This window comes from Pyrus communis, chromosome 10 (assembly GCF_041283825.1).
Source record: "Pyrus communis isolate YQ-2024b chromosome 10, ASM4128382v1, whole genome shotgun sequence".
Lineage (NCBI taxonomy): Eukaryota > Viridiplantae > Streptophyta > Magnoliopsida > Rosales > Rosaceae > Pyrus > Pyrus communis.
Genome location: NC_142574.1, coordinates 28,609,908 through 28,812,500, shown reverse-complemented (window position 1 = coordinate 28,812,500; position 202,593 = coordinate 28,609,908). Strand labels below are relative to the sequence as shown.

The following is a 202,593-nucleotide window of genomic DNA, read 5'->3' as shown; positions in this document are numbered from 1 at the left end:
GGAGGACCAGAGGGCTAAAACGAACCCTCTGACCCTCATTCGCTTGGAGATATCATAATCAATTGTCCTAGTTTTACACTTTTTTTTCCTTTTCCATCTCACAACACCACACCATAAAGCACATCGGGCACACAAAAAAGTTGATATCTCACTTGTCCTCCTGCACAATTCTCCTCATCAAACAACAACAAAGGAGAGCGGTCATCTGCTCTAGAGAGAGAGCCCTAGAGACAGAGAAATCGTCTTCTTCGAGTTAGGGCAACTGCCATGGAAGGAGGAAGAGGAGAAGGGGAAGGCAACGCAGAAGTTAATACTAATAATGGGTCACAAGAGAAAGCAGATCAAGAAAAGCAGACAGTCGCCTTCTATAAGCTCTTCTCGTTTGCAGACCGTTTGGACGTTGCGTTGATGATCGTTGGAACGATATCTGCGGTAGGGAATGGACTGTCGAAGCCGCTCATGACTCTTGTGTTTGGTAATCTTATCAACACATTTGGTTCCACCGATCCTGGTCACATCGTTCCCATGATATCTAAGGTATGTATACATTTTTTTTTTAATGCATCGATATTTTTACACTAAGGGATGGGAGTTCTACTAAACCACATAATGGGCAACTTAATTTAGTATCGAATTTGCTATCCACGAGATTCGAACTAAAACCTCTAACTTTCAAGTAAAGAAATATCACCGGATCGTAGTACTGAATGACAGGTACATATATACATTTATATACAACATGCATTCGTATTCTTGATTACAAGAACATTAAGATTCCTGGTGGTTTTTTTTCTTCTTTTCTTGTTTAATTGGAACAGAAATGGAGGTTTATTTCTCTTTTTTTTGGGTAAAGGTTAAATATCATTTTATCTTTTTTTTGGTAAAAGATTATATTTATTTCTCAAGACACTGAAAATCATTAGAACTCAAAGAGTGTACGGCTTTCTTTGCGTTTCTTGAAAATTTAAAAGGGCCCTATTCTTCTAGTTCTATCTATCTTTTTTTTTTTTCTTTTTTTTACCATAAAAAGAAAAATATATATTTCTTTCAATCACATTAAGCCAAAAATCATGGCGACCAAAACATGTGAATACGGCATCAAATAAAACCACTTTTTTCTTGGTTACTTCTCATGCATGTACTTCTTTCCAAGTCATTTTTTCTCAATTTTTTTGTTTTGTTGCAGGTGTCTCTAAAGTTTGTGTACTTGGCCATTGGCACTGGAGCTGCAGCACTTTTACGTAAGTCTCAATAATTCTAAATTTGTTAGTTGGGTTTAATCTTTGTTTAATTACACCAGTAGGTTGATTAAATTGTTTGTGTGAATTTGCAGAGGTGGCATGTTGGATGGTGACAGGAGAAAGGCAGGCTGCTAGAATTAGAGGCAAGTACATGAAGGCAATCCTAAGGCAGGACATTGGCTTCTTTGACACTGAAACTAGCACTGGAGAGATCATTGGCAGGATGTCTGGGGACACCATTCTTATTCAAGAAGCCATGGGGGAAAAGGTAATTAACTTACTAATTAAGCTGCTTTGTTTTTTGGCTTAACTGCTATTAATATACTTAACCGTTTTTAGTCACCTAATTAATTTTTAACTTTTAATTGAAGACAGTTGGGTCAAAGGTCCTTAAATTTGTTCTCCAACAGTCTGACAAAATGCCTAAATTGCGCCTGAGATTGTGCTGCAAGCTTCAACTTCCATGCGCAAGTTGCTGCAGCTTTTGTTTTTTTCTTTGTCTGATTTACACTGTTGGAATGTAAATTGGTTCTGATTGTTTGATTCGAGTTACAATGGTCTACTTAAGCCATTAGAACAAGCGTAAGGTCTAGATTCAACCCATCTATGTATCAGTTATATGTCTTAGATTTAGTCAAGTGTCATGTCCTTATAGATTGTAGTGTGTGTGGCTTAGATTTGATCTAGTGGCAATGATGTAAGACAATGTTTTACACTGAGCTCTCCAATGATTGAGCAGCAACCTTTACACAAAAATACATAACCTTAAACATAAGCCACAACCTTATAGTGTGTGATTGCTTAGGTTGATGCTCAATCAGCTCGTTCATTCCTTCTTCCTCAACATTTTCAAATCAAGAAATCAAACAGAACAACCCTAAAATACTAAAATCCAACATATACGTCACAACGTCTCAAGGCAATGTAATCTAACTGAAAAATGTTAGCAGCATAATTTACTAAAGAATGAAGTTTTGAGGGCCTTATTATTATTTTTTTAATAATCTTTGGTTATTTATAATTTAATTAGTTTGGTCCCTGTCGACACCCTATAATGTTAGGGAAAAACACTTAAAACTCCAAACTTTTGAGGAAAACCCGTCATTTGTAGTGCAATGGCGTGGTAATAGTTGAGTCTGCAGGTTTATTTCTCGGTTCAAATTAGTGCTTTAAGTATTTCTAACAATGAAAGGGAGTTTAATTTGAAGGGTTTGTTGTGAAGAAGTCTTCTTACTTGTGGTTTCACTTGGTCTTCACTTTGACATGCATATATGTATGTATTTATAGAATGGTTTGTTAATTTGTGGCAGGTGGGGAAATTTATACAACTTTGTTCTACTTTTCTTGGTGGGTTTGTGATTGCTTTTGTCAAAGGGTGGCGGCTCACTGTTGTATTGCTGGCCACCATTCCTGCCATTGTCGTTGCTGGGGCGGTCATGGCTACTATCATGTCGAGAATGTCGTCCCGCGGACAGTCTGCTTATGCAGAAGCTGGCAATATAGTAGAACAAACAGTTGGTTCCATTAGAACAGTAAGGCCTTGATGCTAAACCTCTTTAATTGAACTCTTCAGAGTTCATAACTAATTACATTATATATCTTAATTAATTAATGTGTGAAAAATAAAAATGTGTTTCAGGTTGCATCTTTCACTGGGGAGAAGCAAGCAATTGAACAGTACAACCAGAAGCTAAAAGTTGCTTACAATACTATGGTTCATCAAGGATTAGTCACAGGGCTTGGACTCGGAATATTTATGCTTGTCATCTTCTGCTCATACGCGCTTGCAGTATGGTATGGATCCAAAATGATCATCAAACATGGATATAATGGAGGCCAAGTTATCAATGTTATATTTGCACTCATGACTGGTGGAATGTAAGTATATATACCGGTTCCTGATTCGGTAATGTCATGATATATTATATTGTGCATTGTATAGAACCATGTTCAGTGTGCATGCTTAAATATCTTTCGTAAATGTTTTCGTGAATTTAGATGATGACATTTTTCACTTCCTGATACATTTTGATTGTGACTTGTTCGATTAGGTCACTAGGTCAGGCATCACCGTCTTTGACTGCATTCACATCAGGGAAAGCTGCTGCATATAAAATGTTTGAGACCATCAGCCGAAATCCAACTATCGATCCCTACGATACAAGTGGAATTGTATTACAAGATGTTAAAGGTGATGTCGAACTCAAAGACGTGTATTTCAGGTACCCTGCCAGACCAGACGTGCAGATCTTTGCTGAGTTCTCATTATATGTTCCAAGTGGCACATCCACTGCCTTGGTTGGGCAGAGTGGAAGCGGGAAGTCGACAGTGATCGGGCTAGTTGAAAGGTTTTATGATCCAGAAGCCGGTGAAGTACTTATAGATGGCGTGGACTTGAAGAAGTTGCAGCTTAAAGCGATAAGGGAGAAGATCGGGCTGGTTAGTCAGGAACCGAATCTCTTTACAACAACTATAAGGGAGAACATAAAATATGGGAAGCATGATGCAACTGATGAGGAGATTAGAAGAGCAACTGAGCTCGCAAATGCAGCAAAATTCATTGATAAGCTACCCCAGGTAAACCGACTTTTTTATGCAGTTTTTCATAATCTTATAAAGTTCTGCTTTGACCTTTTTTTTCGGAGTTTGGTATCTGTAATATGAAATCCTGCTTTACTTTACAGGGGATCGACACAATGGTAGGTGAGCATGGGACATCTCTATCTGGTGGACAAAAGCAAAGAATTGCAATTGCAAGAGCCATTCTGAAGAACTCGAGAATTCTTCTTCTTGATGAAGCAACAAGCGCTCTGGATGCTGAGTCTGAAAAGATTGTTCAAGATGCACTGGTGAACTTGATGTCAAATTGCACAACCATAGTTGTTGCGCATCGATTAACAGCTATTAGGAATGCTGACTGCATTGCAGTGGTGCACAGAGGAAAAATTGTGGAAAAAGGTAATTACAATATGCGTGCCTGCACTATCATTCTCAATTTTCGACAAACTTGATCCTTACCCTAACGTTTCCGTTGGATTGAGTATAGGGACTCATGAGGAATTGACCAAAGATCCGGAAGGGGCTTATAGCCAACTAATCCGCCTGCAAGAAGGATCGAAGGTGGACAACAGAGCACAAACCTCTGATCCGAATAGAGTGGAGACCAGCTTAGATATAGATAGGACCATGCTCAGCTCTGGGAGCCGAAGATTATCAATGAGAAGGTCTATAAGCAAAGGCTCATTAGGTAGCCGGCACTCATTCACTGTTGGCTTTGGCATTCCTGGTCCAATTGATGTCCAAGAGAATGAAGTAGGACAAGAGGACGATCATGACAGACCTAAGGTTGATCCCGAAAAGCGCAAAACAGTTTCAATCCGAAGGCTGGCCGCCCTTAACAAACCCGAGGTTCCAGTTTTGCTTCTAGGAGCCATTGCTGCAGCAGGGCATGGAGTACTTTTCCCTATCTTTGGCTTACTACTTTCGAAAGCCATTGGAATGTTCTACGAACCGCCCAATGAACTAAGGCACGATTCTAGAAAATGGGCGTTAGTTTATGTAGGTTTAGGTTGTGCTGGTCTGTTGGTGGTTCCTGTGCAGAATTTCTTCTTTGGAGTTGCAGGTGGGAAATTGGTGGAGCGAATCCGTGCCTTGTCATTCCAGAAGGTTGTGCACCAGCAAGTCAGTTGGTTTGATGACCCTGCAAATTCAAGGTATGTTAAAAGCAATAGTAATTTTGGCGAGCTATGAACTCTCAATATTTCAACATAAATCTTATGTTCTTTCAGCGGTGCCATTGGTGCAATGTTATCTACGGATGCTTCAACCATTAAGAGTCTTGTTGGTGACGCCTTCGCGTTGATTGTGCAGAACATAGCAACAATCATGGCTGGGCTGGTTATAGGTTTCACAGCTAACTGGAAACTGACGCTTATAGTTTTAGCTGCTTCGCCCTTGATGCTTCTGCAAGGAACACTTCAGGCAAAATTTCTTAAGGGGTTTAGTGCAGATGCCAAGGTGAGAGTCTTGCCCCAAGAGTTTTTATTTTCTCAAATAAAAAATTTGTTGAATGTAATTGTAACATTTCGAATATCTGCAGCTTATGTATGAAGAAGCCAGTCAAGTGGCAAACGATGCGATTGGTAGCATCCGAACGGTTGCATCATTTTGTTCTGAGAAGAAGGTGATGGAGGCGTACGAGAAGAAGTGTGAGGGTCCATTGAAACAAGGAGTACGGTTAGGAGTAGTAAGTGGTTCGGGTTTTGGCTTTTCATTCTTCATAATGTTCTGCATAAACGCGTTGGTTTTCTATATTGGAGCTATTTTTGTGAAACATGGTCAAGCTACATTTGAACAAGTATTCAAGGTGAGATTTTTGTTGTTCTTGTTCCTTAAGTTACTCCTTAACTTCTTCGACAAAGTGCTTCTACTTTAACGAATCATTTTTTTCGTAGGTTTTCTTCGCTATAACAATCAGTGCAATGGGGGTCTCACAAACTACTAGCATGGCTCCTGACTCCAACAAAGCCAAGGACTCAGCAGCTTCGATATTTCGAATTCTCGACAGCAAGCCTAAGATTGACTCGAGCAGTGATGAAGGCATAGCGTTATCACTTTTAATTGGAGAAATTGAGCTTGATCATGTCAACTTTAATTATCCTACGCGCCCGGATGTGCAGATATTCAGAGACATTTGTTTGAAGATGCCCTCCGGAAAGGTAATTACCACCACCAGTTTGTTTTGAGTCTCTCTGTTTTGTTTATTTGCATTTAAGTTATGGGAACTGGTTTCTGCAACACTGCTGTTTTGGCATTTGAATTTAATAAATTAAAGGAGAATCAAGGGGAAAAAGTAAACAGGGTGTGTGGAAATCTTTTCCCTTGTGTTATATATATGCATACTTAGCTTAAAATTCCATCTGCAGACTGTTGCTTTGGTTGGAGAGAGTGGCAGCGGGAAGTCAACGGTAATAGGCCTCATAGAGAGATTTTACGATCCTGATTCAGGTCGCGTACTACTAGACGGAGTAGAAATCCAAAAGTTCGAGCTAAACTGGCTGAGGCAGCAGATAGGGTTGGTTGGCCAAGAACCAGTTCTCTTCAACGAATCCATTCGTGCCAACATTGCATACGGCAAGCCAGGAGATGTTACCGAGGAAGAGATTATAGCAGCGACCACAACAGCTAACGTGCACAATGTCATATCTTCATTGCCTCAAGGCTACAACACCTCAGTAGGTGAACGAGGGGTTCAGCTATCAGGAGGTCAGAAGCAAAGAATCGCCATTGCAAGGGCTATACTCAAGGACCCGAAAATCCTTCTACTTGATGAAGCTACAAGTGCACTGGATGCAGAGTCCGAACGCAAAGTGCAAGGCGCATTGGACAGGGTAATGGTGAACAGAACAACAGTTGTGGTTGCGCACCGCCTTAGCACGATAAAAGGAGCAGACATAATTGCGGTGGTGAAGCATGGCGTGATTGCGGAGAAGGGAAACCATGATTTTCTAATGAAGATTACTGACGGGGCTTATGCTTCTTTGGTGGCACTTCATTCCAGCTCAAACACATAAAAAGATAAAGAACTTAGACAACCATGTTTGGTATTGCATCCGTAAGCAACACATTGCAGTGGATGGATGTGCGATTGCAGAAACTGTAAGCTAAAGATGTTTAAGTTTGTGTTTTGACATGAGTTTAGTAATTAATCGCGTAGTCATTGGTAAAATTAGAGCATTTTTCACACTTGATTTTTTTTAATATTTCTTCATTTTTTAGTGACGATAAGCACCAACTTAACTGTCGAGAAAGACTTGCATTAGTAGAATTTGCATCTCAATTCTCAAATATGGGCCTGTCTTCAATGGATAATACCTATTATTGAAAATAAATAAATAAAACATTTCATTTGAAAAATAAATAAGTTATATTAGTTCCCTAAACTCAAATTTGGTTTGGTAACTTGATCAAACATTATCTCCATATAACTCATCTCTGGACCATTAATTTTAAATTTAGTTGATTCCAAATTATTTTAGGACTTTATCATCACAGTCTCATAGATAACGTCGCAACGAATTCATAGCATTTTTGGAATATTTTTCTGACATATATAAAAAAAATTTAAGAATTTTCGAAACAGATGGCCAGCTGCCAGAAGTGTTGCTATGGTTGGGAAATCTTGGATTGTTTCTCAGCGTCTATGGAGGCTTGCTTTGCCCTGGTCATCATTTTTGTTCTCATCTTTGCCATTCTTGGCATAGCTTATGGTTTGCTTGCGGCCGCGCCATGGTCCATGGCTATCCTGTTGTGCTAAGAAAGCACCAAAATCTTTTGGAACCAACTCAAGCTAGCCCACAGGAAATTTATCAAATGAAAATGCAAGAACAAAATATTAAAGACACAAAGATTTTAACGAGGTTCCTCCACAGTCAGTGTAACTGGAGTACGTCCTCGGAGCAGTAGGAGCTCACCCAATAATCCACTATCAACCAAATGGGAGTTTACAAAGTGTTGGTGATCTCACAACCCAAAAGCCCAATACACCCAATAACTCTCACATACCAAAGAAACAAATAGAGAAAGAAATATAATGAATAATTTCTTCTCTATACATATAGCTCAAAGCTATTACAACAACAACTACTTTGGTGGATGATTACTAACCGAAGAGATGAGCTCTTTTCAAATGGGGGATGTGGCACCCCTTGTTCTCTGCCCTCTTTCTCTCTGCAAAACTCTCTGCAAATCTCCCTTCTCTCTTGTTCCCACACAACCGAATGGAAAAGCAACCAAACCCTTTATTATGAAAAAACCAAAACTCACGGGTGTTGTTTCAAAACCTTTTTCAAAAGCAACCAAACATTTCCCTTATTTTCCTCCCTAAAACAAGGAAGGTGTTCCTCACTTTTGGTTTGTTTAATCTAAAGTTTTCTTGGACTTGTCCACTTGGCCACTTGGCCAATTATTCAACAATCTCCACCTTGGCCAAGTTCCGAAAACGCCATGATAAGCCAACCAACACAATCAACACAAAAAACACTCCCAATCACTAGCAAGAGAACAACTCATGCCGAGCCAAATGCTCCAAAACTCCTACTGCTCAACGCCTTCTTTATATAGGCAAAATGTGAGCCAAGTTCAAGCAATGAACAAACTTGGCTACACCAACAACCTTAGTCAACATATCAGCGGGGTTGTCTTTAGTTGGAATCTTTTGGAGAATGATTTCTCCTTCACCAACAACTTCACGAACAAAGTGATAACGCACATCTATGTGCTTGGTCCTCGCATGATGAACCTGATACTTAGCCAAATAAATGGCACTCTGACTATCACAATGCACCTCCACCTGCTTCTGATCAACCCCCAAATCTCTAATCAGCCCATGTATCCAAATGGCCTCCTTTATAGCTTCAGCAACTGCCATATATTCAGCCTCTGTAGTAGACAAAGCAACAGACGACTGCAAAATGGACCTCCAACAAACTGGCCCTTTAGCCATAGTAAACACATAGCCTGTAGTAGACTTCCTTCCATCCAGATCACCTGCATAATCTGAATCAACATAACCAACTGCAAAATGACCAATACCAGAGTCATCTCTCTCAAAGCATAAACCAACGTCTCGAGTACCATGGAGATATCTCAATATCCATTTAGCTGCTTGCCAATGCTCTTTACCTGGATTATGCATATATCGACTCACCATGCCAACTGCATGAGCAATATCCGGTCTAGAGCATACCATTGCATACATCAAACTACCAACCAAATTTGCATATGGTATATCTTTCATTTGCAGCTTCTCTTTATCAGTTTTAGGACACTGTAGAGAACTTAATTTAAAATGAGGAGCCAAAGGGGTACTAACCGGTTTGGTTGAATCATGAACTCCAAACTTCCGAATCAACTTCTCAAGGTATTGTCTTTGATTCAAGCATACCAAACCTTTCTCTCTGTCTCTAGTGATCTCCATGCCAAGGATCTTCTTTGCTTCACCAAGATCCTTCATCTTGAACTCATTCTTCATTTGCTTCTTCAATTTCTCAATCTCTTCAACATTCTTTGAGGCAATCAACATATCATCAACATATATCAATAAATAAATGAAAGACCCATCTTGCAACTTCTTGAAGTACACACAATGATCATATTGACTTCTAGAATAATTTTGGCCTCTCATAAATTTATCAAACCTCAAATACCATTGTCTTGGAGATTGCTTCAAGCCATAAAGTGATTTCTTCAACTTGCAAAACAAATTTTCTTTCCCTTTCACTTTATACCCATCCGGTTGACACATATAAATCTCTTCATTCAAATCACCATGTAGGAAAGCCGTCTTCACATCAAGTTGCACAAGTTCAAGATCATATTGTGCAACAAGAGCTAACATAATGCGAATTGAGGAGTGCTTCACAACTGGAGAAAAGATTTCATTGTAGTCAATGCCCTCCTTTTGTGCATACCCTTTAGCAACTAATCTTGCTTTGAATCTGACATTGCTTTTCTCAGCAACATCTTCCTTCTTGGCATACACCCATTTGCAACCAATAGCTTTCTTACCCTTAGGCAATTTAGCTAACTCCCAAGTCTTGTTTTTCATGAGAGAATTCATCTCGTCGCCCATGGCATTGCACCACTTCTCCTTTTCTTCACTCTCAATGGCTTCCTCAAAATTGGATGGAATCTCATCAGTGATAATAGGAAGAGCAAAAGCAACATAGTCACTATACCGAGCTGGCTTGGTAATTTGTCTTTTTCCTCTGTTCTTGGCAATAGACTCTTGAGGTGAAACTTGCTCTTCAACTTGAATAGAATCTTGAAGTTCAACTTCTTCAACATCCTCATGGTCTCCCACTTCTTCACTTGTAGTGGCTTCGACATCAGCGGAAATAGGATTTGAAGTACTAGAGGCAACTTTCTCAAGCTCCACCTGTTGGACATCTTTCACATTCTTTTCAGAGTCTCTGAACATATTTTCTTCATCAAATGTCACATCTCTGCTGATTACAAGTTTCTTCATCTCCGGGCACCATAACCTGTAACCTTTGACACCACTACTAAAACCAAGAAAGATAGCCTTTTTGGCTCTAGGATCAAGTTTATTTTCAGTTACATGAAAATAAGCAGGTGAACCAAAAATACGAATATAATCATAATCATTAGAAGGTTTTCCAGTCCATACCTCCATTGGCGTCTTACCCTGAACAGCAGCTGAGGGTAATCGGTTGATGATGTGACATGCATAAGTAACTGCCTCTGCCCAAAACGACTTGCTCAAACTCGACTGAGACAACATGCATCTAACCTTCTCAAGCAAGGTTCGATTCAATCTTTCTGCAACTCCATTTTGTTGTGGAGTTCCCTTGACACTGAAATGTCTTACAATCCCTTCTTCTTTGCAAACTTTAAAGAAATGGTCGGATGTGTATTCACCACCATTATCCGATCTCAAAATCTTAATCTTTCTCCCAGTCTGGTTCTCAACCATTTTCTTCCAACCCAAGAAAATGCTCAACACCTCACTCTTGTGCTTCATAGTGTAGACCCAAGACCTTCTTGAATAATCATCAACAAAGGTCACGAACCAATGTCTACCACTCAAAGAGGGAGTCTTTGTAGGACCCCAAACATCCGAATGCACATAATCAAGAATGCCCTTCGTCTGATGTACAGCAGTACCAAACTTCACTCTAGTTTGTTTTCCCAAGACACAATGCTCGCAGAAATCAAGCTTACAAGTCGTGGCACCTTTTAGAAGACCTTGTTTCACAAGCCCTTGTAGAGCTTTCTCATCGGCATGGCCTAATCTCATATGCCACAATCTAGTAGTATCAGAATCGGATGTGCCCATATTTTCTGAGACTACAGATGCTTCACCTGTCACAGTGCTTCCTTGCAATAAATACAAATGGCCACATCGAGGAGCTTTCATCACAACAAGTGCACCATAAGTCACCTTCAATGTCTGCCCATCTGAATGAAACCTGAAGCCCTTGGCTTCCAAAGTTCCCAAAGAAATAAGATTTTTCTTCAAATTCGGTACATACCGAACACCTGTCAACTCTTTAACCATGCCATCATGCAACTTCAAACGAACTGTACCAATCCCTTTTGTTGTGCAAGGATTGTCATCTCCCATGAACACAACACCGCCATCAAACTCTTTCAAGCTTGAAAACCAATCCTTGTGAGGAGTCATATGATGAGTACAACCCGTATCCAACACCCACTTAGTAGCACAATCAAATGATGAGGAAGTGGTTAAAGCAAAATCAGAAAAATCTGTTTCAACCTCAGCAACATTAGCTTCAGAACTTTCTTTGCCTTTGGTCTTCAATCTAGGACAATCTTTCTTCCAATGGCCCTTATTACGACAAAAGGCACATTCATCCCTTTCCAAAGGTTTTCTACCTTTAGAGTTTCCTCTAGGTCGAGACTGTGATTTTTTCCTGCTAGAAGAGGATCTCCTCTCCGATGATCTACCTCTAACAAATAAAGCTTCAGAGGTACTATCATGATTTTTATCTCTATGCCTCATTTCATAATTCATCAAGGCATTTGACACATCTTCAAATTTCACAGTTTCTTTACCATGCATAATAGTGGTAACAAAATGCTCATAAGAGTCCGGCAAGGAATTCAACAATATTAAGGCCTTATCTTCATCCTTAATATCCTCATCTAAATTTAACAAGTCGGCAATCAACTTATTAAAAGCATCAAGGTGTCTAATCATTTTTGTACCTTCTTTGTATTGGAAGCGGTAGAGCTTTTTCTTCAAGTGTAGCCGGTTCTCTGCACTCTTCGTCATATACTTGTCTTCCAATTTTTGCCACAACACACTTGCCAAAGTCTTCCGCATCACAAAATACTTCTGAGTTTTTGCAAGGCACAACCGAATTGAAGAGCAAGCCCACAAATTTAATTTCTCCCATTCCAGTTTCGACATAGCTTCAGGCTTCTCTCCCAAGGCGGCAAGAAGATCTTGTTGAGCCAACACATCTTTAACCTCACATTGCCACATCCCGAAGTTGTTTGTGCCATCAAACTTTTCCACTTCGAACTTTGCATTTTGCACCGTAGTTCTTGCAAACCCGGAGCTGCTTCCAAAAGGATTCTCATCTTGCCCGTCTGACATTTTTGGCAATTAGACAGTACCCAAGAGCAACCAGTGCTCTGATACCAATTGTTGTGCTAAGAAAGCACCAAAATCTTTTGGAACCAACTCAAGCTAGCCCACAGGAAATTTATCAAATGAAAATGCAAGAACAAAATATTAAAGACACAAAGATTTTAACGAGGTTCCTCCACAGTCAGTGTAACTGGAGTACGTCCTCGGAGCAGTAGGAGCTCACCCAATAATCCACTATCAACCAAATGGGAGTTTACAAAGTGTTGGTGATCTCACAACCCAAAAGCCCAATACACCCAATAACTCTCACATACCAAAGAAACAAATAGAGAAAGAAATATAATGAATAATTTCTTCTCTATACATATAGCTCAAAGCTATTACAACAACAACTACTTTGGTGGATGATTACTAACCGAAGAGAGGAGCTCTTTTCAAATGGGGGATGTGGCACCCCTTGTTCTCTGCCCTCTTTCTCTCTGCAAAACTCTCTGCAAATCTCCCTTCTCTCTTGTTCCCACACAACCAAATGGAAAAGCAACCAAACCCTTTATTATGAAAAAACCAAAACTCACGGGTGTTGTTTCAAAACCTTTTTCAAAAGCAACCAAACATTTCCCTTATTTTCCTCCCTAAAACAAGGAAGGTGTTCCTCACTTTTGGTTTGTTTAATCTAAAGTTTTCTTGGACTTGTCCACTTGGCCACTTGGCCAATTATTCAACATATCCAAAAATCGCTCATCCTTTGGCCTCAAATTTTGATGCGTGTTCTCTCTCGAGCGAAACTCCCTCCATGCACGTCGGGTATGTGAAAGAAAATAACGCTTACAGAGAATCCAAGTCCGGAGAGGAATGTTGTCTCAACTGACAGGACGAACGACGTAGTCAGTAGTCGGCATATTAGTAGCGATGTCACCACTAACAAGACGGATGTGGAAGCGGAGACGGATGATCAAGCGGCTCATCCAGCTAGACTGAAGGAGGCTGCTGGATTAAATGAAGAATGAATGAAGCTATAAATTTTCCTGAGTTTGAAAAAGGAACACTAGATAATTTGAGTTGGTAGATTGCCTTGTGAGTTGTTAATCTGAGCTGTTTTGTAGGGTTGTAAATCGTTTTGAAACAACTCGAACTTGCCTTCAAGTTTGGGTTGTATTTGGCTCCTCGAAACTCTGCTTGTGAAAGAAACGAAGCTTCAAGCTTGAACATTGGTATGCTCGGTTACCTCATGTGGCTCCCAACAGAGAGAAGCATGAGTTCGTGAAGGCTTGTGTGAAGAAATTGTAAGAGTATGAGTATGATTCTTACAAGTCTTGGGATAATTGATATTATAAAGAAGTCTAAATCATGTTGAAAAGAGTTAATCCAATCATATTGGTATATTGAGGACTCTTGTCTTTGCTCTTTTATAGAACTCATACTGATATAAGGAATGCAATCTTGTATTCCTTGTGGGATTGTTATAGGGCGATCCAGGTCTTGTAGTATAAAACCACAAGCCCCTACTTTCACAAAGCACGCTCTTATTGTTCCAATTACCTATAACTTGGAGAGCATTGAGTTTTGAAGAGAGGAGAAGGTTGTGTGTAGGTTTTCATGGCTTCTTCATCCATGAACATGTCTGTAGGTATGCGTTGGTATAATTGCTGCAGTTCTTACACTTATATTACATACATAATTTAAGGATTGTGATTTAGTTGATTAATCCTTGTGTTCTTGGCTAGTGTATTAATCTTTTAAGTCTAGTTTATTCTTACATGTGGTATCAGAGTCATTGGATTTTAAAACTAAATTCGATCATAAATTGGTTCCTAAAAAATTGCAAAAACGAACTGGTTTGAAGAACAAGTCTGTTTAATTGGTTTTTAAAGACGAGTGGTACGACATCGTTTAAGAAATAACCTTTAGTTCAATTTTTTACTGTGATCAGTCTGGAAAGGGAGAAACTCGTGTTTTGTCAATATGGGGTTGAGAAAACTTTTTCATGCTTGCTTATTTGATGATAAGTATAGTAATATAGCAGTATACATCTCTCTTAAACATCATAATTTTGATTTTTGAAATTATTGTTTCCGCTGTGTTGATTATGATGTCTGCAGATTGAGATGATTTTGGTTTATTAATCCTCCTTGTATTATTAGTGTAATGAATAAACTTGTATTCTGATCAACTAACTATGTTGTTAAAAACCATTGAACGAAGATCGTGTTATCTTTCTGATTCTTCATATTGGTTTTGACTCATTCATTGTTTTATTGTTTCCTGTTTTAATTGAAATTGAAATCTACATCTGCATTGAGAGTTGTCTCTTCACTGATGAGTTGTTTAATCTATATATACTTTTCATTCATGATGAAAAATCTATATATATGACTAAGTTGGTTCATATCAGTGTGTATTAAGTGAAAGTATATTGAAATCAAGAACTTTTGGTTCTCCTTTTGAGATTTCAATTGTCTGCAGTTTCACTTAATCTTGCAAGTTTGCTTATTCTCATTGGAGAAGTAATTACAAGAAGTGGAGGCGAGACATTGGTTTATTGCTAACTCTCAATGATATGGGGTCTACGGGAATTTGAAGTGATGGCAATCTGCATGGATGGGTCTCAGGCATTGATGGATAATTTGTTTCGTTGATTTGGAGCCGAGGAATTGCAATCGGGTTGACGAATATGAATCCAATGATGGTAACTTAGTTCACTGTATCATGCATGATTAATTGTTTTCTTATATGCATGATTATAGTGTGATGTGTTTGAACATGATGAATTAGGGCTTTTGCTATTTCGAGTATGCCTGTTTAATTATTTGTATATATACTATGAGGGCATGATTAAACTCGAAATCCCTATGGATGCCAACTTGTGATTTATATGGGATGTCTAAAATCATCTTTTGCTGCATAAATAAATTAGTGTAACATTTAGTCTATGTATACTCTTTATTTTTCATTAAAGAGTTTATGGTTCTGATTAAATTAGTCTTGGTGGAGGATAAAACTTGTTCATATACAGCACCTATCGTTCTTTTTTGTCTGTTTGGTTTTGGGACATATATGATGAATATCAATTTGGAATGGAATCAATCTGACTGCACGAGTACTCCATGAATTGATATTGTCTGGGCCAGTATGCTAAATGACCAAGCGATTCTAATATTAAACTAATGGATTTGGATGCCATTGTTTGTATTCATGATACATATAGTTACAATGCATTGGTCTGTTTTGAATTATTATTTTAAAAATAAAAAAATAAAAAAAAAGAAGGCAAAATTAGATTATACAAGTATCCATAATGATGACTCTAAAATTATGAGTGTAATTCATATCCCCAGTTTTGGTTAGACTACATATAATATGTTTTGGGGGCTTTCGGTATATATGAATGATGGAGTTTGGAATCTTTGGGTTCGCTAAATGTCAATCTTTGCAGTGTATAACCGAAAACATGTGAAGGTTCTAATATTTATTCCTTGTATGGAATGATATAAATTGTTTTGGTGAAGTCTTGTTGGCAAGAATGCATTCTATTTCGCTGTGATAGTGGAACTCATCGATTGGCAAGATTTGGTCTGGAATTTTCGTTTCTCGTTTACTTCCGCTACTCTTAATGAAAATTTGCTGATTAATTGGTATGTATCCTTTAATTCATATTTGATGCGATCTCAAAGTTCATAAGATATTAATTTTGAAATTTTGACAAATTATGGGTTTTCTATTGATTGGAATTGTTTGAGATTTTGAAGCGTCAATTAGTATTTTTGCAATTGATTTTTGGACTAGATTGTTTTGCAATTGATTTTTGGACTAGATTGAATTATGATACAGGTCGATCTTGTTAAAGAATTATTATATGTAAATCATATTGTTAAAAAGTTGAGATCTTGATTATCTCGCTTTAATCGAGATAACTTGTGCTTCTATGTCCAAACAGTATCAAATTTTAGTTGATCTTGCTCGATGGATATTGAACTAGTTAGGATCAAATTGAATGCAAAAATATTGTGCTTGCAATTCAGATTTTGATCGTTGTTGAAACTAGTGAGTTTGGGTTTATGTGAGATAAGTTTTTCCAAATGGATTGTGACTATCTTTTGATACATAGACTGTTTGTATAATGGTTTAGGTGTATATGACTAAACTGAGATTATGCAATTGGTGAGGAATCGGGAACCAATTGGTTCATATCTCCGGTTTCTTTATTGGTTGTGCAGTCTGCTTATGCTTAAGTGGGAGAATCGTATGTTTGAATGTAAGTATAAGGCTAAAAGTATTTAGGCCGGCCATTATAATTCATTTGGATGCTTAAAAACCAGTTTATGGTTTTATTGAAGCAATTGGTTGAATTATTTGCGTTACTTAATTTGTTTAAGTAATGAGAAGGGTCCTATTATGTCGGTTAGCATTCAAAAGGAAATGAATTTGGTTTCCATATGAATTATGATTAGTCATTCATTGTATTGGAATGACTTTTAGTTAATATAGTTGCTATTAACTTGTACTTAACTTGTTTGTGTTAAGTATAGCCTAGATGAGTGGGAGCAAATTGGTTTGGTTTTGCTATATTGGTTCACATAATTACACAGTGAAAATTAAGTATGTTGTGACTTTTGAGTTAATTCTGCGATGTAACAGAAAAGATTCTTAAGTTCAATACTTTATGTAACATCCCACATCGCCCAGGGAAGTGATCCTTAAGTGTATATTCTCATCCCTACCTAGCACAAGGCCTTTTAGGAGCTCACTGGCTTTGGGTTCCGTAGGAACTCCGAAGTTAAGCGAGAAGAGGGCTAGAGCAATCCCATGATGGGTGACCCACTGGGAAGTTGCTCATGAGTTCCCAAAAACAAAACCGTGAGGGAATGGTAAGCCCAAAGCGGACAATATCGTGCTACGGTGGTGGAACAGGCCCGGGAAGTGGTCCCCCCGGGCCGGGATGTGACAAATTGGTATCAGAGCCTAACCTTGGTCGCATGTGTGCCGACGAGGACGTGGGGCCCCTAAGGGGGTGGATTGTAACATCCCACATCGCCCAGGGGAGTGATCCTTATATGTATATTCTCATCCCTACCTAGCACGAGGCCTTTTGGGAGCTCACTGGCTTCGGGTTCTGTAGGAACTCCGAAGTTAAGCGAGAAGGGGGCTAGAGCAATCTCATGATGGGTGACCCACTGGGAAGTTGCTTGTGAGTTCCCAAAAACAAAACCGTGAGGGAATGGTAAGCCCAAAGCGGACAATATCGTGCTATGGTGGTGGAGTGGGCCCGGGAAGTGATCCGCCCCGGGCCGGGATTTGACAAATTGGTATCAGAGCCTAACCTTGGCTATGGTGTGCCGATGAGGACGTCGGGCCCCTAAGGGGGGTGGATTGTAACATCCCACATCGTCCAGGGAAGTGATCCTTAAGTGTATATTCTCATCCCTACCTAGCACGAGGCCTTTTGGGACCTCACTGGCTTCGGGTTCCGTAGAAACTCCGAAGTTAAGCGAGAAGAGGGCTAGAGCAATCCCATGATGGGTGACCCACTGGGAAGTTGCTCATGAGTTCCCAAAAACAAAACCGTGAGAGAATGGTAAGCCCAAAGCGGACAATATCGTGCTACGGTGGTGGAACTGGCCCGGGAAGTGGTCCCCCCTGGGCCGGGATGTGACACTTTAAAATGCATAGGTGTGTTTATTCATACAATTATGAATAATTTTAAGTTGACAACTTACTGTCAAGAATGTTTGGTATTTTTTTATATTAATTTTGGGCTATATGAGTGGTAGTAGACGTCTTGGTTCACTCTTGAGCTTAGATACATTGCTATGAACATGAACTTAACATTGTGATTTGTAAGTTAAATCTGTATTTTGTATTGTAGATGTAATTATAAATTCATTGTTTTGGCTTATGTAAGCTAGTTGTGTCTATGTACTATTGTGTTGATGAATGACTTATGTGATCACCTTTATAATAATTTGAGATGATTATCTGTTGTGATGAATCATACTCAAGTGGGAGAATGTAAGAGTATGAGTATGATTCTTACAAGTCTTGGAATAATTGATATTATAAAGAAGTCTAAATCATGTTGACAATAGTTAATCCAATCATATTGGTATATTGAGGATTCTTGTGTTTGCTCGTTTATAGGACTCATACTGATATAAGGAATGCAGTCTTGTATTCCTTGTAGGATTGTTATGGGGTGATCCAGGTCTTGTAGTATAAAACCACAAGCCCCTGCTCTCACAAAGCATGCTCTTATTGTTCCAATTACCTATAACTTGGAGAGCATTGAGTTTTACAAAGAGGAGAAGGTTGTGTGCAGGTTTTCATGGCTTCTTCATCCATGAACATGTATGTAGGTATGCGCTGGTATAATTGCTGCAGTTCTTACACTTATATTACATACATAATTTAAGGGTTGTGATTTAGTTGATTAATCATTGTGTTCTTGGCTAGTGTATTAATCTTTTAAGTCTAGTTTATTCTTACAGAAATTATATTGGAACCAAACATCACTACAAACAATCAGGAACACGAAATTATATTAGATAGGCAGCCAGGTAGCCTTAAATAACTTACACCAAACCAACACTTAACCTTAAACACTCTTCAGTGGCATCCATTTAACGTGCCACAAAGCGTGATTAAGTACTAAACTCATGTCCAAACACAAACTTAAACATCTTTAGCTTACAGTTTCTGCAGTCACACATCCATCCACTGCAATGTGTGCCTTAGGTATGTAATACCAAATATATACTCGGATTCTGGTTGTCTAAGTTCTTTATCTACTTATGTATTTGAGCTGGAATTAAGTGCCACCAAAGAAGCATAAGCCCCGTCAGTGATCTTCATTAGGAAATCATGGCTTCCCTTCTCTGCAATCACGCCATTCTTCACCACCGCGATTATATCTGCTCCTTTTATCGTGCTAAGGCGGTGCGCAACTACAACTGTTGTTCTATTCACCATAACCCTGTCCAATGCGTCTTGCACTTTGCGTTCGGACTCTGCATCCAGTGCACTTGTAGCTTCATCAAGTAGAAGGATTTTCGGGTCCTTGAGTATAGCCCTCGCAATGGCAATTCTTTGCTTCTGACCTCCTGATAGTTGAACCCCTCGTTCACCTACTGAGGTGTCGTAGCCTTGAGGCAATGAAGATATGACATTGTGCACGTTAGCTGCTGTGGTCGCTGCTATGATTTCTTCCTCGGTAACATCTCCTGGCTTGCCATATGCAATGTTGGCACGAATGGATTCGTTGAAGAGAACTGGTTCTTGACCAACCAACCCTATCTGCTGCCTCAGCCAGTTTAGCTTGAACTTTTGGATTTCTACTCCGTCTAATAGTACGCGACCTGAATCAGGATCGTAGAATCTCTCTATGAGGCCTATTACCGTTGATTTCCCGCTGCCACTCTCTCCAACCAAAGCAACAGTCTGCGGATAGAATTTTAAGCTAAGTTTGCATATATATGACTGAAGGGAAGAGATTTCGGCACACCCTATTTACTTTTTTCCCTTGATTCTCCTTTGATTTATTAAATTCAAATGCCAAAACAGCGGTGTTGCAGAAACCAGTTCCCATAACTCAAATGCAAATAAACAAAATAGACAGACTCACTAGTGGTGGTAATTACCTTTCCAGATGGCATCTTCAAACAAATATCTCTGAATATCTGCACATCCGGGCGCATAGGATACTTAAAGCTGACATGCTCAAGCTCAATGTCTCCAATTAAATGTGATAACGTTACGCCTTCATTACTACTCGAGTCAATCTTAGGTTTGCTGTCGAGAATTTGAAATATCGAAGCCGATGAGTCCTTGGCTTTGTTAGAGTCAGGGGCCATGCTAGTAGATTGTGAGACACCTATTGCAGAGAGTGTTACAGCGAAGAAAACCTGCAAATAAACAAAAAAAAAAAAAAACAACGAATGATTAGAGTTAGAGCAGGAGCACTTGTCGAAGAAGTTAAGGAACTGTAAGAGCAAAAATATCACCTTGAATACTTGTTCAAATGTAGCTTGACCATGTTTCACAAGAATAGCTCCAATATAGAATATCAACGCATTTGTGCAGAACATTAAGAAGAATGAAAAGCCAAAACCCGAACCACTTACTACTCCTAACCGTACTCCTTGCCTCAACGGACCCTCACATTTCTTCTCGTATGCCTCCATCACCTTCTTCTCAGAACAAAAAGATGCAACCGTTCGGATGCTACCAATCGCATCGTTTGCCACTTGACTGGCTTCTTCATACATAAGCTGCAGATATTCAAAACGTTACAAGTACATTCAACAAATTTTTTATTTGACAAAATAAAAAACTCTTGGGGCAAGACTCTCACCTTGGCATCTGCACTAAACCCTTTAAGAAATTTTGCCTGAAGTGTTCCTTGCAGAAGCATCAACGGCGAAACGGCTAAAACTACCAGCGTCAGTTTCCAGTTAGCTGTGAAACCTATAATCAGCCCTGCGATGATTGTTGCTATATTCTGCACAATCAACGCTAAGGCGTCACCAACAAGACTCTTAATGGTTGAAGCATCCGTAGATAACCTTGCACCAATCGCACCGCTGAAAGAACAAAAGATTTCAGTTGAAATATTGAGAGTTCATAGCTCGCGAAAATTACTTTTTCATTTAACATACCTTGAATTTGCAGGGTCATCAAACCAACTGACTTGCTGGTGCACAACCTTCTGGAATGACAAGGCACGAATTCGCTCCACTAATTTCCCACCTGCAACTCCAAAGAAGAAATTCTGCACAGGAATCACCAACAAAGCAGCGCAACCTAAACCGACATAAACTAACGCCCATTTTCTGGAATCATGCCTTAGCTCATTGGGCGGTTCGTAGAACATTCTAATGGCTTTCGAGAGTAGTAACGCAAAGATAGGGAAAATTACTCCATGCGCTGCTGCAGCAATGGCTCCTATAAGCAAAACTGGAGCCTCAGGTTTGTTAAGTGCAGCCAGCCTTCGGATAGAAACTGTTTTGCGCTTTTCAGGATCAGCTTTAGGTCTGTCGTGATCATCCTCGTGTCCTACTTCACTCTCTTGGATATCAACTGGACCGGGAATGCCAAAGCCAATGGTAAATGAGTGCCGATTACCTGATGAGCCTCTGCTTATAGACCTCCTCATTGACAATCTCCGGCTCCCAGAGCTGAGCAAAGTCCTATCTGTATCTAGGCTGGTGTCCATTCTATTCGGATCAGAGGTTTGTGCTTCGTTGTCAACTTTTGATCCTTCTTGCAGGCGGATTAATTGGCTGTAAGCCCCTTCTGGATCTTTGGTCAACTCATTATGAGTCCCTATAACCAATCCAATGGAAAAGTTAGCTTAAGGATCAAGTTTGTTGAAATTTGAGAATGATAGATTGGCACGCGTATTGTACTCACCTTTTTCAACAATTTTGCCTCTGTGCACCACTGCTATGCAATCAGCATTCCTAATAGTTGTCAAGCGATGCGCAACAACTATGGTTGTGCGATTTGACATCAAGTTCACCAGTGCATCTTGAACAATCTTTTCGGACTCAGCATCCAGCGCGCTTGTTGCTTCATCGAGAAGAAGAATTCTCGGGTTCTTTAGAATGGCTCTTGCAATTGCAATTCTCTGCTTTTGTCCACCAGATAGAGATGTCCCGTGCTCACCTACCATTGTGTCGATCCCCTGGAAAGGAAAGCAGGATTTTATATTACAGATACCAATCTCCAAAAAAAAGGTCAAATAGAACTTTATAAGATCATGAAAAACTGCATAAAAAAGTCGGTTTACCTGGGGTAGCTTATCAATGAATTTTGCTGCATTTGCGAGCTCAGTTGCTCTTCTAATCTCCTCATCAGTTGCATCATCCTTCCCATATTTTATGTTCTCCCTTATAGTTGTTGTAAAGAGGTTCGGTTCCTGACTAACCAGCCCGATCTTCTCCCTTATCGCTTTAAGCTGCAACTTCTTCAAGTCCACACCATCTATAAGTACTTCACCGATTTCTGGATCATAAAACCTTTCTACTAGCCCGATCACTGTCGACTTCCCACTTCCACTCTGCCCAACCAAAGCAGTGGTTGTGCCACTTGGAACATATAATGAGAACCCAACAAAGATCTTCACGTCTGGTCTGGCAGGGTACCTGAAATACACGTCTTTGAGTTCGACATCACCTTTAACATCTTGCAATACAATTCCACTTGCATCGTAGGGATCGATAGTTGGATTTCGGCTGATGGTCTCAAACATTTTATATGCAGCAGCTTTCCCTGATGCGAATGCATTCAACGATGGTGATGCCTGACCGAGTGACCTAATCGAACAAACCACAATGAAAATGTTTCAGAAAGTGAAAAATGTCATCATCTACATTCATGAAAACATTTACGAAAGATAGTTAAGCATGCACATTGAACATGGTTCTATAATATATCATGCCATTACCAAATCAGGAAAACCAGTCTATATACTTACATTCCGCCAGTCATGAGTGCAAATATAACATTAATAACTTGGCCTCCATTGTATCCATGTTTGATGATCATTTTGGATCCATACCATACCGCAAGCGCGTACGTGCAGAAGATGACGAGCATAAATATTCCGAGCCCAAGCCCTGTGACTAGCCCTTGTTGAACCATAGTATTGTAAGCAACTTTTAGCTTCCGGTTGTACTTTTCAATTGCTTGCTTCTCCCCAGTGAAAGATGCAACCTGAAACACATTTTTTAATTTTCAAACGCTAATTAAGTAAGATATAAAATGTAATTATTTATGAACTCTGAAGATTTGAATTAAAGAGGTTAAGCATCAAGGCCTTACTGTTCTAATGGAACCAACTGTTTGTTCTACTATATTGCCAGCTTCTGCATAAGCAGTCTGTCCGCGGGATGACATTCTCGCCATGATAGTAGCCATTGTTGCCCCAGCAATGACAATGGCAGGAATGGTAGCCAGCAATACAATGGCTAGGCGCCACCCTTTGACAAAAGCAATCATAAAACCACCAAGAAAGGTAGAACAAAGTTGTATAAATTTCCCCACCTGCCACAAATTAACCAACCCCTCACTATAAATGCATATATGTCAAGTTGAAGACCAAATGATACCACAAGTAAGAAGACTTCTTCACAAACAAACCCTTCAAAACTCCCTTTCATTGTCAGATATACTTACAGCACCGATCTGAACAGAAAAATTAACCCGCGGACTCAAGTATTATTATGCCATTGTACAACAGATGACGGGTTTTCCTTGCTATTTGAAGGGTTTTTTACTAACATTATAAGATGTTGAGGGGGACCAAACTAATTTAGTAAATTATAATTAACAAAAGGTTATAAAAAATGAACCCTTCAAAACTTAATTCTATACTGCTAACATTTTTCAGTTAGACAACATTGCCTTTTGTGACGTATAGTCAGACAAAGAACTTGCACAAGGAAGCAGCAGCTCGCGGCACAATCTCATGCGCCATTTAGGCAGTTTGTCGTGTTAGTGTTTGTATGTGTTTGTGGATTGTTTTGATGAGATTTGAAAATGAAATCCTCAAGAAATTGATTAGCTCAGCGACCTGAAATTACAGAGAACAATGGAGGAAGAAAAGTGGAGCACGTTGCTCCTTGGATTCGATCTGAATTCTGTTACACATCACTGTCTGCAACTAAGAGTGCTGGAAATTTATATTATAATGTTTATTGGATATTATTATTCAATTTCAAAATATTAAGTAAAAAAAGCAATCTTGTTTATTCTGAAGTGTTGTGTCTGATGCAAAGAATTGCATCATATTATTTGTATTGTGTAGTTTGATGAGTGGTGTAGGTTACATAGATGCAAAGTTGCATCTTTTCACCAAACAACACAATGGGTTCTAACTTCTATATAAACCCATGAAACCATTATCTTTAAAGGTAGAGAAAATTAGAGTTAATTTTTAATTTTGAGAAATAGGGTTTCCCCACTTTGTTTCTCTCGATCATTGTTAGTCAAATTCCGAGTCGTGTCTTGAGAATATGAAGTATATTGGGTTCGCCAAAGTCCGAAAATTGAAGTATTTTGACTTCGGATTATAGATTGTTGAATCCTGAGAGACAGACGCCTACCTACCTACAAGCACAAGAGTAGAGGTGAAATTCTATCTTTAGGACATTGCATTATGGAAGCCTCAATCTCCAACTTTGTCAGTATTTCTTACTTTCTCTCTAGTTGTTTATATTAATCTTGATTGTTATGAATTTCTTTATGATTATTATCATTAAAATTCTTTTATTATTCTCATATTTTCTAAAATTGCTCCAACACTAAGGGAATATAGCCATTGCATTTCCCTCACACTTGCAGCGTGAGTGCAATCATGTGCACAACACACACTCACTTAAACACTCTTGCACGAGCCCGTAACCGTGGGCTCTGATACCATGTTGAAAATTTTTAGATCGACGGGCTCAGGATGCCCCACTCTAACGACATTGATACTGTCCCCAACTTTACCACCTGCCCAATCCGTCAAGTGTGGTGTTTTACCACAAAAGGCATAAGTATTAGCTACAGTGGGACAATCCTATTTAAAGTCATTACTTTTCTTTACCCCCCAACGTTGCAATTCCCTCAATCGAACTCATGTTGCAACTAAGGGAAGATAGGCGTTGCAATTCCCTGACATTTGCAGCATGAGTTCGATCACGTGCACACACATAATCACTTAAACACTCACAACTACTATGACAGCTGACACACACTCTTAAAATGTTATAATCCTAATCATCTATTACATAACAAGAACAACATGAATTAAAACCCAGAAATGAAGAACTTCAAAGGATGAAATCTGCAACAAGACTTAGTTGGAGGGCAAATTTAAGGACCTTTGCCCAACTGTCTTGAATTAAAAGTTAAATATTAATCAGGTGCCTTTAATCGGTTAAGAGTTGTCTTAGATCAATGAATGAGAAGGAAGAGAGTAAATAGGGCACAGGAAATGAAGTCATCCAGTTAAGTAGCTAGATTAATTAGCAGTTAACCAAAAAACTAATTAGTAAGTTAATTACCTTTTCCCCCATGGCTTCTTGAATTAGAATGGTGTCCCCAGACATCCTGCCAATGATCTCTCCAGTGCTAGTTTCAGTGTCAAAGAAGCCAATGTCCTGCCTTAGGATTGCCTTCATGTACTTGCCTCTAATTCTAGCAGCCTGCCTTTCTCCTGTCACCATCCAACATGCCACCTCTGCAAATTCACACAAACAATTTAATCAACCTACTGGTGTAATTAATCAAAGAATTAAACCCGATTAAAAAAATTAATGGAGGAAGAAAAATAGAAAAAAAAATTAGAATTATTGAGACTTACGTAGAAGTGCTGCAGCTCCAGTGCCAATGGCCAAGTACACAAATTTTAGAGACACCTGCAAAAAAAAAATTAAAAAAAAATCGAGAAAATATCACTTTGAAAGAAGGACATGCATGAGAAGTAACCTAGAAAAAGTGGTTTTGTTTGATACCGTATTCACATTTTTTGGTCGCCGTGATTTTTGGCTTACTGTGACTGAAAGAAATATAGATTTTCCTTTTTATGGAAAAAGATAAAACAATAGGGCTCTTTTCAACTTTCAAGAAACGCAAAGAAAGCTGTACACTTTTTGAATTCTAAAGATTTTCAGTGTTTCGAGAAATAAATATAATCTTTACCAAAAAAAGAGAAATAAATATATTATCTTTACCAAAAAAAAAAAAGAGAAATAAACCTGCATGTGTCTATTCCAATCAAAGAATCCAGAAAACTCAGAAACCCAAAATCTCGTTGTATTCAGAAGAAGGAGGAAAAAAAACCCAGAAAACCAAGCATCTTGATGTTCTTGTAACCAAGAATACGAATGCATGTATGTATAAACATGTATATATATACCTTAGAGATCATGGGAACGATGTGACCAGGATCGGTGGAACCAAAGGTGTTGATAAGATTACCAAACACAAGAGTCATGAGCGGCTGCGACAGACCATTCCCCACCGCAGATATCGTTCCAACGATCATCAACGCAATGTCCAAACGGTCTGCAAACGCGAAGAGTTTATAGAAGGCGACTTTCTGCTTTTCTTGATCTGCTTTAGCTTGTGACCCGTTATTATTATTAACTTCTGCTTCCCCATCTCCTCCTCCGCTTCCTCCTTCCATGGCAGTTGCCCTAATTCGAAGAAGACGATCTCTCTCTCTCTCTCTCTCTCTCTCTCTCTCTCTAGAAGATGATCGGTCTCCCCTGTTGTTGTTTGATGAGGAGAATTGTGTAGGAGGACAAAGTAAGATATCAACTTTTTGTGTGCCCTATGTGCTTTATGGTGTGGTGGGGTGAGATGGAAAAGGAAAAAGATTGTGTACAACTAGGACAACTAACTAGCTAAGCTAGAGATTTTTCAGTGTTTCTCTAATACATATTATTCAAATATCATTCTACTTAAATAATAACAGGTAATGTAATCAGTAATGTTTTGATCAAACTGAAAAATTTGTCATTAGTCAAAGGATGGTTTGGTGTTTAGATGCAACATATACATCAGAGTCCTACTAATCAGCTACTACGTTGATTTTTATCGCTTCCTCACTCTACGGCTCCTTTTTCTCCTTTCCTCTCTTTTGTTTTTGTCGAAATTTCTATTTTCCTCTCTCTATTTAGTTTAATTGAAATCCAATTTAACAAGAATTACTATTGTTAACCAAAAAATAAAGTTTTTATTTGTTGACAAACAATATTATAAGTGGATTAAATTATCAAAAATTAAGAGCATGAAAAATCGATAAAAATTAAACTTGCACCAACGTGCATCTTCAATTTTACAAATTTTTGTTTAAATAAAACAACTCTAAAAGCACATTTACGAGAAAAACCGAATATGACTATGGGATTCGTTTGAATGACCTTTAAACTGTTGAGATTTGTGAGAAAGAAAGGAAGAGGGGACAGACCGACGGACCGCATGCAAAAGCAACAGAAAATGATCTGGCCTTCATATGTTCTGCGTCATTAATTATGTGAATTCTTCCCATCAAGAAATTTTAAGTGTGCTAGAAACACGAATCTATACATCAATTATAAAAATATAATTAGCTGAAAACTTGAAAAGAGAGATAACAAATTATATTATTACATTTCGTATACTAATCGTGTTTTCGACAGATTAAAAATTTTCTCTTTGACAACATAGTGTCTATCAAAGGAAGACTTTGACCATTTGGATTAGTAGTAACAAAATTTAAAAAATAACATAATCGCGTCAATTGTGTCAAATAGTTCGCAAGTTTTTTGTTATCTATTCTATTCTATTAAGAGAAGAGACCTTGTCCAATTTTTACCCAATTTTTTCCTATTTTACCTTCATTTTTTATACACAATGTTGACATGATGAGGGCAAAATAGTAATTTTGAATTTTTCTCCTTTTTTTCCTATTTTCCCTCATTTTTTATACACAATTTTTACATAAGGAGGGCAAAATATTAATTTTGTACCAAAATATTTACATAAGATAAAAAATGTAACATCTCACATCGACCAACAAATAGGGAGTGATGTGTCTTATATGTACATGCCCACCTCCATATAGCACGAGGCCTTTTGGGAGCTCACTAGCTTCAAAGTTCATCAGAACTTCGAAGTTAAGCGAGTTCAGGTGAGAGCAATCCCAGGATGGGCTGACCCACTAGGAACTTCTCATGTGAGTTCCTAGAAACAAAACCGTGAGGGCGTGGTCGGGGCCCAAAGCAGACAATATCGTGCTACGGCAGAGTTAAGCCCAGGATGTGGTGGAGCCCGGGTCGAGATGTGACAAAAAATATGCACTTATTAAGAGAAATTGTCCCACCATCATTTTTTTTCATACACGTAAGTGAAATCATGATGTTTTTTGGATAGTTAGAATGAACTGAAGCGGTTGCACTTGAGGAGAACGTGGGAGGAGGTGAGCGGTTGAAGAGGCTTTAATTTTGTACCTTTTGACAAAATGACAATCATATCCCTATTTTTCCTATTTTACCCTCTTTTTTTTTTTTTTTTGAGAAAATAACAATCATATACCTATTTTTCTTATGACAAAACAGTAATTATATAATATTAAGAAAAAAATATACACTTATTAAGAGAAATTGTTCACACACACAAAATGTATGCTCTTTACTAGTATATGTTGAGAAGAGAGAATCGATATAAGACTCAAAAGCAAATTTTTGTTTTTAAATAGGCATAATCATTTCAACACTAGAAAAACAATTACATCGTTTGATAATAAAGAAATCAGTATGAGAGTTTCTTCTTCAATCGAAACATTGAAGCAGCAACTTGAGGTACAAAATTCTGCCAATTAGCAAGTTAGTGTCAATTGATATCTATATAGTTTTACAAAAGTAACTAATAATTTGTTTATTCTTTTGATATGCTACATATTGAATAGGAACTAAGGAAAGTATATCACATGCGTAATTTTTTATTTATTTAAATGGTACCAAACTAGGTGAATGATGAATCTCATTACTTCTGTTACCATATCTTATCCGAACTAAGGAGCATTTGAACATATGTTTTATTATTTAAATATGCTCATTATACACTTAATCATCTTTTACGTGTTTTTTCTCACTCAATTGTAGTTAACTTTCATATTAAATGTTACTTTTACAATTTTGAAAAAAGTTAATCAAGATCAGGTGACAGAATACGTGATAGATAATTAGGTGTATGATTATCATACAACATAATTTATGATGATGAGCAAAAATGCTCCATTCGAACTATGTAGCTAATCCAAGTATACTGTAACGTCATCTTCTACGCAGACCATTTGCTTACAGAAGTCTAGAAAATTATTTTGGTAGATTTGCCATTATTGCTTCTTAAATTCACAATCACAAGCACCAGGATGCACTCTTTTCTAGAAGAGCTTCACAGTTCAAATTTTCACACTTTGTAGTGAACAAAAAATGCCAACAGCATCCTCTCTGGATCATTTCGGTGAGTATTTTAGGGATTCATAAATTATGTATGTTCATCGTACATCGTGCAGTTAATTTTTATTAGATATTGTTTGTATTTAATTTTAAATAAAAATATTTAAAATGATTTCTGATCGTACGATGTACGATGAACAGATATAATTCATGGATCCCGATCCGGCGAGCATCCGGATTCCAAAAAATGCACGCTTGAATGATAGTTTAGAATTTCTTTTCTCCTTTTAGTCTTCTGTTACCGTTTATTTTCTGTAGTACTGAGCAGTACGGATTAGTATTATTAAGGGCGGAGTTAGAAATTTTTCACCGAGTAAGCTAGTTTAAAGTTTAAATCTTTATGAACAAAGAACTTGATAATGTATTTTTCACAGTATCAATTAGCTTATGAAAAGCTTCACAAGGTGATCCAAGAATTTTTTGTTATTAGACATGTGTTAAAAGTCAAACAAATCCCAATTTGAAATATATATATATATGTACAAGAAGCCATGAGAAAAATGATGTAAAAAAAAAAGAAATTGTTTGTAAGTTGTATTATATTGTTTTATGTAATTAAAAATAAGAAAATTAGGATTAATGCCTAAATATATAATGGACTACCTTCGGAAATCAAAAAAGTTACATGTAAAAGTTTGTTTTTCATCAAAAGCTACTTGGACTACAGCCCATGATAGCCTTTAAGCTGACTCCGTCCATGAGTGTTACTTGATAGTTTGGTTTTATATTCATTAAATTAGCAAAATAAGTGAAAAAAAAAAAAAAATTTCAATTCAATCAAGACTTTTTATTTTTAATACTACTCAGAGGAGAGAGGTTGGGGGGAGGATTTGATTATGGGGGTGGGGTGGATTGATCTCATCCTTTCTCGACGCTTGGCTGTTTCATTCAAAAAAAAAAAAAATTTAATATAGAAAATTTAGAGTGTACATTTATTATAAATAAAATATTAATAACTATTTTATTATTTATTTATTTTGTACTTTCTTTTGAGAAGTTTTTAGCTCAAGACACGAATTATAACATCATCTATATATATAAAGGGAGAGCCCCAGTTTGGTGAAGCTTTCCAAAATGCCAAGAATGCCCTCATTTCATACATAAAGCACACGGATATCTGCTCACAAAAATAGGGTCAAATTCGTAAATATAAAATAAATAAAAGAGGAAAAAAAAAAGTAAAAAAATTGAACGTGTTATAGAGAGGAAATAAACCGCCAGCAAAAAGTGGGTACAAAATTTCAACAACGTGGCCTCATAAACTCGACTAAAAGCTTTCAAGAAAAGAACACAAAAATAATATTAAAAAAAATAAAAGAAAACCACTCCAGATGGAACCGAAACTCTCCACACTTCCACTTAGAACAGCAGTTGCAGCAGTTGCCAATACTGGAGAAGGAACCGCCAATTACCGCACGTTCTAAAGATCTCAAATCATCACTTAACCCCCACAATATATGCAAAAAGTAAACAAACTCACTTTCGTTTTCTGCACAGACTCATCTCCTCCGAGTGGTTTTACGAAGTTTCTTCTGAATTTATCAGATTTCTCCCGTCGGTTAGAATCATCTTACATTGGTACGACTTACTCTTTCACCAAAGTGAATTTCAATTTGAATGGATTATATTTAGTTGCCAAGAATCATCTCACACTGGTACGAATTATATACTGGTTTTTGGTTTAATATGTTTTGAATCTTATCCTGCAGCCTGTAGTTTTACCAGATCATTTGTTTGTGCATATCCCAACAACCCAACCACAACCCATCTTTTCTTTTCGTTTTCTATGTAGATTTTGGCTCTCTAAGTATTTTCTTAGTTTCCAATGGCTTGAAGCTCTTCAAGGTTCATCAAGTGTGTGACTCTGGGAGATGGGGTTGTGGGGAAGGCCTGTATGCTTATTTGCTACACCAGCAACAAGTTTCCCATTGTTTGTTCTTCTTTTCTGCCAAAAACAATTTGACTAATTTGTGTGACTTTTGGGTTTTTTGGATTACTTGATGTGGTTATGTATCTGGGTTGGCTTATTTCTTCACACGCTCCATTGAGTTTTTTTTCTTTTTAGTTTCTTGGCTATGTGATTCTGGTTCTGGAATTGGGTCTCTTTATATTTTGTAAATCTATAAACTAATATTTACCAATTTGGCTGTGTGCTTCTAATTTTGGTATAGGCCTATTTATTTTCTTGGCTTTGTGCTTCTGATTCAGGTACCACTTAAACTAATATTCTCAAAGTTAAGTTTTTAGTTTGTTCGTTATATTCTCGAAGGCTCCTAATTATTTGTTTTCATTCTTAGGATATTTACAAGAATACCCACAAAAAATGAAGAAGGAACCTATTGATAAGATCTCAAACAGACGTGTCTCTATTTTTACACCTGGTTGGGAGATATCTGTCGGAGTAAAAACTACTGATCTAAGCCAACTGATTCTCAAAAAGTGGAAAAAGAAGAAGCATGAGCAGTATGTATCCTAAATTATATACAAATTTGTTACAAGAAATCTAACATTATATATACCTTCAATGTATAGGTGGCGCATGAAAAAGGCTGTGGAAGAATTAAAACCTTCAACAACTCCTCAGATCATACGTATTTGGAATAAAGTCCAACAAATAAGGTACAACACCATTTCTTACCTATTTATTTTTAATGGCATTCTCTATATCATTCTACAAATTAATTATCTCAAATTATAAAATAAAATAAAACAATTTATGGGTGCAGAAAAAAGATTAACAGTGGCCAAACAACTTTTCTAAATACGGTAAGTCTTCTCTTATTTTCATACAAAAGTATACTATAAATTCAAATTGCATTCAATTTTCAAATATAAATAAAATTGCATTTTTTGTCAGTTTTACAAGCATCACACCCGTCTCAAAGTACAAAGGTTGAAGTACAAGATTAAGGTAATATTTCTTATTATTTAATTTTTTAAATATGGTTACAATTTGTTACCTCAAACTTGACAAACATATTTATCTTTCAGTATTCTACAAGTAACTGGAGTAAAAGTATTGCCATGAGAAAATTGTCAAACTTAAAGGTATTTAGGTTAAGTTGCTTACAATCTTTATAGTTGGGATTGTGCATTATAGTTAGACTTCTTATTTTATCATCATTGCTTGCAGATTAACCATGAAAATCTAAAACATCAAGTGCAAGCAAATGGGTGGCAAGCATGGCTTTGAGTTCATCCCTAGCTAGCCTATAACTTTGATTGAAAACTTATGAATCTGAAACATTTTGATTTAAGGACATTAAATGTTGTCAATATGTATTTAGAAATCAAATTACATGTCATATTTTCATTTTTTTTTTTTTATAAATAGTATATGTTTTCCCATTTTATCTTCGTTGTTGTTTTAAAGAAAAAATAGTAAAAAATGTATGACATATTGCTCACATATGTGCAAATTGGATGGAATATATGCTCCTAAATTATTCAACAAATGTAGCAATATGACAATATGGCATGCGATAACACCATTATCACTTTGGAATGATGGGATGATTGTACGGTAACACCATTATCTCACCAACCTTTCTTCAACTCAAGCAATTGGAACTACGTAGCCTGGCCCATGCTTTAATGTTGAACATCTCAGTCCCAACCCAAAATGGCACACCCATAATTATGTACTCACTCCTCTAACTGTATCAACTATCCCATTCATAAATTTCATTTTTGGGTACAATGGGCAGGTGCAAAAAGACTAAGTTAAATGATTGAACATAATAAAAAATTGAAAATAATAAGAAATTGTTGTGATGGACACAAACCACTTTATAAAATAATCACTTAAGAAATATACGAATATCTAAAACAACACATCTTTGGGGCGCGTAGCGCCCGTGATGCAAAAATGTCTCTCGCACGCACGTTAGTGCGTGCAGAGAGGCTAGTATATTATTGAGTAAAGTACAAAAAACTACCTTAACTATTGGGGTCACGACAGTTTCATACCTCATATTTTAAAATTGACAATGTCATACCGCATCTTACGAATTTGTGATAATGTCATACCTCCGTCAATTTTTCTGTTAGTTTTTCTGTTAAATGCTAACGTGGCAAGAGACGGGGACCACTTTTTATTAAAAAACTAATAAAATATTATTAAAAACTAAAAAAAATATTTAATATTTTTTAAATATTAAAATAATAAATAAAAGTAAAATTTAAAAAAAAAAGGTAAAATACAAAAAACTACCTCAACTATTGGGGTCACGACAGTTTCTTACCTCATCTTTTAAAATTGACAATGTCATACCGCATCTTACGAATTTGTGACAATGTCATACCTCCGTCAATTTTTTTGTTAGTTTTTCTGTTAAGTGCTAACGTGACTTGATTCAGGACCTACTTTCTATTAAAAACTAAAAAATAATTATTTAATATTTTTTTAATTATTAAAATAATAATAAAAAGCAAAAAAAATATAAAAAAAAACCCTCATTTCGTCCCTCCCCTCCCCCCTCCTCCCTCCTTTCTCCTCTCCCCATCTTCATCTTCTTCCCCTACCTGCAAATCCCAACACAAAAAAAAAAAAAAAAAAAAAAAAAAAAAAAAAAATCCAATTTGTCTTCCCCCCACACCCACACTCTTCTCCCTCCTGCAACCCAAAAAAAAAAAAAAAACCCAAATCCCGTAGGTGGGAAGATGGGTGAGCAAAAAAGGTGAAGGATGGGTGCGAAAGAGGATGTGGAAAATAGATGAAAGTGGTGGATTTGGGGTTTGATGGGTTTTCAATTTTTTTTTTTTCCTTCTTTTTTTCCTCGTCTTCTTCTTCTTCTTCCGTAGGGGAGTTGATGGTTTAAAAAAAAAAAAAAATTTTCCTTCCTCCTTTTTTTCCTCTTCTTCTTCTTCTTCCTCCTTCTCCTTCTCCTTCTCCTTCTTCTTCTTCCCCAGGGGGTGTTGATGAGTTTTCAAATTTTTTTTTATTTTTTCTTCTTCTTCTTCTTCTTCCTCCTCCTTTTCTTCCTCTTCTTCTTCTTCCTCCTTCTCCTTCTCCCTTCTTCTTCTTCTTCCGCGCCGACAGGGGGGATTTTTTTTTTTTTTTTTCCTTCCCCCTTTTTTTCCTCTTCTTCTTCTTCTTCCTCCTCCTCCTCCTCCTTCTCCTTCTTGTTCTTCCGCAGGGGGAGGTTGTTGGGTTTTCAAAATTTTTTTTTTTTTTTTTTTTGGGTTTGCAGGTGGGGGGAAGAAAATGAATATGGGGAGAAGAGAGAGGAGGGGGGAGGGGGAGGGGAGGGACGAACTGATGGTTTTTTTTTTTTTTTCCCTCTGCTTTTTATTATTATTTTAATATTAAAAATATATTAAATAATTATTTTTTAGTTTTTAATAGAAAGTATGTCCCGAATCAAACCACGTGAGCACTTAACAGAAAAATTGACGGAGGTATGACATTGTCACAAATTCGTAAGATGCGGTATAACATTGTCAATTTTAAAAGATGAGGTATGAAACTGTCGTGACCCCAATAGTTGAGATAGTTTTTTCTACTTTACCCCTTTTTTTTTTTAATTTTACTTTTATTTATTATTTTAATATTTAAAAAATATTAAATATTTTTTTTAGTTTTTAATAATATTTTATTAATTTTTAATAGAAAGTGGTCCCCGTCTCTTTCCACGTCAGTATTTAACAGAAAAACTAACAGAAAAATTGACGGAGGTATGACATTGTCACAAATTCGTAAGATGCGGTATGACATTGTCAATTTTAAAAGATGAGGTATGAAAATGTCGTGACCCCAATAGTTGAGATAGTTTTTTGTATTTTACCCTATATTATTATATAAATGAAAGAAAATTTTATTTTCCAAGTGTCATATTGCTTGTATAATGAGATAACACGTAATGTACGATGTCGTATTCTGTGAACACCAAAAAATTTCTCCTCATTCGGATCCATGGCGGGCCCACGAGTAAAGTGTTTCCCCTTAGGCCTTGCATGCAAGTTGGATTCTTCAGACAATTGCAGGCTTTGGTGACCATGCACACGGTTTCATCTCTTCGTTGCCTAAAGGCTATATGACACCTCTGTCAGGGAACGAGGGGTGCAGTTACCGGGAGGGCAGAAGCAACGAGTAACCATTGTCGTTGCTCATCGTCTTACCACCATAAAAAACACCGACGTAATTGCAGTGGTGAAGAACAGCGTGGCGGCCGCGAAGGGAAGCCACGAGTTCTTATGAAGATCGGCGATGGTGCTTGTGCATCTTTTGTGGCACTTCACACAAGTTCAATGTGAGAAGGAAGATAAAGGCTATAATTTGTCACCTTTTTGGCAGTATCAGTTGAAATTTGTTAAACTGATGACCATTTTTTTTATAAACAACGCGAATCATCAAATTACATATTTATGTAGCATTCACGAAAATGCATTGTCTGGAAATTTTGTAAGAAACAATATGCACACGCATGTCCCGACTACATCATGGGACAACGCCAAACGAGCGCACGAGAAAACCGAACATCATGACCAGACAATCTTTTGTTATTTTGCACATGATGAGAGCCGTAAAGAGGAAACTAACTACCAGATGTTGGGGAGGGCTCAGTAATCTTCACCCCCGAGATCGCTGGATGGAATCCGCTGGCGTTTCTCCACGTAGGCTGTCGGAAACCATCCTCCTTTTCCTTTGCACTCTCCTTCTGACCATCCTGATGGACTCACCTGGATAAAAAGTTTTCCAGATCAGCAAACAAGAGAATATTAGGCACGTTAATTCAAAAAAAGGAAAAAAAATTGGGCAAGTTTCATCCAGAGCATCCCAACAAATCATGGCCTAGTTTTCGTTTATGGTTGATGAACATTTTAAAGGCCGGTCTCGAGGATATTACCTTTCGCACAACAACATAGTCACCGACTGACAGGCTTAGTTCCTTCTCTGATGCAGCACTGAAAGAATGTGTTGCCTGAAAGCGTAAAAACATTAGAAGTTCAGATTCTTAGACGTACTTGAAATATGATATGTCATAGAGCCAGTTCAAGAATGGGTGAAACAGGCACGAAACTGGATATTGAAGGCCCACGGTCCTAAGGAATAGAAAAACGAAGAACACTTATTTCATCTTTTAGTATCTTAACTTATCTGTTAATTCCTCTCTCCCTTCTTTCTATACAACCTACATTGTTAACTTTCTCTGCAACTATATGACCCCTGCATTGTGCAGCCAGCAGCCTATCTTATATTCTCGTGTTAATCTTTGTATAAAGGGTAAATACAATTTCTTTTAATACTTTAAGTTTGATTGAGCAATCAGAAATACAGCATCCAGGATATGAAAAGTAACATACTTCGGCCAAGAAGTACATTGTTTTCTCTGAGCCGTTCTCTTGTGGAATCACAGGAGGAGCAGACTCTTTCCGTTGTTTCTCTGAGACCAACTGCCACAAAAACCAGGCCATGACATGAGTTCATATAATTAAATCGGAAATGCTTTCCTTTTAAAGACAATCGTAAGTGGAACTGACCTCTGCTTCAACCTCACCGAGTACGGCAGCCACTCTCAGATGATAATTCTTTTCTCCTTCAACCTTAAAAGTGCTAAGGTTAATACGTGTATAACTGAAGAATGACTATAATCTTCAACATAAAAACTAACATTCGGAAAATCATGTGCATTCTTACCAGTGCAACAAGCCTCTGGAAAGTTAGTCTTTGCTGCTGTGCTTCCACAGCAGCCAATGCAGCTGAAGCTTCTATACCCAGAACCGCCATGTTTGCTTTCAATTCTTTCATCTTTGCTTCCGCCGCCTGCAGCTTTGCAACATTATCAGGATTTGGAAGTTCTCTTACTCGTGCTTGTCTTCTGGACACTTCTACCGCCTGTTGTTTTCTTAAGGTCACTAATATGTTGGCAAAAGGCAAATATTATCAAGCATGATAAGATAGGAATGTATTTTACCTGTGTCTCTGCTTCCTGTCTCATTCGACTATAACGTTGAGCAAGATGACGAGCATCTTCCAAAGGAGCACCAGCTATCATTGCTCTTAACGGATCTAAAATCTATAAAAAACAGTGAAGGATAAGCTACATGTTCCATCTTAAATCATGAATATTATTACAATCTTCAAAAACGAAGTGGACTTATACAAATGTAATGGTATTAAAAGTCCATCTAAAGTTGCAAGCCACTCAAAAGGTTCAAAGTTAAGTATATTATACTTCAATCAACACCATTCTAAAATATAATTCTAATCCACAAACACGTACACTGTAAATATTCATGATAGAATTCACGTCCTGCAGCATAGCACAAAATGGCTACAATACTTCAATGATGACTAAAACGCAACCATGGTTGAGAAATAATCGTCAGAAATACAGAATACTTCTGTCATCCAAAAAGTTATATAAAATAATGTATGTGCGAGCGTGTCTGTGTACGGATGAATCCTGCATCCAACAATGTAACTAATTTCTCTAAGAATCGTTGACGAATTACAACAAATGGTAGAAACTACCCAATGATGAAGTCATAAGCACAACATAAATAAAATTATAATCGGAAGTCAACCTGTGAAGATAACAGCTTATTCAAATCTTCTTGTTCCTTTTCTACATGCTTACGAGCATCACCATATATAGATGCACCCTTAGCTAAAATCTTGTCACTGGTGTTTTCTGCACCATATCTGCTACAATCCTCGGACAACTTGGTTCCTGGCTACCACAAAGAGAGAACTAGTAATAAGTGCAACTACAAAGGCTAAGGTTATTCCCTCCAATATACTAAGTGAAGTTCTGAAACTAATTTCATAGGCTAAGGCTATTCCCTCCGATACACATTGCCTCATAGATAATCCAATGTGACTGAAAACGAATAACAAATTTCTACCTGCTTCAATATGCTTATACCCTATGGCTGTGAACGCTTCTGCTGCTTTAACAACTTCCTTCTGAAAATCCTGAGGATAAATAATGCGAAATCAGTTTCTGGCACCAACTTCAAAGATATTACACATCTTAGAAAATCACGATAGGGGTGCTTTGCTTTTTTTCTTTTTAACGAAGACGGAAAGAATAGATCGTTTCAAGTTAATGTATAATTTGAAAATGGCTCTTGGTCACATATATACCTTTCCTGAGCGAGTGGACCTGTACAGTTTCTCTAGCTGCTGATGTCTCTGCATCTCAACCTCATCTATTACCATTACATCTGAGCTTTCATAACCAGTCCCACCGAACTGCTTTATCACAGCCTGAAAATTCAAAAACAAAACTATAACATTAATTTGATGGACAGAAACAATAGCAACTAATTGATGGGTGAATATTTCTAACAAGCGAAAAAAAAAGTAGGTAAATAGCAAGAACGGAGTCGCGGAAGAACCATAATGGTGTGCTAAATGAACTTAGATAATTTAAGTTAGCAATCCGAGGGTGGTATTTTCTACACTTATCTCTACTATCATCAAACGCGCTATATATTGCATAAAGTGTACTACCAAAACTCATCCGCCACTACTGAATTTGTCAACAAAAGTATATAGATAATAACCAAAATTGGGTCCATTTAAGAAACAATGAATTCGATCTTCACCAAGAAATTCGATATGAATAAAGCTTAAATTCATACTGCATTTTCTCCATTGATCTAATACAGATTGCAGAAAAGTAACAAAATTTCAAATTTTGAGATTCAGGTCTTCCGGATTCAAATCGAAATGAACAGAATTTGCTTAATTCAATTAACTAGCACCATTCTTCTCTCAAGAAGATCAACAACAGTAAAATTTTCGATCGAATAACGAACCGGGCACCACTGAAATCGCTTCAAATTTACATCCCCCTTCATAATTTAGTAAACCAATACAAACACAAAGCACGAATCCACCGCCACATTTTCTCAGTAACCAAACAGTCAATTAGCAAGCTTAAAACTTTACTTCAAAAATAACAAGAACAAGAAAATTATACTCAAAACAAATAAATGGGTTGTTCGTAAATCACCTGCTGCTGCTTGGCGACCTGCTCTCGGAGCTTACTAGCTTGCTTTCTTATAGCATCCATTCTTTTTCTTCTTCTTCTACTCCTTCGGGCTCTGTTTCCTTGAAGAGCAGAGAATTGAGATCGAGCTCAAAACGACGATGGATTGTTGTTGAAGTGAGTGGGATTTTGGATTTGAAGGTTGATGGATCTCAAACTCTGAAATCGAACTAGTCTTTTGAATATACTGGGTTGGGTTGGGAACCATACAGCGCTGGAAAGAGCTGCTCTGTTTTCTGGGAAATGTTTGTGTGTGGTGCTGAAGTGTATTCTTTACTTAGGCTCATGACCGTAGGATGGAGTTGATTGAATGATCTTGATCATGGGCCTAAATAGTGCACCTAATTCTTTGAGATATGACCCATGAAACTTTTTCTTTGTTTTGTTGGAAAATTTTGATATTTCTTTAAATTACAACCGATGTGAGATTTTTTTATTTTTATATTCTTACAATATCAAATAAGTAATAACTCAATGATTACCGAGGATGGTTTCTTTTGGAAAAATATTAGGAAGATTATCTTTCTATATCATATTTTGTAGACCACGTGATATGACGATTGCTGATTGGTTTATTATTTTAGTAATTTAAAAAGAAAATCCAATCATCGACCTCTACATCATATGCGGTTTACAAAATACGATTTAAGTAAATGGTCTCTCTAGCATCAACCATTTGCTTCTATCTCCTTTATTTGTGAGTGGGGGATTGGAGTTTGCAACATTTCTTAACAAAGTGATATAAAATATATTGCAATAATATCTAGTTATTTCGTTCATATATACATGCTGAGATTAGAACATACGTGGTGTTATTAAGTCACGTGTATAATACGACGGTATGATGTGACAGATATTTTTAAAACCTAATAAATCAATATTAGCTACATAGATTACAACAAACTAAATTAATCACTTTACATGATGATATGATACTTACGCTAATAATTTCCTGCATATGTTCAACGAACTTATAATATGAAACTTCACAACCTATTGTTTAATAAAAAAGAGCAAAATATTCTAAACTCTACTTTTTCAAATTCGAATTGAGTGTAAACTCCCTCTCAAATTAAAAATAAAAAATAAAAATTTTGTCTATTTATTCACTTGTTTCATTTTGTGAATTTTGTAATTAAATATAGTACTTTTAAAGAAATATCACAATTTGATAAATATCGTACTATTTCACAAAAATAAAAATAAAATATCGCGTGTACCATTTTCTAAAAAATATGATGTTTTTTAATTGCTTACTATTTGTCACAATATAATATGCGGTGGTAGAATCCAAATTTTTTTATTTTATTGTTCTCAAACACTAGGAACTACCAATTCAAATTGTGCACCCTAATTGTTTAGTATTAAATAATTTTCAAATTTATTCATCTAATCCAACTTGACAAATTGATTTATTTCTTAATTTGTACACATTCAAGTAGCTCTTCAATTATGTGCACAATATCGAAATTTCCCAAATCACATCATATTGAAGCCCAACTTTTCCTCCAACCATTAAATAATTATTGCAGTCACAGATTCACAGAGAATCACATGCACCCCAGATTCATATTATTATGTCCACAAAAAATAATCCAAAACCCATGAAAAATAAATCATAATCTCATAATACATTGTTTTTATTTACTTTATCAAGCGATGATAATGTTTATCATTTTATTAATAATATATTTTTACTAATATCAGTTAAAGGTGACGAGCAGATGCATTCTCGAAAAACAAATACAAAAAAACATCCAAGAATTGCATACCACAGACATGCACCCCATTATTTTAAGCCACGTCCCCAAAAAATTGACAAACTCTCTAATCCCTAGGGCCCAACCCTAATATTTTTTTCCCACTCCTCAAAAACGTTCCAAAATTCAAACATTCACAAATCCACATCAAGATCCCACCATTCACAAAATGACACTTAGCAATAAAATTAGCCCCTTATGCTCTAGAATCTATAGGAACTTATTTACACCCAAAACATAACTGTAACCGCGTCTCAAATTAATTCTGTTTCACTATAGGTTTTAACTTTTGTTTATAAAAACACGTTATTCGTTTAAAATACTGATACAATGACATCTAAGTAAGTTTTTCTCAACTGACTCGGACATAAATTGGCAACTTTTTGTACCCAAATAAATAAATTAGCCCAACCAGACCACACAGAATCTTCACACACGCATCTAGAGACAGGGAAATCCCAAAAGAATCCTCATCTCTCTCACCATTACCAGTCCTTATTTCTTACCATTTCAAGTTTTAATTTTTATTGTATTTTTGGAGAAATTTTTAGCTATCACGGGAACGATATATGCAAGTGGTGAAATTTTTTAATTTTTAAGTTATTAATCTTTGAACATATATAATCTACAATTTCTATAGAAATACGTAATTTACCATCTCGTGTATGACGGTCAGATTAAAAAATCTCTTGGATTTTTAAAACACAGGCGGTTATTCTCCACAAAACAGTCCCTGAGAGTCCCACATAATCACCTTTAAGAGAGAGAGAGAGAGAGAGAGAGGAGAATAGTGTCCGGGGTTTTGATTTCGATCGAATAATACGAAGATCTGTCTCTCCGAGCGAGAGGAGAGAGAGATAGAGAGACCCCATTGCTGCTGTACAATCCCCAAAAGGAGACAGAGAGAGAGTGTGCAATCATGCCATCAGGTGCCAAGAAGCGAAAAGCTGCCAAGAAAAAGAAGGAGCAGCAAACCCACAACGGCACATCCAATCCTCCTCCTCTTCCTTCTCAAGGTGCTTTCTTTGTTTATTTGATTATTCAATTCGTCAATCCCTCACTTTCCCATCTCTCACTCGATTGTTTCCGAACCTTTGTCAGTAATTTTTCTTGTTATTTTATCGATTTGGGTAATTGGGTATTTACCAGTTACCCTTTTTTGCTTTGGGTTGGTTGGGATTTTTGTGATATGAATCAAGTTACCCAATTTTGAAGCTTTGATTTTGTTTCATTTCCCCCATTTGGGTTGGTGGGTATTTGCGGATGTGTTGAGTTTAGCTTAATTCTGGTGAACAAATTGTGGTTGCATGTTAGTTAGTGAATCTCTGAGTTCGTACTTTATCCCCCTCTCTAATGACAGTTTTGAAATTTGAATGTTTGACACTTTTTGGCTTCGAATTGGCTTAATGGGTGTTTATTGAAGTCTTAGCTTTGCATGGTTTTGACTGAAACTCTTGTGATTGAATTGAACTATGTTAGGAAATAATGATGTGAACTCCCAAGATAAGGGAGTGCCTGGGGATGCCGAGGCAGTTCAGAGGGTTGAAATTGAGAGGGAACTGAGGAACAATTCAACAAGCAAAAATGTGATTATTGAGGATGCTAAGTCTGCAAAGGGATCATCTAACGGGGACGATAGAAGCTCTAGCAGTAGTAGTTCAGATGAAGAATCTCGAGCTGTTGATAGAAGGCGAAAGGAGGATATCCATACTTCAGTTTCGGAGGAAAAACCTCATAATGATTTGGTTAAGTCAGTCGATTCTACATCAGCTGGGAAGACTACTGAAGATTCACCAGCTGAGAAGACTACAAGTTCAGCTACTACAGAGAGTGCCCCTTCTGTTGATTCTGTTACGCATGAGGTTTCTGTGCACCTCTCAAAAAGGACGCCAGTTGAAAGTGCACCGATCTCCAATGAGGTAGTAAAAGCAGGGTTGGATAATGGTGCAGAGAAAACATTGCCTACTGTGGATCCTGTATCAAAGAAAATTGAGGATAAAGCATCGCCATTACTGGACAATACTGCTAAGGCATCTTCAAGTGTGGTGGAATCTGCGTCTCAAGAAAATGAGAGCAAAGTATTGCCATCATTAGGTACTTCTCTGGCCCAAGTTAGTAATGATGCTGAACCCATCAAAGATCCTGAGGTTCCAGAATATTCTGAAAAGCAGGTATTGCGCCGCATTTTTTTCTTCATTGAAAGTTTGATGTTAGATCTTTTTTTGTTTTGATAATCACATTCAATTTCTTTGCTGGAATTTATGCAGCCTCTGTTAGCTCCGGCTCCACCCGTGGCGCAAAAAACATCTTGGCTTAGCTGCTGTGGAATTCTGGAGGCTATAACAGGCTCCAATAGATAAGTTCAGGTTGGGATTTTTCTATCAAGTTCTAATAACATGTCTTGCCTTTTCTCTCTCTATATAGTTTTTGTCAATGCTATAGAGCAGACTGGGTCAGTGTGACATTGAGATGTGTTTAGGATGTAACAGGGATGCCATAATTGTTTGAGTGGTCATTGTTTATTATGTTTCAGAAATTTAAAGTGTGGATCTTTATTGACCGTGGTCTCTAGGTGTCTGATTTATGCTTTTATAGAATATGGATTGCACTGCTAGTGAAAAATGGTAGCCAAGGACTGGAATTGTCAAGATTGGTTTGTCATGAAAGGCCTCGTTTACGATTTTCTCACATGAAGGGTTTAACGTTTATCATGTTGCCTATGGAATGTAAATAGTGGATGGAGAATTATGTTTAAATGTGTTGCATAATGTGTTATCTTACAGATTTTAGTAGGAAATTTAGTTACTAATCGAGTAGGATTGTCTCACTATACAAGTTTGAGTAGTAAAGCAGCGAGTAACAATCCATTATTTAAAAGATAAGAAGAGAGAAGAAATTGTTGAGGCTTCTTCCCAAGAGGGACTTTAAGCAGTACTTTCAGACTTTAAGCTGTCCTCACGGAGAAGAAATTAGATAAAAGCAGGAATTACAAATGTTCGACTCATATCTTGATGTCGACAGTCCCTTATGCTAGAGATAGAAGACCTCTTTTGAGCTAAGGTTCTGCGGAAGTTTTTTTAGTTGATCTCCCTTGAATTGCAAGTGTACATCAATTGTAAAAGTAGATAGAGATTGTACTAGAGATTAAAAGAACAGGGTCTCATATTTTGTTCGTTTAGCTAGCTGCTAGCTCAACCACCTAAAGGAGAATCTATTAGGCATTTCTGTTTCAGCTCGTCTAATAAGCGCGCTATCTGAATGTGATCTTTTTCAAGTGTTAGGTATTTTCTGATTTGATCTGAACCTGCTTAAATTTTCTCGTAGTCTGAGAACGGTGCTAAGCTTTATATTATTGCTCAACTCTATGCCAGCATTGAGATATATGCATCGCTTTCCTGCATAACAATTTTATATAGACTTGAGTGATGTTACTGTTCGAGTTTGTAATACCTTTCATACTGAATGTTGTTTGATTTTTTCAAGGTTTCTCGTGATGCAGAAACAACGGATGAAGCTGTTTTGTAACCAAAAAAAGAGCATGAAGGGTTTCAGCGGACTCGTGAAACTTGTGGAAGTGAAAAATGTTCCGAGAATTTTATGATATTTCGATATTAGAACTTATACTTTTTTTCCCGAAAGAATAATGGGCAAGAACCGGATTAGATAAAACCAAATTAAGATCTGTGGTGGTGATAGTGTCAGGAATGGTAGGCAGCTGTATATCTCTGCTTTTGCAACCTTTCTTTCTTGTTACTTTTGCAGAATAGTTCTCTGTGTTGTTTTTACTTCCTTTTTTGCAACATTTTCAATATCATTCTTCACTTGATTGTTGTAGCCAAGTTAAGAGTCCCGCTCTCCGCAATTTATTTTAGATTAGAATATTGTTCGAACAGTGGAAGCGTTTGATTACTCACGATTTTTAGTCGATTTTATGAATTCGTATTTAAATCATCGTTCAATCTATTATTTTTATTTTCGTCTCACCGTGAAGTTTTGAAAATTAATTTAAGACTTTCCGTTTATATTTTTGAGAATGGAATCCCATTTTGACATTGATTTGGGGCCGCAATACTATATTTTTCACTTGCTTTTTAGTTTTTGGTTTAGATATTTTACTAAATATATATATTTATTGCTTAATAAATCGTAAAATCACTTTTAAATGCCTTATAATGTTTTTCTTAATGCTCATAGAAAATATTTTAAGACAAAAAAATTTGCATTTTTTCACAAAAAAACATGGTTTAACACCCACGGGATTTAGTGGGTTTTGCAAATTCGTACATAAATCACTGTTCAATCTATTTATTTTCACATTTTCCTCACCGTGAAGTTTTACCAACAATACCCAAAGTCAAAGAAAATTTGTTGGAAGTGAGCCTCATCGTGAAGTTTTAACAACAATGCTCGAAGTCAAAGAAAATATGTCAGATGTGAGCAGTCATTCTGGCACCTATACAAAAATAACAAGAATTTGAATCATTTTTATACATTTTTATTTTATTTCTTTTACCACTACAACAAACTATCATATTCATGTTCTTCAAAATATAATTTTCCGTGCAAAATTTATTATGATTCATATTTAAATACTTGTAATTAATGATTTCAAACCTAAATTTAAAGATATTTGAATTTTTTTTTGTGTTAATTTTTCTTTTATCTAAATCTAAAGTATAGATTTCGTGAAAATAAACACTTATAATGTTTTTCTTTTATCTTTTTTTGTGTTAATTTTTCTTTTATCTTTTTCTGTTAATTTGTATCTAACATCTCTATACTGTTCACTTATTTTTTTACTTTTCGACTTAAATATTCTACTAAATATACGCTTGTTGCTCAATAAATCGTAAATCCGCTTCCAAATACATTATAAAGAATTCCTTAATGCTCATGGAAAATATTTCAAGAAAATAAAAAAATTGTTTTTTTTACAAAAAACGTGGATTAAATCACTGTTCAGTCGATTTTGCAAATTCGTACATAAATCACTGTTCAATCTATTTATTTTTACATTCGCGTTACTGTGAAGTTTTGAGAATTAAGGTGAGACTTTACGTTGAGATTCTTGAGTGTCGAACCCCATTTGACATGTTTTGGGTCTCACTACTATGTTTTTCAATTAATTTTTCAGTTTTCGGCTCAAATATTCTAATAGATATACATTTGTTGCTCAATAAACTGTAATACTACTTCCAAATTCCTTAAAAAGTTTAACTTAATGCTCAAGAAAAATATTTTGCAAAGATAAAAAGTTTGCATTTTTGTTAAAAAAACATGGGTTAGGCGGACTTAGCTTACACAGAATGAGGCGAGCAATGGCACGCAAAAAGGCAAACTTCGCTCACAGAAAACGGGGTAGGTTTCTAGCACGCAAAACGAGGCGAGCTCGCGCACAAAAAGCGAGGCAAGCTCCTTGCATGCCAAAACGACACGGGCTTCGTGTACGCAAAAAATGACTAGCTTCTAGCATGCAAAATGATGCAGACACCTCACATGCAAAACGAGATAACCCAGGCACACAAGACAAGGCGGGCTCTACGCACGTAGAACGAGGCAAACTCTTAGGTGCTTAGAAAACGAGCCAGGCTTCACACACGAAAAAATATATTTTGGAGAACATGAATATGATAGTTTGTTGTAGTGGTAAGAGAACTAAAAGAAAAATGTATAAAAATGATTCAAATTCTTGGGTGTGGCTGAAAGTTACGCGTGACTTGGCTGCCACAAAAGCACGTATAACTTTCTGCCACACCCACAAATCTGAAATATTTTTGTACATTTTTGTTATTTTATTTCTTTTACCACTACAACAAACTATCATATTCATGCTCTTCAAAATATACATTTTAACATCTCTATAGTGTTCCCTTATTTTTTTACTTTTCAACTTAAATATTTTACTAAATATATACTTGTTGCTCAATAAATAGTAAATTTGATTCCAAATACATTATAAAGATTTCCTTAATGCTCATGGAAAATATTTCAAGAAAATAAAAAATTTGCATTTTTTACAAAAAACGTGGAATAACACTCACAGTTTTCAGTCGGTTTTGCAAATTCGTACATAAATCACTGTTCAATCTATTTATTTTCACCTTCGCCTCACTGTGAAGTTTTGAGAATTAAGGTGAGACTTTACATTGAGATTCTTGAGCGTCGAACCCCATTTTACAATGTTTTGGGTCTTACCACTATGTTTTTCAATTTTTTTGGTTTTCGGCTTAAATATTCTACTAAATATACATTTGTTGCTCAATAAACTATAAAACTGGTTCCAAATTCCCGAAATAGTTTAACTTACGGCTCATGAAAAATATTTTGTGAAGATTAAAAGTTCGCATTTTGTCCAAATGGGTTAGGCGGGTTTGATGCACGTAAAACGAAGGGGATTTAACTTACGCAGAACAAGGCTAGCAATGGCACGCAAAACAACGCAGGCTCCACTCACAGAAAATTGGGGAGCTTCTAGCATGCAAAATGAGTGGACTTAGCTCACGAATAACGAGGCGAGCAATGGCACACAAAACAAGGAAGGCTTCCCTCACAGAAAACAAACAGGCTTTTAGCACGCAAATCGAGGTGAGCTCACGCATGAAAAACGAGGAGGTATACGTTGCACAAATTGAGGTTAGCCCTATGCACGAAAAATGAGGCTGGCTCTGAGCACTCCAAAACGACGAGGGCTTTGTGTACGCAAAAAAGGGCGGGCTTCTAGTACGTAAAACGATGCGGACACCTTATATGCAGAACGAGGTGAACCCAGGCACACAAGACTAGACGGACTATGCTCAAGTAAAACGAGGTGAACTCCGAGTGCTTAGAAAACGAGCCGGGTTCTATGCACAGAAAAATATATTTTGGAGAACATGAATATGATAGTTTGTTGCAGTGGTAAAAGAAATAAAAGAAAAATAATCAAAAATGTATAAAAATGATTCAAACTCTACAAGGTGGCAGAAAGTCACACGTGATATTCTTGATGGTGGAACCCGTTTTTGACAAATGTTTTGGGTTTCATGACACACCCTGACCCAGAATGTCCACTTGGACTCCGAATCGAGTTGTGCTAGTTGACACTTGGAGGGTGGCGAAGCCATAAAGTGTAGTGTAGTGGAAAAAAAAAAAAGAAAAAAAAAAGATGTGAATAAATTTGAACCTAAAAGTGCCTAGTCAAAAGAGTACACGGGTGAGCGGGATTGAACCCATTTCACACGTGATGTCAGAGCATAAGACAGTATAGTAAATAGGATGAGGGTTATACCACTGAAGATAACCATCTCCTGATATTTACCAGAATCCTCGTTTACACGTAAGCATAGTTACTAAACCTGGAGGGGCGAAAAACAAAGTTGAGTGGGGTCAGAAAATAAGGTTTTGTAAAAATATTTTCAAAAACATTATAACCCCTCGCTGTAAAATTAAGTATAAGTTTCAAAATATATGCGTACTACGTATAGTAAGAAAATATTTACCGTAGCCTGCAAAGTCTCAAGAAATCAATAAGGCATAGCTATCGCAAATAAGCACAAGGTGACCAATATCACATAACCTCGTAATATGTAAACATAATATAATAAATGCTCATCGACACATGCTGACACACGAGTCAGAGTTGCCTAATGCAACATGTACGATAGGACTGGGTGTAATAAATGCGCTCTAGTAATACAATCACATGAAGGCCGACGTCGAAGCGCAGTCACATACAAGTCGGAATTGCCTAATGTAATCTGTATGACAGGACTGGCACCTAACTTGGATCCAAGGCAAGTGAACGGTGTGGATGTGAACATACACGTGAAAAACTGGCCCTGGCCCTGGGCAAAGTACTAACACCGAGGTGCAGCAATGATGAGTAGATGACATAAATAAAATCGTGCCACAAAGATTCGATAACTCTAATCAACGTAGTAATAATCACAACTATAAATATAATATCATGATATCTCGTGCATACCTGTGAACCTATAGGGCATAGAATAATTCCCTAGGTTCAGTCATTTCACTACTTCATGTAATTTTAGTCTAAGTAAGGCATATGTAGTAAATTCTTTTCAAAGTATGATTGGAAACTAGCAAGTATGCATATACTTATAAAAAGAAATGACCCACTTACAGTTACGTAGTCGAAATGAAGCCTCCGAGGCTTGCCGTACGTTCTCGGGATACGTTTCCCCTATATGTGAAATTACTAAGATCCAAGGGCACAATTGTGTTCGTGGTGGTGAAACAAGTTCAATGGTGTGGTTTTCAAGCCACGTTTGAGTGTTGTGAGGATCGTTTGAGGGAGTTGCGGAGAGAAAAAAAGTTTGGGAAGAGAGAGAAGAGAGAGAGAACTTCGGTGAGTTCTAATTGGGTGACAGGTTTATGGGTGATAACTGATTGGGTGGATGAAAAAGGAAGGAAAGAGCTTGATTGGTGGAGAGGATTTTGGGGAAAGTTGATTGGTGGTTTGTGTGAAGAAAGGGGACTAGATCCACCAATTAAGGAAGGGATGGGTGGATTTTGTACAATTTTTAATGTACAAAATATGCTTCCCTATAGTGTTTCAAACATCGATAATTTGTACGCCCGTGTACAAAAATACCTGTAGTTAACGTACTTTAACAGAGTGTAACTTTTTCGTTATAGATCAGATTCGAGTCTAACATGCGCTCATGCGTTTGTAGTGACGAGTAGTAATTTGGTACAAAACTAAGAAAATGAAACTGAAAGCCAAAAACCACGTCCACGTCAGATTCCACTTTTGCCAAAAAGGGTAAAATCATCAACTCAGACCAACGGAAAAGAAATTACAGTGAAAAGTAGGGACGGGCCGTCACATCTCACTACTATGTTTTTCAATTATTTTTTTTGTTTTTGGCTTAAATATTCTAATAAATATATATTTGTTGCTCAATAAACTGTAAAATTGGTTTTGAATGTCTCATAAAGCTTTTCTTAATGCTCACGGAAAATATTTGAAAAATATAGAAAAATAACCAAAATTTAAACCTCTTAGAGCAACTCCAGCGTTGGAGCCCTCCCCCTGGCAATGCACTATTCAATCTACCTAATGAACAATAACTGCCCTTAATGAACAGTAAATAGTCCTGGCAATAGAATTTGCATCTCCATCGTTACACTTCAATAGCCCTGGCAATAGGCAATAAAATATTAGTAATTTTTTTATTTATAAAATAATACAAAATAATTTTAATTGTAATATCGGATAAGATTTTTAATCGTACTCGTTGCGCCACGTGTCATTATCCGAAGTATTATTAAATAATACAAAATAATTTTATTTGTAATTTCGGATAAGATTTTTAATCGTTGTCGTTACGCCACTTGTCATAAAATCCGAAAAGACAATTATTGGGGATGGATTTCCGATAAATTTTTTGAAAGCGGATATAATTTTTTGAATTTTTTTGAATTTTTTACAATTTATTTTAAATTTTTATTCAATTAATTAATCTCTGCCGTTGGATATAAAAAAATTTGAATTCCAACACTCCAGATTGTGCCACGTGTCACAACGGTAACTTTTCTTAATTTTAAAACTGTTTTTTCTTTTTTTTTATTTATTTATAAAGAATATTAATATCCACCGTTGATCTCAGATCGAATGGTGGATATTAAATCTGATTCCATTTTTTTTTTACCGTTGAGATCGAACGGTCCACATTAAGTGACCGTTGAGATCTAACGGACCGTGGGAAGCCACGTGGCTTCCCAACGGTAACTGACAGCCTTTTTTTTTTCTAATTTTTGTGTCAGCGACACGCCCCCACACGCGGGTGGGGTGCACGCGCCTGACACCAAAAAAATTAAATATTGCGCTGACGCCAACCTGACGTCACGTCCACCTTGGGCTCTCGGGCTGGCAATCCCCCATGGGCCCAGAGCTCGGGCCTCCACCTTCGGTCGGGCTGGCCCACGCTGGAGCTGATCCCCTGGCCCTCGGGCCCTTGTTTTCTCCCTTGTCCCCCGAGCCAAACCCAACGCTGGGCTTGCTCTTATAGAATTATAGTAATCCTTTTAATTTATGATAATTATAACCAAAGATTAATACGTAAATACTAATATACCCTTAAATAACTAAAAACTATTCAGACATCTCCTGCAACCAGCAACCACACACCTCCTCGACACCTTTCACCGACACAACCCCTCTTCCAATTTGTAAGCAGGCGCAACCTTGTGTTCGTAAAAGTCGCCACATCGATCACACCTCCACTACAACTCCATAGATCTTCGACTCGAATCCATAATATCCGAGCAATAATCCAAATTTGTTCAAATAAGATTTCTCGTATTCTACAATTTTCATATCCAAATCCAATAAATAATCAAAAAGTTTGAAAACAAATTGGATGAAAACCAGAAGATGAAAAGAGGGTTACGTACTGGAATTGTATCATCGTCATTTTAATTTTGGAGATTTATCCAACGCTTGACGAATGCAGGTTTTAGCAAAAATTGTTTGTTGTTCATTATTTTTTTGTGAAATTGTTCTTGGATTTGTATTGCTGTTCAATAATGGAGTTGGAGATGAAGTATATTTCTGCAGTTCTATTTTAAATTCCCTTTCTTATCTCTCAATTTTCATTTTAAGGGTATGTTAGTACTTTTATATTAAAATTTAGTTATAATTATCATAAACTTAAAATGCTGATTATAATTCTATATAAAGTTCTAATTTTGGTTAATTTTTTTGAAATTTTCGCAAAATCTTCCATGAAAATAAAAATTTTACATTTTTTTACCAAAAAGGTGGTTTGACAACACTTAAATGCATTGATAGCCGGTATACATATTTTATTGGTCAGTGTAAAATCTTTTGTATACCCATGAGGATGAATAGTTAATAACACTAGATAACGGTGTTGAATGTCACACTAAAACCATTCCAGCGTTAAGAACATAATTCATAAAATGAGTATTGAAAAACATTTAGGTATTCAATCCAATCCAATCCAATCCAGTTATATCACACTGTTGACAGACACCATAACCATGGCCAGATTTATTCAAACTAAGAAAAAAAAGGTACGAAAAATAAATAAATTAACACGGAAGAATTCAGACGCAGCACACAAACACAAAAGTCGCGCAACTCTCTTTAAGTTCATCTCCTCGATACAACGGTATGAATGACTGCTAAATACAGAAGCTGCGTCACCGAAAGGATGATCAAGAAGGCCTCCATTGTTCTCTGCAAGAAAGTGGAGTATGTTTCAATATAAGAAGATTTCTGGAGGAAATTGAATGAGTATTTTAGGGCTGGTTCGATAACTATTTCGTCACAACATAATTTTCATCTTACCAATCGGGAATTTCTGATCCGAAGCTCGATCTCCTTGCAACCGAAGCTGCACGAATTAGGTTAATTAACAGTTGGTTAATATAGAGCAAAAATAGTTCAAACAATTGTGTGCAACTATGCATCTGTTATTATGGATGGTAATGACTTGTAAGTACCTCATGGCAAGTAGGGTGAGGGTCCAGGCAATGGTGGCAGCTGTGGCTGCAGACGGCAAGCTCTCATAGGTCCAAGCTCGAAGATGGTTGATACCGGAAATAGCTGAAGCTACCCCAACAACTCCAGCGAGCAGAGCGAATGTCACAAAGAACCCGGTAGCAGCATTCCCCATGGGGAAATATATTGGCGAAAAATGTGCCGGGAGATCAAAACCAGGACCTACAAGAGTCTCACTCAGCATTAGCATACAGAGAAGAATTCATACTACGTAAAGTGTAAACAAGAAAGAGAGAGAGTTCAAGTGGTTAAGAGCGTTTACCAATAACAAAACCGTGGTCAATTGCTCGGTTCATTGCCCAACCTCCAATGCCCAAAACGATGACATACATACAGAAATTGAGAGCCAAAAGCAGTCCGGCAACGGGTTTTAACTGCTGGTTGGCCATTGTGTAAGATCAAATGCTGTTGGATGCAGAAAGGGTTGTACTTGTTATTGCATGTGTAAAAGCACAAAGAGATGATCTTATCATATATAAGGAAGGAAGAAGGTTTTGGTTCTTTTCTTGCTAAGGCTGTTGGTTCCAAAAGGGCTAAATGTGTGGGGTTGTAAAGGAGGTAGATGCTTGATGATCAAGGCAAACCGAGCAAGAAATGTCCAGATTCTTACTTGGCTCACATTTTTATGTATTTTTTTAAGGGTACATTCTTCTTCGTCTAGGCTTTGTGCCATTAATTGTTCCTAAGAGAACAAAAAAGTGATATTCTTATCCAGACGGACACATAATACTATTGTCATTTATTTTAACATAAGCGCTTTAAATTATAAGGTGATTCAAATTCGAATGTAAAGGGGTAAGTACATTATCCTGGACAAAGGACCTGACCCATAACAACAATAAGATAAGAGTGTAACCTTCCTCACAATGGTTAAGGTCTCATTTTGAAAAGTGCATTTAAAATGACTGAAAGCGTTTTTGGAAAAAAAAATGTTCGTGGGTCACAAAAGCACTTGAAGTGCATTGAAGTGCTTTATGCAAAAAGCACATAACTGATACTTCTTGCAAGAAACACTTCAAGTATTTTTTTAGGATTCATTTGTATTTTTACTAAGGAATTGTTGTAAAAACGTTTTCACCAAACGCGCTTTCAGTTATTTTAAAAATACTTCTAAACGAACTCTAAGTTAGTTAAACTTCAAGAATCAAATTAGAGAAAAAATATCTCACTTATTTATCAGGTGCAATCACCTATTTATCTTTAAGTGTTCTTTAACTATAAAACTTATAAAAAGTCATTTCCGCATTATTTTTCTCCTTTTGCAATTCTCATTTAATTTATTCAATTAAGAAGCAGATGAGCGTGGATGGGGAGAGATTTTTCAGTGTGACCGGCACACGATGTGGTACATCACGTGTTACCATACAAATAGTGAAATATGTGTATTAAAAAGTTAATAACTTAAAAACTAAAGTTTCTTACCATTTATATAAAAACATGTGATGTACCATTTGCTTTTCCGTCGTAATAAAAAAATTTCTCGTGCATGGGAATAAAAAAGCGTGTGTGAAAGTCCAACGTCAAGGGCAATAAACTCTCCACACGTACAAGACGTTGCGTTTGGGCCTTTTAGTGAACCGGAAACCACCCGCCCAGACCCTCTCCCACTTTAACGTTGGTTTTCTATACACCGTTACCGATTAACGGTCCTGCTAAGAGTTCCCGCCATTTTCCAAAGCCTCAGAACCGTACAGTTTTCACTTCCACTCTCCATTTCACGCTCCGATTTCCACCAAAATCTTACGAAACTCTCTGAATGCTTGGTGAGTTTGATGAATTACACCAAATTGACCACCCCATCTCCCAAATCACTGCTCTCCGATCACCTAAAGAACCAAAATCTAGACCAAGCTCGCCCTTTTTCCCAGTGTTGATTTGTACACCATGATGATCAAGGAGTATGTGCAAATACGCAGGCTCGATGATGCCCTCAATCTGTTCTACGAAATACCTGAGAAAGATACGGTCTCTTGGAATTCGATGATCAAAGGGTGTTTGGATTGTTGGGGATTTGAGCAAGGCTAAGGAGCTTTTTGATGGAATGCCTGGAAAGAGCGTTGTTTCTTGGACGACGATTATGAATGGGTTCTTGCAGTTTGGTGAAGTTGAGATGGCAGAGCGGTTGTTTCGTGAGATGCCTGTGAGGGATGTGGTGATTTGGAACTCGATGATTCATGGATACTTTAGTAATGGAAGAGTGGAAGAAGAAGACGCTAAGAAGTTGTTTAGAGTGATTCCTTGTAAGAATGTGATTTCGTGGACTTTGATGATTGGCGGGCTTGACAGAATTGGGAGGACGGATGAAGCTTTGCTTTTTGAGAGATGATAGGTTCTGATGTACAACCTACTTTAACAACATTTGTGTGTGTGGTGACAGCTTCTGCAAATTTGTTGCGTTTGGATTTAGGTGTTCAGATTCATGGTCAGATTGTCAAGTTAGGGTACTGCTTCAACGAGTTTGTAGCTGCTTCACTTATAACACTCTATGCAAACTGCAAGCACATGGAGAATTCGTACAGGGTTTTCAACGAGAGCTTGCAAAAAAATGTTGTAGTATGGACGGCTCTTTTAACAGGATGTGGTTTGAACTGTCAACACGAAGATGTGTTGAAGGTTTTCAGGGACATGATGAAATCGGGTGTCCTTCCCAATCAGTCTTCTTTCACTAGTGCTTTAAATTCGTGCTGCGGATTAGAAGATCTTGATCAGGGCAAGGAGACTCAAACGGCAGCTGTTAACGTAGGTTTTGAAACGGATGTTTTTGTGGGCAATGCACTTATCGTCTTCTATACCAAATGCAGAAGCATGAAAGGTGGAGTTTCTGTATTTAAGAGAATTGGCGACAAGAATATTGTGTCAGGGAACTCAACCAAAGTTGGAAGTGCACAACACGGTTGTGGAATGTGGGCTTTGACACTCTTTAACAGGATGATACGCACAGGTGTAGAGCCAGATGAAATAACATTCACAGGGCTGCTTTCTGCATGCAGCCATTCTTGGATGTTGCAGAAAGCAAGACACTTTTTCAAATTTTTCTCTGTTGAGGTGAAACTTGAGCACTATGAATGTATGGTGGATGTGGAGAGTTGGAAGAAGCAGAGGAGCTGATTAAGAACATGCCTGTGCAAGCAAACAAGAAGGCATGGCTAACTTTACTTAGCGCTTGCACGATGCATTGCAATTTTGATGTGGCTGAAAGAGCTGCAAGACGCATTGAAGATTTTGACCCGCATTGCAGTGCTGTTTATGTTTTACTGTCTAATTTATATGCTTCTGCAAATAGATGGAGTGATGTCTCGAGAATTCGAGAGAAGATGAGACATTCTAGAACTGGAAAACAACCTGGTTGCAGTTGGGTTACTTAGTGAGCAAATTTATCAGAAACTGGATCGGTTAGAAGGAAGATCGAAGGAAGTTGGTTACATTTTCGACCACAACAAAGCCTTATGAAGTTGGATACATTTTCGACCACAACTAAGGGAGGACAGCTGTATGAATTTTAAAACGCTATTGCACATATTTGTTGTAATTCGACTGTCATTCTGTAAATAGAGGCTGAAATATTAAGGTTTCAACTGAAAGTGAAAGCAGCCATGCTTAAGAAATTAGGCACGACTTCTCCTTCAAATAGAGTGCATCCAGCATGTTGTGTGGCCGTTGCATGTCACTAAAGTTCAAGGAAAAATTTTATAGGACGGTAATAAGGCTGGCGATGTTGTATGACACGGAATGTTGGACAGTGAAGTATCAACATGTACATAAAATGGGTGTAGCAGAGATGAGGATGCTTCATTGGATGTAGCGGAATGTTGGACAGTGAAGTGTCAACATGTACATAAAATGGGTGTAGCGGAGATGAGGATGCTTCATTGGATGTGTGGGCACACGAGAAAAGATAAGATTAGGATGAGGATATCCGAGGTAAAGTAGCAGTGGCCGAAATTGAACGAAAGATGAGAGACAATCGGCTACAGTGGTTTGGACATGTGCAACAAAGGCCTACTGACGTTCCAGTTAGAAGATGTGACTACGGGACAGAGGTCCAGGGCCGAAGGGGTTGAGGAAGACCTAGGAAGACTTTGGAATAGACTCTAAGAAAAGACTTAGAGTACCTAGATCTAACGGAAGACATGACACAAAACTGAGCACAATTGCGTTCTAGGATTCATATAACCGACCCTACTTAGTGGGAAAAGACTTTGTTGTTGTTGTTGTTGTTCTCCTTCACCTCTTCTCCCAGCCATTGACATGAATTTTCAGTCAACAACTTAGCTTCACCCTCCAACCTCGTTCAACCCTCTCAGTTTTTGTCAAATTCAATTGCAGTTGAACCCTAAGACGTACCGAATTATTGCCACAAATGTTTTAGGTTTCTTAATTTGGTTTGAAGGAATGACTTTAATATTTCCACGTGAGACTCACATGTGATTATTTGACGAAAGACTAAGAAAAATTTGGATTTTGACCGCAAATTGCTAATGAGACTCAATCAATACGGGAGTTTAATTAACGACTTTTGCCTTGTTAATTTTCACAATAAATATATTTTTTTTAAAAAATTATTTGTGTGAACTTTTTGAGACAGGTTTGGCCGGGTCTTTCCTTGTTGTTTTGTTCCAAACATGATAATAGCCTAAACAAACAATTTTACCTTATAAATCTCTACTTTTGGGAAATATTGTTACAAGATCGCATAAATAATTTAGAAAAATTGGAGGAGCCAAAAAAAAAAAGGAGAATTAAATGTTAAAATTGATATTTGCTTTCAGAACCAAACGGGATCGTTCTGAGAGTGGTTATATAATTGAAATTTCAGTTCTCGCAGCGGAGATTGTCAATGGCGAGCCGCGCTACCATCGACCGCGCCGATCATCATGCGACGGAGAACCACCACACCGAGGCAGCTCCTGAAATCGAAACCAAAGACCTCAATTTGGTCCTCGAAAACGATAACGCGAAAGCCACAGACTTCGACAAGGCGGAAGAACTCGAAGCTGATGTTGAAGAGAAGGTGTTCGACATAATGCCTGAGAGAGGAGATGACAATACAAGCGAGATGGGGGTTTCTAAACTGCTTGCGGAAATTGAAATGCTGGATTCGATGATAGAGAGGAGCACGGTTGGGTTGCTTGATTTGCAAGTAATGAAAGAGGAAATGGAAGCGCAGGAGAGAGAGATGGAGTGGAAGATGAGCGAGTCACTGGCATTGAAGACGGCAATGGAGGAGCTGAAGAGAAAGAAGAGTGAGGAGCTGGTGGGAAAGAAGGCGGCGGCAAGTGGATGGTGGAAGACAAAGTGGGCTCTGCCAGTGGTGGCGTTGGCGGCGTGTGCTGGGATCGTAGCTGCTGTGGTTTTGGCTGGAAATGTGAAGGCTGACAGTAGAAAGAAGAACAAACCAAACAAGATCAAGACATTGTAAGTTGATCAAGGTAGTGTTTAGCCTTTTTTTGAACAACATTGTTAATAAGATTTTTCGGCTTCTTTGAAGATGAGTTTGGAGACATAGGGCTGGTTTGGTATTACTGTGCTTTGGAAAAAAAAAAATGCTTCTGTTATGCTGTGAGAATAAACTCATTTTTGCTGCTTCACGTTTTCAGCTATTTTTCACCCAAAACTGTGAAAATAAGTTGTTTTTAAGTGTTTACCAAACAGCTTTTTGAGTTCAGCTTTTTTTTATACCCACTTTTTATAAAAGTACTTCAGTACTAAACCAGTAATTCCCGCCTATGGATCAATTGACATTTTTCACAAATGTCACAAATTTTACGCGAAGAGGTCTCGTTTTGTGGCTTCAATATCATTTGATAAATCATCATGTAGTAAATTAACAAAGCTTAAAGAACAGAGAACAAAGTGTAGACTTGCAAATTTAAGCGCTTGGAGCACTGTATCGGGCTTCAACTAAGTGTGCCCTCCAAGCACAATTAATAAACCTTTTGCCAAAGTCTCGTAATGGACTTTCACATGAGTGCGAAATTCACCGTTTATGACGAATCTCACCTTTTTGTGAGAGTTCAGACTCACAACAAACTGTCACAAAGAGCGCTTGTAAGAATGTGTTTGTGACAAGTCGTGCTCTTTGTGAGAGTTCAAGTTAGTACTGAAAATAAGACCCCGATCACAAATTCATATGGTTCTTGTAAGAGATGAAAATATGATTGGAAAGAAGAAAATGGTTCTTAAATCCAAAAAAAAAAAAAAAAAAAGTTAAATTTCTTTTCTTTTTTTTTTTAAGAAACACCAACAATATGATCCTGTTTTGTTGAGAAAATAAGTGTGAGTTAGGCTCATGAAAAAAAGACAAGCCTAATAGTCCAAACCCCAAACAGACTATAAAATTTGCTCAACTAATTGATGAATGAGAGGAGAGGTGAGAGAGCAAAATAAATGATGGCAAACTTCAGAAAGTTCGATGCTTTGACCAGGATTAGATGATGGTCATAAACAATATTATGATCATGCTAATAAGAATTAGGAAATGAGGCGGGGGAGGAAACCAAAGAATGACAGGATGAATTATTTTTAGGTTATATCTAAATTAATTATCAATAAAGTGTTGATTGCACGTCTCGTTTTTTGCTTTCAACATACCAAGCATTACCCACCAATATCTCTCTGAATCGAACATACACTCTCTCAGGCTCACTCTCTCTCAAACACCTTTTTCTTAGCAAACCCCTCAAACACCTTTTTCTTAGCAAACCCGAAATTTTTATTTCCACACCCGCCGCCATGTATTTCTCGAAAAAACCTCAAGCAATCAAATTTTATATATTTCACTACCACGCCCACCGCCATGTACAAAGCCTCAAGCAATCGACTTCTATAAGGAGGAAGGTAGCAGGGACCTGATGATGGAGGTGGTGGTCATGAACGAAGACCTCTACCAGTCTTAGTCTCAATCTCAATCCTAAACTCATCCCCACCAAGTGCCGCCGTCACTACACTCATAGCAAATGCTTATGGGTGACAGTAAAAATGAGGCCATAAAGTGAGGGCACCGATGAAGTGAGCCTAGACTTGGGTGTAGCACGAGACCCGAAGACTGATAGCCCTCCGCCCACAAGGTGGACGGCTTGTTGAACACCTCCAAGTCAAACAAGCCCTTGTAGGAGCAGATTTTGGCAAAGATAAGAGAGAAAGGGTTTGATGGGGGAAAGATGGGAGATAAACAGTTCAATGGGAGCAGATATTTTTAATGTCAACACTTGAAATTAGATGTTTGCTAGGCTTAGAAAATGCAGCATAAACCAAATGTAATGTAGGTGCCCAAACGGGAACTAAAGAATTGTTGTTTTTGTAGTCATTAGCTAATATTTATAGTTTTAAAAGTTATTTTTCCGTCTCCTCTATGTTGCCATTATCTAGCAATGACACATGCATAACTAAGAAATTTTACACAACGGCAGAAAAAAATCAAATATACATTAGTTGTTGTGACGAATGTACACTTCAGTAATACAAAATCTACAACCATTATCGGAAGAAATACAATAAAGAAACCAGTAGATCAAGATAACCCCTCTGTATATATATCTATATATAGACACACACACGCATATATATACATATATATATATATAAGCTCATTTAGAAGTACTTTTAAAATAACTAAAAATATATATATACACACACACACATACATACATGTATATATATAAAAGCTCATTTAGAAGTATTTTTAAAATAACTGAGAGAATTTTGATGAAAACATTTTTGGTACCAATTCTTAATAAAAATACAAATGAATCCTAAAAACTACTTGAAAGTGTTTGAAACCCAAAACATTTTATTTAAAAATACTTTCAGCCATTTTACAAGTAAAACTTGGGTGCAGGACAAAAACTCGCATCCAAATTAAGGATCATCATCAGCGCCATTGCATTCAAAATTTAGCAACATTGTCCATGTCAATTTAGCATCGACCATCGCAAGTTTATTTGTACTTTGTACAGCAACGAGTGACTTCAACTTCGATGCCCGATGAAATACGAAGATGCTGAATTTCAAATGACACTCCACCCTAACATTCTACCAGAAAAAATCCGATGGTCGGCGTGTTCAAAGTATGGATTACAACTCGTTATAATTTCGAATAAAAAGATGCTCACTACAAAATGTAGATACAAAGCCTCTCATTCATCTTCCTGGCTGCGCAACCTGGCCAACTTGTTCGTAACAACAACATCAAGCTGGGCGGCTCTTTCAACTATTTCTTTCCTCTTCCTTGTGGACACATTGTGTGCAATCTCGGCGCAGTAGGTCCTGATTCAGATGAGGTGAAAAGAAAAAACAATGCAAATTAGAAATGTTATGTGAAAACAAAATCAGAAACTAAAGAATCACAAAACAAAGGTCTTCAGTATACCTATTATGCATCATCAGCAGTTCGAGCTCCTTGACGTTGTGCACAACAAACTTCTTGAAATGATTGGGAAGATAATGACGGGTCTTCTTGTCTGACCCATAACCAATGTTGGGCATGAGAACACATCCCTTGAACTTCCTTCTAACACGAGAATCAATACCCTTTGGTCTTCTCCAGCTGGGCTGTCAAATAAAAAGTTGATGAACATGATGCTTAGTCAGAGTAATTTACACCACGGCAAGAAAAATAACAGACTAATAAACAATGTAGCACAAAGTAAATGTTTGCAGGGTTAAAGTAACAGAAAGCTGTTGAGAATCAAAGCTAACTGTGTCGCAAAGACCTGTAAACTTCTATGTACGCCCTGTTAAACGAAATGTCCAGCCACAGATAATAAATCTGGACATCAGATACCATGGGCAAACAACTCCAAAAAGATACAACAGCAATACGTATTCACACAGTCGACCACATATTAGACACAACAGGCGCAAGAAATCACAAATGAGAATGAACTAATCGTTCAAACTGCAATCTCAGTCGAAAGATGGTGATTTTAACTTACTAATCACAGAATATCATTAACGTTAAACATTCGCATCACAGATTGCAGACTAACTTCCAAAAAGATACAACTGAAAAGTTATTAATCCTAAGCAAACAAAATAAATTACTGAAATGGTAGACGAAAATGGGAATGCAACGTAGATCAGATGGTAGTGCATGTAAGTATTCATCATTCAAATTGCAGAATAGATGGGTACAAATCATCACTTCTTGCTGCATATCCCAAAAAACTGAAACCCTTTTGTTAAACAAACAAGTAAATTCAAAATAAAAAGATAAAACAGAGTGAAATTGACCGAAACAAATTCCAAATATTACCCACAAAAAACCAATCAAATGGTAAAAACCCAGATTTTTATAGCTTAAAATGATCAGACAGTCGATCACTGATTCACCCCATTGCACCTTAAGACGCAAGTTAGACAGGCCCTAATAGCTATCCTCATATCCATCAAAAACCAAGTTCAAATAACGAAATGGTAAACATAATACCGCTTCGACACCGCGAAAAACCATTGTTCCATATGTTTGGATTGAAATTTTAGAAAACCAATTAAATGGATATATAAATCTATACAAAAAAATAAATGAATTACCCAACTAAATACATGACAGAATGGAATCAGATATAAGTATGTCTATCACCATCTTGTATCCATTGTAAAATGCAAGTAAGACTGGGGCGACAACAGTATCATCATTTTCTCCACATAAATCGACACTAACACAAAACAAATATTCAAAAAAAATCAGAAAAAAAAACGGGGACGAAGGATTATATTGGTGTTATACCTTGACGGAGGCCTTGCGGTCGCTCTGGGGCCTCTTGAAATGCTTGACCCGCTTCTTCACGATCGATTTCTTCAGCAACGGCACCGCCATTTTCACTTAACTCCTGCAAATCCAAACAACAGATTAAAATTGTATTAGTTAAACCCTAATGGGATTCAAATGAGATATATACGGGACAGATCTGTAAACCTAAACGAGAGCGGCGGAGAGAGAGGAGAGAGAGAGAGAGAGAGAGAGGAGAGAGGCTTACAGTGTGTAGGGTTTTGCTGAGCTGCTGAGCTGCCGAGCTGCGGATTGAAAAACTGGGGACGTTGGTTTTATAAGCGAAGAGTGGAAGCTATTAGGGTTTCTAGGGTTTTGTGACTTGGGAGGTGGACTGAAATTTGGTGCTAATGGGTTAACATAACCCTGGTTAAACGATCTGGGTTTGAAAACTGGGCCTAAGCCTACTACTCTGTCAAAATGATGAAAGAGTTTTTGGGAAAATTGATTTGAGTTTCAAAAATACATTAAGTGCTGCATAAGGGTTCGTTGGGATGTGCTTTTAAAATGGCTGAGATCGCTTTTAGAGAAAATATTTTTGGGTTTCAAAAACACTTTAAGTACTTTTCTAGGATTTACTTGCATTTTTATTAAGGATTGGTTTCAAAAATATTTTCACCAAAAACACTTTTAGTCATTTTAAAAGCACATCCAAACAAGCTCTAAATGAGAATTTTATAACTTGTAAGTAAATATATATTTATTCACATAAACATGACCGTAGGGGCTAGCCAAATTAACTAGAGCACTGTGCTCTCTCCTCTGCATCAAAACATAATCTTCTATTCTATTGCGAGAAGAGCCATTGTAAACTTTTTTTCCAATTTTTTCCTTACTTTTCAATACACAATATTGACATGAGGAGGGTAAAATAGTAATTTTGTACCTTTTGACAAAATAACAATCATATCCCTATTTTATCCCTTTTTTTTTTAAATGACAATCATATCCTTATTTTTCCTATTTTACCTCATTTTTTATACACAATATTTACATAAGGAGGACAAAAAACAGTAATTATGTAATATTAAGATAAAATATGCACTTAGTAAGAGAAATTGTCCCACCATTATTTTTTCATACTCTTTTTAAAATTTTTAAAACTAATCACACTCCTTAATAAATAAATAAATAAGACAAAAAATAAAATAAAATTTTTCACACACACAAAGTGTGTGCTCATCGGCTAGTATATATTTATCCGAACATAACATGACATATACGATGAGTCTGTGAGAGGACGGGGGAAGAGTCGGAAGTGGATTGGAAGAGCAGAGAATTGAAGAAAGCTCTCTGCATTTTTTGGCACTCTCATAGAGCTCGCGATAAGCTACAAAGCTCTGAGTTTTGACACGAAGATAACGGGCTTGATTTTTACTTGTATTTTTCTGTTTGTGTTAATAACGCCCTTATATTTTCTTAATAATTGATTTTCCAATGAAAATTAATTAATTGTTTAATATTTTTTGAAAAATAAAGTGAACGGCCTTGCAAGGCCACAGTTCCACGCTCAATTGGTATGACCCAATGGGCCGTCATCTGTTTGATATTAAGCTTTTGGGCTTCATCTCTTATGAGAGTGTGTCTGTACATTTCATTAGATTTATGTCTCACAAGCAGAAATTTTTTAATGTGTTAGAAATACGACTTGATACCATAAGTATCATAACATAAGTAGTTGGATATTTAAAAATTAAAAAAAAAAAAAAATTTCACTCTTGTGTATAGAACCTTGTTTCTGGCATACCGAAAAATTTATGCTTGTAAAGGGAGTTGCATATTTTTTTATCTCTTTTGTGTCTATACATAGAGAATATCAACAATTAATTATTGTAGCTTCCCTTAAGATAATTTAAGACCGTCTCCAACCAAATGGTCTAGAGGGTTAGAGGACCGAAAATAGCCCGAAAACCGTCTCCAACCGAGGGCTAGGCCAAAGGGCTCGTGGGCACCACAGGACAAAAAAGGGCCAACCAGCTAGCCCACTTTTCTTTTTCTTTTTTTGTTCTTTTCCATTTGCCCAGCCCTTTTTTTTTTGTTCTTTTTTATTTACCTAGCCCACTTTAGGGTTTGTCCCAACCCACTTCTTTTTTTCTTTTTTCTTTTTTTCTAATTTTTTTCTTACACCATTTCTCATATATTTCTCATCATTTCATACTATCTTACCTCATTTTATTTCAATTCTTCACATTTCATGCTATAGCCTATTGGCCCTCAGTTGGAGACGGTTTTTTGTGACATGGCTAAAACGAGCCCTATAACCCTTTGGTCCTCGGTTGGAGATGGTAAGAAATATGATCATGCATTGTTCATTAAAATATTAATTTCTTGGAGAGCCAAAGGGCCCTCCTTCGGTTGGAGATAGTCTAATATCTTACCGCCGTTTGATACTATTTCGTTTTCAATTTTATCCTTTTTTTTCCACTTTTTTTTTCAAAGTTTATAATTCAAAACTGGAAACTGAAAATTCACATTATTATCAAACAGCCCCTTAGCATATAAGCAGATGATTTTCACACCCAATTTAACTTTCACATGTATGTCTTTTTTGTATCATTAAATTTAATAACTTAAATGAAATTAACGAACAATATCAAATAAAAGTGTGTGAAAGACTAAAGACGGAACCGAATTGATATGGAGAATGGAGCATTTTCCTTTTAAGTGCCCCGGGCTATGGATGCCTCCGAGTACATAGAAGCAAAATATCTCCCTCCTCCAAGCAAGAAGTACGTGTGAACTCGCGGTAGTGACGGGGGAGATGGACTAGGCGACAAAAGCTCCCCTCACCCCACACACGCCTATGTGCGCCCCAACCCAACTTTCTACGTCGATGTCGAGAAGGTGTCGACAAGAAGTTGAGAACAGTCGGTCATCACTTGAAACTTGAATGGGACCCATTCTCCCAACACCGGAGATTCTTCAGAACGTCAGGAAGTACGGTCAGTTACACTAAATAATAATATAATTAGTTGAAAATTTCAAAATAAAAAATTTCAACAATTGTATTATGTCACTTATCTCGTCGTTTTTTTTTTCTTCACACAAAAACTTTTTGCCCCCCAATACTTGGTACTTTGAAACTTGCATACATGAAGTAATTTTTGACATGAATCGAATCAAACACTCCCCCTATTTTCATGGGGAACCGGATCCTCTTCAAACTCAAAGGAATTAAGCTCAATGATCAAATGATTCGGATCATTGAAATTTGATCAAACAGTTACAAACAGGGGGCCTCTTTAAAAGTTATAATAATTGTAGCTGTTTGATCAAATTTTAATGGCCCGGATCATTTGATCTTTGGTCTCAGTTCCTTTGGGTCCAGAGGGGATCCAGTTACTTTTCATGGCACCACTTGAGAGAGACAAAGAAAATAAGGGATGACTATTGGTTTTAGGTAGTGCTATTTACACTTTTTTTTTTTTTTTTTACCTCCCACACTTTTTTATTAATTTTGGTCTTTTGATTTTCTTCATTTTATTCGACGCTTCGCACCACTGGTAGACTACTTAAGATTCAATTCAAAAGGCCCTACTTAGTTTTGCAAGCCCTTATCATTGTCATTCAACTAAGTGGGATCAAGGTTTCCAGGTTAAGCTCTAGCTGGATGACCATTCATATAAAATTTTGATTCAATTCCCTCAAAATCTCTTAGGGAGAGGTGAGATTTGTGGATGCTTAAAATACACTACAAAATCTCTCCAATTTCCTCTAATTGCTCAACTTTGTCAAATTCTTTAAAATCAAATTCTAATTGAATACACTTGAAATGTTATAAACTTCTTTAAAATCTTAATTGAATACATCCGGATTTCTAAGGATTTTAATAAATTATCTTAAAATCTTGATTGAATACACATTGAATTTCAGATAATCATTTAAATTTCTGATTGAATATCCTTAGATTCATTAAAAGAATTAAAATCCCTCAAAATCCCAATTGAACACACCCCCCTAAAAAAGATTAGGAAAATGTCCAAACAAAAAAGGAAGGATTAGGAGAATGAATGGGGCTCCATCAAACCCTAATTAATTTATGCTTGGATTGCAAGTAAGTGCACGATCGCTTTCTTTGTGTTCATCTTGGAACTAAAGAGTGTCTTTAGGCTTTGAGTCAAGAGACATCATGGGAAAATTTAAAGTTAACTTTTTCTAAATACGTATCCTTTCAAGGAAAGTTTCCTTTTAAAACCATCAAACGTGTGTACTCAAAACTCATGCTGCCATGATTTGCTCAACTTCTTGTTTTGGCAAAACAAATTGTATGCTTTTTAAGAAATTAAGTTGCATCAACCCTAGAAGGAAACATGTTATTTTCTTTTTAGTCAGCAAAATTAAAAATAAAATCAAACTGTTGTAATTAGTATTTCACATTGTGTGATTGTGTAAATTTTAAGTGGAGATAAATTAGAAATCCTTCGGAATCTATAAGATCTTTCCTATTTGACTTTGTATTATTTCGAGAGCAAGTTGTTTACCTCACCTTATTGCTATAAATAAAGGTACAAGACATTCAAATCGTAGAATTCCTCAAGCCTTTCTTCATCTCTCGGTCGCACCCTCTCTCTTTCTCTCTCTAGATTTTAGGTCACGAGACAAACAATGCTTTTTTTTTTTTTTTTTAATTTTAAATAAGAAAACCGAAAATTAAAACGAAAATGCCTGTTGAGAAAATAAAAAAGAAAAACAGTCTCAACAGCAAGGTAACCGATATTACACAATAAGAGACAACAAGTAACAACGAGCATCAAGAACTTTGTCCAACCATCGTAAAAACATCAGCAACAAATTTCGCCTCGCAATAATAAACTCCATTCTCTTTTAGGTCATGTATAAATCAGATTTTTTGTTCATGAATCATGGTCAGAAACTAATTTGGACAAATCATCATTTTGTAATTAGACCAAGTTTGAAGAGTTTAGATTAGGGTGACACTATTCATACACCCATTTTTATCATTCACACACATTTCTCAATTTCCGGCAGTCAAGTCGAATGAATTGAAGAATATCAATGGACAAAAAAAATTAAAAAAGATGTGTGAGAGGTAAAAAGAGTACGGGAATATCACTACCCTTAGATTATGGGAAAGTTAGGTATGAGAAGGAATATGTTGTGCAAGCAAAGGTCCATTAATCAACTAGTGATTGGATAACAAGTGGAATATTCCTACATTACTTCAAAGTTGAAAACTCTTGCATTTTTCTTTGAGCGAGCGACCCATTTCCCACTCTTTCTCTCAACAATCAAGAAAAGAAAAGAAAATGTGGAACACACGTTTTTATTTCTTATACATCTTTCTCAATTTTCAGCTGTCAAATCGAATAAATTAAAAAAGATTAATAGTAAAAAATTAATAGAGTGTGTGAGAAGTAAAAATAGATGTGTGAATAACACTACCCAAAAATAAAAACCACCAACTTATTTATACATTCATGTTAAATTAATTTGGGTACAGTCAAATTGGTTAAAACCACATGTTTTCTCTCGACACTCAAATATTGTTAATAAAATGAAAAAAAAGATTGGGCTGAGAACTCAACTTGATGACTTGAACTTAGATGCAAGAGGCAACAACACTATCGAGGGAGATAGAATGATCTCACGTGTAAGGATAAAAGTTTTTTTTAATACAAGGACTATATATATAATAAAAGGGGAGGGATGAGCTAAACCACACACATGTGCTAATCATAATATTTAGGTATCGAATTCGTCATTCACGAGTTATTTACGAGATTCAAACTTAAGACCACTTACTTACGGTTACATATCAATACCATTATACTAAGTGACAATAATTTTTTTTTTTTTAGTCGAACGATAGATGTTAGATTAGCTACCGACGGATGAATATATGTTAGAGTTATACTAAGTGATCTACAAGCCCTTTTTCACTATTAAATTTGTGATTAAAGATCCAAGGATATCATGATGACATGGCTGATTGTTATCCACTTTTCATCTTTTCCTTTATCCATAATTAAAAAATTTACCTTCCTCATTGCTCAACAAAATTAAAGATTCCCAAAACTTTATTATGACAATCATGCCATAATACGGTGGATAAGCATCAAACCAAATAGTAATTTTCCCTCTTTTGTTTTTTTCTGCTTTTTATTTTGTTTTAATTTTTAATTTAAAACAAAATTAAATTAATCAATAAAAAAGGATTAATGTCGTTGGATTACCAAAAATTCAATTTAAATACCTCTTGAAAGTTGAAACCACCCACCCCCTTTCCTCACAACCCAAAATCCAGACCCAAACCCATTCTCCCTATCTCAATCATTCTCTGCAACTTTTTCAATTTTTTTTTTACACTTCTTTCATCCAATCATCATCACTCTCCCTCTCTCTCTTTCTACAATTTCCAGTTGGTTTTTAGAGAGAGAAAGTGGCAGCAGCAGTGGGGAAGGAAGAAAGACTGCTCCTTTCTCTCTGATCGTCTCTGCACTTCGAAGCTCTAGGGTTTGGCCTTGCCTCTGTAGCTGTTGTGGTAGTTTTTAATCCAAATTTTGATTGTAATTTTGTTTCTTTTTAGCTGGTTAGTTTGATCAAATGGGTTTCTTGGACTTGCATAACTTGTGTATAATATTGCTTCAATCATTTCTTGGGTTCCTTTTTAAATTTTGAGTAATTGGGGTTTGCTGGAAACTGTATAAAATTTGACCAAATTGCATAAATGGTTGAGTTTCTTTTGGTATTTTTATGCCTACTTGGCTAAATAGTCCATACCCAAAAAGGAGCAGAGAACTCCACACGAAGAACTTGGGAGCTTAGACTGATATGCATTTCTGAGATTTTATTTTATTTTTGAATCTTTTTAAACCTTTAATGTAGTCTATAAAAGTCTGGGTCTTTGATGCCATATAAATTGCTGTTTATATCTATGGGTATAAGCCGGGTGCGTTTATCTCTGGCCGTAAATTGTCCTACTTGTTGGGAAATGGACATCCACCCTCTGAACAATATGGTGTTAAATCCTTTCCTAAGTCGTAATTCGATGTATTTCTATGTCGAGATGTTTTTGATTTCTTGAACCTGGCAATCATAGTGCTTAGATGGAAGTTGTTTTTTTTCTGTTGCCAATTCTATACACTTGGTGTTAAGGGGGTAAACTACAGTTCAGCTTAAATGGAAAGGTCTCCTGGATTTTTTAGGAATAGGATTTAAACTATAGTTGATTCTTGCACCTTTGTGTGGCCTTAAGAAATTTACTATTTTGCTTAAAATGGGAGAAAGATTTGATATTTATACATACAATATATCATATTTTTCTTACTCTTACTTTTGTTAACTATAAGCAGGATCCGGATGCAATGAATCAGTCTTTGAACTTTTCATCTTCTGGTAATTTTTCTAAATCATATATTGTATTAGGTGTGGACTATATGCAGTTCGTGTCCTGATTGACATGTCTGTTAACTTGTCTTGTAGGCCCAACCGAGGTTCCAATGGTGGGTATTCCTAAAGAAGTGGGTAGAGGAGGATGGGGCATTTTATCTGGATCTGGTGCCCACAACGCCTCCAGTGATGCTACCCTCTTTTCAAGTTCATTACCTGTTCTTCCACATCCAAAGTGTACGTGTGAGCTATTGTGTCATGATTTTCAGAATTCACATTTAGTAGGGAATGCCTCATGTATTTTTGCATTTCGTGCAGTGAACGTGAATGGTACTGACCAAGGCTGTCAATCTATTGATGATCTTTCGTCTGGCTTAAATAAACTCCACCAAAATTCGGAGGGTAACGATCCGCTTGAAGATATTGAAACTCATGCGCTTGGAAACTTGCTTCCTGGCGATGAGGAGGTGCTGTTAGCTGGCATAGCAGATGATCTTGACCTCAGTGGGTTGCCTGGTTCACTGGAAGACTTGGAAGATTATGATCTCTTTGGTAGTGGAGGCGGCATGGAATTGGAAACTGATGCACAGGAGAGCCTGAGAATTGGCATGTCAAAAGTAAGTTTAGCTGACGGTGCTACTGGGAACGGGATGGCTCAATTTGCCCTTCCAAATGGCGTGGGAGCTGTTGCTGGAGAACATCCATATGGAGAGCATCCTTCCAGAACATTGTTTGTGCGAAATATCAATAGTAATGTTGAGGATTCAGAACTGAGGACGCTTTTTGAGGTAATTTAATTAAGGCAAAGCTCCTTGTTTTCGTACCAGTAATACCCATATCCTTTGTTCGGATTTCGAATCCCCTCTCCAGAAATTGTAATGGATTATATTACTCTCTCAACTGAGCATAAGATGCACATCCTGATTTTAAACTGCAAATGAGAGCAACACATTAATTTGTTTTTGAATGATCTTAAGTAGACGTTTTCTGGCACGTCTTCCCGTGTATAAAAGGATAGTAGTACCCATCACTCATCTTTTCTTTTTCTTTTTTTCATTTAATTTCTAATGATTTGGTTCCATTTCAGTTATTCTGCTTAATGACTAGCCACCAGTTTTTATTTTTCATATTGGATGTATAAGTTCTTTACCTTTTGTGCTGCTTGTGCGTAGACAGGTTTCGCCTCTTACTCATAGGGCATTGTGCATGTGAATCTCAGAACACAGTTGTTTAAATAATAAATGTGATGCAACATCTGGCACTGTTCATTTTGGACAACCCTGCTTTTAATGTGTGTTTTCATTAATCTCTTTTGTAGCAATACGGGGATATTAGAACGCTGTACACTGCATGTAAACATAGGGGATTTGTGATGATATCATATTATGATATTCGTGCTGCTCGAACTGCTATGCGCACATTACAAAACAAGCCTCTGCGGCGGAGGAAGCTTGATATTCACTTCTCAATTCCAAAGGTCAAAACAACTTTCTAATACTGAGTTAGTTGTTCTTTGACGCTCATTTTAAATATGTAAAAATATATATAAATTACAATATTTGCATTCTTTCTCATGCAACATCAGGATAATCCATCAGAGAAGGATATTAATCAAGGAACTTTGGTAGTTTTCAATTTGGATCCATCAGTTTCAAATGAAGACCTCCGTCATATATTTGGGGCTTATGGCGAGGTGAAAGAGGTGATGATTGTATCTTGCTTCACCCCCTCTACTTCTTGCTTTGTGTTTATTTACTTTTGAAAGTATGAAACGGTTAACATTTCTTTCTGGTGTTCATTGTATAAAGCAGATAAGGGAAACACCACACAAGAGGCATCATAAATTTATTGAGTTTTATGATGTTAGAGCTGCAGAAGCAGCCCTTAAGTCGTTAAATAGGAGTGACATAGCCGGTAAACGCATAAAGCTTGAACCCAGTCGACCTGGTGGAGCTCGTCGAAAGTAAGTAGACAATATAAATGTTTTGATTTCTTGCTTTGTGATTATTAATGGTGATGTTGTTTCTTTTCGGTTTCTTGGATTTTGGTTTGTTTAATTGTGTTTGAAGTTTGATCCAACTGTTGGTGTCTTTAATTGATTGTATCCTCTACCTTTTAGCTTGATGCTTCAACTGAATCAAGACCCTGAACAAGATGAATCTCAGAGTTATCGACATCCAGTGGGTTCCCCGATAACAATCTCTCCACCGGGTAACTTCTCGTTTGAGATTAATTTTATCACCGGTGAACATATAATGGCTTCAACAAATAAATATTTTCTGGTATTGCATTTTTCGTACAAAATGAGGTCAATTCAACATTCTTGACAGGTAACTGGGTACAGTTTAACAACCCAATGGAACATAGTCCTGTGCAAAGTATTAGTAAATCTCCTGGTTTCGGGACTACGAGTCCAACAAACAGCAACCATTTGCCTGGATTAGCGTCAATTCTGCATCCCCAGATATCAAACAATGTGAAGGTTGCACCCATTGGCAATAACCATGGAAGGGGGAGTCATGTTGATCATATATTTTCCAGTACAAACTCAGACCACGGATCTGCATTTCAACAATCACACTCATTTCCAGAGAACTCAACCCATTTCCAAGGAGCCATGCCCTCGTTCAATCCTTCAACCTCAAGTGGATCTCATGTGGAAACTTTATCAGGCCCTCAATTTCTTTGGGGGAGTCCAACTCCTTATTCAGAAAACACCAACTCTTCAGCTTGGCATCGACAATCAGTGGGACATCAACTTACATCCAATGGGAAGGGCCATGCCTTTCCATTCTCAGGTCATAATGGCCCTTTGCTCAGCTCTTCCCATCATCACCTTCATCATCATCATGTTGGATCTGCCCCATCTGGTGTTCCTTTAGACAGGCGCTTTAATTACTTCCCAGAGTCACCTGAAACATCTTTTTTGGGTCCTGCTGCCTATGGAGGCATGAGTTTGGGACCCAGTCGTGGAAATTTTATGTTTAACGTGGGTGCTCGTCCTTCTAGAAATGGTGGCATATCCTTACCAGGAAACATGTCTGAAGGTAGCTTTAAAATGGTGGGCTCACCGAAGCTTAGCCCTGTGTTTTTAGGTAATGGCCCGTACGCAGGACTGCCACCTACAAGCATAGATGGTTTGATTGAGCGTGGGAGGAGCAGACGAATGGATAATAATGGGACCCAGATTGATAGCAAGAAACAGTTTCAGCTTGATTTGGATAAGATTCTCTCCGGGGAAGATAATCGAACAACTTTAATGATAAAAAATATTCCAAACAAGTATGACTGACTTTTATAATAATTTCTTATATTTATCATATTTGACAGCCGTTATCATGTTTTTCATATTCTTCTTGTCTATTAGGTACACCTCGAAAATGTTACTTGCTGCAATAGATGAAAATCACGGGGGTACTTTTGATTTTCTCTATCTGCCAATTGATTTTAAGGTACTTTTACTTAAAGAGTATGTTGCGACACTTTTTCTTCGATAATATTTATATTCCCCTACAATTCTCCCTTGAGTGATATTACTCTTATGTGCAGAACAAATGCAATGTGGGCTATGCATTTATCAATATGCTGTCTCCTTCACACATCATCCCATTTTATGAGGTGCTTTTTTCTTTTTCTTTTTGGTCTTTCGCTGTTTTGGATTTTATGTTAAATTCTTTGTGTTATTTATACATCATTGTATTCATTGAACGGTGAGATGTGTACTGTCAATTTGAGCCTTCTCTTTTAGAAACTGAAATGGTACCGGCATGGTATAGAAAGGAGCAGGATATGTTGTTAATATACGTTTCTTTCTAATACGACAGGCATTTAATGGAAAGAAGTGGGAGAAGTTCAATAGTGAGAAAGTTGCCTCCTTGGCTTATGCTCGAATCCAAGGGAAGGCGGCTCTTGTGGCCCACTTTCAAAATTCAAGCCTAATGAATGAAGACAAACGCTGTCGCCCGATACTCTTTCACTCAGAAGGTTCTGAGGCTGGTGATCAGGTAGTACAGTACACACTTCATGAAACTTGTAATGACTAATGTGCTTGCATTTCTTCAGTTATTTGCTTTATGAAACTAGAGTTGTTTTGACGTTCCATACATTTGAAAACATATTTGATCTGATCTTGTGCATTTCTTCTGTGTAGATCATCCACGAACATCTTCCTTCCAACAATTTGAACATCCAGGTCAGTCGGGAAAAAGAGTCAGACTCTGATTCGTCAGGAAGCCCAGACCATGGCTTTGACGAGAAGCCAGACAAGAGTTAACAGTGTATTAAAGAAGATGTCACGGCCGAATTTGGTGGTGGCTGTGGTTTCCAACTATCATATACATTATCTAGTATATAAAAGTAGGAGTCGTTGAAGGATGCGATGCAGAGCTTCTTTTGTTTAGTAGTATCTTCTAGAGAGTTTGACGTGAAACACCCAGCAGCGTTTTGTTTCATCTGCAGTTAGCGGCCGGATAAGAGAGAGATAAATGCTTGTCGGCGAATCCAATTCTCCCAGCTGCCGTATGCGTTTGTCGTCAATTGTGCAGGTTCTGATATTTTGAGCTCAATTTTTGTTGTGTGACTTTTGGGGTGTGGACTAGTAGTCTGCAAATATGATGTTCATATAGGGGTATGAGTAAATGTGTTTTGAGGGAGGGAGGGATGGTTATTTGACGTGGGGTACAAAATTGTATAGTGGTGGAAAAACATGCTTCTTTTTGGCGGTATCAATTTGTTGGGAGTTGTTGAGATGTGTATTTTGAATCTTGAAACGGGAAGCGAAGTGATTTTTACGCACCCTTTTGTTTCCTATGCACATCGATGCTTATTTTTTACTTTTGGATTGAACAAATCACGCGGACAAAAATAATCAAGGGTGTGTAGAAGGTGAATTTGAGTGCATGCAAATCGTTTTCCAATATGGAACAAGATCAACTTCTGCAAATGTGCGTTATACTAGTTGATCAGGGCATGGCACTCGGCCCCTTACACCTAAGTTTGAATCCCGTCTTCGAAACTCCAATTAATTTTCCTCTTGAAATAGAACAAGTGCACTCAAATATCACTTGAAGATTTGTACACATAATACATGATATTATTCATTTTGTTTTCAACATGGTTGGTAAAATACAATGATTAGTAGACGGAGACTCAATAAACACATACTCTGATGAAATTCAAGTCGTTGTGCTCATATCAGCTTCAGACACAGGCAGCCTCTGCCTCTCTTTCTTCATCCTAAGTTTGATGTCAACGACAAAGTAACATTTATTGTGCTCTCTAACATACTGCACCTTACCATTCATTCTATTCAGAAGTTTCCGGGACAGATTTAGCCCGAACCCTTCTGGTGTCGTCCATCTGTTTCCACCCTCGAACATATCCTGGATGAGCACCGCCGGAAGGCCTTGGCCAGGGTGTGTCATTCTACATCCACAAAGAGATGAAAAATAGGGTTTAGAGCTTAACGCTTCGGTTATAACCTTTAATCGAGGACAAGTAGAACTGATGCCAAATTTAGTAGTTGTGCACGGTAGAACTTAGAATCTAGCTAGGTTTGAGGTACCTGATCTGGAGACGGATATCATTGTTGTCGTCCTGTATTAACTTTAGACCAGGTGAAATTTTTATTTCGACCCATCCATTTGGGGAAGGTGCATGATTCACTACATTGAGCCAGAAATCTGACAAAACCAACTGAAGCCGGATTTGATCGCCTTGCAAAGATAGTGATTTGATCTCTTCTGGAATCTCATGAAAGAGCTGCAAGTTCTTTTCCCTCAGCGAGAGCATTGATTGGCAAATGATGACATCCAAAACATTTCCCAACATAAATTCTTCCATGTTCAGCTTCGCGCTACTGCATTAACCCGAATAAGATCCAAAGCGTCGTCACACAAATTCATCAGTTACTATAGAAACAAAACGCTACAAATAAGGTTACAACATTTAACTTACGCATATCATGAACCAACTAAGAATACTCACCCTTCGGCTCTGCTTCTCACATCCATATCCTCGATGATCACCATGATTTGTCTTTCACATGCATCGCTAGTGTCAAGAAACTGCTTCTGATTTTCTGAAATAGTTGTACTTTCAAGGAGTCTGTGGGTAAACCGAATGCCATTTAAAGGATTTTTCATCTCTTGCCGCATGTATGTTAATTGCTTAAGTTTCGAAAAGTATTCTATATCCTCTTGTCTGTGTCCTTCCAAGGCCGGCTGCATGTCACGCAAAAAAATTTGCAAGAAACAAAAACAACCGATTATATTCCCACCTCCATCAGTCCTCTTGCTAGCAGTTAAGAGCACCTCAACAAAATTACCCTTTCTATCAAAAAATCCGAACGGAAACTTCTCAATCTCTTTACCACCGATTCCTTGGTACAACATAATCATAAACTTTGTCAGCGTATCTTGACCCTTCAGTTGACAGAAACCTCCAAAGATTTCCCCAATAAGCGTTTTACCAATAACGTCTTCTCGAGTCCAACCAGTCAGATTTTCCATGGCTGCATTCCATTCTGAGCAACATGCTTTCTCATCAGATGCAAATATCCGTGGAATCAAGGGGTTAAGACTCTGTATGATGGCCTTGTAATCCCCTTGCAAGCGGATGAATTTATCCATAACAACCTTTTCACAAGTAATATCCTGACCCACGAAGCATACACCGACAACATCCTTTGCAGGACTCCTACTCGTGCAAGTGTTGGCCACAATATAGACAACCGACTTATGTTGTGGAAGCCCAAAATTTCTCAATTTTAACTCAATGTTCTTGTCCTCCTCACCTGGATAGTATAGAAGTTAACAACGAGCATACCATTTGGGAAAATTATAAAGACGCGTGCGAGAGAACACGAAGCATGAAAATTTCAACACTAAATTCCATTTGAGTTACTTTAAAGTCCTCAACGATGGTACTTCATAACTGCAATAAAAGATTTACCTTGTAACGCTCTACGTAAAAGATTTTCAACCGCTTCACGCGAGTCCTCATAAACAATTTCGTCAACAAGGGACTTGCCCATAGCTTCGCTATCTTGTAGTCCTGTCAACTCAGCTATTTTTGCATTCCATCCATTGATGAGACCATCCGAATCAACCCCAAAAATCGGAACTGAAGCTGTCTCGATCAATTTAACCATTTCACATGCCGCGGAACTGAGTTCATCTATCTCCTGCAACTGCATCTCAGCATCACTTTGTTGTACTGCCTTCGAACCAGTTTCCTCGATATCCTGAAACGAGTCTCTCATTATGAGCTGCAAAGAGTGGATGGCATTAATCTCAGAGACCTCCCAAGGCAAACTTCTACTTTTTACTATTTCAATAAAAGCTTTAAATGATGATCTCGGGTGCATCTTTCCACCGTCATCCTTATCCTCTGGATGATGCTTAGCTCCTCCCCATTTGACTTCCGCTGCCGTGTGCGACCTGAACCAAAACAAGAAATCTTTTGAACTGACTCTTGCGGTAGCCATACCACAAACTGCATTACCCAGTAAAGGTGCACCAGGGTAACCAGTTTCCGCCAAACTATCAGTACTCAGACCTGTGGAATCCCCATGATTTTTTAGCAGCCACTCTGCTATATCTTTAACCTGTGATTCGGTTGGAGTTAACCCCATCAACCAACATGTCCCGCCATAGTACAATGCAGCTCCGTCACACTTCACGAGATCCATTATACTCGGAGATTGGGTCACAATACCAGATGGGGAGTCCCGGAGAAGCATGTCACAAAGCAAGGTTTGTGTTCTGAGAATCTTTTTCTCAGCCAACTGCGAAGCCAATTGAAGCTCCATGTAGATTTGCAGCCCAAATGCCTGCATAAGAAACTGACAAGCATAGCGAAGAGGGAAAGGGACATAGCGGGGGGAAGTGTGGTGGCACACCACCAACCCCCAAAGCTTTGTTGAATCATTACCATCATTACCATTGATGATAACCGCCATCACCAGTGAGGCAATCGAGCCCATATTCGCCATGTACTGTCTGTGGCAGCCATGTGGAGACCGGAGGGTTGAATTGACCAAGCACAAAGGCTGCTTTAGTTCTTCACTTTGAATGACTTTAACCGGATTCACATTGCAATCGCAGATCATACGCACGTGATTCTGCTTGAACAAGAAACGGGCAGCTTGGGGGATATCCGTGGCAGGATAATGCAAACCCAAATAAGACTCCAAATCCGACCTTCTGATTTCAGACACAACCTCACCGTGATCATCGTCATGGAACTTATAAACCATAACTCTGTCATATCCAGTAAGCTTCTGAACATCCTCCACAACAGTATCGCACAACACGCCAATATCCCCTCCAGGGAGAGACTGAAGCCTAGAAATTGCGCGAACCGCGAGTTTCTGAGACTGCACAGCTCCTGCAAGTGACAATGCAGGATCACCAGACCTAGCAGGCTCCAAATCAATCACAATCCCCACATCAATTCTATGCAAAATAGCATAAAATGGCTTCTGGGTGCTCTTAGAATACACCCAAACCGGGTTTAACAGCGAAATCTCCCTCGAAGCAGCAGCTTTCGCCAAAGAAGCCGCGGAAGAAGGAGTAAACAGAGTTCTACAGTCAATCCCAATCAAACCCTTTAACTCATTTGACCCGAAAACACTTCCCGATTTATCCAGACCCAGCAATTCAAAGCAATTCTCACTAAAACCGATAATTCGAAAAGTGGGTTCTTTAATTGCAAGCATACAGCCAAAGGATTGGACGAGAGAACCCCTTTGGATTCTCGAAAGGTAGGCAACGATTTGCTCCTCGGGAACAGAATCCGGAGGAAAAAGCACTGACCTTGTGTAGTGGAAGGACGTACCGGAGACAGCAGATTGCTCGTACTCGGCCAAGAGGTTGGCGTCCTCTCTGTAGTGAGCGATTGACCTGTCGGGTTTGGCGGCCGCGGGGGTGGGTTTCATGTTGCTCGTGGCGGAGGAGGAGGAGAATGCGGCGGCGCGTGTTCTGTTGCTGCTTTTGCCAAGCTCCATTTGGAGCGCTTTTCGGAAGAAGGAGAAGGAGGAGAAGTGCTTTTAAAGGGAAGTGATTTTTATGGAGGTTGGAAAAGCAGGAGCAAGGTTAAAAGTGGCATGGCCAGTTCTGTACTTGGTGCTTCTGTAGTGTTCTTCTGCTTGGAACTTACACATATCTACTTTCTCTGTCATCGTTTTCGCGGTTTGGAATTATCCCCTCGATTAAGCGTATCTGGTTAATGGTTCCGAATCACATGTTTTCCGGCTCTACAGTCCACTTCTTCTCTCTCTCTCTCTCTCTCTCTCTCTCTCTTCCTGCATTTTCCGCCATGCAAATTGTACGACGCGTCACCACATATGTGAATATAAATAAATAAAATTTTAAAAAGAAGAGAGAGAAATGAACCATAAAACGGAAAATTCTGTTTTCTTTCAAGTAACGGTAAACTTTGGGATTCCGTAGTTTATTCATCTACTTACTTGTAATGTATTTTATATAAAATTTATAACTTGTTTAATCTCTTAATTTTTATTTGGAAAAAATTATTCGTAAGGAAAAAAGTTTAGTCATTCAAATATTTCAAATAAATCAAAATGAGTAGGTACCAATAGCATATTCATTGAAGAATTGTGGGTACTAAAGTAACATATTCATTGATAATTGTTGATTTATTTGATACAACTTAAATGATTAAACGATATTCGATTCGAATAATAATTAAGAAATTAAGCATTTTTGACTTGTAAACTTTTTAAAGTGAAGATACGTATTTTAAATGTCGTGGTCAGATTGTTCTACTTCTACCAAAAAGTTTTCTCAAATGGCACAAGACATCATAGAAATAGAAAGAAAAATATTGGGAAAGTGACATAAAGTGACGAATCAAATTTCTAGGAATAGTATTCACCACAAATAATATATTTTTGTGTATGGACATGCATGCATGCATGGACAACCGCTACCTCCTATGAGGGAGAATGACAAGTCATCTATTTCTGTTACCGTTAAATAGTTTGTTAAAACTAAATGTAATTAATTTTATTAATTGTTGTGATTAGTTAGTGTAGTTAAGAGATTAGCTAAGGTAGTTAAGAGTATCTATGTAAATAGCCAAAGCCTATATATATCTTCACAGTGTAATTGATTATTCAGTTAGAGTGATGTTATTCTCATCCCAATGTCTTATTTTCCCATTAACCTTTTAATGAAATTTTTAACTACAAATTTGTCCATTTACAAAAAGACTGATAAGGACATTAATTATCTTGTTTTGCTTGAATTTTTTTTTTTTTGTTTAAAAAGGTTGGGCATGGGAGACGATTTGTCTACCTTAAACCCTAACTCATATTTTCATCTCCTTTCATTCAGAGAAAGTTAAAAAATAGCAATGGACTTAGAAGATGACTTTTTCATTGAACAGGTGAAAGATGACACTTCTACAGAAGAGGTAAAAGATTATGTTTCTATTGAAAAGGTAGAAGAATAATTCGTGTGTAGGTCATTTGAATTTGTCCATCGTATTTTTAAATTTGTTGTTGTCGAATTCTTTTAAATTTGGATACCTTTGTCGTTTCCATTTGAATTTGCAGACCTTCGTGGTTTTCATTTACATATTATTTGTTATATTTTTCAAGAGACAATTTTATAATTTCATATGTATGTATATATTAAAGGTTATTTTGGGAATAATAGTGGGTGAGAAAATAGCATTTTAATTTTTTAACTTTTTAAGGTGGGTGAGATTATAACGTGGGTGGAAAAATAAGATACTGAAGTGGGTCTAGTAGCTCTCTTCAGTTAATACAATAGAAAACTTACCGAGGAAGTCATCTGTTTCAATACCTCCAACAAGTCACTTCAAACTAGTACTTTCACTTATGTTGCAAATTAAGTCTTATTTTTTAAGGTTAAGATAGTCAGATCAATAACGTAATTCTTGTAATTAAATTATTATTTAAATATTAATTACCGCGTTTATTTTTAATTAATGATACATTACATGACTAACGAATTTAGTTTTAAAACTTAAATTACCTAGTATTACTCTTTATAAAAATTACTAGTCTCAAACTAAATACGGTTTACTTTATGAACCGATAAGTGGTGTAGGAAATAATAATCAAACCTTCGTGCGTTAAATCCAATCAAATGGAAAATGACGTGATTTGAAAAGCAAAATCAACATGTGGCCAACATATGCTTCACAACCACAGAAATCTAACTCCAAGAACATGCGATACAAGCTAGTTGGCAAGAAAGATCTTTATTGAAGGGTGCTATCGTCAGTTGTATATATGTAGAAATAATATTAAATATTGAAATATTTGACGATGAAAGGGTATGTAGTATTTGAAGCTAACATAAAACTTATCACAAAATTAAGAACGGTGAAGTTTCAGAATTCGTACAGTTGAGAGCCCATTTAGTGAGATAAAACTTGATTGTTGTTGTTTGTTGCATTTGACAATTAGGTGACACTGCTTAAAAAATGTGATTTGCAAATAAATACTTATAAATAAGTAGTTCTTAGTGTATATATAATGGAAAATGATTCTCGCCGGATCCTTTTCTTGGGGATCTTGAAGATTCCGTGATTGTGACCGTTCATTTCGTTAAGTACTATTTATATTTAATTGTAAATTTTAAATTTTGAAATAATTTCTAATCGCACAATGTACGATAAACAATTACCATCACGAAATCTCCACATCTCTAGGAAAAGGATCCGACAAAAATCCCATTCCATATCTAATAATATTTCTCTTTTTAAGTTCATATCTCTTAGTTATCGCGCTCGGAAAAAATAAGTGGTCTTGTGATTTGGATAATGATTGTTGAAGTTTGTGTATGGAATAGTGGAAGCCATTGTAATTTGTAGCTATTATTCTCATGTCATATGACTGCGCTCACGTATCATATATATCATGACAATACTCACGTATCATATAATATTTATTTTTTTATCAATGTGATTTTCAACCCACAAAAATGCATAAATAAGAGTTACCCTAGGAAAAAAGCCGAACAATTTAGCACTCCTCTTTACCCTATTACACTTTAAATTGAATATTATACGATATCTAGTCACACATAAAATGTTAAAATCGTTATAAAGAAAAAGAATTTTATCAAGCGAAGTATTATTTTTCCCTTGATTTTGACTTCTTTTTTTTGGGGGTAACATTAGGGGTCGATTGACCAAAATTAATTCAATAAGTTATTACAAACTGCGTCCTAAAACTTTCTTCATCTCATCAAATAAATGAGTTCTAATATATCTAAATAAATTCCTAAAATAATAATATCTAAAATTTATATTATAATCCAATTGACAAGATAGTCAACTTTTCGTTTTTTTTTTTAACAAACGATATTGTTTACATTAATAGGGAGTAGGTGAGTTTAGCCAAACAATACAATATCAATAATGTGGTTCAAGTTCACTTTTGACGAAAATCAAACCTACAATCTCTCACTTATAAGTAAAGAAAAATACTACTAGATTGTAGTACTAAATAACAACTTTCGCCTTTTTTTTACCACAAGAGCCAAAAAGAGGGTGAACATAAGGGTCTTTATTCTTGCCGGATCCTCAAATCACATTCGTTTATCGTATATCGTGTGATCAGAAATCATTGTAGATTCTTTTATTTAAAATTAAATATAAACAATACCTAAAGAAAACTAACATCATAATATACGATGATCGGATGTGATTAAAGAATCTTCGGAATTCTCCGGCTGGGATCGTCTCTCTTTGCGAAGCACCCAACACAGCTCTCTCCGTTTCCGTGAAAATGCACGTGTCAACGCGTCATAGTGAGCTGGCTCCACAGATTACGTGGCACGCTCTTATTGGCCACAATTATTTAGCGAAGATCCCATCAGAGCCGTCCGTGTGATCCCAGTGAAACTGACATATTACCTCTGTCTGACCGGTAAGAGAGAGAAGAACAGAGTGTTACAGAGGAAGAGAGAGAGAGAGAGAGAGAGAGAGAGAGGGTCAGCCTTCTCCAGGTATTTCTTTTTATCTATTTTCCTCTTCAATTTTTCACCTTTTCATTTCTACTATTCAGTATAATTATCATTAAAATTATTATTATTAATTTAGTTTAATTTAGCTAACTACAGTTCCTGTTGCTCGAATTCAATTGCTTTTTTTTCAAGTGTTTGAATTTGGTAATTCAACTGGGTGCAACTGCCATTGGAGCTTCGTGTTTAGGGTTTTAAGTTCGTTTGTGGGTTTTGATTGTTCTTCCTTGGAGGAAATGCTTATACGATTTGAGAAGACTTGTTTGGTCAATGGGGTTTTAGAATTTAGAACTTTTGGTAATGAGTCAATTGGTTTGGTTGACTTCAAATCTTGAGGTTTTACTTGGAAATTTCGGAGCTTTCGAATTAGGGGTTTTCTATTTTGTGCCTTTTTGGGGTAATGAGTATGTTCTTTTTAGGTTTCTTAATCATTTTTTGATGTTTGTATGCGTGTGTGTTTGTGCTTTAATTTTCAGTTTTGAATTTCATACTTTTTTTTTCCCACGAAATATGGTTTCTGAAGAAGAAATTCTGCATTTTAAATATAGTTTGGATTCGGCGATTGAGTTTGATTAGATTCCGAAGAGATGGTATTGTAAATTTTGAGGTCAAATTCCATTTTGGATGGATTCTTCTGTTCTTGATTCCCATATGTCATGTTTGGATATCCTAATCATTTCATAGAACTTATAATCATAACTATGTAATCACAATAATTTTGACTTTGTATGCTTATTGGAACAGTGGGGGTTGCTAAGGCTGTGGCAGTGTCGTGGCGGCTGGAGCGTGGCATGAAAGCTTTCTGGTTAGTAAGGGAATTTGAATAGCCTTGTTCAGGAGCCTTGTTTGTTGGGTTATTTTACTTGTTTAGGATACCTCATTGTGTTGACTTAATTAGGTTTCTTTTCTTGAAGTTGAGATGAAAAGTATCTTCGTGAATTTATATTTGAAAAGAAGGGAAGTTTTTTCTTTTTTCCGGATGAGAAAGGGGGGTTTAAACACGTGGATGTTTAAATGCGGGATGTAGCGAATGCACATCTTGCAGCTGTTTGATCATGTTGACTGGATGGTATCCATCAAAGTGATCCCTGACGTTAAGGGGTGTCTTACATTGTTGTCGTCACACAGGAGAAACAAACTAGATATGGTTGTATTTGAAAACTGCAGCATCGTCTTTTCAAAGTTCAATTTTGGATGTGGATTTATTGAATATTGTGCTTTGAATGGATGGCTCAGCATATAATGTAAGAGAATCAGCAGTTAATTACCATATTCTTTTACATGGTTACTGATTTTTGTGGGAAAGATAACTTTGGTAATTAATCAACTCATATCCCAATTTCCTAGGTGAAATGTTGCTTTTCCTACTTGCTGATTATCATTTGTAGCTCATCGGTGTGCAAGTTTTATTTGCGTGCTGATGAGCCTTAATTTTTTTTTTTTCCTTCCCAAACAGATACATGAGCGACAGTTTGGTACAGTTTTTTTAAGACTTCAGAAGACTTGGAGTTTAGATTGCTAATCATCACTACTATGAATCTTTGATTAGGTACCCCAGACAGAGATACGTTGATCCCACTACAAACTGTATGTTGCTTAATTCTGTACTGCATGGTTCCCATTGTTACGGAGATTGGCATCATTTACTATATTCTTATCTTTATTTATTTTTCCTGACAGAGTCGAGATTGTGGTGCACATCACAAGTACAGTTCAAATGCCATCTTTCAAAATGAAGGCTCAATCAAGCACGGGATGTTTACGAGAAAAAAATTGTCTTCGTGTATGTCAAAGGTCAAGTGTGATTTCCAAGAAAGCATGTCTTCATGCTAGGAAATCCGAACATACAGAAGATTTTGACACTTGTAAAAATTGTCAGGAGGGTAAGAAACTGAACAGAAAGATGTTGACGTTTGATCTATCATGTAGTATTAGAGTAAATACTCCATCATGTATCTTTTTATTTACGTGATCAAGCTATCTCACATTGACTATTCAGATTTCAATATTCCATGCAATTTTTGGTGGGTAATATTGTAAAATGTGATACTAGGTTGGTTGCACTGCTAAGCAAAGTCTGAAGAAAAAAATTTGGGAATCATTATCATCCAAAGTTTGTGTTAATTCTCGATGCATTTGAGCTCTCTGGCTTTCTATTTTTGTAATTCGAGACTTTTAAAGATTGTGTAAAATGCTTATATTCAAACACTTCTTATGATTCTCACTGAGCATACAATGCAAGTTTCAACGATGGACATTGATACAATCCATGCACAATTATATGTAGCTTAAGTTTTTGCTTAATTATTAATATTAGAGCTTCTTATTATTCTCATAGTTTCTTCAAGCACACAAGTTTCTACTATAGAAATTGGAAGTGATGAAGCAATTGAACATCAGAAATTTCTGGGTGAACAAACTGGTCAAATTCAGCAGCAGTCATGTGATTCTCCCACCAAAAGAATGGTAAGTATTTCGAAGTTATAGTGTTGTGGGTACCATTTTTTCAGTTTGTCATTGTGGGATGTCTTTCAGTGTATTGCCTTTAATTTCATGATGTTCCAGTTACCTGCAAATGAAAATTCATTATTCCTCATCTTTGTCTTCTTGCTCAAGGTTTTCTAGAATTGCACCGTATGGGCCTTAGAATTTCTTATAAGCTTGTATACCAATGACTATTTATTAATTTCAGGACTCCTTTCACGCCTGCCCATCAAACTTAGAGACAATTTTCTCTCCTGCTTTGGAGTCCAGTGAAGTCAATGGCGAACAAAATAGTGAACCAAATGCTAACATTGATGCAGGTATGCCTCAGACTCAGTTGATTGAATACGTAGAGAATGTACTAAGTATTTTTCGTTTTTCCATTGAAACCCCAGCCAAAGTTGGAAAGACAACCCCTTCTCTGTTATTTTTTTACAATTAAAAAAGGAACAAATAGGATAGGTATATGTTAGCCGTGAACCGCGTGGAAATCTATCCTCGAACTTTATTCAGTATATATAGGTTATTTCAGCAAAATTCAACCACTTTCGGGTGGTCAATGTGCTTTAAATAAATAATCTAATCTTCCTTGTCATTTAATGTAATGTTATGTGTTCTCTGACAACAGATAATATCTAGTATGCTAATCTTTTCCTGCCTTTTCAGGGTTAGGAACTGGTGACAGTGATGATAACGGAAGTTCATGTGATAATCGAACTTGCGATATATCAGATTTCTACATTTCTGATATGATCATTTCAAGCTTACCCTTCGATGAGAATGCATTTCATGATGATATTAGTGAAATGAATTGCTTTCCAGACTACAAATATGCTGAAACAAATATGTTTTTTGATGTTTCTGAGCAATACATGGTATTGCCTTTCCTAGAAGACGCAATCAGAAGCAGTAATTTTTATACTAATGATGACAAATCATGTGAAGAAGCCATGGTAGATACAAATTGTGCTGGAATGTATTTGGGAATTGGTCAGATAAGCCCCTGCAACCAGGAAACGGTTGTCAACTCTTCCGACTCAGATCAGGCAGAGTCCTTTGATCCACAGTTGTTTATAAAAAACTTACCAGAATTATCAGATGTGGTATCAAACTATCAACCCAACATTTTGCCTGAGGAAGCTTCAAAAAGAAAGTCTGTAACACTTGTACTTGATTTGGATGGTAAGCAATGCTATACGTATGTGTTTTCATTTGGTTATGTGCCATCTTGTCATCATTTAATGTTACCCCTGACATATTATTAAGATCATTTAATGTTACATCTGGCATATTTTTAAGACCAGTTGGTCCATTTTTATCAGTAATTTTGGAAATTTTACTTGTTAATGTTATCTTAAATGACATTATTCTTTAAATTTCTTAGTGATTATATATTGAATCATTAGTTCCCTCAACAAGTTCATTAAATCCTTTGATCTACACTACTGGTAGAGAAACTCATCCTGAGCTCTACATGAAAAAAATATATTAACAAAAGGCCTACAAGCCAACATCGAAACCAGTAATGTTGAAAATCATGAAAATGAGATAGCAGCATTACTACTGAAATTCTGCAAAATTTTGTGTTACCTATTTCCGGTCTGCAACATATAGGGTTCTATCAACTGTTTAGTTTGAAGTTTTGGCAGCTCCCATTCATTTTCGCTTTACACATAGGTGTGCAAGAAAACCATATCGCTTGATAACATATATAATGTTAATATTATATATATTTCTAGTTCTGTGTGCGTGTGCTCTTAATGATGACCCAGTTTAGTTAATTTTTTGTCTCAAATGTGTTGACAAGTTGTAAATGCCATTTATAGTGCTTATATCGCATCTGTGGTTGGATTGGTATAATATTGGCTATATGTGCTGACAGAGACCACGTATACAATCTGGCATTCGTCTAGCAAGCAAATCTCTTATTCTTTCAGTTTATACCTTGCACGTGAACATGCCCACATATGTATATGTGACTGTGTGCTTGCCCCTTCATGGCCGCATTAATGCATTCATATGTATGTATGTAAGTAAGTGTGTGTATTCAAAATTCAGGCTTAGAATACAGTACACCAAGCCTCTAAGAATGTTAGTTTTCCTTTTTCGTTTCTCTGTTTGGTTAACTTTTGTCTGATCTCTTGGGAAAATATTTAATCAGTCAGAAATACTATTTCCAAATACGGTGTAAATGATAGGATACAATTACATACCACCATACCAATTATGCCCTTGACATGGTTATATCAACTAGGGTTCTGCAGATCCAGTCTTCTACTTAGATATTTTTCAGTTTAATCTCACTGATTTTTTTAGAGATTCATTTGAGAAATATGTTGTTGATAGGTTGCTGAAAAGTAATGTTGCTATTATACGTGCAGAAACACTGGTTCATTCTACATTGGACCATCGAGATGACGCAGACTTCACATTTACCGTCTTTTTCAACATGAAAGAGCACACGGTATATGTGAAACGGAGGCCTTACCTCCAAACTTTCTTGGAGAGAGTTGCAGAAATGTTTGAAGTCGTTATTTTTACTGCCAGCCAAAGCATATATGCAGCGCAACTTCTTGATATATTGGATCCATATGCAAAGTTTATATCTCGCCGAGTTTATCGTGAATCGTGCATTTTCTCAGATGGCAGTTACACTAAAGATTTGACAGTTTTGGGTGTTGATCTTGCAAAAGTTGCCATAATTGATAATACTCCACAGGTATATCCCTTGGGTTTTCATGTTAATTGCTTGGACTTTACTTATTTCTTATTTCTTGCATTTCCACTCTATGGGTTGTTCTCTATTATTAATTTTTTTTGGCCTAGATAAAAACTTATGACGAAACAGTGTTCTTTATGTTTTTGAAACTGGTCTTATTACCGATGAAAAAAGACCCTAGTCGTACCAAAATATATAAGTAGGCAAAAAAGAGGAGAGAAAAAGTTGGAAGAATGAACATTGGTTTTTTTTTTTTTTTTTTTTTTTGGGAGTACAACGATATATTTTACACTAAGAGGAGGGGGGAGTTCGGCTAAGCCACACAATGGACAACCTAATTTGCTATTGAATTCGCCATCCACGAGATTCGAACCTAAGACCTCTCACTTACAAGTGAAGAGGAATACCACCAAACCGTAGTACTGAATGACAACATTGTTACTACTGGATAAACTGATTGTTTTACCTTTATTCTCTTTTGACAATTTCAGGTTTTCCACTTGCAAGTTAACAATGGAATTCCAATAAAGAGTTGGTTTGATGATCCTTCTGATAGTGCTTTGATTTCATTACTTCCCTTCTTAGAGACCCTGGTTAATGCTGATGATGTTCGTCCTGTAATTGCCAAGAGATTCGGTAACATGGAATAAGAGTCACCTACCTTCTCATTTGCTTGAATATAGAAGCTCCTTGCCCCTCTCATATTTTTTAGCAAATATTGACCTCTAATTTAGATGCTCCTCGTTTTTTTTTCTTTTAAGCTTATGAGATAAATAGCTATATAGTAAACTCTTACTTTACCTTTTGTTAGTGTGCTCTTGGTTCTTGTTCCGTTATTTTATGCGTTTCAGCTGACAACACTGTGGAATGGGTTGTCTGATTTTTTTGTTCAAAGGTAATTGTAGGGAAAGTCCTATTGTACAGTTTTGAGTTGTTTTGCTTATCAGGGTGTACACATGGGAAATTATCTATACAATCTTGGTCTTTAATTGGGATGCTCCACTTTATTTTCACTTGATCTCGTGAGATTTAGTTATGCAATTAAATCTTCTTTTCCTTGTTGGCTGTCAGCTCTTCGATCTTGTTTCCTTGTTTTCTTCCTTTCAGCTGACAACACTGCGTAAGGAATGCCTATTTGTCCTTATGCTTTCTGCATTGCGCATGAAACACTAATAAACTGTGAAATATAATTCTTGAAAACGTGATTTCTTACTCACTTTTGTCTCGTACACCCACAGCTCTCGATACATTGTCTTAAATAACATCCACAATGCAAGTATGGTAGCACTTGAAAGCTGGAACTTTGGACCTTATCTGGTCATTTGCCACTCTTAATATTTTGTTACTTCCATTTAATTTTTTAATTAAGTGGCTTATAAAAGACAATCTCTTAGCTTAACTATCTTATTGCCATCCTCATTAATCTCTACTATCAAGGATATTCAAACGCTGAATTCTAATGTCATTTTTTAGTAATTTGAATTTTGAAAATTCAAATGATAGTCAAGGAAGTAATAATTACTGTAAAAACTCAGGTTGAGCCTGTGATACTGCATATCTAGTAAATAAATTCTTACAGTTCATAAACAATTATACTGGGAACGAAAATGGAAATGCCATAATAATTAACGACACTGAATACTTTCTGAACTTAAAAAGTAAGTCATACTTCTAATGAAATGATATCTCTCGTATGACACTAAATGAAATTGAGAACTTTTCTGTAGTTCTGTGAAGGTTTGGCCCTTCTGGATGAGAAACAAGAAACTGGGAGGAACACAAAGAGGAGGACAAACTACTTGTGCATCCTATGTCTACATGGCATCATATTCCCAGAAGACTTGTTTGTACGCTTTGCCGGACTGAATTTTTCTGGTTTAACATGTTCTAGAGATTAGTTTTAGTTTTATTTTCTTTTCCCGGAGATCCATTTCTTGATTTAATTCAAAATAGCTTGAAAGGAAATGTGAGGGCAAGTAATTTGACTATGCATCAAATCAGATTAGGCATTGTCAGTTTTGTTTTCTGATTAGGAATTCAAAACCTGTGAATAATAACATCAGACTGTATGTTTAAGTGAATTATATACAATGATTCAAGATTGCTCTCGGAATTCTGATACACCTCTTTTCTGATTAACTATATGTAGGACATGGTAGCATAGGAAGTTCAGGTTGAGAATAGGCATGTCTCTACCCCAGGAGGGTATGGGGGATGAAATCTACCATGTAAACGGATTTGTGTCATACTCGTTATTAGATGCTTAACTGACTGACATCTAAAGTGGAAAGTCGTCGTGAGGATGCTTGTGTAAATTCATGATGACCTGCATTAAGAATATAGGTGGTGGTTTTCTTCATGCATACAAAGATAATGCATGTACTGATGGATCAAGATATGTATGAATATCAGCAGGATCGGCCTCCTGCCTAGGTTTGCTGCTATGCTGTTGAAAGAAGGGTTCCAATATCAGAGATCAGTTGGGTTTTTAAATAGCTTGACTAACAGTGCTGTTCTTGATCTTCTGCCTATTTAGTCTCTTGCACTTTTACAAATTTGCATGCGTTGCCTGCAGGTCAGGTGGAGAACAGTAACGCATTTTCTGGTAATGTAAGTCAGTTGTCGAGTTGTGTTGCTACTTGTTTCTTGAGATTCTGTATCGAGTTGTATTATAAAAGCATAGAATTTTCGTTCAAGTGACGTTTGAGGCGGGTGGTTGTGTAATTCATGTTTCGATAATCATTTTCTTTTCTGTTCATTTGCTTGTTTCATACTTGCCAATGGCTATGATTATCTTGTATAAATCAAAGCATAGCTGGTGGTTGCCCTTCTTTTAAAGAATAACGAAAAGTTAAAAGAAAAAACTCTAGTTTTAATAAAAAATTACAAATAAAGGTGTAGTGAATTGTATTGAAAATGTAGAAATATGATTTTTCGTTAAAAGTGAACGGTACCAGAAGTGTTTTGTTAAAACTCCCTTTTATCCTTGAACCGGGGCTCTGTGGATTTCGGCAGTCACTGCCTATGTCCAAATATTGGTTTTTGCCCGTGAGCAGTAATAGCAACACTGCTCGGCTCCTTCGTTACAATCATAGTCTTCTAACATATGTGCAAAAATAACTCCGTAAAACCCAAAAAGGGTAGAATTTAATAAACCTGTCTTTCGTTATTTGTTTGAAATTTAAAATGACTCTTTACATGAAAGGTGTTGAGTAAGTGATGATGCCATTCTCGCTAATCAAATTTATCATGCTTTCACGCGCATGAAAGATTGACGGTAATAATCACACGAAGCTATAGATTGCACGTTCACTATGCAATGCAACAAATTACTAACAGACATCGAAATTCGACAAATTCATGGTTGAAGGCTATTTGCAACGCAAAACCATGGCTCAATACACAAGGGCCAGCCTCTGTTGGCTGAGAAGAGCTCGTCACTGATGCGGGAGGCAGACCTTGAAGAAAACAATTTGAAGACCACTATAATGCATTGGAATAATAAGGTTGTATATTTTGATGACATAGGAACTTGTTAAGTCATTTTTAGAGAGTTTCTTAAGAAGTTGTAGTATATTTGTGTTCCTTTAAATATTGATGTATCAAAAGCCTTTGGGTCTAGACTTGAATGAATTAAAATATTATTTGCTTTGTGCATTTGAAGTGAGTTGTTTCTCCTTCTAAACTCAAGCATTTGGCTTGGTCGTGTGAGTGAATCCACAATTAGCGACGTGAGCAAGCTCCATTGCCCCTGGTTGAGCGAATCCCAGGTTATCTATTCCACTCTCCTCGATACCCTTGAGTCTGTCCTGCATCAGTCACTGTCATATAAAACCCTTTAGAACATAAACTAACCCACCATAATTCCATGACCATACCAAGAAGGCGTCGCATTAGTGCTATAGTTAACGTTGCAACAGGATTACATTCAAACATTTGAGTTCCAGATGGGGACTTGGTTTTGTGAACCGGGTTCCGTGCTTGTGTTGCCCATGATGGTATCTCCCTTCACTTGTGCGGACATTCTTCATGAGTTTGGGGAGATACGGAAGATGCAACCGTTCCATAATTATTTGGTGGCATGACGGCTTGGTCCTACATAACCCAAAAACGAAAGGAAAAAAGAAATTAATGCTTGTTAGAAGTGCGGAGACATCGATAATTTAAATTTAAAGATGTCAGCGGATATTTTGGAGAGTGCATTGTGCACCGCCGTTTTTCACATCATCAAGTTGTAGCTTCAAAGCAAACTAATTCCTCAGGCTTTTAGCTTAACAAAATCAGAAGCATATGATGTTTTCCAACATGCTGATAACGTCTTCACAGTTATTTCTGTTTCTCATAACTAATAATAGGATGCAACTGTTTGCAAAGATGGACGTTCAGTGGCGACGAGGAGAGATTAAAAATGATGACCTGATAACTATGTGACGGTTTCAAATCGTCATGTCTCTTAACTTTTGTCTTCCCCCTTGACACTGGCATTACTATAAAATTGGGGAAGAGGAGAGAAAAATAGGAGAAGCCTATGCATCTGTGATAATTTCAAATTGTCATACCTCTTAACTCTTTATCCTTTTTCCCCTTATGGGTTACTTTAATCCGAAATTGTTATTTCACTTGCAAGTTACACGAGTTAGTACATTTGATGCATAGGATATTTTTATACTTGTTTAATTTTTATCATGCACCTAACTAACACCTAGTTTCCTTGACTAGTGGTTTTTATTTGGAGTGATTTCGGTTTAATTTTAACATGTATCTAGACAATTGCAAAATATCATACCTGATGGTAGTTGTCCCGTTGAATCATGGACGGGATATTTTGCTGCTGCTCCTGCATAAGGGACTGTTGTTGTAATGGCTGCTGATGTTTCTGCAAGTACATCAGATGTTGTTCCTGAAGTTGCTGTTGTTGATGAGGTTGCTGAATTTGCGGCTGTTGAATCTGGAACTGTGGACTAAATTGCTGTTGCGTCTGTAGTTGTTGCAATTGTTGCTGTTGATAAGATTGTTGCTGTTGCATCTGAGCATAATATTGTTGAAGTTGTTGCTGCTGAAGCTGATACTGTTGCAACAAGACCTGCTGCTGCTGTTGCGGCTGTTGCTGCTGCTGTGCTTGATGCATCTGTTGTTGTAGAAGAAATAGCTGCTGCTGCTGGTAGTAATAATATTGCCACATCTCATTATATGCTTGGCTGTTCTGCATGCCGTACTGCACGTTGCCTAAAACGGATGATTGGGACATCTGTGGAGGAACAGATTGGACAGGCAACTGAGGCTGAGATGAAGAGGCATAATTTGGCGCCTGTACATTCTGCATAGGCCAAGCATTAGGTGCCATTACATTAGTGGTAGTGGCTGCTGCTTGATATCGATTATGATCCTGGCTGCCTTGCTGAATTTGCGAGCTCTGTGAGGACAAAGGTTGAGGGGGTTGACCTAGAATCCCAGGCATTGGACGACCCGTTTCAGCTTGTGGGTATTTTTTAGGAGAAAGTGGCTTCTGCTGATACGAGTTTCTTTGTAGACGTCCCCGAAAGCCAAATTTGGAATCTCTACGAACTTTACCAGAATGATTATTCCGACGCCAGTCACCATAACTATTTACAGCTGGCTGAGAAGGCATTTGCATTGGCATAGGACTAACCACTTCATTTCCAGCTGTTTCTAAAGCTCTGGTATTTCTTGGGCTGTAGCCTTCATTAGATTTGCAATTGCTCTCTAGCTTCCTTTCATTTGAAGTATTGGTTTCTTGAGAAGTTTCACGCTTGTGAAAAATGGAGGGTATTGAATCCGGATTCGTATTCTCCTGGGAGCTTAAAGAAAGACTCTCCAACGACAGCGGCTTCAGGTCTTGTTCAGGCTTGTTGTCAATCTCTCGATGAACATCGCTCCTGTCTGTGACTTCTTGTGAAGATTCTACAGTTTCATTCCCTTCAGCAACTTGACATTCTAATTCAACAGATGATGCCTTTGGTTCAGTAGTATTTTCTCTGGGCTCCTCAGGATTTTCTGAAGATACCTGTTCCACTTTTACTAAACCTACAGAGGACAGATTTGCTTCAGGTTTATCATCTCTCGGTTGTGTTGGTTGCTCTCTTGAAATTTCTGGAGAAGGTAGTTTCAGTGTCTGAATGTTTTCAGGTTGGCTTGACTGAAGGTTGTCGGAGGTAATCTGCTCAAGCTGACTTCCCTGTGATGGCATATCCTGGTCCAATGTATGATCAGTTCCTTCCTGGCCAGACTCGATACTATGATTGTCTGGCAATAACGATTTGCTGTCAACAGTGTCATGCAATGGGAGCACAATCAAGGAGTCAGAACTAAAATCTCCAGATGGCTGCTGAGGCATAACGACCAAAGCTTCCTCCGTTTCTCTAGCCAATTCCAAAGGTTTTCTAAATGTAGGTTTCTGATGAAAAAAAGCAGTCCTTGTAGAGTATGGGAACAGTCGCACATGCCGAGTCCACACCTTTCTTAATTCATGGATGGTTCCATAAAGGTCAACAAACTGTTTCCATCATATACAAGTCAGAACCAAAGGAACTTGATGAAATGGCATATAGTAAATCTTTACAGTAAATTACAGACTTCCCAGAGATTGAGTGAAATTGCCGAACCACCATACCATATTTCCCTCAAATTACAAGAAATTACGATATGGAGAGGCAGAAAGCAACACGTAGCACCTTTTCCCCTCAATCTATTATTTTTCGAAAGACCAGAAATGACAGTATCAACAAAAAATCGAGTTGAAAGAGAAATTTTCACCTCTAAATATAAACTTGAAATATCCTCTGCATCTTTTGCATTCAGACAATCAGATACACCTGACTCTGGAGAGATTGCTTTGGCGACAATAGAGTCTACCACATTTAGGTGTTGCTTCCCCCCATGCATACTTACGAAATTTATCAACTCCTGAAGACATAACAATCAAGCAACTTTACATTTTTGTATCGAAGTTAAACTTTTATCATGATGATATAATGAGCAAAGGTTTAACATATTGAAGCATAGATTCAAGTTTTAGTCCAGACTATGTATTTCTACAACAGGTCCATTCATGATGTGGAAATGTAAATATTCATAAGGTGCTAAGAGAAGAGAAATACCTCTAGAAGTGATTTGGAATAAGGCAAGTGTTTGATGCCATCTATCAAGACATCTCTGGCAGCATCTGCATTATCAGTCATCTGTGACAGGAAAGCAAGGAGATGTCGATAATCATATCAAAGTTGGCCACCACATTCATGTACTATAAATAAATGGAAAATCTCCTCAAAAGTCAAACACTAAGGGGACAATGCAAGCATATAGAGAAACAGAAATTCATATATCAACGAGTTCATAAAAGGACCACCATTGTGTGTTGCATGCTACTTTGCCTATCCATACAACAAACCAAATCATTTTTGGAACGAGGACCTATATTTTTATAAGCACAGGAGAGCTGCATTTTCTTTAAGAAATACTATAATAAAACATGGATACTTACTAAATAAGCCTAAATGGCATTAAGTACTTTAAACTAAAATAGAGGGGGAGTTGAAACTGGAACCAAATCTCGTCGCAAGTAATTGCTACCACCCCAATGCAGATATGGACTTTCCTGTGTTCATATATTACGTACCATGTATATAAGTCGAGAAAATTGAACATATAAAATAGCAAGTGTATGCATCTTTTTCTTCTCTGCAGCCATTTCTAGCGCTTCTTTGTATGTATTGGAAGCTGCCGTGATATTTCCCTGATAATGTAGGAAAAGCATCAGCATGAGTTGGTCCTCATTCTTAATCAAGACAATAAGTACGATTAATATTTCCATTTAATTGATGAAAGAGCTGATTGCATACCATACGTTTTTCCATATTAGCCTTTGACATAACATTCTTCACAAAACAGGAATCTGATTCTGTATCACAATGAAGAAAAGCAGCACGGGCACCAGATACATCTCCCGTTTGCTCCTTAAACCTGGAACTGAAAAGATGAATCACCGACACTCTCTGCAACGAACATATGAGGATGGCCATAAACATCGCCAGTCATGTACAAAGTAATCGAGTCAAGGCATCCTATAGAGAGCAGCAATTGAGCAAGTTTCAGAACATCATAAACTCGTCACACAATTGCTAACACTAATTTTAGAGAAAAATTATAGTACAGAAAATTTAAATAGTACTGCTCGAAGTTGTCCACAACAAGATGCATGACGAAAATATTTGACAGTTGAGATTACTCCAAGTATAATGATTGTTTTCTAACCAAAGAAATCCATATAATCCAAACCATAATGAGTTTCCAGTGTATCCTTAGTTCCTTACATAAAAGAAAATTAAACCCTTGGCTTTAATCGCCTGGCAACCAGTAAGGTGACCGATGAAGTCATTATTTTATAACTACCTTCGAGGAAAAAATAATTAATTTTAGAGTTGATTATGTGATGGCTGAATAGGTAAATGCTACCCAAAAATTAATCTTAGCCAAACAAAATTAGGATCTAGTATTTTTGGAAAGCCCATGACATGTCCCAACATTCACATTCTCAAGAAAAGTGCCTCATCTCCTGGTCCATTTCATGCTATGAAGGTTCCAGCTTCAATTATTAAAGATGATACACCAAAAAATATAACTCAGTACAATTCCTCAGAGAACCGGCAGTAGACGATTATCCTGTAACTTCCCAATGTTATGGTCTTTAGTGTTTGACTAATCAAAACATTGTAGCACAAAATACAACTCACCTAAAACTTGATGCATAGTTTCAAGTAAAAATACCTTTAGAAAAATTTGGGTTGCTCGGTCAAGAGCATAGTTTGCAATCTCTCTTCCTCCGTTAATCTCCATGAAATCCACATAACGCATCCAAAACTCAGGGTAATTAGCACAGGGAATCAAGCATCTCTCGTAAAATTTTACAGCCTACACACAATAGATAAAAAGGGGTTCAGATAACAATAAAAGAGAGGCAAGGGACCAAGGCCATGTAAGCAAAAGAAATTGTAGAACCATACCGAATCAAAATCCCCTTGCATCTCAACAAAATCCAGATAGGAATGCCAATTCTCCAACTGACCCGCATCAAGTGGCTTCACATGGAAATAAGACCTCCTTATATTGCTCTCGTAAGTACCAATTTTTCCTTCTAGTCGACATGCTTGCTGATACAACTGCTTTCCAGTATACAAGTACTTTTCCAGTGCTTTATGCCTGTCTAAGCCATTTTCTGCATCCAGCAGGTCTTTGACAACAAGGGCAATTTCATGATCCGTATAAAATGTAGGGACTTCGCTACCAACCACCACTTCAGATTGCAAATCTTCAGTAGAATTACTGTGGCATTTCATCTCCCCTCCACACAAGGCAGCCAACTTCTTCAAACTGATGAGAAAATGAAACCGATGCCTTGTAAGAATAACATCTAAGTGGCTCAACTAGAAGGGCAAAAAAGACACAAAATTGTAAATGGTACACTCCACAAGCATAAAAAAAATCTATGTCAGTTGAAATCAACTATAACAGCAAACCACACATTGTAGTAAACTGTCGATTATCATGCAAACAAGGTCTTCAGAAAATTAATGGTAATACCACCGAACAATAAGAAATTAAATGAAAGAGCACAAACTAGATCTAGAGTTATGATTTCAAGGTTTCCTCTTTTCTTTTTAACTCCAAAGAATCAATGCAAGATATACCTTTCATAATACTGGTGCAACTTTTTGGTAGGAAATCTTAGAGCTTGGATGTAAATCTGTGCCAGCGAGCTCCATTCCCGCTGAGAATACTCAAACTCAATGTACTTGTCCCACAGAGTATGGCATGAGTAATCCTTTCCAACAAACGACATGCCTCGTTTAAATAATCTGTCAAAGAATTTCAAAGTTTTAAACTTGTAAACAATAAACACTGTCTAAAAACATGCAAGATTAGCTGAAAATTTCTACTAGTTCAGATGACTATAACCGAAAAGGCGCATCAATGATTCAACTACTTCAAAATTTATAGCTGAATTTTGTTACGGAAGCTATTTGATATTACCTGCGAATATCAGACGGGTCTTCGAAAACAGACATACTGAAGTTACAGTAGTCCACCCACAGGGGAACAGAGTAAGTTGCTGCCTGCACCGCCCGTTCGAAAACTTCAACAGCCTTGTCAACACTGCATAAGCAGGTCTTGTGATCGGCATACCTCCTCCAATATCCATGGCAGAGCGGAAACTCGGACAAGAAAGAGTCGTAAACAGAGGATATTTTCTCTATGTCATCCTGCAGATAATTTCACAGCCAAAATTCACAAAAATAAAACATAAAAATTAAGAAAATTTACGAAATTAGGAGAGAAAAGAAAGCTATTTGCTTACAGAACATGTGTTTTCCATCTCTGAAATGAGTGAAGTCCAGTGATCAAAGTCGAGTGAGACTCCATCAAAATCATCCGACGGAAAACCTGAATAATTTGAGCGGTGCATTACTTCAGCATTCAGAAAGCAGCTTACAGTGGCTAGAGTAACCCCTAGAGGAACCATAGTGTGTGTGTGTGTGTGTGTATAGAGAGAGAGAGAGAGAGTGCGTTTACCTGGAGAGTCTGACTCCATGGGCTGAGGCTCCGATTCGCAATTGCAAGTCCGCATAGCCGAAAAAATTGATGTATGTGATCGGAGGAAGGAAGGGGGAGGTAGTGATTAGCGAGGCTTGATAGGGAGGAGACGGCTGATAACAGGCGACGGAGGTGGAGCAGGATATTTGGTTACGATGGTTCGATTCAACAAATTAAGATTGTTCGGTGAATTATTCCAGTACCCCGTAAAAAATTTGCCAATAAACTCGTTAAGCAGCACGTTGATTTTCATGTGAGACTCCACATTTATAAATTTTCTTTGTCGGAGAAAAAAAAAATGGCTTAAGGAGTTATAATAATCTCGAGTAGTATATGCTTCACATTTTGTGTGTAAAAATAATTTATTTTTATTTTAAAATGGAAAGGAAAAAGGGAGAGAAAAGAAATGTGAATTGGAGAGAGAAGTTTTTTTTTTTTTTTTCCTTCAAAATTAGAGGTGTTAGGATCACTATTGGGCAAGGTTTTAAAAAATGTTAGGTGCTAGTCGGACGGCGGACTAGCGCCTAGCACCTAAACGGATTTAGATAAATTTCTTGTGTATCTTGTAAATAAGTGCATATTGACACTTACAAAATATTATACTTGTATGAAATTCATGAATAAGATAATAAAAGAATGATAAAATACAAAAAGAGTATCCAACAAGTCCAAAATTTAAAAACACATTAAGCATATATGCCATATAACCATAGTGAGAAGTATTGTAGAATGACACATGTACAATAAGTTCACAATTTAAAACCAAATAAAATGCAAAATAATAGGAAAATAAGGAAATATAGTAATGTAGATAGGAATTTTTTTATTTTTTATTTTAAAAAAAAGCCGATTTTTCCAACCAATTTGCAAAAAAAACCTCAGGGTCACCAAGGCCTAGGCGCCATCTAGGCATTTTTTTAGAACACTGCTATTGGGTGAGGCTTTAAAAGAAAGGGTAAATTTTAGTTTGCGTAAATTTACTCTACTGTTCATGATTTTGTTTTGTGGTAGAATACAAAATTGTCTTTTTACCTTATTTTGGTTGACAATGAGAGTTCTATTAATATAGTTTAGAGATTTTATTAATGGAACAATACTTGGCTACTCAAAGATGAGTAGGAATTTCTACTCAAAACTCTTAGTGTTTTAATCACATAGCTTTGTGCTTATGATCAGAACCTTTCATACTATGAATCACACTGTAAAGATAATCTGTACAAAAAATAAATTAAAACTAAGGTCATTTAGTTAATCTATTTTAGCAAATACATAGATGGTTTGTAATGCTTTTACCAATACCGTTCATTTGTTTTTAAACAGTTTGATGACTAAACGACCTTAGTTTTAATTGATTTCTTGCAGACACGATCTTTATAGGGTGATTTATAATATGAACGGTTCTTATTATAAACACGAAATTCTATAAATAGACAACGAACAATTTTGATAAATTTTGAGTAGGAGTTCCTACTCATCTTTTGTAAGATCTTCATCGCCCAGGGTTATGGATTTTGTAAGCCTTATATGTATATTCATATCTTTACCTAGCACGAGGCCTTTTCGGAGCTCATAGGCTTCAGGTTTCGTACGAACTCCGAAGTTAAGCAAGTTCGCGCGAGAGCATTCACAAGATAGGTGACCCACTAGGAAGTTCTCGTGTGAGTTCCCAGAAACAAAACCGTGAGGGTGTGGTCGGGGCCCAAAGCGGACAATATCGTGCTATGGTGGAGATAAGCCCGGGATGTGGTGGAGACCAGGGTCGGGATGTGACAATTTGGTATCAGAGCCAATCCATGACCGAAAGTGTGCCAATGAGGACGTTGGACCCCTGAGGGGGGGTGGATTGTAAGATCCTGCATTGCCTAGGGGTGTGAATCCATGGTCGGGGTCCAAAGAGGACAATATCGTGCTACGGTGGAGTCGAGTCCGGGATGTGGTTGGGGTTAGGGCCAAGATGTGACAATTTGGTATCAGAGCCAATCCTTGGACGAAAGTGTGCCGGCAAGGACGTCGGGCCCCTAAGGGGGGGTGATTGTAAGATCCCACATCGCCCAGGAGTGTGGATCATGTAAGCCTTATATGTATATTTCTGTCTCTACTTAACACGAGGCCTTTTAGGAGCTCATTGGCTTTGGATTCCATCGGAACTCTGAAGTTAAGCCAGTTTGGGCTAGAGCAATCCTAGGATGGGTGACCCCCTAAGAAGTTGCTCGTGAGTTCCCAGAAACAAAACCGTGAAGGCGTGGTCGGGGCCCAAAGCGAACAATATCGTGCTACGGCGGAGTCGAGCCCGGGATATGGTCGGACCCGGGCTGGGATGTGACAATTTGGTATCAGATCCACTCTACTGTTTGGTACGAATGTGCCGGCGAGGATGTCGGGTTCCCCTTAAGTGGGGTGGATTGTGACATCCCACATCGACCAACGGAGAGGGGGTGATGTGTCTTATATGTACATTCCCACCTTCATATAGCACGATGCCTTTTGGGAACTTACTGGCTTCGGATTCCATCGGAACTCCGAAGTTAAGCGAGTTTGGGCTAGAGCAATCATAGAATGGGTGACCCACTGGAAAGTTGTTCGTGAGTTCCCAGAAACAAAACTGTGAGGGAATGAGAAGCTCAAAGCAGACAATATCGTGCTACGATGGAACCGATCTGAGATGTGACATCTTTAAGTAGCCAAATATTATTCTTAATGTAGTTTAGATAACCATTTTAGATTAAAAGCCCACTTAATGCAATTTTAAACTTTTTATAATACAAATTGCTCAAATTGAAACCTCACCTAATTCAAAAACCACTCACAAATTTTAGGGTAAAATATTGCAATAACTTCCATCTCTTTCAATTCAAAATTCGCATTTAATTCCATTTTGCATGACTAATACGAAACTAGACAATACAAAGTGGGATTTTTTAAAACTTGTTACGCATCATCATGTGTTTCAATTTATCTAAATGCATCACATCATTGATTTAAAACAATAATTGAGTCTCACTTTGTTCTTTATGAACTACAAAAAGTATCGCTTCAGCCTATAATTTGTTTAAGAGCATATTCCAAAAGGAAAAAGAAAAAAAATTAGAATCCTATGATGTGGATAATGCTAGGCAAACCAAAATTTTAAATTAAATTTGCAAATCATACAAATAGAAAATAAATACGTTAATCAATAATTAATAATCTAATTATTAACAATCACGTCATATATTTACAAATTTGGTCTAAATAGTGGCATTACCTCATGAATTTTGTGTTAGTGTGACAAGAATTTTAGGAACAAAATGGTTGAAGTTCTACGTTTCGTTTTTGACTAGCTAATCACGCCACCTCCTACGTTGCTGCTGTTGCTGAACCACCAACACACTAGATTTGCAGCGAAATTCCGCCGAGGAAAGCATGTCGCCGATAACCCCAAGCTCCGGGAACTCACTCCAGTCCTCAAGACCCAACGTCTGAGGGCTTTTCACCTTATATCTTCTCCCGACGATGAACAGGTCGTATTCATTGTCGTCCATCAACGACCGTATTTTCCTTGTCGTTCGAGTCCCATCCCGTACATTCTCTTCCACGTAACTCACATACCCTATACTCTTCTGCTTTACTTCCTTCAACATCTCATTGTCCTGCACCCACTCCCATTTGTTGTGACTCTCTTCGTGGTCTGATGCGTCCACCAGATGAATCACCGTCAGGCTGATGCACGCGTCCTTCACCATCCGTTTCGCGAAAGTAAGCGCCTCCCTATCGTCCTTCCCTCCGAAAAAAACCACCGCAACTCTATACCCTTCAGCTGAGGAGTTGGTGCATCTTATGTGACCACGGTTCACAAGTATGGCAACCGAACATGGCGCTGTTTTAAGTACCCTACGATTGAGATCCCTTACGTTTTGGTTTTCCGACTCAATAGACCCGTCAGAGGTCGACCACTTTCGATGAAACGGAAGGATTATGAGCGACGTGTCCTTGTCGAGCGCGAGGGTGCATATGTCGTCGTACATGTATTGGGGAGGAGAGACCGCTGTAAATACATTAACGGAGACAGCTCCATCGTTGTCTCTCATAAACTGAGTAAACGAACGGATGACATTATCGGAGTACGAGTAGTTGGAGAGGTCCCACTTGTGTATATCATGGGCGATGAAGACGGGCATGCTTCGGGCAACTAGCTCGATGAGGTGAAGGACGTAGAGGGTGATGGAGCTTTCTCGAGTAGGGCATGCGGCGTCGAGAAGGTTGATGATGGCGGGGGTGTTATCGGCTCTGTTGATGCACGCAAGGATTCGTAGGTCGGAATTGGGTTTGTCATTCATAAGGTTTCTTTGTTGGTAGCCGGCGTATTTTATCTTAGGATCGTACAAGAGCTTCACAAGAGGTGGCACAACAATTGCACTAAATACGACCGTGAACATCATATAATTAAACACCCCATGAACAATAATCTGCGCATAAGGAAAAACATGGGAACTAGTATTAATATCAGTGAGGCTGCCTATTAGTAATTATAAAGATTAACGTGCAAATACGTGAACGTGTGACAATAATAATGCGCGGTTTGTTACGAATTCAATTAAATTAAAATAAGTATTTGCATGTTATAATTAAATTGATTAGATTGGTAATGTCATATCGACATGTATGTATTATTAATTTATATTAACTTAAACTTACGTACCCAAGTGTCTCTAGCAATGGTGTATCCGGCTATCTCGACAACGCCTTTGCTGGTCATTACGAGTGCTAGTGTCACAGCATGCTTGAGAGGCATCTTGCAACACAAAGGAGTCACCAAAGAGGCCGCAAATTTGCTCAAGAAGATCACAAGAGTGATGATTGCTGTGGCACGAACTGCCGTTTGGTCACCATCAGGCACCTCCTGTTGTACAACCACCCTCATCATGGACGTCGTCACAAAAACGGGCATGAAAACCCTATTGACCATAAAGTCAAGCTTTCTGACCAGTGTAGCTCCCAGTGGGGGCCCATCTGGCACAGCCAATCCCAAGATTAAAGGGCCCACTACAATGGACAGACGAGCTGCATGGGAAATCAATCCAGATCCAAAAACAGCCAGCAGGATTATTAATATGTACGAGTCCTTAACGGATTTGCCCTCCGGTGTCTTTCTTACCATCCACAACATAACTGGACGACAAACGTAGTGTACAAACAAAGTGAAGACTATCATCACCGTCAAGTCGATTAGGGGCTTATCCGGATCTCGCTGCATGACTGTCATTAAGGTTGAAACACCGGTGAGTAAAATGCTGGAGAGGTCACTGACAAGTGCCGATGATAATGCGAGCCGGCCGAGCTCAGAGTTTAAGATTCTGAGCTCGGTGAGGAGGCAATGGATGACGGGGGACGGAGACAGAGAGTGCATTGATGTTATGAAAAGAAGCTGAACTATTTCATCGGCTTGTAAGGACCACTGGAAGGTGAGGATGAGAAGGGTTGCAGTGGCGGCAATTAGAGGCACTATCAAGGTTAAAGCACCGGTGTAGATGGCCTTTCTTCCGGTTTTATATACTAATCCGACGTCCATTTTTACTCCAAACAAGAAGGTGAAGAGTGTGTAGCCAGACAGTGATATTATGTTGAGTACTTCTTGATTAGCAAAAGGAAATATGGGATTCAAACTGAAGCCACGACTAGAATGTCGGACCACTCTGTCAAGTCCTAAATCACCAAGGAGTAATCCAGCCTGGAGGGTTCAGCCAAAATAATCTTAATGTCACTAGTAATTACTTAATGCACTCATAACATTGATAAGACAAATTTTTGTTTTATCATCTATCGCTCCAAGAAACTACAAGAGCGGAGTCCATTTTGTAGTGATAGATGCCTATAATTATACCACAAAATGAGATTCCGCTCCTTGTAGTGATCAACCTCACAAATTCCGCTCCTCAAGCCCACATGGTTAGTCACTAATATTTCTTTCTAAAGACAACCACGGTGATGGTGAGAAATATTTAGACAATTAGAACATGTCTATGAATGATTGTCAACCATTAATGTAATGTATTATGTGAAATGTACTATAAGACTCATATGCATCCACGACTTTTATCCTATACATGGTACGTACCAGAAGTTGTGCGGCAAACACCGGGAGGCCAAACAACTTGAGAAACAAATGGGTGAGTTGGGTTACAACATAGATGAGAGTAATTTCAAATTCCAGAATTGGGAGGGTGTAGTTCTGCAGTCGAAAGGTGAAATGCACAATCCCAAGCGGGTCTTTAACATGCACCGGCCAAGAATCCGATTTGTTCCACAAGCCAAGCGAATTAATGCGAGGCGGAAACACCGTGCATATGGTCACCGGATCGGTCATCCTCTTCTGCATTCCTGTTTGATCCGGTTTCACCGCACTAAAGATCCAGAAGGCAGTCACTACAAAAATAAGTAAAGGCGATGACATTCTGGCTCAATCAAAACTGAGAATATCCGTAAGTATCACCAGATCAAGAGCTTGTCGCAGAGAGAAAAATTGTATTTGGTTAATTCATGATTGCTCAGAGAAACACGAAAGAGGAGGACAATCCAAAATAATTATTTTTATATATCGTAATTATAGACGCAACATTAGTAATTAAGCAGCTGGTTTTAAACGAGTGGTTGTGTTAGCTTCAGCATTTATGAAGAAAACTGCCTTTAAACAAGATTTCAACAGAGTAACGTTCACAACCAGTTACTTTTGACCGTCTGCATGCAATTTATTTTCTGGAAGTGGTTAAGTGGTTGTTTTCATTATTCCCTCATTTAGTTTACAAACTTCTTGGTCAATTTCCATATCATTTAGTAATTAATTATAAAGGAGCGGATCCGTAACATCAATTTTTTTTATACAATATTTTGTGGGATGCATTCCTATGTGTGTTTAGGTCTGAACTATCAATATTTTAGAAGATCATTTATAGATCATTACTACAAAAAATTAGACAAGTCAAAACCTTTAAGACATTCACTTGGAGTGAAGAAAATGAACTAATACAGTTTTGGTAGACAAATTTTTTGAGAAAATATCTAAAAGATAGACAATTCGGATATTTGAAATACATTTACGAAATAGACCTCGTAAAAACTTGTGTAAAAAATATGGTATCACGAATTGGCTCCCATTATAAACTATATCTTAATCTAATAAATGAAAAACTTAAATAATTACAAGCGAATCCATGTTGCCAGACGTGGACAAAATTACCCTTAATTTAATCTTAGGTCATCTCCAACTGAGGGCTGGTCAGATGGTTCGTTTTAGTCCTCTGATCCTCCAAGAAATTAATATTTTAACGAACAGTACATGGCCATATTTACCTCCGTCTCCAACCGAGGGCCATAGGACTCGTTTTAGCCCTGTCACAAAGAAAAGGGTCTCCAACCGAGAGCAAAAGGGTAATAGGACCAAACATAATTTATTATTTAAAAACTACAACTTAAATTCAAATCCAACGGTTAAGTGACGCCAGCTAGCCGTTGGATTTGAAATTTTCTTTTGCTATAAATAGGGTGGATATTGGGTTATAATTCACACAACTTTGAATTCAATCTATTTCAATTCAAGTTTGCAATGAATTCCAACTTTGGATCCTCTTCAGATTCCAACTAGGGGTCCTCATCCAATTCCAAATTGGAAGCAAACTGGGCGCAAATGAGACGAGAAGATGAGGAGTCTGAAATAAAATGAAACAAATTTTGTGAAATAGAAGTTATAGGAAAAAAAAATAGAATTTAAAATAAAATGAAACAAATTTTGTGAAATAGAAGTTATAGGAAAAAAAAATAGAATTTAAAATAAAATGAAACAAATTTTGTGAAATAGAAGTTATAGGAAAAATTTTGTAAATAAAAAATAATAATAAAACTATTAAAAAAAAAATCAATGCAACGGCTAGCTGACGTCAGCTAGCTGTTGCATTTGAATTTTAGCTTAAGAATTCCTATCGGTTATAACCGACAGGAATAATGATTTTTTTGGCTAGTCCCGAGCTGCAACCAGCCCTCCAACCCTTTCAAATTCCTTAGGGCCCTCTCAGATTCCACGAGCCCTTTGGTCTAGCCCTCAATTGGAGACGATTTTCGGCCCTCTGGATCCTTCAGCTGGAGATGGCCACAACAAAGTATTTGCAATGGTATTTTTTAAGTGCTGGATAAAAAATGTCTCAAAGAGGCTAACAGACAGTTGATTGAATTTCCCCATCCCACAAAGAAAAGTCTAACAAAAAACTGAAGTTCCGGCCTCTAATTAACTAAAATATTAAATTTAAATATTTCAAAATAAGTGAACAAAAAAGAAAAAATATATTCTTAAAAATCTAATGTGTTATAACACATAACATTATGTTTGGACAGAAAAATTTAAGATTATAAAAGAATTTTAAAATGATGAAAATTGAAATGACGTAATTTTATTTTCTAGAATTTGTTGATTTTCTTATTTAGTTAACCTAAAATAACAATGAAATTGGATATGAATTTTGTTATTTTTAAACTACTAATCATAAAAATTGTGAAATGACACATATTTACATGTAATTTAAACTTGAGAATTAAGGGTCCCAAATTCTATATTTTTTTTCATCCGAAAATTCTAAATTTCTATATTTATAAATTCAAGCAATGAAATTATTACATGTTAATTTATAAATTTTAATTTTTATTCAAATTTTAAATTTATTTGTCGCATTCAAACATAATGTAAAAATGAATGTCATATCCAGCTCAGCTGAGCTGAACCACCGCAAGAAATCCCAATGATGTGACCTCGAATCGCAAACCCCGCACGTGGACGGTGGTCATGGATCCAAATTATTTGCCGCGAAATAGTGAACTACACTCTCGCGTTCCTCTCACTGTGCCCTCGAAGCCATAAAAGCAGAAAGCAGAAAGCAGAAAGCAGAAAAAAGCACAAAGCTGAAATTACAAAAATGGCGACTCTCTCACTCTCCTCCACGTTACAAGGGAATTTCTCTCTCTACGGCATCAGCAGCAGCAGCACTACCACATCCAAATTCTCCGCCTTTCAACCGAGGCCGGCCAAGCTCTCTTGTCTTCTTCTGAGATCACTCCACCGCAACCCTCTCAGGTAATTTTGTAATTTCACTCCCAAAGCTTCAGATATCAATCGAGCTCTGCATGCAACGCCGTCGTTTCTGGTTTTTGGGCAGAGTTTCGATTGGCGGAAAGAAGGAATTCATGGCGATGAAGGGTAAGAGGAGGGGATCGGGTGCGATGTGTTACGCTGCACCTCTTTCTGTCAACAGCCTCCAGTGGATCTCCACCATTTCTTCTGCGTAATTCTCTTTCTCTCTCGCTTTCAGTTTTTTACATATGAGCCCTCGAGAGCATTGAACTTTAGTAAAAACACTTCAAGCTCAATACTTTGGAGAAAAAAATCCAGCTGACTTTGTAATGGGGGAAGGGTGCCAAAGCAATTTCAAAACGAAGAATCAATTAGGGCATGACAATTGATAAAGGATAGGGTTTTTTTGTAATTTTTTTTATCCAATTGAGCTCTTGAAGTGTTTTGTATAAGAATAATAGTTGTGGGGTGTTTTTCTAATTTATCTTTGGAGGTTCCACGAAAGTTTTCTACCTTCGGTATTGAGATGTTGGGCGAGATGGATTAATGCTTTAATGGGTGTTCAAATTTCTCACATTTCCAGGGTTCTGTTGCTTGTAAAAGGGACTGCTGTTCAGAAATCATTTCTTGTTCCCTTATTTCTCCTACAAGCGCCAGCTACCGTCGTCTCATGGATTAAGTAAGCATTTCAAGAAATTGGGTTATTGTCTTCGTTCTTTTTGTTGTGTTTTATTGCTAGAAAGTTTTTTTCTTGGTATGCTGTGGAGAACGTTTGCGGTCTGAGGTTAAATGTATAAGTTGGCTGACATTCATGAGTTTGGTTTGCAGGGGTGAATATGGTATCTGGGCTGCCTTCCTAGCCCTTCTTGTTCGTCTCTTCTTCTTTATTCCTGGTAGGTTCTCTTCTAAACTCTGATTCCTTGGTTTGAGTGTAGGCTTGACAATGCTAAACGGGGAGTGTTATCTGGTTTTCTCACTCAGAGCTAACTTGGCAGAGTTATCTGGGTTTCTCAAATAATAGTTTCTAATGTCGGCATGGTTAGTTAACTATATTGGTTTTATTCCATTAGGGGGAACAAACCATTTATTGTAATATACCCGTCTTTGCTTGCTATTATAGTATTTGAAGATGCCCTTATTTTCAGTATACTGACTTTTTAAGTTTTTGAACCATGTCCGGATCGTAGGTATAAAAGAAAATGTGAAATTAAATGTGTTGATTTGCTACTTTGCTCTTCTCTAAGTCTTGGTTCTGTTTTCTACTAATTTGAAATTGAGGTGTGTTAATATAGTGGTGTGGTTGCCATTTCAATTATCCTCTGTCAATTAATATTATACATGGTCTTATTTTGTTCTTTCTTAGCGGAACTTGAGTTGCCATTGACAGCATTCCTCCTGGTGATTGTGGCTCCTTACCAAGTTCTGAAACTAAGGTGCGTAAATGCATTGTTTAAGACCAACTTTGCCCAGTTATCTGTGATTTTCTCGGTTCTAATGTTTCAATTTGTTCCGTTGGCAGGGGAAGACAAGAAGGTGCTATTATTTCACTGGTCATTGCAGCATATTTGGCTTTCCAGCACTTTTCACGAATAGGAAGCTTGGAGAGATCATTTGACCGAGGTTCAATTATTGCTACCTTAGCCATCATTTCTATCACTGCTTTCTCATGCTTGTTCCTGTTCTGAGTTTATTGTAAATAAGGAGTAAGTCTGATAACAGTTATTAGTTACCTTTCATTTCCCTGTTATATTGTGTAATATGTCATCTGATTTTGTACTCTTGAATAATTCGTATTTACAGTAATAAAAGAGATTATCAGCTCAGAGGCAGGTTGTTGCCCTTCATTTTCAATCATAATTTTATGATGCCAAGACACATCAAATGGTTTACTTTAGACCATTGAGATACATTAACATGAATCAATCTTTGTGCATTGTGCATTCTGTTTTGTGTTTGATAAGTTAGGAATCAAGTTGATCTTCCCATGCGCACGAGGATTGTCCTCTTTACTTGTTCTCATATTTTTCTTTTGGAGTGTCTTAACCCCTCGTTGCTGGAGATGGTTTTTGGAAAGCTTTACTTTTAAGTAAAGTGATGCCATTTTTGGGATGCGGAGATTATACTATTGGCATGGTGCAGAACTGGGTCGGTTACCTAGCCATTTGAATGCACGAAATTCTGTTAATTGTTTTGATGATTATATTGGAATCTATAATGAAAGTAAATAATATGAATTAAGGAAAATTTTATTGTTGAAATAACTTGTATCAACATTTTATAAGTAGCAAATTAAGAAGAGCTTAGGTATCTGCTGTCTTCATCTTCCAAGAGAGTAGGGTACAAGTTAGGTAAATTTCATATGTGTTTGTTGATAAGAGGAAATATACTGTATATTTGAATACATCGAGTCTTCTGTAGTATCTAATGTGGTATGCCAGATAAGACATAGGTCATTCCATTGGTTACATCCATTCTTTCTAGTTAGGTCATTAATTTTCATTACCAGACCTTTTACTGTCATATGTCTATGTATGTGTTACTCATTGGTATCGTAGATATAATGCACTAGCTAATATCATGTTGGTTTATAAATAAAAGAAGTGCTGAAGCCTGGTGACCTTAACTAATAATTTATTGTACTAAAACTGCAGATAAAGGACCTATATGTCTACACGTAAAAGAACCTAAAAAATATCTATGCTTTTTCTGTCCTTAGGCTTAATAGTCTACTATTGGGTGTACATAGATGAAGTATGGCAGTAATTTAAATGGTGAGGAACAAGGCCTAGCGATAACATAGTAGCTCATTTTGATCTCAGGGCCTCGTTGAACTTTATGTAGGATGCTGGCAAATGAATGGTTTGCCATCTAACTGCAGATAGAATAGCTGAAACTTAGTTTCCCTTTAGACATAATTTTCTGCGAGAAATGACCCCAAGATCCCAGTCATGATGAATAGCGGTAGCATGCAAGATGAGATAGAGGTTGCTGAGTTTGGGGACTCTGTTGGCGAGTCACCATAAATTGTTGATCCTCCACCTGGTGTAGCGATGCTTGGGGTGTATGGGGATGTTGTTGTTGGTGGTGTTGTTGACATCGTTGGCTTTGGTGGTGCCATTGTTGTTGGTGGTGAGTTCATGCTGAATTTGCAAAGTAGAATTAGATTTATGTTTTACTTCATGTATTTATAAATGAAGTTGGAGGTAGGGCTATGAAAGGTTACCTGGTTGATGATGAGGAAGATGCAAAGCGACAGCTACCAGTACCTGCAATTTGGCAGAGCAAGGAGTTCAGTATTTATTCAAGCGTACATATAACAAGAACAGCAAGGTCAGGAATTGAATTTGTTAAGTGGCGGATCTGAAACTTTTGGAAAAACAGCTAGGGAGCTATAGATATAAGTTATATCGAGTTATACGTTCAGAAAGCTATTTGCAATTGAAATAAATGGAGAGTTCGTTCAGTGTTTCTTTCTTTGATAAGTGAAGTTTTTAGGACAAGTGATAAGCTTGATAAAAACCAACTTCTAGAAATGTCTTACTTGGGTCAGTGTTGGTGAGTTGAGCTGTTCCACCGAAATTGCAGCTGGTAGGAGATGGGTTCTTCTGATAGTAGTCGTTGAAGGCGTAGGAAGCATGATCGTGAAGAGTGTTTGGGTTATAACAGCTTCCACCTTGATTAATTGCTGAACAGTCTGCACCTCCATAGCCACAAGCATAATCAAGAGCTACCTGCAAGGCGTTTTGTGAAGCAGATTGGCTTGCAATACACCAAGTACCACCTGATGATGGAGTTGTGGTGGGAGTTGTTGGGGATGATGGAGTTGTGGTGGGAGTTGTCGGGCTCAGGGGCGGGGTTGGGGGTATTGTGGTTGGAGTTGTGGTTGGTGATGGTGGGGATATTGTCGGGTTTGCAAATGGTGTGGGAATTGTTGGGCTCAAGGGCGGGGTTGGTGGTATTGTGGTTGGAGTTGTGGTTGGTGATGGTGGGGATATTGTCGGGTTCGCAAATGGTGTGGGAGTTGTTGTTGTTGGACTTGGATTGACAACGGGAATATCATCGAGCTGGGTAGTATACACCGAAGATGAGGAAACTATATGTTTTTCTTGATTCACTTGCGTTTTGCTTTGGTGGGTTGCTTCCAAAGGAGGATTCTTTGGAACACTTGAACCTGAAGATATGAAAAGCATGGTAAGTTATTATTCTTTCATTGAAATAAATGGAAAATTTGAGTTTAATGGATAAATTTGAAAGAGTTATCAGATTGAGTTAAAAGAGCATGCTAAATGCTTCTTGTGCTTGCATATAATCTTGTTTCCTATGCTTGGATCATATGCAAAGGAGGTGGAACTTCATGTAGTTTTGACTCGAAATTGTCGCAAGGCGTAGAGGTTTGCTTGATGATCACATACTTTCGAAATAAGAAGAGACTGGTTTCCGAATCCAGGGCTCGTTAGAAATAGTAATCTTAATCTCTTCATAAATCCATAGACATGAAGGAAACTTGATGATCATATCAGGAAATGAGCAAAGCCGGGTTGGTGGTCAGAAGGCTCGTGTTGAAACACACGGAAGAGAAACAGAACCAGTCAGAGATGGTGACTAACGAAATTCAAAATTACCTGAACTAAAGAAAAGAAACAAGAAAAACAACGCAGAATGCCGAAGCGAGCCAACTCCCATCGCTCCTAGCTACTTCTCTTCTTCTACACTTCTGTGTTTGCAGGTTATTGTGATTGCAGGTAATCTCCCGGGCTCGAAACAATGATGCAGAAGCCAAGATATACTACACAAGAGGAACAGCAATGGTGGAGGTGTTGCGAAAAAGAAGAGTTTACGTCCTTTCTCGGCATATATATTTTATATATATGTGGAGGAAGAATCATGGCTTTCTTGGATCGAAGAGAGACGAAAAGAGAGAAGGGAGGGAGAATATAGAAAACTTGAGAGGGGAGGAATTGGGTAAGTTGGATATTGCAAGCAAGAGATGGTTGCCAAAAAAAGGAAAGTGGGATGAAATTGGGAAAGGCAAAAAAGAATGATCTCCTGGGATTTAAATCTCATGTTTTGGTTTCTAAATAAATCGGGAATCTATGCTGCAGAATCTTGTTTTTTTACCTTTTTGTTTTGGAACACAGATCCTCTCCAGATCTGTGCAATCGGAGCTCGGGGATCAATGGATCCAGGTCATTGAAATTTGATTCAACGGCTATAAGTATTATAAGTTTTAGACGGGTTTCCTGTTTGTAGCCGTTGGATCAAATTTTAATGGCCTGGATCCATTAATCCCCGGGCTCTAGTTGCACAGATCCGGAGAGGATCTGTGTTCTTTGGTTTGTGCTCTTCTTTCTACTGTTTTTGGGGGTACTTTTGTTTGGTTTAGTTTAGGTTGTGTTTTTTATTTTCATGGCACTGAATCAAAAAGTTAAAGTTGTCGAGGGAGGAGTTTATGAGTGGCATATGGTGGTCTGTAATCGAGAATATTGTCTCCTCCTGGTCGATTTTCTTACTTCATTTAAAATTTGATAATCCTTTGCTTTCTCAAAGAACAAGTTGCCCTTGTTTGTTCTTAGCAAAAGGAGAAACTTGGCCTTAATATCCGCCCTTGTGAACTCAATGAACGATATTTTACTTCTCGAGTGCGTAGGAGGAGCACATATGCTCTAGTCAGCGTACCTACTGGCTACGCTTATGTATTTAATGAGCACGGTTAATCATGCTTGTTCTTTATTAGGCACGTACAATCCTTTTAGACATCCCATCATGCCCATTGATGTGTCTTTTTCTTGTTGTGTATCAGACTCTCGAACCTACGAAGGGACATATTTCGGTTTCTTACTCTTTCTTTTGAGGGTAGTGTGGAGTTTCGGGACAATTAAGGTTCATCTCCTTAAAACTCCAACTAAAAAGTAATGCAAACCCTCCATATTTGGAATCGGACTTACTTTGAATTCCTTGAAATAGCAATGATAAAAGCTAAGCAATGGCTTGGTCACAAATTACAGCAAAATTTGGGTATGGAATTAAAAAAGCACAAAAATATATACAAACCCACATTGCAAGGGAAAGCGATGTTATATCCTAACCTAAACTACGAGAAGAGGAATTTGAACTTGGGGTAACCTAAACTACGAGAAGAGGAATTTGAACTTGGGGTGATGAGGGAGGAGCGTAATGCTCTAGTCAAATTGACTATTAACAATTAATGCAGGAATTGATCATAACAAGAGTCATATTTTGGCCTTTTGATTAATTGCGGCGCTTCAATAATTTGCAAAGAAGGGCAGCAGTCATTACACCACCCGCAGACATCATGAGCACGGAAGGCCAACGCATCCTTGAACGCTGCGATAGCATTGGGTTTGAGGGTTCTACTGGCTCATCCGCTTCCTCAAATGGCATTGAGTTTGAGGGCTGTGATGGCTGGCTCGCTTCCACAATCAGTGCCCGGTCTGAGGATTCTGGTGACTCCCTCACTTCTCGAATTAGGCTTGGGTGTGACAGTTCAGATGGCTCGCCAGTTTCCACGGTTGGCATTGGGAAACGGCAAATGGGACACAAGTGACTGATCCCTAGCCATCGTACAATGCAATCATGATGATAAAGGTGTAAGCAGGGCAGGCGAGTAAGTACCTTCACAAGAGTACTAGTTGAAGCAGCTTCATCATGGTCAAAACCCAAAAAACCCTTCATGCAGATAACACACGACGACGCTGTATGATCTTTATCTTCCAAACAAAGATCAAGTGGTTTTAGTTTCTCCAAACCCTCAATGGCTGATTTAGTAGCAGGAGTAAACTTGAGCCTATGTAATTCCAGACTCGCCTCCGTTATCATGACCACGTGACGAATAGGCCGCGAGGAGACGGCGAATCCAACCTGCAGAGAAATCTTCTTAATGTATTCTGGCTGCAGCCTTTCCGGGACACCCAATATTTCCCCCAGACATCCAGCCAGTTGTTGTTTTACATACACACTCTTTTCTTCATCAGATAACAGCTTGAAACGAGAAAGAGAAACCCTAATTGGTTTTTCACCTACGAAGTATTCTTCTCCAAAAGTAACGTCTCTTGGAAAAGAAGCAATTGCATCTTCTGAATCAACCAAACCAATCACCTTGAAGAACTGCAATTTGATACGGACCGCTTCGTTATTGTCATTGCTTTCCAGTACCTCCGCTAGGGATTCGCTTGTACTCTCCGGTTCCCGTGACCGGACTTGTATGTAGCGCCTAGATATCTGAGACATAGTATTATAGGCACCAACTATTAAATTAACATAGAGAATTTAACAAAGATATATAGTATGGAATTATGGATTGGTAATGCTAGGGAGACTCAATTTAGAGGAATTTAATATAATTTCTCAAACCTAACTTGATTTACAAGAAAAAAGGAATTTATTTATTATTTTTGAGAAAAGTATGGCAGAAGAATTGGATTACACGATAAGAACTTGCACTTCTCTCCCAAATCGATCTAGAAATTAGTTTAGTGTCAATAAGAACTTGTATTTCTTTCCAAGGCAGTCATGCAGTTTTTGTCTTCAATCTTTACCTTGTTTTGCACGAAAAAGTAACCCTAGCTAAGACTGTTGACCTAAAAAAAAAACCTAATGTTATTTTTCTTGTATACGATTCATCACATGCAGCTAAATGTTATCCTTCATATCTATTTGATTCATGCTGTCCTATTACGTTGCTGTCATTCAAATAAAATCCTAAGGATTTATGATGCAGAAGCAATCTCTTGTTAATTCTGCAGCAGATAATATGCAGAAGAAATCTCACTCTGCAAGTTCGTAAGGGAGGAATTAATAACGACTCAAACACGATAGAAATTAATTTTGGCTATATACATGAATAAATTTCCGATCATGACAATATATAACTTAAGGTTGATTCGTAGGTTCGAAATCTTGGAGTAAAATAAAACAGCCAAATACATGGCCAATACAATACAAGACATGCTTTAGCTAGTGATGTTCATATTTTGCATCCCTTAACTTTGCTGCAACTGCCTCTAACTTTACTTTTTCAATAATCTGCAGAGAATCACAGAAGTTAATAATATACCACCTGCAGACATCATGAACAGCTTATGCAAATTCATCTCTGAGGGTTCTGGCGGTTTAGCCGCTTCCCCAATTGGCATCGGAATGGGGATACCGGCACAGTGGGCACCACAATTGCTTGATACGCAGCCACCCTGCAATGCAATTTATATGATAAAGGTGCAGGCATGGCAACCGAGTAATTATCCTTTTCTTGGACGCAGAAAAAGTCCTCCATACAAATAGCACACGACGATCTCACTGCCTCCGGACGGACCTTGCATGCAGAATTTAACTCCAGAAAAAAAGCTTTGCCGAGCCTTTTTCCATGGATTCCATCATAACCCTTTCCATGATATTCTACTTATGCACACTTGTGTACCTGCCATTTTTCAGAGAATGAGCTCAAGCGACCGGTGTTGATAAAGCTGTCATTCACGATTTTCCCAAGCCTCCTCCACAATCCCCTCTTTGGTCACCGCCGCCGCCGCTTCGGGCACCAAAAACGCCGCCGCTTCACCTCCTTCTTCCTCGCGACAATACTCCGGCGACGGCGAAGGAAAACCGAGCGACAGGGCCCCACCCAGGGCTCCAATTAGGGCTTTGCCCAACCGATCGCAATAAAAGTTTCCCGGCCCAACAAAAATAGAGGCTTCTTTATCTTTTAAATACGCGGCGTCTTGAGTCTTGACCGTGGTGACAGTAGGACACGTGTGAAGGGGGCTGTTTGGGTGCACAGGTTTTGGATCCGATTTTCTTCCGATGTTTAATCCAGTCCGGGGTAGGACATAGGCCGGTGGGCCAGGGCCAGCTGTAGAGGTGGTGTCCCGGTGTCCAATCCATCATGTGCCTAGTGTTGGATTGTCAAACATGGCTTGGACTGAACTCGTTTGAGAAGATACTAGATTTTCTTTTCTTTCATTAGTTTGGACGGAAGGGATTGAGATTGAGATAGATTAGTTTGGTGCGTGCGTATGAAAGCTTTGGGATAAGCACCAATCACTCCTTACACTCGCTTTAAAGGCGCGTCCATCCCTCTCATAGGATTTGAATAATGTATGAGTCATTTGATTTGTATAATGCACATACTATACATCAGTCTTGTTTAATTTATGATGGATTATTATTATTATTATTATTTTAAATACTAATTAGGATTCGTACGAGGAAATTACGATTTCTTCGAACAATCAAGGAAAAAAAGTAGACATCATGTCACGTGACTTGTGAAAGATGTAAATTTGTGATAGGAGAAATCTTAAAAATCTACTCAATCGCCAGTTGTATAATCATAAATTTTTTTTTTTATTATGTAATTAATCATCTCATTTCAAAATTAATTATGTCATGAGATATGAATTGGTTGAATTGAGAGCTAATTTGAGGTTGCTGTGTTTGTTTGCTTTTTTGTTTTTTATTTTTGTAATTTTAATTTTTTTTAACTGTTTTTGCAATATAAATTTGGTTGAAGAAAATATATTTCAAATCGAGTTGCAAAAAATTATGTTGTTGATAAAAACACCTTGTTACGGATTACACACATTTTTACCAAGATTCTAAAAAACGCTAGGCGCTAGTCGGGCGGCGAGTAAGGGCCTAGCGCCTAGGCAAATTTAGATAAATATATTATATATATTCTAAATAAGTGCTTATTTACACTAAAAAAAAAAATACTTGCATGGATAATAAAAGAATGATAAAATACAAAACTAATACACAAAGTACATCCATCTAATAAGTTCAATATTTAAAAAATGGTAAGCATATAATCATAATGAGGAGTATTCTTGGATGATAGACTAAATTATTCTTGTTTATGATCCTTGCAATAGATTGGGTATAGACTAAATAACTCATATGGCATTTAGATAAAACATTAATATATATATATATATATATATATATATATATATTAAAATCCATTGAACGTGCACTCCACCTCTCACATTACCTAAGGTGAACCTGCACTCCACCTCTCACATTACCCGAGCCCCAAGCCCCAATAAAGTAAAACACCTTCCCAATTTCCCATTAAAACAGTTCGATTCTTCATCTTCTCTTCCTTATCTATTTCAGAAGAATTAGAACCACAAAGTGAAACAGAAACTACAGCTTGCATGGTCGCACCGCCATAACTGAAATGTCAAATACCCTCTCTTTCTCTGGGCGTACTCTCTCTTCCTTCATCTGCTCATAGATGGCAAAGCTACAGAGATTGGAAGTTGCAAATTCAGAGTTGTTGCGCGTTTGGGATTTGCAACCGCCTAGAGTGGCACCTAGCGCCGCCTAAACCGCCTAGACTAAATCCTCTCCGCCTTAAGTAAACGATTTGGTAGAAAACAGATTAAAGCTCTGTTATCTAGCGCATAGGCCAATTTAAAAAACACTGATTTTTACTAACATTGCCATTAGGGTTTTTATCATAAATAGTCTCTGAAATTGACTCTCACCATCAAGTTGATCAATGTAGTTCCTGAAAATAGGTGTCGCAAATCAATATGGTCATTCCGTCACAATTCTGTTAGGTGCTCATGTGACACATAAATTGACTCCACAAGATTTATGGTTTTTTTTTTATTTTTTATTTATCACGTATGGTCCTTGAAATTGATCCACACCATCAATATGGTCAATGAAATTGAAAATCAATCAATATAGTCCTTAAAAATAGGTGTTGCAAATCAATATGATCATTTCGCCACAATTCTGTTAAAAAAATTGTTATGTGCTGATGTGGGTTTAATAATTAATTAAAAAAGTTGTCTAAATACTTTTTTGCACAATGAATTTTTTTTCTTCTTATAATAGGGCATACTCCGAAGAGAGATCTCTTCCATAAATTCAAAGGCACAAAGCTTAACCAAGGTCTAAGAGGGGGTGTGGAAATTGTTTTCAACCAACAATGGATGCATCTCAGTTATAACCTCATTATCTCAAAGCAGACCTCATCGTTCTTTGCACCACCAGACCACCAGGGAAGCGTCGAACAAGCTTTCCAAAATTAATGTTGTGAGGATGTTGATTGCCTAAATGTTAACAGTGATGTCCCAGTAGTCGTTGCCAATGGGCCAAGCCATCATCAAAGGTGATTTTGATCCAGGTTCAATTCGGTGAAAGGTGTCGAAGTGTGTAAAGATAGGTGTATTAATATTTTTTTTTTAAGAGAATAAAGAGTGAATGAGGTAGATAAATATGGACTGGGATCGAAGGTGATTGCAAGATTGAGTTTTTGGGTTGACAATTTTTTTTATTAACTATTAAATTATTAAGCATATTTGTATTTTTTTAATTCAATTAGACTTCTGTAACCAATTTATGTGTCATATCAACATATAACAGAATTTTCGATAGATATGTGACAGAGTGACTACGTTGATTTGAGACACTTACTTGATGAACTACATTGATCAATTTTCAATTTCAGGGACCATTTTGATGTCATGGGTCAATTTTAAGGATCATTTGTGAGAAAAAAGGACTTATGGGGCCCATTTATGTGCCACATCAGCACTTAACATAATTTGTAACATAATTGTGACAGAAAGACCACATTGATTTGCAACACCTATTTTCAAAAACTACATTGATTGATTTTCAATTTCAGGGACCATCTTGACAGTAAATGTCAATTTCAAAGATCATTTGTGATAAAAACCCTTACCACTATTCAATACACGTAACTTGTGTGTGAACCATTTAATAGTTTCAAAACCAAAAAAAAAAGAACCATCTAATAATTTTTAGAATCATATTATTTTGTAAGATAATTTGACATTATAGTAATAAATTATTATATGAGACAAAAATATGTTGATGCCAATTAACAAAAAGTCAGATTATTTATATCAAAAATATATTTATAATCTATAAAAAATACAAATAAAAGATTTTTATAATTTGAAATTTGTTTTAGTAGTGGGGTTTATAAAAGAAAACATTATTTTTTAAAATTAAAACTCAATCGCAGTGGCTCAGTGGGTTTTGAAGGGAAAACAATTTCAATTAAGAGCTTAAATGATTTTAAAAGAGCATAAACTATTACGTGTTCAATCAATATTTTAAATAAGTTCATGGAAATCTATGACTTTTCAATTTTAAAAAAGTTTATAAAACTCCATAGAACTTGAGTGTATTGATTTTGAATTCTAAAGTAGTTTACAAGATTCTCTATGTATTCAATTAGAATTTAATTTTAAAGTGTCTTAAAATGTGAAGGATTTTAATGAATTTGGATGGATTTAATAGCATTTTTGACACACCCCGACCGAGATCAGGGCGTGCTGGCCGTCACACGAAGGTGACGTAGCCATGTGCGCATGCGGAAGCGATTAAGATAGTAATATAAAAGTACGAATAATTAAAACCTCTAGCATACAAAGTACTAGTGTATGTGAGACACAAATTCAGAGCAAGTCTATAGCAGTCAAAAAGGAAAATGCGACATATAAACACCCGAAGGTGACCCTACAATGGTGAATGTCTGTCAGAAATGCCGGGACGCCCTCTAGGATAAACCACCGAACTTGCTAGACCACTAGAACCTGGAGGGGCGCAAAAACAAAAGCGTGAGTGGGCAAAAACAAAGTTCTTTGAAAACTCTTTAGCAAAATACATTCTAACCCCTCGCCGTAAAACCTGTATACTTCCCAGAAAATGAACATATATACGTATGTATAGATATGTCAATCATGCTCCATGATATGCCATTCATGCTCGAGAATATGCCACAACGGAAACTCATAATCACATGTAAATGCTCAAGCGTAAATCACATCAATAACATATAATCTGGCAGCCGGGAGTCACCTAACGTGACCTGTACGGTTGCATATAGAGCTCCAATCTCAACTCAATAACTGAATCTGCACACGAGTCGGAACCACCTAACGTGGTCTGTACGACAGGTTGGGTGTAATATATATATATATGTATGCTCTAGTGCTACGATTACGTGAAGCTGGGCGATAAATCGCGGGTCACCTACAAGTCGGAACCACCTAATGTGGTCTGTACGACAGGCTTGCACCTAACTTGGATCCAAGGCGAGCATGCGGTGCTGGTGAACATACACGTGAAGGCTGTGCCCTGGCCTCGGGCGGGAGCACTAACACCGGGGGTGCAGATTATGAGCTCTCTAAACATCTCAAACTACTATTGCATAACAACATGAATACCGCTTACCTGGCACTTACCTGTGCGTCCCCATCACCAAATACACATATATATATATATATGTATGCCACTACTAATACATGCGATGATGCGTAAACAACATTTATATGATGCATGGCATAAAACAAATAACCTTTTCTATTTAATTTCTGGGAATTAATATGTATATAGGTATATACGGAAAACAAAAGCCCACTCACTGATAATTAGAAGGGTCGTAGCCCCCCTGCCTCGAGTGTGTACGCTCGTCCTCGGAATACGAATCACCTATACGCGAAAAAGCTACGAAAACATTAATTTAAAAGCACATAACCAACTTCTCGTAATAACTTCTCATACATTGCTCAAATTGGACAATTGAATATACCAACGTGCTCTACACAACCTCAGGATCACACCCATATTTTTAAAATAATTTTTGGACCACGCACGCGCCCCCACGCGCCTGAATAGGCACGGACCTACGCGCCCCCACGCGCGGCCACGTGCCATGCACACTGACGGCGTCAACTGCCGTTAGGAATATTCCGTTAAACTTAACGGAATATTCCCCTTTCTTCTCCGGCGAGCCTCCGGCGCCGGCGACGGCGCCGGAAACTGGGAAATTTTCCAACCGTGTTTTCTCCTTCGTTTTTCAACCCTTTTTTACGATCTTTATACCAAAATGAAGCTTAGGACTAGTAGAACAACGTTAGACCACTTTTACAAGCTAAAACTCACTAGATCATACCTGCAACAACGATCAAAGTTCGGCCAACTTTACATCCAACGATCGTGACGTCCAAATTCACCCAACGAACCACTCCGAGGCTCCTTGGGACCTCACAAACACATCTACAAGCTTAGAAATTCCAAAAACACACTAGTTTAGGTTTGCATGAACAGTGTTCAAATCGGCCATGGTGATATCGACGTGAAAACATCAAAGTTCTTACCTGGAAATGGCACCACTAGACTCCTCTCAGCCTCACGAGCACAAGGGTGGTCTTGGTTTCTCGATTGGTGAAGATTTGAGTATGTTTGTGTGTATGTCCGTATGTAGAAGAAGAAGAAGAGAGGAACTCGGGGAGAGAGAGAGAGAGAGAGAGAGAGAGACAGAGTGACAGAAAGTGAGGGAAAGAGGAAGGGAATCCCAGGAGAAAAAGAAAGGGTATGAGTGTGTGTGGTCCTACAACACCACACCACACAACACTAATGTGTAAACGAACAAATTAGGGGTAAAATCGTAATTTCCCATGTACGTTTTAATAATCCCGGGACGGGATGTTACAATTTTTATGTTTTAAAAAATTACACATTTTCTTTAAGGAGGGTGTATTCAATTAAAATTTTGAAAGATTTTAGTTCTTTTTACAAATTCAAGAGTATTTAATCAAGATTTGAAATGATTCTCTACAACTTTAGTCGTGCTCAATTAGAAATTATAGTTTGAAGAATTTTAAAAAGTTGGGGATTCTAAGGGATTTCGTAGTTTATTTTAAGCATTATCAAATTATAGTTCTCCATAAATATTTGAGTCATACAAAATTTTACGTAAAATTTCTAGAAATCATTAAACTTTATCAAAATTAATATCTTGCAAATCAACAAAAATCCTTCAAAATTTCAATCCAATACGATTTCAAATAATTTCACTCAAAATTTATGGGGGTGTATTCAATTGAGAATTTGAGAGACTTTAATGAATTTATAAATCCATGGATTTTTATGGAGTTTAATTGATTTGTAGATGTTCTATATAAAATTTTGATTCAGTTCCCTCGAAATCTAATGGAAAGAGGTGAGATTTGTGGATGCTTAAAATACAGTACGAAATCTGTCCAATTCCCTATAATTCCTCAACTTAGGGGTAGGCACGGGCCGGGCCGGGACAGATCTTACTATTTTTCAAACTAAGAACCGGACCTAACTCGGCCCGTATAAAACGGGCCAGTTCCTACGGGTCCAACGGGTACCTTTTTTTTTTTTTTTTTTTTTTTCTTCTTCTAATTTTTAGTATCTTCTCCAACTTCTCTTGCTCGATTTTCTGCAAAATAACAAACAAACAATAACTGTGAGAAGATGTATCACAATAACATTGCAAATATGATAAATAAACAGACAAAATCAAAGCAATCATTCACGCATCATATAGCATATCAACATATTTATGAGTATCTATACACAACAGCGATAAGATCCTACAAATCTAAATATCTGAAACAATAAAAATGCATGGGTCATATTGTAATCCACTACAGAAACCAGGTGTTCTATAGAAACCCCATATGAGCGTCTGGCAACAAAAGAAAAATGGAGAAAACGCCGCCGGAGCTGCACAGATCCAACTTCCTCGCGGGAAAGAGAAAGCTTGAGTTGACCATGTTGTGCGCCTTCTCAGTTCTCTCCACCACTCCCCACTACAGCTGGGCGACTCAAACGGGAAGATTCGGTCGAACCCCAACCTGTCCTTCAATGGGGTGTGGGTGTGGGTGTAGTGTGTCTGTGCTTCGAGATGAAGAGTTGCAAAGATGGGGGGAAAAGAAACAAAGCAGAGGAATAAGGGAGAACGTTCGAGAGATTGGGGAAGTTGGGTGTGTGTGTGCGGAGTGTTCTGGAGAGTGAAAAATGTCACAGTCCACGAGAAGGAACAAAAATAAGTGGGCCTGGAAGACAGTAACACTACCCAACACATGGGTATTTTTGCAAACGGCCCGGTCTAGGTACCCGTTTTTCTTTACTTTTGGAAACAGCCCGAACGTAAAATTTCAAAAGCCTGCCTCGCCCCATTTCTCTTTTTTAAAATTAGGACCCGTCTCGTATCCGCCTCGAACCGCTAATACCAGCCCCTACCTGCGGGCCTAGGGCCCATTTGCCCACCTCTACCTCAACTTTCTCAAATTCTTTAAAATCAATTTCTAATTGAATACACCTGAAATGTTATAAACTTCTTTAAAATCCTAATTGAATACATCCAGATTTCTAAGGATTCTAATAACTATATTAAAATTTTAATTGAATACACATTGAATTTCAGAAAATTATTTAAAATCTTGATTGAATACACCTAAATTCATTAAAAAATTTAAAATTCTTCAAAATCCCAATTGAATACACTCTATACGTACAGTTTATAAAATTCTGCTAATCAACATGAATTTACAACCCAATCAAAATCATTAAATTCCTAATAGAATCAAACCCTTAAATTTGCGAATAATATAATAATAATAATAATAATAAATTGCACACTCACAGAGGAAAGAAAAAGGAAGGAGCGAAAGGGAGGGTTTTCGGTGCGAGACAGAGAGAGAGAGACTTTGGATATTTATCTTCATCTTCTTCTTCCTTCTTCCTTCTTCGTTCTGTTTGGCAGCAGCGGCGGAACACAGAGAGAGAGACGAACAGCTATAAACCCAACACGACGCCATATCGGCAGTCTCAGATCTAATAAGGGTTTTCTCACAGAGGGAGAGAGAGAGAGAGAATGAGCGGGAGAGGCGGCGGAGGCGTGGCCAGCAATGGCAAGGGCAATACTGGGATTTCCGGCATACCGGCGGGATCTCGGAAGATGGTACAGAGCTTGAAGGAGATTGTGAATAACTGCACTGAGCAGGAGATCTACGCTATGCTTAAAGACTGTAACATGGACCCTAACGAAGCCGTTAATCGCCTCCTCGCCCAAGGTCCTCCCCCAATCTCTCTCTCTCTCTCTCTCTAAAAGCTTTACTCTTTCCAAATTTATTTTTCTAATTTTTAAATTTGACTATTTGGGGTTTTTTTTCTTTCCTTTTTTAGGGCAAATCAGAAAATTAGAATTGGACTGAGGCATAACTGTAGTATTACTGTATTAGAGACAGTCCAGTGGGTTTCTGGATTATTAAGGGAAAATATTTATTGGGTTGAATCAAATTGTTCATTTGGTTTATCAAGTTTTGTGCTTTCCCTACTATTTGGTCTATAATTTTTCAAAAAGATATATTCCATGATTTGCTGGGATATTTCCCACTTTTGAGTTTTTGTTTATGTATTTAGTTTCTAGGTTCCTATCTCTCTCTCTCTCTCTCACTCACACTCATTCGTTCAATCATACTTTGGAAGAAGTGAAATCAATGAATTTCTTAAGTGTTTTTTAATTAAAACTTTAATGTTGTTCTTTAAGCATGCTACTTGTGAAGCTTGGCTGGTAAAATCGCGGTTGAAAGTTGAAATATGATCTCTTTTCTGTAATTTTTTGTTTTGTAGGTTGAGTCTCTATAGGTCTTAGTGCTTATATGAATGTGATTCCGTAAAGATATATGTTTTTGTTGTAACTACTTCTAGTGTAAAGCTTATAACTTGTGCAGATCCTTTTCATGAAGTGAGGAGCAAACGAGAAAAGAAAAAAGAGGTGCGTGCGTGTCATTTGCATAATTTCAAGTTCATGTTTTGTCATTTACCTCCCATCCTTGCTCTCTTCATGGTTTATGTTCTGATAATATGTTATGTTATCTTCTTACACTATATATATTTGAAACATTGATTGTATGGGCAAATCGTTAGATATCTGTTTCAGGGTGTACTCCTTTTTGTATATTTTATTTTGCTCTATATTTGAGTTATTCTGCTCTTTATCTGCTAAATAACAAATATACTTATCTTTTCCCATACATTGATAAGGGGTTTGCTTTGGTTAGTAATACGATTTAGTCTTATGATTTTCTTGTGTTTATGGTAGTTGGCATGGTTTTTGTATCCCTTTTTAACGTAACACACACACACACACACACTCTCTCTCTCATGTTTTTCTTCAGGGTAAGGAACCGATGGACTCCAGGTCCCGTGGGGCGAATAACACTTCAAGTTATGGTGCTAGAGGTGGTGACCGTTATTCTGCACGTGGCGGATCAAACCACTATAGCTCTAATGGTATGTGGTGGACCAGAGCAATTAAAGTTGGATAATACTGTGTTTACATAGTTTGCAAATTTCTGCCGAACGTAAAAACTTAGTCTCACCTTTCTGTTTCTCTTTCTCTCAGATTCTGGTTTTTCGCATGGTAAGCCTGCATACAAGAAGGAAAATGGAACACATGCTATTCCAGGTTCTGCATCCGTCATGGCGGGACATAACACAGGTCGACGACCTACATCCTACAGGTTATAAATATTAAACCTCAAACTGATACAGTTCTTTGTTTCTTTTCTTTCTCTGATTTAGAGCATAAAATGCGACTAAACAATATAATTATTAATTTTAAGAAAGTTATAGGTAACCCTCATCTGCTTATTCATGTTCTTTTGTTCTCTTTTTAAAACTTGAATTTGAAAACATGCTCTACATAAATCTTACGTGGTTTGTTTGCATGTCTGTATGTCTGTAGAAGTTTTCTCTTGCTGGTCATTTTTTTTATTACATTGATAGCTCTTGGGGTGGTATAGATTGCCATTCATGTTAAAACATGGGTATGATACATACTTGATAGTGTTGCTCATCTATTTGTAAAATCTGTTACAGCGATTCTGTGGGGAGTGAAAATAAAATCCCAACACTAAACACAGACGATGGAATATTGTCATCCTCACAGCCTTCTGCAGGATATCAGTCTGCATGGGTTGGGGTTCCGGGTCAAGTTTCCATGGCCGACATTGTTAAGATGGGCAGGCCGCAAGCCAAGGCTTCCATTGTGCCAAACCCCCACAATCATAGTGGTAATCATCATGATGGGGCACCTGCAGCATCATTGCATCACAATTTGCATTCACCACAAGATCAAGTTCCAAAGTTGTCAGCAACCAATGATGAGTGGCCCTTGATTGATCCACCTTCTGTTAGCATGTCCTCTGTTCTTGGAGGACTCACAAACTCTGAGCTGTATGCTGATTCATCTAACTTGCCCATCGATAGAACTAGTCAACATATAAGAGCCCAGCTAGATGAGGTCGAGGTGGAAGAAGATGATTCTGTTGAGGCACTTCCAAGCCATAATGAGCCTACTTCTGTATCCGGTAGACATATACAAGAAGATAATTCCGGAGGTGCATCTGCTTTTGATAATAACTTGTATGAAGACATAAATTCCTTCCAACCACAGATGCATGCTTTCGAGGATAATGAAGGTAACCATGATGGCTTATTTTTTTAGTTTGTCCTGCAATGTTTTTTTCCTCTGTTCTTTCTGACCTATATTTTTCTCAAAGCTCCACTATATATTTCAATATGAACATTGCATAAAGATTGGAAATATTGTAATGAAGGTTTATTATATTCTGGAAGGAATACTTAAAAGGGTTGTTTGTAACTGAAAACTCAGGTGCAACATGTGTTCTGAAGTTAGTATCTTGAAACAGGGAAAAAAAAAGCTAAATACTCTAATTTGGTAGGATGTTGACCTGAACAGTTCTTTGCTTTTCCATAACAATTTTTTTTTTCTCTAGATAGCGAAGTTGCTAACTCAAACTTTAATGAATTCCAGAATGCTCAATGCTGTTTTTTAAGAAATTATGTTTTCCATTTTTTTTCCCAGCTGAAGATGTGTCATCAGTGGCTGCAAACTTGCAGCAACTTAATTTACAGAACGATGATGGGGGAGTAGCTCCTGAAGAAGACAAACCTCCTGTGGTCATTCCTAATCACCTTCAGCTTCATACTCCAGATGTCTTGAACTTGAGCTTTGGAAGTTTCCGATCTGGCCCTGATCCTGCTCTTCCTAGCTCCGAATCATTTGCATCTGAGCCACAAAAGAGTAACTTTGAAGACACATCTGGGGCTGTAGATGTTTCTGCAATTGCACATTCAGATGCAAGGTATGTCCTTGTGATAATATTGCCCTTGGTTTTATTGTTGGATGTTTAGCACCATCTTAAGAGATATTTTTCTGTAGAAGTCCTGAGTATTATGGAGATGAGCATCTCATGAATGCCTCCGATGAAAATCTAGTTCATAGAACGGTAGCCAGTGCTGGAGATTATGAATCTCCTTCAGTTTCACAAGCAGAGATATTGAAACAAGAAACCCATGAAGCTGGTCAAGGGAATCAATATGTGTTCCCTTCTGCACCTGGATTTGCATACGAGAACTCCCAACAATTGGATGCAACATTTTCTCACCAACAGACAAGCTCACAGATGCAGAATATGGCTCCTTTTTCGAATGTGATGGTAAGGCGATAAACTATGATGTTGTCTTTATTCTTTGTCGTGTTAATGGTTTTGTGGTAATATTGCAGTCCCCACATAATAATTGGTTCTGGTTTGAGCAATGTATTACTAATTGGTTGGAATGTGAACATCATTGGACCTGGAGATCTTACATGTTTGGAGCCTTTAGATCCACTGCATTGGAGTCTTTAGATTCACATCATTATATACATCACATGTAATGCTAGTGCTTTTTTTTTAATTTCCAAGTGTTCCAAGTGTGTGTGTGTCTGTATGTTCACATCATTATATACATTACATGTACGCTGAACATTGGAAAAGTTAAACTGGGAAAACAAAGGAGCATGAGATGAAGCTTAACCTTTAGTTTGATCATACTTAAGATCATTCGGTTCTGTTGATGTGTGTTTGTTTTATAGCGATATGGTTGTATATTGCAATTGCAAATCTTGATTGTTACTATTAGTTGAATCTCATTTCTCGTATTTTCTTCGAAGCAGGCATATACAAATTCATTGCCCAGCACTCTGTTGGCTTCGAGTGCTCAAGCTGCAAGGGAGGATTTTCCATACTCGGCGTTCCCTATGACCCAATCTATGCCCACAAATTATGGCAATGCGGCTTCTTCTATAAGCGGTCCCACCATCTCCATGACAGAGGTTCCTTTCTATTTTGTATTAAACTTATCAATTATTCTTTTAGTTGATAGCTTGACTGACATAAAAATATTAAACATTTTTACAACAACTTTTGTGGACGTAAGTTTCTTATGTTTGCAAAGAAAAAGAAATACATGAAGATAGAGACACATTCTTGTTGACCGAGATTTATGCTTAAATCCAAGGAACTTAATGTAACATAGTCAAACTAGTTTAAGTTGGCTGCAATTTGCATTGTATTCATTCTGTTCTATAGAGGCCATGGATTATTGGTGAAATCAGTTGTCTTCTGCTAGCTCATCATTATTGTGCTAAAGTTATGTTTCTTAAGGAAAAGACTCACTACTTAACCCTTCTAATTACATATTTCTTGTCGGACTGAACATCTACATTGGTTTGATTTTGATAGAATTACCTTAAGCATTTACCATCTTATGATTGCCACTAATGAGTTAGTTGCCTGTGCTTTTTGTATCGTGTGTATGTTCTAATCCTATGGAAATGATCTTCTTAGAATTGATTGTTATGGAGGACAAGTCAAGATAACGAAATTGGTTCTTGTTTTGAGTGTTTTTTGGTCAATTTATTTCTCTACTGCTCTGATCAATCCGGAAATATTAGAGATCTCAAATTTTGTTCAAATTTGTTTGTTGTGTATATACAGGCATTGAGAGCAGGTGGTATTTCTGCAGCTCAGCCTACTGCACAGACCCTGCCTGGTGCTAATGTTGCGACTGGACCAGCTCTTCCACAACACCTTCCAATGCACCCTTATTCTCAACCTACTCTTCCACTGGGGCATTTTTCAAACATGATCGGTTATCCTTTCCTGCCTCAAAGCTACACATATATGCCGTCAGCTTTCCAGCAACAATTTGCTGGTAACAGCACATACCATCAGTCTCTTGCTGCAGTTCTCCCACAGTATAAAAATAGTGTCTCTGCTAGCAGTTTGCCTCAGTCCGCTAATATTCCGCCTGGTTATGGGTTCAGTAGTTCAGCCAGCATTCCTGGTGGAAACTTTCCCTTGAATCCATCCTCGGCACCTACAGGCACAACGATTGGCTATGACGATGTTGTAAACTCTCAGTTCAAGGACAATAGCCATTTGATCTCACTTCAACAGGTAATTTATCATCTCTGTAAAAGTTTATCGTTTTGTTCATTAACAGCATATGCTCAAGCAAACAACTGCTTTTCTGCAATCAGTAAAACTCATTCTTCTTATTCTATTTTTTTTCAGCAACAAAATGATAACTCGGGAATGTGGGTTCATGGACCTGGTTCCCGAGCAATGTCCGCTGTTCCAGCCAGCAACTATTACAGCTTCCAGGGTCAAAACCAGCAGCACACAGGGTTCCGGCAAGCTCAGCAACCACCACCTTCACAGCAATATGCTGGAGCTCTCGGTTACCCCAACTTTTACCACTCTCAATCCGGGATGTCCCTAGAGCACCAGCAGCAGCAAAGTTCAAGGGACGCATCCCTGGGCGGCTCACAAGGCGGCCAACCCTCGAAGCAGTCGCAACAGCATTTATGGCAGAATAGCTACTAATTCTCAGTCACCTCCCTCCCTCTCCTCAGGTTTTTTCGGGGTCTTGTAGTGAGTTTGGAAGTGTCCAATCGGAGGCATTCACTGCGGTCGTAATAATCGTCATCGTGTACCATTGTTTGGTCATAAGAGACCTTGGCTTCATTGCTGCCCTGTGCCTGTGCCACGGGAGAGATTGTATTCTAGATATTGTTTTCTTGCTCATCACGTTTAACCTTAGGTAAAAACAAGTGTGCTAATTTGGATTAGTGGATATTTTACTACGCCCTTTTTCGTTTCCTTTTCTCTTGTGTTTTCTTGTTCGGATATTTCATGTTTGTTTTTATCTTAGTAGAGTAAAGATGGTTTTCCTCCCAATGAAACATATGCATTAAAGTTGTTAAGCTAAACGTATGCATTCATCTTTTGTGTAGTTTTGTTTTAGAACTTGGGCGTTTTTATTGATATGAAAAGAAAAAAAGTCGTCAATTCTCTTGAAGTAAGAAAAATAAAATACATGGAAAGAGAGCATAAACCTTACATCTCTTGAATAGGAAAGAGAGACATAGGATCGAACTCCTCTAAAATACAACTTAAAAGGTAAGAACCTACAAGACAAGATGCAAAACACAAAGAAAATCAAAAGAATTAGGTAAAAAAGAAAATCACACATCAGGAAGGGGAGACAAATTTGTAGGCATGCATCCCAAGAAATTCGAAAATTAAGAATCTCTATAGGAGAAGCAAGCATGCCAAACAAGTGAAGACAAGAAAAGTTCTCAATTAGCTAATTTGTCAGCAATTTCATTCCCTTCTCGAAATGTATGAAAGCAATGAAAAACCATGTGTTGTAAAAGAGAAATACAGTTTTTCCAACGAGTCCGGAACGACCAGAAGCAAAATAAAATATCACAGTAGAAGAGTCACTTTCACCCCCATAAAGTTTGCCAATCATGCATGAGCCAACTCCACATAAAGGATGACATCATGAAGCTTCACATAGAAAGAAGTATGATGCCACAAACTTAGGGACAAACCACCAAGCAAATAACCCGTGGAATCTCGAAAAACTCCACGACAAACCGCATACCTTTAGCAATGCCATCTGTATTCACTTTGACCCAAGGAAATGAAAAGGGGAGGCAAAAGAACATGAATTATAGAATGAGCTTTACAGGACTCAGCTGAGAGTCAAGAGAGACTAAAGGTTGCTTATCCAAAATATCACATACATGATCATGAGTGAAAACTCCAACCTGCCTAATCCATACCAAAGTAGAATCACAAAGGTGTGAAAAGGAAGCAGGCTTACTTTCCAACTTCACTTTATTACGCGTCTTTCAAATAGCCGTTAACCCATGTTTTTTTGTAAAATATGCAAAACTTTTTATTTTCACGAAACATTTTCCGTGAGCATTAAGGAAACCTTTATAATGCATTTAGAAGTGGATTTATGGTTTATTAAGAAATAAATGTATATTTAGTAGAATATTTAAGCCAAAACTAAAAAAAAAAATGAAAAATAGTAGTGACGCCTAAAACATTGGCATATGGGGTTCTACTCTCAAGAATCTCTATGGAAAGTCTTACCTTAATTCTCAAAACTTCATAGTAAGACAAATGTGAAAATAAATAGATTGAACCATGATTTATGTACGAATTTTCAAAACCACCTAAAAACCGTGAGTTTAACACCCATGTTTTTTTTTTATAAAAAATACAAACGTTTTATTTTGGAGAAATATTTTTTGTGAGCATTAAGAAAATCTTTATAAGGCATTCGGAAGCGGATTTATAATTTATTGAGCAACAAATGTATCTTTGGTACAACATTTAAGCCGAAAACTAAAAAAAATAAATGAAAAATATTATTAATGAGGTCCAAAACATTGTCAAATGGGTTTCTACCCTCAAGAATCTCAATGCAAAGTTTTACCTTAATTCTCAAAACTTGACGGTGAGGCGAAGGTGAAAATAAATAGATGGAACGGTAGTTTAAGTACAACTAGGTGATGACCGGTAGCGTGGTACCGACCTTTCTCTATTCCAATTTATTTACTTCATGTGAGTAACCACTATTAATTCATATTTTTAAAATTTAGGTTTTAAATCATTGATTACAAGTGTTTAAATACAAATTATAATAGATCTCGCACGAAAAATTTGAAGAACATGAATATGATTGTCTGTTGTTACGTTAAGAGAAATAAAAGAAAAATTAATAGAAATAAAATAAATTCAAATATCTTTGAATTTAGGTTTTAAATTGTTGATTATAAGTGTTCAAATATGAATTATAACATATTTTTGCAAGGAAAAATATATTTTGAAAAACATGAATATGATAGTTTGTTGTTATAGTAAGAGAAATAAAAGAAAAAAAAATGCAGAAAAAAAAAATTGAAAAAAAGGATCGGTACGATGCTAGCAACTAGTGTGAGGAGTAGTCGCTACCTTTTTAGCAACTCTTTGTCCAGATAATCAGTATCAAAGTACCGATTGTATCATTTTCTATTTTATTTATTTATTTTCTGCGTTTTTCTTTTTTCATTGAATTTTTTTCTTCTACTTTACTTTATTTAGATTCAAATACATTTAGATTTATATTTATGTGGACAACAATGGTCGACCCGTGGGATTAAAACTAAATTTTACCACCTATAAATGCCCTATTCCTGGCATCAATCGTTCGTATGGGCAATAATGGTTAACCTGTGTGATTAAAACTAAACCCCACCCCATACAGATAGCAGCTTATATGCTCCACCCTTGAGACCAATGCTTCGTGTGGGCAACAATGGTTGACCTATGCATCGAGCCCTCCTTATTTTCGGCGCTCGGGCTTGCATTGTTTTACTTGTGCTAATTTTGCCATACTTATGTGCACCAGCCCACCTCTCGTTTTGCGTGTCACAGTTTGCGCAACGTATCCTGCCTCGTTTTTCATGCGTCTGGGTTCGACTCGTTCTGCTTGCGCTGAGTCCGTCATGTTTTGCATGCCTAACTTTTCGTGCCTGGAGTTCGTCTTGTTTTGTGTGCCAAAAGCTTGCCATGATTTTGCATCCCCGACCCCGCCCCGCTTCATACGACGGGTCCTGCCTTGTTTTGTGTTCGCCAAGCCCACCTGAAAACCCATGTTTTTTTAATTAAAATGCAATTTTTTTTAATTTTCACAAATATTTTCTGTGAAGAAAACGTTATAATTCGCCTTTAACGAGAATCGAAACTAAAACCTTTCACTTACAAATGAAGAAAATACCATTAGATCGTAGTACTAAGTGACAATCTTATTACTACATGATTATTTGTTTTAAATATAAGTTAAAGCCAAAGAAAAGTTAATAAAGAGGGGAAGTAAATGCTCCATGGCAGAGAGGGATAGAGAGAAAAATAAGGCATGACCTAAAACATAAAAAGAGTTTGAATTAAAAACGCTCTTAAATTTAAGGGGGCATTTGTTTGCCCTTACTAAGTTGGACTGGACTGGACTAGACTAGCTATTAGTCCAATACTGTGTTTGTTCCATGCTGAGACTAACATTAATGAGACTAAAGGGGACTAGCATGGACAAAACCCTTCACTAAGAGGTCTTAGCGAGACCCCCCAATAACCATGGGACTAGCTAAGACTATCCTCTCTTTCTCGTCCTCGTCATGCTCAACGACTACTCCCGACAGACTCCTCATCATCTCCGGTCACCTAGATCAATCATTAACTTCCCAACTTTCTTTCAGATCCATTTCACAACCAACTTTCATATAAAATATACCAAATTGAAGCTGGGAGTGACAAGATTACGATTTTACCTGAATTGAGGCCAAAATGTGGTCGAATGTGGTCGGAAAATGGCCTGGAAGTCTCGGCCTGTTTGGGCTTCTTCAAATCCATGACAGATTTGAGCATTCAAAGCTAAGATCTCGATCTAGGGATGGTGATGAATTTTTTGGCGGTGCTAACTTCATCCAATTTAACGAGGGTTGGCCGGAAAACATATCGGGAAACCTGCAACTCGTCGGGAAAATTGGAGCCGTGAGGTTCCATTCGAACAACGCATTGCTAGAGAGGGAGGGAGGACAGAGAAATAGAGATTGGAATCAATAAGGAGTTTGACCAGGAATGAGAAAGAGACATGAATTGAGAGGTGTAAGAGGAAAAAAAGAGGGAGAGGGTGGGACGATGAGAGAAGAGGAAAAGAGTGGGACGGAAATGGTAGGAAAAGATGAAGAAAAAGATAAGATCATAATAAAATATTAATAATTTATATATTAAATAATATAATATTAGAATTTGTTATTATCCAGCTTCTTAGTCCAATACTGCACCAAACGCTTCACTAAGTTAGTCTAATTTAGTCTAGTCTAAGCCAGTCCAGCTTAGTCCTTGAAGCTAATCCAGTCTGAGATAGTCCGGCGCAACAAACGCCCCCTAAGAGTATTAAATTGATATGCAGCAGCAACATCTGCTATAGTACCAAGAAAGAAAATAAAGGCAGATGGGAACAAACCATTCTGGTGTCCCCTTAGTGGCTCTACCACTGGGAAGCATCGTTTTTTTTTTTGGATCAAGAAGGGGAGACAAATTTGTAGGCATGCATCCCAATAAATTTGAAAATGAAGAATCTCTATAGGAGGAGCAAGCATGCCAAACAAGTGAAGACAAGAAAAGTTCTCAATTAGCTAATTTGTCAGTAGTTTCATTCCCTTCTCGAAATGTATGAAAGCAATGAAAAACCATGTGTTGTAAAAGAGAAATACAATTTTTCCAACGAGTTCGGAACGACCAGAAGCAAAACAAAATATCACAGTAGAAGAGTCACTTTCACCCCCATAAAGTTTGCCAATCATGCATGAGCCAACTCCAAATAAAGGATGACATCATGAAGCTTTGCATAAAAAGAAGTATGATGCCACAAACTCAGGGACAAACCACCAAGAAAATAACCCGTGAAATCTTGAAAAACCCCACCACAAGCCGCATACCTTTAGCAAGGCCATCCGTATTCACTTTGACCCAAGGAAATGAAAAGGGGAGGCAAAAAACATGAATTATAGAACGAGCTTTACAGGACTCAGCTGAGATTCAAGAGAGACTAGAGGTTGCTTATCCAAAATATGACATACATGACCAGGAGTGAAAACTCCAACCTGCCTAATCCATACCAAAGTAGAACCACAAAGGTGTGAAAAGGAAATAGGCTTACTTTCAAACTTCACTTTATTTAGCGTCTTTCAAATAGCCGTTAACCCATGTTTTTTTGTAAAATATGCAAAACTTTTTATTTTCACGAAATATTTTCCGTGAGCATTAAGGAAACCTTTATAATGCATTTAGAAGTGGATTTATGGTTTATTAAGTAACAAATGTATATTTAGTAGAATATTTAAGCCAAAACTAAAAAAAAAAATGAAAAATATAGTAGTGACGCCTAAGACATTGGCACATGGGGTTCTACTCTCAAGAATCTCTATGGATAGTCTTACCTTAATTCTCAAAACTTCATGGTAAGGTGAATGTGAAAATAAATAGATTGAACAATGATTTATGTACGAATTTTCAAAACCGCCTAAAAACCGTGAGTTTGACACCCACCTTTTTTTATAAAAAATACAAACGTTTTATTTTGGAGAAATATTTTTTGTGAGCATTAAGGAAATCTTTATAAGGCATTCGGAAGCGGATTTATGATTTACTGAGTAGGAAATGTATCTTTAGTACAACATTTAAGCCGAAAACTAAAAAAAAATAAATGAAAAATATTATTAATGAGGCCCAAAACATTGTCAAATGGGTTTCTACCCTCAAGAATCTCAATGCAAAGTTTTACCTTAATTCTCAAACCTTGACGGTGAGGCGAAGGTGAAAATAAATAGATTGAACAATGGTTTAAGGACGACTAGGCGATGACCGGTAGTGTGATACCGACCTTTCCCTATTCCAATTTATTTACTTTATGTGAGTAACCACCATTAATTCATATTTTTAAATTTTAGGTTTAAATCATTGATTACAAGTGTTTAAATACGAATTATAATAGATCTCGCATGAAAATTTTGAAGAACATGAATACGATTGTCTGTTGTTATGTTAAGAGAAATAAAAGAAAAATTACTAGAAATAAAAAAAAATTCAAATATCTTTGAATTTAGATTTTAAATCGTTGATTATAAGTGTTCAAATATGAATTATAGCATATTTTTGCAAGGAAAAATATATTTTGAAAAATATGAATATGATAGCTTGTTGTTATAGAAAGAGAAATAAAAGAAAAAAAATGATCGGTATGGTGCTAGCAACTAGTGTGAGGAGTAGTCGCTATCTTTTTAGCAACTGTTCCTAAAGAAAATCAGTAAGAAACTACCGATTGTATCATTTTATATTTTATTTATTTATTTTCAGCGTTTTTCTTTTTTCATTGAATTTTTTTTCTTCTACATTACTTTATTCAGATTCAAATACATTTAGATTTATATTTATATCCTTGTTTTCAAGTGTGGACAACAATAGTTGACCCATGGGATTAAAACTATATTTTACCACCTATAAATGCCCTACTACTGGCACCAGTCATTCGTATGGGCAACAATGGTTAACCAGTGTGATTAAAACTAAACCCCACCCCACATAGATACCAGCTACATGCTCCACCCTTGAGACCAATGCTTTGTGTGGGCAACAATGGTTGACCTATGCATCGAGCCTGCCTCATTTTCGGCACTCGGGCTTGCGTCGTTTTACTTGTGTCGATTCTGCCATACATCCGTGCACCAACCTGCCTCTCGTTTTGCGTGTCACAGTTTACGCAACGTATCCTGCCTCATTTTTCGTGCGTCTGGGTTCGACTCGTTCTGCTTGCGCTGAGTCCGTCATGTTTTGCGTGCCTCACTTTGCGTGCATGGAGTTTGTCTTGTTTTGTGTGCCAAATGTGACATCCCACATCGCCCAGGGGAGTGATCCTTATATATATATATTTTCTCATCTCTACCTAACGCGAGGTCTTTTGGGAGCTCACTGGCTTCGGGTTCCATGGGAATCCTGAAGTTAAGCGAGAAGGGGGCTAGAGCAATCCCATGATGGGTGACCCACTGAGAAGTTGCTCGTGAATTCCCAAAAACAAAACTGTGAGGGAATGGTAAGCCTAAAGCGGACAATATCGTGCTACGGTGAGTTCCCAAAAACAAAACCGTGAGGGAATGGTAAGCCCAAAGTGGACAATATCGTGCCACGGTGGTGGAGCGAGCTCGCGAAGTGATCCGCCCCGGGTCGGAATGTGACAATTTGGTATCAGAGCCTAACCCTGGCCGTGGTGTGCCGACGAGGACGTCGGGCCCTTAAGGGGGTGGATTGTGACATCCCACATTGCCTAAGGGAGTGATCCTTAAATGTATATTCCCATCCTTACCTAGCACGAGACTTTTTGGGAGCTCACTGGCTTCGGGTTCCGTAGGAACTCCGAAGTTAAGCGAGAAGGGGGTTAGAGCAATCTCATAATGGGTGACCCACTGGGAAGTTGCTCGTGAGTTCCCAAAAACAAAACCGTGAGGGAATGGTAAGCCCAAAGCGGACAATATCGTGCTATTGTGGTGGAGCGGGCTCGGGAAGTGATCCGCCCCAAGCCGGGATGTGACACCAAAAGGCTGCCATTTTTTTGCGTCCCCGACCCCGCCCCGTTTCATACGACGGGTCCTGCCTCGTTTTGTGTGCACCAAGCCCGCCTGAAAACCCATGTTTTTTTTAATTAAAAATGCAATTTTTTTTTTAAATTTTCACAAAATATTTTCCTTGAAGAAAACGTTACAAGGCATTTGGAAGGGGTTTTATGGGGGTTTTTTTTTTGAAAAACCGATGTCATTTACACGAAGGGGGAGGGGGTGAATTTAGCCTCACAATGGGCTAGCAATAATATGGTTCAAATTCGTCTTTAACGAGAATCGATATTAAAACCTCTTACTTACAAATGAAGAAAATACCATTAAACCGTAGTACTAAGTGACAATCTTATTACTACAAGATTTTTTTTTAAATATAAGTTAAAGCCAAAGAAAAATTAATAGAATAAAGAGGGGAAGTAAATGCTCCATTGCAGCGGGATAGAGAGAAAAATAAGGCGTGACTTGAAACATAAAAAAAGTTTGAATTAAAAACGCCCTTAAATTTAAGAGTATTAAATTGATATGCAGCAGCAATATCTGCTATAGTACCAAGAAAGAAATTAAAGGCAGATGGGAACAGACCACTCTGGTGTCCCCTTAGTGGCTCTGCCACTGGGAAGCATCGCATTTTTTTTTTTTGATGAAGGGAGGCATCGCTTTTTTTTTTTTTTGGATGAAGGGAAGCATCGAATTGTACGAACGTTCGTAGCCTTTCCACGTCCCTCCTTTTTTCTTATAGTTCAAGTTTTTCTCTCCTGCATAAATCAAACAAAGGCATTGCCTTGTTGGAGTTCAGGTTTTTCAACACTCTGCCTTCTTTCCTGGGTAAGCTCCTCCTCCTCTCATTTCATTTCCTCCTAATTAACAGTAATATAAATCTTCTGTTATTCGTTCAAGAACCCATAATTCACCATTTAAATTCATCATTTTTCTCCCCCTCTAAATTTTCAGGAACTATTTTCTCTCTATCCCACTTAATTTTTATTTGTTGTGTATTTTTTAATTGTTTTTCCTGGGTCATGTTCTTATTCGGTTGTTTATATGGGTAGAGTTTATTTGTTTGATTGCTACTTCTTTTGTTTTATTGTTTTGTTTGTTAACTTGAAGGTTGAAGTGTCTGTAAACTTTTTGTACTCTCGGAGATGGAAAGTTTGAATCTTTTTCCCAATTTATGAGTGCAAACTGCAATCCATGGTCTGAAATTCTAATTTAATTATAGACAGGTTTTGATAATTTTTTTAAACATTGCAGTATTTAGCTGTGATCAAGAATTGCAGCTTAATCCTGTCTCTGAGAATTGCAACTTCCATGGTTTAGCTGTGCATTGATGGAACACAACAACAGTAGAGTGGGGGAGAACAGTTCTTCCCATTGCAATAACACGACGAACCCGGATAGCCATAGAATTTGTCCTAGTAGAGATCCCATTCCTGGGACTGGGAGTGACCTTTGGAAAAATGGGCTTATTTGTGCTTTTGAGTTTATCCGAAGCCGGAAGAAAATAATTAGTTCAAAACCTGGTTCAAAAAACCTGACTAAACAACAAATAGATGGTGAGCAAGAGAGGGTGCATGTTCCTTCTTACGGAGTTTCTGATTCTCCATCCCAAATGGAAGATAGGAGCCAGCAATCAGGCCAAGTTCAGGATATGGAAAGGTTTGAGGGTGGTCATTGGGTTCCAATTGGGTGGGATAGGATTTCGGAAATTGTACAAACTGTGCAAGCTAATGCTAGTTGGGCCTCTCAGCAGTTTGGGATGGATGGTGAAGATGACTTCACTGTTGCAGATTTAGCAGCTCCGTATTGGGAGCGTCCGGCAGGGCCCATTTGGTGGTGCCATGTCTCTGCAGGCCACCCCACAGTTGAAGCATGGCTCAGCAATGCCCAGTGGCTTCACCCTGCAGTTAGGTTAGCTTTAAGAGATGAAAGTCGACTGATCAGTGACCGGATGAAGCACCTGCTATACGAGGTACATTGCATTTGTTATATCTGAAATTGCTAAGTGATTAGTACTATTGGTTTGTAAAGCCTGTTGCATTGGCAGGAGTGGAACAAAGTGACTGACTTTCAGCTTAAACTTTTTCGGAATCTGGTTTTGTTAAAGAGTTGATTCTGAACATGCTTTGATGCCTCTTTTCAGGTCCCAGTTAGGGTTGCCGGGGGGTTGCTATTTGAGCTTTTGGGACAGTCTATTGGGAATCCATTTGTTGATGAGGATGATATCCCCATTGTTCTTCGATCATGGCAAGCGCAAAACTTCCTTGTAACTGTTTTGCATATTAAGGGGCCCGTGTCAAGTATAAATGTGTTGGGTATCACAGAAGTTCAGGTTGTTCATCTTTGACTGATCCTTTCAGTGGCTTTGAACTTCTTACTGTGTTATTTTTTTGTGCATGCAACTGAAGGGCTGGTAGGTTAATCCTTTGCTTTGGTTAGGAACTTCTTTCAACTGGAGGCTATAATGCACCGAGAACAGTGCATGAAGTCATAGCACATCTAGCTTGCCGCCTTACTCGATGGGATGACAGGTAACTTTAGTACTATCGTTCTGATTTAGCAAAATTACAGCAGCCTACCTGCTGTGGAAATGGCACATCAATTATTGGCGTTGGCTTATGCATGTACTACAACTAATTCTATTCCGTTGTCCATAATTTTATGTATGCATTGTTACGCGTTTGTCATTTCTTATTCTCCAACCTGTGGTTCCCTTCAATGTCTCCGCTGTTTCAGGTTATTCCGTACGTCCATATTTGGAGCAGCTGATGAGGTTGAATTAAAATTTGTGAACAGGTTCTTCCATATGCATACAACCATTCCCTGTAAAGTAATATTACCTCGTTGATTACTATTTAGTTTGTAATTCACTTATGACTTTACCTTCTTTGTTTAATAGGAGAAACCATGAGGATATGAATCTTTTCACTGTAATCCTCAACCAAGAAATCAGAAAGCTATCAAGACAGGTATGCTATATCTCCTTGCTAGCAAATTCCATTTGATGTAAAAATCGCTCGATTCTATTTTAACGTTTATTCTTGTTGAAAGGATAAACCAAAGATGAACAACCTGAACTTTTAGTAAGACAATGACTTCTATGAGCTGTTGAATCTCACTTCTCGTAAGACAAATGGCTTCTAAGAGCCATTGGGGTGTGGCTGTGTGAGTGACTGAGTGATATACTAATGTACAGATCTTGCACATCGAAATGGAAGCAAGAAACTGAGTCAATCGGAAAGGGATATTGGTTTTGAGAGCTTCTCATGTTTTGTGGACAACAGGAATTATGTTAGAATATATTTTCTTATGATGTTATTGAATCTACCCTACTCCCGTTATTTCTACGGTTCTAACTGTATACTTGGTGTTTGGGTACAGACATAATATCTAACCCGTAGCCACCATATGTATGTGGTATCGTAATTCCTATGGCCTTGAATACCCATTCCCCGTTGAAGTGGAAAATTGAGTCCGGCTAACATTTAGTTTTAGCATCTAGGCAGTCAGTAGAAACTTTTTGTTTAACTGTCCATTGAGGTTACCCTGCCATTCAAATTAATAGACTTTGTTGGCAAACTCCATAATTTTATTGCAGGTTATCAGAGTGAAGTGGTCGCTTCATGCAAGAGAAGAGATTGTATTCGAGCTTCTCCAACATTTGAGAGGAAATGCAGCAAGAACCTTGTTAGAGAAAATACGAAAGGCCACAAGAGAAATGATCGAGGAGCAAGAAGCAGTTCGCGGACGCTTATTTACCATTCAGGACGTGATGCAGAGCACCGTTCGTGCGTGGTTACAGGATCGAAGCCTTCGAGTGACACACAACCTGACTATTTTTGGTGGCTGCGGCCTTGTCCTTTCCATCATCACCGGGCTATTTGGAATTAATGTTGACGGAATGCCGGGAGCACAGAACGCTCCATACGCATTCGGTGTATTTTCAGCCGTTCTCGTCTTTATAGGAGCTGTGCTAATCGGAGTAGGGCTGCTCTACCTTGGGCTGAAACAACCGGTCAACGAAGAGCAGGTTGAAGTTAGAAAGTTGGAGCTTCAAGAGTTGGTTAAGATGTTTCAGCACGAGGCTGAGAATCATGAAGTGGTTCGCAAAGATGCGTCTCGCAGTAATCTCTCCCCTACAGCTGGCAACGGTTTCCTACATGATGCAGATTATGTTGTGATTCAAGGAGTATGATGCAACTGTTGGTGTACTCTTTATACACCAACAGTCGGATTCTCGGAAACAGAAAAGGAGAGAATACATTTTCTCCGTGTTATTGAAAGTTTATAGCTCGATCAAGACAACATCGCATATGGTACAAAATTAATTACAATAGCAATCTCGAACATCCCTGTGAGTTCATACGGCATTCAATTCATCGAAAGATGTAAATGTATATCTCGAATTCTAAATCTTTGACATCAACTGTCCAAATTAACTGAGTTCTGCAGAAGTAATCGAACTTGATAAAATCGCAGCATCTGATGAAACAGAAACATATAAAACTGATGTCCTCTCTCCTTGCTTTTCCTCTTTCAACACATCATTTAAGAAGTTGTCTGGCTAGATGTTCGCGGGCAGTTGCCAAAGCTTGACTTATTGTCTGTAAGAAGACATACATATGCATTAAGAACATAAAATTTGGTGGCAGGGAGTATTCGGTTGTTGAATTAGTATTTTTTACATGTCGAGTTTAACTATCTAGTCAACGGATATACCTGCTCAGACAACGGAGCTCCAGCATCAATACTGTGACTTGCAACCTTACTTGCTATAACATTTGAATCGGTCTCGAGAATAATACTGCACCAAAAAGAAAGGGTTAAGCCTAAGGGCGCTGTGATTGTACAAGAAATAAAGTACTTATGAACCGAACAAGCGGTCCAGACATGCAAATCGTATTTATCATTATTCTCTGCAAGTAAACTGCAACAAGGTTGGTTCTTATATCAGTCTAGGCTTTTAGAAAAATGTAAAAGTTGGGAATTGAACTCACTGAATAGCACTGACAAACTTTAATAGCGTGAAGGTTATAGGCTTACCCTCCGTCCACAATTTCATCAAGGCATAGTAAAATGAGATCCAAATTCTCAAGTGCCTCCTTCTTGTCCACATTGCCTCTGGACAAAAGTGAGACAAAATGTATATAAAAATATAACTACTTGAGAGTAGAGAATTTATCTAGTTTTATAAGGGGATAAAATACCTCAGGAGAATGCCAACCGCATCAAAAAATCCCTGCAGAACTGTGGCTAAAATGAGCTCGTTTTCATTTTCACCACCAGTAACAAAAAAGTGAAGGTCTTGAACAAACTTGTAAACTACAATGGTGCCCTCGAACATTGCTATCTCAGCTGTACATGAAGACGCAACAAGTTAATATGGAAGTGGTTCGAATCAAAACAACACAATGCTGCATATGAGGGGATAGCAGTTGATAGGGATTAGAATAATTTGATGACATGACCTGTACAGAAATAATTAAAGCTTAAATTACCTTCTGTCCGCGCATTTGTCTTTTGAGTTTTAGTAAATACAGCTTTCTCAAAAGATTCTTTGGCAGTATTCGTTGGCCAGTCCTCCTCTGAATAATACTTGACAGCCACACGTTTCCCTTCAGAATCGAGGAGGAGGATGTTCTTTATCGAAGGGCAGGACTCCTACAAACAACAGCCAATAACCGATTAAATATTGCCAAAACTTGAATCATTATACGATAAACTGCACCAAATGATTTCAGCACTGACATTAAAAAGAGATAATCATGGCTACATCCACTGAAGGGTCAGATATCTCATTCATTCATGCTTATCAGGGAAAACTAATGTTTTGCTTCCAATTAGATATAAGCTTAAAATGGTTACCGACTCTTACCACATCAATAACAAAAGTTAATAGTCATTACTTGTACGTGTAAGCCTAAATATGGTGTAATGTGGATTGCAACTTACAGTAAAGAGAGAGTGTAATCAAATACCCAGTCAATGGAGTTGTTTCTCTAATTTGATAAACACGTTTGCATTCAGCATTCGAGATTTAACATGTACTATCTTTTAGATCAGAACACGCATGACGCATATGTGTGTACATCTAACATTGCGCTTGCACAATTGTGCTGAATATGTTCGACTACAAGTTTACAGAAATGATTTCCCGGGATCATAGTTGGTTCTGTTAACTCATTTGCAAGCTTATATTGAACATCTTAAAAACTTAAGCGGGATCCATTTATAACCTCAACTACATTGTTGAACACCATCAACAAGATAAAAAATCTTGTGGAATAATTTCCTGAGAACACGGTCCGCTACGGTAACTCAGTTGCACGCTCAAATCCAATTTTTTCTTAAAAATTCAAATGGGATCCATCATCCATGTATACCTTTCATACACACTGATAATTTTGGGTCATTAACAGAATCAAATTACCAAGAACAAACAAACATAAAATTCAGAACAATTTATTATCTTACAATTAAAAATTGCCTGCATTTTTCAAATTTCATAAAAAATATGCATTTAAATCATGTTTTGTTGCAGGATCTGAGAGATCCAGTTCTAAGGAACTTGGATCCGACCCCAATTATTCCACTCACATACAGATCAAGAAGCTGATAACAATGTCTAATCCCTAACCCTAAATCCTAGCCCTAAAATTTTGGTAAATCAATTGGAATTTTAAGAGAGAGAAAGCGGAAGAGTGAGAAAGAAACTGACCATTTTGTTCGGCGGAGGAGAGCGAGTCTCAGACGAAGAAGCAAAAAGCAGCGGAATTTTTTGGACACGTTTGTTCACATTTATACTTTCCCCAACCCACCACTCAATTTTACGTTATTTCTAGAGAACCCACAAGTTATTTAATTTTATAAATGTTTGCCACCAATTCTATTCGATTTTTCACTTCAGCCTCTGTAATCTCCCCTTTTTCTCAATCACGTCCAACCGCGAAAGCTGCGCAAAAATACAAACTTTCGAGTTTCTATTGCATCATCTGATCACAGCCCACCGTTCAAAATCGCCTCCCCTTTCAGAGTCTACATCAACATTCATGAGTCGACTGTTGCAGAAGGTATCTCTTTCTCTCTCTCTCTCTCTCTCTCTCTCTCTCTCTCTCTCTCTCTCCCCTCTTTCTCTTCTGCTGAAATTTTCTCGGAAAATTTACAGGTACCTTTAGCATCTGTGATTCAAAGCTTCACTGGAACTCATGGACGGTAATTCCCTGCATGCCCTTTATATGATGATAAAAAAAAATGGTTTTTTGAATCTTCAATTTCAATTTTCTGTAATTTCTCGACTTACCCATGTTTTGTTTGCCATTAATCTTGTGATTTGTTGTGTTGTTTGATGAAGATTTGAGATTTGTAGGTTGAAAGATTGCTGCTTTACATTCGATTTTGTTGTTTCGATTTTATAATTCTCTGATTTAATTAGAACTTCAGCATGCATGCACTTCTTGGAGTTGGATTCTTTTGTGAAAACAAATTTTGTACTTAAAAAAAATACAGTTCCGGTAGCTGAGTGTTTGAGATAGTTCAGAACTATGTCAATGTGGGATTGTTGTCGTCCAGTAGAAACTCAGTTTGTGGATTTAGAACTTTTTGCACTGGCAAAGCTGCATCTAGACCTTTCGTCGTTTTTGTAGTTTGACAATCGAATGCAGTTTCTCTCCGAACTGCAATTTATGTGACAAAACCTTTCAAGTAAGCTTGGGGTGCCAGCATGCGGTAGAACATCTCATTACTTTGATATAATCCTATTGAAACCACTATGGCGCCATTGTTCCATACGCATCCATTCACGAAATTTTAGACATCGGCTTTATCTCCTTACGGGAAGAGACGTAGCTTGGGAAGACTAATTTTTTCTTGTGTGCAAAGCTTGTTCCACATGGCCGAAAACTAAATTATCTACTCATGCCTATACCCAATTCCTCCGTGATTTATTGCGTTGGCCATTCTAAATACTCTTGTCCTGGTTTACGGCTTTGAGATATTGCTTCATCGATCCAGGACCTTTATGAGAAAAAGTTCTAAGTATCAAATTATTCCCATGTTTAATTGTGGTAACTGGTGTGTAATCTTTACTTCTTAGTAGGTTCATCTCTGCTGTGTCTGTCTGTCCTCCTTAATCAGCTTGTACGGTTTCCAGTAAAATATAGAAGCTCTTATTCATTAAAGGGAAGGAACCTGCTTGTCCATTTGCTGGGCATATCCATGATTGTTGTTTTCTTATCTCGTATAACCGGCATTGATTATTTATTGATGTTATTTTTTCTATAATATCAAAATCTGGTAATACTAGTTTTGTCATAGCTTTGTTTGTCAGGGAAGTCATATTTTTCTTATCTTGTACTGTTTTCTGGCGGCCTTAGATTTGTTAATAAAGAAGTGCGTGTCTTGCGACGCAAAGGACATGCGACCCATGACTGAACAAGCAGCAAATGGATTAATCACAAAGGTTTCGATTAAAGAGTTAACTTTTACCTATATATACACAGTTACACACACATGTGATGTTTCTCTTTTAATATTAATAGATTTGGTTTAGGTGGACGGATGGAATTTGGTGAGTGAAGGTGATGCTTTGAGACTGAAAAGATCATGGACAGTTAAGACCTTCACAAAAGGACTGGATATGCTTAAGCTCGTAGCTGATGTTGCAGAAGCAGAAGGTATTTTTAAGCTTTTTTTTGTTTTCTGATGAGTAGTTGTAGCTATCGCGTGTATGAAGAATGCATTCGAATTTAAATAAGATAGAATGTGTCTGATGTAGATGGAAAACCGTATTGTGTATGTTCCAGGTCATTATCCAGATCTTCATCTAGTTGGATGGAACAATGTAACAGTCGAGATTTGGACACATGCGGTTGGTAAGGATTCGCCATTAATTAATTGTTACTATGTATTTATACACGTTTCTTGAATAAAACCATTATGCATTAGGTCGTCTTGGAGGGCAGAGGTGAGGTTTTTCTATCCCCTTCTCTCGGTGTATATAACGTTTTGCTAATGAAGTTTTCCTACCACCATTAAAGCTTCTGGGAAATAAAAGTATTGTACAATTCTTGCTTTACCTTGAGGAAAATAGGTGAACGTATGATACATGAAGCTTCGTCCAGTTACTTATTTCAAACTTTTGTTTGGTTTTGGTTATGGTTACTGGCATTCTTGACCTGCATCGACCATTATTTCCTCAAAAATTGCAGTGTAACTAGATGGTGAAACTTACCAGCCGAACTCCGAATGTTACCTAAATATTTTCCAGCTAGAGATCACCTTAATACAACGCTGAAAGTCGTTCAATTTACTTAAAGAGCCAATTCATTTGAAAATTTGATTGCACATGAGATTTAGTTTTTGACATGGTATGCAATTGTGCAGGTGGATTGACCGAGAATGACTTCATACTTGCTGCTAAGATCAACAGAATCAGCATGCAACACCTACTGAGGCGGAAAGCTACCGATTGAGCCGTCGGAGCGGTGTGAGAAAATGTTGCCATGGGAAAACAAGTTTCTGGCTTCAGTTGGGCATCGTCTTTGACTCTGGTGTGACGTGAAGCGTTGTATGAGATTGTGTATTACTGTTTTTTTTCTTTTTTCTTTGAGCAAGTGTGCCTGAAAGAAATACTTGAAGCAACTGTTTCCTTTGTGATGCGATGACAGGGATTTCATGTTCCAACTTTTTAATTTTTCTTTTATACTTGAAGCTACCGTCGTCTCTGAAACCGCTACCGTTTTCATAGTTCATTGCCGGAAAAGGCAGAAAATGGCTAGATGTCGACGGAAACAAATATCTTCACGAATCCATGATTGAATCCAGGATACAAATATCTTGGTTGAATCTACAACAAACGCACTGAATGCATCAGCCGCCGCAACAATTGCCGGGCTCCGGCTTCTCTGGCGGCGGAGGTGATGCCTCTTTCTCAACCAATTTCTTTGGTGGTGGTTGCTGCTAAGACCGTACGAGGAATTGCATTTGAAAAGAAGAAAATATGACCTACTTCCTTCCACGCGTTTCACAACCTTTCTTTGGTGGTGGTTGCTACTTCATGTGTTAAAGCCTACCGGAAAGCGTAATTGCTCTGCAGATTCATTTACGAAGAATTAATTTGGAATAAATATTACAATTAGTCAAGAGTAATCCTACAAAAAACCGTTAACAGAGGCTGAGAACGCGCTTAATTTCGGCTTCTCCCTCCTTGGGAACCTTTGATAGTGTTGCAAATTTTGCGACGTTTGATGATTGTTTACATCATTAACAAGTAGCTAGAGGTGTAACTCGCTTTAGATCAGAGAACGTAAGAGTACTGTTTCGTTGCTCGATGAAGGGCGCCCATCTTCTCAGGAGAGGTATTTGTTCGTTAACAGCAAAGAGTGACGGCAATGCCTGCAACCCAAGCACAAAACCCTTCTCAGTCAGATTGTAAGTTAACAGTCAGTAGCACAAAAATACCAGTTAAGGTTTCCCTTTAGTTTGAATCACCGTGTGCAGATAGTGCGATGATCCAACACCACCACTTCCGAGCACTTAGAAAATGTCGAGTATGATTCATATACGATTAAAACTACTGCTAACGACGTTACATTACAGTAGAACGCTAAATTGTTTGCAATGTCATATCTCCGAAAGTCTTATGCAAGGTTTACTAGGTATCACATCTTGGATTATTCACAGACCAAGTAGATTCTAGCAAACACTCAGCAATTCAAGAGGCCTAAAGACAATGTACACCGAAGGCGAATGCCATGTTCCTCCTAGAACACCATGCTATATGATAGCGACGAAAGAACTAATGTGACTGGCTCGGGTTCGTGTTAAGATCTCATAGAACTTTGTCCAAAAGACATGAATGCCACAACCAGATCACGCAAAACATATCAGAGACATGCAAGGTTTACTAGGTATCACATCTTGGATTATTCACAGACCAAGTAAATTCTAGCAAACACTCAGCAATTCAAGAGGCCTAAAGACAATGTACACCGAAGGCGAATGCCATGTTCCTCCTAGAACACCATGCTATATGATAGCGACGAAAGAACTAATGTGACTGGCTCGGGTTTGTGTTAAGATCTCATAGAACTTTGTCCAAAAGACATGAATGCCACAACCAGATCACGCAAAACATATCAGAGACATGCAAGGTTTACTAGGTATCACATCTTGGATTATTCACAGACCAAGTAAATTCTAGCAAACACTCAGCAATTCAAGAGGCCTAAAGACAATGTACACCGAAGGCGAATGCCATGTTCCTCCTAGAACACCATGCTATATGATAGCGACGAAAGAACTAATGTGACTGGCTCGGGTTCGTGTTAAGATCTCATAGAACTTTGTCCAAAAGACATGAATGCCACAACCAGATCACGCAAAACATATCAGAGACCTGCAAATAATGCGCAAAACTTCAAACCAACGAAGACAACAACGCGATTCTCAATCTACTTAATTCGAGTGTAGTTTATTTTCAGCTGACATTTTAACTACGAAGTAATTAACCACCAACAAATGCAAGATCCAACTAATTGCACTAATCAGTTTATACCAAAAATTGCAGATTCAGGGAACATACTGGGAAATAAATAGCATATTAGTACCTCAAATTGCAACCTCATTTCGAGACGGGTTTTTGGAGCAGAGCAGACAAGTAAACCTCGCCATTCTTGATCCCGCCGGAATCGTTCTTATTTGCAGTAGCCCACTTCACTTTCCTGTACCCCAATTTCCCAATCAACGGTCCAAAAACCTTCTCAAGATCCACCCCTTTGCTGAAAAATTTATCCAACCACAAGTACCCTCCTCCCCTCAACACTCTATCCGCATCAAACAGCAAAAACTCTAATGCCGTCACCGGTATCCACCGGTTCACTGCGTGCCCGCACCGCACCAGATCCACCACCCCGTCGAACACTGGCAACCGCTGCTGCAGCGGCGCGTGAATTGGGACCAACCCTCTCAGCGCCACCGCCTCATTGTTGGGGATTCCGAGGTTCATCGTGGTCGTGACAACGGTGACATTGTAAAGCTTCATCCTCGCCGCGAAAGTCCCAGTTCCGCCGCCGATGTCGACGCCGAGACGGAGGACCGAGTTGGCGGCTTTGGCGATTTGGAAGAGCTGAGGGATTGGGAGGTCGAGCTCCGACTTGTAAGTCATGAAATTGGACACTTCGTGAGGCAGGTCGAAGCCCAAGTTGGGGTTTTTGCCGCCGAGGCAGCTGAAGCTTTTGCAGGAATACTTGTCCCACAAGACATTGGAGTCCGGAAGCGAAGGAGGAAACGGATTCAGGGCGAGAGAAGAAGTGGGTTTTGGTGGGGTTCTTGTGAAGCATCGACGGCGGGGGAGCGGGTGGCAGCCGCGGAGAATGAGCGCCTCGGCAAGGTCGGAGTCGAGTGGGCAGATAGAGAAGGGGGTGTAGGTCATGTACTTGTGGACGAGGTCAGGGTGGTTGTGGCAGGAGGAGGCGATGGGGGAGAGCTGAGAGTAGAGGAGGAGATCTGAGGGGATGTCGGGTTTGGTTGTTTTGGCGGTGGCGGTTGATGGTGAAGGGTGGTCGCGCGTGAGGTGGTTGATGGTGGCGCGTAATGTGTGGAGCTGGTGGAGGAGGTGGTCAGGGACTGGCTGGGGAGTTGGGGGTTTTGGGGTTTGGAGAGTGGAGGAGAGGTGGTAGAGTGAGAGTATGTTGGTGGCCACCATAGCCATCAGCAGCAGCAGATTCAGACCCATTGTCACTCCCATTTGCTTCACTCTCTGTTTCTCCTGGGTTTTGATCCCTCGCTGTCCGCACTCTCACTCTCTATCTCTCTCTCTCTCTCTCTCTCTCTAGATTTCTGGATCTTTTTGGAAATGGAGATTTGGGTTTCTGAGATTTTGGATTTAGCTTCTTGAATCTTGTAAGTTTGTGATGTTCTCACTGATTGTTTTGACTTACCAGTTAACCACAAGTGAGCTCTCAGCAGAGTGAGGTGTGATTGGGCATGAACATGTACAGCATTAGATTTAAGATGCGAGTTGGACCGTTGGATTGTGACAAGTGTGTAGGGTTCCCACAGGCCATGCAGATGTTGATTTTTCGGAATCCAACGGCTGGAAAGTGAGTTGTCGGGACTTTGGATTACTTTATTTCTTAATTTGTCATTTTCTTTTCTTTTCCTGCGCCCTCTTTTTTTATTGGGTGAAGATTCCTGCCCCCACCCTTAGTTTTGTAAGATATTTTGTGATGAATGCAGACATAAGACATATTACTTATGTCTTAAGAAATATTACTTACAATTGAAAATAAATGCTACTAAATTGTAGTACTAATTAACTAAATAAAATGAGGGCATGTTAATGTTTGAAGTTGTATATTCGTCAACAGAACCTTGGTCTTTCACACGATTTTATTTAATTTTGTCTCTTATCTTCATTTAATCTTTTAAAAAATGTGTGTTTATTATCTTCATTGGTTAAAAAGGCATGTAGACTTTTATATTCGGGTAATCATGTTCATAACAAAGATTAGAAGAGTGACACCTAGTAGCCATGTGGGGCCAAATCGAATTGCCATGTATGATAAAAACTTATATTATGAAATTATGTAATAAGGAATTCTTATTAGCATTCTAAAATTTTTATTTTACTTTTTAATTTTTTTATAATTAGAAAAAAAAAATATACATGTGAGAACTGTAAGATAAATTTTTTAGAGTGCTAATAACAATTTCCTATGTAATATGCGATTGATTTGAAAACTTACAATTTTGTTTAATTTGTACAATTCAACAATTAAGAAAATAAGTCAATATAATATGTTAACGTGATTTAACCGTAACCATTCAGGTAAAATGACAAAAAGAGAAAAAAAAAATTAGAAAGAGAGAGAAATTAAAAGGGGAGGGAATCCTCCTCTTAGAGCGTATTACTAAATTGCATAACTTTGAGATTTTGAAAGTGCATGCTTTTTAAGTAAAGGGATCTCTATTTTTTTTCCTTTGAAAAATGTTGATTAGGTGTGGGATTTACTCCAAATCGAATTTCAATGATTCGAATCGTTTATTTTGTAAATCTCGATTCATAAATCATCCTTGCAAAAATTCAATTCAATCCGAAACCATTTGCTTATTTAATTATCAAGATAAAATTTCATTGTTTCTTATATAACAAAGTATTCGTTAATTTCTTTGAACCCAATTAGATATCTTGAATATTTCCGATTTGGCTAATATTTTGCAATGACAATTTATGAGGTGCAACTTAAAAAATAAACAGTTTGAATCGTTAAAGTTCAATACAGTGCTAACCCCACAACTATTCCCTATTTTTATTAAAAAAAAAACAGAGAATCTTTTCCTTGAAGATTTTCATTCAAAGTGACTGTTTTCTTCCTCCTTTTATCCCTTCACACATATAAAGATGCATGAAAAGCTTATAGAATCCGCGCCTGCCCAACGCAACTTGTTTCGAAGACTCGATCGCTCATCCACAACTCGAATCAATGGTAACGTATTTTCTCTCTCTGATATTTTTGATTTCATTTTTGCATCTTTTTCGGCTGCTATTTTTAGTTTCAGATACCAAATATGGAGAGATTAGGGTTTACAATGTTTGTAAATTTACTCAATTGTATAAATTTCTTGTCGATTTTAATCTTCTTTCTGCAAATCAGGGTTTGAAAACTCCTTGATTATGTTTGCACGATTCTAATTTCTCGTGGGGTTGTGATTTTTATGGGATTTTGCCATTTTGGGTATGCAATTGACTAAGAAATGAATATCGGTAGCTCAAGGTTTACTATGAAATAGGTGCTGCCTGTACACTTATGTGACAGGAAGAGTGTTGTAGCTTTCGGAATTATACGGCGTGGATTTTTACACCGAGCAGGCATAGAAATTAATGGGATTTGAAAACTTCCCGAAACTGTGAAACATTCTCAAAGAGAGTTAGTAGTTATATTGGAGCATAGATGTATAAGCATGTCTTTGAACATTGCGCGGATTGTCTGTATGTATATTCAAGAGATTTCGTAGACTGCCTTGTTCTTCGTAGGGTGTTCCAAACTGCCTGACTTTTGGTTTTTCATTTGGCACCTGAGATGCGAAATGTACTACACAATGGGGTTTTTGGGAGGGATGGGGAAAATGGGTTGCGATTTCTCAATCATGTTTCTTTGCTGGTCTAAGATGGGTTTGGGTTAAATAACTCAGAAACGGGTTATATTTTCACTGAGCTCTGAGTTCCTAGATTTCATTAAACTCTAGCCAAGTGCGCTATTTAAGTTCTGCACTTTGTAGCTGAAATGGGGTCCCCATTAAGAATCCCCAGGTATTTACATGTATGTGCGTGTATACTTAGTAAAAGAATCATTTAGGTAGCTGAGTTGGTTTGAATGGATAGCGAATGGCAGGAACTGAATGCTGTAGATATAGTTTCCGGTATACATATCTATGTGGTTAGAAAAATATATATCGTAGGTGAAGTCCGTATGATGATTACGGTTTGCTTTTTCCTAAAGTGTTTTTGTTTGCCCATTGTTTGACTTTTGTCGTTTTTAAAATTTTGGGCTCTTTTTTAGGCTGATCCTGAACTGGAAGCAATCAGACAAAGAAGAATGCAGGAGCTTATGGCTCAACATGGTGTGGTAAGCAATCAGCTTTTGTTCGTTTGAATATTTTCACCAAAATCTGTGGTTGCATTTTCTTTTGATTTCTGGCTGATCTCACTACCTTACGTTGATCAACAGGGAGGGTCTGGAGGGCAACAACAAAACCCAGAGCAGCACAAGGCAAATGAAGATGCCAAGAGGTTGGGTTTCAGATCAATTGGGACAACCCTTTTCCAAAATCTTCTTATTGATTTGATTAATACATAATGCAATTAATGCAGGGAGGCTGAAGAACGGAGGCAGATGATGCTTAGTCAGATTGTGTCAGGTGAAGCTCGTGAAAGAAGTAAGCTGATATATCTAACATTGCCATTACTTAATATGATTATTTTACTTGTACGCTTTAGAAAATTTCGGATATCATCCCTACTAACCAATTCTTTGTCTGGTGTATTTTGGCACTATAAGTTGGTTGTTTAAAGTAGGAAGGATCAAAAAATGATTTGTTGGTAGAATTACTTTGGGTTAGCCTTATCTGTTGATCTAATTCGTCGGCTGCTATGCATGTACAGTTGCTAGAATTGCTTTGGTGAAACCTGAGAAGGCAAGGGGTGTTGAAGATGTTATACTGAGAGCTGCTCAAATGGGCCAGATAGTTGAGAAGGTATGGGGTGATATTTCATATCATGGTCGGTTTTATAGTTTCTCCACACAGCTTATTTTGTTTTTATTTTGAAGTAACAAGTTTGTTTGAACAGAACCAAAGTGCTCATTGCTTCATATTTCAGGTATCTGAGGAGAGACTCATCTCGTTGTTGGAGCAGATCAACAACCAAACAACCAAACAGACCAAAGTCACCGTAAGTTGTGACCATCATATAATGATTTTTCTTTTCCTTCTTTTTTACGTGGAAAAATGTACTGAGTTTTGACACGTCTTTCCGTGATTCTTATTATACCAGATTCAGAGGCGTAGGAGCGTCCTTGAAGATGATGATTAAACTCTATCCATGCTTCTAGTCCGTGAGTTCGATATCTTTCAGTAATATCTTGACGTGCAAATATATCCTTTGAATTTATATTATTCAGATGCAACTTTCAAATTGGTAAAGCATGCAAATCCTCGTTGATGTGAGTTAACATCACACAATATGAGGTACTCCATGCTGTTTGAGAATGGTTAAAAGGGTGCAGTTCTTGCAGGACGTTCTTTGGTTTGAAAGAGAGTCAAATAGGTAAAGATGATAGTAATGTATTTTGTGATAAGACTCAGAGTGTGATGAGCTTATTCCTTCCTTGTATCCCTACTCCTCGGATGTTGATTCTCCAATGTACTCTTTTTTCAATGGAGAAAATTGGAGCAAATGTCCTTTGACTTTAGCTCAATTGAAATTTCGGTACTTAGAACAAAATATTCATAAGTAGGACCTATGAACTTGACACAATGCGGAGCATATTGGTCCCTGAATTCGTTATAGTGTAGAGCTATGATCTTTTCGAGTAATCATCCTTTAGGTCTCCTTGTTTTGCCCAGCCGAGAATTGCTTTCAAGATATTGGCAATGCGAACTTTGGCGTGTCTACAAAGAAAAGAACTTTGTGGCGGACAGTTTAGCAACCTATAGTCTTGATTTAGATTTTGGTACTTTTTTTATTTGTGATACTCCTCCTTGTTCAGTTAGGTTTATTCGTAAGGATCGACTTCGGAGAATATCAACTCTGATGGCCGATGGTATTATGGGATTACCGCAGGCCCCCAATTGCAATTTTCTCCATTTCTATTGGACCATTAGAAGAAGTTACGAAATAATTGATGCTTTCCACCAAAAATTGAAAACAAAAATATCAACCAATATCTCTTTCATCAAACAATCTCATAATTTAATTCAATTGTTAATGTTTTCACAATTGTTTTATGTTTAATTTTGTGTTGTTCTTATCTAATTTTTGGTTCCACATCTAATCATGTTGGATTAGATTTGTATTTTATGTTAGCTAGAAAACAAATACCATTTAAACAAAATTAGAAAACACATGCATCACAATAAGTTACCCATAATTGCAATCTAATTTAAAGGGAAACAATGAGGATATAAATCCGGGTGAGGTACGTTGTTGTGACCAACTATATATATACGCCACTGACTCATACGGTATCTCATATGTCAACTATAAATTATATACGTAATTGACACATACAGTATCAGATCTGAAAACTCAAAATTATAACTTGGAGCTTGAAAAAAAAAATGAATCTTAATATTCTAACTTGGACCTTCAAAAGTAAATAAATCCCTAATAAATCACTTAAAATCCAGAGAGTTGAGATTTGGAGACAAAATTCTAAATTGGAGCTTGAAAAATAAATTGGGGTGTGCTACCACACATTTCTTTTTACTTCTCACACTATTTGTTATTTTCTGTCATCTGATCTTATTCAATTCACTCGATTCAACGGCCGAAAATTAAAAAGGTGCTTGAGAAGTTAAAAAGAATGTGTGGATATCACACCCCAAAAGAAAAACCAATGAAAATGGTTTTAAAACTTTGAGTTTTAACGATAAGGACAAAATAAAAGGTAAAGTGAATAGTATTAAGATTGACTTTTTAGTGTAACAATGTGATTTTTTGTTAAAATAAACAATACCGAAAACTTTTGGTTAAACTCTCTGAATTAAATCACAAATATCTGTGCGTGGGTGAATCATATTCAACCAAGCCCGCCCGAGTCTGACTACGCAACACATGTCCAACTCTGCCTCCTGCTCGCTGTAATCTGCGACGTTGATTCTCTCCCCTCTTTTATTTCCTCGCGCCTTTTCGCCTGGCTTCCCAAGCTTCCAACAAACCGACCGAATCAAACTCCTCCACCCCCAACCGCCTCTCTCTCTCCCCTTCTCTCTCTCTCTCTCGCATTCCTCTCTTCGAAAATCTTCACCCATGTATCTTTCTCTGCATTAAAGAGTTGAAAGTTGTGAATTTTGCGTCATTCCCTGTTTTTATATCCTTCTTCAACCTCCCCACAATCCCATTTCTCCAAACCAGCACAAAAATCTCCGGTTTTCCAGCTTACCGGAGGCATCAAGAGCGGTTTTCCGGCAGACCCAGATAGAGGAAGAGCCTCTGCTTCCATTTAGGCTGCTCAGAGTTGCAAAAATTGAAAATTGACCCAAGTTCCCTGCAAACCTCCCCACAATCCCATTTCTTCAACCAAACAAAAAATCCCGGTTCCCGGTTTTCCGGTTTCCCGGCGACACCAGAAGCGGTTTTCCGGCGGACCCAGATGGAGAAAGAGCCGTTGCTGCCATACGTAGGCAGTCCGAGAAGAAAGCTGCCATCTTTATCGAATCTCTGGCCACTTCCAGAAGACGATGAATTCAGTATCTCTTTAACGCCTTCGGAGTTCAAAGACCGTATAATCTTTGGTCCTGCAACTGCTTCGCCTCGAGATTCTTCACCTCTCGTCGATGCATTGACTCTGCCTATCCATTCTCCAAGAACTTCAAGACCCCCTTCGTCTTCTTCTCTGTTGGACTCCATAGCCACAACCCAACAGGACCCACAATCCCAACAGCCACCAACTCCGCAATCATGGCTCATTGACCCCAATTACTCGTGGACCAAAACCAACCTCCACCGCTCGAAAACAGCTCCTGCCATGGCCGTGATCAACGAGGTGGCCAACCGGCGCTCTGTTCCCAGACCCCAGTTCGGTTCGCAGTCGATTGTAAGACAAGGTGTTGTACTTCTTGTTATATATCTTGCATTGGGTGTGATTATATATTGGTTTAACCGTGATCATTTTGCGGCTCTGGAGACGCACCCTGTGGTTGATGCATTGTACTTCTGTATTGTGACAATGTGCACAATTGGGTATGGAGATATTACGCCTACTACTACTGCAACCAAGTTGTTTTCGATAGCGTTTGTGTTGGTGGGGTTCGGATTTGTAGACATTTTGCTGAGTGGGATGGTTAGTTATGTGCTTGATTTGCAAGAGAATTATTTTTTGAGGAGCCTTAAGGGTGTGGGTGAGAAAAAGGAGTCTTACATATTTGATGTTAAGAAGGGGAGGATGAGGATTAGGATGAAGGTGGGATTGGCATTGGGAGTTGTCGTTCTTTGCATCGGGATCGGTGTGGGTGTTATGCATTTTGTGGAAAAGCTTGGATGGTTGGATTCATTTTATCTTTCGGTTATGTCAGTTACCACAGTTGGGTATGGCGATCGGGCTTTTCAGTCTTTACCAGGCCGCATCTTTGCTTCAGTTTGGTTGCTTGTGTCGACGCTTGCAGTTGCTCGAGCATTTTTGTACTTGGCTGAGGCTAGGGTGGATAAACGGCATAGGAAGATGGCGAAGTGGGTTCTTGGTCAGGATATGACGGTTTCCGAGTTTCTTGCTGCTGACATTGACAATAACGGCTTTGTGAGGTATGTGTTAATATCACATCTTTTGACATTTTGATCTGTTTTGTTGTTTGAGATTGTTGTCTTGTTAGATATGAATATGGTCATCAGTGGTATATATAATTGGATGTACAGGCCAGAACTGGTATTGAATTAGCCTTCTTCGCTTAATCAAATAACTTTGGCATGTTTCGAGCTTAGTAATCTACAGCTGTTAGCGTTGACTAGATATTCATAAAATACCTATTTGAGTAACTAGATTTTGGTAGACCACTTACTAAGTTTTCTGAAACCCAAGACCTTCCATTTGACTGCCACAATTAGGGCTGGTTTAGGTTTGGTAACCGAATCGAAAACCCAAAACCAAAAACCGGACTGAATGAGTTCGGGAATGGAAGGTCTATACCGAAACCGAACTGTAATTTTCGGTTTCCCAAAATTCAGTAAACTCGAAATAATTTCGGTATTCCAATCGGTTCGGGAAAGATCCATCGACAAAGGAGGAGAAATTGCTGGAGGATTTAAATTGCTTCAAACTGCAGGATGATTCAAATTTTAGCAACAGCCTCTGTAAACAAGAAACAACAGCAGCCATCAAATTCTTAAACCCTGAAATTCTGAATTCGTCCACTAATTCCAATTCAAAATCTCCAAATCAAAATTCTAATTCCATTTCAAAATCCCTAATTTAATCATTCCTAATAAAAAACACAAATTGATTCCGAGTTGGGGTGAAATATCTTACCTTCCACACTTGGAATGGCCGTTGGAGGTGGAAGATCTTCTGCGGCTGTTCACTGTGATCTTCTGCAGCCGTTGGAGGTGAAATTTCTCACCTCAATTTTGTGAAGAAACTAAGAAGGAGAGGGAGGGAGAGTTGACTGTGGTGTGGTGTGGTATGGCAGGAGGGGAGAGAGAGAACTGAGGTGAGGTCGAGAGAGAGAGTTGGGTTTAATTGAACAGTTAAGGTTTAATCTCAAGCAATCGGACATCAATAATAATTAAAATTTATATATTTTTTAAAATTAAAATTATATATATAATTAAATTCGGTCTGGTATTGCCGAATACACAGCTCCATGGTCCCGATTCCCGTACCAAAGTTTCGGTTTCGGTTACAGGGTTATGGTTCGGTATTATCAGTTCAGGTTTTTTTTTTTCAGGTTGGATTCGGGTTTTTTTTGAGTCCTAGCCGTAATGCATAAGCGTTTAGGAGTTAGGAGAACGAATGAATGCAAATTTTGGATATAATAAGTGAAACTTTGAAAGTGAAGCTTGTAGATTGCAAATAACAGATCAATTTCTGCTCATTTCGAAGGGCTGTCTAACTGCATGAGGACTGAAAAGAATCATACGAGAGATCATTGGCAGATAATATGAAATGAGGCTGTGCACAAATCCCCCTTCCCCATTCTCCTTATCATGTTTGCTCAGTCCTCCTCTACTGGTCTTAACAACTTAGCGTTTCAATTGTGTTGAGCTCTGTAAGGTATATTCTTTTCTGAACGTCGTCTTAGGTCAAATTGTATATGAGTTGCAACTGGTAATTTGATATCCTGCTTAGTGCTTTTGCCGTCAGTCTTTGAAACTTAATATATAGCATTGACATGCAAAATCATAATATCACCACCTTGATCCTGAATTTATTTTATACGAGCTTTAGATTACGTATTTTGGAGTTCAAAGCTTGGGACCAGGGGTTTGACTCAGCTTTTCTATCTGTAACAGTGAGTGAAGTAAATATATAACAAACACTTTAACTCTTATTGGTACCCAAATTCTTGGCGACATGGAGATTATGAGCACAGAAGTTTTTGACAAGTGCTTAGGTTTCACCAACTTTGCAGAAGAATAAAATGACTAGTTGAATATGTGACCCCGGCGATCTGCCCTAATTGAGGTTGAGTTACTTGTATAAGCTGTCTCAGTGCTACGCAATAATGTGATTTAGATTTTCTTTCTTCGTATTGGATCGTAGTAATCAATAGTGTTAGCATATTATTCTTACACTACGGAACTTTTATTCAGAAATGCCACTAGCTTTGCTTGTATGACTTCATTTATTTGTGACTTGGTTCGACTTCTTTCCATTTTCTGGAGTTGTCGACTTATTTCTTTGGTAATTCTGAGTTGCAGCACTGCAAGTAGTCAAGTTTATATTGGCTAACTATATCGTGTTTGTGTGTGCAGTAAGTCGGAATATGTCGTATACAAACTCAAGGAGATGGGAAAGGTATCAGAGAAAGATGTAATGCAGATCTGCACCCAATTTGATAGGCTAGACACAGGAAACTGCGGAAAGATAAGCCTTGCTGATCTCTTGAGTCGACATTGATATCCAAGTCACTTACGAAGTATGAACTTTGCTGCCAGATCCGTTGGTACTCTTCCTCTTGCCCATGCATCCTGAGCATCAAGTCAATCTTTCGTACTTCAAACGTTGATGCGCGGTAAGCCTCGCAGATGTATTTCCTGTTAAGTATACAACAGTCAACAAATCAAATGTCAATATAGACGAGTAGCGTTTATCTTGCCGAAATGAATATAAAAGATGAAAGCTCAGAAATCAACCAAATGTTACTTTTTGCTGCTTCGTAACTGTAAATTAGTACGAATGAAGGAGAAGAAGAACCTTGATTACGTGACGAGCTCACTTCGCTTTCTTTCTTTGTTGCACGGAGATCAAGTTTTTTATAATCACAAATATGAACACTTTGGTAGATTGATTTTGCTGAAATGTTGTTTTTCTCTGCATCAGCAGGTTAGGACTTGTGTAACATCCTCATTAATTTTTAAGAATGACATTATTTATCTTTCTACATATATTTTCTCCCTTAGAGAACAAAGTGACTGTTATCACTTACCACTATAACCACTATCCTTATATCACCACGCCATTACCACCATCATTGTTGCCACCACCACCAATGTTGTCGTAGCCACATCGTTACCGCCACCACCACAACTGCCACCGCTAGCACTACAACTGCCATTACCATCACCATTGTTGTCGTCACCGTTGCCATAATCGTCACCACCGCCACTATTACTACCATCATAACTACAACTGCCATCATTGCCACCCCAATCACCACTGTTGTTGCCAACACCTCCCTCTGCATCCCAGCCGCCACACCCCACTATAAGCAGCACCATCACCAACCCTTATAATGGCTAATGTCATCACCATCACCATCACAATCACTATCGTCCACACCATTGCCATTGCCACTGCTAATGTCACCGCCTTCACCACCACTATCATCGGCACACCGTCTACGATTGCAACCACCAGCCTTACACCACTATTGCCATCACCACTACCAGTTGTCATTGCATCCCCCAAAAATGATGCAATCGCTACCACTACCTCTGCACCCCAACCACCACACCCCTACCCTACCATTACCTCTACTACCATCTCCACCGCTGTTAATGCCACCATGCGCATATGTCCATTTTTCATTATATGCAATTATATCACTTTAATGTTAAAATTTACTATACTTTTACTGTTTTACACTATTTTACACTGTTTTCATACTCAGTACTTTTAAAAAAATACAATTTATCAAACGTTCAATTGCTTTATTTTACAACTGATTATTCTTTACAAAACACAACAATTCCAAACTCACTCAAGGAAGTGATTTTTGCGTTCTCTTTTTTCTCCCCATACTTCCTTTTTCTTTATCTTCAAATTAAATGAATCAAAGGAAAATTAAGAGACATAGACAATAAAATGAGTGCAAAAAGAAAAGACGAGAGTGAAAATCACTGTCATTAATTTATTGAAATTCTAGCATTTGTATATCAAAATAGCCTTTATTCTGCTGCCCAACGACATGAATTTTCCGTCACGCACCAACGCAGGACAAAAGTTAGCCCTAAATTTTTTGGAAACAAAGGCGAAGTTGAATGTGTGGAAAAAGATGGTTCAAAAAGGGTCAATATGTATAGTATATTTGACTGCATACTTTTTGAAAGTTCTGCTTCCAAAAGTTGTGCATTTCCAATACGTAATAAACCCAAAAGTTGTGCATTTCCGACTCATGGTTTACCAATTATTCTCTCACATAAATATAAAAAGTGAATTTGAACGAGTAAATCTGCTACTGCTACAAGTATATATTCTGCTGTGAACTTTGATTCTGTCGGTTTCAAAAGCTTGATCAGCAAAGCAATAAGCACTCATAATCTCTTGCGACTTATTCGGGTGATTGAATTGAAAGAAGACCAAGGACTGGATATATTGCTTTATTCTTTCTCCCTTCAAAAAGTTGCCTTTTAGAATAATGAAACAGGTCCTTTTCTTTGAAGAGTTCGAGAGTCTGATAGAAACGTTCACGAATTCGAAACTAAGCAAGAGTACAAGTAGTTTATAGTGTGATTGCTAGACGGTCGATCGTATGTTGTTAATTCATGTGTTCAGTATTTTTATAAACAATATTTTTTAGATACAACAAGGATTGAGATCACAATTACATTGAGTCTTGGATGAGAACGTTCTGAACAATGTCACGAGGATCCTAACCATATTCAAATAATTGATGTCAGAAGGATCTTTACTTCATACTCAAAACGTCCTGAATAATGTATGTTCAATATTTTTTTTAAGGGGATGTCATATATAGATAACTAAGACTAGAATGTTACTAATTCTCAGATGAGAACATCATGAATAATGTCAGGAGAAACCTTATGTCATACTCAAATCATTGCATACACTAAGAGTTTCTCTAATCTATGGACAATCCTAATTTACTTTCTTAAATAGCTACACATATGTATTATAACATAAGTAAATTAGAAACATCGTGTGATGCATGCAAAAATTACGCCGAAGATTCTTCATATATATACCAAGTCTTTCTCTCTCTCTCTCTCTCTCTCTCTCTCTCTCTCTCTCTCTCTCTCATATTAGAAACTAATTAACTTAAAGGAATCATCATAGCAAGACTTGAATTCTATAGCTTAAGTAGACTGTTTTTAGTATTGTTTTTGACTCATTGGGAAACAAAGACCATGCTCGATTTGAATCTACAGAGATTACCCTAACTGGGAGGAAAAACTACAAAGAATGCAAACATATATTTATTTATAAAAACATATTACGGCAAGGCCGAGTCAACTTAATTAATCAACTATTTGCAACTTATGCTAATGAGTAGTGACAGTGTCAAAGAAATAGTACATTAACAATTTGGTAAAAGGAAGGTCTTGTATTTCGTTTTCTGTTCTTTGCTAGTTAGTAAAATGGTGGGGGCATGGCATTATGCTAATTAGAAATTTCAAATTGTATAAATAAAGTAAAAAGGAAAGTTGCAGTTGTTAGAACTTAGAACCAGTCAAGTAGATTTTTGACCTCTTGAAGAATCTTTCAATGTGGGGGCTCCTTTTCCCATCTTGTGTTTTGCTTATTAAATTTGCAATTTGCATCAGAAATCTTAGTTTTCAGGCACATGCCAAATATTCTCATTCATACACACACATATATGTATATATTTATATGCATGTGGAAATACTTTGACTGGAGTGGATGGTGAATAGTCATTTCCAATGTTGACTTTGGCTTTCAAGTCAATTGTCAGGATTTAAAAACATTAGCCTTAGATGGATAAAAGGTTTCTGTCGAATTGAATTGTCAGCATTTCTTCAGTCATATCATGTATAGTTTAAATACAATTTGTATTGAAGCTGACCGGAAAAGGAAGAAAGAACTAATGGAGAGAAGAAAAAAATGTTGTGCTAAGTAAACTTTGTTGAACGAAGCTATATCTGGAAGAGAAGCGGTTCATTACTACTGCAAATTGGCTTTTGTAACTTTGCTACATGTAAACTAGCTAGTTAAAAGTAACCTATTGTTTGCTTGTATTTCAGTACTTCGAAACGGCTAATTTTAATACATTACTGTCTCAATACTATTTCTTTAACATGCGAGTACATGTTGATTGGATTTTTATGTAGTTCCAATCTTTAAAAAAGAAAAAAAAATACCAGAGAGATCACATTTTTATTATGAAAATGTGGAGTCTAAGACAATTGATTGACAAGTGGGGCATTATCAATCGACCAGCTGTCTCACATTTCGTAAAACAGAAGAATCTCATTTCTAGCTAAATGTACATGCATGTACGTGTGCATATTAACCAAAAAAAGGTCTGATGTATTATGTGTATGATATATACAAATGTGGGATTGCTTGCTTGGTGTACATATAATTTGGATAACAGTGAAGCTTGTGATATATATTAATCTACATATAGGTGCAGATAACTTAAACTTGTTAACCTTCATTCCTACAAGTTAGCATGCTGATTCTTGTCTTGGAGTTCCCCCTTATAATTTTACGACCATACGCAAAGTAATAAGTACATATGCATTATTGTCCGTTTATAGGCCCTCTTAACTATATCAATTATTGAGCAGAAAAGTTAGGCACACACTGCTATCTTGATGAACTGGAATTCTGATACATTGATTAATGTATGGCTGTGTTATCCATATATAGATTACTCATACTAATACACACACACACACATATATATATATGTATATATGTATATATGAGTGTGTGTGTGTGTGTGTGTGTGTATCAATATTCATTCAGCTGGTCTTCCAACTGAAAGGTGTTGTCCCAGCTACTACCTTGGTGTAATTAACCACGGCTGATACAACAACCCTAACATTTTCTTTTCGCTAATAATCAAACTTTGATATATATTAATATCGAAACTTTCGTCAGTGACTCAGTCTTAACTAACAGTTGATGAAGATAGTATATATTAGTGCAATTTGTGGTTTAAATTAGCAACAAGACAACATGATATATCACATTAATTTGATAAGACATTAAAAAGAGAAAAAGAAGAACCGTAAACCCTAAAGCCGAAGGCACCAAGCTGCATCTAACCTTACCTGTATATGTTTTAGCTGTCACGTACCTTGGCCAAGAAGCCATGCAAAGGTAAAAAAATCAATAAAATGTTGGACAACTTCAATGGTAATAAACATGGAAGTAGGGGCACTGTTCTAAAAATCCTTGCCTAGGCCCCACTTAGGCGCTAGGTGGTTGGTCATTGCCTCGATTAGTCTTTAGGCGTTTGAAAATTAAGAAAGTGCACCTAGACCCACTTAGGCTCCCGCCTAGTCCACCTAGGCACCTAACATGCCTAGGTCGTGACTCTCACTTAGACAAAAAATCAATAACTTTGATTTTGCATTTTTTTTTTGTCCATAAAATGAAAGAAACTTGTTGAATACTTGGATGAACAATCATTATATGTTTTTTCCCCATGTTTTCAATATCCTCTAATACTTTATAATTTATGTATTTCGATACAATTATGTGTTTTTTTTTAAAGTATAAATAACCCTTATTTATACAGTATATAGTTAAATTTACTTAAATCCTCTTAGTCCGTGGACCTAGCTGCTGGGCCCCAGCCCACCGCCTGACTAGCGCCTATCGTCTTTTAGAGCCTTGAGTAAGGGCAATAGCTCTTATTCGTACTTGTGTGATTTGTTCACGGATGAGAGACCGTTATTTTATTAATATAAGTTAGTAATTTTATCTAGTGCACAAATCCATTGTGCACAATATAGTTGATAAGTACGATTCAAAATAGCAAACATAATGAGTATAGGGGCAATAGCTTTTGCTTATTCTGACTTAGATTATTCACAAATGAGAGAATGTTACCTTATTAATATGTGACTAATACGAGTAACTTGCACAACCCACACCTCCATATATAGCATACAATGTGATAGATAAATTGCCACATCCCGGTCCGAGCCTCTATCACATTCCGAGCTCGACTGCATTGTAGCATGATATTGTCCATTTTGGGCCCCGACCACGCCCTCACGATTTTGTTTCTGGGAACTCACACGAGAACTTCTCAGTGGGTCACCCATCATGGGAATGCTTTCGCCCCCAACTCGCTTAACTTCGGAGTTCTGATGGAACCCGATACTAGTGAGCTCCCAAAAGGCCTCGTGCTAGGTAGAGATGAGAATTATATATAAGGCTTACAAGATCCACTCCCTTGAGCGATGTGGGATGTTACAATCCACCCCCCTTAGCGGGCCCGACGTCCTCGTCGGCACACTTTTGGCCAGGGATTGGCTCTGATACCAAATTGTCACATCCCGGCCTGACCCCCCACCACATCCCGAGCTCGACTCCACCGTAGCATAATATTGTCCGCCTTGGGCCCCGATCACACCCTCACGGTTTTGTTTCTAGGAACTCACACAAGAACTTCCCAGTGGGTCACCCATCATGGGAATGCTCTCGCCCCCAACTCGCTTAACTTCGGAGTACCGATGGAACCCGAAGCCAGTAAGCTCCCATAAGGCTTACAGGATCCACTCATCTGGAGGATGTGAGGTGTTACATAAATGTCACTCAAAAAGTTCTATTGTGTATGTAGGGATAAGATAGTTTATCACTAATGAGAAGTGATTAGGCAGATGGCAACTAAAGCATAGGTTGGATCGATGCTGCTTGGTGCCTTTAAATTAGAGGTTTGGGTGCAAATTAACCCAAATGTGTCTACATCCTAAAGATTCTTTTTTTTCAGTGTGCACACCTAACAAAAAACCTGCCCTCTACTACATCGATAGGGACTTCCATTACCAATGCCAAAGTCCCTAATTTATGTCACTTATTGTGGACGCAACTAATTAAAAATAGGTCAACAATCTCATGCTTTTCTTCTTTTAGTCTCTTTTTTACATTAAAAGTCATCCCTCTTAAGCAACCGCCCCAACCCATCGATCGGATTGATTTACACTTTTATTTAATTTAACTAGCTTAAACTATGTACTATCTCTCCGTAATTCATGTATCTATGCTTAGTAACTCTTGATTAATTTATCTAGTCAAAATACACAAGGTAATTACCCTTCTGATTCGACATTAATCTTCCAAATTACCTTCATAGTTTTTCGTTATAAACATGATGATATAGTCATGACGCACCAGTAGTCATTGTGCACGTCATATGTGTTTATTCTTCATCTTCTTTTTTTAAGTAGAGACTAGCTAACACATTTCATAACATGAGTAATGGATAGCTCGATTTAAGGGTTTGGGTGCTAAATTAATGGTGCAGAATATGAACGAACCACTTAAGAATTTTCAAGAAAATATTTAATTTAATTTAATTATTTGGTATTACTAATTAAATTATGAGACAGATGTTCAGAGCAAAAGAGATAGAAGAAGACTTGAAAAGATACTTTAAGAAAAGACATGAAGTACTTGAAGCTAACAAAACACTTGGCAGAAAACCAAGCGCAATTGTATTTTAAAATTCATACTACCGACCCGACTTAATAAAATAAAACTTTGTTGTTGTTGTAGTTACTAATTAAGTTAATTATTTAGTTGCATGCATTATGCATGTAATGTCTAGAGTCATATAATATAATATTGCTCCTTTAGACAACATATCAAATTGCCAAAAAAAAAAAAAAAAAAAAACTTGAAATTAACAAAAGGGATCTAATGTCACTCTCAAGCATAGTAACTAGGTGGCCCTTGAATTTTCCAAGTTTGACCAAATCTCACAAAGTTAATTGAATTGAATTGGTCTATCTCTCATAATTTCAATTGGCTTATGATGTTTGCCAGCCACAAAAGTTTAATTTTGTTGACTAAGTAAAAGTTCAAATGCGTTTGTAATTTTACATCTTTCTTCTTTCACATAAAGTAGGCGGTGATACATATGTAACCTTTGCTCTTTTTTCCTTTCCCACATTTATATGGTTTATATATACAGTTATTCAAGCTAAACACCTAATTAAGCTTAAACATGCAATAGATTTTGCACATTGCTTCAAGTAGTTCAAAGAGCATTCTTTTTTCCCTTTTTTTTTTTTTTTTGGAAAGCTGCTTCGTATATTGATCATAGAAGGGAAAAACATAAACAATACAAAAGCTGGGAGAAAAACGCACCAGCACACTTACAACCTATTATCCGCTAACAGAACATCTAAAAGGATATTAGGGAGCTCATCAAACCGGACACAGTTCAAAGAGCATCTAATTAATCTCTATCGTGGTGGGTGCTTCTGTGCCCATCAAGGGGCAACTACCAACTCACCACTAATGCATGGAGTTGCTGCCGTTTTAACTAATACTCTCGTATCTGCCAATAACCTCAACTTAAGTTGGTGTTAACTATGACAGGTTTATCCACGTGTATGTACACGTATTAGCCCCAATAATTCTTTGTTTTGTTTCTTCAATATTTTAATCCTCTTTTATCTGTATTCAACATTTAAAAGTAAGTTCGTTCGAAAAATATTTCAAAGTAGGTGTTATTTTGTGCATAGCTACTATGTGGTTGACAAGTTGACAACAGTTTGGAAGACTAGCTAAGAGGTTTTTTTCTTTTTTTGGTTAGACATCTTGGATGTTATGTCTCCCAATGTAAATCTACCTACCCACATATACACGTCAACAATAATGTATTGAATTATTGGTTCAAATAACCGGCTTTAGCAAGCAATCCATCATATGTACAAAAATCTTAAACTTCCGTAGTGTTTTTTTCTTTAAGACAAGAAACGATAGCAAGATTTCATTGATCAACAAATACAATTACATGAGGTGTCAAATAGATAAATTCTCTAATGACCGATAGTTTGATCTGGAGATAATTTACATAGACATAGAAAGAGTAGAACCCCTAGATGACCACCATAAAAACAAAAACCACTGAGAACTACTGATGTAAATTTGTCATGATTAATAACGGCGGACGCGCAGTAACTACCAGTCAAACAAGGAGGGTTAGCCGCAAATCTGACCAAAACGACGTTATCGCCACAGATCGGACCAAGTACGACGGCTCAGCCGTGGGAACCACCATGGAAACAAACTAGAAGGGTGGATCCGGTCCACCAACAATCCAACACGCCAAAGCAAAGGAGAACCTGTGCCTAGCTCCGAATCAAGGTGATAATACCTCGAAAAGGAGCAAAAACGCCATCCACGCCAAAGGGGTGCAAGGAAAGAAGGAGGGGCTGCACCGACCTCAAGGCGGAACAAGGGGTCGGTGGCGAGGACGATGGTAGATCTAGGGTTTTTCGTGGTGGGGTCAGGGGTTTTAGGGAGAAAGAGAGTCAGTAGCATGAGCTGGGTTTTTTAAGTTGCTTAGTTCTTGTATACATATGGTCGAAAAACTTTGCCATTATACGAACATTGTTTTTCTTCTTACAGTTGATAGAGCTTAATGTGAATCATATACCTCATTTTACTCTTTCTACTTGTGTATTATCATTACATTTTTTTTTTCTTTTGGTAAAATCAAAGTCAATTCCATTCTAGCATTACTATCAGAAGAAGTGACAATAAGGTAAGAAGGAAAATAAAATCTATCAATTGAGACATAAAGCCTAGTCCTGATTATGATAATAGTCATAACGAACAAAACCTCCAATAATCAATACAAGGCAAACAAAAGATAACCTATCTAAAGCGGTAGTGTGGAAACCTTACATAATCATGAAAATAATACGAACAAATTAAAGCAAGATGAGAATCTCACCAAACAAGACCAGTAAAAAGGAGAACCATGATTTGCAAAATCATCAACAAAAATGTGAGAAGACCGAATAATTATTAATTTAAAACTTTTAGGTCTTACAAAATATTCTCTTGACTAAAAATATTTACGTGTTAGGTTTTAATTGGTTTTTAATACTATATACGTACATCGATGACAAGATCTGTCACTGTTATATAGAAGGCTATACATGTATGTCCATCTAACATGATAACCGTATATATGGCCCCATACCAGTTACGTACGCACCTGAATGTTTGTATAAATAAACATTTTAAGTGGACGGTAGTTGGGAAAAAAATAAACAAAAAAGAGCTCTCAATTCTCAAACAATCCTTAAATCATAGAAAATGAGCTTTAATTTGCTAAATTAATCAAGAAAATTGCATTGACGTGAGAGATCAAAAGCACAGTGACGACATAAGAATTTCCAGAAAACAGACCAAAAAAATGAAGGAAAAAAAAAAAGGATTAGCAAAAAATAAATATGAATGAGGACGATGAGGAGAGACGACAAGAATCACAGAAAGGCAGAGGATACAGAATTCAGGGCTGACGTGGGTTTCCCATCAGCAGAGACAAGCACGTGATTTTAACGATGAGTGGGGTCTGCCACGTGCCCCCAGTGGTGCCGACTAGACTACGGTCAAATACCGGTGCCACTTGATCCACGCATTGCCTAATATTCCAAACACTAACTTTGAACAATTGACCGCACATGGAAATAATCCAAACGAGGCATTTCACATTAACCTTGTACAATTATTGGTGTTACAAACATTTACCCCACTTCTTTTTTCTTTTTACCTGGAGATATTTATAGTGAGCAACAAAATTACATTGTTGGATTTCATTTTATTTGTTCTAATTACATTTCTAATAGTTTGATGAGAGAAGAGTTACTGGTTTTAATTTTACTTCATTTTTTCATCTTCAAACGTCAAAATTTAAGAAAATAACTTGTTCGTACCATACTTACCAATTCCGAAACAATCAAGCACCGATCAACTTCATACATGCATGGACCCACTTAGGGGTTTAGGCTGAGACACCCCTACCGAACAATAAGAGTTTCCCTCCAACCAGAAGGCCAATCATAACACGACACATGTCAACATCAGAATAAATCTCATAGAGTCCCACATCGACCGCGGATAAAAGCTAGAGACTCTCCTCAACTATAAAAGGAGACCATTCTCCTACAATTAATTTGAAATATCCTTATTGTACCTAAACTAGTCATTAGAACCCATTGATGATAATTATGCTCAAACTTATGTATTTGTGTAAACCCTTCACTATTAATGAGAACTTCTCTACTTCATGGACGTAGCCAGACTTAGGGTGAACCACGTACATCTTGTGTTTGCTTTCTATCTCTATCTGTTTATATATTATCCTCACTAGGTGACTAAAGCAACCGAGCGAAGGTCATAAACTTGATATTTTACATTGTTCCAAAGTCTCACCGATTTTGTGCATCAACATAATTAATTTGTATTTGGAAGTCACGTTGGCAAAATCTAAAATCCATTACATATTACTTTGTCAATGTTTTTTTTTTTTTTAACAAAGTAAGATAGTAGTTTAAATTATATGAGATAAGTAAATGTAATGTATACGATACCTTGAATTAAGAATTAATCAAACTAATTGATGTAATAAGTGTATGATCAATTAATGTTGTCAAGGAATATGCCTTCAATATTGTTTCTTTGTTCGTATGAATAAACGGAGTGGCAAGGACTAAAAATGTTTCCATTTGAGGAGGCACTTTTTGGTCCTCTCAATTGGAAGGTGCTTTGTCAACCTCCATAAAATTGATAGCTAACAAAGTCCATTCAAACTTAAAGGCTCTCTCTCTCTCTCTCTCTCTCTCTCTCTCTCTCTCTCTCTCTCTCTCTCTCTCTCTCTCTCTCTCTCTCTCCTCCCATTATTATATATATAATGATCAAATCATAATGTATTTTCCAAACCAAACCACATTTAGAGAGAGATATTTCAAGTCTTGAATCAAAGAGTAGTAGTCCTCCAAACCAAAACCCTTCTTTCTTCTTTCTGTCTTTGTTGTTCTTCTTCTTCCATGTCTGATCAGGAACCTAAAGACCTTTACTACCATGACCTATTTCAGTATGAAGATCATGATGGTGGGATGGTCAGCATCAACAACCAGCCAAATTTGCAAGGGTTTGATGTGAATCCTTCATACATGAACCTAACAGAGTGTTTGAAAGGATCCATGGACTATAATTCACTTGCAACGGCTTTTGGCTTGTCATCTTCAACCTCTGAAGCACTATTTTCGTCTATTGAAGGAGATCAAAAGCCTGCTAATCATCTTGGATACTCAGGTGGTGGCGGAGGCGGTGATGTGACTCCTTTGACGCCGAACTCTTCCATGTCGTCTTCTTCAGCTGAGGTTGGTGCTGATGAGGACTGTGGTAAGAATAAGAAAGATAGGCAGCCGAAAGGGTCATCAGAAGATGGAGGAGATAGCTCTAAGAAAGTGTAAGTTTGAATTGAATACATATAATATTGTCTAGGTTGCTTCAGTTAGTTAAGAGCAATCTTTCTTGCGTTCGAGATCTTGAGTTCAAATCTCCCTTATCTAATATAGCTTGTATCAATTAAAAGAACAAGGATATTTTCTAAGTAATTAATGACATATTCATATACCTGATCTGATCGTGTTTGATATATTTGATAACCAACAGGAGCAAACTAGCAAAGAACAAGGGAGAGAAAAAGCAAAGAGAGCCACGATTTGCCTTCATGACCAAGAGTGAGGTTGATCATCTAGAAGATGGATACAGATGGAGAAAATATGGGCAGAAAGCCGTGAAAAATAGCCCATATCCAAGGTAATTAATTAACTAATTAACTTGGATATATAATGTGTAATTTCTAGCTCATTTCTTTGTTTGCACTTGAAAGAAAACACCAAAAAACCCCCTTAAACAGGAAAAATAAGCAATATATTCGAAAGTTGACTAGTTTGTTTCATTCACGTGCTATAGTTTTCAATGATTTAATTTATTTTTTAAATCTTACTCCATCAAATTGTGCAAAAATTCCTGCATAAGACATACTAATCAGTAAAACCAAAGGTTGACCAATTTGTTATAATATGATCCCAAAATTTGGTCCTATATATATTAAGTAATCTTAATCTCGCAAATTCTGAGTTATGGGTAATGAAGCTAAACTAAATCAAGAAAAAACCATTTGATTATTGCAAGATTAATTAATCCGCCAAATCTTAATTTGTTTGGTAGTAAAAATAAAAAAATTTGTTGACAGAAAAAAATCTAAAAAAGATTGATTTTAGCACGACTCTCTAATTGTATATGTACTGCGGTTGCCAATTGCAGAAGCTACTACCGGTGTACGACACCAAAATGCGGGGTCAAGAAACGCGTAGAGAGGTCGTACGAGGACCCATCCACTGTGATTACGACATACGAAGGTCAGCACAACCACCCGCTTCCAGCAACCCTTAGAGGAAATGCGGCTGCAGCATTGTTCCCACCTTCTATGCTAAACCTAGCACCCGCCACGCGTACATTCTCAACCTTGGCTGCTGGTGGCCCGAGCTCTGCCTTTTCTCAGGAATTTTTGTTTCAAATGCCCCAATACATGATCAGTAACAATGCTAATCAGGGATCGTCACGAAACCCTAATTATCATCTGCAGCAGCATCAACTGCCTCATGGAGCTGCTGATCAGTATGGACTTTTGCAGGACTTGGTTCCTTCCATGTTCCTCAAACAAGAGCCTTGATGATCTCCTTCGCGATCGATCTCTAGCTCGTTAATTTGTAGATATGATTAATTATTTTATATAAGTAGCTAGTCTCATGATCTTGAGTGATCATCCTTGACGTTTTTAATTAGTGAGCTAGCTAGGTTGCATATCTACGTACCCTTCACTTCTAATCATTTTAATTCCACTCATATTTGTGAAGAGTTTGACTCTTTCTCTAATCTCGCAGTGTAAGCTTTTAAGTCTTCCATTTTGGAGGTAATTTGCTAGCTCGAACTGCTACCATATATAGGAAATCAAATGGATTTGTAAGATGATGAGTTTATTTATGTATAGTGGTTCGCGAGAACGTAGTGCATGTGAATTGAGGATTGCATGCCTCATGTTTAATTGCTTGTATTATACAAGTGGTGCAACAGGATTTTCTTATCTACGTAATGTAATGCAAGATCCTTGCCGTGACAGCCTTGCTTTCATGCAGTGGGATTTTTACTGAGTTTAATATATGGTAATTTTCTTTTAGTTTCTGTGCATATTATAACTCGTTGAATAATTTGTTTGCAAATAATACGCAATTGCTACAAATTCCTTCTCGTATTATGTAGGCTGCGGGTCTACTGTCTCCAAAATATATGTATGTCTCATGTCCACATGATCATGTTGTTAAGACCCCTCTTCGACTTTCACTCAGACGTAAGAAGTAACTTTTTATTGGCTGAAACAACTTTTACAAAACATATCCTTCATCACTTAGAATTCCTATCTTATACAGAAAGTAACCGACTCACCTAACTAAGCAGCTACTCAAAATAGAATTTAGTTACAATTCCTATTGATATGATGCTGACATGTGGCATCATATCAATACCCCCCACCCCACCCCCATCATATCAACACCCCCCCTCTCCCCCCCCCCCCCCCCCCCACCCCCCTAAAAAAAAACAAAGAGCCTTCAATTGCAAGGCTTCAAAGATTTGTGACAATTGGAAATTTGGTCTTCAACACAGAATACACCTCCCAAGTCGCATCATACTTTGAGTGATTTTTCCATTGAACTAGCACTTCATTCACAACTACATTCCCTTTTTTAACCATTCTCCTTTCCAAAATTGCAATAGGCACATCCTGTAGAATTCCAGCTTCTGTAATTACTGGAAGTTGAATTTTAGGTTGTATTGTCGACAAAAAAAAAATTGTAGGTTGTATTGCAGGACCCAAATGCTTCTTTAAGCAAGAAACATGAAAGACAGGGTGGAATTTGGAGTTAGTAGATAGCTTCAACTTATAAGCCATTGCACCAACCCTTGCTAATACCTCAAACGGACCATAAAACTTAGGTTGCAACTTGTTGAAAGGGTGATAAGCTAGAGACAAGTGTTGATAGGGTATTAATCACAGATAAACCAAGTCACCAACATCAAAATCTCTCTCAATACGGTGTTTATCAGCTTGAATCTTCTTTCTATTCTGAGCTGCCTCCAAATTGTCCTTGAGTAATGATAAAACTCGATTCCTCTCCTGCAAACTTCTGTCCACCATCTCCAACTTAGTAGTACCATCTTCATGAAGTGGAACTTCAAGATGAGCTAGGCCATATACCACTTCATAAGGTGTCATATTAGTGGTAGTTTGATGGTTGTTATTGTAACTCCATACGGCCCATGGTAGCCAAAATGCCCATCTTTTAGGTTGAAGACTGCAAAAACAGCGCATGTAGGTCTCCAAACATCTATTCAGCACCTCTATTTGTCCATCAATTTGAGGATGATAACCAGAGCTATAACACAAGGATGACCCTTGCAATTTGAAAAATTCTTTCCAAAGTCCACTCAGGAAAACAGGGTTTTTATCACAAATTATAGATGTAGGCATGCCATGTAATTTGAAGATGTTCTCAACGAAAAGATTAGTCACAGAAGACGTAGTGTAAGGATAAGCCAATGCTACAAAATGTGCATATTCTGATAACCTATCCACTACAACCCAAGTCACCTTTTACCTTTGCAAGGTGGTAGACCAATGATAAAATCCATAGAGATGTCATACCAAATTCGAGATGGAATTGGCAGAGGTTGAAGCAACCCAGCTGGTGAAAGGGTTTCATATTTGTGTTGTTGACACACTGCACAACTAGCCACCATATCTTTAATATATTTCTTCATACCTTCCTAGTAGAATGATTTAGAAAGCCTCTTGTAGGTTTTAAGGAAACCTGTATGGCCTACCACTGGACTACCGTGATGTTCGTCAAATATCCTTTGTCTCCATTGGTTGTGAGGACTAAGAACAATCATATTCTTATACTTTAGGAACCCATTGTCTACATGAAACCTTAAGTTGCCAATAGGAGCAGAATAAGTCATATTGCTTAAAACTTGTTTAGTTTTAGCAATAATCCACTCATCAGATTCTACATGTCGTCTAATATCATCCATCTAACTCATGTATGGATAAGAGATGGCCATGAACTCAGCGTGCTCTAAGAAATCTTGATTATGCAAAAATAATTCAGAACATTCTGCAGAAGATGAAGGTAATATGAAAAGTGCATCTGCAACTTGGTTGTCACAACCTTGCTTGTATTGAATTTCATAATCAAAACCTAACAATTTTGATACCCATTTCTGTTGAAAATGAGTATGAGCTCTACTGTGTAGGAAGTATTTGAGGCTGTGATGATCTATTTTGATTATAAAATGCCTCCCAACCAAGCAAGGTTGCCATTTCTTGATGGCATGAACTATCGTCATCATCTCTCTTTCATAAGCTGATAGAGATTGGTTCCTCAGACTCAATGCCTTACTAGTAAAAGCAGTAGGTCATCCATTTTTTTGCAAAACAGCTATGATTCCATGGCCTAAAGCATCGTTTTCAATGATAAAGGTTTGACTAAAGTCAGGTAATGCTAAAACCAGAGGCGATAACATGGCTTCCTGGAGTTGCTGGAAAGTTGTAATTGCTTCTTCAGTTCATTTGAAGTTGGCTTTCTTAGTCAAGGCAGTTAAGGGACCTGCTATCTTACCAAAATTAGGAATACACTTTCTATAATACCCTATAAGAACCCCTCAAAGCTTTAACTGAAATTGGAATTGGCCATTAAGCAATGGCTTCTAGTTTTCAAAGATCGACAGGAACACCTTTCTTAGAGACTACATGTCCCAAATACTATATGGTTCTCTGGCCAAAAGCACATTTAGACTTTTTTACATACAAAATATTAGCTTGTAAAATCCCAAATACCAATCTAAGATGCTCCAAGTGTGAGTCCCAAGTCTTGCTGTATACCAAAATATCGTCAAAGAAAACGAGGATAAACTTCCTGAGATATGGCCGAAAAATTTCATTCATTAAGCTTTGAAACGTTGCTGGTGCATTAGTAAGGCCAAAGGGCATATTACCAAAAATTCATAATGGCCATCATGTGTTCTGAACGTAATCGTTTCAATATCATCAGGATGCATCTGAATTTGGTGATAACCCGACCTCAAATCCAACTTAGAGAAATAATGTGCACCAAAAAGTTCATCAAGTAGTTCATCTATGAGAGCAATGAGAAACGTATCCTTGATTATGATCCAATTAAAGCCTTTATAATCCATACACATCCTCCAAGTTCCTTCTTTTTTATGAACAAGAATCACTGGTGAAGAATAAAGACTATTACTCATTCGGATAAACCCAGCTTCAAGTAATTCCTACAAACACTTCTCAATCTCAGTCTTCTGCAATGGACCATATCTATAAAGCATGCTGCTTCGTGGTTTATTGCCCTCCGCCAATGGAATTTTGTGGTCATGGATTATGTGAGAATGAAGACCACCAGGAGTCAAGAATACTACATTATATTCTTCTAATATTTTCTGAATGTCCCTCTTTTGTTCCTCAGTTAAATCTAAAGATTGTTGCTTTTCCACCATTTCAAGTTGAATGTGGTAAAGAAATGCTTCCACCGTTGACTCTTGTTGTAACAACTTCTCCATTTGTAAGGCAAAAACATCTTGTAAGTGGTGTGTATGAGCTTCTGGGCTTGTAATACAAAAGGTCTTATTGTCTTTCATGAACTTCATATAAAGCTTATCGAAATCCCATAACACTGGACCAAGAGTTCTTAACCATTGCACTCCTAAAACAACATTGCACCCTCCCAAATGAATAACATACATATATGTTATGCATTGATAGTCTTGAATTTTTAAGGAAACAGTACCAAGAGTACCTTGTGTAGTCACCTTAACCACATCAGCTATTTTGACATTGAAGGTGTGAGACGTATCCAATTTCCCCTTAAACGTTTAACTAAAGACGAATCAATGAAATTATGGGAACTTCCAGAATCAAAGAGAATAACAATAGGACAATTCTTGATTACCCCAAAGACTTTCATGGTTTTAATTGAGCTTAGAGGTAGGGTACCAAATAACGCACAAGCAGTGATCTCTGGTTTGATATTTTCATCCTCAAATGCATCACAATCAACATGGGTTATATCAGGAGGAACATCAATCAATAATAACTGTTTTTTCTCACAATAATGACCCCGGACATACTTTTCTTTACAATGAAAACATAACCCATTTTTTCTACAGAATTCTACCTCTTTAGGGGTTAATTTCCTCACATTATTCACCTTCGGTTTTGATTCAAGAAGGGTAGTGTTGGTGATATTCTGAAATGGATTTTAACGATTAAGTATTGAAGGTGCAGGGAGTTTAGATAAAGATTGCACCTTTAACTCTGATAACTTGGCATCTACCTGTTGAGCATAAGTAGCAGCGTCAAATACGGTTGTTGGTTTTAGAATCTTGACATCATGTCGTAGTTCTGGCTTCAATCCTCCAATCAAACAAGACTTAAGTAGAGCAGGGCTAATATCTCAAGTACAATTTACCAATCGACGAAATTCAAGAATATAATCCCTCAAAAGCCTAGTCTGTCGCAACTTCACCAAGCTCTCTACCTAATCCTTAAACTCTGAAGGTCCAAATTCCTAATAGAAAACCCTCGTGAAATCCTCCCATTTAGGGAAATTGGCAATGTAATTCGCCCATTGAAACCATTGCAGAGCTTCACCCTCCATGTGAAAATATGCCATTTTTACTTTCTTGGATTCTTCGATGTTGAAGAAGTCGAAATAGTGCTCAGCTTTATATATTTAACCTAAGGGATCATCATCGTCGCCGAATCGAGGAAAATCCATCTTGATGAATGGTTGGCGTGAATTTGGGGTCGAATCGTTACGATGGAAATTGGGGTCGAAATTTGGGTTTTGATTCGTTGGAAGATTGGGATTTGATTGCGTTTCTTTCGACAATTCACTTGAAATTCTTGAACCATTTCCATTTCGAGCAAGTAAGACCTGAAGCTGTTGAAGAAACACATCTTGGGTTGCTTTGAAATCGGTTTGCGCGACCTTGAATTCATTATGGAAATTCGTCAATTTTGATTCCAAATCGGAAACACGAGACTCCATAAATCATACACTGAGAAAGGATTCGAGAGAATCACAATACTAGCTCGATACCAATGTTAAGACCCATCTTCGATTTTCACTCAGATGTAAGAAGTAACTTTTTATTGACTGAAACAACTTTTACAAAACATATCCTTCATCGCTTAGAATTCCTATCTTATACAGAAAGTAACCGATTCACCTAACTAAACGGCTACCTAAAATAGAATTTAGTTACAATTCCTATTGATATGATGTTGACACGTGGCATTATATCACATGCATTGTCGAATGTTATTAATTGAATCGGACCAGCTTTAACCATTATTGGCTTGTGAAACTATGTTAAAATGAATGCCGAAGATGAGTGTTTGAGAGAGAGACAGAGCAAGGAAGAGGAGGAAGAAGAGAGGAGGAATTTTTTTGGGGGGGGGGGGGGGGGGGGAGGGTGTTGGGAATAGAGAGTGCAATTGTAATGCCCTATTGTATTGCCGTCATACACACAAAGCTCTATTTCCGCCTTATATCTCCTTACAACATTCACATAATTGGCCCTTTATCAATACTAGCTATACACCTAACAACCACAACCTTTCAATACTCTAATGAAGGGAGCCATTATGTTTTCACATGATGATGAGAGTATGAATCCCACATCGAGAAAAAAAGAATTTTGCATGTGCTTATAAGTAATTAGGCTACTCTTCATATTGTCAATTGATTTTATGGTGGAACCTTAACTTTCTTTATGGTATTAAAGCAGGTTATCCCGTGTGTAAGCCTAATGGCCACACGAGGTCCACATCACCGATTTGTGTTATCCACGTGTTAGGCATGAAAATTTGTTACACGTGAGCGAGTGTGGTGAGAGTATGAATCCCACATTGAGAAAAGAAGAAATATTGCATGTGCTTATAAGTAATTGGACTACTGCCATATTACTAGTTGGTTTTATAGTAGAACATCAACTTTCTTCACAGAATAAGTTAGAATTTTTATTTATTTATTTGGCATTTAGATTATATGTTATGAAAATGAAGATTAAAGTAAAATCTGTAAGCCAAACCATTCCATTATGTTGTTTCCAATGAACTTAATTTAACATAGGCAAATATATATCACACACGTATTAAAAATCAAACGAACGAGACAAAAGTAGTTACATTAATATGAGAAAAAACATGATTATATATATACAAGATGTCAGGATGGTCCAAGAACTGTGAGAAATATTTATTTTCGAAATTTTGTGGTCAGTATTCGAATGGTCATTGTCTGATTAGATGACATCTCGCTTTCCATATAAATAAGGAAGAACCGAAGGGTATACTTCAATTTTCTATGTTCATGCATGCACTGAGTTGATTAGCTACAAACAAAGAAAGAAATGTCATAAGGAATGGGCCTTTGATTGTTAACACTATTTTCCAAACTGAATCACGATGAACAAACTTCTTCAACTTGTTTTTTATTATATATTTTCTCACAGGTTCTATCAGTACAAGCTTTAATTTTCATTTAAAACCTCCATCTTCTTCTTCTCTGTTTCACTGTACATTGACTTGGATAGTTTTCACTTTCGGATAATGTTAAGGAGACTAAAATTTTCAAACAAAATTTGCAAACCAAATGATATGGTTGTTGATGACTGGATTATTACTTAAGTGTTAGTTAATGTGCTTATTTTTATTAGTGACATATCATTTGGTTTGCAAATTTGGTTTAAAATTTTGATCTCATTAACATTACCCAATATAAAACATGATGTAGAGTCTATTTAATAAATGAATAAAATTTTATAATAATAACATAAACTTTTGACAAAAAAAATAACATGCACATCCATGCAAAATTAAGCTAATGTCTTAATTTCTTGATTTAATAAGTTAATAAAACATTATGATAATATTAGTTTATTTAATATATTTTGGATCCCAAGTGTATAGTCTACGTTTTGAAGCCTTTAACTTGGATCTACAATATGCATCGCCTAATTAACACGTCAAGAAAATGTTTGGTATAAAAAGGTGATCCGTAGAGGGACCTCTGCCGGGAGCAAGCATCACCTTGTAATTAACACTAAAACCTACACCGAAGTCCGATCAGTATATGCGACCTTAAACTTAATTAATTAATGTTTGATTAGCACAAATCTAGTTGCTTGATTTACAAGGCAAGTTTTATGCATCTGACAAAGTACTTTCTTCTTGAACACTACTAATGTACATATTGGCATTGTGGTGCTCGTAAAACAAAGTTAGTTTACTGTAGACGTCTACTACAAAAGAAAGTAACGATACGTTTGCTTAACAGAAATAGGTATGAGAGAGAAACTATTTCGATTTCTAATTTTTCGACCTTCAGTAATACCTAAAAATCAAAATATCAATGGATCACTTTCTAAAATTCATAATTAAATACACTTAAAACTGTAAATTAAACAAACAAGAGAGCATTTGATTCAATGCTCGTTCTTTATTCTTCTGTTTTTGAGTTCGCTATTTGTTTTTCTTTACATATTCTTAGTAAGTAAACATTGATAAACTTATGTTTTTTTAAGAAACATCACGTGACAATGTTTTTGTATCATGCAATAAAAAATTTAAGTATGAGTTACTAGATATTTGTCCCATTTGTCAAGTTTGTCAAGGTATCAACCAAATTATGGTATTAAATTACCAGAAACTGTCCAAGCATAAAATGTAATAAAAGCATTAGGAAGCTAATTATACCCAAATCCTACACCCAAAATGGATAAAGAAAGGGGTGTATTTTTGCTCACTAGCCTCAAATGGTGGTAATAATTACTATCCTATTTATCACATTTGGATAAGTTTAAATTTTGAGATTTGTATTTATTCATTACATAAATCTCGAAATTTAAACTAATCTAACGGTGATATATGGAGACCATTACTGAAGGGTGTTGATTAGGTGGGTTCCTTAATATGCACATAATTATATATTTTTTACTCACCAACTTCAAGTAATGGTGATGTTCATCACTCTATTTATCATCGTTAAATAAGTTTAAATTTCGAGATCTGTGTAGTGAATAAACACAAATCTCAAAATTTAAACTCATTCAATATCAATAAGCATTACCAAAGCTTAATGAGCTGGTAGACTGCCCTCCTAACTTAAGTCACGATCTTAATGGTCAATTGGTCCTTTAATTAATTCCTTAATTATTAGTTAATCAACAATGTTTTTCGTGTACCATGATTGGCGCCATTCATAATGTATTCTAGTCGTACTATACACCTGTAATGAATTCATAATGTATTATAGTCGTGCCATTCATAATGTATTCTAGTCGTGCTGTACACCTCCAATGCCACCTTTCTCACTAAACCATATACTTTTCTTAGTTCAGCACAAAAATTACTTGACACCTCTAATTTTTGAAATGTCCTTTCAAGGTGTGATAATTTAATGACAACATTTGACTTATATCTTGTTAAAATAGAGACCACTCTATACAATAGAGTATGATTCTCTTTCCTTTGTTTTTTCCTATCATTCATTCTCATCTTATTTGAACGGGCACGATTAAACCACATTAACATTTTGTTTTAATTTTTTTTTTATAGAGAGAGAAAGATAAAATAAAAAGTATGAGAGGAGGAGAAGGAAGAGAAATAGGAAGAGAAATAATCCTACTGCCCGTACAATTTAGTTCAAAATCTCTACTAATTAATAAAACACTCATCGTCAACCAAAACCTTATGAAATTACTAGTTTAACCCTCTAATTAAAACAAAACATGAATAAGAAATATGGGGCAGAAATGTAATTTCACATAACCAAATTTTGCTGTTTTTTTTTTCAAAGCTTCATCTACATGTAATCCTAACATATCTCTAAAAAAAAAAACACGCTTCCTACTCCCACATTCTCTATCACTCTCTTCCTATCTCCTTCTATTTCAAAAAGTTTTTTAGTTGAGCATCACAGCCATGTAATACTAACAGATTTTATTTAAAATTTCTCTTCGTTCCTGTTTCTCTCTCATCAACTTTCCTGTACTTCTCTCTACAGCTCTCTCGCCAAAAGCCTCTTCAACCGCCCATCTCCTCTCACGTTCTCACTCCCACATTCTCTTCCTCTCTTCTTCTATTTCAAAAACAAAAATAAAAAAATTTCTTACACACTTTGTGTGTGCCCATATGCTAGTTTCTATTAAGAAATCTAGTCAACGATATGGTCATTAGTAGTTATTGATGCAAATTAATTGTCTTAATTAGATTAGTCCTAAATAGTAAACCAATCATAATTATCACCTGAAACCAATCCCAATTATCACCTGAAAATTACCAACTTAATTATGTTTTAATCTCTATATATAAATGAAAAGACAAAAAATGAGAATTTTAAGGTATACTAACAATTCTAAAATCTCTATTTTTTTTTTTTGAACAAAAGTACGATATTCATTAAGCAAATCAGAATTCAAACTGAGGGTAGTGTGCATAATGGGTCTCGATAAAAACCTTGCCGAGAATTTCAACCCGATCGAAGGAAAATAGTGTCTCGCACAATAAGAGATCTATCCTCAAATGAACAATAAAATAAGTTTACAATCCCTCTTCTAGAAGAATATCTTGAATCAAATATGGGGGCTCTTCAAACCACACCTCATGCGCACTGGTAATCCCCATCCGAGCAAGCCGATGAGCTGCCGAGTTCTCTTCCTGTTGGACATGACTAACCACTGAATTCGGCCACGCCATGAGAAGGTATCGCAAGTCATTAATTATAGGACCGAAAATAGATGTATCTTCCCCTCACCCCTTCATGGCAGCCAACACCAACGCAGCGTCTCCTTCGAATTGAAACCTTCCCTCCAACGTACCTAGGGTGTGAGCCAGTAGTGCAGCTCTCCGAGCTGCAAAAAATTCAGCATGCACCGCAGTGTGAGCCATCTTAATTGGACCAGCAGCAGCGGCAAGGCAGTCCCCAAGCTGCAAAATCTCCATTAATTAATGAACCCCTCTTTGTCAATCAAAAGAGGATGAAAAAACTAATTAGTCTTCCATCACACAAAAAAATGATGGGCAATAATGTAATTTCATAAGTTCAAATTTTATTGTTTTTTGTTGAAATCTCACCTACAGGTGATGTTAAAATACCTCCAATATTAAAAAAAAAAAAACCAAAAACAAAAACCCCTCACTCCTCCCACGTTCTCTCTGTCTCTCTCCCTTTCTCCTTCTCATTTTCTGAAAAAAATGTGTTCATACACACAAAGTGTATAGGCAAATTCTAGTATATAATAAAATAAGAGAAATACTATTTCTCTTTCGTACTTCCCTCTTCTTATTTACTTCTCATTCTATCACTCGAAAAGTGAAAATCACAAACGAAATAAGGTGAAAAATTATAATTTTAATAAATTAGTTAATTTATTAAAATAAAATACACGTCAGATGAGTTAAAAAAAAAAAAAAAGTAGTTAACATTTCTCATAAAATAAAAGAATCAATTTCCAGACGTGTAGGATTGTCTTGTAAAGACAACAAAAGGCCAACTAAATCACAACAACAACCACCACCACCACCACCACCAACCGCTCGTGGAAAAACAAACTTCACTGGAGAGGGACGTACCTTCGGACATTTTTCCTATTCTTCAAGCAACAGCCTAAACGACATCGTCTTCTTCTTCTTCTTCATCGATCTTCAGCTAGGTTTTCATATTTATCCCCTATGTTCGATAGAGTAGTCAGTCTCTGAACTTCCTTCAACTAGGTACTTTCCTCTGCGTCGATCTACGCTTCGTATTTCCCAATTCTGCTACTTTTTTTTGGTTGAATTTCCATTTGGGTTTTGCAGTTCGGAGCCGATTTGGGGATTTTGGAAATGGTGGACGCTGGGCCCGTTACGCCTGGACAGGTAGTTCAGTTTCAATGCCAAGACTGTTCGTTTCTTATGCGTAATTTTGATCTTCTGCTGATTTCGATTGAATTCCTAGATATTTAACATGCTTAGTTTATTTGTAGTTGTTCAGTTCTGATCAGGATCTGTGAATGTGTATGAATTAGTGGTTTCTGATTTTTGTTCAACAATATGAAGTTGCTTTGTGTTTTTAGTTCTTGATCCGAAGAAAGTTGTGTTATTTCGTAATGGCATTGCCGTTTGTAGTGGTTGGTTAGATTACTGTGTTTCGGTATTATAGCAGCTCATTGAAAAGGAGTCCTGTTTATGAATGCATCCTGATTTTCCGCCACCGCTGATCACCAGAGCTGTTAAAAGTAGCAAATCTCGTATCTTGGTAACAAACATAATGCAGCATTACACAACAATGGCTCTGTTCAAACCATCCTTAATAATTTTATTTTCTACTCAAATAGATCAAGGATCTTGTTTTTCTTCTAGTAGTATGTTAACCAAGAGGCCTGTGTTTCTGTTGGTTCATGGGACACACAATAGTCCTACGTGCCTGGATGCGTTTGGGACTTTGGTGCAATTCTAGATGTTATGTAATCAAATTAGCTACACTTTTGAGGCTTTGTTAAACAGATTTGTCTCAAATGCTATGAAAGATCTTGTTGTGGTATCAATAATGTAAGGACTAAATGAAGGAGCAAATTTACTGAAGCTTTCTATATGATTCTCCAGGTGTCATTTTTGCTTGGAATCATCCCAGTTTTTGTCACATGGATATATTCAGAGTACTTGGAGTATAAAAAATCTTCAACTCCTCCTAAAGTGTAAGTTCCATATCTTCGAACTGGTGATATGAAGTGATAAATATGATCAAATAGGGATGACTTCTATGAATTGATCTTTACCCAACTAGTTTACACAAAATAAGTAATCATATTTGGATTAATAAGTATATACAAATACGTTGGATGACTGTTTATAGTGCTCTAGATATGTCTTTGATTACAAATGAGATACAAGGATTTTCAAAGATATGATGTTACCAGCCAATATTCTCTGATGCGGAACAACTAAGTTTTTTGTTTTGTTTTTTATCCTATTGTAGTCATTCAGACACTAATCTTGTTGAGTTGGGAGAGGAGACAATCAAGGAAGATGATCGAGCTGTTTTGCTGGAAGGAGGCCTTTCAAGATCAGCATCTACAAAGTTTAATAGTTCATCCATCAAAATAAATTTAATCAGGTTACTCTATATAATATACAGTATCTTCATTGAATTTTCGTGTTGATTTTACTATTGAAAGTCTTTCTCACATTCCACTTCTCATGAATTTCCAGGTTTGTGAATATGGATGACTCTTTTCTACTTGAAAACAGAGCAACTCTTAGAGTGATGTAAGTAATTACTAATTCGTACTATTTGTATCTTCTCAGAGCCAAATTTCTTATTTATGTTATACTTATATTACACTCAATGCCTAACAATTCTAGGTCTGAGCTTGGGGCAATTCTGTTCTATTTTTACACATGTGACCGCACAAATATACTGGGAGATTCTACGAAGGTACATTTGTCTGCTTCCTGAATGTATTTTAAATTACCACTAGTTACTTGTACGGAAAACTTGCACAGACGATATTATCATCGCATCAAAGGTCCTAATCTATCAGCTTATGTCCGTGTTGTCCTTTGTTCTCACTGATATTTCTGCCTAAGTGCCCTGAGTTCACCTATCTTGCTCATCATTTCACATCCTGATATAAAAGGATGCTATCTTTTATATGGCTTCTATTAAAGAAAAGTTAGAGATGGCAGTGTTACTATTGTCACACATTGATAAACACAAAGTTCCTTTCTTTTATATTCAGATCATGACACGCTGATATGTACTGATAAGAATAATAAGCTGGTTTTACTGTTGTAATATTGATTATTTATGTGGTTCTTCCTTGAACAGAAATACAATCGGGATCTTTTCATCTTCCTGTACCTTATCCTTGTCATAGTTTCAGCAATGACATCTTTGAAAAAACATACTGACAAATCAGCATTTTCTGGAAAATCCATACTTTACCTAAATCGGCATCAGACTGAGGAATGGAAAGGGTGGATGCAGGCAAGTACTCTTCTCTAAGTTTGTAAATTGTAGGGTAAAGATATTTCCTTTGGGAAAGAATTGTGTGCTCTTGGTATTTCTTCTCTCTTTTGTTTTAGGAGGGGAATTCTGAACTTACACTCTTGGTGACCTGCCACTGTTATTTTTACTGTTCGGGTGTTTGTATTGTGACAACCGTCCATGCTCATCTAACTTGAACGAGCATTTGTCATCCTTTGATATTTTCGTTAGTGGTTGAACTTAAATTTGGATAACATTCTAGATTGAATCTGTAGATTTGATTGGCTTTTATTCATTTAGATTTTTATCAGAGGTTAGTTGCAAAACCCAACAATGCTACTCTTTAGTTTTCTTCCAGTTGAACATCAAACTTTGTTATATATAGAGCTCGGTTCGCTCACTATGCTGTTTATAATAATTAATTTATGAATGTACTATGAGTATAATTCATCTCTTTTGCTTCTTGGCAGGTCCTATTTCTAATGTACCATTACTTTGCTGCTAGTGAGATTTACAACGCAATACGCGTCTTTATTGCTGCATATGTTTGGATGACTGGATTTGGAAACTTTTCCTATTACTACATTAGAAAGGATTTTAGCCTCGCCCGCTTTGCTCAGGTAAAATATAGTTCTGGGAAGTGTATTCTTGCAAATGTCCTTGGGAGTATTATGACAATGATCTGAAATGCTTGTATTATGTACTATGCAGATGATGTGGCGGCTGAATTTTTTTGTGGCGTTTTGCTGTATTGTTCTTAACAATGACTATATGCTCTATTACATCTGTCCAATGCACACTCTGTATACTCTTATGGTGTATGGAGCCCTAGGCATCTGTAGCAAGTACAATGAGATCAGATCTGTTATGGCTTTGAAGATTCTCGGATGCTTTCTTGCGGTTATCTTGATTTGGGAAATACCCGGAGTGTTTGAATTAGTCTTTAGTCCATTATCATTCTTATTGGGTGAGTAACCCCATTCAGCTTTCTGGTTTTTTATTTATATTATGTTTTTCACTGTTGGAAGTTCAACTGAAAAGAAAAAAACACAGTCGACTTTCATCCTCTCAACATGGTTGTTCTTCTGATTCTCAGCAGACTTTTCGATAAAATTTTATTACACTGATCCTAGAGTCTTTATTTTGTGCTTTTCAATTTTCATTTTTGGGCAGGCTCATTACTCAAAAACTTTGGTCAATATTGTAAGAGAACATAGTTTATAACCAATAAAAGATAGTCATCCTCTTGTGAGTTATTTGTATATATTGCATGAATCTTGAATAACTTTAAATAGTTAACCCGTTCAAATACTTTCACGTTAAGGGGCTTAAGGTTTTGGCCAAAAATAAAAATCCAGCTTGTATATATAGGTCTTGAAATGATTTGAGATTCTTTATATAAAGAAGATGAAGAAAAGGTTGATATGGGATTCTTGAATTGTTTCTGTGCATGAATTTCTTACTGTTCACCCATTGCTCAAACTTATCGTCTTTGTTTCCTACGATGCAGGGTATACTGATCCTGCTAAACCAGATCTACATCGTCTGCATGAATGGCATTTTAGATCTGGACTTGATCGCTACATATGGATCATTGGAATGATATATGCCTATTATCATCCTAATGTAATCTCTTGATTATCTACATCTGGTTGCTTTTGTTTTCTTGATACTCCAACTAGTGAAATTTTAAACGTAATATCTCTTAGGTGGAGAAATGGATGGAGAAATTGGAGGAATCTGATACCAAAAGGAGAGTCTCAATCAAAGCAGGAATATTTTCCAGTTCTATATTTGTAAGTTTCTTCCGTTATGATAGTTATCTGCTTATATATAGTGGCTAATGTTTTAATCCTTTAATATGATCTCATGCTCATTATATTTTTGCTGTTAGGTTGGTTATCTGTGGTATGAATATATTTACAAGCTGGACAAGGTTTCATACAACAAATTGCACCCCTACACATCATGGATTCCGATAACGTGCGTGTTATTTTGTTTCTTTTTCAAATTAAAATGAATTATTTTCTGGGAGTTTTATCAGATGGCACATACAATTTTCAGTCATTTTTTTTCATTCTGTTCATCATATTGAATTAGCATCACCTCTGCTTATTGTGATTTCAGTGTATATATATGCTTGCGGAACTTTACTCTGCAGTTGCGGGGTGTCTCTTTGACTCTTTTTGCGTACGTATTCTTATCTGAAAGTCAAACACAGCAGTACCTTTTGTAGGGATAATAGTTGTTCAGTTGTAAGTGGTTTTTTGTGTTTATGAAGGGTTTTGCTGACTCATTTTGTTTGTACAATTTCACTTTGGTTATGCTAGGTGGCTTGGGAAGATTACTTTGGAGACGTATATTTCACAGTTCCACATCTGGTTGAGGTACGTGATACTTCTTGTTCTTTAACTATGACTCAACCGTACGTCTTTTTACCAGTGGAATGCAGCTGAGTCTTTACAAATGTTTTCTCTTTTCATAAAGAACTCATGAAAATTTTCCTTTACTCATGTACAGAACAAACACACCTAATGGACAGCCCAAGTGGCTTCTCTCTGTCATTCCAGAATATCCGTTGCTCAACTTCATGCTGACAACCGCCATCTATGTTTTGGTAAGAAAATCTTCAATCTTCATTTAGCCCTTAAAATTTTGCAAGCCAACAGTGCTTACAAATTCTTACCTTCTCCCTGCTGTTCTGTTGACTTGGTTCTGCAGGTATCTCATCGGATTTTTGAGTTAACCAATACGCTTAAGACAGTGTTTGTTCCCACCAAAGACAACCAAAGGCTGCTTCATCATTTTCTCGTGGGGGCAGCCATTTTTACTTGTTTGTATTTTGTCTCATTCATTCTTGTTCAGATACGCCATTGACCTGTAAGAACCTTTCTGCTCTGTGCTCACTCTTTCTTATTTCTTAGACGCTGTGTAGAATTTCTGTGATTTAGATTTATTGAAAAGTTTCAAAACTTGCTGTCGTGTTCGTAGTTTCATAAATTAACAGGTTTTACTATTACAGGCTTAACCATTCAAGACCCAAAAGTGGGTTATACAGATGTTTCCTGTTGGATGTGCAAATATTCAAAGAATTTCAATAAGGATAATGGAAGACGTCGGTTGCGAATATAGCCTACAAAAGCTTGCAGTTCTAACATTTTTTTGTATCGAGGAGAAGGGCAAACTCTCCGTTGCTGCGTGAAAGCTTGGATGTGGATGTTAGATTTGCCTTTGGAAAGTTTGGCAGGAGGCCAAGAAGCAGGAAGCAACAATGGTGAGAAGAATTCTTTAGAAAATATATATAGCTGTTTGCTTTGTATCTTCTTTTTTCATTTTCCCCACAGTTTTGTTAAATCCTTGAGGAAATTGTAGATCTCTGTGACATAGATGTGCTGTTTGTGATAAATCAAAGTTCAGAAGTTCATGAGCAATGCAATCTGAATCTGCTGTTTATTGTTAAAATGGTCCACTGTATCCAATACTTCCCTCGTTCTCGGAACGGAGGAAAGTCGTCCTTCCCCGCGGGGCATTATTTTATCAAACAAAATGTCATAATAGAACCGTTTATTCTCTTTATCATTGTTGAAATATTATTTTTTGAAAATTCATTTATTTTGAAGGCCGTTTAGTTATTTTTTATGATTAAACAAAATCAATGGTTCATAATGAGAATGCCCTTTGACAATGTTTCATAACTGTTTATTTGTTTGACACATTCAGACTAACAATGTTCCATATCGTCGCAAGTTTGGATTGGAATTTTGTTTCGTAGGAATTCTCAAGAAACAAAGTGTTCCATATTTTTTAGTTCACACTTTACATGTGACCGTATGAGCATCCGAGTAAAGATCCAAGTTATAACAAATTAGGATGCACATCAATTCAAAACCCACGAATTTCTTTAAAATGGGTTTTATGTTCCTCATTACCCCAATATATTCGGAAATGATTTACACTTTTTTCTCACATCCACACCTTTATTATTTTTCACATTTAGGTTGAATATAGCAAAACATAATTAACGTATATTAAAAAAAAAAAGGATTGTACAGTGCACATGTAGAAAAATAGTGTACATAAATCATTTTTCTTAACATTTTCAATTTGTCCATTATACTGTCACAAATGAATTTAGATATACTCTGGATCTCTGTGTTTGAAGCGACGGACTAGACAATCCTGACTATTCAAGGAAGAGAGAGAAAGAGATCCGGGCTATTAAGGAGCTTGTTTTTGTGTGAGGTGAGCCAATGTGATGAGCTAATGAGGACTGCTTGATTTAAATTGAGTAATTTGAATTCTCTTGGCCGCTAACTCCAAACACAAAGATACGGAGAGGATCTGAATTCGTCACAAATCATTGGCAAGACTAGTTGTTTATCCTTGTGAGATGATTTTATTTTATTTTATTTTTATCAATGAAGGATGGGGTTTCAAATTTGAGACCCCCTCTATTTTGGAGGAAAATAAATATCACTCCACCAACAACTAATTGATTTGAGAGTTGCAACAATCGAAAGCCAATATCCCACGTAATATAAATGCATGTCGTTATGGTTTCGCGTATGCAAATGCATATACAAGCAAATTGACGAGGTTCATATATCCTTTGCAATCTACTCTCTTTGATACCAGTCGACTTAAAATAAGTTGAATCATGCGTAAATCAAAGAAAGAGAAGTTGATTAGCTTACGTGATATTTGGGCCATCTTAACAAAGTAGTTATCAAAATAATTTGGGAAGTGTCAGTTGGAAAACCCCAACGAATCTACTTCTACTTCTGGATTGCATGCTTTTCGTACCTGCTTTTTCTTCATTGCCGTGCTACATGACACACACCCCACTCCACATTTACGTTAAATTACATGGCCAAGTTCTCATCTGATCAGCTCAAATAAGCTCTCTCTCTCTCTCATTTGAGAGAGTTTCTTCATCTCTGGCATGGGAGAACCTCAAGAAGTGCAACTCAACATTGTAGGTACGTACGTACGTATGGTCCTTTTTTTTTTTTATAACTTTTTTTCTTCTTGCTATTGCTCGGTCTGAAAAAACTTATTTTATCAGAGAGGAGAGAGGGTACAAATCAATGTATACGTGCATAGATGGTGAGTCTAATTCTACGCGAGCTTATTACTGATACGCATAATTCAATGAATTTACTGTTATTAGCCGTGAGAATTGGATTTGGTTTTTCTTATGATAAGGCTTATTATATATAGCAAGTGCGAGAGGCCTTGATCATGAAGCAAATCCTGCCGAAGTGTTAATGCATTGAGTATAACAAGAAACAGACATTTGATCAAATACTGATCCTTGCATCTCTTTTTCTTCTTTCTATTTATCAGTTAAGGATTCAAATGAAGCAAACTCTTCAGGGTGCACAGATGTTCACGAACAAGCACTGCTTCCCCGGCGTAGGAGCTTCAACTGGTGGCTTAGGATGGCCATTTGTACGGTCTTTGTCATCGCCGGCCAATCAGCTGCAACGCTGTTGGCAAGACTATACTACGACAAAGGTGGCAAAAGCAAATGGCTGGGAGTCCTAGTACAACTTGCTGGCTTCCCTATCCTCCTTCCCTATTATTTCTTCCCAACAAAAACAACAAATCCAACCACAAACATTAGTACTAGTACTACTCCCGAATCAAAAGAACCCTCGACTTTAATCCTTGCATCAATTTATGTCTCTCTTGGCCTTCTAATAGCCTTGGGCAGCTTCTTGTACTCGGTTGGATTATCGTACCTTCCCGTCTCTACTTATTCCCTCATTTGTGCATCCCAATTGGCATTCAACGCGCTATTCTCCTTCTTCCTCAACTCGCAAAAGTTCACCCTTTATATTGTCAATGCCCTAGTCCTCCTCACCATCTCCTCAACCCTCCTCGTGCTCCATGGTGACTCAACAGACGATCCAAGTGGAGGATCAAAAGCAAAGTATGCAATCGGGTTCATATGTACCCTTGGCGCATCAGCTGAATACTCATTAACGCTTTCTCTATCGCAGCTCGTCTTCAGAAAAGTTGTAAGGAGGGAAACATTTAGAGTGGTCATGGATATGATAGTGTATCAATCTCTTGTTGCTACCTGCGCCATCTTGGTGGGACTTTTCGGTAGCGGAGAGTGGAAGGGTTTGAGGAACGAGATGGAGGGGTACGAATTAGGGAAGGTATCCTATGTCATGAACTTGATATGGTCAGCTATAATATGGCAACTCTTTGATGTTGGCATGGTGGGATTGGTTTTTGAGGCATCTTCTCTCTTCTCCAATGCCATTAATGTTGTGGGTTTGCCTGTTGTTCCAGTTGTAGCTGTGATTTTCTTCCATGACAAAATGGACGGGATTAAGGCAATGGCCTTGGTTTTGGCCATTTGGGGATTTGTTTCATACGTTTACCAGCACTACCTTGATGATCAAAAGTCCAAGATCGAAAACAAAAATGGAAATAGTTGAAGAGATTTTGCTTTTGCATATCAAGTGTAACATTGAAGAATTCAAGACCTAAAGAAATATAATGATACAGATGTTACTTAATGTTAGATTTGTACGTAAAATACGTGTCGTATATTGTTGTATGGTTGTAAAACCTGTCAAACTTACTTAAACTAACTCACTACCATCGCGAGGTCTATCGTATAATTATGATCTGTTGTGCTGGTAGCTAGTAGTTGATGAACTAGTAAGCCATGGACCCATGACTACAAATAATTGTACCCGTCTTAGTTAAAATTTTAACAATTATAGGATAAGGGCGTGATCACGACTTGTCACTGTGCATGATGTATATAATGAAGACCAACAATTCTGAATCGAAAGTCAATTTGCACTAGTAAAAAGAAATTAAATTAATAAATATTGAGGAATAACTGAGTTACTTTGCAAGTTTTATAGAAATCCTTTGAGGAAATAATATAGGGAGACCATTTTTTTTGGCAACATTTGTAATTATATGATGTGTCACCAATAAAAAATAAGCACGTAATCAAATATTTAAGTAATAATCAAATCATAAAAAAATTTGCCATATAATTTATAAAATATAATTTGAATAGATCCTTTATGATTATGGTTTGAATTTTCTCCACTATATATAACAAAAAAACTAAAACATTGCACTTGCTGGAAGCAAAGATCGGCAGATTTCTTTTGTGATATTTTCATCTGTTGCAATCATCAATATTTAACATATAATAGGAGCCCTAGAAGCTGTTTTGGAATTTAATGAATGATTTTTCTTGAGTTGGGAAAGGGAAGTTCAGAACATGACAATCTACTACCTCCAAGAGGCCAAATTTGGAGGGTTGATATTCTTATAGAGCTTTCATAAGGATATATATTTGATGATTCTTCGTTTCAAGTAAGTAAATACTGGTTAATACTATGTATATACGAGATTGAAAATTTTATATCACCGCTATCCCACGTATACTATATCATATAAAAGTTGCGCGACCCAAAAAATGAAGTGTAGATATCTAGTTTCTTCAATGACCTCAGGCGGCTGAAGATGAGTGGTCCAATTTGGTCCATCATTTTATTCATGAATGTGATGTTATTGACTGTAACTTGCAGTTTTTTAGGATACAAAAATATCCAACAGGATCCGGATATTTTGGTGAGGATCCTAGGGATTTGTAAATCGTGTCGATTCATTTATATCGTACGGTTATTTTTTATTAGGTATTGTTTGTATTTAATTTTCAATAAAAATATTTAAAATCATTTCTAACTGTATAATATACGATGAACGGACATAATTTACGTATTCTCGAGATCCTCACGATCTGGATTCCAAAAATATAGAAAAGCAACAATGATACAAGACTAGAGTCCTAGCAACCTATTACAACATTCATTTGGAAATATATATTCCGAAACTGCATGCATGTCATTTACTTAATGTAGACCCTCTGGACCCTTCGGTTGGAGATGGCCTGACAAAATGGACGAGATTAAGGCAATGACCTTGTTTTTGGCCATTTGGGGATTAATTTCATATGTTTACCAGCACTACCTTCATGATCCTAAGTCCAAGATAGAGAACAAAAATGGAAATAATTGAAGGGATTTTGCTTTTGCATTTCAAGACGTAATTAAACAAATATAGTGATACAGAATCCTAATTAATCTAAGATTTGTATGTATGTAATACGCGTCGTATGTTGTTGCATGGTTGTAAAATCTGTCAAACTGACTTTAACTCACTACTATTGTGAGGTCTATGATATAATTATGATGTTTTGTGGTGGTAGCTAGTAGTTGATGAACTAGTAAGCCATGGACCCATGACTACAAACAATTGTAGCCATCTTAGTAGAAATTTCATCAATTATTGGATAAGGTTAGCTAGGCATGATAATGACTTGACACTGTTCATGAAATTATGAATATCACGATGTTATTTATTTATTTATTATTATTCTTTTGGATAGAAAGTCAATTTGCAGGTATAAAATAAATAAATATTGAGAAATAATTGAGTCACTTTGCAAGTTTTATATAAACTTTTTTTTTTTTAGGTAGGAAGATTACTTTTTTTTTTTACCACATTTGTAAATTATTTGATACGTATAAATAGAAAATAAGCACAACCATGAACAACCACGCTTACAAAATATAAATAATCTTCTGGACATTATTCTTTGTTTGCATTAAGGCAAGACTATGATTACAGTTGAATTATCTCCGGTGCATATGATAAAAAATATTGCACCAGCTGGAAGCAAAGATTGGCAGATTTCTTTTGTGATTTATTATTCACTGCAATAATCAAGATTTGACATATAGCATGAACCCTAGAAGTCTACAAGCTGTTGTCTTGAAAATTAATGAGTGATTTTTCTTGAGTTGGAGAAGTAAAGCTCTGAACATGATCAACTACCAGTCCACTACCTAAAAGATGCCAAATTTAGCGGTTGATATTCTTTTTTAGTGCCTTCGGAAGGAGGATATACATTTGATGATTCCTAGTTGGAAAAGTGAGGACAAGGATCCTCTTTGGATTTTTTTGTAGAGATTCTTTGGATTCTTTTTGTGGAGATTCAGAAATCAATTAATCGTGTCTATTCATTGTATATCGTGCGATCAGTTTTGTTAATTATTATTTATATTCAATTTTAAATTAAAAATTAAAACAATTTTTAACCGCATGATGTACAATAAATAAACATGATTAATTGATCATCTGAATCGTTACAAAGAGGATTAAAAAAGGATCCTATTTCGAAAAGTGAAGCTCAGAACATGATCAACTACTAGTCTACTACCTAGAAGAGGCCAACTTTGGAGGTTGATATTCTCATAGTGCTTTCAGAAGGAGTAAATATATTTGATGATTCTTCGATTCAAGTAAGTAAATACTACTATATATCTTTGAAACTGAAAACTTTAGGTGACCTTTATTTACCACGTATGCTATACTATACAAACAGTGCTCATAATATACGCACGTGTTGCGGGGCCTAAATAGTGAAGTGTCAATATCTTGTTTCTTCAATGATATGGATTTGGATCCTCTCTTGAGCCCAAGAAGAAGATCATCTTGATCATGACATGTGGACTATAACTTTAATTGAACTCTTTGTTTGTAACTGTTGAATAAAAATCTAACAATTCACATGTCTTGATTAGAATGATCCTCTCCTTAGGCTCAGGAGAGTATCCAAATCCCAATGGTATTAACCGCCTGAAAAGAGGTAGAGTCGTGTATCAAACAAAGGCGAATGATCCAGTTTGGTACGTCTTATTATTCATGAATGTGATGATACCGTCTGTAACTTGCAGTTTCTGAGGATACAAAAATATAAATAAGCAACAATAATACAAGCTAGCTATTATTACTTTCAATTGGAAATATCTATTCCGAAATTGCATGCATGTCATTTACTTTAACTTATGCGAGTGACTTCTCTCTCTCTCTCTCTCTCTCTCTCTCTCCATTGTGAGTATTTTCATCTTTGACATGGGAGAAGCTCAAGAACTTCAACTCAGCATCGGGGGTAAGTCTACTTCTATTCAATATGATCTTTTCTGAGTATATAGAGCAACTGATATAAAGTTTATTCAGTATGCACGGGGAGTCTTGGCCGCATATCTAGTTGTTCATTCACCTGGACAACGCTATGAGCCAGTTTATCTAGAACTTTCGAATGATATGTCTTAAAAGAATCAAATTATGATAAGTGAGTTATATTCTTATTGTAATTTATGAGTCATAAAAATTACAAGTTGGGGTGGCTATGGGGGGAGAGTTCTACAAAATCCCAACCTTGTTATTATCATGAGTTTCAATACTGATCCTTGTGAGTCTCTGTTCTTATAGTTAAGGAAGGAAATGGAGAAAGTGAAGCAAACTTATCAGGGCCTACACATGTCTCCGACCGATCACTGCTACCGCAGCGCAAAAGTGTCAACTGGTGGATTAGAATCGCCATTTACTCGTTCCTTGTCATTGCTGGCCAGTCAATTGCAACATTCTTGGGAAGACAGTACTACGACAAGGGCGCCAAAAGTAATTGGTTGGCAACGGTAGTACAAATTTGTGGCTTTCCAATCATGCTTCCCTACTATTGCATCCCAGCAAGCAGAAATAATCCAATCCCAAAAGATAGTCCTATCCCATCAAAATCACCGTCTACCAAAATTCTCGCATCAGTATATGTCTCTCTTGGCATCCTAATAGCCCTAGACTGCTACTTGTATTCCGTAGGACTATCTTACCTTCCTGTATCTACTTTTACCCTCATTTGTGCATCTCAATTGGCCTTCAACGCGTTTTTCTCCTTCTTCCTCAACGCGCAAAAGTTCACTTCTTACATTGTCAATTCTCTAGTTCTCCTCACCATCTCCTCCACCCTCCTTGTGTTCCAAGGTGAAGACGACTCTGGAGACGATGATCCAAGTGGAGGATCGAAGGCAAAGTATGCAATTGGGTTCATATGCACCTTAGGGGCATCAGCCGGAGCCGGATTATTGCTTTCCCTAACTCAGCTTGCCTTCAGAAGGGTTATAAAACAGAGGACGTTTAGAGCGGTCATGGACCTGATAGTGTGTGAAAATACGGTCGCAACCTGTGTAACCGCGGTCGGACTTTTCGCTAGCGGAGAGTGGAAGCATTTGAAGGGTGAGATGGAGGGGTATAAATTAGGGAAGATATCCTATGTGATGAATGTGACATGGACAGCAATAACATGGCAGCTTTTTTCAGTTGGAATGGTAGGCTTGATTCTGGAGGCCTCTTCCCTCTTCTCCAATTCCATAATTGCTTTGGGTTTGCCTGCTGTTCCGGTTCTAGCTGTGATCTTCTTCCATGAAAAAATGAGTGGAATTAAGGGAATAGCCATGGTTTTGGGTATTTGGGGATTTGTTTCCTACGCGTATCATCACTACATCGAAGATCGTAAGTCCAAGACGGAGAATAGAAATTCCGGGAATGTTGAAGTTTCAAAAGCTTTAAATGATTGAATAGAGAGGTCTGTTTGTAGATCATCTCTGGTTTTAATGCAAAAGAAAACAATTACAGGCCTTCCAATTGTGCTTATGAAAGGCTATTGCTTTCCACTTGAATGCTCTCTCTCTCTCTCTCTCTCTCTCTCTCTCTCTCTCTCTCTCTCTCTCTCTCCCTCCCTCCCTCTCCCTCCCTCCCTCCCTCCCACATCACTTTAAGAATCTTCACTCTGGTTTTCATGTTTTATGTGGCTTCTCTGCATAAAATCGGAAAATCGTTCCGATGTATTAACTCTGTAGCAGTAGGATTATAGCACATATCTGCAATGGAGGAGTTCACAGATAGATTATATTTGTATGCTAGTAAAATAAATAAAAAATTATTTTATTGATGAATAAATCATACATGAAGCTACCTCGATGGTAATCCAAATATGTGTTTCATACCAGTTAATTTCTCAGCCCAGAGATTTTACCTGGTGGTGCGTATATCACCATCTAACGCTATTCATTGGATTGATTTTTGAGGTGTCTTCTTTATTCTCCAATGTCATAAGTGCTTCTGGCTTGCCTTTCATTCCAGTTCTAGCTGTAATATTATTCAACGATAACATAAGGAGAAGGATAGAGAAATTAAAAGGTAAAGATACAAAGCCTAGTTTCGATAAACCAGAATGCGATCACTGTTAAATTATCTAGCATACAAGATTACAAGTTGAACCCAGTAATGCATAACTTTTGATCTCAGGTATGTCCTAAAAAGTACTATAAATTTCGACAATCTTTACACTTTCCTCATCGATGCAATGATATCAGTCTCTTCTTCAATTAGTAAGAAGCTAAAATATTGGCAACTATGGTCGACAAAACAAAATAAACTGTAGAAGTTAAAACCTTGAGAAACGCACATTACATTGTGAAAAGTTGGACGTTAGAGCACGCATAGCAGCAGCAGAATCAGATCAACTACATGAGACAACCAACATAGTGAGCTCGGGGATATTTCTTCTGTAGCTGAGGCCACTGGACAAAGAATTGATCCGCTATCCGTAACTTGTAAAGAAGCAAGCCGCTCAGGGAGAGCCTCTGCACTCTTGCTATACTCTCAACATAAAACACAGACGACCATCGAATCCCCACAACCTGCACATATCGAAAAGGTCCCGAAATTCATAACAGAACAAAATGGCAAAAGACTTAACAAAGAAAAATGACAACAGATTCAAAAGGGTCAATCCAAACCTTGAATATGAATGCAATTACACAAAGTGGAACACAAGTCCCAGGCCCATTGCACAGAATCTGCAACACCAACAGCACTGATCATCGACAATTTAATCTCCAATGTCTCTCATATCAACTGAAACAAATTGTGAAAATGTGAAAATCCGAAAAGGCGAAAAGATTACCACTTGGGGTCGGATTCTGATCATTAGCCAGAGCCCATGAGCCAAAGCAATCAAAGTGGTCAAAACAGAGGTGAAATAAGACTGACCCACTTCCCTACTACGGTAGATCTGCATGAACTGCGAGCTCGAACTCTCATCGGCGTTCTCTTCCAGCAGGCGAGCTTTCTGGAGGCTCATGTTATCAGTGGCGGCGGCGATGTAGAACCTAGGGGCAAATCTGTCTCTTTGAAGGACTGACAAGAGGTTGATCATCTCCGCCGTGTGGCCTCCAGAGCCCAAAACGATTAGGGTGCTGAGGGGTTGGGGAGCTGAGCCTTTTGAGCTGCTGGGCTTGTGGGGTTTGCCGGTTCGGTGGAATACGTAGAGCAGGCGAGTAACGATCAGCGTTGCGGCGGCGATCAGAAGAGTGATTGCAACGGCCCATCCCATGATTGGGGAATCGAAAGGCTTTTGCTTTCCGGTAAGGGTGAGGACTTGGGAAAATGGAATGAAGAAACAAAAGGGAATCCTTCAAAAATATAAATTTTTTTTTCTACCTTCCATTTTTAAAGGGAAAATAGAAAAAGAAACAATTTTTTGCATCGTAATATACAAGAGCCCTGCTTCATATGCCACAAAAACCCAGCAAAGCAGCTCACAAATGTAATTATATGAATGCAAGAGGACTCGGGCATCTTACTTGATAATCTCAGACTCGTGTGCATGATCATGATGAACTCTTTAAGATAAAAAAAAAATCACTCTTTTTCTTTATTTACAACTCAGGCCAGGAAACAGTAAACACAACCCCTAAATCCAACAGAATCAGATGTAAAACAAATTCGAATATAATTTTCTAAATTCAAATTAAAAAGAATCTATTTGTTTGGAGCAGATGAAATTGCAGTCCCCGTCCCCAGCCGAAATTTCTAATCGTTAAATTGGATTAGACTAACCAATTATATTAAATAACAAATTTGAAGCAGATTTTGAGATGCAATAGGTCAATAAGGTAGGAATCGTTTGAGACTAACCTTGATGGCGGGCGTTGGAGGAATCGTCCAATTACCGTCGGAAAGCTTGAAGCCGAACAAAGCTCCTAGGTTATAGGGAGATGCTGTTGATGTGAAATTCAACATGCAAAGGTTGAAGGAGAGGAATTTCAATTTGAAAGATCCGTAGCAAAGTGGCTTGCCTGCTTGGAAAAGAAGACGAGTAAAACAGGAAGCACACTGTGAACAGTGTTTCAGGGTGTGTTTTGTGGGGTCGGGCGCGTGCTTGCAGGTGGCGAGGTCCTGCGACGGCTGAGCAGGCGAAGATTGGGCGGCGGAACGGCAGGAGGAGGAGCAGAAGCGCAGAGAAAAAGATGGGTGATTGGTGGATTTGATCATCAGGAGTGTCAGTGTCTTTGCTGATCACAGCTTGTGGAAACAGTAACAATTTCCCAATCGTAATAATCAACATAAATTTTGTGCAAAAAAATAAAAAATAAAAAAAGTGGTCAACTTAAATTTCATAAATTTGAGTTAAATCGTGAATAAAAGTTTGAATTATGATTATTGTTAATATATGGTCTATATAAAACTAATGTTCTAAAAGATGCAAGGTGCTAGGCGAATTAGGCGGATCTAAGTAAATCTATTGTATTTCGTGTAAATAAATGTATGTTTACATTTAAAATATATATAATTTCATCACAAACTAGAAAATATATATAATTTCATCACAAACTAGAAAATATAATGATATATATATATATATTATGAAATATTGGAACATAATGAAAACATGGGGAGCAAACATATAATGTGTGTTTATTTAAGTGTTCAATAAGTCTCTTATAATTTATTAAAAACAATAAAATGCAAAAGGGAAGTTATTTATTTTCTATCTAAGTGAGTCGCAACCTAAGCATGTGTCTAGGAGGGTTTGGGCAGGCTAGGCTAGCGCCTCAGCAGGTCTAGGTGTCCTTTCTTAATTTTGAAACTTCTAGGCATTAATCGAGGAGGTGACCAGCCGCTTCTCGCAGTCTAGGCATTAGGCGAGAATTTTTAGAACAATGTATAAAACTAGCCTCTTGTGGGTTATAATTATTGTTAATATATGGTGTATATAAAACTAGCCTCTTGTCACCTTAACGCATGTGATAATTGAGTTTTTCAAATTTATTTTGTAATTTATTTGAAATATTGATTTCATAGTTATTTTTAATTTCAAAGAAATAATGCCCACAATGTTGGAATCTTTTATTTTTCTGAATCTTTAAGTAATTTTTTTAAAGGGGCTTTTAGATCCAGGTCCAAAAACATAGATGGTTTGTAGGAGTGAGTCCAATTACCTAATTATATGTATTTATTTTTTTAATGCTCATTTTATATTTTCTAAAAATATTAAAAATCAATTAAAATCTTCTAATATTATGAATTTTCAACCCCAAAAATTATAATTAATATCTTATAACAAAAAAAATAATATATTAACATAAATCTATCTGCAAATCATTCTACTCTAACTCAAACAAATATATGAATGTATATCATACCTATAAGTAAGATATGAAACTTATAATATATCTACAAGTAAGACACATGAATCTTACTTGATTATAAAAAAGAATCTGTCATATAGGTAGATAAATATAATTAACCTATGATATAGGTTGATTATAAAAATAAAAACTAAAATCTATAAATGGGGTTTAAAGCGGGATAAAGAACAACAAAGAACAAAATAAATAAATAATCTAAGAGATAATTAAGAAGAAATTTGATTTTTTTATAATAAATCTTATCATTTAAGAGATAATTATTGATAATAAAATAATAAGATTTAAGGAATTGGACTTATTTTAATAAATTAGACTATTCCTACTATTGACTTAAAAAATTGAACCTATATCAAGTTTTCTCTTTTTTAAATTAATACTTTTATTTTTAACATTCTAATTAGAGAGAGACATTTTTTGTTAGATATAGAAAATTTTATTATTTTAAGGTGCTAACTTTATTTTTAGGAGATAAAAAAAAATGCTAATTTTATATACGACTAGTCTCTTGTTACACTTACATGGCTACATGATGATTGTTTTTT

The 202,593-nt window shown here is 37.3% G+C and overlaps 26 protein-coding genes, 3 non-coding genes and 2 pseudogenes across 70 annotated transcripts; 16 read left to right on the top strand and 15 right to left on the bottom strand.

The window, feature by feature from the left end:
- The first annotated feature begins 146 nt into the window (after window positions 1–146).
- On the top strand, window positions 147–6,969 carry LOC137728974 (ABC transporter B family member 9-like). Its single transcript, XM_068467791.2, has 12 exons — window positions 147–537; window positions 1,187–1,241; window positions 1,334–1,509; window positions 2,552–2,773; window positions 2,881–3,119; window positions 3,293–3,818; window positions 3,926–4,199; window positions 4,288–4,954; window positions 5,030–5,258; window positions 5,341–5,607; window positions 5,696–5,959; window positions 6,167–6,969. The coding sequence occupies exons 1-12, from the start codon at window positions 268–270 to the stop codon at window positions 6,812–6,814; spliced, it is 3,837 nt and encodes a 1,278-aa protein (XP_068323892.2). The 5' UTR covers window positions 147–267; the 3' UTR covers window positions 6,815–6,969.
- Window positions 6,970–18,888: 11,919 nt separating this feature from the next.
- LOC137729452 (ABC transporter B family member 9-like) lies at window positions 18,889–26,800 on the bottom strand. Of its 2 annotated transcripts, XM_068468404.2 has the most exons (12): window positions 26,279–26,800; window positions 25,724–25,778; window positions 25,425–25,600; window positions 23,197–23,418; window positions 22,850–23,088; window positions 22,163–22,688; window positions 21,784–22,057; window positions 21,030–21,696; window positions 20,726–20,954; window positions 20,376–20,642; window positions 20,013–20,276; window positions 18,889–19,812 (listed from the first exon to the last, which is right to left on the bottom strand). In XM_068468404.2, the coding sequence occupies exons 1-12, from the start codon at window positions 26,546–26,548 to the stop codon at window positions 19,165–19,167; spliced, it is 3,837 nt and encodes a 1,278-aa protein (XP_068324505.2). In that variant the 5' UTR covers window positions 26,549–26,800; the 3' UTR covers window positions 18,889–19,164. The 2 variants fall into 2 exon arrangements, with proteins under 2 accessions (XP_068324505.2, XP_088534536.1); XM_088678410.1 differs by having other exon boundaries at window positions 20,013–20,642.
- A 3,939-nt stretch (window positions 26,801–30,739) lies between these two features.
- On the top strand, window positions 30,740–32,559 carry LOC137749181 (uncharacterized). Its single transcript, XM_088678411.1, has 7 exons — window positions 30,740–31,258; window positions 31,664–31,829; window positions 31,899–31,985; window positions 32,093–32,132; window positions 32,224–32,277; window positions 32,358–32,414; window positions 32,500–32,559. The coding sequence occupies exons 2-7, from the start codon at window positions 31,690–31,692 to the stop codon at window positions 32,557–32,559; spliced, it is 438 nt and encodes a 145-aa protein (XP_088534537.1). The 5' UTR covers window positions 30,740–31,258; window positions 31,664–31,689.
- Window positions 32,560–35,673: 3,114 nt separating this feature from the next.
- Window positions 35,674–40,309, bottom strand: LOC137729686 (SH3 domain-containing protein 3). Of its 2 annotated transcripts, XM_068468690.2 has the most exons (10): window positions 39,332–40,309; window positions 38,458–38,580; window positions 38,217–38,286; window positions 37,896–38,041; window positions 37,283–37,384; window positions 37,006–37,203; window positions 36,849–36,911; window positions 36,672–36,761; window positions 36,215–36,289; window positions 35,674–36,047 (listed from the first exon to the last, which is right to left on the bottom strand). In XM_068468690.2, the coding sequence occupies exons 1-10, from the start codon at window positions 39,389–39,391 to the stop codon at window positions 35,928–35,930; spliced, it is 1,047 nt and encodes a 348-aa protein (XP_068324791.1). In that variant the 5' UTR covers window positions 39,392–40,309; the 3' UTR covers window positions 35,674–35,927. The 2 variants fall into 2 exon arrangements, with proteins under 2 accessions (XP_068324791.1, XP_088534096.1); XM_088677970.1 differs by lacking the exons at window positions 35,674–36,047; window positions 36,215–36,289 and adding an exon at window positions 36,488–36,534 and having other exon boundaries at window positions 39,332–39,575.
- A 1,539-nt stretch (window positions 40,310–41,848) lies between these two features.
- Window positions 41,849–44,966, top strand: LOC137729084 (uncharacterized). 2 transcript variants are annotated; one of them, XM_068467908.2, is made up of 4 exons: window positions 41,849–42,143; window positions 42,607–43,298; window positions 43,395–43,493; window positions 44,611–44,966. In XM_068467908.2, exons 1-3 carry the CDS (start codon window positions 42,047–42,049, stop codon window positions 43,485–43,487), a joined length of 882 nt encoding a protein of 293 aa, XP_068324009.2. In that variant the 5' UTR covers window positions 41,849–42,046; the 3' UTR covers window positions 43,488–43,493; window positions 44,611–44,966. The 2 variants fall into 2 exon arrangements, with proteins under 2 accessions (XP_068324009.2, XP_068324010.2); XM_068467909.2 differs by having other exon boundaries at window positions 41,856–42,143; window positions 44,627–44,966.
- Window positions 44,967–52,122: 7,156 nt separating this feature from the next.
- On the bottom strand, window positions 52,123–53,173 carry LOC137730339 (membrane protein PM19L). Its single transcript, XM_068469404.2, has 4 exons — window positions 52,920–53,173; window positions 52,600–52,819; window positions 52,445–52,490; window positions 52,123–52,333 (listed from the first exon to the last, which is right to left on the bottom strand). The coding sequence occupies exons 1-4, from the start codon at window positions 53,044–53,046 to the stop codon at window positions 52,247–52,249; spliced, it is 480 nt and encodes a 159-aa protein (XP_068325505.2). The 5' UTR covers window positions 53,047–53,173; the 3' UTR covers window positions 52,123–52,246.
- A 1,032-nt stretch (window positions 53,174–54,205) lies between these two features.
- LOC137728515 (pentatricopeptide repeat-containing protein At5g46460, mitochondrial pseudogene) lies at window positions 54,206–56,107 on the top strand (annotated as a pseudogene).
- A 4,407-nt stretch (window positions 56,108–60,514) lies between these two features.
- LOC137729489 (large ribosomal subunit protein eL32z) lies at window positions 60,515–62,770 on the bottom strand. Its single transcript, XM_068468449.2, has 4 exons — window positions 62,635–62,770; window positions 62,385–62,487; window positions 61,026–61,207; window positions 60,515–60,922 (listed from the first exon to the last, which is right to left on the bottom strand). Exons 2-4 carry the CDS (start codon window positions 62,472–62,474, stop codon window positions 60,793–60,795), a joined length of 402 nt encoding a protein of 133 aa, XP_068324550.1. The 5' UTR covers window positions 62,475–62,487; window positions 62,635–62,770; the 3' UTR covers window positions 60,515–60,792.
- On the bottom strand, window positions 61,555–61,637 carry LOC137730384 (small nucleolar RNA Z196/R39/R59 family). The gene has a single exon (XR_011068144.1). It is a non-coding gene; the product is annotated as a small nucleolar RNA Z196/R39/R59 family (small nucleolar RNA).
- Window positions 61,730–61,806, bottom strand: LOC137730383 (small nucleolar RNA Z195/SNORD33/SNORD32 family). The gene has a single exon (XR_011068143.1). It is a non-coding gene; the product is annotated as a small nucleolar RNA Z195/SNORD33/SNORD32 family (small nucleolar RNA).
- Window positions 62,212–62,297, bottom strand: LOC137730399 (small nucleolar RNA U31b). Its single transcript, XR_011068158.2, has one exon. It is a non-coding gene; the product is annotated as a small nucleolar RNA U31b (small nucleolar RNA).
- Window positions 62,771–68,621: 5,851 nt separating the features above from the next.
- On the top strand, window positions 68,622–74,570 carry LOC137727934 (protein MEI2-like 3). 2 transcript variants are annotated; one of them, XM_088678589.1, is made up of 13 exons: window positions 68,622–68,925; window positions 69,737–69,782; window positions 69,870–70,013; window positions 70,095–70,564; window positions 71,095–71,253; window positions 71,362–71,478; window positions 71,588–71,739; window positions 71,896–71,987; window positions 72,107–73,058; window positions 73,144–73,228; window positions 73,326–73,394; window positions 73,601–73,780; window positions 73,927–74,570. In XM_088678589.1, the coding sequence occupies exons 2-13, from the start codon at window positions 69,752–69,754 to the stop codon at window positions 74,047–74,049; spliced, it is 2,574 nt and encodes an 857-aa protein (XP_088534715.1). In that variant the 5' UTR covers window positions 68,622–68,925; window positions 69,737–69,751; the 3' UTR covers window positions 74,050–74,570. The 2 variants fall into 2 exon arrangements, with proteins under 2 accessions (XP_088534715.1, XP_068322902.2); XM_068466801.2 differs by having other exon boundaries at window positions 68,662–68,928; window positions 69,740–69,782.
- Window positions 74,571–74,846: 276 nt separating this feature from the next.
- Window positions 74,847–79,136, bottom strand: LOC137727933 (phytochrome E). Its single transcript, XM_068466800.2, has 4 exons — window positions 76,728–79,136; window positions 75,762–76,569; window positions 75,340–75,633; window positions 74,847–75,200 (listed from the first exon to the last, which is right to left on the bottom strand). The coding sequence occupies exons 1-4, from the start codon at window positions 78,781–78,783 to the stop codon at window positions 74,951–74,953; spliced, it is 3,408 nt and encodes a 1,135-aa protein (XP_068322901.2). The 5' UTR covers window positions 78,784–79,136; the 3' UTR covers window positions 74,847–74,950.
- A 3,568-nt stretch (window positions 79,137–82,704) lies between these two features.
- On the top strand, window positions 82,705–90,313 carry LOC137727809 (uncharacterized). 20 transcript variants are annotated; one of them, XR_015952321.1, is made up of 11 exons: window positions 82,705–82,783; window positions 83,543–83,603; window positions 84,255–84,385; window positions 84,479–84,681; window positions 85,137–85,264; window positions 85,491–85,602; window positions 85,949–86,464; window positions 87,664–88,001; window positions 88,493–88,637; window positions 89,729–89,848; window positions 90,151–90,290. XR_015952321.1 is itself a non-coding variant. In XM_088677867.1 (10 exons), exons 4-10 carry the CDS (start codon window positions 84,625–84,627, stop codon window positions 90,177–90,179), a joined length of 1,263 nt encoding a protein of 420 aa, XP_088533993.1. In that variant the 5' UTR covers window positions 82,705–82,783; window positions 83,543–83,603; window positions 84,348–84,385; window positions 84,479–84,624; the 3' UTR covers window positions 90,180–90,313. The 20 variants fall into 20 exon arrangements, 19 of the variants coding, with proteins under 19 accessions (XP_088533993.1, XP_088533980.1, XP_088533995.1 ...); XM_088677867.1 differs by lacking the exon at window positions 89,729–89,848 and having other exon boundaries at window positions 84,348–84,385; window positions 85,199–85,264; window positions 90,151–90,313; XM_088677854.1 differs by lacking the exon at window positions 89,729–89,848 and having other exon boundaries at window positions 84,348–84,385; window positions 90,151–90,313.
- A 1,493-nt stretch (window positions 90,314–91,806) lies between these two features.
- On the bottom strand, window positions 91,807–98,850 carry PRP39-2 (Tetratricopeptide repeat (TPR)-like superfamily protein). Its single transcript, XM_068466633.2, has 12 exons — window positions 98,589–98,850; window positions 98,374–98,459; window positions 98,049–98,278; window positions 97,706–97,873; window positions 97,022–97,388; window positions 96,786–96,929; window positions 95,861–96,013; window positions 95,638–95,754; window positions 95,120–95,200; window positions 94,776–94,925; window positions 92,788–94,515; window positions 91,807–92,096 (listed from the first exon to the last, which is right to left on the bottom strand). Exons 1-12 carry the CDS (start codon window positions 98,641–98,643, stop codon window positions 92,010–92,012), a joined length of 3,366 nt encoding a protein of 1,121 aa, XP_068322734.2. The 5' UTR covers window positions 98,644–98,850; the 3' UTR covers window positions 91,807–92,009.
- Window positions 98,851–101,929: 3,079 nt separating this feature from the next.
- On the bottom strand, window positions 101,930–105,039 carry LOC137728514 (cation/H(+) antiporter 4 pseudogene; annotated as a pseudogene).
- Window positions 105,040–107,479: 2,440 nt separating this feature from the next.
- Window positions 107,480–109,551, top strand: LOC137728944 (cold-regulated 413 inner membrane protein 1, chloroplastic). Its single transcript, XM_068467756.2, has 6 exons — window positions 107,480–107,703; window positions 107,786–107,911; window positions 108,284–108,379; window positions 108,529–108,593; window positions 109,064–109,133; window positions 109,220–109,551. The coding sequence occupies exons 1-6, from the start codon at window positions 107,546–107,548 to the stop codon at window positions 109,383–109,385; spliced, it is 681 nt and encodes a 226-aa protein (XP_068323857.2). The 5' UTR covers window positions 107,480–107,545; the 3' UTR covers window positions 109,386–109,551.
- A 763-nt stretch (window positions 109,552–110,314) lies between these two features.
- On the bottom strand, window positions 110,315–112,516 carry LOC137730329 (uncharacterized). Its single transcript, XM_068469396.2, has 4 exons — window positions 112,323–112,516; window positions 111,242–111,871; window positions 110,924–110,966; window positions 110,315–110,840 (listed from the first exon to the last, which is right to left on the bottom strand). Exons 1-4 carry the CDS (start codon window positions 112,381–112,383, stop codon window positions 110,606–110,608), a joined length of 969 nt encoding a protein of 322 aa, XP_068325497.2. The 5' UTR covers window positions 112,384–112,516; the 3' UTR covers window positions 110,315–110,605.
- Window positions 112,517–113,937: 1,421 nt separating this feature from the next.
- On the bottom strand, window positions 113,938–114,984 carry LOC148693842 (uncharacterized). Its single transcript, XM_088678680.1, has one exon. It carries the CDS (start codon window positions 114,946–114,948, stop codon window positions 113,950–113,952), a length of 999 nt encoding a protein of 332 aa, XP_088534806.1. The 5' UTR covers window positions 114,949–114,984; the 3' UTR covers window positions 113,938–113,949.
- A 9,131-nt stretch (window positions 114,985–124,115) lies between these two features.
- LOC137727914 (uncharacterized) lies at window positions 124,116–130,610 on the top strand. Of its 4 annotated transcripts, none has more exons than XM_068466780.2 (10): window positions 124,116–124,589; window positions 125,250–125,293; window positions 125,697–125,811; window positions 125,924–126,041; window positions 126,400–127,001; window positions 127,409–127,688; window positions 127,766–128,042; window positions 128,543–128,701; window positions 129,366–129,827; window positions 129,945–130,610. In XM_068466780.2, exons 1-10 carry the CDS (start codon window positions 124,391–124,393, stop codon window positions 130,254–130,256), a joined length of 2,568 nt encoding a protein of 855 aa, XP_068322881.2. In that variant the 5' UTR covers window positions 124,116–124,390; the 3' UTR covers window positions 130,257–130,610. The 4 variants fall into 4 exon arrangements, with proteins under 4 accessions (XP_068322881.2, XP_068322880.2, XP_088534522.1 ...); XM_068466779.2 differs by having other exon boundaries at window positions 124,150–124,589; window positions 128,540–128,701; XM_088678396.1 differs by having other exon boundaries at window positions 124,163–124,589; window positions 127,769–128,042; window positions 128,540–128,701.
- A 4,128-nt stretch (window positions 130,611–134,738) lies between these two features.
- LOC137728664 (uncharacterized) lies at window positions 134,739–142,304 on the top strand. 4 transcript variants are annotated; one of them, XM_088677690.1, is made up of 8 exons: window positions 134,739–134,778; window positions 138,462–138,706; window positions 139,133–139,850; window positions 140,022–140,210; window positions 140,318–140,409; window positions 140,615–140,674; window positions 140,778–140,847; window positions 141,477–142,304. In XM_088677690.1, exons 3-8 carry the CDS (start codon window positions 139,209–139,211, stop codon window positions 142,071–142,073), a joined length of 1,650 nt encoding a protein of 549 aa, XP_088533816.1. In that variant the 5' UTR covers window positions 134,739–134,778; window positions 138,462–138,706; window positions 139,133–139,208; the 3' UTR covers window positions 142,074–142,304. The 4 variants fall into 4 exon arrangements, with proteins under 4 accessions (XP_088533816.1, XP_088533815.1, XP_088533818.1 ...); XM_088677689.1 differs by lacking the exon at window positions 134,739–134,778 and having other exon boundaries at window positions 138,362–138,706; XM_088677692.1 differs by lacking the exon at window positions 134,739–134,778 and having other exon boundaries at window positions 138,473–138,706; window positions 139,199–139,850.
- Window positions 142,113–144,727, bottom strand: LOC137728665 (coatomer subunit zeta-2). Its single transcript, XM_068467390.2, has 6 exons — window positions 144,597–144,727; window positions 143,377–143,539; window positions 143,086–143,233; window positions 142,922–142,999; window positions 142,598–142,682; window positions 142,113–142,482 (listed from the first exon to the last, which is right to left on the bottom strand). Exons 1-6 carry the CDS (start codon window positions 144,597–144,599, stop codon window positions 142,423–142,425), a joined length of 537 nt encoding a protein of 178 aa, XP_068323491.1. The 5' UTR covers window positions 144,600–144,727; the 3' UTR covers window positions 142,113–142,422.
- Window positions 144,728–144,806: 79 nt separating this feature from the next.
- LOC137729073 (pterin-4-alpha-carbinolamine dehydratase 2, mitochondrial) lies at window positions 144,807–147,586 on the top strand. The gene is made up of 6 exons (XM_068467894.2): window positions 144,807–144,948; window positions 145,044–145,090; window positions 146,192–146,336; window positions 146,427–146,550; window positions 146,680–146,748; window positions 147,260–147,586. Exons 1-6 carry the CDS (start codon window positions 144,928–144,930, stop codon window positions 147,346–147,348), a joined length of 495 nt encoding a protein of 164 aa, XP_068323995.2. The 5' UTR covers window positions 144,807–144,927; the 3' UTR covers window positions 147,349–147,586.
- A 374-nt stretch (window positions 147,587–147,960) lies between these two features.
- Window positions 147,961–150,854, bottom strand: LOC137729071 (putative methyltransferase At1g29790). Of its 2 annotated transcripts, none has more exons than XM_068467892.2 (2): window positions 149,485–150,854; window positions 147,961–148,270 (listed from the first exon to the last, which is right to left on the bottom strand). In XM_068467892.2, exon 1 carries the CDS (start codon window positions 150,621–150,623, stop codon window positions 149,499–149,501), a length of 1,125 nt encoding a protein of 374 aa, XP_068323993.2. In that variant the 5' UTR covers window positions 150,624–150,854; the 3' UTR covers window positions 147,961–148,270; window positions 149,485–149,498. The 2 variants fall into 2 exon arrangements, with proteins under 2 accessions (XP_068323993.2, XP_068323994.2); XM_068467893.2 differs by lacking the exon at window positions 147,961–148,270 and adding an exon at window positions 149,135–149,273 and having other exon boundaries at window positions 149,485–150,769.
- A 1,365-nt stretch (window positions 150,855–152,219) lies between these two features.
- Window positions 152,220–154,880, top strand: LOC137728693 (uncharacterized). Its single transcript, XM_068467433.2, has 7 exons — window positions 152,220–152,364; window positions 153,439–153,504; window positions 153,607–153,668; window positions 153,750–153,814; window positions 154,041–154,132; window positions 154,257–154,328; window positions 154,431–154,880. Exons 1-7 carry the CDS (start codon window positions 152,362–152,364, stop codon window positions 154,467–154,469), a joined length of 399 nt encoding a protein of 132 aa, XP_068323534.1. The 5' UTR covers window positions 152,220–152,361; the 3' UTR covers window positions 154,470–154,880.
- A 152-nt stretch (window positions 154,881–155,032) lies between these two features.
- On the top strand, window positions 155,033–160,695 carry LOC137728691 (two-pore potassium channel 3-like). 3 transcript variants are annotated; one of them, XR_015952487.1, is made up of 3 exons: window positions 156,304–157,898; window positions 159,193–159,363; window positions 160,065–160,628. XR_015952487.1 is itself a non-coding variant. In XM_068467432.2 (2 exons), exons 1-2 carry the CDS (start codon window positions 156,751–156,753, stop codon window positions 160,207–160,209), a joined length of 1,293 nt encoding a protein of 430 aa, XP_068323533.2. In that variant the 5' UTR covers window positions 155,033–156,750; the 3' UTR covers window positions 160,210–160,695. The 3 variants fall into 3 exon arrangements, 2 of the variants coding, with proteins under 2 accessions (XP_068323533.2, XP_088534333.1); XM_068467432.2 differs by lacking the exon at window positions 159,193–159,363 and having other exon boundaries at window positions 155,033–157,898; window positions 160,065–160,695; XM_088678207.1 differs by lacking the exons at window positions 159,193–159,363; window positions 160,065–160,628 and adding an exon at window positions 159,603–159,774 and having other exon boundaries at window positions 156,611–157,898.
- Window positions 160,696–171,417: 10,722 nt separating this feature from the next.
- LOC137729898 (WRKY transcription factor 71) lies at window positions 171,418–173,740 on the top strand. The gene is made up of 3 exons (XM_068468949.2): window positions 171,418–171,964; window positions 172,171–172,317; window positions 172,828–173,740. The coding sequence occupies exons 1-3, from the start codon at window positions 171,540–171,542 to the stop codon at window positions 173,234–173,236; spliced, it is 981 nt and encodes a 326-aa protein (XP_068325050.2). The 5' UTR covers window positions 171,418–171,539; the 3' UTR covers window positions 173,237–173,740.
- A 10,401-nt stretch (window positions 173,741–184,141) lies between these two features.
- LOC137729111 (protein REDUCED WALL ACETYLATION 1) lies at window positions 184,142–190,247 on the top strand. The gene is made up of 17 exons (XM_068467942.2): window positions 184,142–184,417; window positions 184,502–184,561; window positions 185,288–185,379; window positions 185,661–185,798; window positions 185,894–185,950; window positions 186,047–186,119; window positions 186,513–186,671; window positions 187,142–187,291; window positions 187,383–187,638; window positions 188,182–188,297; window positions 188,381–188,467; window positions 188,566–188,654; window positions 188,799–188,861; window positions 189,002–189,058; window positions 189,192–189,288; window positions 189,393–189,551; window positions 189,694–190,247. Exons 2-16 carry the CDS (start codon window positions 184,529–184,531, stop codon window positions 189,546–189,548), a joined length of 1,623 nt encoding a protein of 540 aa, XP_068324043.2. The 5' UTR covers window positions 184,142–184,417; window positions 184,502–184,528; the 3' UTR covers window positions 189,549–189,551; window positions 189,694–190,247.
- Window positions 190,248–191,503: 1,256 nt separating this feature from the next.
- On the top strand, window positions 191,504–193,204 carry LOC137730154 (putative purine permease 10). 2 transcript variants are annotated; one of them, XM_088677919.1, is made up of 3 exons: window positions 191,528–191,650; window positions 191,737–191,777; window positions 192,018–193,204. In XM_088677919.1, exons 2-3 carry the CDS (start codon window positions 191,759–191,761, stop codon window positions 193,121–193,123), a joined length of 1,125 nt encoding a protein of 374 aa, XP_088534045.1. In that variant the 5' UTR covers window positions 191,528–191,650; window positions 191,737–191,758; the 3' UTR covers window positions 193,124–193,204. The 2 variants fall into 2 exon arrangements, with proteins under 2 accessions (XP_068325321.2, XP_088534045.1); XM_068469220.2 differs by lacking the exon at window positions 191,737–191,777 and having other exon boundaries at window positions 191,504–191,650.
- A 3,298-nt stretch (window positions 193,205–196,502) lies between these two features.
- On the top strand, window positions 196,503–198,235 carry LOC137730257 (purine permease 21-like). 2 transcript variants are annotated; one of them, XM_088677918.1, is made up of 3 exons: window positions 196,536–196,668; window positions 196,737–196,851; window positions 196,992–198,235. In XM_088677918.1, exons 2-3 carry the CDS (start codon window positions 196,845–196,847, stop codon window positions 198,131–198,133), a joined length of 1,149 nt encoding a protein of 382 aa, XP_088534044.1. In that variant the 5' UTR covers window positions 196,536–196,668; window positions 196,737–196,844; the 3' UTR covers window positions 198,134–198,235. The 2 variants fall into 2 exon arrangements, with proteins under 2 accessions (XP_068325418.2, XP_088534044.1); XM_068469317.2 differs by lacking the exon at window positions 196,737–196,851 and having other exon boundaries at window positions 196,503–196,668.
- LOC137730051 (UDP-N-acetylglucosamine transferase subunit ALG14) lies at window positions 198,147–200,967 on the bottom strand. 8 transcript variants are annotated; one of them, XR_015952363.1, is made up of 6 exons: window positions 199,525–200,938; window positions 199,358–199,417; window positions 199,029–199,258; window positions 198,592–198,704; window positions 198,325–198,436; window positions 198,147–198,245 (listed from the first exon to the last, which is right to left on the bottom strand). XR_015952363.1 is itself a non-coding variant. In XM_068469118.2 (4 exons), exons 2-4 carry the CDS (start codon window positions 199,951–199,953, stop codon window positions 199,082–199,084), a joined length of 666 nt encoding a protein of 221 aa, XP_068325219.1. In that variant the 5' UTR covers window positions 199,954–199,997; window positions 200,538–200,967; the 3' UTR covers window positions 198,775–199,081. The 8 variants fall into 8 exon arrangements, 2 of the variants coding, with proteins under 2 accessions (XP_068325219.1, XP_068325218.1); XR_015952362.1 differs by lacking the exon at window positions 198,147–198,245 and having other exon boundaries at window positions 198,358–198,436; window positions 199,024–199,258; XR_015952365.1 differs by lacking the exons at window positions 198,147–198,245; window positions 198,325–198,436 and having other exon boundaries at window positions 198,485–198,704; window positions 199,525–199,997; window positions 200,538–200,888.
- Window positions 200,968–202,593: the final 1,626 nt, after the last annotated feature.

Coding starts and splice junctions, on each gene's coding strand:
- LOC137727914 (XM_088678395.1), top strand. CDS start 124,391: ATGAGCGGGAGAGGCGGCGGAGGCGTGGCCAGCAATGGCAAGGGCAAT. Junction 127,689..127,765: donor ATTGCACATTCAGATGCAAG/GTATGTCCTTGT, acceptor ATTTTTCTGTAG/AAGTCCTGAGTATTATGGAG. Junction 128,043..128,539: donor CTCCTTTTTCGAATGTGATG/GTAAGGCGATAA, acceptor TTTTCTTCGAAG/CAGGCATATACAAATTCATT.
- LOC137729071 (XM_068467892.2), bottom strand. CDS start 150,623: ATGGGAGTGACAATGGGTCTGAATCTGCTGCTGCTGATGGCTATGGTG.
- LOC137728691 (XM_068467432.2), top strand. CDS start 156,751: ATGGAGAAAGAGCCGTTGCTGCCATACGTAGGCAGTCCGAGAAGAAAG. Junction 157,899..160,064: donor GACAATAACGGCTTTGTGAG/GTATGTGTTAAT, acceptor TTGTGTGTGCAG/TAAGTCGGAATATGTCGTAT.
- LOC137729452 (XM_088678410.1), bottom strand. CDS start 26,548: ATGGAAGGAGGAAGCGGAGGAGGAGATGGGGAAGCAGAAGTTAATAAT. Junction 23,419..25,424: donor AAGAAGCCATGGGGGAAAAG/GTAATTAACTTA, acceptor AATTTGTGGCAG/GTGGGGAAATTTATACAACT. Junction 21,697..21,783: donor AGGCAAAATTGTTGAAAAAG/GTGAGTACAATA, acceptor GATTGGTTATAG/GGACTCATAATGAGTTGACC.
- LOC137730329 (XM_068469396.2), bottom strand. CDS start 112,383: ATGGGAGTTGGCTCGCTTCGGCATTCTGCGTTGTTTTTCTTGTTTCTT. Junction 110,967..111,241: donor ACTCACCAACACTGACCCAA/GTAAGACATTTC, acceptor GCCAAATTGCAG/GTACTGGTAGCTGTCGCTTT. Junction 110,841..110,923: donor TCTTCCTCATCATCAACCAG/GTAACCTTTCAT, acceptor TTGCAAATTCAG/CATGAACTCACCACCAACAA.
- LOC137728974 (XM_068467791.2), top strand. CDS start 268: ATGGAAGGAGGAAGAGGAGAAGGGGAAGGCAACGCAGAAGTTAATACT. Junction 5,259..5,340: donor GGTTTAGTGCAGATGCCAAG/GTGAGAGTCTTG, acceptor GAATATCTGCAG/CTTATGTATGAAGAAGCCAG. Junction 5,960..6,166: donor TGAAGATGCCCTCCGGAAAG/GTAATTACCACC, acceptor TTCCATCTGCAG/ACTGTTGCTTTGGTTGGAGA.
- LOC137728944 (XM_068467756.2), top strand. CDS start 107,546: ATGGCGACTCTCTCACTCTCCTCCACGTTACAAGGGAATTTCTCTCTC. Junction 107,912..108,283: donor ATCTCCACCATTTCTTCTGC/GTAATTCTCTTT, acceptor TCACATTTCCAG/GGTTCTGTTGCTTGTAAAAG. Junction 108,594..109,063: donor TCTCTTCTTCTTTATTCCTG/GTAGGTTCTCTT, acceptor GTTCTTTCTTAG/CGGAACTTGAGTTGCCATTG.
- LOC137727934 (XM_088678589.1), top strand. CDS start 69,752: ATGAATCAGTCTTTGAACTTTTCATCTTCTG. Junction 71,479..71,587: donor CTTATGGCGAGGTGAAAGAG/GTGATGATTGTA, acceptor TGTATAAAGCAG/ATAAGGGAAACACCACACAA. Junction 73,781..73,926: donor GTTCTGAGGCTGGTGATCAG/GTAGTACAGTAC, acceptor TCTTCTGTGTAG/ATCATCCACGAACATCTTCC.
- PRP39-2 (XM_068466633.2), bottom strand. CDS start 98,643: ATGCGGACTTGCAATTGCGAATCGGAGCCTCAGCCCATGGAGTCAGAC. Junction 95,755..95,860: donor CTAATATGGAAAAACGTATG/GTATGCAATCAG, acceptor CTACATTATCAG/GGAAATATCACGGCAGCTTC. Junction 94,926..95,119: donor ATTCCAAATCACTTCTAGAG/GTATTTCTCTTC, acceptor TTATGTCTTCAG/GAGTTGATAAATTTCGTAAG.
- LOC137727933 (XM_068466800.2), bottom strand. CDS start 78,783: ATGGAGCTTGGCAAAAGCAGCAACAGAACACGCGCCGCCGCATTCTCC. Junction 75,634..75,761: donor GTGAGAAGCAGAGCCGAAGG/GTGAGTATTCTT, acceptor GGGTTAATGCAG/TAGCGCGAAGCTGAACATGG. Junction 75,201..75,339: donor GATATCCGTCTCCAGATCAG/GTACCTCAAACC, acceptor TTGTGGATGTAG/AATGACACACCCTGGCCAAG.
- LOC137729489 (XM_068468449.2), bottom strand. CDS start 62,474: ATGGCGGTGCCGTTGCTGAAGAAATCGATCGTGAAGAAGCGGGTCAAG. Junction 61,208..62,384: donor ACCGCAAGGCCTCCGTCAAG/GTATAACACCAA, acceptor TTTATTTGACAG/CCCAGCTGGAGAAGACCAAA. Junction 60,923..61,025: donor CTGCTGATGATGCATAATAG/GTATACTGAAGA, acceptor CATCTGAATCAG/GACCTACTGCGCCGAGATTG.
- LOC137728693 (XM_068467433.2), top strand. Junction 154,133..154,256: donor TGGGCCAGATAGTTGAGAAG/GTATGGGGTGAT, acceptor TTCATATTTCAG/GTATCTGAGGAGAGACTCAT. Junction 154,329..154,430: donor CCAAACAGACCAAAGTCACC/GTAAGTTGTGAC, acceptor TTATTATACCAG/ATTCAGAGGCGTAGGAGCGT.
- LOC137730339 (XM_068469404.2), bottom strand. CDS start 53,046: ATGGCCAACCAGCAGTTAAAACCCGTTGCCGGACTGCTTTTGGCTCTC. Junction 52,820..52,919: donor TGACCACGGTTTTGTTATTG/GTAAACGCTCTT, acceptor AGACTCTTGTAG/GTCCTGGTTTTGATCTCCCG. Junction 52,491..52,599: donor CTCACCCTACTTGCCATGAG/GTACTTACAAGT, acceptor TAATTCGTGCAG/CTTCGGTTGCAAGGAGATCG.
- LOC137728665 (XM_068467390.2), bottom strand. Junction 143,234..143,376: donor GACAAATGCGCGGACAGAAG/GTAATTTAAGCT, acceptor CTTCATGTACAG/CTGAGATAGCAATGTTCGAG. Junction 142,483..142,597: donor GAGCTCCGTTGTCTGAGCAG/GTATATCCGTTG, acceptor GTCTTCTTACAG/ACAATAAGTCAAGCTTTGGC.
- LOC137729073 (XM_068467894.2), top strand. CDS start 144,928: ATGAGTCGACTGTTGCAGAAG. Junction 146,551..146,679: donor TGATGTTGCAGAAGCAGAAG/GTATTTTTAAGC, acceptor TGTATGTTCCAG/GTCATTATCCAGATCTTCAT. Junction 146,749..147,259: donor GATTTGGACACATGCGGTTG/GTAAGGATTCGC, acceptor GCAATTGTGCAG/GTGGATTGACCGAGAATGAC.
- LOC137727809 (XM_088677854.1), top strand. CDS start 84,516: ATGCCATCTTTCAAAATGAAGGCTCAATCAAGCACGGGATGTTTACGA. Junction 84,682..85,136: donor TTGTAAAAATTGTCAGGAGG/GTAAGAAACTGA, acceptor TTATTCTCATAG/TTTCTTCAAGCACACAAGTT. Junction 88,002..88,492: donor TAATTGATAATACTCCACAG/GTATATCCCTTG, acceptor TGACAATTTCAG/GTTTTCCACTTGCAAGTTAA.
- LOC137730051 (XM_068469118.2), bottom strand. CDS start 199,953: ATGGGATGGGCCGTTGCAATCACTCTTCTGATCGCCGCCGCAACGCTG. Junction 199,418..199,524: donor TCAGAATCCGACCCCAAGTG/GTAATCTTTTCG, acceptor TTGGTGTTGCAG/ATTCTGTGCAATGGGCCTGG. Junction 199,259..199,357: donor TAATTGCATTCATATTCAAG/GTTTGGATTGAC, acceptor CGATATGTGCAG/GTTGTGGGGATTCGATGGTC.
- LOC137729898 (XM_068468949.2), top strand. CDS start 171,540: ATGTCTGATCAGGAACCTAAAGACCTTTACTACCATGACCTATTTCAG. Junction 171,965..172,170: donor GGAGATAGCTCTAAGAAAGT/GTAAGTTTGAAT, acceptor GATAACCAACAG/GAGCAAACTAGCAAAGAACA. Junction 172,318..172,827: donor AAAAATAGCCCATATCCAAG/GTAATTAATTAA, acceptor TGCCAATTGCAG/AAGCTACTACCGGTGTACGA.
- LOC137730257 (XM_068469317.2), top strand. CDS start 196,632: ATGGGAGAAGCTCAAGAACTTCAACTCAGCATCGGGG. Junction 196,669..196,991: donor ACTTCAACTCAGCATCGGGG/GTAAGTCTACTT, acceptor CTGTTCTTATAG/TTAAGGAAGGAAATGGAGAA.
- LOC137749181 (XM_088678411.1), top strand. CDS start 31,690: ATGAAGAAGGAACCTATTGATAAGATCTCAAACAGACGTGTCTCTATT. Junction 32,278..32,357: donor GGTTGAAGTACAAGATTAAG/GTAATATTTCTT, acceptor TTTATCTTTCAG/TATTCTACAAGTAACTGGAG. Junction 32,415..32,499: donor GAAAATTGTCAAACTTAAAG/GTATTTAGGTTA, acceptor CATTGCTTGCAG/ATTAACCATGAAAATCTAAA.
- LOC137729686 (XM_068468690.2), bottom strand. CDS start 39,391: ATGGATGCTATAAGAAAGCAAGCTAGTAAGCTCCGAGAGCAGGTCGCC. Junction 38,581..39,331: donor AGGTCGCCAAGCAGCAGCAG/GTGATTTACGAA, acceptor TTGAATTTTCAG/GCTGTGATAAAGCAGTTCGG. Junction 36,290..36,671: donor CAATGTACTTCTTGGCCGAA/GTATGTTACTTT, acceptor TTACGCTTTCAG/GCAACACATTCTTTCAGTGC.
- LOC137728664 (XM_088677690.1), top strand. CDS start 139,209: ATGGAACACAACAACAGTAGAGTGGGGGAGAACAGTTCTTCCCATTGC. Junction 140,410..140,614: donor CTTACTCGATGGGATGACAG/GTAACTTTAGTA, acceptor CCGCTGTTTCAG/GTTATTCCGTACGTCCATAT. Junction 140,848..141,476: donor TCAGAAAGCTATCAAGACAG/GTATGCTATATC, acceptor ATTTTATTGCAG/GTTATCAGAGTGAAGTGGTC.
- LOC137729111 (XM_068467942.2), top strand. CDS start 184,529: ATGGTGGACGCTGGGCCCGTTACGCCTGGACAG. Junction 185,799..185,893: donor ATCAAAATAAATTTAATCAG/GTTACTCTATAT, acceptor ATGAATTTCCAG/GTTTGTGAATATGGATGACT. Junction 189,289..189,392: donor CAACCGCCATCTATGTTTTG/GTAAGAAAATCT, acceptor TTGGTTCTGCAG/GTATCTCATCGGATTTTTGA.
- LOC137729084 (XM_068467908.2), top strand. CDS start 42,047: ATGCCATCAGGTGCCAAGAAGCGAAAAGCTGCCAAGAAAAAGAAGGAG. Junction 42,144..42,606: donor TCCTCCTCTTCCTTCTCAAG/GTGCTTTCTTTG, acceptor GAACTATGTTAG/GAAATAATGATGTGAACTCC. Junction 43,299..43,394: donor CAGAATATTCTGAAAAGCAG/GTATTGCGCCGC, acceptor GAATTTATGCAG/CCTCTGTTAGCTCCGGCTCC.
- LOC148693842 (XM_088678680.1), bottom strand. CDS start 114,948: ATGTCTCAGATATCTAGGCGCTACATACAAGTCCGGTCACGGGAACCG.
- LOC137730154 (XM_068469220.2), top strand. CDS start 191,614: ATGGGAGAACCTCAAGAAGTGCAACTCAACATTGTAG. Junction 191,651..192,017: donor AGTGCAACTCAACATTGTAG/GTACGTACGTAC, acceptor TCTATTTATCAG/TTAAGGATTCAAATGAAGCA.